This window comes from Homo sapiens, chromosome 10 (assembly GCF_000001405.40).
Source record: "Homo sapiens chromosome 10, GRCh38.p14 Primary Assembly".
Taxonomy (NCBI): Eukaryota; Metazoa; Chordata; class Mammalia; order Primates; family Hominidae; genus Homo; species Homo sapiens.
The window spans coordinates 26,629,870-26,873,662 of NC_000010.11; the positions used below are offsets into that span (position 1 = coordinate 26,629,870).

Sequence of the window (243,793 nt, forward strand, 5' to 3'; positions counted from 1 at the left end):
TTTTTAGAGGCTGACATGTAGCAAGTGCTCCATAAGTATTAATTAAATTAATATTGCCTTGCTTTAATGCTTCACAACACTCACAGCATCCATTTGAACCAGAGACCAAAATAAGTAAAAAATTTTCAGTTTGAACTTTCTGATATGATCTATCAGAATTGCTAACTTTATGGGACCAGGTGCATCCCCATGCATTGCTCATCTGATGAATTAGTGACTTGCATTGGTAGATCTCTGTTGTTCTTTTGGTGGTGGGGTAGACTCTGGTTTTAGCCTTAACCAAGGTACAGATATTTCAACAATTATTGCTTTTCACTTTTTATAAAATGTTAGTTTACAAATTGCTTTCTTTTTGAAACAGAGTCTCACTCTGTCATCCAGACTGTAGTGCAGTGGGGCAATGTCGGCTGACTGCAGCCTGCGCCCCCCGGGCTCAAGCAATCCTCCTGCCTCAGCCTCCCAAGTAGCTGGGACCACAGGCATGCACCATCACACCTGGCTAATTTTTGCATTTTTTCATGGAGATGGGGTTTCACCGTTTTGGCGAGGGTGGTCTTGAAATCCTGGGCTCAAGCAATCTGCCTGTCTCGGCCTCCCAAAGTTCTTGGATTACAGGCATGAGCCACCAATCCTGGCCTATAACTTGCTTTGATTGCTGGCCTTGAATTTCATTCATGATCCCAATGCTCTTAATTCTTTTGTCTAAGGGCTTGTTACAAAAATTATTCTATAAAGCCCTTTAAGATACCCTTGAGAGGATTTCAAAATAAAACAACTCAAAATTTCCCCCAACAAAATAAAAAATTCAACTAGAATCCAGGATTATACAAAGCATTTTGAGGAATTAAAACAATTTCCAGTCCTTTCAGGTGCCTTCCTAGAATAACTATCTAGGAATTTCTGCTTCATAATCTTATGAACCAGACATTGGCAGTTGGGTATGATCAGATTGCTGAATGTGTTATCCAGAAGATACAGAATTAGTCAATGACTCTCTTGATTTTAACACGTGAGTGTACTTGTTTTTTCTTTCTAACTCCCAGGTGAATGCTGAAAATGTAGCTGAGAAAAGCTAACTGTATGTGACTATCACAGACAAAGAGCACACTTACACTAATTTCTGTAAATAAGAAACTGCTATTAAATCTTAAACTAAAGTCTTGGTCTACATTTTTTGGTCAAATATAATTACAGATTTGACCTAACTGAGAGCTCCTTAGTTTAATAGAGCCATTATTGCCTATTATTTCAGAAAGAAATAGTGTTTTCACTTTCATGAGACGTACAAATGATCCGGCCAGATCTCGGCACAAGCCTTGGCCAACACCTTTACAGATGAAACACTTCTGTTCCTGCTTAAACCAATAAACATTATTTTTATTGACACTTGTACAACACTGGAACATAAAAAACAGTCTGCTGAAAGTATTTTCCTATTTAGTCCAATTTCAGTGTATTTGTAATAGACAGTGGGACACTCCAGCAAAGCTGTTTACAATGGTATTTTGAATATCATAATATCATTTTCCCATTGCCTCCTATTAAAAAAAGATAAATAAACTACAGTAAAACATTTTTCATGAAAGACTTTATAATGGTGACCTAATCTATACCATGCAGAGTAGATAGTTTTATGTTTCTTGGAATTGTTTCCAACTGTTTGCATTACCTTTTATATATATATATATATATATATATATATATATATATATATATATATATATATAATATATATGTATTTTTTATTATACTTTAAGTTCTAGGGTACATGTGCACAACATGCAGGTTTGTTACATATGTATACATGTACCATGTTGGTGTACTAAACCCATTAACTTGTCCTTTACATTAGGTATATCTCCTAATGCTATCCCTCTCTGCTCCTGCCACCCCACAACAGGCCCCGGTGTGTGATGTTCCAGAGATATAGACCAATGGAACAGAACAGAGCCCTCAGAAATAATACCACACATCTACAGCCATCTGATCTTTGACAAACCTGATAAAAGCAAGACATGACGAAAGGATTCCCTATTTAACGAATGGTGCTGGGAAAACTGGCTAGCCATATGTAGAAAGCTGAAACTGGATCCCTTCCTTACACCTTATACAAAAATTAATTCAAGATGGATTAAAGACTTAAATGTTAGACCGAAAACCATAAAAACCCTAGAAGAAAACCTAGGCAATACCATTCAGGACATAGGCATGGGCAAGGACTTCATGTCTAAAACACCAAAAGCAATGGCAACAAAAACCAAAATTGACAAATGGGATCTAATTAAACAAAGAGCTTCTGAACAGCAAAAGAAACTGCCATCAGAGTGAACAGGCAACCTACAGAATGGGAGAACATTTTTGCAATCTATTCATCTGACAAAGGGCTAATATCCAGAATCTACAAAGAACTCAGACAAATTTACAAGAAAAAAACAAACAACCCCATCAACAAGTGGGCGAAGGATATGAACAGACACTTCTCAAAAGAAGACATTTATGCAGCCAACAGACACATGACAAAATGCTCATCATCACTGGCCATCAGAGAAACGCAAATCAAAACTACAATGAGATACCGTCTCACACCAGTTAGAATGGTGATCATTAAAAAGTCAGGAAACAACAGGTGCTGGAGAGGATGTGGAGAAATAGGAAAACTTTTACACTGTTGGTGGGACTGTAAACTAGTTCAATCATTGTGGAAGACAGTGTGGCGATTCCTCAGGGATCTAGAACTAGAAATACCATTTGACCCAGCCATCCCATTACTGGGTATATACCCAAAGGATTATAAATCATGCTGCTACAAAAACACATGCACATGTATGTTTATTGTGGCACTATTCACAATAGCAAAGACTTGGAACCAACCCAAATGTCCATCAGTGATAGACTGGATTAAGAAAATGTGGCACATATACACCATGGAATACTATGCAGCCATAAAAAAGGATGAGCTCATGTCCTTTGTAGGGGCATGGATGAAGCTGGAAACCATCATTCTCAGCAAACTATCACAAGGACAAAAAGCCAAACACCGCATGTTCTCACTCATAGGTGGCAATTGAACAATGAGAACACTTGGTGTCACACACTTTGAAACAACAGATCTCCTGAGAACTCACTCACTATCAGTGGGACAGCACCAAGTTATGAGGGATCTGTCCCCATGACCCAAACATCTCCCACAAGGCCCCACCTCCAACACAGGGGATTATATCTCAACATGAGTATATTAGTATGCTTTCACACTGCTATAAAGAAACTACCTGAGACTGGGTAATTTATAAAGGAAGTTTTAATTGACTCACAGTTATGCATGGCTGCGGAGGCCTCAGGAAACTTATAATCATCATAGAGGATGAAGGAAAAGCAAGGCACATCTTACATGGCAGCAGGAGAGAGACAGAACAAAGAGGAAATGCCTGACACTTATTAAACTACCATATGTCAGGAGAACTCTCTCACTATCACAAGAACAGCATGGGGGAACAGCCCCCATGATCTAATCACCTCCCCCCAAGTCCCTCCGTCCACACATGGGGGTCATAATTCAAGATGAGATCTGGGTGGGGACATAGAGCCAAACCATATCAATGAGATTTGGAGGGAACATCCAAACTATATCACAGGTTCAATAAATAATACCATAGAATGCAATCAGAAAAGTGCAGAATGTTGAAATACCACAGGATAAATAATCTGGTTTCTTCAATCAAAACTAAAGGAACCAATAGAGTGCAAGTGAAAGAAGATGTAGGGATACATGGAAGTGATATACTCAAACATATCAAAGGAAACTTAAGACATATTATCATCTAATTTTAATGTATACTGCTTATTCGGATCCCAATTAAAATAACTATAAGAGGCTGGGCACAGTGACTCATGTCTGTAATCCCAGCACTTTGGGAGGTCGAGGTGGGTGGATCACGAGGTCAGGAGTTCAAGACCAGCCTGGCCAAGATGGTGAAACCCTATCTTTACTAAAAATACAAAAATTAGCTGGGCATGGTGGAGGGCGCCTGTGATCCCAGCTACTTGGGAGGTTGAGGCAAAGATTTACTTGAACCCAGAAGGCGGAAATTGCAGTAAGCCAAAATTGCGCCACTGAACTCCAGCCTGGGCGACAGAGTGAGATACCATATCAAAAGTTAAATAAATAATAAATATATAAGATAATGATGATGATAATAATTTATAAGACAATAGGAAAACCTTGAAAACTGACTGAATATTTGATTTGATACATTAAGAGTTATTGCTCTTCTAACTGCTGTGAGATGGTATCTCACTGTGGTTTTGATTTGCATTTCTATGATGGCCAGTGATGATGAGCATTTTTTCATGTGTCTTTTGGCTGCATAAATGTCTTCTTTTCAGAAGTGTCTGTTCATATCCTTTGCCCACTTGTTGATGGGGTTGTTTTAAAAAGTCAGGAAACAACAGGTGCTGGAGAGGATGTGGAGAAATAGGAACACTTTCACACTGATGGTGGGACTGTAAACTAGTTCAACCATTGTGGAAGACAGTGTGGTGATTCCTCAGGGATCTAGAACTAGAAATACCATTTGACCCAGCCATCCCATTACTGGGTATATACCCAAAGGATTATAAATCATGCTGCTACAAAGACACATGCATATGTATGTTTATTGTGGCACTATTCACAATAGCAAAGACTTGGAACCAACCCAAATGTCCATCAGTGATAGACTGGATTAAGAAAATGTGGCACATATACACCATGGAATACTATGCAGCCATAAAAAAGGATGAGTTCATGTCTTTTGTAGGGACATGGATGAAGCTGGAAACCATCATTCTCAGCAAACTATCACAAGGACAAAAAGCCAAACACCGCATGTTCTCACTCATAGGTGGGAATTGAACAATGAGAACACATGGACGCAGGAAGGGGAACATCACACTCTGGGGACTGTTGTGGGGTGGGGGGAGGGGGAGGGATAGCATTAGGAGATATATGTAATGTTAAATGATGAGTTAATGAGTGCAGCACACTAACGTGGCACATGTATACATATGTAACAAACCTTCATGTTGTGCACATGTACCCTAAAACTTAAAAGTATAATAAAAATAAAAAATAAAAAAAAAAGTTATTTCTCATTTGTCTCAAGCTCATATGTCACAGACTATTTGTGTTTTAAGTCATTAACATTTCAAGATGCGTACAGAAATATTTGTAGAGGAAATGAAACAATGTCTCCATTGTCCGAAAAAATGAGGACATGTATATTATACCTCAATTAAGGCAATAATGAGGAATATTGAGGAAGTGTATGGAGGTGTAGGTGAAGCAAAATTGGTAATGTATTGATCATTAGTAACCTGATTAAATGGTAAATTAGGTTCATTAAACTATTACAATTTTCTCTACCTTAGTAATTGTTTGAAAATTCTATAATAGAAAAAAACCTCTAAGAGCATAATAAAACTAAATACCCACTGATATGCCCCAAAGTGCTGAGTTTACAGTAAATACTAGATCAGTATTTAATAATCCATCTTTTTTAGATGCGTTTCACTCTTGTTGCCCAGGCTGGAGTGCAATGGCAAGATTTTTTCTCACTGCAACCTCTGCCTCCCAGTTTCAAGCTATTCTCCTGCTTCAGCCTCCCAAGTAGCTGGGATTACAGACTTGCACCATCACGCCCAGCTAATTTTTTTTTTTTTTGTATTTTTAGTAGAGAAAGGGTTTAACCATGTTGGCCAGGCTAGTCTTGAACTCCTCACCTCAGGTGATCTGCTGGCCTCATCCTCCCAAATTTCTGGGATTACAAGCATGAGCCACCGTGCCTTTGATTACAACTGTCATAAGATCTTGTAATCATTGAGAATAATTCATGTGCTTTATCAAAAACACCTTATTATTCCATTAAACTTACTGAGTAGAACAAAAATGATCATAAAGATGTTTCAAAGAATATGTTCCAATTTAACTGGCTAAAAAAATTTGTGTATATATTCGTTATTACCAAATGTGGGATTGGCATCAAAATGTGGATGATCAAAAATAATTTCTTAAACAGATTATTCTGTGTTGTGTGTAATGATAGAAGAATTCCTTCATTTATTTTTCCCGAATTAAGATGAGCAACCAAGTCTGAGATCTTTAGCCCAGGAAGGAGTAGGTGAGGCATAGCCTGCTTTCTTGGCTGTCGAATGCTTCTCAAAAGGATGCTGAAGAACTTGCTGGTAAGATGCACCTGGTAAGCAATGTGGGCAGATAAATATAGCTTATAATTACTCAGGACCCTGATGACTTTCTACATTTCTAAATGGCAAGGTCAATTTTAAATGTTTAAAAATATTTATACTTTGGGAAGCAGAGGCAGGCAGATCACTGGAGGTCAGGAGTTGGAGACCAGCCTGACCAACATTGCGAAACCTTGTCTTTATTAAAAACACAAAAATTAGCCGGGCATGGCGGCATCTGCCTGTACTCCCAGCTACTTGGGAGTTTGATGCAGGAGAATGGCTTGAAACTGAATGTGGAGGATGCAGCGAGCCGAGATCACCACACTATACTCCAGCCTGGGCAACAAAGCTAGATTGTCTCAAATCGAACAAACAACAATAAAAGTTCATACATTTTCTTTTATGAAAAATCTCAACTCTAGTTGTTACTTAGAATTGCTATTATTCCACAGAAATTCCTTAAGTACTATTTTTGTACTAAACTAAGAGAAGGAATATGTACACTGTCATGGAGAGTACAAATATATCCCCATCATTTTAAGATCCCTTTACAGCATGAAGAGAATTCTAATTTTCTAAAATATTTAGCAAAAAAAAGAATGTCAGTGATTTGCAATCTTTCCAAATGAAGGGCATGAATTCCAGCTCATGCTGCTTCCTCACTGGGAATTTGGCTGTATAGTAATGAACTGAGGCATCAACGACACACTTCTTTCAACAATAAATCTGAGAACTGAAATGTTTATTTTCCGTGATTTTGCTATTTCTTGGGGCTTATGAAGGAAACGCTTAGTCAGAATAGAGAGGGTGGATGACAATACCATGAAATTAAAGGTGAGAGGTGAAGTAGAACATTTTATTGTATCACTAGTATTTTAAATATAAAGATTGCATCTTCATGAATACGGGGCTTTTGGAGCCCATCTTAGCACTTCTCCCCAGGTACGTTCAATACATATCATTTTATTGAAGTTGCTTGTATACCTATCAGTCTCACCTACTAGGTAAACGGCTCCTCTAGTTGATTCTTACATTTCTCTACTGCATCTTGCCTTGAGTCGATTCTAAAGACATGTTTGATGAAAGAAGTTAAATACCAGTCACACGTGAAAAGGGCTGCATCTAGAAAGCTGCTCTATCAACGAAATCATTAAAAAATATGATGTACTCAGTGTAGGAATTTTAGGAAACTTCCCTATTATACTTGCTAGTTTGAATGAATATGTGTGTTATTTCCAAAAACATATAAATTGAATATATAATTATTAAGTGTGTATGTATATATACATATATATATACATGATATATTTATGTTAACATCACAGAGTAGACTTAACTCATGGCAAAGTTTTTTTCAAGCACCTGCAGAAATCTGTCTTCTTTCCAGTTTCGAAAACCTTCACAAGCCATGGTGGAAAGAGGATCCTTTGGATCCCAGAGAGTGCATGAAGCACGTTGGGTTACAGTAATTTTAAAATAGCTCATAGTCATAATTCACAATGAGGAAAGCTGAAAGTTGCTGGAAGCTATCAATGAATGAAAGGTGGGGCAGGGCAGCTGTGGGGGCGGGGCCTTGTGAGCCAGTGCCTGGACTCCCCCATCACAAATGGAAGGGCGGCACGTGGAGGGAACTCAAGGCCTGATTGGTTCCTCCTAAGCAGGAGGCGATCTAGTTGGCAGGGCAACCGGCCTTCAGTTAGTGCCTTCAGTGGGTGCCTTCCGTTGGTGGCATTTGGTTGCCTTTCCCGGGGAGAGGTGGCAGGTGCTCAGCTCTGCAGGCGTGGGGGCAAGGAAGGACCAAGCAGCCCGAGAAGAGCAGAGGTGCCCCATGGGGACCACGATGACTTGTCACATGTGCACCAAAGCCAGCCCAAGGCAGGGCCTGTGCAGGGCTTCTGCGGAGCCCTCCTGAGGCTCTAACATCTATGAGTGGGCAGCCAGCATAGGCGCAGGCCCCTGCAGAGAGGAACAGAGACGCCAGGAACACGCTGTCGTCCAATGCCAGCCCCAAGCGGGGCCTGCTCTGGGTGCAGTGTTGGGAGCAGTCCTGCAGCTCTGAGATCCATTAGTTGGAGGTGGGAGAAGTGCCAGATTCCACTGATTTGGAACCTGCCCAGTCTGATTCCGGAGCCGTGACTTACAGCATATTGGCTACCAGAAGACACCCAAAGGTAGGGAGGAGACAGTTCGCTTTCCTATCCCCGGCCCCAAGCAGGAGGACTTGCTCTGACTCAACTCCCCACCCCTTCCTCTTTCCCTGTTGCATCCAGCCGATTACTTTCCCTTGCCCTGTCCAAATGCCCACCTCTGGGCCCTCTTCTTTTCCTAGGTTGGCCAAAAACAAAGTTTTCAAAATACAAAATGGATGCTAAGATTTCATTACGGTAGACGAAATGTCTGACAGCTCTTGTATTTAAACGTAAGTAGCCACACTGGGACTCCCAATTTCATATCTTGAGTTCTAGAACAGAGCTCTCTCTCCTAAAGTAATGGCTGAGGGTCAGATGTACTCTTCTTGATTCTAATAATAAGAAATGATGTTTTGTAGAGACAGGGTCTCACTGTGTTGCCCAGGCTGGTCTCAAACCCCGGGCCTCAAGTGATTCACCCACGTTGGCCTCCCACTTCGTTGGGATGACAGGCAAGAACCACCACACCAGGCCTTGATAGGTGCTCCTGCTTTGTGTGTTTTGGCTGGTCTTCCTGCGCAGCTGTCAGTAAGATGCTCCTGCAGCATAGTTCCAAATCTTTTTGCAATAATTCAGTGGATGCTGTCATTTTTTACATGGAATAGCCACTTTGTCGCAGAGAAGCTGGACAATTCACACTTGGTAACATACAGCTTAGCAAATTTCATTTCTTGATCAACAAGTTAAAAGGTGATGCTTGTGGTCTAAATACGCAGATTCCTAATCATCCCCAAGAAAAAGGGAACCATTGCAAGGCAACCTGGGAGGGAGTTTAGGATTGTTCTGAGGCAGTGCCGGCCATTGAAATTCACACACAAGGGGATAGAAAAGACAATCCACATGTCCTAATCCCTCCAAGTTCTGGTTATAACTTGGTCCTCCTTAAACTGCACTATTTTTGGCCTCAGAGAAAACTGAATTTGAATACCAGTTCCATCACTCTTTATGATGTGATGGTGAATGTGTTTTTAACTCATCTGAGCCTCAGTTTGCTCATCTATAGAAGATGTGACTGTTATAAGGCTTCCATAAGGTTAGTGTGTAAAACCATGGCAAAATGCTTGTAATTTAAAAGAGAGGTTTGTTATGAGGCTTCTATAAGGCAAGTGTGTAAAAATCTGGACACAATGTCTACAATTTTGTAAATGTTCAATATGTGGAGAAGGAGGATTACCTTTCATTTAATATTTAGGGCAATTTTATAAAATTGGAGATCTCATATTTTTGAGATAATCAAACCAAGGATTAGAAAGACTAAATAAAGCACAATAGTCACAAAGCAGTTCACAATACATTTACTGGGTAATTTCTAGTTAAAAGTAGCAATGATTGTCACACTGAAAATCTCATATTTTGTAGTGGTTTCCTCTTACATAAGCTCTCGCTTTGTTGAAAGGATAGATTCTAAGCTGCTCTATCAAAGTGATCATTAGAAAAATGTGACATACTTAGTGTGTAAATTATAGAAAATTTCTTGTTAGTCTTGTTAATTTGATAGAACATGTGTGTTGTTTTCAAAAATGTAAATCAAATGTATGTGCATTGAATATATATATGAATATGTGAAATATGACTTGACATTATAGGGTAGGCTTAGCTCATGGCAATGTTTTTTTTGTGAAAGTACCTGCAGAAATCTCTCTTATTTCTAGTTTGTTAATGTTTCAGAGATTATGGGGGAAAGGGGATTCTATGAATCCCTGACACTGCATGAAGCAGTTTTGGTTTCAGTAATTTTAGTATCATTCATTGTAAGGTGATGATCCCTAGGAACTTCTTCACAGTGAGAAACCTGAAAGTTCCTAGCAGCCAGCAATGAATGCAAGCGGGGGCAGGGCCACTGGCAGTGAGGGGCCTTGTGAGCCATGTGCCTGTGTTCTCAAGTTCCAGGGTTCTGGGGATGCATGCAGGGGATTCTGGACCTGATTGTTTCCTCTGAACCAGGATGCATTCTGGTTGGCAGGGCAACTGGCCTTCACTTGGTGGCCTTCAGTGGGTGCCCTCATTGGTTGCCTTCAGTTAGTGCCCTCAGTTGGCACCCTCAGTTGTTTCTCTTCAGTCTGTGGTCCGCAGTTGGTGGTCTTCAGTTGTTGGGCAGTGGTGGAAGGAGGATGAATCCATTTGTGCTCTCTCCTCCCCCAGACACAGCTCTCAGGCTTGTTGCATCCGGACCCTTCTAAAATAAACCAGACAGGTTGGCAAGTTTTTTTTTTAGCAGACAAGTCAGCTCAGGGTACAGGGGTGATGCAAGGTGCGGGCTGCTAGTGCAGTGCCGCCCCATGGCCCAGGGCTGCCCGTGCCAGCCATACGTTTGCCGGGAAGAGGTGATAGGTGTTGAGCTCTGTAGACTTGGGGGCAAGCGAAGGCCCAAGCAGCCCGAGAAGAGCAGAGGTGCCCCATGGGGACCACACTGAACTGTCACATGTGCACCAAAGCCAGCCCCAGTCAGGGCCGGCACAAGGGTTCTGCAGAGCCAGCCTGAGGTTCTGATGTCTACGAGTATGCAGACAGCGAAGGTGCAGGCCGCGATATATAGGAGCAGAGGCACCCTGAACACGCTGTCCCCCAATGCCAGCTACAAGTGGATCCAGCTAAGAGTGCGGAGGGAGAAGCCGTCCTGCAGCTCTGAGATCCACGAAGTAGAGGTGGTAGTAGCACCGGACCCCACTGCTTTGGAGCCTGCCCAATCGAATTTGGGAGCCAGCGAGGTTCCTGACTGCAGCACATTGGCCACCAGAAGACACACAAAGGTAGGGAGGCTTCGGATACCACTTAAGTTTAGGAACTCCTCTGGTTGCTGCTGGCCCAAAGTTCCCCCAGAGGCATTCAAGGCCTGGGGCTCCTGCCTCCTGCCCCTAGTTTGCTATCCTAAGCCCAGGCCTCAAGCAGGAGGACTGGCTCTGCCTCACCTCCCCACCCCTTCTTTTTTCCCTGCTGTGTGCAGCCAGTTTCTTTCCTCCTACCTACCCCAATGCCCAGTTCTGGGCACTCCACTTCTTCCCCTAGGCTGTCTGAAAACCACATTTTTAGGATACAAAATGTATGCTATAGATTTCATTGCTGTAGAGGAAATGTCTGACAGCTGTTGTATTTAAACTTAAGTAGCCACACTGGGACTCATAATTTCATATCTTGAGTTCTAGACCAGAGCCCTCTCTCCTAAAGCAATGTCAGAGGGTCAGAGGTAATCTTCTTGATTCTAATAATAATAAATGATTTTTTGTACAGACAGGGTTTCACTGTGTTGCCCAGGCTTGTCTCAAACTCCTGGCCTCAACTGATCCACCCATCTTGGCCTCCCACTTTGCTGGCATGATAAGCAGGAACTACCACACCTGGCCTTTGGAGGTGCTCTAGCTTTGTGTGTTTTGGCTAATCTTCCTGCACAGCTGTCAGTAAGATGCTCCTGCAGTATGGTTCCAAACCTTTCTACACAATCCTGTGATATTTTTACATGGAAGAGCCTTTTGTTTACTGCAGAGAAGCTAGACAATTCACAGTTAGTAACCTAAGGCCTAGAAAATTTTGTTTCTTGATCAAAACAACTGTTTATAGATGCTTGTGGTCCAAAGATGCAGATTCCTAATCATAAAAAAGAAGAAGTGATGTCCACTGCAGGCAACCAGGGAGGGAGTTTAGGATTGTTCTGAGGCCGTGAAAGCCATTGAAATTCACCCATAAGAAGGCAGAGCAAGGGAATCCACATGTCTTGATCCCTCCATGTGGAGGGTATAATTGGGTCTTCATGAAGGTGCACCACCTTTGGGGTCAGAGAGAATTGGATTTGAATCCCAGTTCCAACACTCACTACAAAGTGATGGTGAATGAGTTTTTAAATCCTCTGAGCCTCAGTTTGCTCATCTGTAAAAGAAGTGATTCTTATGAGGCTTGTATTAGTTTAGTGTGTAAAAATCTGGGAATAATGCCTGTAATTTAAAAGACAGGTTGTTATGAGGCTTCAATAAGGTAAGTGTGTAAAAATCTGGACACAATGCCTTTAATTTTGTAATTGTACAATATATGAAGGTGGAGGATTATTTTTCTCTCCTTTTATTTTTAGAACAAGTTTATACAATTGGCATTATTCCTATTTTTAAGATAATCAAAGGACCAACAAGTTGAAATAAATCACCATACTCACAAAGCAGTTCACAATATATTTACTGGGTAATTGCTACTTAAAAGTAGCAATGATGATCACATTGAAAATCTTGTATTACGTGGTGGTTTTCTCTTCCACGAGCCTCTTCATTTGTGGAAACCATAGAGTCTAAGTTGCTCTATAAAAGTGTTCATTAGAAAAATGTGATGCACTTAGTGTATAAATTTTAGAAAATTTCCACTGTTAGTCTTGTTAATTTGATTGAATATGTGCGTTTTGGATTATGAATGTGAATATGTATTGATATATGAAATAAGACTTGACATCATACAGTAATCTCAGCTCATGGCAATGTTTTCTTCTGAAAACACCTGCTGAAATCTGTATTATTTCTAGTTTCCAAAAAAAATCAGTCACAACGGGGCCAAGGGGATGTTTGAATGTCAGATACTGCATGAGGCACATTAGTGTACAGTAATTTGCGCATAATTCATATTCATAATTCACAGTGAGGAAATCTGAAAGTTGCTACCAGCTACTAATAAATGGAAGGTGGGGCGGGCTGCTGTGGGGATGGGGCCGCTGTGGGGGCGGGGCTGCCGTGGGGGCGGGGTCGCTGTGGGGGCGGGGCCTTGTGAGCCAGTGCTTGGACTTCCACGTCATAAACGGAAGGGCGGTGCGTGGAGGGAACTCAAGGCCTGATTGGTTCCTCCTAAGCAGGATGCGATCTGGTTGGCAGGGCAACCGGCCTTCAGTTAGTGCCTTCAGTGGGTGCTTTCAGTTGGTGGCATTCGGTTGCCTTTCCTGAGGAGAGGTGGCAGGTGCTCAGCTCTGCAGGTGTCGGGGCAAGGAAGGACCAAGCGACCTGAGAAGAGCAGAGGTGCCCCATGGGGACCACGCTGACTTGTCGCATGTGCACCAAGGCCAGCCCCACTCAGGGCCCTCACAGGGCTTCTGCAGAGCCGTCCTGAGGCTCTGACATCTATGAGTCGGCGGCCAGCAGAGGCGCAGACCCCAGCACAGAGGAGCAGAGGCACCCGGAACAAGCTGTCCCTTAATGCCACCCCAAGCGGGGCCAGCTCAGGATGCGGTGTTTGGAGCAGTCCTGCAGCTCTGCGATCCACGAGGTGGTGGTGGGAGTAGCGCCAGAGTCCACTGCTTTGGAGCCTGCCCCGTCTGATTCAGGAGTCATGACGACCAGAAGACGCCAAAAGGTAGGGAGACTACAGATACCGCTTGGCCTTAGGAGCTCCTTTGGCAGTTGCTCACCCATGGTTCCCCCCAGAGGCACCCACAGCCTAGGGCTCCTCCCTCCTGCCTCTAGTTTGCTTTCCTAGGCCCAGGCCCCAAGCAGGAGGACTTGCTCTGATTCCACTCCCCATCCATTGTTCTTTCCCTGTTGCATCCAGCTGGTTACTTTCCCTTGCCCTGTCCAAATGCCCACTTCTGGGCCCTCTTCTTCTTTTCTTAGGCTGGTCAAAACTAAGACTTCAGATTACAAAATGTATGCTACAGATTTCATTACGGTAGAGGAAATATGCGACAGCTCTTGTATTTAAACTTAAGTAGCCACATTGGGACTCCCAATTTCATATTTTTCGTTGTAGAGCAGAGCTCTCTCTCCTAAAGTAATGGCTGAGGGTTAGAGGTACTCTTCTTGATTCTAATAATAAAAAATGATTTCTCATAGAGACAGGGTCTCACTGTGTTGCCCAGGCTGGTCTCAAACCCCTGGCCTCAAGTGATTCACTCACGTTGGCCTCCCGCTTTGTTGGGATGACAGGCAAGAACCACCACACCTGGCCTTGGGAGCTGCTCCTGCTTTGTGTGTTTTGCCTGGTCTTCCTGCACAGCTGTCAGTAAGATGCTCCTGCAGCATAGTTCCAAATCTTTCTGCACAAATTTAGTGGATGATGTGATTTTTTACATGGAATAGCCCCTTTATTTATTGCAGAGAAGCTGGACAATTCACACTTAGTAACATATGGCCTAGCAAATTTCATTTCGTGATCACCACACCTGTTAAAAGGTGATGCTTGTGGTCTAAATATGCAGATTCCTCATCATCCTCAAGGAAAAGGGAACCACTGCAAGAAAACCTGGGAGGGAGTTTAGGATTGTCCTGAGGCAGTGCAAGCCACTGAAATTCACACACAAGGGGTTAGAAAAGAGAATCCACATGTTCTCATCTCTCCATGTTCTGGGTATAATTTGGTCCTCCTTAAATTGCACCATTTTTGGCGTTAGAGAAAACTGGATTTGAATACCACTTCCATCACTCTTTATGATGTGATGGTGAATGTGTTTTTAACTCATCTGAGCCTCAGTTTGCTCATCTATAGAAGATGTGATTGTTGTAAGGCTTCCATAAGGTAAGTGTGTAAAAACCATGGCAAAATGCTTGTAATTTAAAAGAGAGGGTTATTATGAGGCTTCTATAAGGTAAGTGTGTAAAAGTCTGGACAAAATGTCTACTATTTTGTAAGTGTTCAATATGTGGATAAAGTGGATTATCTTTCTCTCCTTTTTAGACCACAAATTTTTAGACCAAGTTTATAAAATTAGGGATACTCCTATTTCTTAGACAATCAAACCAATGATCAGAAAGACTAGATAAATCACCATAGTCACAAAGCAGTTCACAATGCATTTACTGGGTAATTTCTAGTTAACAGTAGCAATGATGATCACATTGAAAATCTTGTATTTTGTGGTGGTTTTCTGTTACGTAAGCCTCTTGCTTTGTTGAAACCATAGATTCTAAGCTGCTTTGTCAAAGTGATCATTAGAAAAATGTGATGTAGTGTGTAAATGTTAGAAAATTTCTCCTGTTAGTCTTGCTAATTTGATTGAACATGTGTGTCATTTTCAAAAATGTAAATCAAATATATGTGAATGGGATATATATGTATACATATGAAATATAACTTGAATTAGAGAGTAGGCTTAGCTCATGGCAATGTTTTTTCTGAAAGCACCTGCAGAAATCTCTCTTATTTCTAGTTTGTTGATGTTTCAGAGATTATGGAGAAATGGCGGTTCTATGAATCTCAGACACTGCATGAGGCAGATTTGGTTTCAGTAATTTTAGCATCATTCATTGTAAGGTGATGATCCCTAGGAACTTCATCACAGTGAGAAACCTGAAAGGTCCTAGCAGCCAGCATGAATGAAAGGTGGGGCGGGGCTGCTGGCAGGGCAGGGCCTTGTGAGCCATATGCCTGTGCTCTCAAGTTCCAGGATTGTGGGGATGCATGCAGGGGATTCTGGACCTGATTGTTTCCTCTGAACCAGGATGTGGTCTGGTTGGCAGGGCAACTGGCCTTCACTTGGTGGCCTTCAGTGGATGCCCACATTGGTTGCCTTCGGTTAGTGCACTCAGTTGGTACCCTCAGTTGTTTCTCTTCAGTTGGTGGTCTTCAATTGTTGGGCAGTGGCAGAAGGAGGATGAATCCGTTTGTGCTCTCTCCTCCCCCAGTCACAGCTCTCAGGCTTGTTGCCCCCAGGCCCTCCTAAAATAAACCAGAGATGTTGGCAGGTTTTTCTTAGCAGACTAATCAGCTCAGGATATGGGGGTGAGGCAGGGTGTAGGGTGCAGGTTGCTAGCACAGTGCCGCCCCATGGCCCAGGGCTGCCTGTGCCAGACATGCCTTTGCAAGGAAGAGGCAATAGTTGTTGAGCTCTGCAGACTTGGGGGCAAGCGAAGGTCCAAGCTGCCTGAGAAGAGCAGGGGTGCCGCATGGGGACCACACTGAACTGTCACAAGTGCACCAAAGTCAGCCCCAGTCAGGGCTGGCAGAAGGGTTCTGCAGAGCCAGCCTGTGGCTCTGATGTCTACCAGTGTGCAGACAGAGAAGGCGCAGGCTGTGATATACAGGAGCAGAGGAGCCCTGAACACGCTGTCCCCCAATACCAGCCACAAGCGGGGCTATCTCAGGGTGCGGTGGGTGAAGCCGTCCTGCAGCTCTGCGATCCACGAGGTGGAGGTGGCAGTACTACCAGACTCCACTGCTTTGGAGCCTGCCCAGTCGAATTTGGGATCCAGTGACAGACCTGACAGCAGTACATTGGCAACCAGAAGATACCCCAGGTAGGGTGGCAACGGATACTGCTTAACTTGAGAAGAGCCTCAGTTTTCTCATCTATATAAGATGTGATTGCTATGAAGCTTCCATAAGGTAAGTGTGTAAAAACCATGGCAAAATGCTTGTAACTTAAAACAGAGTGTTTCTATGAGGCTTCTATAAGGTGAGTGTGCAAAAATCTGGACACAATACCTATAATTGTTTAAGTGTTCAGTATGTGGAGAAGGAGGATTATTTTTTCTCATCTAATTTTTAGAGCGAGTTCATAAGATTGGTGATACTCATATATCTTAGACAATCAAACCAATAATCAGAAAGAATAAATAGATCACCAGAGTCACAAAGCAGTTCACAATGCATTCACTGGGTAATTTTTAGTTGAAAGTAGAAATGATGATCACATTGAAAATTTTGTATTATGTTGTGGTTTTCTCTTACATAATCCTCTTGGTGTCTTGGTGTTATGAAACCACAGATTCTAAATTGCTCTATCAAAGTGATCATTAGAAAAATCTGATGTACTTAGTGTTTAAATGTTAGAAAATTTCTTGTTAGTCTTCTCAATTTGATTGAACATGTGTGTTATTTTCAAAAATGTAAATGGGACATATGTGGATTTGTTATATATGTGTATATATGAAATATTACTTGATATTATAGAGTAGGCTTAGCTCATGGCAAAGTTTTTTTCTGAAAGCACCTGCAGAAATCTCTCTTATTTCTAGTTTGTTAATATTTCAGAGATTATGGGGGAAAGGGGGTTTTATGAATCCCAGACATTGCGTGAAGCAGATTTGGTTTCAGTAATTTTAGCATCATTCATTGTAAGGTGATGATCCCTAGGAATTTCTTCACAGTGAGAAACCTGAAGGTTCCTAGCATGCAGCAATGAATGAAAGGTGGGGCGGGGCCACTGGCATGGTGGGGCCTTGTGAGCCATGTGTCTGTGCTCTCAAGTTCCAAGTCTGTAGGGATGCATGCAGGGGATTCTGGACCTGATTGTTTACTCTGAACCAGGATGCGGTCTGGTTGGCAGGGCAACTGGCCTTCACTTGGTGGCCTTCAGTGGGTGCCCTCATTGGTTGCCTTCGGTTAGTGCCCTCAGTTGGTACCCTCAGTTGTTTCTCTTCAGGTGGTGGTCCTCAGTTGGTGGTCTTCAGTTGTTGGGCAGTGGTGGAAGGAGGATGAATCTGTGCTCTCTCCTGCCCCAGTCACAGCTCTCAGGCTTGTTGCATCCAGGCCTTTCTAAAATAAACTGGACAGGTTGGCAGGATTTTTTAGCAGACAAGTCAGCTCAGAGTATGGGGGTGATATGGGGTGCATGCTGCTAGCGCAGTGCCACCCCGTGGCCCAGGACTGCTTGTGCTAGCAATGCTTTTGCCAGCAAGAGACGATAGGTGTTGAGCTCTGCACACTTGGGGGCAACCAAAGGCCCAAGCTGCCCAAGAAGAGCAGGAGTGCCCCATGGGGACCACATTGAACTGTCGCATGTGCACCAAAGCCAGCCCCAGTCAGGGCCGGCACAAGGGTTGTGCAGAGCCAGCCTGTGGCTCTGACGTCTATGAGTGTGCAGACAGCGCAGACGCAGCCCGCAATATACAGGAGCAGAGTTGCCCTGAACACGCTGTCCCACAATGCCAACCACAAATGGGGCCAGCTAAGGGTGTGGTGGGAGAAGCCATCCTGCAGCTCTGAGATCCACAAAGTGGAGATAGCAGTAGCACCAACTCCACTGCTTTGGAGGCTGCCCAGTCGAATTTGGGAGCCAGCGAGGGACCTGACAGCAGCACATTGGACACCAGAAGACACCCAAAGGTAGGGAGGTGGCAGATACTGCTTAAGTTCAGGAGCTCCTCTGGCCATTGCTGACCCAAAATTCCCCCAGAGGCATCCACAGCCTGGGGCTCCTTCCTCCTGCCTGGAGTTTGCTTTCCTATGCCCAGGCCCCAAGCAGGAGGACTGGCTCTGCCTCGAGTCCTCACCCCTTCTTCTTTCCCTGCTGTGTCCAGCTGGTTTCTTACTTTCCTCCTACCTACCCCAATGCTCAGTTCTGTTTCCTCTTCTTCTTCCCCCAGGCTGGCTGAAAACTAAGTTTCAAAATACAAAATGCGTGCTACAGATTTCATTGCTGTAGACGAAATATCTGACAGCTTTTCTATTTAAACTCTGGTTGTTCTCTTCATTTCTTTAAACATTAGAATAATTAAGCCTCATAATAGATGTGCCTTTGTAACTTGAAAGTATGACCCTCAATTTTCACAATTAAAAAAATTTAATTTTTCTTTTCATAAATTTTTGGCACAGGTAGTATTTAGTTATTGAGTAACTCCTTTAGTGGAGATTTGTGAGATTTTGTTGCACCCATCACCCAAGCAGTACACATGGAATCCAATTTGTAGTCTCTTATCTTTCTCCCCCTTCCCGCGGTTTTCCCCTGAGTATCATTCTTTTTTTTTGAGACTGAGTCTTATTCTGTCACCCAGGCTGGAATGCTACGTCGCGATGTCAGCTCGCTGCAACCCTTGCTTCCTGAGTTCATGTGATCCTCCTGCTTCAGCCTCCTGAGTAGCTGGGATTAGAGGTGTGGGTCACCACGCCCGACTAAATTTTTTGTATTTTTAGTAGTGACTGGCTTGCACCAAATTGGCCAGTCTGTTCTCGAACTCCTGACCTCAAGTGATCTGCCTGTCTTGGCCTCCCCTCAGGCAGGGATTACAGGAATCAGCCACCAGAACCCAGCCAAACTTTCCCCTTTTTTGTTGTTTTTTTTTTCTAATTTCCTGAAGTCATTCTTTGAGTTGTCATGTAGATTAATGGGTTTCTCAAACTACTAGAAAACTAGTTGAAGAAATAAACAGGCATTTTGTGAATATTAAACAGGACAGTGGTGCTGAGCATGGCTAAAGCATCTCTGCATTCACAGGGAGAGGAGTGGAAGACCTTCTGGTGTGGGCTGGGCAGCAATTCACTTGAAGGAGAAACAGCCCGGGTGTGGAGAGGCGGCCATCCTTGGCGGGATCCTTTCTAAGGAGCCGAGAAATCAACGTAGAGCTTCCTCTATCTGATTCTCTAACAACTGCAGACCTTCCATGAGTCAAGCTTTGTGTCAAAAGGACAAATTAAAAGGCAAGAAAATAAAATTATAATACCAGGACTTTTGGGGAAAACAAACAAACAAAAAAGCACATCTAATTCCAGATTATTTCAGGGACCCGCACATTTTGCCCAAATCTCTGTCTATTGTTTCTGTGTCCAATGTACTCTTTGTTGTTGTTGTTTTTTATCTGTTTTTGTTGTTGTTGTTGTTGTTGTTGAGACTAAGTCTCGCCCTGTCACCAGGTTGGAGAGCAGTGGCATGATCTTGGCTCACTGCAACCTCCACCTGCCGGGTTCAAGCGATATTCCTGCCTCAGCCTCCCGAGTAGCTGGGACTACAGGCATGTGCCACCATGCCCAGCTAATTTCTGTATTTTTAGTAGAGACAGGGTTTCACCATGTTGGCCAGGATGGTCTCAATCTCTTGGCCTCGTAATCTGCCCACCTCGGCCTCCCGATGTGCGGGGATTACAGGCGTGAGCCACCACCCCCAGCCCAATATATTCTTTGTTAAGGACAATGTTCAAAAGTTGTTCCTGTACTCAGCACGGTATGAAACTAGATAAATACATTTTTGGGAAATCAACAATGGAGAATTTTTTTGAAAGAAAATTGATTTTCAAGGTTTATTCTTCAATTATCAAAAGCTTTTCAAAAGTAAAACATACTATTCCTCTCCACAATCCCAGTTAATCCAGACCCTTCTTGGTGGGCTTTATCAAATACCCTACTCACCTTCCTGAATCTTTTGCTGAATCTCACATAAAGTTTTGTCACAGAACCTCAGCTTTTTCATAAGGTTTTGTGTACCACGTCATGCCTGTAAATTGTTTTCTCTGCTTTGTTTTTATTTTTATTTTTTTGTAAGAAGTAGCTAGGAAGTATCTTTCTTTGCTTTATAGATGTAAACTGCTTTGTATTTTCAGGTTAACTTTCTAGAATGTTGAAAATTCCTTGTTCACTCATCTTTTCTCACTTCCTCCCTCTCAGGACCTATAAATGGCACCACCCAGCCCAATGGACAGATGCCCCAGGCTGCAGATTCTGTCAGTGCTGTTCTCGAAGAGGCCCAGGCACATGCTGAAACATGGAAGGTAAAACCAGCAAGCAGCTGGCATACATTCCACCCAGCCGTCCCCCAGGAGAATTGCTTGAGCTCCGGAGTTCCAGACCAGCCTGGGCAACAGAACAAGGGCTCATCTCTACTAGAAATCAAAAAATTAGCCAGGTATGGTGGCGTGCACCTGTGGTCCTAGCTACTTGGCTGGCTGAGGTGTTTGAATTGCTTGAGCCCAGGATTTCAAGGCTGCAGTGAGCTGTGATCACACCACTGCACTCCAGCCTATGTGACAGATAAATACCTTGTCATAAAAAAAGAAAAAAAGATAAAAATGGATTGCATTTTCTATTTTCCCCATTAATGTTCTACGTATATCCCCAGGGTGATGGAGGAGAAAATACATTGTAAAATAATAGCCAATAGGTATGACATCCTCCATAACATTTTTTCAACCGAATAGATCAATGAGGATTCACTTAAATCTATCTTAAAATCATAGCTAATAATCATGATTTAGTTGCTAATCTAATTCAAAACCTCTCAGTTGACTGTATAAATTCTGTTGAATATTTCTCATGTGTGATTCAAAACAACCTTAAATAACTGTGACAATAGCATATCACCCAGCTAGGACAGGCAGGGTGCTTCACTTTAGCAGTTTTTCACTTCTTTCACCCCTTCATGTTGTCCATCAGTCAGTCATGAAAACAACTAAATCTTGGTATTTATTGAACTTCTTATAATTTTGACAACCACTGCAGGCCTGTAAAAGTTGTATTTCTTTAATGTTCTCATTATCTTCTCAAGCCTGCGCTTCTCACGCAATGTACTTTCAGCTGTTATTATTTTCATTATTTCCATAATGCCAATCGAAGGAAAGCATTTAAAAATGCTGAAAGAAATAAAAGAATCCCAGAATAGAAATCACTTAACTATATGTGAACATCAATACCCAAGCTGCCTGTTCAGAAATTTTTTAAAAAGGAAAAAGTACATTGCCAGTTAATTAGCTTATCATGCTAAGTAAATAAACTAAATAAAATAGAAACTAAGTCAGAAGGCACTTCGTTAGAAAAAAAATCTTCCAAATTTAATCTTCAGTGGTAACAGGCTATTAAGCAGAGGAAGAAATAAACTGGAGCCCTGATGAAATGTAAATTGGAATGATAATTATCACTAAAACAGAGGGATTCAATCCAGCTGCCTGGGGATGTTTCATTATATAAATACAAATTATTATTATCTATGCCAGTATTGGCAGAGGAAGGGCTATGTCTCTATTAGACTTTAGCCAAATTTGGCATTCTGGTTTCTACCAGTAGCACGCTGGTGATTTTTCTTTTCAGAACTCATATAAGTATCTCATTTGATCTCATCACGATCTGAGACACAGGTCATAATAGGGACTACAGGGCTCATTTTATACCCGGTGAACCAGCCAACTTTCATGCAGTTGAGAAAAAGTAAACTGTCCAGGTGAGGCGGCTCACACCTGTAATTCCAGCATTTTGGGAGGCCGAGGTGGGCAGATCACTTGAGCCCAGGAGTTGGAGACCAGCCTGGGCAACATGGCAAAAAACCATCCCTACAAAAAATACAAAAATTAGCTGGGCATGGTGGCACATGCTTGTCATCCCAGCCACTTGGGAGGCTGAGGCATGAGGATCACTGAGCCCTAGAGGCAGAGGTTGCAGTGAGTCGAGCTTGCACCACTGCACTCCAGCGTGGGTGACACAGCGAGATCCCGTCACAAAAAAAAAAAAAAAAAAAAAGACCAGGCGCGGTGGCTCATGCCTGTAATCCCAGCACTTTGGGAGGCAGAGGCAGGGCAGATCATGAGGTCAGGAGCTCAAGACCAGCCTGACCAACATGGTGAAACCCCATCTCCACTAAAAATACAAACTTAGCTGGACGTGGTAGCCAGCACCTGTAGTCCCAGCTACTCGGGAGGCTGAGGCAGGAGAATCGCTTAAACCCGGGAGGCAGAGGTTGCAGAGAGCCAAGATGGCGCTACTGCACTCCAGCCTGGGCGACAGAGCAAAACTCTCTCTCAATAATAATAGTAATAATAATAATAATAATAATAATAATAATAATAAAGGCCAATTAGAGTCATTTCCCTATTCCAGAGCAAAGATGAGCTCATGAACAACCAGGGTTCTCAGTGACTGAGGGACGGGGGCCCCCCAGGCAGCAGACAGAGACCTCACATATCTATGGCATGGTCTTGTCCACTGGGGCTCTTTTGTCAAGAATAAAGAATGCTACTCAGGAGACTGAGGCGGGAGGATCGCTCAGGAGGTCGAGGTTGTGGTGAGCCCAGATCGTGCCATGCACTCAGCCTGGGTGACAGAGTGAGACCCTGTCCCCGTTAATTAATAACAATAAATTAAAATTTCAAAAACTTTAAAATAATAAATGCTGCTGTCGCTTGGTTGCAGGATAAGAAGCCAGCCCTCGGGAACCACCAGGAGCCAGGAGCACCCCCGGCCCCCCAAGGCCCCAAGTCCAGCCTGCCCCACCCCCTCCGGTGCAGAGGTCCTGTGACACCAGTGGCAGCCCCGCCACACCCCCCAAGGCCAAGGGCACAGGCAGCGTGGTCTTCCCCGCCCCGCCCGACTACTTCCTGCCGCCACAGCCACCAATGCCGCCCCTGGAGTACCCAGAGCTCCCGCTGCCGTCCCCGGACTTCATGGAGACCCCCCTGGACTTCGTGCTCCCTCCCCTCGCTGTCGCCAAGAGGCCTCCTATGCCCCACCCCCCCAACAGGCACGAAGCATCAATGTTCACAAGCAGCAAATGAATAAAAGTTAAACGTTCTTCCTACTGCATTTCTATAAGGATTATTGGGTCAGTCGATCTTGAGGTCAACACTATAATTAAAACTAGCTTTCACCATCCCATGCCTTCTTAAGTCTTGGTGACCTTAGATTTTCAGCTCTACCTCTGCGACCTTCAGAATTTTCAGGAAAATAGAGGAAAACGAGAAAACATGACAATCTCTTTCTCTGAGATTCCTGTTGCTTGATTGCTTGGAGCCCTGGACACAGGCTGTTTTGGTTTCGCCTTTTTTTTTTTTTTTTTTTTGAGAGGGAGTCTTGCTCTGTTGCCCAAGCTGGAGTGCAGTGGCGCGATCTCGGCTCACTGCAAGCTCCTTCTCCTGGGTTCACGCCATTCTTCTGCCTCAGCCTCCCAAGTAGCTGAGACTACAGGCGCCCGCCACCACGCCCGGCTAATTTTTTCTATTTTTAGTAGAGACGGGGTTTCACCGTGTTAGCCAGGATGTGGTCTCGATCTCCTGAGCTCGTGATCCGCCCGCCTCGGCCTCCCAAAGTGCTGGGATTACAGGCATGAGCCACCACGACCGGCCTGGTTTTGCTTTTTTAATGCTTGAATAACAGTAATTTTAAAAATAGTTATTCAGATAGTTTTTGAATTCTCTATTATTACAGTGCTGTAAGTACCCTGTAAATAAGAATGTAGGGCCAGGTAAAAGCAATCTTACTGATGTATATTTCAATCTGGAATGTTTTCCCTCAGGGATACATTTAATGCCCAGTTTATCCTAGGCTCTTTTTACCTATATCTCTTCTCTTTCAAATTGGCTTCGGATGGGCTAAAAGGCTATTTTCTTAAAATTAAGGAAGGTAATTAATGGTATGTTTTAATATTTGGGGAAAAGTAAGCTGTAGATCATGCTGTCTCAACCCACGGGCTCCTGTGGCCCAGGACAACTTTGAATGCTGCCCAACAAATATTAAAACATTATAAGCTCTTTGTAGGGCGCGGTGACTCACACTTGTAATCCCAGCACTATTGGGAGGCCAAGGCTGGCAGATCACTTGAGGTCAGGAGTTTGAGACCAGCTTGGCCAACATGGCAAAACCCTATCTGTACTAAAAATACAAAAATTAGCCAGGTGCGGTGACGCATGCCTGTAATCCCAGCAACTCCAGAGGCTGAGGAGGAGAATCCTTTGAACCCAGGAGGTGGAGGCTGCAGTGAGCTGAGATCTTGCTACTGCACTCAATCCTGGACGACAGGGCAAGACTCTCTCTTTAAAAAATTATGAGATCTTTTTGCAATTTTTTTTTTTTTAGCTGATCAGCTATTGCTAGTGTTAGTGCATCATATGTGTGTCCCAGGGAAGCTAAAAGATTGGACACCCCTTCAGGCTAAATGGAAATTTAAAATGAAGCAAATTTAGTTTTAAAACCAAAATATTTACTAACTAAAACTGGCAATGTGTTCTTAATTTTTTTAAGCATATGCTTGAAATAGGATAGAAGGTAAATTTGCTTCACATTAAATTTTATCTCAGGAACAGTAACTCTCCAGTTTTAGTATATCATGTTCTTTTGATGTCAGATACAGTAATAATACGGCTTTTCTTTTTACAAAAATTTTTAAAATTTTGTTTTACTTTAAGTTCCAGGATACATATGCAGAATGTGCAGATTTGTTACATAGGTAAACGTGTGCCATGGTGGCTTGCTGAACCTATCAACCCATCACCTAAATACGAGGCCCAGCATGTGTTAGCTATTTGTCCTGATGCTCTCCCTCCCCTCAATCCCCCACAACAGGCCCCAGTGTATGTTGTTCCCCTCTTTGTGTCCATGTGAAAGACACAGCTTTTCTGATACCTGACTACATAATGGTCTTTATGCAGATCTCTGGGACAATACAGGAAAGGTTCAGCGAAGAGAGCTATGAAAGTTGTCAGAATCAAAATGGAGTCACTCATGTTAAGAAAACGCTGACAAATAGAACCAGGCAAGTCCATGAATAGAGGGTTCTCATGACAATCGTCAACCCTGTGATTTTCACTCAAGTGGAACACAATCTTTGGTGTCTGGCTGTGAGGTCTTTACAAGTACCAGCTATACCTGAGTGGGGTTATTTAGATTGACCCTGAAAATGCAGCAAACTTTATTCCTTTATGAAAATTTTAGTGAGATACTGGAGGTGAGGGGAGCGCAAAAGCTGGGGTGAAATTGGACGTTAGAGAGGAAGTGCAAGGATAATAATATATTACGAACAGTGTATAATTAATAATATAGGGCAGTAATACTACACCACAGCTTATGAAAACTCCATAATTTCTTTTATAATGCTGCCACTGGGGCAAAGACCCATGTAATAGGCCAACTGCAACAAAAACCACAGGGTTTGGAAGAGTTTACAGAAAATATGATTTAACCCGCCACATGATAGAATATGAACTTAGATTTTACAGTAGGTCCTCAAAGAGGAGAATGAACATTTAAGCCACATTTTGTTTGATCATAGGAATCTTGGCTGGTATGATACTGAAATGATCCAAGTCCATGATAATTGAGCCTTTGAAGTGTGCTTGAGACTTATGGCTTGATGTCTGATCCATTTTTACTGGTGGTTTATGTGTGCTTGGGTACAATGTACTATACATGTTCCTTAGAACAAGCTTGTTAAGCATGTTCCACAAATCTTCTGCCTGCAGCCTGTTACCTGGTCTGTTGCATCCATCAATTACTAAGAAGGATGTTTTAAAATCTTCTGAGGGCAGATTTGTCAATATCTTTTCATTGTTCTGGTGAACTGTGCCTTATATATTCTGACATGGTTAATTATTAAGTGTAAACAAAAATTATGTATGTGACTTCCTGGTGAATTGAACCATCTGTCACCATGCAATGTTTTCTGCTTTTTGTCTTGTACTCATGCAGCTGTATCATCTTTTTTCAGGTATTTGCCTGACCAATCTATTCATGCACTTTCAAACTCTCTATGTTCTATGTTTGCCACTTTTAATGACATATGGCGGATTTTGTTGTGTTTATATCTAGTTCAGGAATTATTATCTTTTAACTGCAATTTTATTCTTTTAACATTTTTAATTTTCTTTCTTTCTTTCTTTTTGTTTTTGTTTTTGTTTTTAGAGACGGTGTCTCATTCTGTCACCCAGGCTGGAGTGCAGTGGTGCGATCATAGCTCACTGCAGCCTCAACATTCTGGGCTCAAGCCATCCTCTTGCCTCAGGCTCCCGAGTAGCTGGTACTACAGGCTTATGCCATCTGCCTGGCTAATTCTTCTTTTTTGTAGAGATAGGAGTCTCACCATGTCATCTAGGCTGGTTCCTAACTCCTGGCCTCAAGCAGTCCTTCTGCCCTGGCCTCCCAAAGTGTTGGAATTACAGGTCTGAGCCACCACGAATGGCCTCTTCTTATGACTCTTACTGTGATTATATATTTGTATTTGTTTTTAACATCTTATTTTGCACTTCCTATTACCCTGGATTTTTCTGGGGTTTTTATCTTCCTTTCTTGTCTGCTTCACGTGATTAGGATTTTTCTCTTACTCCCCTTTTTAAGCTTCTTGTTGAAAAGTTATATACTGTTTCTATTCTTTTAATGGCTAGTTATAATGATAATATCTATACTCAATAATGTCCCAAGTTGAACAACTTTAACCTAGGAAACACATGGAGTTTGGCACACTTTGGTTTCAAACACACACACACACACATACACACATTATTGCCTAGTAGTTGAGTTATGGCTAACTTCTTTTTTTCCTAAAGTATCTTTATTTCTTTTAATGGCTAGTTATAATGATAATATCCATATTCAATAAAGTCCCAAGTTAAACAACTTTAACCTAGGAAATACATGGACTTTGGAATACTTTGGTTTCAAACACACACACACACACACACACACACACACACACACACACAATTGCCTAGTAGTTGAGTTATAGCTGACTTTTTTTCCTAGAGTATCTTTATTTTACCTCATTCTTCAAAGATGGTTTCAACTTTGTGTAAAATTTCAACTGACAGTAAAAACTCTCAGCTTTTTGAGGAAATTGTCCCCACTGTCTTCTCCCTTTCACTGTTGCTGTTGAGAAGTCAGCTGTCAAATTATTATTTCTATTAGGTCATCTCTTTGTTTCCCCTCTGCATGATTTTAAGACCTTTTCTTCGTCTTTGGTGCACACAGTAGGTATAACTGTGGGTTTCTTTTTGCTTAAGTTGCCTGATATTTTACTGAGGTTTCTGAATCTAGAATATCTGTCTTTCACTATTCCAGAAAAATGTAATTTATATTGTTTTCAAACATTGCCTCTCCTTATTCGCTTCTTCTAAAATTCTAATGAAATATATGTTAGATCTTCTAGCACTAGCCTCCGTATCTCTTAATTGTGTATATTTTCCATTTCTTTATCAATTCCGGTTATATTAATCAGACATTAACTCCTATTCACTAATTCTTTTCTTCAGCACAATCTAATCTATGTTAAAGCCATCCATTTTTGGTTTCTGTTTTTTGAAATAGACTTCATGATTTAGAGCAATATTAGATTCACAGCAAAATTGAGCAAAAAGTATTGGGAGTTCCCATTTGTCCCCTGTCCCCATACATGCACAGCCTCCTCCACTACCAAAATGCTACCAAAATCGTGCTGAAACAATTGAGGAACCTACATTGACACATCATTAGTACCCAAAGTCCACAGTTTACTGCAGGTTTACTCTTGATGTTGCACAATCTATGGGTTTTCAGAAATGTACAATGATATGTATCCACCATTATAGAATCATATAGATTAGTTTCACTGTCCTAAAAATCCTGTGTTCCACCTATTAATCTCTCCCTCCCCTTTAAACCCTGGAAACCACTGGTCTTTTTTACTGTCTCCATAATTATACCATTTCCAAAATATATAGTTAGAATCACCATATGTAGCCATTTCTAATTGATTTCTTTTCCTTAATAATATGCATTTATGGTTCCTCCATGTCTCATTTTCTGTTCCTATAGCAGAATACTTGGGTAGTTTATTTTAAAAAGAGATGCTTTGGATCATGCTTCTGGAGCCTGGGAAGTCCAAAGAGCATGGTGCCAGTGTCTGGGGAAGGCCCACTGACTGCATCATATCATGGCAGATAAGCGGAAGGAGAAGTGGCTGCATGCAAAAGGGGGACAAACCAGGAGAGGCAACCTTGCTTATAACAACCCAGTCTCGTGGGAACTAATGCATTCCCATGAGAACTAACCCCGTAGCACCTGAAAGAAATTAATCCATCTTAATGACTCTTAAAGCACCTCCCACCACTGCCACCTTGGGGACCAAGCCTAAACATGAGTTTTGGAAGGGCCAATCCATAGTCAAACCACAGCACTCCATTATCTTTTCGTGGCTTGATAATTCATTTCTTCTTAACTTTTTTTTTTTGAGATGGGGTCTCACTCTTATCATCCAGGTTGGAATGCAGTGGCGTGATCTTGGCTTCATTTCTTCTTATCACTGAATAATATTCCATTGTCTGGATGGACCATAGTTCATTTATTCATTCCCCTATTGCAGGACATCTTAGTTGCCACCAAATTTTAGCAATTATGGATAAAGCTGCTGGAAACTTGTGTGCAGACACTTCTGTGAATATCAGTTTTCAACTCACTTAGGTAAATAGGAGTGCAATTGCAGGATCATATGGAAAAAGTGTGTTTAGCTGTGTAAGAAACTGACAACCTGTCTTCTAAAAAGTGGCTATTTCATTTTGCTTTCCCTCCAAGAATAAATGAGAATTCTTATTGCTCCCCATCCTTGTCATTGTTTGGTATTGTCAGTGTTTTGTATTTAAGCATTTGAATAGGTAGGTAGTGGTATCAGTTTTAATTTGCTATTTCCTAATGACATATGATGTTGAGCAATTTTTACATATGCTTATTAGCCATCTGTACATCTTCTTTGGTGAAGTGTGTGTTCAGATCTTTTGTCAATTTTTTAACTGGGTTATTCCTTTTCTTATTGTTGCTTTAAGAGTTCTTCGTATATTTTGATAACAGTACTTTATCAGATATGTCTTTCACAGATGTTTTTCCCCAGTCTGTGGCTTGTCTTCTAATTCTCTTGACTGTGCATTACACAGAAGTTTTTAATTTGAATGAGGTCCAGCTTATCAATTACTTTTTTCATGGATCATGCCATTGGCGGTGTTGTATTTAAAAAGTCATTGCCATGCCCAAGGTTATCTAGCTTTTCTCCTATATTCTAGAAATTTTATAATTTTGTGTGTTACATTTAGGTCTATGATCCATTTTCAGCTAAATTTGGGGGAAGATGTAAGATCTGTGTCTAGATTTTTGATTTTGCTTATGGATATTAAGTTGTTCCAGTGCCATTTGTTGAAAAGACTATCTTTTCCTCATTGTATTGCCTTTGCCCCTTTGTCAAATATTTGTATAGGTCTATTTTGGGATTTTCTATTCTGTTCCATTGGTCTATTCATCTATTCTTTTGCCACTACCACACTGTCTTCATTGCTGTAGCTTTCTTGCAAATCTTGAAATTGGGTAGTGTTACCCCCCTGATTTTCTTCTTTTCTAATACTGCGTTATCTGTTCTTGTTTTTTTTGTTTTTGTTTTTGTTTTTTTTTGGTTTTTGTTTTTGTTTTAGCCTCTCCATAGAAACTTTGGAATCAATTTGTCAATATCCAAGTGATATATTTCTGGGATTTTGATGGGGATTGCATTGAATCTAGAGAGAAAGTTGGGAAGAACTGACATTTTGTTAATGCTAGGCCTCCCTATCCATGGACATGGAATATCTCTCTATTTATTTAGTCCTTCTTTGATTTCTTTAATCAAAATTTTGTAGTTTTCCTCATAGATCTTTTATATATTTTGTTAGATTTATACCTAATTATTTCACTGGTGGTGGGAATGTTTACATAAATGGCATTGTGTTTTTAATTTCAAATTCCAATTGCTCACTGTTTGTGTGCAGGAGAGCAACTGCAATGGATTTTTCTATACTAATCCTGTATACGGCATCCTTGCTATAACTGCTTATTAGTTCCAGGAGTTTTTTGGTCAGTTATCCTGGTGGCCTCCTGAAGAGTCCTCCTCTAGACCCAGGGTTAAGGATGTGCATTATTTTCCTCCCCATACATAAGACTATCAAAGGTAAGGTAGGGGAAAGTGCAAGGCAACAGCTCCCTGCAGTGTTCTCCACTCCACATCCTTTCATATTGTTAAAGCAGGTGAGGAGAATTAATACTTGTGGAGCAGGTTCTCAGATATTTGCTATGAAAACCTACATATGGTGATTTAGACTTTCACAGCTATTATATCTTGAGAGTCTGATGAAACTTTAATTTTAACCTATTGTTCAATCAGTATAGTTTCTATTAGAAAAATTCATAGGAGAAAAAACAACTATTTCAATAAACATCAAAAAGGCTCTTGATAAAATTCAACACCACTCCTTGTTAAAAAAAATTTAAAACTTCATAAGAAACTAGCAATTGAGGAAGATGTTTCTATATTGATAAAAGTTATTAGAAACCTACAGCAAAAGGCATATTTAATAACAAAGCATGAATAGAAATGTCATTTATTTTTATGGTACCCAGGATTTGTTTTAATCAGTATGATAAGACACATGAACACAGAAATGAGTGTCATGAGGGAAGTACTTTATTTTGCTACTCAGGGTTCCCTAGGAGCTGTAGGCACCTCACACCACAAGAGGCAAAACAGGGAAACATCAAGGTCAGTCAGGAGGTAGAGGGGACGGGGGAAAGCACGAGCAAGACTCTTTACTGTACTTTCCACAGGAAGGAACAAGCAAGGCAGGGCAACCAGTCTTAGGATTGGCTAGTTTGAATAATTTCGTGGTATCTTGGGGAGGAGAGGCTGTCCCTAGTTGTCTGCTACCTGGCCCTGAGGCAATTAGGGCAGGCGGATAGTGGCCTGGGACATGAGAGTGATAAAGAAGGATAAAGATAGATAAAGAAGAATAGAGGGTGATAAAGAAAGGATAAAGAACGGGGTATGAGCTCTGGATTGGTTGGTTTATATATGAAGACATACATGCAGGCAAGTTGCTTACGTCCAGGAATTAGCTTATCCTGAGAGGGGCAGTCCCTCCATGGACAACAAAGCCCTGGATGTCAAAGCATCGAATTCAGAAAATAAGAGACATGACTAATACACCATTAAAGTCAATATTATCATTAATATTATTCGACATTATCCTGAAGTCTCTAGCCAATACATATAACAACAAAAAAAATAGGATGAACAACTATTTGAATGAAAAAGACAGACTTTTAAATTCTCAGATGGTGTATCTACTTAATACTTTAATAAAGTCAACCTTTAATTATAGAAACCAAAAACTGTCCTATATACTATATACCAGTGATGCTCAATTATAAAATGTAGTATAAAAAGTGATTCTAGACTACATGTCTAGAATTGATAGACAATTTCACAGTCTATACAAGGAATGATGTAAATGTTTATTGCAGATAAAAAAGAAAACATCAGGAAGGTAAGAGGTACAGGCCATCGCCCCTCTACCTAGTTCCAATAAGCATGATTGAATTAAATGACACGAGTTCCCCAACATGGTTCTAATTTCAGTTATCATGGTATTTTACCTGTAATTATATAAAGTATAAACTTCTTGTTAGTTCTTCAGTCCACAAATCACAGCCTAAATAACAGATGAATCATGATCAGTGACCCATCACTTCTTTCAAAGTATGTTGTTGCCAATCACTGCATATTTGTTACTGAGTTCATACAGAGAGCAAAGCATGTTATTGTCTTGCCTCCTTGTCTCCCAGCGAGAAGCCCACGTGACATTTTACAAAAAGGAATAATCAAAAGTGGAAATTAATCAACAGGGCTAAAACTGCAACAGAAAAAAAAGTGATAACAGTGAAATTCAAATAGAACATAAATGTAGTTACAGAAGAAATAGTGGCAATTCACCAAGGCAGATGTTTGCTCTGTATTTCAAGTATTTTTGCCAAATAAATCCTTTCTGAAACTGACTGAAGCTCTATAGTTACAGAAATACAGGGGGCAGAGAAACGTGTTGTGCTAGGCTGTTTTTCTGTTCCTATAAAAAAATATGGGAGGCTGGGTAATTCATAAAGAAAAGAGGTTTAATTGGCTGAGTTCTGCAGGCTTTACAGGGAACGTGGTGCTGGCATCTGCTCAGCTTTTGAGGAGGCCTCAGGAGGCTTCCAGACATGGCAGAAGGCATAGCAGGAGCAGGCTTCTCACATGGAGAGGGTGGGAGCAAGAGAGCAAGTGAGGGGAGGTGCCACACACTTTCAAACAACAGATCTCCTAAGAACCCAGTCTATCAGGAGGACAGCATCAAGTTATGATGAATCTGTCCCCATGACCCAAACACCTCCCACCAGGCCCCACCTCCAACATTGGGGATTACATCTCAACATGAGTACGTTAGTCCAATTTCACATTGCTGTAAAGAAACTACCTGAGACTAGGTAATTTAGAAAGGAAGGTTTAATTGACTCACAGTTATGCATGGCTGGAGAGGCCTCAGGAAACTTAGAATCATAACAGAGGGTGAAGGAGAAGCAAGGCACATCTTACATGGCAGGAGGAGAGACAGAGCAAAGGGGAAATGCCAGACCCTTATCAAACAACCAGATCTTTTGAGAACTCTCTATCACAAGAACAGCATGGGGGAATGGCCCCCATGATCCAATCACCTCCCACCAAGTCCCTCCATCCACACATGGGGGTCGAAATTCAAGATGAGATTTGGGTGGGGACATAGAGCCAAACCATATCAATGAGATTTGGAGCATACATTCAAATTATATCACAGGTTTAATAAATACCACGAAATGCAATCCGAAAAATGCAGAGTGTCAAAATACTACAGGATAAATAATCTGGTTTCTTCAATCAAAACAAAATAAACCAAAAGAGTGCAAGTGAAAAAAGATGTAGGTGACACACGTAGGTGATATACTCAAAGATATCAAAGGAAACAAGACATATTTTCATCTAATTTTAATGTATAGTCCTTATTTGGATCCCAATTAAAATAACTATAAAATAAAGAAGATGATAATAATTTACAAGACAATAGGGAAACCTTGAAAACTGACTGGATATTTAATTTTATACATTAGGAAGTTATTGCTAATTTGTCCTAAGGTCATATGGTGTCAGGGTCTGTTTGTGTTTTAAGTCATTAATATTTAGAGAGGCATACAGAAATATTTGTAGAGGAAACAATGTCTCCATTTTCCAAAACATAATTGAGGACATGTAAATTATATCTCAATTAAGGCAATAACAAGGAATATGAGGGAAGTGTGTGGAGGTGTAAATGAAGTGAAATTGGCCATGTATTGATTACTAATAAGCTGATTAAATGGTAAACCAGGTTCATTAAACTATTAAAATTTTATCTACCTTAGTAAATGTTTGAAAATTCTATAATACGGAAAAAAACTCTAGTAGCATAATAAAACTAAATACTTACTGATGTATTCCAAACTGCTGAGTTTACAGCAAATACTAGATAAATATGTAATAATCCATTTTGATAACAACTGTCATAAGATAATCAATGAAAATAACTCATGTGGTTTATCAAAAACACCTTATTGTTCCATTATAGTTACTGATTAGAACAAAAATGATCATGATGTTTCAAAGAATAAGTTCCAATTTAACTGGCTAAAAATATTTGCATATATAATCATTATTTTCAAATGTGGGATTGCCATCAAAATGTGGATGATCAGAATTTATTAAATAGATTATATTATGTTGTGCTTAATGATAGAAGAACTCCTTAATTTATTTTCCCCAAATTAAGATAAGCAACTAAGTCTGAGATCTTTAGCCCAGGAAGGAGTAGGTAAGGTGTAGCCTGCTTTCTCGGCTGCCGAATGCTTCTGGAAAGGATGCTGAAGAACTTGCTGGAGAAGATGCACCTAGTAAACAATGCGAGCAGGTAAATGTAGATTAGAATTACTCAGGACCCTGATGAATTTCTCCATTTCTAAATGGCAAGGTCAATTTAAAATGTTTAAAAATGTTTATAATTTGGGAGGCCGAGGCAGGCAGATCACTGGAGGTCAGGAGTTGGAGACCAGCCTGGCCAACATGGTGAAACCCCGTCTCAACAAAAATTACACAAATTTGCCAGACGTTGTGGCACACATCTGTACTCCCAGCTACTCGGGAAGCTGAAGCAGGAGAAACGCTTGAACCTGGGAGGCAGTGGTTTCAGTGAGCCGGGATTGTGCCACTGCACTCCAGCCTGGGTGACAGAGCTAGACTCCTTCTCAAAGAAAACAACAACAACATCAACAAAAAAAAAGTTTATACATTTTATGCTTTATGGAAAACCTCAACTCTAGTTGTTACTTGGAGTTTCTATTATTCCACAGAAAGTTCCTTAAGAGTACTTTCTAACTTTTTGTACTAAACTAAGTGAATGAAAATGTATATTTTAATCTTAATATCCCTGTACAGCATTTAGGCAATTGTAATTTTCTAAAATATTTACAGAAATAAAAGGATGTCAATGATTTAGTCTTTCCAAATGAAGGCCATGAATTCCAGCTCATGCTGCTTCTTACTGGGAATTTGGCCCCATGGTAATAAACTGAGGCACTGAAAAACACACCTGTTTCCACAATCAATCTGATATCAAAATGTATATTTTCAGTGCTTTTGCTATTTCTTGGGTATTACGAAGGAAATGCTTAGCTATCATAGAAAAGGTGGGTGATTATCTATACTAAGAAATTAAAGGTGGGAGTTCAAGTAGAACATATTATTGTGTCACTAGTATTTTAAATATGAAGATTGCATCATCATAAATACAGGGCTTTGGAGCCAATCTTAGCACTTCTCCCTGGGTACTTTCTATACACTTCTTTTTTTTAAAGTTGGCTGTATACCTATTGGTCTCACCTACCTACTAGTTTAAGAGCCCCTCTAATTAATCAGCAACTTGCATTGAATGGATTCTCAAGAAATGTTTGAGGAAAGAAGATAAATACCAGTTCCATGTGTAAAGGATTGCATGTAGAAAGGTTTGACAAAATGTTGTTCTTCTCCTGCATGAGAAGTTGACATTTAGTTACCTTTCTGGTTCTGTTTCCCTGGTATCCTGATAAGGCGGTAGGTCAACTCTATCACCATACAGCATTGCCCACAAAGGACAAGTAACTTCTGGACTGGAAGAACTGCAAATACCTGATAGGATGCGTTGGGCCTTCCTAAGCATGGTGACTCCTACCATGAGGCAGGTCTCTTGTGAGGATCTGGAAATTATGCCTATGGAGTTCTTACAAGAGACACTGCTTTCTGCAGAGCCTGAAGCTTCTAAGACAGGGCTGCCCTGCACGGTCACAGTGGGACTCTCAGATCCTTGCACCTGAGTGAAGCTGCTGTGCCTTACTGCTGGTGTGGACTGCTCCAAGTTCCCCTGCACACGGAGAACCTGGTGCTGCCCTGTCCGGAAGCTTTGTTCCTGTGCTCTGTCTCTCTCAGCTGGCTGGGGCCAGGTGTGTGGCCTGTGATAGTCGTTTGAATCTGAATGTTTACTGGACCCTAAGAAAACACCTCCACCCACCCTGCCCCAGGGGCGCTGCCTCATTACTCATATATAATTTTGAGGAAGGGATGGAAAGAAGGGGGGGAATAAAAGATATAGAAGAAAGGAGACACAGGCCAACAAAACAGCTTACTGAACACCGTGTAGTTTCCCCTGTGGAGACAAATTTATCTAATGATAAATGTTGAGGGATCTCCCTTCTCTTTGTTTCTCCTTCATATCATAAAAAGATTCTATTTAAAAATATTATGTTTTCTGAAATGAAAACCTAGAATTGTCAGGCTAATTAAACTACTGAGATAAAAAGCTAATACAAGCTCCAAATTAGAAAGAGCAAAATGGTTTCTCTCTCATGCCAACTCTGATCAGTGGCTGATGATGTCAGGGCATGCTGTGATGAGAATGGTTCTGAGGCTATGACCGGTTTGAGACAGAAAGAGGGTCATGACTATCAATAACGTACCCTCCGGGCATGGGACAGGAGAGTGGCAGCATGAGAGCCAGGGCCATTCCTGTTGTAAAAAATACATAACGTGCAATGCATTTTTAAACAGCTAATGATGAAATATTTGAGGCAGAAAACATATACAGAATAACATTATGGACACCTGTGTATCCTCCATTCAACTTCAGCAATAAAATACTTTCAATACTGTTGAAGCCATATTGTATGATATTGATAGGATTCTGCTTATTTTTATACTATATTCAAGTAGTAACACATTGTGTGAATTCCTTTGCCATTTGCTTGTTTTGCTTAACATTATAAGTGAGATTTGGCTGGGCACAGTAGCTTCGCCTGTAATCCCAGCACTTTGGGAGGCCAAGGCAGGAGGATCCCTTGAGCCTGAGAGTTCTAGACCAACCTGGGCAACATAGTGAGACTCTGTCTCTGCAATAAATAAAAACATTAGCCAGGTATGATGGTGCTCGCCTGTAGTCTCTGAGAGGCTGATGGGGGAGGATCGCTTGAGCCTGGGAGGTGGAGGCTGCAGTGAGCTATGATTATGCCACTGCCCTCCACTCTGGGTGACAGAGTGAGACCCCATGTCTAAAAATTTTCATTTTAATTGTGAGAGTCATTGATGCTAATACATGTAGCTCTAGTTTATTCGTCTTCATTGCTGTCAGGATTAAAGTGGACCCAGGTTGGTAGTACCATGGATCCATGCCTGAAAGGAGCAAATGCTACTGCCCTCTGGAGACATATACCCTCAAATTCCATTTCACTAGATTTCAAACAGAGACTAAAATCCACAATTCCAAAACACAAACAATAAACAGCAGAATCAGACCCTTGAAGGGTTAAATAATGTATATGTGTGTGTTTTAAAACAAATATTTAAAAATGTTTATAAAGCATAAATAGAAAATATGAGAAAATAATTCAACTGATAAACCAAAGAGAGACCAAGCAGGGAGAAATCTAGGAAGCTGGTGTTGGCAATGGTATAATTTAGCATGTCTGCAAACAAGCGTCTTCAAAATATAATAGATTTTTAATTAATAAAAATGAACTGAGAGAAGTCAACCATCTTAGGTCTGAGAAATCATTCCTTTCTGCTTTCTGCACTGCAGATTCTGCCATCCAGTTCCTCAGCACATACCTAGGGTTAACAGCTTAAACAAGGGGCGGGAGAGAGCACATCTGGAAACAGCAAATTAATAAATTACAAACAACAACTATAAATGAAGTCAACACAGGCCATATGAAATCACCACTATATTTGAAAACCTTTAAGAAGTTTGCTGGAAGGGTCAAAAGAGAACACGTTATCACTATCAGTCCATTTTAATTATTTATAAACAATGTACAGCATTTATTAACTTTTGGTGCAGAAAAAACCTTTTGTGAGCATTTTCATGAATGTTATGTTTTATTTTTCTTTTCTTTCATCACTAATTTGTTTTTTCTTTCATCATTTTCAGTTCAGTAAGCATTTTATAAAGCCAATGTAGTTAATTCATCTGAATTGGGCCCTGCAGCCTAAGTGGAGAGGAGGAAACAAAACAAAACAGTTGCTGCTTTTAAGGCACAGAATTAAGGTCTGACGCAGTAGAACTGCTTAATGCTGATGCTGCCTGAGAGCAAACAGGAAAGGTCTCATGCAATTAAAAACCTTTATAAATTTGTATTTTTGACAATAACCATATATTTTTTCCTATTAAAAATCTTATAAAAACGACATATTTTAAAAAATTCCAGGAATTACATCTTCATTTGAGATGAGCCTTTTGCAAGATGATTTATCAACTGGTCAGGGAGGGGAGATGCTGTCCTGAATGGTACAACAGAAATTCTGAGAGGACTGCGGACCCCAGTTACATGACTCTCATCTGAAGTTCCCATTACTTGAATGGACTACATATTCCATCTCACCTTGGTATTGAAGGTCTGCCGCCATGATACGTAATCTAAAAATGAAGTGCCCTGTGATGCAGTAATTCTACTTCTCCTGGAACATAGTCTAAGGAAACAAATGTAAACATTAAAAAGCATTATTTAAATTAAGGTAAAACTAGAAACAAATGGATACTTAATAAGTAAAACGTATACTTTCAAATAAATATTATACAGCCATTAAAAATGTTACATTATAAAGAATGAAGAGGCTGGGGGCATGGTGGCTCAGGCCTGTAATCCCAGCACTTTGGGAGGCCGAGGCGGGCGGATCGCCTGAGGTCGGGAGTTCGAGACCAGCCTGGACAGCATGGTGAAACCCTGTCGCTAACAAAAATACAAAAATTAGCCGGGCATGGTGGCAGGACCCTGTAATCCCAGCTACTCGGGAAGCTGAGGCAGGAGAATCACTTGAACCCGAGAGGCGGAGGTTGTGGTGAGCTGAGATTGCACCATTGCACTCCAGCCTGGGCAACAGAGCGAGACTCTGTCTCAAAAAAAAAAAAAAAAAAAGAATGAAGTAGCAATAAAAAACGCTTTTTTTTTTTTTTGACATGGCTTCTCACTCTGTGACTCAGGCTGGAGTGCAGTGGCACAATCTTGGCTCACTACAACCTCCTCCTCCCAGGTTCAAGCGATTCTGGTCCCTTAGCCTCCTGAGTAGCTAGGATTACAGATGTGCACCACCACGCCGGGCTAATTTTTGTATTTTTCACAGAGATGGGGTTTCACCATGTTGGCCAGGCTGGTCTCAAACTCCTGACCTCAAGTGAGCCACGGCACCTGGCTTATTTTTAGTGAAAAAATAATCTGGCCAGGCCTGGTGGCTCATGCCTATAATCTCAGCACTTTGGGAAACCAAGGCAGGAGGACTGCTTGAGCCCAGGAGTTCAAGACCAGACTGGGCAACATAGTGCGACCCCATCTCTGCAAAAAAAATTTTTTTAAGTAGCTGGGCACGGTGATGCCTGTCTATAGTCCCAGCTACTTGGGAGGCTAAGGTCGAAGGATTGCTTGAGACCAGGAGGTCAAGGCTGCAGTGAGCCATGATCATGCCACTGCATTCCAGCCCGGGAAACGGAGAGTCTCTGAAAAAAAAAAAAAAGAAAGAAAGAAAGAGAGAGAGAGAGAAAGGAAGGAAGGAAGGAAGGAAGAAAGAAGAAAAGAAAAGAAGAAGAATCTAAAAGTATACCATAGTATAATTATTATCCTACTACATTTTCCCCTAATCAATAGACACAGAAAATAGAGGTTTAAGTCTACTCAAAAGTGAATCAAAAAGTGAATAGTCATTGTGTTTGGGTGATGGGAATAAGAGGGATCTTTTAAAATTCTTTCCATGTTTGCATATTTCAAGTTAAAAAAATTCATACAGGCCAGGGGCAGTGGCTCATGCCTGTAATCCCAGCACTTTGGGAGGCCGAGGCAGGCGGATAACCTGAGGTCGAGAGTTCAAGAACAGCCTGGCCAACATGGAGAAACCCTGTCTCTACTAAAAATAAAAAAATTAGCTGGGCATGGTGGCACGAGCCTGTAATCCCAGCTCTTCAGGAGGAGACAGGAGAATTGCTTGAGCCCAGGAGGCAGAGGTTGCAGTGAGCCAAGATCGCGCCACTGCACTCCAGCCTGGGCAACAGTGTATGACTCTGTCTCAGAAAAAAAAAAAAAAAAATTCATACCAAACACCTTTAAAATAAAAATGTATACACACACAAAAATATAAAGAGTCTTCATACAAATGCATACAAATGGGTGACAGACATGCAAAGGAAACTGTGGATGGACTCAACTTAGGCAGAGAAGAACAGAGTCATCCAGTTAAAAATTGTGGCAAATTTGACAAACGCTATATAAAAACTTGGCAATAAAATACTGTTGAAATACATTAGGAATTGCAGGTGTAAGTCTAAGCACTTTGAATCAAATTGTAAAAATATAAACTACTTGGAAATCAGCACATTCTAGGTCTGTATATAAGATTCTTTGAGGCATTATCTAATTCTGTACATTTTTATCCAGTTCGAAATTTTCTGTTTGTATGTCTTTTGGCAATAAAATTTTAAGCAGTGGTTAAGGAAGACTATGTCCAAACAAAAGTTCAACCAAAGTTCCACATAATATGTTAATCACTGATGCACTAGGTCATAGGCTTTATTAATGAAAAAAAAATTTTTTTTGAGACAGAGTCTCACTCCCTCAGTCAGATTGAATTGCAATGGCATGACCTCGGCTCATTGCAACCTCCACCTCCTGGGTTCAAGAGATTCTCGTGCCTCAGCCTCCCTAGTAGCTGGGATTACAGGTGTGTGCCACCATGACCAGCTAATTTTTTTGTATTTTTAGTAGAGATGGAATTTCGGCATGTTGGCCAGGCTGGTCTCAAACTCCTGGCCTCATGTGATCCGCCTGCCTCGGCCTCCCAAAGTGCTGAAATTACAGGCATGAGCCACCTTGCCCAGTTGATCATAGGCTTTTTTTTTTTTTTTTTTTTTGAGACTGAGTCTCTCTCTCTTGCCCAGGCTGGAGTGCAGTGGCGTAATCTTGGCTCACTGCAACCTCCGCCTTCTGGGTTCAAGTGATTCTTCTGCCTCAGCCTCCTAAGTAGCTGGGACTACAGGTGCGCGCTACCAAGCTCAGCTAATTTTTGTATTTTCAGTAGATGCAGGGTTTCGCCATGTTGGTAAGGCTGGTCTCCAGCTGCTGACCTCAGGTGTCCTCCCGCCTTGGCCTCCCAAAGTGCTGGGATTACAGGCATGAGCCACTGCACCTGGCCTGATCACAGGCTTTTTAATGGTGGGAATCAAATTCATCTTTGTGGCTTTAGCTTTAACAATTTGACTATGCAAAGATACACATAATAGGGACTTGGTATGTGTTTGCTAAATAACTCAATTTAGTGCTGGGAAAAGAATTACAGCCAACCTAATTTTATTGCAGATACAGATATTTCAGGGCTTAAAAAATTCTCCTTTGCAATATGAACCCAATCACACAATGCTAGAGCTACCTAGGGTAACATACTTAAATACATGGAAATATTTCATTTTGGGACATCAGCTGTTTTCTCATAGGAGCCTGATGATCTTATTCTTTCCAAAGAAACTATAGAAATGTAGGCCAGGCACAGTGGCTCATGCCTGTAATCCCAGCACTTTGGGAGGCCAAGGCGGGCAGATCACGAGATCGGGAGTTCCAGACCAGCCTGGCCAACATGGAGAAACCCCGTCTCTACTAAAAATACAAAAAATAGCTGGGCGTGGTGATGGGTGCCTGTAATCCAAGCTACTTGGGAGGCTGAGGCAGGAGAATCATTTGAACCCACCAGGTGGAGGTTGCAGTGAGCCAAGATCCCACCATTGCACTCCAACCTGGGAAACAGGGCGAGGCTCCATCTCAAAAAAAAAAAAAGAAGAAGAAAAGGAAACGATAGAAATGACTACTTCCCTATCAATCTTTATAGTTACAGAGCTAAACACCATACAAAACATCATCTTCTTGAAATACAAAATCAACAATGCCTGTCCCGAGTATCATAGTAAATCAAATGCATTACTTCTTCTTCTTCTTTTTTTTTTGAGATGAAGTTTCACTCTTGTGGCCCAGGCTGGGTGCAATGACGTGATCTCGGCTCACTGAAACCTCCACCTCCCGGGTTCAAGCAATTCTCCTGCCTCAGCCTCCCAAGTAGCCGGGATTACAGACACCTGCCACCAAGCCCAGCTAATTTTTTTATTGTTAGTAGAGATGGGGTTTCACCATGTTGACCAGGCTGGTCTCAAACTCCTGACCTCAGCTGATCCGCCTGCCTCAGCCTCCCAAACTGCTGGGATTACAGGCGTGAGCCACCATGCCCGGCCGTGATGCATTTCTTAAATGTAGTTTTAACTATTCTGGGATGGGCACTGTGTAGCATGAAAAAGAAATGACCAATGCCTACTGGTGGTTTATGATCTTCCTTAGAGTTATTTGGAGGTGTAAGAATAATAAATATTGAGCATTTAAAAAATATTTCTAAGACCTGTAAAACACTCATCTTTGATGTTCCCATTGCTTGCAACTAGAGCATTTCTAAAAATTTTTAATAGCAAATCTTCCCCAATCTACTCCTGAGTTTTTAAAACATGTTTTGGAACTATGTAAAACATATATATAGTTTTATGTAAATAAATATAAATATGGTATATATATGTATGTTGTATGTATATAAATATATATATATATATTTTAATCTTCTGGTTTCTAAAAAACATATCCATCCCAGTGTTTGCAATATGACAAGGATATTTAATGCACTCCATAATAATACAATAGCTGGTATTTATAGAGTACTTACTATGTGCCAACCACTATCTTTTTTTATTTTTTTATTTTTTTGAGATGGAGTCTCGCTCTGTTGCCCAGGCTGGAGTGCAGTGGCACAGTCTCAGCTCACTGCAACCTCCACCTCCTGGGTTCAAGTGATTCTCCTGCCTCAACCTCCTGAGTAGCTGGGATTACAGGCGCGCACCACCACGCCCAGCTAATTTTTGTATTTTTAGTAGAGACAGGGTTTCACCACATTGGTCAGGCTTGTCTCAAACTCCTGACCTGGTGATCCACTCCCCTCAGCCTCCCAAAGTGCTGGAATTACAGGCGCGAGCCAGCCAACCACTATCTTATTGAGTCTGTGCAACAACCCATTATACATATGCACTGTATAGTATTAATGAGGGCATAAAAGTTAGGACAGGTTAAGTGGATAAAAATGTTTTAAAATTGGACTTCCGTGATTGCACAATTTCTTTAGTAAAAAAAAATTCTATACTTGAATGAACTTTATGGTGTGTAAATTATATGTCAATAAAGCTGTTAAAAATTACACACCAGAGAGAAAGAAAGAAGTGGGGCATCAAGTGACAGGCTTACTGTCATCTAGGAAATGTTTGGTCAACCAGAACTCAAGCATAGCTGGTCTAACTCTGGACCAGCACAGCTGGTTGCTCCAGAGAAAGGAGCTACACGGAAATAAAAAGATTCCATGAGGGAAACGAGGATCAGACTTTACTCAGCTGTCTCCTGCTTAGATGTTTATTTCTTCATGTCTGTATAATTCTTTAACTCCACATCCCGGCTATACATTGTTACATAAACATGTGCAATCAATATTTTATATATTTCCATTTACAGATCAATTAAATATATAAGAATATATGGAAGTGTACGTTTAAAAAGTAAATGAACTATCATTATAAACTCTTATTATACCATTGTTCTTCATGGAAATTGATTTCTTCCCTTCTTTGAGAGCACATAGTTTAGCATTTACTATTTCTCTAAAATCACAGAAGCAAAGCTGCAGCCATGAACCCACTTCATTTCTTTCATTTTGCCATTTCATCCAATCTATCCTAACCAAGTAAATCCAAATACTAAGGACTGCCACCACATGGCATTTAAAAATATTTTAGACTTCTTTCTCTCAGCTGCTGGGACTATTCACATTCTGAGCTGGCCTGGAAGTTCTGTATGATTGCCCAAACGGGCATAAATGGCTGGCAAGGAAATGAACGCCAAAGAGCTCACCCACTTCACTGTAAGAACTAAACTTGCTTTTATGTCTACAATAATGTCCCGAGTTCAAGAAGCAATTTCATTCCCTAACCTAATGTGGAATGTTAGTGTCATCCTTCTTTCATGGACAGAAACCAGCCACCCCGATACACACACATACTCTCTATACAAGTCCTAAGGCAGAAGCACTCAAAGGCTCAGATCCTTCTGCCTTAACTTCTTTGATCTTGCTAGAACCTGAACTGCAAAAAGAATTACCTTCCTTTTTTGTTGTTTTTGTTTGTTTGTTTCTTTGTTTGGAGACAGGGTCTCACTCTGTCGCCCACACTGGAGTGCACTGGCACAATCATGGTTCACTGCAGCCTCGACCTCCCAGGCCCAAGTGATCTTCCCACCTCAGCCTCCCGAGTAGCTGGAACTACAGGCACGTGACACGACTCCCAACTAATTTTTAAATTTTTTATAGAGAGAGGCATCCCCCATGTTGCCCAGGCTAGTCTTGAACCCCTGCGCTCAAGCAATCCTCCCGCCTCAGGCTCCAAATTGCTGGGATTATAGGCATGAGCCACCACGCCCAGCCCTGTTTTTTCCCTTCTCCAAGCCAAGTGTGAAGTCAACACAGTAAACTGAAAATTAAGGCTAGGTATAGTGGCTCACACTCGCAATCCCAACATTTTGGAGATGGAAGTAGAAGAACGGCTTGAGCTTAGGAATTCGAGGCCAGCCTGGGCAACATAGTGAGACCTCATCTCTACTAAAAGTACAAAAAAATTAGCCAGGCATAGTGGCACATGCCTGTAGTCCCAGCTACTCAAGAGGCTGAGATGAGAGGATCACTTGGGCCTGGGAGGTCAAGGCCCTCCCAGTGAAGTGATTTCACCACTGCACTCCAACCTGGAAAACAGAGTGAAACTCTCTCAAAAAACAAAAAAAAAAAAAAAAAGGAAAAGAAAATCAATACATAGAAGTGATTGATTTTTACAGCTTTAATTTACTGTATGAGTATTACGGCCCAGTGATTGATTTCTACAGCTCTAATTTACTGTATGAGCATTATGGCCCAGGCTATAACAAGATGCTTTGTACATACATTGCTCACATTATAAGATCCTTGCAAGGCCGGGCGCAGTGGCTCATGCCTGTAATCCCAGCAATTTGGGAGGCCGAGGCGGGCAGATCACCTGAGGTCAGCAGTTTGAGACCAGCCTAGCCAACATGGTGAAACCCCATCTCTAATAATAATACAAAAATTAGACAGGCTTGGTGGCAAGCGCCTGTAATCCCAGCTACTCAGGAAGCTGAGGCAGGAGAATCGATTGAGCCCGGGAGGCGGAGTTTGCAGTGAGCCAACATCCCGCCATTGCACTCCAGGCTGGGTGACAAGAGCGAAACTCTGTCTCAAAAAAATATATAAATAAATAAGATGCTTGCAAAACATCCCCATTTTACTACAGCGAAGCACTTGAAGATTCAGAGAGTTAAATATCTTTCAGATCATACAGCTAAAAACTGGCAGAGGTGAGATTTTCCGCCAGATTCCAAAACCCATGTTCTTTCCACCATATGCCACACCACCTTCCTTCTCGGTCCACCATCTTTTAAGTTAATAGTATTTTAACATTACTATGCAAATTTACTGAAAGCAGAGTAGTCATACTCCAAGCTTAAAGCCATTGGCTAAAATTAGAAAGTTTAACTCAACTAAAATATACCCACCTAGAAAATCCTAGTTAAGGCCGGGCGCGGTGGCGGGTGCCTGTAGTCACGGCTACTCCAGAGGCTGAAGCAGGAGAATGCCGTGAACACGGGAGGCGGAGCTTGCAGTGAGCCAAGAACACGTCACTGCACTCCAGCCTGGGCGACAGAGCAAGACTCCGTCTCAAGAAAGAAAGAGAGAGAGAGAGAGAAAGAAGGGAAGGAGGGAGGGAGGAAGGGAAGGAAGGAAGGAGGGAGGGAGGGAGGGAAGGAAGGAAGGAAGGAAGGAAGGAAGGAAGGAAGGAAGGAAGGAAGGAAGGAAAATCCTAGTTTAAAACAAAGCAACTCAGCCTCAAAACCATAAGTCATCGCTTTTGGTTTTCAAAAACCATTGCTTTTATGTGATAATCCTTAAAGTTGAGAACATCAAAAGGATTACTTACTTGTCATTCTTTTTCTTCCTTCAGAATCTGAGTCATTCATGTTACTAACACTGAATAAAACAAAAGACAAAATTAACTACTTGTCTCCTCAAACTATATCTTTTCTTCAAATAGGAGGGAATTCTTTCACAAGACAAATAATGAGAAAAACACATTAAAAAATCACATTGGTTTGAAAGGAAGACAGAAAATACTGTTTGACTAAACAATGTATAAAATACCACTGTGTTTAGTTTTTTAGGCAATACCAAACCTTCTTTTTTATTAACCAAAAAACATCTTGGCCCAGTGTGGTGGCTCTCGCCTGTAATCCCAGCACGTTGGGAGGCCAAGGTGGCTGGATCTCTTGAGCCCAGGATTTGAGACCAGCCTGGGTAATGTGGCAAAACCCTGTTTCTACAAAACAAAATTCAAAACTAAGCCAGGCGTGGTGGCATGCACCCGTAGTCCCAGCTACTCAGGAGGCTGAAGTGGGAGGATCCCTTGAGCCTAGGAGGTGGAGGTTGCAGTGACCTGCTACACTCCAGTCTGGGCAACAGAGCCAGACCTTGCCTCAAAAGAAAAAAAAAAATCTTGGCTGGGCACATGGCTCATGCCTGTAATCTCAGTACTTTGGAGGCAAAGCGGGGAGGATCGCTGGATCCCAGGAGTTTGAGGCCAGGCTGGGCAGCATAGCAAGACCTCATCTCTACAAAAAATTTTTAAAAAAATTAGGCAGCCATGGAGGTGCACACCTGTTTTCTTTCCCTCTGTAGCACTTATCTCCTAATACTCGATATAACTTATTTGTTTTGTTAACTTGTCTCTCCTACCAGAAGTAAGCATCATGCAGAATCAATTATTTTTCCTGTTTTTTTTTTTCTTCACTGTGCCCTTAGCACTTAGAACAGTGTCTGGCACACACTGAGCACCTAAGTACTCAATAAATATTTGTTGAATGAATTAACTCTGCAGGGAGAAGCAGGTACAAAAGTGATGGAGACAAGGGTAGGAGCAAGATGGCTTAATGAATATCATTTTATATCACTTTGATTTTGAACTATGTGACTGTAGTACCAATATATTTTTAAATTAAGAAAATCACAGATGGAATGTAAAATTTTTATCTGTACTGAAACAATATTTTTGCTACCAGGGTTAATCAAATCACTCTATGCCTTGACTTCCATCCGGAATCTTGTTGTACTGCTGTACTGAAAACAGGCTCAATTTTAGATTGGAGGAGTTGGAGGAGAGGAAAGGTAGGAAGAGAAATATATTTTGTCTTCTAGCAAATACATTAGAGACACAGAAATGATTAAAATGTGGTCCCTGGCCTCCAGGAGCTCAATGTCTAGTAGTAGAATCAATCAATATTTAACATTTGATATAATGCTAATGTACTCAGAATATCATTCACACTTATTCATATACATACCTATGATATTTCAATTTGAGCAATTATAAACATTGCAAATTTTTCTATTTATTATTTATTGCTGCATAATAAAGGCAACCATGTTCCTTTTTCTCTTCAGTCCAAATTCAGAATAAGAGACCATGCAGTAGATAGACAGAGATTAAAATATCATCTTACTACTGATAAAAGCTAGCCTGGAGAATATGGCTCAGGCGGAAGATAAAGAGGCACGGTGATATGTTACATGCAAATGAATATCAATCATCTGTTGGAGTAAAATAAAAACTGCACTAACAGTTATGCAAAGATTCAGAGAATATATCAGAATATATCACCTATCTACCCTGTTTGGGCAAAACACTTAAGAAAGTAATCAAGACAGAGACTTGAAGATGGAACCATGAGAAAAGGACGGTAGTAAGCAGAGAAATGACTCCAAGTGGGAGATGGGGGAGTGTCAAATACAAAGACACTTTAAACAGAACAGATACACTTCAAGGGAAAACCAAATAATCTAAAATTCAAAATATTAAACTATCTTAGCAAAATCTAGCAGCTACGTAACTAGATACAAAACAAAAACATTCTAAAGGTCTCATCTTATTGGGATGAAGGGGAAAGCAATGGACAGATAGAATCTTAGGAAAAATATCTAAAAACTGGTTTTCCCATAAAAGTGACAAAAAAAGAAGATAACTGAATGGAATTGCAGAAGTGTTTTTCAGTCAAGTTTCCAAATCAACACGGGGTGGGGTGTCAGGGAGAAGAATGAATTTCAAATCAGAAAAAGATAAGAAAGTCTGGGGGAGGCCAACAGTAAAATAAAGATGAAGCACAATGTCAGATAGAAGGAATAAATCACATATATCAGTTGTTATAATAAATATGATCAGCCTACGTACTTCTGTTAAGAGAGAAACTATCACATTGAATCAAAATCTGACTATACATTGTTTTTACAGGAAGAACACTTTAAAACAAATAAAGATAGGTAGATAAAGGTAAAAGTTAACGTGAGATTCAAGGTAAACTCAACCAAAAGAAAGCATGAATGGCAATATTAATGTCAGGTGAATTGAAATCAACAGTTATAAGTATATATCAAAATAAATGGAATCATTGTTAAGATAAAAGCTATTTTTTGAAGAAAATATAAGTAGAAAATCTGTATGTACCAATAATACATAGCAAAATATGTAAATTTCAAACAATTAGAAAAAAACTTGGATATAAATATAATTAAAGTAGGAGCTTTTAATACACATCTCTTAAGAATCTAAATTATCTGTGTAATCCCAGCATTTTGTGAGGCTGAGACAGGTGGATCACCTGAGGTCAGGAGGTCGAGACCCACCTGGCAAACATGGTGAAACCTTGTCTCTACCAAAAGTACAAAAGAATTAGTCAGGGATGGTTGTGGGCGCCTGTAATCCCAACTACTCGGGAGGCTGAGGCAGGAGAATCGCTTCAACCTGGGAGGCGGAGGTTGCAGTGAGTCAAGATTGCGCCATTGCACTCCAGCCTGGGCGACAGAGTGAGATTCTGTCTCAAAAAAAAAAAAGAATCTAACTTATCTAACAGAGAAAATTGAGAGGCTCATAAATGACTTGAATAATGTAATCAGTACACTCAATTTGATATATTAAAACTTCTCACTACACAATACATGTTTTTACATATAATCACCAAACACATCCAAAAATGTTTTATGTTGGGCCACAAAGACACCTTAACACATTTTGAATAGCAGAGTTTTATCAAACGTACTCTTTAGTCATAAAAACACAGACAAAATAATTCCAACTACTTAGAAATTAAGAAATACAGTGATTAAAAAAAGAAATACAGTGATAAATAACTCTTGGATTCAACAGGAAATAAACAGATTTCACAGCATCTAAAAAGCAGTAAGCAAGAAAAAAACTATACCCCAGTAGCCATGGACAAAAAAGCCCAAACTGAACTAGAAAAAATATACAGCACTAAATAATAAGAGAGTATTTTAGGTGTTAATTTCTTAGTTTTCAAGAAAAATAATCATTATACAAATATGTTTTCACACAGATTTTATGAGTAGATTAAGGATTTACTCACAGCTGCTTTTGCCTAGGGTCCAGCAATGGGTTTAGAGCTTGTAACAACTTGTTAAAATTAAACATCCTAATATTGGCCTGATTTCCTATTTTATATCTTCTTTCATTCTCAGATGTGTTTTGTACCAAATCTCTATTTAAAATAAAACATTATAGCTTTATGTTGGAAAATATTATTTTTATTTATTTATTTATTTATTTATTTATTTTGAGACAAAGTTTTGCTTTGTCACCCAGGCTGGAATGCAGTGGCATGATCCCAGCTCACTGTAACCTCCACCTCCCAGGCTCTAGTGATCCTTCTGCCTCAGCCTCCCAAGTAGCTGGGAGACCACAGGCATGTACCACCATGCCCAGCTAATTTTTTTAATTAACTGTAGAGAAAGGGTCTCCCTATGTTGCCCAGGCTGGTCTTGAACTCCTGACCTCAAGGGATCCTCCTGCCTCAGCCTCCAAAAGTGCTGCAATTATAGGCATGAGCCACTGTCCCCAGCCACAGTGGGGATAATTATAATAAATAGCTTCTTTCTTTGTTTTTAAGCTTATAGTTGAACATATGAATCTGTAGTTGTTATATAAAAATCTTTCTGACATTAAGTTGAAGTTAATAGAATACACTAAAAGCTTTTAAAACATGAACATTTGTCTAACGGAGAAATCTTTTTCTATCCTATAAGAATTTCCAGTCTATCACATACGGCTTCAATCTCCTACTCAAGTAGCATGTCCTCCGCAACACTTCTGATCTCTCCAGTGCCAATACTGGATTTCTGTTACCTCCATTTCATATATTAGTGGAGTGAGAGGTTAAGTAACTTTTCCAAAGGCACAGAGCTATTAAGGGTCAGATGCTGAACTCAAAATCTCACCTGTCTGACAACGTGTTTCCTGGTATACCTCATGCCATCTTCTCTAGTATGTATTGGATTTTAATTTGGATTTTTTTTTAAAGACAGGATCTCACTTGGTCACCTAGGCTGGAGTGCAATGGCACCACTGTAACTCACTGCAGCCTCGAACTCCTAATCTAAAGAGGTCCTCCTGCCTTGGCCTCCCAAAGTGCTGGGATTACAGGTGCTCACCAGCATGCCCGGCCCTTATAATATGTATTCTCTGAGGACAGAAACCATGAAGAGTTCATCTTTGTATCACTTAATGGCACCCAGAAGATCTGGTAGGCATATAAAAATGACCATTTTATAAATGAACCCAATTCTTTCTACTACCCCGTCACTGTGTTATCTATAACAGTTTACCTGAGATAACTTGTGATGATATTTTTAGTGAAATAAAGTGTGTATGTATGCACACATATGCAAATTGTACATACCGGGATTACAGGCTTCCATAAAGCCAATTGACCTTAGTCAATTGTAATGGATAACAAACTGAAGTTATCAGTATTACAAACACCTAAAACAACAAAAAAAATTCCAAAACATGATTATAAAATATTTTTCTTTTACCTTCATTAAATTATCCAGAATAGAAAAGGTTATGGAAATGCCATGTGTTTTAGAGATGAAACAAAATGACGTTATCAATTGAAAGTTTAGTAGGTTAACATCAAATAGCTTACAATGTTCCAACTATATTTTAAAATTACATTTAGCCTTTTGTTTCATAATCCCTTCCCTCAGGTTTCAAATACTATAGTAATAATAGGCCAAGAAATAGAACTTCCTCTTTTATTTCTCCTCAGTTCCTAGCAGTTGTTTAAAAATATATATTACTTAAAATGGACTTGAGACTAGTGGAGGAATAAGATTAATTTTAGGAGGTTGTGAAAAGTGGAAAAAATAAAAATACAAGTCATTTTTAGGACAGTAGGAGAATGGGTAGCCATCTTTTTATTGCTGGAGACATTTGTACATCATAGAAAAAAGTCCAGAAAAATTAATAATAAAATGGTTAACAGTGATTACCTTAGAGAATGAAACTCTACTCACTTCTGTATATTGTAAATTATTTACCATAAGCATGTAGTAATTTATTAAAAATTTAAAAATTGCTTTAAAGAGATACATACTCACATGCATAATGTTACAGGTAACATCATCCTGATCTGTTCAAAACCATTTTAAACATGAAAAACATCTTTCTCTGTCATTAAAAACCAACTTGTAGACAGTAGCCCCCCCTTATCTGCAGAGGATGTGTACCAACACCCCCAGGGGAATGACTGAAACCACAGATAGTACCAAACTCTCTATATACTATGATTTTTCCTATACATACCTATGATAAAGTTTAATTTATAAATTAGGTACAGTAACAGATTAACAACAATAATAATAAAATAGAACAATTATAAAAACATGCCAGCATCACTACTCTTGCACTTTGGGACCATTGTTAACTAAAATCAAGGTAACTTGAACACAAGCACTGAGTCCTGCAATGGTCCATAGAACTACTCAGCTACAAGTGACTCATGGGATGAAGTGACTCATGGCCAGGGAGTGGCTCCAGCATGGATAAACTGGACAGAGAGAGAATTCACATCCCAGACGAGACGGAGCAAGACTTCATCATGCTACTCAGAATAGTGAGCACTTTAAACTTATGAATTGCTTATTTCTGGAATTTTGCATTTAATATTTTTAGACCATGGTTGACCACGGGGAAGTGAAATTGTGGAAAGTGAGAATGCAGATAAGGGGGAAACTTCTGTATTACAAATGCTAAGAAGCTCATCAACAGGAATTTTTTAAATTTACAAAAAAGGAAGCCTTCCACTTCAACAAATTCTACTTTCTCATCAGATGAATGAAATATCAGTAGATAACTTACCACGAGCAAAAACTAACAGACTTCCACAAGACAATAAGTTGTGCTGTCTCAGACACAACAATAGAAAAAAAATCCTAAAATGAAATTTAGAGATTTCTCAGGTTTTTAGCAATGTATGCTCTTTTAGGATCCTCCGATAAGTCACAGGAAGCATATAGGAAAACTTCAAAGGTGGGTCAAAAGATGACTAAAAGAGTGGAAATTAGTAGTTGTAAGAAAAATAGAGAAAAGTAAAATTATTCATCCAGAAATAATACATAAAAGACTTAGATACAGTATCATGATCAAGCTTCTCCATGGCAAATAACCAACGTAAAATCAACAGAATTCAGTACAAGGGAGTTAAGTTTCAGCAATGTGAGTTATTAAACTTCGAATGTGTCACCAAGAAAAATAATGGAATTCCCTTCTCAGTGACTGTTAAAATAATGGAAAAGCTTTAAGAAGATCAAAAAATTTCCACAAGAATAGAAAAACACATTTTACTATTATGTATTTTATTTACTTTAGAACTGCTGCAATAGAAATATTGACATATCTAATGTGTGACGAAAGAATGTATGTGACCAAGTTATAAATGCTGCTCAAAAAATAACGTGTACTGTCAGGATGTAGGAACACCTGCTCTTTTTTTCTAGGCATCTTTTAAACAAAATAACTGCCATGTCTATGCCTTGTTTAAGAAGTGGTGCATCTTAACTTCCTGTAACAAAATGTTCAAATGGCTCTGCACTTCCTTTGCTAGCTTTAGTGTTTTAAATTCTAAGCTTCAATCTCTAGTGTTGGCAGGCCAACGAGAAAAAACAGAGAATTGTCTTTTCTCTTTAAATGCTTACCACGTGGGATTGTAAATTAGGTCAGCCATGTGGAAAGCAGTTCGGAGATTTCTCCAAGAACAAAACATAACTACTGTTCAACCCGGCAATCCCATTACTGGGTATATATCCAAAAGAAAACAAATCATTCTATCAAAAACACACGTGCCCTCATATGTTCATCACAGCACTATTCACAATAGCAAAGACATGGAATCAAGTTAGTGCCTATCAACTGTGGATTGGATAAAGAAAATGTGGTACATATAAATCATGGAATACTATACAGCCATAAAAAGAATGAAACCATGTCCTTTGCAGCAACATAGGTGTAGCTGTAGGCCATTATCCTAAATGAATTAATACAGGAACAGAAAACCAAATACTACATATTCTCACTTATAAGAGTGAGCTAAACATTAGGTACTCCTGGACATAAAGATAGCACTAATAGATACTAGTGACCTCTGGGGAGGAGAAAGGTTGAAAAACGATTTGGTACTTTACTCAATACCTTGGTGAGGGGATCAGTCGTACCCCAAACCTCAGGGTTATGCAATATACCCACGTAATAAACCTGCATATTTCCCCAGAATCTAAAATAAAAGTTGCGATTATAAAAAAATAAACAAACAAATAAATAAATACTTACCACGTATCTATTAGGTTCTTTGACATCCATCGAGGGATAATGTTCCGGTATGATGAAGTCTAATAATCCCCTGGAGATAAAAAAGACGTAGCATCAGTGTCCCTCAGAACACAGTATCCAATATCCAAGTACCTAAATCCCTCAACATCTATGAATTCATTAGATCAGGCTCAAGATGTTAAAACTTGAAGAATAAGGTTTTACTACCAAAACAGCCAAAAAGTAATATTTCTTCAATCCCAATCAAAAATCAAAATATGTTTCTAAGATCATATGAGGTTCTACATTATTATGTTTCAAATTTGATTAGTTCAATAAACATCCATTGAGTACCTGCTATACCTACTACATGTAAAGCCCTGGGCAAGTGCTAGGAAAAAGAATGGTAAGACCCAGAACCCAGACCTCAAAGAGTACATGCTCTACTAGGGAAGAAGAACATATGAAGAAATCATGATGTTAAATTATAATAAATGCAATACCAGAATTATATAAAATGAACAGTGATAACAGAGCAGAGAATGATTATTTGTGGTAGGTCATTTAAGGCTTCACACATGAGGTTACAAAAAATTGGCAAATGTCTGAGGTTAAAATATTTAAAGTTGTACCAGGATTCAGCAAACATGTAATAAATAAAATATATAAACTGCACATGTATCATATTTTCTATTCCCATTTTAACCAACTATTCTAGTTACCTGCCTAACCACTAGTATGGACTGCACCGAATAAGAGGAAATCTGGAAGCAAATTTCAGCTGTAGATATGATTTGGAAATTACTAAAACCCAGTTAAAATAGTAAGTGTAGATTAGCATTTGTCTAATATCTATCTATGTCTCATATGTATATACACACACCACACACTGTATATGAGAGTATGTCATATTAGCCAGTGGAAGTATGTCAAGGATGAAGTGCTTAATCATATGCATTAAATGCTAGAGAGATCCGTGAACTATAACTGAAACATGACCACTAGATGGAGCAATTTCAGTGACATGGTGTGAATCCAGGCAGAACTGACCCAGAAAGCAAATGGTAGTTAGAAATAATGCCTCGTGAAAGTAGACAACTCTCCACCGGCCAGGATGACCAGAAGTTCAGTAAATGTTGCCGAGGTAAGAGACAGAGCAGCTGTGACAAGTGCGATGACTTCTTTGCTCTTATACATTTCCTTCATGTTTTTGCATATTCTTCCTGGTCCAAATCTGTATTTACTATGCTGAAAACTATAATATAGGATCCATATTCTAAATGATCCTAGTTTGTGTAAGGCATTTTTTCTTAAGTATTTCCAACTTTTAAAAACTGTATTAACTCAACAAATGGAAAAAGAACTCCTCCTAAAGAAGACTTTTTGTTTGAAGGAACATCTTGCTAAGTCGGCTTGAGGAAGACGGGATTTTGTAAGCACAGATGCCAGCAGGTACCAAGATCTTGGAAAATGATGGAAGCCACACTGCATGACCCAAGGGGAAGAATTTATTGCTTTTGCTCTTTTGAAAAAAAATCCCTCCTCCATCTTCCCCACAGAAATCTTCAGCAAGATGCTCTCTGTTCTTAAAGACGTTGTGTACATTTGGTTTGCTGTTTGTGTTCATCCTTTCGATGGGGCTGAGTTTCACATCTGGGTCAGCCCAGTGTGAAATAGGTACTATCACACATATCAAAGCTGGAGTCCAGGTAGAGAGGAGACACAAGACAGAGGATACACCCGGGGAATCCCAGGAATTGGGAAGAGAGCTTTGGATTTCCAGAAGCTGCAGAATTGAGCAATTTGAGTCACTTCCCCCACCTCCCTAGTGTGTGAGTGGTATGGAGAACCTCATTGGTAACTGGGGTGCATCCTACATTATAAGTTTTTTGAGAAACGGGACTATTGGGTTGTATACTTCTTTTATTAATCTCCTAAAAAACCTACATGGTGCTTAGCACAATAGGAAATTTTACAAATATTTATTTGAAATATTGCATTTTATTTATAAGAAAATGGAAAATACTTAACTTCACAGCACATAAATAAGCATTTTTTCCAACTGTCTTGTACAATTTTTTTAAATGTAATTTCTTATTCAGACTTAAAAAAGAAGAAAATGTTGCCATTTGCAACAACATGGATGAAGCTCAAGGACATTATGTTAAAGTGAAATAAGCCAGACACAGAAAGACAAATACTGCATAATCTCACTTATACGGGAAACCTAAAAAAGTCCAACTCATAGAAATAGAGAGTGGAATGGTGGTGACCAGGGGTCAATGAGGTAGGGGATATGGGGAGATGTTGTTCAAAGGACACGAAGTTGCAGTTATAAGATGAATAAGTCCTGAAGACCAAATGGATAGACTATAGTGGATAATAACACCTTGTACCTTTGAAATTTGCTAAGAGAGCAGATCTTAAGTATTCTCACCACAAAAAAGTAACTATATGAGGTAATGCATACGTTAATCAGCTTCATTGTGGTAATCATTTCAAAACGTATACATATGTCAAAACATCACCTTGTACATCTTAAATGTACACAATTTTTGTCAATTATACCTGCGTAAAGCTGGGGAAAAATAGTCACTTTCATAGCTTAAAAAATGCAATTTCCTTAAATTCTTGGTAATCAATCATAGACTTACAAAATAAAACAAGCAAACAAACAAAAATGTAATTTTCTAACCTCAGTATCTCTAGTTCACCATAATGAGCCAAAATTTCTAATGATCCAGTTCTGAACCATGATCCTGCAGCATGCAGCACTACTGCACCTTAAAGAGAAACATTTGGCTAGGCGTGGTGGCTCAGGCCTGTAATCCCAGCACTTTGGGAGGCCGAGACGGGCGGATCACAAGGTCAAGAGATTGAGACCATCCTGGCTAACATGGTGAAACCCCGTCTCTACTAAAAATACAAAAAAAAAAAAAAAAAAAAAAAATTAGCCAGGCATGGTGGGGGGGTGCCTGTGGACCCAGCTACTCAGGAGGCTGAGGAGGGAGAATGGCATGAACCTTGGAGGTGGAGCTTGCAGTGAGCCAAGATCACGCCACTGCACTCCAGCCTGGGCGACAGAGCTACACTCCATCTCAAATAAATAAATAAATAAATAAATAAATAAAACAAAACAAAAAAAGAAACATTTATTGGCCAGGTGCAGTGGCTCACGCCTGTAATCGCAGCACTTTGGGAGGCCAAGGCAGATATATAACAAGTTCAGGAGTTTGAGACCAGCTTGGCCAAAATGGTGAAATCCCATCTCTACCAAAAATACAAAAAAAAAAAAAAAAAAAAAAAATTAGCTGGGTGTGGTGGTGAGCGCCTGTAATCCCAGCTACTCATGAGGCTGTGGCAGGAGAATCACTTGAACTCAGGAAGGCTGAGGTTGCAGTGAGCCGAGATCACGCCACTGCACTCCAACTTAGACAACAAGAGTGAGATTCCATCTCAAAAAAAAAAATTTATTATAGCATAAAACTCTATTAGGCTATAGGAATACGGCAAAATATCTTTCCTTAAAAATTATTTTAATAAAAAATAATATATTCTCTGAATTTATCAGAAAAATAACCAATTTCATCCATAAAGGATCAAGAGTATTTCTTTATTCCTTAAAGAATGAATCAGAATGTCCAGAACCACACTTTTACAGCCAGCAAGCCTCTAATCTAGCTAAAGGCTGAGAGAGCGAGCTGCGGGGCTCCAAACTCTTGATTTCCCACTTGTCTCATCAATAGTGACCTTTTCCCTGTACTTGATCCTGAATAAGGGAATGAATTATTTTGCATAGGTCTTTAACATAAATACAATCAGTAAATAGAACTCATGTTTCTTTCTCATAAGGAATGCTGTACTTACAGGTGTTTAGATGTCAAGATGAATTCCACACCAGGGTAATAGCCCCTGCCCTGTGGCTGCTGTCCTTCAATAGACTCCCACACTCACTACCTCTGGGCCTTTGTTGATGCTATTCTGCCCTCTGCCACACAACCCAATCCCTGTCCTCCCCCTACTGAAATCTTAGCTAACCTTCTACTCAAGATCGATTTCCTCTTCCTCCATAAAGATAACCTGATCCATCTCTCTTTAACTGACCTCTGATTTTTTATAGTTTATTTGTTCCATGTGTTTAAGTATTTTTTCTTTAAAGACTGTGATTTTCTTGGGACCAGGGACTATGACATACTTATTACTCCCAGGCTGGGCATGGTGGTTGATACCTGTAATCCCAACACTGTGGGAGACCAAGGCGGGAAGACTGCTTGAGCCCGGAGTTCAAGGCCAGCCTGGGCAATATAGCAAGACCTCATCTCTACATTAATTAATTAATTACTTAAAGAAATACTTATTACTCCTGGACCCCTTAAAGTGTGGTCCAATGGCAGGCACAGAAAATGGCCAATAAGTAGTTTTGGGGTTGGCTGGACCATTCATATAGACAGGACTCATCCACAGTACTAATCTGGATATTTATTTTCATGTGTCTTTTTTTGAGCAATAAAATGTAGTCACTTTGAAAAAGCATATAAGCTTAATCTATTATTCTAAATGTTTACTTCATGAACAGCCACTGAATCACATTCCTCAATATTAACACTGAAAGACACAGGGGGTTCTAGTCTAACCTCATTTTATTTTATTTTATTTTATTTTATTTTATTTTTTGAGACAGAGTCTTACTCTCCCGACCAGGTTGGAGGGCAGTGGCATGATCGTAGCTCACTGCAGCCTTGATCTCCAGGCTCAAGGGATCCTCCCACCTCAGCCTCCCAAGTAGCTGGGACTACAGGTATGCACTACCACGTCTAGCTAATTATTTTTCTAATTTTTTTTTTTTTTTTTTTTTTGTAGAGACAGGGTCTCCCTATGTTGCCTAGCCTGATCTCAAACTCCTGGGCTCAAGTAATCCTCCCACTTTGGCCTCCCAAAGTGCTAGGACTACAGGCATGAGCCACCTGCCCAGCCTAACTTCATTTTAGATGGCAAAAATGAGGGGCAGATTGTTTAAGTGACTTGCCCAAGTCACAAAGTGAGTTCCTGCAGGGCCAGCTCTAGGTTTCACATATTCTTTTTTCCTATCTAGCACTATTCTCACTGTACCACAGTGGCTCCTGGGCAAATGTTAGGATAAAAGCACAATGGAAGTATCTCTGCATATGTGAAGATCTAGAGATGAAAATTCTACTATTGTCCTAATAGAAGTAATACTGGAGACAATTTAAACCATTAAGATTGTGGCTTGGAATTCAGAAAAACTGAATATACATGTCACAGCCACAAAAGTTAGTAGTGTTATTTATACCAGTCATACCAATAGTCTGTGACTGGAATGTCATATCCAATCAGCAAAAGCAAAAAGACCTACACAGTTATAGACCCACATGTAATAGTATCATTTCATCCAGATGAAATTAGAGAGAGAGAAAGAGATGCTGTAGAAATAAATAACCCATAATTTCTTTAAGCATGAATATTTGGGGGGAATTTTTTAAATGGAAATCTTATAAAAACACACTGCTATGGTCTGACAGTATTCATCCCCCTAAAACTCCTATGTTGATACCCAGTCACCAAAGTGATGGTATTAGAAAATAGGGACTTTAGGAGGTGACTAGGTCATGAGGGCTCCGTCCTCATGAATGGGGTTCATGTCCTTATGAAAGAGGCCCCAGAGAGCTGCCTTCGCTTCCGCCATGTGAGGATGAAGTGAGAAGGCGCCATCTATGAAGCAGAGAACCCTCAAAAGATACCACATCTATGGGTGCTTTGATCTTGGACTTCCTGAACTCCAGAACTAGGAGCAATAAACTTCTGTTGTTTATAAATTACCCAGTCCAAGGCATTTTGTTATAGCAGCCTGAATGGAGTAGGACACATATTATGCATAAAGTATAATAAGTATGAAATGTGTGCTTGGTAAATCACTGAACATTGGCAAGGGTCTGACCCATGACAGCCATAAAAAGGAACAAGATCATGTCCTTTGCAGGGACATGGATGGAGTTGGAAGCCATTACCTTCAGCAAACTAACACAGGAACAGAAAACCAAACACTGCATCTTCTCAGTTATAAATTGCAGCTGACTGAGAACACATGGATATGCCAGGGGGAACAACACACACTGGGCACCTGTAGGGGGATTGGGGGGAAGGAGAGCATCAGCAAGAATAGCTAATGGATGCTGAGCTCAATAACTGGGTGATGGGGGCTGGGCTCAGTGGCTCATGCCCATTATCCTAGCACTTTGGGAGGCCAAGGCAGGCAGATCACTTGAGGTCAGGAGTTCAAAATCAGCCTGCCCAATATGGTGAAACCCAGTCTCTACTGAAAATACAAAAAAAAAAAAAAAAAAATTAGCCTGGCGTTGTGGCATGCACCTGTAATCCCAGCTACTTGAGAGTTCAAGATAAGCCTGGGCAACATGGCGAAACCCTGTCTCTATAAAATTAGCCAGGCGTGGTGACAAGTGCCTGTGGTCCCAGCCAATTGGGTGGCTAAAGCAGGAGGATCGCTTGAACCCAGGAGGCAGAGGTTGCAGCGAGCGGAGATCGTGCCACTGCACTCCAGCATGGGTGACAGAGCAAAGCTCCATCTCAAAATAAATACATTAAATAAATAAATAAATAAATAACTGGGTGATGGGATGATCTGTGCAGTAAACCACCATGGCACACGTTTACCTATGTAACAAAACTGCACATCCTGTACATGTACCCCTGAACTTAAAAGATGAAAAGAAAAATAAATTGATGTTCAAGTTTGTCACAGGTGACCCTTAAAGTCCTCCTAATGGCTTGACTACTTTGTCTTTTAGTCTACAGGACTTTGAAGAAGGAAGGAAATAACTAACCCAGCAAACCAGAACCTGATGCTATAATAATTGTAATAGTTAACATGTTAAGCACTTTACATGTATTTCCTAATTTAATCCTACACCAACCCTACGATACTTTACTATTTGTCTTAAAATTTGTTCCTGAGCAAACCAGCATCACCAAAAAGCCCCCAAACCACCAGAGAGTGTTAATCTTATCTAGCTTACAGGAAAGTCACAGTCACAACAATTGGTCCTATGTTCCCGTTTCTGTTTTTAATTAGTCAGATACCATACCCTGAATTTGTTGCTTAATTTCTTGCTTAACATCTTGCTTAATTTCCAGAATGTTCCTTAATTCCTTCCTGATTTCTGCAGCACAAATAACACCCCCAAGGAATCTTGATTTACTCCCATTCTAGTAGTTGTACATTGTTCTATGGCTATCTTGATATAATTATAATCTATTTGTCCTTCTTTTTATCTGTTTTATATTAATTTATTTTTTGAGACAGGGTCTCACTCTGTCACCCTGGCTGCAGTGTGGTGGCACAACTTTGGCTCACTGCAACCTCTGCCTCCCAGTCTCAAGCGATCCTCCCTCTTTAGCCACCCAACTGGCTGGGACCACAGGCACGTGTCACCATGCCTGGCTAATTTTTGTAGAGAAGGGTTTCACCATGTTGCCCAGGCTGATCTTGAACTCCTAGGCTCAAGCAATCTGCCTGCCTCAGCCTCCCAAAGTGCTGGGATTATAGGTGTGAGCGACTGCACCCGGCTTGTCCTTTTATATTGACACATTGTACTACTTCATTTTGCCAAAAATGCCAAAAGTGCACTGAATGAGTTCTCTAGCAATAATCCACAGAAATTTTATATTTATGCTGCCCCAGTATTCTCAATTCCATTCAAAGAATTAGACTCTAGCTTTAGCACAGCAAGAAATCACATCAGCTAATCTATAAACATCTTCTGATGGCATATTCCTTTAGACACATCTTGTTGAACTCCCAATGCACTAATTTAAAACTTAATGCAAAATAATTTTTCAGTAGGACAGCATTTCCATCAAATAATTCTATTTGCATAAGGGAAGTTATGATGTTGCTACTCTGACCTGGTTGCCCCCATATCGGTGAGCCAGTGGAACAGATCCAAACACTGTCTTTTCGCCACTTACAAGGTGGATAAAATCATCTGTTTCTGAAACAGATAAATCAAGGTCCAAAATATTTTCTAGAACTTCCTGAGGCAGGAAAAACAAATTTACAAACCGACGTCATCTTTCACTTTTTTGGGGTTTTTTTTGTTTTGTTTTTTTTGAGACACAGGCTCACTCAGTTACCCAGGCTGGAGTGCAGAGGCACAATCATGGCTCACTGCAGCTTTAACCTCCTGGGCTCAAGTGATCCTCCCGCTTTGGCCTCCTAAAGTGCTACGATTACAGGATGGAGCTAGGGCACCCGGCCTAATAATTTTTAAGAATGAGACTTAATGGAAGAAAATTCAAAGAATAAACCTCTTCTGAAAATATATTATTAATTTTTTTCATAAGAGATGTACCATACTGTCTATGTTTATGCTATTTGGGAAAAATTAGTTCTACTAGATGGTTCTAAAATTTTTATGGCTTTCTTATGATGCATGGTAAAACAATATTTTTCCTAGGACAAATTCATTTAAGAAACTACAAAAAAAGTCCTATTTTTAGCCCAAATTCATTTATGTCATGGGAGAAAAATTTAGAATTAGAGACCATTAGATAAAGGATATGTAAGATAACAATTTAACTCATTTTCCTCTTTTTCACAAAAGCATATTTTTCTTGTAAGACAACTTTAAGTTGAAACTGAGTAAGTATCAGTGTGATTTATAAGAATGACATCTCCAAGTATTTGAATTTTAAACACAGTCATTTATAATTAGACTAATAATATTAACTCTAAAAAATTATTTTAAACAAATATTTTAGTGAGTTAAGTATTTGTGTTGTGAAAAACTAATGCCTAACCTTTGAAACTGCTATAAGACGTACTCTTGATTTGAAAGGAGTTCAGAAAAAGATACATAAAATACAGTTTTCCACTTTATGAACATAATTTTCTTTAACAGGATCAACAGGCAACATAGCTGATAAAATAAACATCCTTCTTAATGTTCTCATTTGTTGCATATACAGCACTAATATCCCTTAGAAAGTCTATGGTTCTTCAAGAAACTCAAGTCACTATTTTCTTCATGCTTTGTTATTTAAAGGCTACTTTGTAATTTCAACACAATCTAGCCAACATTCATTTAGGTCAGTATATCATGGAACTGTTCAAGAGCCTAGGAAATGGAAAAGGTTTAAAACAGGAAGACACATACCCTGTCTTCAAAGATCTTCACTCTTGGAAGGCATATCAGATTTATATATATATATATATTCTTTTTGAGATGGAGTTTCTCTCTTGTTGCTCACGCTGGAGTGCAATGGTGTTATCACGGCTCATTGCAAACTCCGCCTCCCAGTTTCAAGTGATTCTCCTGCCTCAGCCTCCCACGTAGCTGGGATTACAGGCATGTGCCACCATGCCCGGCTAATTTTGCATTTTTAGTAAGGATGGGGTTTCATCATGTTGGTCAGGCTGGTCTCAAACTCCTGACCTCAGGTGATCTGCTCACCTCGGCCTCCCAAAGTGCTGGGATTACAGGCATGAGCCACCGCGCCCAGCCAACAAATATATATTTTTAAATGGAGGTGAGCTGCATTACAGAATTACAAGTATAGTACTAGTTAATTCAATGGAACCAAAATCCATTAGGCACACAATCACATGCATTCTGCCCTTTGGAAACACAATTAGCTAAAGGAAACAGGTAGACAAGAGACATAAATACCTTAAGACCAGGCAATACATGGCTTACTAGATGCACAAAACTGCTGTAGATCCCACATATGATAGCTGCCCGCCCACAAAGCTAAAAGTTTAGAAATTGCCTCTGCAGAAACAAACTATGTCTCATAAAGTCCATACACTGAAACACATTTACCATATTTTAAAAGCTGTAGAGGAAAAGAAAGCTTTGAACACACTTTAGATTCTCAAAACATATTTACTCTTATTTTATAAATAACACCTAAAATCGTCATCTGTTTTTCCAATCCAAAGCAATTAAAACAAAAAAAAATAGAAGACAGTAGGTGTATTAATAAAACTATAAGACTAAGGGACAAAAAAACTTGTTTCTGGATACAGATTTATTGTCAAAATGTGTCACCAAATTATTTAATAAACATAATAGGAATCCAATTAATAGCCTAGCAGGATTTTTTTGAAGAAATAGACAATCTTAGTGTGCAAATCTGAAAAAATAAACGATAAATTTTTTAAGAGAAACAAGTTTGCTTATATTAAAAATTAAAAGAATACAATAACAAAAACTATTGCTATTCTAAAAATAGATGTAAAGATCAGTGGAACTCAATAAAAAGTGCAGAAACAACCAAAAGCTATAAAAGAATTTCCTATACAGTGAAAATAACATTTCAAATCACTGGAGAGAGGTAGCATTAGGATAATTTGCTCCACTGTCTGGAGTAACACCAATTTATTCCATCCAGGCTTAAGTGAACTAAGTATCAGTTACAACAGCAAGTTTCTATCTTATTCAAATCAGTAATAAAAGCAGGCTAATATGGGCCATATGGGCCACTTTTAGCCCTTTATATGTTCCCTTAAGTCCATGATGTATTATAAGGTAGCATCCTGGGGGATTAAATGTGTACTCAATCAAAAAGTGGCAGATTTTAGCATTCACACCAGAAAATCGGACAATATGATTATAAGTGGAAGAACCAACAGTATATTTTCTGCTTTTGTGGGAGAGCCTCTGAGTGGAATGAACTAGATTATATAATTAACACAATCTCCTTTATGATGCTCTAACATTGGTAGGGCAGGGGCAGCATATCACATTCCATTAGTAGTTATCATTTTGTACCACTCGATGCACGTCCCGGCAAGACAGCTGCTGGTCAATAGATGTGATCACCAGCCATGGAACAAAAAAGGCTATTTCAGGCATATTAAACCCTCACCCATGTGATGCTTTAACAAGCTAATGAGTCATAGACTAAAAACCCCAGAGAAAATTCCAAAAGCATACTAACCCCTTCTCTTAAGATCTCAGGAAAATCAGTACTGGCAACTTTAAATTCTTTTGAATTCCGTTTTGCATAAGACTATGAAATCCACAAAAACTAACAACAAACAAAAGGTTAGTGAAACTAATCTTTCACTGCAAATGTTTGAACCTTTTCTCTCAATAAATGTGCTTACCAGAGTAAGATAATTTGGATAATTCATTGATCATTTATTTAGTAAAATCAGGATGAGATGTTTTACACAGTACTGTAAATCAAGACACAGTAATACATAGGATTATTTATTTATTTATTTGGAGACAGTGTCCCACTCTTTCATCCACACTGGAATGCAGTGGCATGATCACAACTCACTGCAGCCTCGAACTCTCGAACTTCTGGGCTCAAGCAAATTTCCCCGCCTCAGGCTCCTGAGTAGCTAGGGCTACAGTCACACACCACCACGCCTGGCTAATTTTATTTTTTGTAGAGACAGGGTCTTGCTTATGTCGCCTAGGCTGTTCGTGACATCCCGACCTCAAGCAATCCTGCCACCTCGGCCTCCCAAAGTGCTGTGATAACAGGCATGACCCACTGTGTCTGGCCTGGTACTATATTTACAATCTCTTTGGCTATAAAACCTGTTCCTATTGTAGATATTATGTTTTAAACAGTATCATCAATATGGCAAGAAAATGTCTTGGAGGGTACCTAACACTCCAACCTCAAAACGACAACCTTGATCGCTTTCAGTTACACATAGGCCATTTTGATCCATCTGTACTGGCTCTTTTCATTTGTCTAAGGGCAGCAAAATAGACTAAAGTTGTTTTCAGACTGCACAAGAGAAGTCTGTTCTTTAGCACTTACCTGCATAACTCAGATAGTGTTTTTAACTTCCTCAACTCATGCTTGGCCTAGTGGGGTCAAAAGAACTACTTGTGAATTCCGTATGTCCAATTGGTAGCTTACTGTTTTTTCTCAAGAGTTTAGCTATACAGTAACGTTGGAAGTCTTGAGGAACTTCAGCTGCTGTCCCTACTTAGCCTTGCAATACTACGGCATCTTTTTTTCTTTTTCTTTTTTTTAAAGACGGAGTCTCACTTTGTCACCTAGGCCGAAGTGCAGTGGCACAATCTCGGCTCACTGCAACCTCTGCCTCCCAGGTTCAAGTGATTCTCTTGCCTCAGCCTCCTAAGTGGTTGGGATTACAGAACATGCACCACCATGCCCAACTAATTTTTGAATATTTAGTAGAGACGGGTTTCACCATGTTGGCCAGGCTGGTCTCAAACTCCTGACCTCAAGTGATCCACCTGCCTCGGCCTCCCACAGTGCTGGGATTACAGGCTGAGCCACTGTGCCCCCGACCTACAGCATCTTTTTAAGAGCAATGTTTTCTGTTTTAATGTGGCCAAGCAATCTCTAAACGAACATGGTCTGACAAAATTGTGTAGTGACATACTTGACAACTGGGTGAGCTTGAGTGTGATACTTATTTGACCATACGGTATTTCCTCTATATGTTTCCTTATCTTTATATACAAAAAAGGGCAAATGATAATGTCTTAGTCATAGGATCAAGTACAACCCAAGTGCTTACTGCTACACTCTACTTGGCAAATTCCACCTTATGAATGTTTCTTAATATATAAACCTAATCTAAACCAAGATAAGCTACAGGTGCATATTAACAATCTTTACTCATAAAGCTTTGCATATTTTTACATACTATTCTTCAAGATGGAAAAAACACCATCAAACTGGCTTATTTTCATAGATGTCTTTATATAGTCTATGATGTCTTCATTCCATAAAAAATCCACACGATTAAATATGAAATTAATGTACCCAGCTATGAGGCTACCGCATTCTTTAACCCAAGAACAAGAAAATACATGAATCAGAGAACTGCAATTACCTACTTGCTGGTCTATTTCCTCATTAGAGTGAATTTTTTGAGGACTAAATTGCATTTCTCTATCTCTAATGCTTACCCCCTATCTCACTGGCTCTGTGTGTTTGAGTGCATGCGCTGAATGTTTATATCACTTAATTTCTGTTCGGAACACGCTGTCTCTTAGCACCAGTAGATCTGGCCTTAGAGCTAAGGAAAGAAGGCCTTTCTAACCCATAAGGGGTACTAATCCTGTACAGACTCCAATATCTCCCGGGCTGGGTACACGCAGGTTCACACCCAGGTGTGAGCAAGATTGCCAAACTATACCTATAAGGCGTTTGGAGGGGAGAGTCCAAAAGTCACGAGACCCGGCTAATTTAGCTACTATTTCACAACAACCCTGATCGTGGTCGGACTTGTTTCTAGGAAGATGCGATGGGCTGGAACTTCCTTCAAGAACAGATTGCAAAAGGCAGCCGACCAGGGCGTGTCAGGTCACTGCCAAGGGAAGCAGCAGCGGAAACCGTCGCCTCCGGCTTAGGCTGCGGAGCGGGAACCCCATTCTCTGAGTTATGTTTCTGCCTAAACACGCAGAACAAAAGAGTTCGTGGCTGCAAGGGTGGCGCGCGGTAGTATTTCTTGCTAATAAAAGGTCCCCACAGGGACATTTTTGCTATGACTGCAGGCGTGGCCAGTCTCCCTGCACAGCTTCCGGGAAGAGGTGGGGATAGGAGGCTCGCCCCGGGGAAGGTTACGCTCGGGGTCCCCAGACCAGGTCTCCGCACGCCCCTGCCCCGTCGCCTCCCGGGAGCGGCTGCAGTCCCCGTTGGCTGCAGACGGGCAGACACCCGAAGTGTCCGCGCCGGCAGCCGGACCGCAAGCGAGGAAGAGCGAACCGCGCTCCCGGGCCTGGCCGAAGCGCTTCCTGTGCCAGGTTTCCGGCTCCGGGTCCCGGGAGGAGGATCGCGGGCCAGAGGCGGAGCCGCCGCCCTGCCGCGACTTTCAGACTCCGACCATGGCCTCGCGCTGGTGGCGGTGGCGGCGCGGCTGCTCCTGGAAGCCGGCGGCGCGGAGCCCCGGGCCCGGCTCCCCCGGCCGTGCGGGACCGTTGGGGCCGAGCGCCGCTGCCGAAGTCCGCGCGCAGGTGAGGTTGGGAGGCGCGCGCCCGGCGGGGCTCAGAGGTCACGGCTCCAATGACAGCAGTGGGCGGAATGAATGGGAGCGGGGAGCACGTGCGTCGCGACGCGGGGGCGCGCGGGGTAGCTCCGGGGTAGCTCCGGGGTGGGACTCCGGAGCTGAGGGGTGCTCGCGGTGGGACGGAGCCGCGCGTTGGACTGAAGTAGGGGCGCCCTACACGGGGTTGCAGAAAGCGGTGTCCTGGGGACCCCGGGAGCGTTTTGGGGGGTGGAGAAAGCGGTGGGATCCGTGTCCTGGGGGAAGCGCAGGAGCGATCAGATTGACCGCTGCTATATGGACAAGGTTAAGCCTGGAGAGCGACTGCAGCTATTTACTTTGGAGTTAGAGGAAGACAGATCTTGCCTGAAATTTTAGAGCCAAAGTGCTCAGAGCTCTCTCCGAGAAACGGAGGATCGAATCGGCCTCGGAATAGTCCGAAAAGGTCTTGTGGAGAATGCAGGGCTGGTGCTAGGGTGGACCGGACCTTAGTTGTCCAGCAGTGGCCTCGGGAGGAGAGCACACCTGGATGGGGCTGGAATGACACTGGAAGGAGAAAGGCCCGAGGCCGTCAGGAGGAGAGAAACCCTGGAGTCATCTAAAGTCAGAATCTCAGCGATAGCCCATTCTTTCAGGGTCTCCTCTGCTGCCTTTGGGTTCCGATCTCCTTTTTCTCCCTTTCTGGTCAGTTTAGCCCCTGTAAATGGACACTGTGAGCCCTTCTGCGCTTTGTAATGATTCTCAGTGTGCCATGGGGTAGGCCCATGCTATTAGCATAACCGTGCAAAATCTATGGACTCACTGTTACTTAAGTTTATTTGAATTTAGTACTCTTTTAATTCAGATTTGGTATACTTTATGTGTCCGTGTTCTCATCAAACATCATTTCCCAGTATGAAATATATAACACTTATAAATATCTACTTTGTACCAAAGTAGATGCGTATCACAAATTATCCAAAACAAGGCTTGGGCCAGGCACAGTGGCTCACACCTGTAATCCCAGCACTTTGGGAGGCTGAGGTGGGAGAATCGGTTGAGGCCAGGAGTTTGGGACCAGCCTAGGCAACATAGCAAGACTCTGTCTCTATAAAAAATAGAAAAAATTCACCAGGTGGGGTGGTGCATGCCTGTAGTTCTACCTACTCAGGAGCCTGAGGGAGGAGGATTGTTCGATCCCAGGAGTTCAAGATTACAGTGAGCTGTTTATTGTGATAGTGCCAGTGCACTCCAGCCTGGGCAACAGTGTGAGACCCTATCTCTAAAAAATCTAAAGCAAAAAAGACGTTTGGAGACCAAGTGGCAGCTGGGCAACTAGACAATGCTAGAGAGTAAAGAGAACAGAATATGGGGGGTGAGGGGCATGTGGGAGAAGAGGCTTAGAGGAGGAAGGTAGGCTTTGCTGTGATCCATTTCAGGACTGTTCTCTCCAGACTTCAGATATTTCTAGTTCCACAGAAGAAGCCAGTATTTGAAGAGATGGGTGCATCCACCCTCTTATGCCACTACATGCTTCTTCTTCTTCTTCTTTTTTTTTTTTTTTGACACAGAGTCTCACTCTGTCGCCCAGGCTGGAGTGCAGTGGCGGAATCTCGGCTCACTGCAAACTCCACCTCCCAGGTTCAAGCGATTCTCCTGCTGCAGACTCCCAAGTAGCTGGGATTACAGGCGTACACCACGACCCCCAGCTAATTTTTGTATTTTTAGTAGAGACGGCATTTCACCATGTTGCCCAGGCTGGTCTGGAACTCCTGACCTCAAGTGATCCACCCCCTCCTCGGCCTCCCAAAGTGCGGGGATTACAGGTGTGAGCCACCACGCCTGGCCTGACACTTCTTTTTAAAAAAGTTTCTTGCCCACCAAGCAACCTTAGCCAGGGAAAGTGTGCTTTTCTGGAGAGAATATGCTTTATGGCCTCCCCGTCTGCATGACGACAAGGAGGAATTCTGTGGACTCATGATGCCAAGATCATGTATTTCTGATGTGTGTGTCAGTGATGCCTTTCACTATATGTTAATATGTTAGCATTCTGGTGTCTGCCTCAGGCATGTGTATTTTGGTTACTTCAAGTCTCTTAGGGCCTGATAGTCCTTGGGGACACAGAACTACAATAACTAAGCCACAGGGACAAAGAGCGGCAATAATTAAGCCACGTCTTGCTCTCCACCAGAGCTCTACTACCTCCTAATGGTTGTACATTCTTCTGACTTCACTAGTAGTGTGAACAAATATTGTAATACAATAAAAACCAGTGTGCATGTGATCGTGCCAAATCACTTCTCAATATATCTTTGATTTTTTTTTTTAATTTATTTTTTTAGAGACGGGGACTTTTTGTGTTGGCCAGGTTGGTCTTGAACTCTTGGACTCAAGCCATTCCCCCCTCCCCCCCACCCCGCTTGAGGATTGGCACACGGCCATGTATTTGATTCTTACCCAGCACTTTCTCTTTAGCTGAGCGTGGTGGCTCACGCCTGTAATCCCAACAGTTTGGGAGGCCGAGGCAGGAGAATCCCTTTAGCTCAGGAGTTCGAGACCAGCCTGGGCCACTTAGTGAGACCTCCTGATATGGTTTGGCTCTGTGTGCCCACCCACATCTATCTCGAATTGTAATCCCCAATTATATTTGGGGACCAGGGAGGGTCAAGGGAGGGACCAGGTGGAGGTAATTGGATCATGGGGGTGGATTCCCCCATGCTGTTCTCATGATAGGGAGTTCTCACAAGATCTGCTGGTTTTATAAGTGTTTGGTAGTTCCTCCTGTGTTCATTCTGTCTCCTGCCGCCTTGTGAAGAAGGTGCTTGTTTCTCCTTCTCCTTCTTCCACCATGATTCTAAGTTTCTGAGGCCTCCCCAGCCATTCAGAACTGTGAGTCAATTAAACCTCTTTCCTATAATTATAGATTGCCCAGTCATGGGTAATTTCTTTATAGCAGTGTGAGAATGGACCAATACAGATAATTGGTACCAAAGTAGTTGGCATTGATATAAGATACCTGAGAATGTGGAAATTACTTTGGAACTGGGTAACAAGCAGAGGTTGGAATAGTTTGGAGGGCTCAGAAGAAGAAAGGAAGATGTAGGAAAGTTTGGAAATTCCTAGAGTCTTGTTGAATGGCTTTGACCAAAATGCTGAAAGTGATATGGACGATGAAGTCCAGGCTGAGGTGGTCTCAGATGGAGATGAGGAGCTTCCTGGGAACTGGGCAAAGGTCACTCTTGCTATGCTTTAGCAAAGAGACTGGTGGCATTTTGCCCCACCCTAGAGATCTGTGGAACTTTGAGCCTGAGAGAGATGATCTGAAATTGGAACTTAAATTTAAAGGGGAAGCAGAGCATAAACGTTTGGAAAATTTGCAGCCTGAAGATGTGATAGAAAAGAATTTTCTGGGGAGGAATTCAAGCTGGCTGCAGACATTTGCATAAGTAACAAGGAGCCGAATGTTAATAGCCAAGAGAATGGGGAAAATGTCTCCAGAGCATGTCAGAGACCTTCTCTGCAGCCCCTCCCATCACAGGCCAGGAGGCCTAGGAGGGAAAAATGGATTCATGGGCTGGGCCCAGGGCCCTGCTGCTCTGTGCAAGAGCAGCCCTGGGACTTGGTGCCCTGCTTCCCAGCCGTAGCTAAAAGGGGCCAAGGTACAGCTTGGGCCATTGCTTCAGAGGGTATAAGCCCCAAGCCTTGGTGGCTTCCATGTGCTGCTGAGCCTGCAAGGTGCACAGAAGACAACAATTTGGGAACTTCTGCCTAGATTTCAGAGGATGTATGGAAATGCCTCAATGCCCAAGCAGAAGTCTGCTGAAGGGGGGAGAACCCTCATGGAGAACCTCTGTTAGGACAGTGCAGAAAGGAAATGTGGGGTTGCAGCCCCCACACGGAGTCCCTGCTGGGGCACTGCCTAATGGAGCTGTGAAAGGAGGGCCACCGTGCTCTAGACCCCAGAATGGTAGGTCCACCAACAGCTTCCACCGTGCACCTGGAAAAGCTGCAGGCACTCAATGCCAGCCCATGAGAATAGCAGTGGGGGTTGAACCCTGCAAAGCCACAGAGTCAGAGCCACCCAAGTTCTTGGGAGCCCACCCTTTGCATCAGTGTGACCTAGATGTGAGACATGGAGTCAAAGATCATTTTGGAGCTTTAAGTAATGACTGCCCTGCTGGGTTTGGACTTGCATGAGGCCTGTAAGCCCCTTCGTTTTGGCCAATTTCTACCATTTGGAATGGGAACATTTAACCAATACCTGTACTCCCATTGTATCTTGGATGTAACGTAACTTGTTTTTGATTTTACAGGTTCATAGGCGGAAGGGACTTGACTTGTCTCAGGTAAGACTTTGGACTTGGACTTTTGAGTTAATGCTAGAATGAGTTAAGACTTTTGGGGACTGTTCGGAAGGAATGATTGGTTTTGAAAAATGAGGATATGAGATTTGGGAGGAGCAAGGGGCAGAACGATATGGTTGGTTCTGTGTCTCTACCCAAATCTCATCTCAAATTTTAATCCCCATGTGTCAAAGGAGGGCCTATGTGGAGGTAATTGGATCCTGGGGGCAGATTCCCCCATGCTGTTCTTGTTATAGCGAATTCTTATGAGATCTGATGGTTTTATAAGTGATTGGTAGTTCCTTCTGTGTTCATTCTCCTTCCTGCTGCCTAGTGAAGAAGGTGCCTTGCTTTCCCTTTTCCTTCTGCCATGATTGTAAGTTTCTTGAGGCCTCCCTAGCCGTTTGGAACTGTGAGTCAGTTACACCTCTTTCTTTTATAAATTACCCAGTCTTGGGTATTTCTTTATAGCAATGTGAAAACATACTAATACACCTCGTTTCTAAAAATCAGCTACGCATTGTGGCATGTTCCTGTAGTCCCAGCTACTCAGTAGGCTGAGGTGGGAAGATAGCTTGAGCCCAGGAGATTGAGGCTGCAGTGAGCTATGATTGCACCACTGCACTCCAGCCTGGAAAAATAAAATAAAAGTAAATTCATGAGAGGCAAGGTTGACTTTCAGAGAGTGTGTGAGGGAAAGGTAAGAAACAAAATCGGAATTAGAAAATGACTGTTGCCCCTCTCTTTTCATTCTTCACTGCTTTTCTGAGCACCTCTCACCTCCCTTTGAAAAACTGCTCTAAAGTACTTTTAAAGCAGAAAATAGTAGCTTGATTGAATAGATACTGTATTAAATGTATATTGTGTACCAGGCTCTGAGCTAAGAGCTTTACATCTGCTCTCTAAATTAATCTCCACCTCTCTCCATGAGTAGGTATTATCAGAAAGACATCACAAGGTAACACAAATGTTGAGATTTGAACCGAGATCTGTCTTCCAAAGTCCATGCTACTAATAATTGTTAGGCCACTTGGTGGTAAAAAGCGTCCCCTGTATTAATTAGCTGTGTAATTTTAATCCTTCAACCCAGATTAGGGGTCTATAACTGAATAACTAAAAAGTTATTCAGTTAGAATAGTTCAGTTAGTTATTATAACTAATCATAGTTATTTGGTCAAGCGCAGTGACTCACGTCTGTAATTCCAGCACTTGGGGAGGCTGTGGCAGGAGGATCACTTTTGCTCAGGATTTCTAATAATAGTAACTATTACTAGAGACCTGATAATAATTATTAAGTCTCTTACTGAAGAAGTTTTACTCTTCCATTAAGATGCCCTTATTTATAAGTATTATAATAAAATACTGAACTCATATGAATTAATTACCCATGTAGACTGAAAGACATAGGTTGTCATATAATGGTTGTCATATAAAGCATGAAGGAGGATTGTCACTTTGTTTTCTTGTTGCACTGTAATTGCCTGGGATATCATGAAAGTTCTTACTGGTTTAATGAATATGTAATGCTGTGGGGGAAAGAATGAAACTCAGGCCAACTACTTTGACTGGTGTCTGGCAAAGTCAACTTTCATTGTCATTTTAATATGGCGCCGGGCGCGGTGGCTCACGCCTGTAATCCCAGCACTTTGGGAGGCCAAGGCGGGCGGATCATGAGGTCAGGAGATCGAGACCATCCTGGCTAACACGGTGAAACCCCATCTCTACTAAAAATACAAAAAATTAGCCAGGCGAGGTGGTGGGCGCCTGTAGTCCCAGCTACTCAGGAGGCTGAGACAGGAGAATGGCGTGAACCCTGGGGGGCGGAGCCTGCAGTGAGCCGAGATAGCGCCACTGCACTCCAGCCTGGACGACAGAACGAGACTCCGTCTCACAAAAAAAAAAAAAAAAAAATATGGCTAGAGCAATACATGTTCATTAGAGAAGAATCAGAAAATATCTACCAAAAGAAGGAATAAAACAAAACACCCCCACAATCCGATTCATTCCAGAATAACTACTTTTAACACCCTGGTTTGTGTGCTTTCAAACTCTGTTCTCCCATTTCCAAAGGATGTTGAGGAACACGAACTTAAAATAGACAGTGTTTGTATAAATATAAATTCCTTCCTTGCTATTGAAATCTTTTTTCCTCTGACCAATCTTAGTTAAATGGAAGGAAATTGTTTTAAAACTAATTTTCAGGTCTGGAAAGATAGATATGAATATGGAAATGGCTTTCTTTGGGGGAAGGGATGGACTGAAGATGGTTTTTATTTTCTCCTTTTTTCTTATTTATGTTTTCTGCAATGACAAGTATTTTGTAATAACAAAAGGAAACTTTAAAATTATTCTTCCTCTAAAGTTTGCAATCTACCTGTAAATGGGTGATTAGAAGATAAAGATTATAATTATGGGGGTTTTATCATCCAATGTTACAGTTTTTCAGGAATATTCTTACAAGTTTCTTGACATTTTTATTTTATAGATACCCTATATTAATCTTGTGAAGCATTTAACATCTGCCTGTCCAAATGTATGTCGTATATCACGGTAAGTTTACAGTCCATACTGCAACTACTAAAATTATCCATTTTTAAATTTATTGTTGTTTAAAAAATTTTTTTTGTAGCGATGGGGAGCTCACTGTGTTGCCCAGGCTGGTCTTGAACTGCTGGCCTCAAGCTATCCTCCCACCCTCAGGTTCCCAAAGTGCTGGGATTGCAGACATAAGCACCCGGCCTAAAATTATTAATTATATTGCCTGTAAATTTCTATTCTAAATTGTAGATCTCTGCCTATTCAAAAAACAGGAATATAATAAAGTTTGAGCTCAACCCAGAGCACAATGAACATAGTTTAGTTTTTCTTTGATTTTGTGGGTTCTCAAGGCCCTATTTATAAAAGTGATCTATTGATCTGTCATTTAGCAAGAATAGAATTCTGTATGTTTTTCCAAATTATAATGACCTTTTCAGATTCATGATTAATTTCTAGCAAATATTTGGGCTGAATTTTCCGTATCTGAGTCTACTAAATATATATGTATATAAAACTTACTTGAAAATGAAGTCATGTGCATTTTTGCATGTCCCAGGTTTCATCACACAACCCCAGACAGTAAAACACACAGTGGTGAAAAATACACCGATCCTTTCAAACTCGGTTGGAGAGACTTGAAAGGTCTGTATGAGGACATTAGAAAGGTGAGTTTTTTATTCTGCTGTGATGTAATGTTTTAGCTTACCAAAACTTACTAAAATTTTATTTTATTTTTTATTCTTATAATTATTATTATTTTTTGAGCTGGAGTCTCACTCTGTTGCCCAGGCTTGAGTGCAGCGGTGCAATCTAAGCTCACTGCAACCCTTGCCTCCCAGGTTCATGCAATTCTCCTGCCTCAGCCTCCTGAGTAGCTGAGATTATAGGCATGCGCCATCACACCTGGGTAATTTTTGTATTTTTAGTGAAGACGGGGTTTTGCTATGTTGGCCAGGCTGGTCTTGAACTCCTGACCTCAGGTGACCTACCCACCTTGGCCTCCCAAAGTGCTGGGATTACAAAAAAACAGTGCAGGTTTTCAGATCTGTACAATGCAGTTTGCAATCTTGATTGACGTATGGTCAAGTTTCAAATGTTTCTTGAGAAGAATACATATGACCCAGTGCCAGGCAATATGAAGAATGCAATATGTATTTATGTCCAGAAAGAGGTTATGGCAGGGTTGGGAACCTGAAGGAAAAAAATGGTCCAGGTAGCTCATGCTTGTCCAATGAGTTATCCCACCTTTCCTCTTAAAACCCACCACCTCCCAGTGACTCCAGCTGTCTCTTCCTTATCTAATTCTGAATGTCATTGCCAGTCTGCCCCAAATATGGCTTTCTTCATTCAACTCTTTTTCCTGAAAACTTTCAGTAGTTCCCAACCTCACGTGGTTGGGCACCGTGGCTCGTGCCTGTAATCCCACCAATTTAGGAGGCCAAAGCAAGAGGACTGCTTAAGCCCAGGAGTTTGAGGCTGCAGTGAGCCATGATCCCGCCATTGCACTCCAGCCTGAGTGAGAGAGCAAGACATTTTTTCTGTCTTTAGAAAAAAATTGGCTGGGCACGGTGGATCACACCTATAATCCTAGCACTTTGAGAGGACACCACTTCCTGTTTCACAGACAGTAGGGGCTGTGGAGGAAGAACTCCTTCAGCTCCTGCTCTGTCGCAATTGGCCAGCTTGCCTGCGCCTTCTCTGGCGATTGCCTGCTCTCCTCCCACCCGTGGAAGTCATGTCCCTTCCCTCTCTAGGGGCAGTCCCTTAGCCAACCTCCCTAGTTTCTTAGGAACTCCCCCAGACATGGCCTCTCCCTCTGTCTGCAAACTTTCATTGGCATGGTCTTCCATATCCATTGGGTGTTCAGTTTCTTCACCTGCATTTTTAAAAGGCCCATCCACTGACCCAGTGCTTCACTCCCTCCCTTCCCTCACAGTATCCCCTGCCCTCTGCCTTCCTCCAGTGCCTTCATGTTCCCTCCACTATTGCACTGGGGCCCCCTTTCCAGCCTCTCCTCTGAAGCTGGTTTTGCTTGGGTCACTGATAGCTTCCCTGTGCTAAATCCAATGGATGTGTTACCAGCAGCAAATTTGTACAGGTCTGCAGCAACCTCAATTCTTGCCTCCTCAGAAGAAAGAATTCGACTGAGGGGCCTAAGGCAGAAGGAGAGACGGAGGCAAGTTTTAGAGCAGGAGAGAAAGTTTATTATTAAGTGTAGAGTAGGAAGGGAAGGAAGTAAAGTACACTTGTAAGAGGGCCAAGCTGGTGACCTGAGAGAAAGTGTGTGGTTTGACCTTGGAATTTGGGTTTTAGATGTTGGCATACTTCCAGGGACTTGCATCCCGTCTCCCCGGATTCTTCCCTTGGGGTGGGCTGCCCGCATGCGCAGTGGCCCGCCAGTGTTGGGGAGGGGAGCATGCTCAGTGTGTTTACCGGAGTTTTGCGCATGCTCACGTGAGGCATTCTTCCCATACCAGTCCCAGTTTTCCTAGAAGGACATACACCAATTAAGCTCTGCCATTTTGCCTCTTAGTGTGCATGGTTGAGCCGACTCACCCAACTCCCGAGATCTTATTGGGAAGCTGATCACCAGTTTCAGGTTTTTGTATCTATTGAGAGACTGCCGTCCCTTGGCACCAGCTGTGACCAATTAGTATTTTAGCGACACAGTTAACAACTGCTTGACCATCACGTGATGGTCGCCTTCCTGTTGTGGGTCGGGGAGCCCTCTCCTGCCCTGCTCATGCCTGACTAGCTATCTACTGTAACGGACACTTCCTGGTTTTCTGACCATTGGGCACTATTGACTGTAACCCCTCCTTGAAACATGGTTCCCTTCACTCTGCACTTTGTTCCCCCTCCTTATCCTGAGGCTTTTCTTCGGTTCATCACCTCCAGCTCACTTCCTTTAATTTTGCCATTCCCTGGGGTTCCGTGGGCCCCCTCCTCTCTCTCTTCCTTATATATCTGTGTCCATACTTACGTCTCTCAAATAATATCACTACTCCAGGTTGAATCACATCTCCCACACCCAGGTAGCTAACTACTCACCGGGAACGCCATGGGGCGGCCATGACGGTCTCAGGCTTAACTCAGCTGAGACTCTACTTTTCCCCCACGAGTTGTTTGTTCTGCTGTTTTCCTGTTCCTTGGGAACCTGGGAAGAACCCAGGACTTGTCCCTCTCCTTCCCCTCTATGTCCTTCTAGTCTGCCTCTTGTCAGTCCCCACTGCCCCAGGCCAGGCAATTCCATGCCCCTGGTCCTTTCATTCGTGCTCTTCTCCTCCCTGTCTCAGCTTCCGAGGTGACAGCTTACCTGGGTGACAGCACCACACCCATCACACTGTGTTGTGTCAACGGCAGTGATCGTTTTACTTCTCCCCATCTAGACCCTGAGCTCCTTGTAGGCAAGGCTTGTCTTACTTTACCTTTGTGACCTCTGTGTCTGTTACAGTGCCTGGCACTAAGTCGGTAATTTACTGAATGAACGATGGGCCCACTTTGTTGTGTTCACCTGTGCCGAGCTGAGGTTCATTGACTCCCACTGCATCCAGGGGATAAACTCTGACTTAGTCTTGGAGTGGCAGATACAAGCGACACACACCCGTCAGCCGGAAGGCTCTTGTCCTCTTTGTGAATCAGAACCCTGTTTAGGCTTCTAATCCCACATCAAAGCCCATCTCCTCCATGAAATACTCAGTTTTTCTAGCCTGCACTGATCTCTTCCTTCCCTGAACTTTCAATGTATTTAATGTACAGCATTGTTCACGCTACCACTGTATTCGTCATTGATTGTTTCATATTTGCAAAATGTTTCTCTCCCCAGTTCAGTTGTAGGCTCCTTGTAATCCGGCAGCCCATGCCTTATATGGGCTCTATGCGCTTACGTGGGCCTCTATGAACCCTCAAAATGTCTTTTGCCAAATAAAGGCCAAGCCAGATGGACTGAGCCCTGTTTCTTCTCCTTGGCTGTGGCCTTACTATCTTCCTGCCCCTCGTAAACAGCTTTGCCCCTGGGAGTTTGAGGCTGCAGTGAGTTATGATCGTGCCACTGCCCTGAGGCCTGGGTGACAGAGCAAGACCTTGTCTCTAAAAAAATTAAAATAAAAAATTTAAAAAAACAACTTTGCCACCCTACCCATCACACCCCACCCGCCTGACCTGCTTCACAGGCTCCCGACGGCCACTGGCTTCCACCTTCCCCATCTTTCTCTTCCCGCCTCCATCTTTCAAGCTGCGAACCAGCCCCTGTTCCTTTCGCTGTCCGGCTGTCAATGAGCCCAGAGTCCCTTAGCCACCTAGTGCTTTCTTCCACCTCCTGCTGTCTCTTGGGGTCTTCTGGTGTCTGATTCTGTCAGCGGGGCAGGTGGCAGTACCTGTTCTAGCATTCAGGCCACTTGGGGCTGATCCACGCATTGTTTATGTTCTAGCCTGCAGGACAGCCAGGTGGATGGCCCTGCAGCGTGGGAGCCTTGCCCACGGAGTGTTGAATTTCTCAATTGAAATGAATACACTTAAATTAAACCAAAGTTTTGTAGAAGAAATCCTGGCCAGGCACGGTGGCTCACGCCTGTAATCCCAACACTTTGGGAGGCCGAGGCGGGTGGATCACCTGATGTCAGGAGTTTAAGACCAGCCTGGCCAACGTGGTGAAATCCCGTCTCTACTAAAAATACAAAAAATTAGCCAGGCATTGTGGCGGGTGCTTGTAATCCCAGCTGCTTGCGGGGCTGAGGCAGGAGAATCGCATGAACCCGGGAGGCGGAGGTTACAATGAGCTGAGATCGTTCCATTGCACTCCAGTCTGGGCAACAAGAGCGAAACTCCGTCTCAAAAAAAAAAAGAAATCCTGTTGGCTTTCTGTGCAGTTTTTTGATGCCATTGTGACACAGAGAAACTTTATTTCAGGAACTGCTTATATCAACATCAGAACTTAAGGAAATGTCTGAGTACTACTTTGATGGGAAAGGGAAAGCCTTTCGACCAATTATTGTGGCGCTAATGGCCCGAGCATGCAATATTCATCATAACAACTCCCGGTGAGCTCTTTTTTTCATTCCTTTCTTGTTTTTATATTTGGGAAGTCTTTCTTCCCGGGGTTACTTACTGTTTCATTTCCCATTTAAGAATTAGCATATACCGGCTGGGCATGGTGGCTCATGCCTATAATCCCAGCATTCTGGGAGCCTGAGGCGGGTGGATCGTGAGATCAGGAGTTTGAGACCAGCCTGGCCAACATGGTGAGACCCCGTCTCTACTAAAAATACAAAAAAAATTAGCCGGGCGTGGTGGCAGGTGCCTGTAATCCCAGCTACTTGGGAGGCTGAGGCAGGAGAATCGTTTGAATCTGGGAGGCGGAGGTTGCAGTGAGCTGAGATCACGCCATTGCACTCCAGCCTGGGCGACAGAGCGAGACTCTTGTCTTAAAAAAAAAAAAGTAGCATGTACCTAAAAATTCACTTTGTGATGTTTAGATTCTGACTTTAAGTCACTAAAGTCACTCAGGAATCTAGTCTGGCATCTTTTTTTTTTTTGAGACGGAGTCTTGCTCTGTCGCCCAGGCTGGAGTGCAGTGGTGTGATCTCGGCTCACTGGAAGCTCTGCCTCCTGGGTTCACACCATTCTCCTGCCTCAGCCTCCCAAGTAGCTGGGACTACAGGCGCCTGCCACTGTGCCCCGCTAATTTTTTGTATTTTTAGTAGAGACAGGGTTTCACCGTGTTAGCCAGGATGTGGTCTCAAGGTATGAGCCACCATGCCCGGCTAATTTTTTTTTTTTTTTTGTATTTTTAGTAGAGATGGGGTTTCACCATGTTGGCCAGGCTGGTCTCAAACTCCTGAACTCATGTGATCCACCCACCTTGGCCTCCCAAAGTGCTGGGATTACAGGCGTGAGCCACTGTGCCCAGCCCATAAAGCTCTTTTTTGATCTGGGTTCTTTAATAAAATGAGCTTGGGTTTTGCTGAGCTCTGTTGCAAGTTAGGTTCTCCAGGAGGCAGACTCTGAGATGAAGTTTAAAGGACAGGATGTTTATTCGGGATTATCCCCTGGGATTACTGACACCTGAGGGAGGGGGAGAGGATACAGGACTGGGTAGCAGGAGAAGCTGAGCTGGAATCAACAGCCTGAAACACCCTCTAGGGTGTGCAGGTAGAATGGCCCTTCATCTATCAGTCCCTGGATGTGGGCTGCCTCCCGAAGGGGCACAGCCTAAGGTGAGAGGACTCTTTGTAGCCAAGGCAATCCTTGAAGAGGCTAAGAAATGAAGGCCAACAGGTACCAACCATACCTGATACAGCAGCTGGGGCAGAGTCATGCACTGACGGGGGATCTGGGGGCATGTCTCAGAATCCACCACAACTCTGTTTTCTGGACGTGTCAAGTCTGAGTTATCTGTTGCATGGACTCAGTCTCAAAAAAAAAAAGTTTTTAAAATAAATTAATGAAATGTCTTCACAATTACATCATATAATCTATTGATGGAAATTCCAGTAGACCATGATGTACTAATACATCTCCCTAGTGTTGAACATTTGTATTATATTTCCCCTTCTCAGTAGATATTTAAGGAATGCCTAAGATTTGTCAGCACTGAATTTAATGACGCTGTAAGAATGAGTGTCAGATATTGCTTCTTAGTGGCTCCTCTCCTCTGCCCACAGCTTTCTCTGCCCTGCTGCTGGCCCTGCCTTGTCCAGTACATATTGCCATGCCCAGGTCTGGCTGCCACTTTAGCTGGGCTTTTCAAAGAGCTCTCAGTATATTTGTAGCAAGCAGTGAAATCTCTGGCATTGACCTTTAACCATTGTCAGGACCACTTTCACTTTACCGGAAGGCAGAGCAGCAAAAACGCTCCCTCTGAGCCAAACTTGAAATAACATCTCCTGCAGTCCAGAGCAGAGTTCCGCAGCCTCGGGACTGTTGAAATTTTGGGCCACATTGTTCTTTGTTGGGGGTCACTGGGGGCTGCCATGTGCATTACAGGATGTTTAGCAGCATCGCTGACTCTACCTACTAGATGCCCCCGAGTTGGTAACAATCAAAAATGCCTCCAGATACTGCCAAGTGTCCCATGGTCCCACGCAGCGCAGATTCGCCCCTGGTTGAGAATCACTGGTCTAGAGAATGTGTTTATATTTTTAATTTCTCTCTTAATATGTAATACAGTTCATTGCTCTCAGAAATAAACATGGGAAGGAAATTTTTTTTTTTACTGCTTTAAGTACTATCACCCACTGTCCCCATAATTGGAAGTTTTTCTTTTTCTTTTTCTTTTTTTTTTTTTTTTTTGAGATGGAGTCTCGCTCTGTTGCCCAGGCTGGAGTGCAATGGCACAATCCCAGCTCACTGCAACTTCCACCTCCTGGGTTCAAGCAATTCTCCTGCCTCAGCCTCCCAAGTAGCTGGGATTACAGATGCACGCTACCACGCCCAGCCAATTTTGTGTTTTTAGTAGAGATAGGATTTCGCCATGTTGGCCAGGCTGGTCTCGAACACCTGGCCTCAGGTGATTCACCGGCCTTGGCCTCCCAAAGTGCTGGGATTACAGGTGTGAGCCACCGCGCCCAGCCAATTTGAAGTTTTTTCAGCCTGCCTTATGGAAACTGTATAAATTGTTAGTTGCAGAAAACATAGGAGAATATAACAAAAGCCATTGCTAGTTTAAATAGTAAGTTCACTACTGCCCTCTCCAGGGAATGTCAGAGCTGCAGCCTTATTCTCCCTATAAGTGATTGGAGCAGGGCTTAGGAAAGTCACAGTGCAGAGACAGCGTCCGGCATGGGGACAAGTCACGGTTGTGGCGTGGGTTTGGGTGGTACAGTACCCTAGCAATTCTGCTCTCCAAGCCCCAACTTCCTGACAATACTTGCTTTCTGTGGACTCTTCTGGATCGGGCACTTAAAGGACTAAATATGTAGGTATTATTTCCATGCCACTTAAGAAGAAGGGATGAGGCTTCTGGAGAGCTGGGCCATTTGTGATTTTGCTTTTGCTGAGAAAGGCTTAGGACAGTAGGGGGAAATGGCAGCTAAAGATTCAGGAGCAGCACCATCCATGTTCAGTGCCAAGAGAGCCCCTCCAGCCTCAGTGGCCCCAGATCAGTGAACCTGACATTGAACCTGACAGGCTTGCTTGTTGGTGATGTCATAATGGAGGGATACTGTTTTAAACCTTTGACAATCAAAGTTTAATGGCTCTTAGGAGGCTTATCAGATGCTGTGTTTTTTTGTTTTTTTGTTTTTTTTTTTGCTTCTGAGGTATGTATTAAATTGGGGATTTTTGCTGGGCACAGTGGCTCACGCCTGTAATCCCAGCACTTTGGGAGGCTGAGGCAGGCGGGTCACGAGGTCAGGAGATCAAGACCATCCTGGCTAACACGGTGAAACCCTGTCTCTACTAAAAATACAAAAAATTAGCTGGGCATGGTGGCACGCACCTGTCGTCCCAGCTATTCCGGAGGCTGGGGCAAGAGAATCGCTTGAACCCGGGAGGCAGAGGTTGCAGTGAGCCGAGATCACGCCATTGCATTCCATCCTGGGAACAGAGCAAGACTCCGTCTCAAAAAAACCAAACAAAACAAAAAACATGGGGGATTTTTAAAACAAAACTTTGGAGGGGATTTTAATAAACGATAGAAGGTATATCTTAAGAAACAGAGCACGAGGGAGAAACTACTACTTACTGATTTTTATATTTTCCTTTATTAAGCTTTTCAGTTGTCCATTAAATGTTCCCTACTAGATTACGGGGAGTTCTTAACTTGAGGTTCACGGGAGTTGTGGGATGTCTGTAAACAACTTGACATTGTATGCAAAATTTTGTGTATATTTGGATTTTTTGGGGAAGGATTTCTATGGCTTACAGTTTATTCTCAAAGGGAAGTAGGGCCCTGAAAAGCTCAGGACCCCGTGTTTGTTTTCTCTCTGAATCTTGCTAACCATGGTGTCTGGGTAGAGAAAGTAGGAATCCACACAACAGTAGACTCAGACTTGACATGTCCAGAACACAGAGTTGTGGTGGATCCTGAGACTTGCCCCCAGATCCCCCGTCAGTGCACGACTCTGCCCCAGCTGCTGTACCAGGTATGGTTGGTACCTGTTGGCCTTCATTTCTTAGCCTCTTCAAGGATTGCCTTGGTTACAAAGAGTCCTCTCACCTTAGGCTGTGCCCCTTCGGGAGGCAGCCCACATCCAGGGACTGATAGATGAAGGGCCATTCTACCTGCACACCCTAGAGGGTGTTTCAGGCTGTTGATTCCAGCTCAGCTTCTCCTGCTACCCAGTCCTGTATCCTCTCCCCCTCCCTCAGGTGTCAGTAATCCCAAGGGATAATCCCGAATAAACATCCTGTCCTTTAAACTTCATCTCAGAGTCTGCCTCCTGCAGAACCTAACTTGCAACAGAGCTCAGCAAAACCCAAGCTCATTTTATTAAAGAACCCAGATCAAAAAAGAGCTTTATGGGCTGGGCACAGTGGCTCACGCCTGTAATCCCAGCACTTTGGGAGGCCAAGGTGGGTGGATCACATGAGTTCAGGAGTTTGAGGCTAGCCTGGCCAACATGGTGAAACCCCATCTCTACAAAAAATATAAAAATTAGCCAGTCGTGGTGACACACACCTATAAATCCCAGCTACTCAGGAGGCTGGGGCAGGAGAATCGCTTGAACCCAGGAGGTGGAGGCTGCAGTGAGCAGAGATTGCGCCACTGCACTCCAGCCTAGGGGAGACTCTGTCTCAAAAAAAAAAAAAAAAGAAAAGAAAAAGAGCTTTATGATAGATTTCTATAAAATTGCTTCACTCACTGAATGCAGCACAGTTATAGTGTCTGCATGTTTCTCAGACAAGCCAAACCTACCTAGCCTGCTCAGCTGCCTCATTGAAGACACTGTTATCACTGGCACCTGGATCTTGGCACCATCCATTCCTGTGTGAAACTCTTTTAGTTCTAAGAAGTGAATATCATTGCCAGCAATCAGGATAACAGACTACCCAAATTGTGCTGTACAGAGATCTGTTGATATCAATTTTGCAAATAGCCAATGGCATTGGATTACATTAGTCCAGTTTTCAAAGCTGAACTAGATGTTTAGGGGGTCAAATTATTAGACACAGTTTTCACAGTAGATAACAGGTTGAGAGTCCAGGTGTGATAACAATCCTGTATTCAGAGGAGGTAACTTTTATAGCACTATAAAAAACTAAGGAAATTACCAAAGCCTATCCCTGAAAAGACTGTAACAAAACAGCCATTTAGCACTGACTGGCTCCAGTGATTCCAAAGGTCAGGCCACTAACAACTGTAGAGCCATTCCTGGTTTCTGTGTGTTCTGTGTCACTGAGCCAGCCACTGCTGCTGCTGTTTATGGGATAGGCAAGAAGGTTGCTACCAAAGGAAATGGTTTTGTCTTTCACCTAGGAGATGGTTCTGTGGATATGTCCATAGTCACTGTTAAAACGGATCTTTGAAGTACATTCTACAGTAAGGGACACCCATTAAGCTGGAGATTTTGATGAGCAGATGGTCATCATTTCATGCATGAGTGCAAGGTCAAGCATAAGAACCTCAGTGAGAGCAAGAGGGCTGCAGGGCTTGTGACCGTGGTGTGTGCACCTTGTTCAGCACCCTCCATGCCAGGATGAGGCTGATTCTGTCTGCAAAGGAATCAACTCCTATACTTTTTTTTTTTTTTTTGTCTTGCTCTGTCACCCAGGCTGGAGTGCAGTGGCACAATCTCAGCTCATTTCAACCTCTGCCTCCCAGGTTCAAGCGATTCTTCTGCCTCAGCCTCCCAAGTAGCTGGGATTACAGGCACACACCATCACGCCCAGCTAATGTTTGTATTTTTAGTAGAGACGGGGTTTCATCATGTTGGCCAGGCTAGTCTTAAACTCCTGACCTCAAGTGATCCGCCTGTCTCCCCCTCCCAAAGTGCTGAGATTAAAGGCATGAGCCACCGCGCCTGGGCACTCCTACACTTTCCTTACCCATCCCCAATTTGAAAGAACTGAATGCTGGTTAGTCCATAGTACCCTGGACCCTATAGAGAAAGCTCTGCACAGAGCAACCTGGATAAGTTGTAGATCCAGGTATCATCATAGGGGTCTCTCTCCACATATCCCAAGATTCAGAAGCTCTTGTAATTTCTTCTTCAGTGGCAAGCAAATAAGCAATAGTGTGAACCCTGCATCATTTATGATGCAACTTTGCAGACATCCATTATATCCACAGCTAAATCTGAAAATATTCAGGGGTTGCTGCTTTTAGATACCAATTATTTTCTCTTGACATTAAAATGCTAACAAATCTATGACTGTTAGGATCAAGTTAAAAAAATTCCCACTGAAGAGAGACAGACTTTATTCTGAGCCTTACGTGTTTCTTTAGGTTTAGAAGGTGAATGAGCAGTGGCTGGGGAGGATGGCCTAGAAGTTGGAGCTCACAGGCTTCCTCCCTGCACTCTGCCATTCCTTAGATTGGAGGCGCCCTTGATACAGATCCCTCCCTACACACTGGGGGTTTACTTGCAATTTAAGACTTCACATTTTATATTAGTATGAACAGGGAAAATATATTTTGTAAAACCACATGTAAACCTCGTAAAGGATTCACTGGTAGGGTCATTATATTATTCTATCTATTTTTAGGTATGTTTGAAACTCTTCATTATTAAAAAAATTTTTTTGGCCGGGTGCGGTGGCTCACGTAATCTCAGCACTCTGGGAGGCCAAGGCAGGTGGATCATGTGAGGTCATGAGTTTGAGACCAGCCTTGCCAACATGGCAAAACCCCATCTCTACTAAAAATACAAAAATTATCTGGGCGTGGTGGCACACGCCTGTAGTCTCAGCTACCTGGGAGGCTCAGGCAGAAGAATCACTAAAACAAGGAGGCGAAGGTTGCAGTGAGTCAAGATTGCGCCCCTGCACTCTAGCCTGGGTGAAAGAGCAAGACTCCATCTCAAAAAAAAAAAAGATAATTTTTTAAATCTAATGAAGGAGGAAAGAAAAGTCCTGACAGGCATGCTGAATCATAGCATACTCTTGCAGGTGTGAAGTACAGAGGACGTAGCCAACTCTCAAGACCAAGGGCTTCATTTTCCATGCTACCTTGCCTGTCACCTCTCCCAGATCCTGGGAAAATGTGATCCACTATTTCACAGTAGGAAATAGAAATGGTGCCCAGTTTTTTGAAGGCTTGATTCAGTTTGGCATTTTGGAGATGTCATCTTAAGGACAGTGTGAGGTTTTTCTGTAATCTGTGCATTTTGGTCATCTGTCCCACCCTCATGTTATGGATAAGCAGTGGCAGCATTTCCCAGATGTAAGCTGACACACACTAAAGCTGAACTGGATAAAAAATACATCAGGTAAAACTATGGAACATCTGAAATATGATGTATATTCTACGTAGAAGCTGTGTTACAGTACCAAATAACATTTCAGTTTCATCCTGATTTCATCAGTCAACAATTTAGCCATGCAAAATGACATTTTTTATTCTATTTATTTATTTATTCGGAGACAGAGTCTCGCTCTACCCCCCAGGCTGGAGTACAGTGGTGCAAGTCTCAGCTCACTGCAACCTCCACCTCCCAGGTTCAAGTGATTCTCCTGCCTCAGCCTCCCAAGTAGCTGGGATTACAGGCACCCACTACCATGCCTGGCTAGTTTTTGTATTTTTAGTGGAGACGTGGTTTCGTCATGTTGGCCAGGCTGGTCTCGAACTCCTGACCTCAGGTGATCCTCCCGCCTCGGCGTCCCAAAGCGCTGGGATTATGGGCATGAGCCACTGCGCCAGGCGCAAAATGACATTTTTAGATGGATATATAGTCTATGAAATTTCAAAATATTTTAAGAAATCTTTGTTGTAATAATAGCTTCAGATTACCAAAACAACTCTAGTATCTTGGTGAGTGCTGCCAATTTCATTGCAACTTCTCAGCAGGAGCCCCGTCTGCTGATGTAATTTATCATAATGGAAGTGGTGCCCAACTTCTGAATGCATGAGAAAGGCTAGACCTTACCTGTTGTTTTAAGGTAAGGTCTACTGCTAACTAGTAGGAGGTGTCTAATTTATTAGACTGAAATTCACTTGCAAAAATATTCTAAAAGCCTTATATTAAAAAAAAACTGTAAAAGTTTATATCTTTTCCTGTGCATTCAACTCAAAGAAGATAGGGCCTAGTAAATTTACCTGAAAAATATTTAAGTATTCTAATATAAAAACTGAATCTCACTGAGGGATTCAGGTGGCTTAAAACTCACCTGAACCCTGAACCTCTATTTTCTCATTTACTGAAGTTTATTGGGGTTTTTGGTTTTTTTGTGTTTTTTTGAAATGAAGTCTCTGTCACCCAGGCTGGAGTGCAGTGGCATAATCTCGGCTCACTGCAACCTCCACTTCCCGGCTCAAGTGATTCTCCTGCATCAGCCTCTCAAGTAGCTGGGATTACAGATGCACACCACCATGCCCGACTAATCTTTGTATTTTAAGTAGAGTTGGAGTTTCACCCTGTTGTCCAGGCTGGTCTCGAACTCCTGACCTCAAGTGATCCGCCCGCCTCAGCCTTCCAGAGTGCTGGGATTACAGGCAGGAACCTGTAACTGTGCCTAGACTACAGAAGTGGTTTTTATATGCTAATTTGTCCCTACCCTCCACTGCTTTTGTTTTAATACTCCCCCCTTAGAAGAATTTGTTGTGATCTAGACATATTAAGAAGTTGTAACTGAAATATTAATAAAGAATGAGGCCAGGCGTGGTGGCTCACACCTGTAATCCCAGCACTTTGGGAAGCTGAGGTGGGTGGATCACCTGAAGTCAGGAATTCAAGACCAGCCTGGTCAACATGGTGAAACCCCATCTCTACTAAAAATACAAACATTAGCTGGATGTGGTGGTGTGCACATGTAATCCAAGCTACTTGGGAGGCTAAGGCAGGAGAATGGCTTGAACCCGGGAGGCAGAGGTTGTAGTGAGCCGAGATCACACCATTGCACTCCAGCCTGGGCAATAAGAGTGAAATTCCATCTCAAAAAAAAAAAAAAAAAAGGAATGAGTAGCACTGTAGACATGATTTCCAGGCTGAGAGCAGTTGAAAGGGTCTAGGGTTTAGTTCTAAGGCTGCTGGTAAGAGGAGCCAGCGTGACATCATATTTTAAAATTATATGTAAAGCAAGATCAAAAGCTTTCCTCATGCTGATTTAGTGTCGATAGTTAAATTACAGCACCTTTTATGTAGTTATACTTCATTTTTCATTGCTTTCTGCCGGGTCTGAGGAATTGGAATGAGCATTACCTTGTGCAGATGTTCAGATTCGATTTTTAAAGAAAAAGTCATATTTCAGAATCCCTCTCCCTTTTTTCCCCTCTAAGATACAACCTGATGGTATTTGAAAATAAGCATTTGGAATAAGTGCAACATTTGGTTAGTGTGTGTTTAAATGAGGATATGTTTTAGGTTCCAAATGGTTATTTCGCCAGTTTGATTTTCTTGAAATTTAGTTTTTAAAAATTGCCATAGATGATGGTGGTAATAATGATTAAAATGAAATGGGGGACATTCCCTCTGAACTGTAAAATTTATATCTGTGTCCTGTCTTCTTGAGCCTACTTATCCTATAGTTTGTGTTAAACTTGGGAAATAAAAGTTTAAATTTCTAATGAGAAGGTTAAATGTGAGTTGGAAGAAAGTTTTACAAACATCTTCTGTTGGTTACTGAGGTTGTCATACTAAACGTTTAATTTAAGACATTACTACGCGGGGTGCGGTGGCTTACGCCTGTAATCCACACTTTGGGAGGCCAAGGCAGGCGGATCACTTGAGGTCAGGAGTTCGAGACCAACCTAGCCAACATGGTGAAACCCCATCTCTACTAAAAATATAAAATTTAGCTGGGTGTGGTGGTGTATGCCTGTAGTCCCAGCTACTCATGGAGGCTGAAGTGGGAGAATCACTTGAACCTGGGAGGCGAAGGTTGTGAGCCAATATTGCACCACTGCACTCCAGCCTGGGTGACAGAGCGAGACCCTGTCTCAAAAACAAAAAAGACAGTATTAAAAGCCTTGAACATTGAGACAGTTGAGTCTTTAAAATACTTTTAAAAAATGCTTCTCACCTATCTTCCCTATCCACCCCAAAATTTAATTGTAAACTTATAAACTTAAACACCTGACCAAGAACACTGTTATAAAGATGATTCTTCAGCCCAATAAGATCAGCCAGACTTCTGATCGTTTACTGTTTTTTTGGCTAATGGTACAATTTCTACTTCTTCAATGGGGAATTCATAAAATGTAGTTGTGGCAGGGTTTCTCATACATTTGTAAATGTATAGAAATGGCTGTGTGGTGAAGCCAGAGTTTTTATACCGTTTCTCTTAGAGAAATAACATTCTTTATCCTAGATCCGATGTCCAGTTTTCACAAGCTGATTGCTGAGAAGGTTCTAGGCGGCGTCTGTTAAAAAGCATTGCTTTCTGTTAATTAGACATGTGCAAGCCAGCCAGCGCGCCATAGCCTTAATTGCAGAAATGATCCACACTGCTAGTCTGGTTCACGATGACGTTATTGACGATGCAAGTTCTCGAAGAGGAAAACACACAGTTAATAAGATCTGGGGTGAAAAGAAGGTATGGTTTTTTGGTTTTTTTAAAATCTCTCTTACTGAATCACACACTTTTCGGACCGCATTTGTTTCTCAGATTTGTCTCATTAAAAATATGCTTGCTCAAATGTAATGTGGTCTTCTGAATTTCAAAAAAGTATTCATGTCTTGTCCAAATACAGATATTTGATAAATAAATAATAAAAAATACCATGGAAAAATAAACTTAGTATTTCTAATAGAATTCCTTTGGTTATAAGGAAAGGGATTTTCATGGGTGTCCAAAAAATGTATTTCATGAGGAATCATACGTTTTACTTTTGGGCTTAGATTACCCAGATTCAGTTTAATTTTTTAAACATTTGTATAATTGAGTGCTGCATATAAATGCCAAAGCAAACAAATAAAACTAATAAAAGAAAAAAGAAACCTCAGAGAGATACTGTTCTGCCATGAAAATTCTGTCTTTTGAAATAGAAGTTCTGTAATTGGGTTTGGTTCATATATGTATATATTAAAGCATATTTCTATATTATTAGCATTGGGAATATGGGAAACAGGGACTTGGTTTGAGGATGCATAGATCCTGGGTTGAAGGATGAGAATAAAGTTGAACAGATGAGAATGAAAATGCACAGGCATCCATCGCCATCACCACACACGTGCTCTACAAACAAAAAGTTTGTGCAGGCCAGGCGCAGTGGCTCATGCCTGTAATCCCAGCACTTTGGGAGGCTGAGGTGGGTGGATCACCTGAGGTCAGGAGTTCGAGACCAGCCTGGCCAACAAGGCAAAACCCTGTCACCACTAAAAAAACACAAAAATTAGCCAGCGTACACCTGTAATCTCAGCTACTCAGGAGGCTTAGGCAGGAGAATCGCTTGAACCTGGGAGAGGGAGGTTGCAGTGAGCCAATATCACACTACTGCACTCCAGCCTGGGCAACAGAGTGAGACTCCATTTCAAAAAAAAAAAAAAAAGTTTGTGCAAACAACTACCCCACCCTCACCTCCTTTTCTCTCATAGATTTATAGTATTCCTGGTTCATTCCTATTTAATTCTCCTTATTAAAAGAAGAGATATATGTATACACACACACACACACACACACACACATACATATATATATGTTTATTGTTATCTTCACATGCTGGTTTTATTTGAACATAAATGACTGTTTTGAAATCGAGTCTTGCAATTTCATTTATATGCCTTTTATTTCAAATTTTAGATTAAAAGGTTTTACGTCCTGTTGACTAAATTCTGTACATCAGAATGTTGGCCAAAAAGCAGATGGCGTTTAGATTTGGAGAGGATGTGGGTAACTCTATGACCCATCCCTGCCGTCAGCTGTATCTGTTTTCAGGCATAGCCAGTCCTAAAGCCTTATGTGGAGCCTTGGGCGGGGGAAGAGGATCAAGAGAACAAATGATGGTCTCCGCCTTGGCTAGCCCCTGTGTGTCTGCCTCTGCCACTGGGGACCTCTTTCTGAGGGCAGGTCAAGGACACATGTGCCGCCTTCACCTGCCTCTTTCAGTTCTGACAGCCATCTGCTTAGCACAGGGCTACTTGCCAGTTCCTACCTGTTTCTGCCTCTGACCCACAACTGCTATGTTACCGGTACAAAACCCCCCACACACAGTGCCCCCTCGGTGAGCCCTTGTTAGGCCTGGCCTGGGCTTCCTAGCACTTCTTTCCTTTAACTCCCACCCCTGGCCGTCACAGTCCTGTGGCTTCCATGTCATATGCTGGACCTTTGGTCTCTAGGATCTCCCCGGCCAGGTGAAGAAGGAACTAAAGGCCAAAGGATCCCGAGCCTTGAGCTGCTAATGATGTAGGGGCTGGGTCGGGGAATGTAAGTGGGTACCTATATATCATAATTTGTAAAATGACTTTATAGGCATATACTTACATCAGGATGTCTTACATAATATGTATATTATATAAAGTGGTGATTAATTGGTAAACACAATGAACATCACTGTTTAGATACTGAAGAACCTAAGACAATAAGTACCTAAATAGTTATGTTAAAAATTCTGTGAACTCTAGCCTTTATGACTAATTACTACAGAATGTAACACTTACGGCTGGGTGTGGTGGCTCACGCCTGTAATCCTAGCACTTTGGGAGGCCGAGGCAGTTGGATCACTTGGGGCCAGGAGTTCGAGACCAGCCTGGCCAACATGGTGAAACCCCATCTCTAGTAAAAATACAAAAATACCTGGGCGTGGTGGTGTACGCTTGTAGTCCCAGCTACTCATGAGGCTGAGGTGGGGGGATTGCTTGAACCCAGGAGGAAGAGTCTGCAGTGAGCCGAGGTCATGCCACTGTACTCAAGCCTGGGCAACAGAGCAAGACTCTTTCTCAAAAAAAAAAAAAAGAATGTAATATATATCTTTAAATATGCAAATTAATGTGATATATAGGGTGTATTTGGTTATAGCATATAATTCAACTATTTATGCAGTAGTTTATAACTAGTTGCTAATACAGTGTAGACATCCATCACAGTCTAAAGAAGACTGGAAATATGTTGATTGCTTAGTGTTCAATGGAAAAACTTTTTTTTTTTTTTGTCTAGGAATGAGGGGCAGTGTCACATAGTACAAAAAGCATTTCACTTGGAGCCAAAATTCTTTGGTTTAATTTTTATTGAAAATAACATGTATCGTGCCATGCTCTGGGGTGTGCTCAGTACTAGCTGAGATGATTCCTAGTCTGAGCTCCCACTCCACTCCACCCTCCCCACTGCCCTGGGAGCATAGAGACTAGAGCATCACTGACTGGTACGCAAGGTGTGATGGTCGCAGCATGCATGGGTGTTGTACACGCACAAAAGGGAGGCATCTGACCAGACTGAGGGATCGGGGGGAACTTCTTAGAGGTGGCATCTGAACCAATTATGCAAATAAGTCCACTCAGTGAAGAAGGGGGCAGAACTTTTTGAGCAGAAGGAACAGTAAGTGGAAAGGCACAAAGGAAGAATGAACATCCAGTGTAGTGAAACTGAAGGCAGCTGCATTTTGGTGGGGCTGGTGAGTGAAGCTGCTCTCCCTCTCCAGGCATTGATTTCTTCAGGTGTCAACTGGGGAGATGGACATGGTCATCTCTGAGAGCCAATACAGTTCAAGTACTGTCCCAAATCTGTAACCGATTATTAGAAACTGGGAAGAGTGACATGGTCATCTCTGAGAGCCAGTCCAGTTCAAACACTGTCCCAAATCTGTAACTGATTATTACGAACTGGGAAGTGACATGGTCATCTCTGAGAGCCAGTCCAGTTCAAACACTGTTCCAAATCTGTAACTGATTGTTACGGACTCCTGTTGAGGAAGAAGAAGGTAAAAAACCCTGCATCCAAGATGAGCCCCCACTTCCACGAAGCTCCCTTCCAGTCAGTTTCATCATTGGCTCTACTGCTCTGATGGATTTTTCAGAACGTTCTGTTTTCCCCCTGTCTTTTTCTAGGCTGTTCTTGCTGGAGATTTAATTCTTTCTGCAGCATCTATAGCTCTGGCACGAATTGGAAATACAACTGTTATATCTATTTTAACCCAAGTTATTGAAGATTTGGTGCGTGGTACGTTGATTCTGATTTTTCTTCTTTGTTATTCAACCCTGGTGTTTAGCCAGGCAATAAAGCCACCTCTCAAATGACTCCTTTCCTTCTTTATAGGTGAATTTCTTCAGCTCGGGTCAAAAGAAAATGAGAATGAAAGATTTGCACACTACCTTGAGAAGACATTCAAGAAGACCGCCAGCCTGATAGCCAACAGTTGTAAAGCAGTATGTACGTTCTGTCTTTCTTCAAGTTAAAGCCTCATAGCTCTTTTTTGGGAGCTAATTTTCCTAGAAAATATTTCGGTGAAGAATCTTAAAATAGTACCCAAAAATCCCAAGAGGTTAATGAGGAAAAGAATGACATCCCCAAACAATAGAGGACTTCTGCTGTGTTTTCATTTTTGCCATCTTCTTTTGGTATGCAGGCGTTGACTTTTCATCTTTTCTTCCCAAGAATTCAATCAAAATAAGCTTTCCCGCACCTTCCCCAATCTGATTGCCAAACTGTATCATTTTGAACAATTTATCATAATTTCTCTAATGATTGATATCACACACACTCTTTCTGACACTTCACCTTTTAGAAATGAAGTGCTCTGTTCTTTAATATAATATTTACTCAGGAAAAGATATCTGTTAGATTGTACTAGCATTCTATGAACTTTTTTTTGTTTTTTTGTTTTTTGTGTTTTTTTGAGACAGAGTCTTTTGCTGTGTGGCCCAGGCTACAAAGCAGTGGTGTGATCTTGGCTCACTACAACCTCCACCTCCCAGGTTCAGGCAATTCTCCTGCCTCAGCTTCCCTAGTAGCTGGGACCACAGGTGTGCGCCATCACACCCAGCTAATTTTTGTATTTTTCATAGGGATGGGGGTTTGCCATGTTGGCCGGGCTGGTCTCAAACTCCTGCCCTCAAGTGATCCACCCACCTTGGCCCTGCAAAGTACTGGGATTACAGGCATGAGCCATTGCACCTGGCCAATACATTGCACCTGGCCAATCCTTCTAATATTTTTACATGAAATATAAACAAGTCCTATTTCTTCAGAGTACAAATTGAGTATAAGCCATAACTGTTTTTCCCCTTGCTTTCTCCCTCCCTCCGCTGTGCATACACATGTATACATTTTTTTTTTAATGAGTAATACCTTTAATCCGTAGACAAATGTGTGGTATTCATCGTTAGTCCAAGAATGAAAAGCAGTCTCTCCATAGAATTGTTTATCTGCCCATCTCTAAGCCTGACAGATACACAGAGACAAAACCTGGACAAATGACATTCCCATGTAATTACAGCCACAAAATAAGGAAGACCTGTAAGGGTCGCATGTCAATTGCTGTCATGATAGACTCCTAACATAATTAACAGGTAAAGAGAGCTTTTGCTCAGACCTCTCAGATGAAAAAGTCTCTTGCTGTTAGTGTCTCTGTTTTGAAAAGTGTCAAGAAATGTATAATTGCAAGGCAGAAAAGAATGAGGACAATCTTTTCTTCCTAAAAAGACCTAATAGAAACTTTAAGGAATGTGAATTATGTAGAACATGCTAGCCACAGTCTCGACCACTTTTGTCTTTTTATTAAAAGGGCTATTATGTTTTTATTTCCAAGAAATTATGTGGGTTTTTTTTTTAAAGTGAGATGGAAGAAAGTATAGACACGAGATGCTAAATAAGAGAATAGCCTATTTTAAGTGGGTGCTCTAACACTTTTACAGTAATCCTTTACATATTATCATGCCCTTGATGGCCCAACTCTCCCTGAAGGTCAGGATCCATCCTCTTAACACATTAGGGTGCCTTAATATTACTTACTAATATTTATCCTTAAGAGGATGTGTTAAGTGAGGCTCATTGATAATTTCACAATTTGAGACTGCAAACTTAGAAGCATTAGCATGGTCAGGCAAGGTGGCTCACACCTGTAATCCCAGCATTTAGGGAGACTGAGGCGGAAGGTTTGCTTGTGACCAGAAGTTCAAGACCAACCTAGGCAACATAGCAAGATCCCCATCTCTACTTAAAAATAATGTTTAAAAAATAAAGTCTTAGAAGCATTAGTAGTAGTGAGACTATTGGAATTGGAAACACCAAGACTTACTGTCTGCACCATGCAGACATCCTGCAGGCACGGGGTGGGGCGGCACCAAATTGGAGCTAGCACAGAAATTCACTCAGTGATGGAAGCTTACAAAGGGTCCAAAGAAATGGACCTGAGTCATGATAGAGAGGTTTCCTTGTGGTCACTGTTTTCTGTTTAAGAAGCCAAAGATAATGCACAGGAATTCTTTTATAAAGATATGCACCTCATTCTTCAAAGATTAGCAGCTGAACGAACAGTGAACATGTTAACGTGGCTGGACCCTTATTAAAAATGAAATGTTTCATGCTGCCCACTAGGGGGCATGCTGGCATCGTCCCAGCACTACCTCCTTTTCATGTGGTTTATTCCTAAACTCCACAGCTCTTAGAATAATAAAGCAAAATGATAGTGTGAGCTATTTGAATAAAAGTTTCTATATTTAAGTGCCTATGGGTGGAAATATTCCAGAGGTGTTATGGATTCAAAATGGCTATTTTTACGTACTCTTGGTATTTAAAATGCAAAGCCATGCGAGCTCCAAATAAATGCATGCAAAGCAAATTAGACACACCAAAAAGAGGGGAGGAGGAGAACTGAAAGAGCAGAATTATTACAGAAGAAGAACTAATGGGATTGCAAAATGTATTGAGAATTGGAGGGAAACTTACAAGCTGCATTCTACTAAGGATACCATTTCTTCATCTCCCTTCCTTTTTTTAGTGAAAATAATATTAAAATCTAAGAGAGGGCTGTCTAGGGGGATTGTTTTGTGATTGACTGATATTAAAATAGAATCCATTTTAGGCCGGGCACGGTGGCTCACACCTGTAATCCTAACACTTTAGGAGGCCGAGGCGAGTGGATCACTTTAGTCCAGGATTTCAAGACCAGCCTGGCCAACATGGCAAAACCCCGTCTGTACTAAAAATACAAAAATTAGCCGGGCGTGGTGGTGCACGCCTGTAATGCCAGCTACTTGGGAAGCTGAGGCAGGAGAACCGCTTGAACCCGGGAGGTGGAGGTTGCAGTGAGCCAAGATCACTCCACTGCATTCCAGCCTGGGCAATAGAGCGAGAGTCTCTCAAAAAAAAAACAAACAAACCAGAATTCATGTTATTATCAAAAGATGACTTATTTATTTACATACTTACTCACTTGCAAAATACATTTTGTACTCATGCAAAATACATTTTGTAGTTTACTAATAAAGACAGTGGCTTGTTTCCCAGGAAATCTGGTGGAAATGAGACCTGAGAGGTCAGAGGGCCTGTCCAGTTGTTGTTAAGCCAGACAGTAGCTGAGTTGAGACTTGAACCCAGAGCTGGGTATGGTAATCCTGCCTTGTTTCTCTCTCTCTCTCTCTCTTTTTTTTTTTTTTTCTGAATTTCTATTTTCTCCAGGGCTGCTTGTGGCCTGGAATTAATGGGCTCTCTTCCTATTACTTGATTTTCAAAGCCTCAGAGTACCACTACAGAATTGCATATTGTGGGTCACATTAGCAGAACACTCTTTTTTTTTTTTTTTAATTCATTTTTTTGAGATGGAGTCTCGCTCTGTTGCCCAGGCTGGAGCGCAGTGGCATGATCTCAGCTCACTGCAACCTCCACCTCCCAGGTTCAAGTGATTCTCCCACCTCAGCCTCCCGAGTAGCTGGGATTACAGGTGCACACCACCACATGCCACACCTGGCCTCTTTTTTTTTTACAATATTCATATCTATCTATAGGCCTCATTCAGATCTTGCCAGTTGTGAACTGTTATAACGAAAGGGAAAACATATTTTTCTGTTCCAGCATCCAGTCCAGGATTTCACGTTGCATTTTGCTGTCATGACTCTGTAGTCTCTTGTCATCTAGAACAGTCTTTCTTTGCCTCTCATTACCTTGGTATTTGGAAGAGTGCAGGCCAGTTATGTTGTTGAGCCTCTCAGTCGGGCTTCTCTGATACTTCTCAAGATTCGATCCAGGTTATGAATATTTGGCAGGAATACCACAAGAGCGGTGCTGTCCTCAGCTCCTCATACCAGGAGGCGCGTGCTGTCTTGTCTGTCCCATTACTGGTGATGCATGCCTGGATCGCTTGATTAGGATACTGTCGGGCCGGGCACAGTGGCTCACGCCTGTAATCCCAGCACTTTGGAAGGCCGAGGTGGGCAGATTACCTGAGGTCAAGAGTTCAAGACCAGCCTGGCCAACATGGTAAAACCCCATCTCTACTAAAATTATAAAAAATTAGCTGGGCATGGTGGCGGGCACCTGTAATCTCAGCACTTTGGGAGGCCGAGGCAGGTAGATCACCTGAGGTCAAGAGTTTGACAAGCGTGGCCAACATAGTGAAACCATGTCTCTACTAAAAATACAAAAATTAGCCGGGCGTAGTGGCAGGCGCCTATAATCCCAGCTACTCTGGAGGCTGATACAGGAGAATTGCTTGAATCCGGGAGGCGGAGGTTGCAGTGAGCCGAGATTGCACCATTGCACTCAAGCCTGGGCAACAAGAGTGAAACTCCATCTCAAAAAAAAAAGATACTGTCTGCCAGGTTTCTTCAATCTAAAATTACTATTTTAACCTATTTTGGGCAAAGTATTTTCAGATTATGTAAATATTATTCTGATGGTTGTCAAATGGCTGTTTTTCTATTTTCATCATTTCTTCTATATCACTCTTCTACAAGAAAGTTGGTATCCTATTTTTTTTGTTATTATTATTTCATTCTCAAAAGAGCTGAAGAGTTGGTATTCCATTGTAAGGAAGCTCTTAACTGTATGGGCTCTTGGATTCTTATTTTATTCTGTATCTTTTTTTTTTTTTTTTTTTTTTGAGCCAGGGTATCACTCTGTCACCCACGCTGGAGTGCAGTGGTGCAATCTCAGCTCACTGCAACCTCCACCTCCCGGGCTCAGGTGATCCTCCCACCTCAGCCTCCTGAGTAGCTGGGATTACATGCGGCTGCCACCATACCCGGATGACTTTTTTGTATTTTTAGTAGAGACGGGGTTTTGCCATTTTGCCCAGGCTGGTCTCAAACTCCTGGCCTCAAGTGATCGCCCACCTCGGCCTCCCAAAGTGCTGGGATTATAGGCGTGAGTCACCGTGCCCAGCCATCTTATTTTATTCTGTAGATTATAACACTGTCATTATTTTAATACTCAATTATCCAACGTATGGCCAGTAGGGGAGGCCCTTTAACCTGGCTCTGTGTCCTCCATCATTTTTTCAGCACCCCATTTCTGGCAGGAGATATTCAGCCCTGTTATTCACTGTTCTCCAAGGAGCCCACATTCCTTTTGGTGGAAAATGGTGTTAAGAAACCAGAATTTGAGTACTGGGTGTCATCGTTTCTAGACCCACTCAATGGACAGAGCTAGGAAATACATGTATGTATTATATGTAATGTAGGTAGATACGTGTATATCTTTCTGTACCCATCCATACTTATTCAAAACCACGAGGTATCAAACAGATAGTTCCAAATCCATCTAACACCACAGGATTTGTGGTTTATTCCAGGATTCCATCTTTCCATATTTGTAACCCCCTTCCCAAACAGTGAGAGACCTGGCTCCTCTTCTCCGCGGTGTATTTATTTGCACAATCTGAGAATATACCATAGGAGTTTACAAATTCATGACTCATATCTCTGTGAAAAACAAACCCAGTAGCTAGAATTCAGTATTTATCATTCCTTTTGTCTTGGGCCTGAGGATAATAGAATCAAAGCACTGTTCAAAAGTTACCTTTCTCTACGTATCAGTGTGGTTGTGTTATTATTTGGAATATATTAACCCATTTATGCCTAGTGTTCCATTATTGGAATGCTAAGCTTGTGGAGTTATTTCTATCCTACTGCTCAAGGTCATTACCAAGGTCTGATTTTTCACAAAACAAATTTGCAACCTCCAGCATAAATGGGTTAATAGTTGGTTCCTTTTTTTTTTTTTTTTTTTTTTTTTTGAGACGGAGTCTTGCTCTTTCGCCCAGGCCGGAGTGCAGTGGCACTATCTCAGCTCACTGCAAGCTCTGCCTCCCGGGTTCACGCCATTCTCCTGCCTCAGCCTCCCGAGTAGCTGGGACTACAGGTGCCCGCTACCACGCCCGGCTAATTTTTTGTATTTTTAGTAGAGATGGGGTTTCATGGTGTTAGCCAGGATGGTCTCGATCTCCTGACCTCGTGATCCGCCCACCTCGGCCTCCCAAAGTGCTGGGATTACAGGTGTGAGCCACCGCGCCCAGCCTAGTTGGATTCATTTTTATTCCACTTTAGGGATTCCCTCTCATTCTTGCTGATTTCGTGTTTTGGTTTTGAGCGTTTTGTTATTGTTGCTGTTGTTTTGAATGTTTGAAACAACGTGGCTGGGCACAGTGTCTCATGCCTGTAATCCTAGCACTTTGGGAGGCCAAGGCAGATGGATTGCTTGAGCCCAGGAGTTTGAGACCAGCCTGGGCAACATGGCGAAACCTCTGTCTACAAGGAATACAAAAATTAGCTGGGTGTGGTAGTGCACACCTGAAGTCCCAGCTACCTGGGAGGCTGAGGTGGGAGGATCACCTGAGCCCTGGGAGGTCGAGGCTGCAGTGAGCTGTGATCACACCACTGCACTCCAGCCTGGCAACAGAGTGAGACTCTGTCTAAAAAAATAATAATAATAAAAAAAATAAAAGACATTAATGTAGCTCCAAAAGTCAGAACTATACAATACAGTAACTCTCCCTTTTGCCCTGTTTTCTTCCCCTACCCCCTTGTAGGTAAGCAGTCTCGTTCACTTCTGGTTCCTCCTTCCTGGGTTTCGTTTAGCACAAACAGGCAGACACAAGTATGCTATCTTCCCTTCTTTCTCACAGCAAGAAGTAGTACCCTAGACTACTCTGCTTTCCTTTTGCATTTCTTCAGTTAACAATTTATTAGGAAAATGATTCCACATTGGTTTGTAGGATCTTCCTCATTTTTAAAACCACTGTATCAGGGCTGGGCTTGTAATCCCAGCACTTTGGGAGGCTGAGGCGGCCGAATCACGAGGTCAGGAGTTCGAGACCAGCCTGGCCAACATGGTGAAACCCCTTCTCCACTAAAAATACAAAAATTAGCTGGGCGTGGTGGCACACACCTGTAATCCCAGCACTTTGGGAGGCCAAAGCAGGCGGATCACTTGAGACCAGAGTTCAAGGCCAGGCCGGCCAACATGGTGGAACCCCATCTCTACTAAAAGTACAAAAATTAGCCAGGTATGGTGGTGGGTGCCTGTAATCCCAGCTACTCGGGAGGCTGAGGCACAAGAATAGCTTGAACCCGGGAGGTGGAGGTTGTAGTGAGCCAAGATCACGTCACTGCACTCCAGCATGGGCGACAAAGTGAGACTCCATCTCAAAAAAATTAATAAATAAATAATTTAAAAATTTTTTTAAAAGCCTCTGTATCAGATCCCATTATGTGGACATAGCATGGTTTATTCAGCCAATCTTCTATACATGGGCATTTAGGTTTCCAGTTTTACAATTACAAACACTACTGCAAGGGCTGATCGTGCATAAACCTATTTTTGTGTTGTGAGAGGAGTGCCTGCAGGGTGAATTTAGGGGTAATTGCACATGTGGTTTTGTTAGGCACCACCAGATTTCCCTCTGTTGGGTCTGTACCAGTATGTGTTTCCACCAGCAGCTTTTCGGAACCTCTTTTCCCACAGCCTTACTAACTAAATGTGCCATTACACGCTTGAGTTTTTGCCAGTCCAGTAGAGGAGAATGTATTGCAGTGGAGTTTTAATTTACATCTCTCCTTTCTGAGTGAGGTGGAACATTTTTCAGATGCTTAAGGGCCATTTATTTATTTGTTTATTTATCGGAGTCTCACTCTGTCACCCAGGCTGGAGTGCAGTGGCACGATCTCGGCTCACTGCAACCTCCGCCTCCCAGGTTCAAGCAATTCTCCTGCCTCAGCCTCCCAAGTAGCTGGGATTACAGGCGTGAGCCACTGCGCCCAGCCCTTCCCAGTCTCGTTGAGACGTGGCTTGTAAGGATGTGATGCAAGGTGTGAACCTTCCCCAGAAAGAAGTGCATACGCACAGCACAGCCTGGCTGCAGCATCTGCTTCAAACAAAACAGTCAGCCGAGCTCCACTTTCTTTGACTTAATCATTCTTCATGCTCCACCCATTTCCGGAAAGATGTGAGGCATCCCTCTGATGCTGAGCGCAAGTCTGTGCACCTCTTTGCCTTCTTGTATGTTGTGCTATGTTGCGTCCAATTTGTGGCAGTTGTTTTCTGTTTTCCTGCTACAGATCTAGGCAGTACTGACCTGGGATGGGGAAGCAGGACTCTCTGGCATGGTCTTTATGCTACCCCAGGGAAATCTGGGATAGTTGAAATCTGAGCAGTAATGTCCCTTCGCCATGTGTCAGGCAGAAGCTGCCCACTAAATAAGCTCTGTTCAGCATGTGTGGGCACAGAGGGGACAGTGCAGACAGACTGCAGCTTTATGCTTACTTGGACACATTCCTTGACCTCTTGGAGGTTCTATTTTGTTGCCCAGCATAGAAGCAGCACTCCTGTGTTGAAGTGATGAAGAGAACAGTGTCTGGAGCCAGACCATGTGGATGAAATTCAGGTTCCAGCGTGTTGGAGCCATGTAATGCCTGGTACCGTCTGTGTCTCAGTTTCTCGAACTTCATAAGTGACTTAAGATGTGAGAACTCTCAGAACAGTGCCTAGCACATAGTGGACGCTCAGAAATTGTTAGCTTTTATCATCACCAACCACATAATCCATATTTGTGGGATATTGTGAGGTTTAACTCAAATCATACAAAGTGTTCATCATATGTGCTCCACACATTTTAATCCATTAAAATGTTCACTAACAGATTTTTAGGCCGGGCACGGTGGCTCACGCCTGTAATCCCAGCACTTTGGGAGGCTGAGGCAGGCGGATCACCTGAGGTCAGGAGTTCGAGACCAGCCTGAAACCCCGTCTCTACTAAAAATACAAAAATTAGCTGGGCGTGGTGGCATACGGAGGTTGAGGCAGGAGAATCGCTTGAACTTGGGAGGTGGAGATTACAGTGAGCCCAGATCGTGCCGCTGCACTCTAGCCTGGGTGACAGAGAGACTCCGTCTCCAAAAAAAGAAATAGATTTTTAGAAAATCTTTCACTTTTCAGGAAGAAAGCTTATAGTCTCTGTGGCTCTGTGTTGAGGAAACAGCATTAATCTCACTACAGGAGACTGCTTCACTATCAGTTATTTCTACGTGGAAATATCTTGATTCCCAGTATCATTCTGTCCTGAGCCCAGCACATCCCAGGCTGCCCAAATCTTGCCATGCTCTCCTTTGAGCCAAGCTGATCTTAGCTTCTCTCGAAAGTTTCTGAATTGTCCCCCATATGGTCTCCCAGACTCTTCAGTTGAAAAAAGGAGCCCTCCCTGACAGCCCAGGGGTCGGTGCCTGCTCATGGGAAGGTGGTTGCTGTTGAAAGCAGTTATGAGCTTACTGTTCACTCAACTCAGTGGCCACCTGACCCTTTATGGTGCATGCAATTTTACCATGTACTTATGGCCAAGCACTACATAGTCAACAGACCTCATTAAGTTGTCAAAAAGCATTCTCAGGCTGAGGACGTTAGGCAACCTGGCTTTAGTTGGCAGAGGTGCGTGGACACTGCCAAGGCTCCTATTTCTGGTTCCAGTGGATGAGGTGGAGGAGGATTATTTGTAATAATAGCAAACAGCCAGGTGCGGTGGCTCACACCTGATAATCTCAACGCTTTGGGAGGTGGAGGTGGGAGGATCACGAGCCCAGGAGTTTGAGGCCAGCCTAGACAACATGGTGAGACTCCATCTCTATGAAAAAATTAAAAATTAGCTGGGTGTGGTTGCGCGTGCCTGTAGTCCCAGCTACTCAGGAGACTGAGGCGGAAGGAACCCTTGAGCCCAGGAGTTCAAGGTTACAGTGAGCTATGATCGCACCACTGTACCCCAGCCTGGGCAACAGAGTGAGACCCTATTTCTAAAAAGAGATAATAATAGCAAACACACATTGAGTTCTAACCAGGTGCCAGGCAGTATACTGAGGGCTTAAATGCAGCATCATGTCTGTTTCTCACAGCAACCCTACAAGGTAAGTGCTTGTGATTTCTACATTGTACAGATGAGCAAGAGAGATTCAGTAACATGCCGAGGTCTTGTAGAGGGCACAAATGCAGCCCCACAGTCTCACAGCAGAGCCCGCAGCACTGCACCACACTGACGCCTGAGCAAAGTTCACTCCCTGACTGGAGAGCCACAGAGGCACGACCGAAGGTCAGGGGACAGGGTTTCCTAGCATCCGCGAGCCTTACAGAAAGGCAACTGTGCAGTGCTCCAGCTGGCTTTCTCATGGAGAGTCAACAGAGACATTTCCCCTCCAGTAGAACACAGACCGTCTCTCCCCTCCCCCTTGTTGGTTTTACCCAGGCTTTGTTTTCTGAAAATGTGGCTGGGCCTGCTTAACATGCTTAGCAGGGCACTGGGAAATGCACTTCAGTGGCCGGTGCCAGCTAGCTTTTTGGAGTTTTAAAAAGACTTTCAGAAGTCTTATTTCTCCCCCATTGAAAGGAGGGAAAAGGGTTTTTATACAGTTACTTCTTTTGAGAGAAATGTGGAAACAGTGGGACCAGTGAAGTTCCTTCCGATAATGAAAGAGCGATATCTGTGTCTGAAGCAGGAGGCTTGAGATGATTTTTATGGACACACCAAGAAATAACTGCATTCAGAAACAGGTGAAATTCCCAACGATGATGAAAAGAAAGGACTACAGATGGGAAAATTGTGTGTGATTACATTAGTATCTCTTCCTGAAATGAGGGATACATTGATAGAGATGATTAAAGCCAACAGTAATCGGGCTAGCTTGCCGAGTGCTAGAAGTCAGTATTTCACAGATGGGGGTCCGTTTCTTTTGCATGTCAAGAAGGTTTACTTAGCATGTTACCAGCAGAACTAGTCCAGTTGTAGCTCAGTTTTTCCTAAGCAGTGGGAAAGGCTGCTTATCCTGTCTGAAAGCAGGGGTTGGAGAAGGAGAATTTTCTTAGAATTTAACAACACAATCTGAGACTGAAATTCTTGACTGGAAATGCGGTTTTGTACATGCTTGGTGTCCCTCTGATGTCAGCATCTCCTGAGTGTGTATAATCTAGCCCCGCTGCCTCCTATTTTAAGGAATTCCTTCAGCCAGGGGTCAGCTGCTTTGTTGCTGCCTGGAAGCAGCTTATCTCAGAATGCTCTTTCTGTTTCAGGTCTCTGTTCTAGGATGTCCCGACCCAGTGGTGCATGAGATCGCCTATCAGTACGGAAAAAATGTAGGAATAGCTTTTCAGGTTAGTATGCTTTTTATTTGTAAGAATGGTGGCGTAGTGATACAGTCAGCATTCTCCCCTAGTGTGTAATCGTCAAAATAGTAAGAACGATGGCAGCAGTGTTGGCATGGCGGTGCTCCTTACATCCCATTTTTCCTTTTGCCAGCTAATAGATGATGTATTGGACTTCACCTCGTGTTCTGACCAGATGGGCAAACCAACATCAGCTGATCTGAAGCTCGGGTTAGCCACTGGTCCTGTCCTGTTTGCCTGTCAGCAGGTAGGTTTTACAAACTCCCTTTGACACATCACTGCATAGCCCCACAGAACTGATGTCCCGCGGCACAGCTGATGGGAAGATTGCATAAAGGAATAGATGGGAAGGCATTCAGATAAGAGATCACAGGTCTGCATTTGATCCTGGCTGAGTGAGATGTTGGGGCTGGTCATTTCACCTTGCTAAGACTGTTTCCTTATCTGTGAAATTGAGAAGATCACCTTTCTCCCAGGGTGGTTGTGAGGATTAGCTAAGATCCTATTTGAGATCTTTGTGTCTTGTGGTGTGCCATAGGCATTTGAGGTAGCATCGTGATTATTTCCATATATTTTGGCCACTGGCAAAGTGAACGGTTTCTAAGTCTTGATTATAGGACTGGACTTTGGTGGTCCTCAGAGCCCCTTAAAAGGCATAGGAAGCATCAAGGGCCTCCAAGCATAAGAAATTCTCCGGTTCTAGAAGTTTAATGAGACTCTGCTGCTCTGAGAGAGGCTTTAGAACCTCGGCCATTGCCTCAAAATGTCAGGAAGTCAGTGGAGTGCAGTAGACCCACATAGTTCCTTCTTTCTCCGGATTGAGGGACTGAGTCCCCCTTAATGTGAATGAAAGGCTTAGGAAGCTTCAAAGATGTTCCCTCGACTGACAAAGCAGACATTCTCACAGCCTCCTCCAGACCCTGCCACATGGCTTGTGGCTGTACTGAATGTTACTTGAAATAAGTGAGACATTAGCTGGTGTTGGAACATCTCGTTAATAGATTTTCATCTTAGTAGTATTTAATTTGTTATGTTGCAAAGCAGTAAGATGTTCATCACCGTGCCATGAAATTCAACATTAGCTCTTTGGTGTAAAATTATAGTAACTTTTGGTCTTTCAGAGATTTTGCCTCTATTCTGTCTTCACGTTTACAAAGGTCAGTCATGTCCTCCATAAAATTCAGTGATTCCACTGTGATACAGAAACCACGGCCCTTGCTTTTGGTGGGTTTCTGATTGGAGAGAGGAAAGGTCATCTTTCACCCACTATCTAGCATAGCCATTGGCAGCATGATTCTTCCCAGGGGAGGCTGACGTTCTGGGTGGCTGGACCAGGCTACTTTGGCAGCTTGCTAAGGCTATGAATGGAGATGTTGGGGTACTCGGTAGGAACACCCACCCTCATTATTACAAGGCTTCCATCCTCTCAAACTTTGGAGGCTGAGGTAAGAAGTGAAAGGTATGCTGTAAATAGGTCCTCTCTCCCAATGAGGCTTACTTGCCAGCCCAAAATCAAAGAGTATAATACATGTGCCCAGTTTTGACAAAAATTTATAAAACCTCCTTTTGTACATTAAGGCAAGAGTGAGGAACATTTGAGCCATGTAGGTGTTATGCTGGGGATTAGAAAAATGAGGCACTGGCTACCAGTAACCTATATAACTGCGAACATTACTTCTCAGATACTTGTTAGTAAACATGAGTGAAGGAAAGCAAGATGGACTGAGTGTGCTGAAATCCAGCTAGCTTGGTAAAGATTCCTTTACCTAGGCTCAGATTATCAGGATAAAAGGAAAAAGCCTTTTTCCCTGGAGAAGTCTATGAGAAAGTTTTGGTTGCTCTATTTGTAAAAATCTTCAAATTGTTAAGTACTTGTTATGAACCCCAGGATACTAAGTTACCGGTTGAGTCCTACTTAAACCTTAAGGTGACTGGGTGAGAGGAGGCTGGCCTCTTCGGACTGTGTTTCACTCTGAATATATTTCAGAAGAAACTAACTTACTTTCCCCTACACACACAAAGGAGTAATGGCTATCTCTGCTTTCATATATAGTGGGGGAAAGGGGAAATGGACCTCTGCATAGTATCTGTCAGTAATCTACAAGAGACTGAAAAATGCTGGTTAGGCGGTGGCTCATGCCTGTAATCCCAGCACTTTGGGAGGCTGAGGCAGTTGGATTATGAGGTCAGGAGTTCAAGACCAGCCTGACCAATATGGTGGAAACCCCGTCTCTACTAAAAATACAAAAATTAGCCGGGCCTGGTGGTGCATGCCTGTAATCCCAGCTACTCGGGAGGCCAAGGAAGGAGAATCCTTGAACCTGGGAGGCAGAGGTTGCAGTGAGCCGAGACTGCACTCCAGCCTGGGTGACAGAGTGAGACTCCGTCTCAAAAAAAAAAAAAAAAAAAAAAAAAAAAAGGCTGGTTAAAAAAAGCAAGCAAAAGGAAAAAAAAAGATTACTGTACCCGAAGCCATGGTTTTATGTGTGCTTTGCTGGGAAATCCCAGTCATGAGGCACCTACTCATGCTCACCAGACAGCAGTGTTCTCATCTGCCCATAAGGCAGTGAGTTGAAAAGGCACATTGCAGCCTCAGAAAAGGGAACACAGAATGGAGTCCAAGCAGGAAGTGACTCTGGACAGGACTCATTTCAAAAGTAGACTGATGTTTCTGTCTTGTGGCACATGGGCCAGAAGTTAGCCAAGTATGTATTTATAAGTTGCCTTCTAATAAAACAGCAAGGTTAGGCTCTTTTGTGGAATACACTGTAAAACAAGAGATTCTTAGCAAGAAATGTGTCAAAAGATATATGGGACTAAGATTAATTCAGGTAAAAACAAGTTCCAAAAATAACGTAAGAATATGCAATATCTCCACTTAATGAAAATGTGTTTTTAGTTTACAAAGGATTCTTTCATACATTATCTCTAATCTCACAACTCCTCTTTGTGGTAGATATTATGGTGTTTATTCTGCAAGTAAGAAACTGATGCCCAAACCTCGCCAAAATTAAACATCTGGTAAATGGCACAGCAGGGAACTGAACAAGTCTAAGACCAGTATTCATTTTATTACATCATACATAGTGTTATTGCCACTGGTAATGCTGAGAAGTTAGTAGCTATGATACCACACAGGCCTTCCCACAGAGCAGGTAACTAACCCACCTGGGCACTGACGATACTCAAAGAATCATCTCTGTGTCATGTCTTTGCTATTGTAAACAACATACCTACTTGGTGGAGTAGTTCTAAGACGTCTGTAATCCTTTCCCTTTGGTAGGTGAGTTTTGTTTGCTGATGAGATGGTCTTTGAACTTTTCCATTTGTGAACACTGGACCAGGACAAGCATTCTTGGGAAACCACCTTTTCCTTTTTAATTTGGTGTGGTGGGTTGTCTTGGAGTTTACTCCAGCCAGCACTTGACAGAAACTCCCTGTCTTTTGGAATTCCTTTATTTTTAACATCTCTCTTAAGGGGTTTCCTGATAACAGTTGGTTCAGAGGATTTAAAAAGAGTTTTGGGGATTTCTGGAGAAGTCCCAGGGGATGACAGCGTCCTCCCATGTACGTATGTGTACATATTCTCTTTAAGAATAAAAACCTCATGTTAATTGGATTTTGAAAGCTTCAGAAACAAAATGGAAGTGTTTTACTTTCTCTGGTGAAACTTTTTTAATTTTCAAATATCTTTTTTAAAAAAACCAAATCTTTCCTTTCTTCTGCTTCTCTTCCTTATTTGATAAGTCACTAGACCCAAACGTCAGTTGTAGCCACGTTTCCAAATGCCATCACCAGCCCCTGCACCAGCTGCACAGGCCTTATGCTATCGTGGTGACTAGTTGGTGCCTTAGTGTTACCCAGTTTCGTTTGGGTAGACTCATACTCATCACCTTAGCAGTTTAGTTTATGGATGGGTTTCACAGAGTTACAACCCGATTTATCCACAGGTGGTTTTCCTACTCTTAAAAACAGCACCTGAGCAAACAGAATTTTTATTTGTCACTAAATCTGCAGGCAACTGTTCTTCCTGCTGTGTTTCTCTTTTCTTTTCCACATACACATTAAGGGGACTGGGGAGTGCCCGGGGAAGAGTTTGATATTTTGCATATTAAAATTGCACACATGACATGTTTGGAAGGAAGGATGTAGTCACTCAATGCAAATATTTTTTTCAAATTTTGCTTTCTCAATGCTTTTTATAGTAAAAGCATCAGTGAAAACACCCAATCAGCATATCTTACCACACTTGCTGGTACTGTAGAAAAAGCTTATACATCATAAACAAGGTAATGTCACCAGATGCCTACGAGAGAATCACATCAGTGTCAACGATAAAACCTTCTAGATATCCAGTATTGGTATGTGGTATTAAAAAACTAAAACAGGCTGTGTGTAGTGGCTCACGTCCATAATCCCAGCACTCTGGGAGGCCCAGGCGAGAGGATCACTTGAGGCCAGGAGTTTGACACCAGCCTAGGCAACAAGGCAAGACCCCATCTCTATAAAAAATTTAAAAATTGGCCAGGCACGGTGGCTCACGCCTGTAATCCCACTTTGGGAGGCACTTTGGGAGGCCGAGGTGGGCAGATCACGAGGTTAGGAGATCAAGACCATCCTGGCTACGGTAAAACTCCATCTCTACTAAAAATACAAAAAATTAGCTGGGCGTGGTGGCTTGCGCCTGTAGTCCCAAGTACTCGGGAGGCTGAGGCAGAGGAATCATTTGAACCCGGGAGGCGGAGGTTGCAGTCAGCCAAGATCGTGCCACTGCACTCCAGCCTGGATGACAGAGCGAAACTCCATCTCAAAAAAAAAAAAAAAAAATTAAAAAATTAGCCAGGTGCGTGCCTGTAGTCCCAGCTACTCGGGAGGCTGAGGCAGAGGATCACTTGAACCTATAGGAGTTTGAGGCTGCAGTGAGCTACGATTGCACCACTGCACTCCAGCCTGGGCAACAGAACAAGTCTCATAACAAAACTAAAACCTACTTGATTTGGCTTTTTTACCGTAGAAGTTGATTTGGGCTTTCCTGATTTCTAGTAGCTTGTTTTCTTCTTAAAAGACCCAGTAACTAAAGGAAATTACTGGTTTTCATAAGAACTAACCAGTTGCTGGCTCTATAAATTCTGTAAACACATTAGCAGTCTCCACATGTTTAGAGCTTTGTTCTGACACATATTTTGGTCTGAAAAAATTATTTCTTTGTCTGTGATCACTTGGCTGCGGCTTTTCTATGTATGCCCTATTTTTTCTTCTAGGATTACTAATACCATGGTCATGGTTACAGGACAACTTATTTCATCCTTCAGGTTCACTGCCAGGGAAAAACTGGCAGCTGCTGTAAGCACTGACGTGGCCAAAATCAAACACATCTTACCTCTTCCGTGGAGCCATAGACTGTTAGAGCTCAAGGGCTTCCAGTCATGAAGATGAGAAGCCTAAGACCCCAGGGGCTAAGGAAGTCACTCGGCTGTGGCAGCTGGTAGCCAAACCAAGACTAGAGTTCGGATCTAGGAAGTGAAGTGATTTGGTGTCCTGGCTTTTGTATTCTGTTAATGGTGACACTTCTAAATAGTTGCTAAGTATTGTAGAATATCGATTTTACCTTCAGTTCCTTTTTTACCTATTTTTTCTCTCTCTTCTTGCTATCATCTTAATTCAGGTCTTTTTTATAACCTACTCTAGTAACCTGTTTGTTCTGTCTACCTCTGACTCTTAATTCCATGGTTCTCAACCTTGGCGGCACATTAAAAATACCAGGGTGGGCGGGAGGAGGTTGAAAATCTTGGTGCCCAGGCTAAACCCCAAGCCAGTATAACCAAAGTCTCTGGGAACAGGATCTAGGCAACTGTATTTATACCTCCCCAGGCCAGGCGCGGTGGCTCACACCTGTAATCCCAGCACTTGGGGAGGCTGAGGTGGACAGATCACCTGAGGTCAGGAGTTTGAGACCAGCCTGGCCAATATGGCAAAACCCTGTCTCTACTAACAGTACAAAATTAGCCGGGTGTGGTGGCGCACACCTGTAGTCCCAGCTACTCAGGAGGCTGAGGCAGAGAATTGCTTGAACCCGGGAGGCAGAGGTTGTGGTGAGCCGAGGTCGTGCCACTGCACCACTCCAGCCTGTGTGATGGAGCAAGACTCCATCACAGGAGGGGGGGAAAAACAACAAAAAAACAAAAAACACTCCCCAGCTGATCCCAGTATGCAGTCAATGTCATGCACCGCTGCTCAGATCCACTCTACACACTGCTTAAGGCAGAGCTCTGCACATAATGCCCTCTGCTCAGAAACCTCAGTAGCTTTCAGTTGGTAATCAATTTAGAACTTAGAGTAGAATGCCTAATTCCCATCCTCATCCTAGGCCAGTGACTCTCAAAATGTTGGCAGAGACCAGAGATACTGGTGTCACCTGTTAGATGGTGGCATCTGTTAGAAATGCATGCCAAGGCTCCATCCCTACTCAATCAGAAACTGGGGGAGAGGCCCCACAAGCAGTACAGGTGATCCTGATACGATTTAAAGTTTAACAACCATGTTGTTTTTTATTTTTTATTTGAGACGGAGTTTCACTCGTTGTCCAAGGTAGAGTGCAATGGCGCAATCTCGGCTCACTGCAACCTCCACCTCCCCAGGTTCAAGCAATTCTCTTGCCTCAGCCTCCCGAGTAGCTGGGATTACAGGCGTGCACCATCATGCCCGGCTAATTTTTTGTATTTTTAGTAGAAACGGAGTTTCACCATGTTGGCCAGGCTAGTCTCAAACTCCTGACCTCAGGTGATCCGCCCACCTCGGCCTCCCAGAGTGCTGGGATTACAGGCGTGTGCCACCACGCCTGGCCAGAACCATGTTGTTTTAAAGATGTACTTTATTCCTCCTGCCTCTCTTAACTCAGTGTTGGACTAGGATAAAACATCAGAATAAACAAGGACTAATGTCTTCTCCTCCCATACACCACCACAGTGCCTAGGCATAGACGGTGGATGTCTCTTAGCTCAGCTTTTGTTGCCACAGTTTACTGCTCCCCCACATCATCTAGACACTTAGTTTCATTTTTGTTGTTTCTTGTTATTTCCTATTGTTACAAACTAGTGTTAGAACACTTGTTTCTCCCAAGAGAAATAAATAGATTTTCTCAGATTTTCTCTCTTTTTTTGTTAGTTCCCAGAAATGAATGCTATGATCATGCGACGGTTCAGTTTGCCTGGAGATGTAGACAGAGCTCGACAGTATGTACTACAGGTAAGACTGTTTTTTTAAAAAAAAGGCAGCAGCAGGAACAACGTGGCAAAATCCTTTAATCCAAAAATGTAACATTAACTAAACATTAAATTATAGATACAAGACTGTTTGGTCAACTCTTGATGTGACAAAAACTGAGAAGGGAAAACTCATTTTTCTGATTTTTTATTTTCATTTCTCTTCTAGACTACTTACGAAATGTTTTGTTTTAACTGGTCTTAGGTAAGGCACAGACATTAATATCTTTTAAAAGGTACCTAAGTGATTGTGGTGAACTGTTAGTGTTGAAACCCAGTGGTGTGGAACCAGCCTTCCCTGTGTCCATCAACAGAATCACTGGGCCCCCAGTCACCCAGCCTCGGCTCCAGCCTCATCCATGTCCCCATCCATGACCCCATCCGGGCTGCTGCTGGACTGCTGCAATAGTCTACTCATAATTGGGCTTTCCTAGTCCATCCTACCTGTTATAAAAGTGTGACTAAAGAAATGATCATTGAAAACAATAAACCAACACAGGCAAACTATACATTTATATAAATGTTTTTCTTTTAAAGGGAGAACCATTTAACCCCATTCAGGGGCTAGTGGCTTGCTTTAAATATATTGCCACGTATCTTCAGAACTTTTCTGTGGAAGCCAGATCTCTCTGCATGACTTGAGTTTTGGTGACTGACTCCTGTGAGAATGAGCCATTTCCAAGTTCACTGTCATTTGCAGCCAACAGATCTACTGGATGAGTCGGAGTGAGCAAAAAATCATTACAAAGCAAGTGTGGCATGAGATCTGTACTTAGTGTAGTACCTGAAAGACTTCCAAATAATTACCTTCCAGATTCTTAAAAAATTTAAAAAGCAACCCCAACCCCTAAAAGGTTATTTTTCTCTCTTAACTGACTATACTGTTAAGCCCCATTATTCACTACGGGTTACTGCCTTTTTTGGAGAATGGTTTAAACGTACTATTAAAAACTATGGCAGGGAGCTGGAGCTGATAAAGAAGTCAATATTCCCTGGGAGAGGTTCTGGCTTCAGAAATAATGGTATTATTGAAAGCTAGAGTGGGAAGTGGAACTGAAAAGAGGGAAGTTAATAGTAGCACCTATGGAAAATAGCAAAGTTCCAGCAATCCTAGCCAGAAACACATTTAGAGGAAACAAAAATCCACGGGAATGTTCTCTGAACAAATTCTCCAAAATTCTAGCTCCCTGTTCACCCACAGAGCTTCTAGGCCTATTCCCTCATTAAATATGAATAGACAACTCAGGGTTACAAATAAGTTGACTAAAGCTTGCTGAACAAAAGAGTGGGACCAAAATAACAGGGGGAAAAAAAAACAGGAAAAACGTAAATAGGAGGATCCAAAAAGATACCACATTCACAAAACAGTACAGGATCATACTTTTTAAATGAGTAAGAGCAAGTTCTAAGAAACTGAAAATGACTGAAGAACAAACTCCAAAGAAGGGCTGCAATGTGAAATTGTGGAAATCCTCCCAAGTGTAAAACAGAAAGGGGGAAATAGTGAAAAATAACAAGAGCTACAAGGACCAGTACCATCATGTAACAAGTATTTCAGGAAGAAAATAAACAAAAAAGTGGTCACTTATGCTAGAAAATGGTGTCAAAACTGGCTCAATGAATAGCAAAGATACTGGATACTAGAAGGCAGTGGAGGAAGGTCTTCCAAGTGAGGATGAAACATTTTAAACCTAGGATCCATTAAATCCGAAGGCAAAAGAAAGTCACCACACATCAGGACTAAAATGTTGACTTCCCATAAACACTATTTTATTTTATTTTTATTTTATTATTTTATTTTATTGTATTTTTCTTAGACTGAGTCTTGCTCTGTTGCCAGGCTCAAGTTGCAGTGGCACAATCTTGGCTCACTGCAACCTCCGCCTCCCGGGTTCAAGTGATTCTCCTGCCTCAGCCTCCCGAGTAGCTGGGACTACAGGCACCCGCCACCACGCCCGGCTGATTTTTGTATTTTTAGTGGAGACGGGGTTTCACCATGTTGGCCATTATGGTCTCGATCTTGACGTCGTGATCCGCCCGCCTCGGCCTCCCAAAGTGCTGGGAATACAGGCGTGAGCCACCGCGCTCAGTCCCCATGAACACTTTCTGGGTAGGTTATTTGCAGATGTACTTCAGGAAAACGTGTGGAAAACACTGAGAGAAGGCAGGCTTCTGTACAAAAAGGAACAGCAAACTAAAATATGTCATGTTTTGAGCAACTGGTATAGAAAATCAGATGTATTTCAACCACAATGTTAGGAATATTCCATTTCTAAATGTCAGAGGGGTCCGGGCGCAGTGGCTCACACCTGTAATCGCAGCATTTTGGGAGGCCAAGGTGGGTGGATCACTTGAGGTCAGGAGTTTGAGACCAGCCTGGCCAACATGGTGAAACCCCGTCTCTACTAAAAATACAAACATTAGCCAGGCGTGGTAGTGCACGCCTATAATCCTAGCTACTTAGGAGGCTGAGGCACGAGAATCCCTTGAGCCTGGGAGGCAGAGGTTGCAGTGAGCCAAGATCACGCCACTGCATTCCAGCCTGGGCGACAGAGCAAGATTCCATCTCAAAAAAAATTTAAAAAAAATAAATAAATGTCAGAGGGATCATGAGCCATGGAGAAGGAAATAGAATTATAGTATATGACTTGATTCTGCAATAAATATTTTTACATCATAGAAATGATACTTTATTAGTATTTGGCTTTTAGAAAGAACCAATATTTTAAAACATGGTTATAGAATAGGATGTAAATATCTATAGTCTAACAAACAGTATAGTTAAAGGAAAGGACAAGAGCTCATAGAAGATAAAATCTGAAGTTGATGCTACCTAACAGAAGTAATCAACAAAACAACTAAAGACAGCAGTGTGATGATGAGGCGGCACATTGTGGGTGGGCTAAACCCTCATCTTAACAAAAAGGTAACAGGTAATAACTAAAATTGGTAATCAAGAAATAAAAACTAGGCTGGGCACGGTGGCTCACACCTGTAATCCCAGCACTTTGGGAGGCCAAGGCAGGCAGATCACTTGAGGCCAGGAGTTCGAGACCAGCCTGGCCAACATGACAAAACCCCATCTCTACTAAAAATACAAAAATTAGCCGGGCATGGTGGCACGCGCCTGTAGTCCCAGCTACTTGGGAGGCTGAGGCAGGACAATCGCTTGAGCCCGGGAGGTGAAGGTTGCAGTGAGCCAAGATCATGTCATGCACTCTAGCTTGGGTGACAGAGTGAGACCCTGTCTCAAAAAAAAAGAAAAAAGAAAAAAAAAACTATTGGATAAAGTGAGTGCCTTTGGAAGAAAGGAAGCTGATTTTCATCATAAACCCTCTGTACTTTCATTTTGTTATGTCTTTATTCTTTATTTTTTAAGTAAGTTTTACTTGTGTTTTTTTTACATTTAAAAATGTTGTATAAAGATACTTTGTACATAGAACTTCTGAGAAATTCTAATAAGTAAAAATTAGGGGAAAACGAATGACTATGTAATATTGATGAGCTAGTTGCTTTGCATGCTAATAGAATAAAAATTTGCTTCAATATGAGAAAAAGGCCTAAAGGAAGTTAGCACTATGAGTCGGGAAAAGAACATTAGAGATGTAGTTTGACTGTTAACTGTAATCCTCAGCTCATCTGATCTCAAAACTATGTGTTCATTTATTATAGCAGGAAGTTAAAACGCTGATTCAGTCAGTGACAGGCATCTGTTCTGTTTTGTTCTGTATCTTATAGAGTGATGGTGTGCAACAAACAACCTACCTCGCCCAGCAGTACTGCCATGAAGCAATAAGAGAGATCAGTAAACTTCGACCATCCCCAGAAAGAGATGCCCTCATTCAGCTTTCAGAAATTGTACTCACAAGAGATAAATGACAACTCTTTCTGTTCTTTCTGGCAGCTATCTTACCAGACTGTGCCTAAAGAATTTTGTGGAATACACTTTGTTTGCTTCATGTGCAGATAACCAAAAATCATTTTAAAAGATATCAAACTTATTGATGGGCAATTTATTTTTTTTTATTGCAAAAGTTTTTTCAGAAAACTTTTTAAATGTAATTAATAAACCACCTGAATCTGTCATTCTAGTCCTATAAATTATAATCAAGGTATCTTGATGGTTATATGTGGTATTGTTTACACTGTTAATATCCACATGTAAGGCCATTACACAAATAAATAACCAATGTTAAAATTCAAATGGTTTGTCTTGATTTACCGTAGGAGTAAAGGTCAGAAAAATGTGAAGTCTGCATTGAAGTCCACATGAGTTATATTTTAACAGTATCCAAAATTTCATATAGGAGAATGGTTTATTATAAAAGACTGTACATAAAATTTAGACAACAGGTTATATACAAATTAAGAGAACAATCCACTTGAAAAATGGAAAGTAGAAGGTAGCTAGCTGATCACTAATGATACTTTGTTTGTTTAAAATTAACAAAGGCAAAATGCATATGAAATAGTCACATTGATTTGGTAGCAATAATGGTCTTTAATTTTCAGAAATAACTGTTTTGCACTAGTCTTACCATTCACTATGCTGTTATAAGTCTGTAGCATCCAGTACATAACTGTAATTTGAATTCCAAACAAATCCTCAATAACACAGAAACCCACACTTGAGTGCTCTACTTTAATATCCTAAGCAATAGAGAATTATACACAAGACAAGAAGAGAAAACATCCCTCAGCCCTCCCTTCAATTAAGAGGAGACACACAAAGTGCATGTGTTGCATTTTGATTATGTCAAAAGACAATCCAAGTCTGTTGGTTAGGTAAATCTCTGTTCACTGATTAATACATGACCCACCTTCTTTCCCAATTATTTTATTTTAAAATTCTAATGTTGCTAGTGCCAGGTAATGGATTAAAGAGTGCCTACTCACAAATCAACTGTATCCACTTTTACAATATGTAAAAGGTACTTTTAACTTCCTTTCATTGAACCAGTGTACAACAGTTCACTGTACAACTGAAGGACTGACATGGCAATCCTTAAGAATTTTACCTACAGAATGAATGCACACAATTTGACACATTTTCTTAGTTTCAAAAGATTATTTAAAAAAGGAATTCAGTAGATTGACTTGTAAATAACCATTGCAGATTTTGAATCTGCAAAAATCCGTCACATTGCTGTTGGGACAGATTAAGATAAGGCTAAAATTTTTTTCCAAGTTAACATATTGAGAAAATAGAATCATAATTCTGCAATAAATCATTATCTTTTATTTTTTTTAAAGCAAATCAGTGAAGGAAAGGACAAAAACCTTTGGTTCACTTATGTATTTATGAATGGAAAAAGTTTATAATGCAAATTTCACTCATTAAAAAACTTAGGTACAAATTACAACATTACAGATAATTCTCTTTTTGCTTGTTTCACATGGAGACCTTGGAGACTCAATTCACGTTAAGACACCTAAGTACGAGTCCTCCAGGTAAATATTACACAAATGGGAAGCATCTTGAATTTTTAAGTATATTTCAATACATAAATTTTTATGCATGCTTTAAACAAACAGTATTTTTTTTAAATGAGAGAATCTAACAAAAAAAGTCTGACCAGCACCAGCATTTAAATTTTCTGATTTTAATATTAGTCTGACATAGCGTTAGTAACCATGCTGCACTGAAACATGTAATGGTACAATCTGAATCATGATTCGTTAAATATTATACCCCACTTCCCCCAGAATATTTAGGCTGGTCATAAAGTTAAAAATGTGTAAGTAAGTACATAAGCATAATCAGTTATGGACAGCTTCTTGTATAAATTGCTATTCAGCAATACATAAACTGCCTCAAAGATTTATGCTTACAGGTAGACATTCAATTTACCAATAAAACAGCATGTTCTGAAAATATGGGCACATTTTAAAACATATTAAGACAGTTCTGTTAACCATAATAGTCCCACAGTATGACTGAGTAATAAGAATCTACTTCAAAAGAAAAAAAAAAATTAATCAGTATAGTGCATGATTGATTCAACATAGTTCCCAGGGAACAGACCAGTCACTCGATTGCAGACTCCTTCATACCAGCCATCATCATTCTTCTTTATAACATAAATGATTGCACCCTCCATAAATGACAGCTCATCATCCTTGTCTTTTGTATAATCATATATTGCAACAACTATGGAAAAAACAGTTGAAATATCACATGAGTGCACTATATCCAAAATTTACTTGAATTTTAAGACAAAGACAATTAAATATATAGCACAGCAAAACTATTTTTATGAAGATTTCTTAATTTTTGTATCTATCAATATAAGTAGGTCAGTGGCCAACCATGTACTTAAATCATTGGCTTAATCTTAGAGCCAAATGACAATCTGATTAGACTGAATACATCAATAGGTTCTGTCAATCACTTTAAGAAAGCTCTCTGAATTTTAGAATTTATTAGATGTTTCAATTCATTCAAATACCAAGTGCCTATCATATGCAAAGCACCGGCTTTTCAAAATAATTATCAGGCAAAGAAAGCTGCATAGCCATTCAGTAAACCAGGTAACAATCCAAGCTATCTAATTTGAAAAAACACAGTTACTGGAAGGTAAATCACATCCTACTCATTCAAGGACCCATGCTAATTTAAGGGACTGTCCCCAGATTTTTTTTTAAAGAATATTTACTTACTTTAAAGGATTTTAATTAATACTTAGAGAACTTTGCAATTCTGTGGTGTCTGTAATTTTTTCAGTTCAAGATACAGGTTGAGTAACCCTTATCTGAAATGCCTGGGATCAGAACTGCTTTGGATTTGGGATTTTCAGATTTTGGAATTTTACATATGCGTAATGAGACATCTTGGAGATGGGACCCAAGTCTAAACACAAAACTCATTTTTGTTTCACATACACCTTATACACATAGTCTGAAGGTAATTTTATTTTTCCCTTGGGAACACTGAATAAACTGTGTCATGTGCCTGCATTTTGATTGTGACCCATCACGTGAGGTCAGGTGTGGAATTTTCCACTTGCGGCATCATGTTGGAACTCATTTTGGATTTTGGAGCATTTTGAATTTGGGACTTTCAGATAGGGATGCTTAGCCTATATTCACTTCCTTTGCAAACTGCTATGGAAAGAGAAAGTAATCCAAAATGTATAAAATGGCCCATGGACAAATCCAAACCACGCAATTTTTGTAAATAAAGGTTTATTGCAATATGGCCACATCTACTTACTCATGTATTGTCTATGTCTGCTTTTACGCTACAATAGCAGGACTGAGTAGTTGTGACAGAGACTGTATAGCCAGCAAAGTTTAAAATATTTACTATCTGGCTTTATACCAAACAAAGTGTGCTCACCCCTAGTTCTTGGGAATATACTTTTTAATCCTCCTCTACTATCAAATATATTACCCAATATATCATTCCAAATTTGTCAACTTATATAAATATGGTCCCATTTTCACAGTTAATTGGCTTCACCAAGTAAGAAAATATGGGTAAAAACACAATTCAAGGTCACTCAAGTTTATCATCCTCGTAAGTAACAACAGCTCTCTATTTGAAGGTATATGGGAATCTCAAGTAGAATATTCAAGACTTTCTTAACAATATGTAAATTACTTACTGTTTAAAAATATAAGGCCACGCTCGGCTCATGCCGGTAATCCCAGCACAGGGAGGCTGAGATGGGCGGATCACTTGAGGTCAGGAGTTCAAGACCAGCCTGGCCAACATGGCAAAACCCCATCTCTACTAAAAATACAAAAGTTAGCTGGGCGTGGTGGCGGGCACCTGTAATCCCAGCTACTTAAGAGGCTGAGGCAGGAGAATTGCTGGAACCTGGGAGGCGGAAGTTGCAGTGAGCCGAGATTGCACCACTGCACTCCAGCCTGGGAGACAGAGCAAGACTCCATCTCAAAAAATAAAAAAATATAAAAGGAAAACAAATTTACTTTTGCCACATATCCAAAACTTGGGCAGGAAAGAATGCTGCTGGTCTCAAGAGCTACATCTACTAGCTTAAAGTCCGTTAACCCAGTAAAGTCAATAGAAGGAAATATATTTCAAAGGCAACCAAAAGTGTTCAACTAAATCACAAGCATTTTTCAGAACTCTATAGAAATACAGATTTTATTTTTAATTGATTCCCACTTCTGCAAAAAGAAATACAGATTTTAAAATAGCACAGAACTGGATGAAAAAATAAAAACTAGAAACAGGATTTGTTTCTTCCCCACCTATATTTCTTAATAGATAATTATAGTGAATATCGGGTACTATAGGTAAATTAGACTTTAGAGTAGTTCATAATTTCATGAAATACAATCCTGATAATTTCTCTTGTGTTTTATAAAATCACCTAATTGAAACCTTAATTGAGGCTTTTCTCATGATAGTACTAATATATTTTTAAAGACCGATGCTCCTCCACTTACATACAATGGGGTTATGTCCCAATAAACCCACTGTTTAGTGGAAAATATTGTAAATTGAAAGTACATTTTCAACTTGTATTTTTTTTACTTATAACAGGTTTATCCAGACAAAGCTCCATCATAAGTTGAGAAGCATACTGAATGCATATCATTTTTGTACCATCATAAAGTTGAAAAGATCCTAAAGTGAACCATCATAAATCAGGGACCGTCCATATTTAGATATGAAAGGTAATCAATAGAGCTTGACAGAACTTTTAAAATCTTTACTAATTACATATAACTCCATTTTTGTGCCTTAGCTGTTTCATCTATAAAATGCCGTCCAGCAAGTTAATCTTCAGCTGAACGCATATGTAGTTTGAAAGCAAATCTAACACTGCAACTTTTATTTAAAATACAAAGAAAGAATCCCCCTGTACACTGGGAATAATACAAAACTTAGGAAGTAAGGTTTAAGTAAATCATCTTGGTTGGTAAGGCAGTTTAAAAGGCTGAGAAACATTGGATTAGATGTTCTTTATAGTTCTAAATTTCTACAATTAGGTTATTTTCCTTCACATCAACTCAATGACTGTACCTTACCTTTCTCAATATAATTCTTGGGGGCCCAAGCAGGATCCCCATCTGCATATGGATCATTATACTGAACTACTGCAGCCTCCTCATCTTCATAATCCACTGGTGGTGGTGGTGGGGGAGGTGGAGAGTCATCAAACATGGGAATGTCATCTGGTGGAGGTGGTGGCGGTGGAGTTGGACTATCAGCAACTAAAAAGATTCATATGATTGATTTGAATCAAAAATAAGTCTAGATGGAAACTTATAAGTTAACAGAATTTAAGAAAGCTCTAACTTAAGTACAGCATGCACTATAATAAAACATGCAATGATTAGAAATAAAAGCTTGGTGTGTTAAAGTTTATGCTACTCAAGAATCATTTAAAAATAACAAAATGAGCTAAAAATAAGGGTATCTGGAAGTACTACAAATTAATGAATGCAGGGTGTTAGGAGACAATGTCTCTTTTTATAAGGATTATAGGAGTAGTTTCCTTATTCCAAGGTTCAGATCGGGACAAATGTTAACAATCTAAAATAAATCTATGTCACTTTTGTCATTTGGACTGCAGTAATGATATGAGTAACATTACGTTAATGGTTTGATCACTCTTCACTCTGCTCATTCATGCCCCTGATTTTGGCTTGAAACAGCTTTGGTTCCCTAAAAATTCAGTCTCCTGTGGACAGATTTTTGTTTCTTTGTTGATTATTGTTTGTTTTGATGAAGAGAAAAGTAAAGTTGGTAGTATTAGGTCTGCTTCTGTGTGCAGATTTTCTACTCTGTTATTTACATTTTACAAGTTGAAAAAATGGAAAAAGAATCCCCAACCAGTAGAAAATCTAATTGAGTATTTTTAAAAAGGTTTATATTCATAATTAGTTTTTTAATGTAGAAAGCAAGCTAAAATTTTGCATTATTGCTAGTAAAACATAAGCACGGGATGAGGGAAAGCCTAGATCCTAAAGATTCGATTTTCTAAGAATACATCAACAATTAAGATTTAAACATAAAGTGTTGAAGATGTAATTAAAAAAAACAAACAAAAAGGAACTTACAGTAAACAAAACAATAAAAATGACTCATACCTCAAACTCTAGATGGTCGTGGTCAGTATATATGTGTGTGCTTTACACAGTCAAAGGTGTAAACAGGGAAATGGGAAAATGTCAGGCTAGAGCTCTGTTCAATGAACTAGTATAATATCAGGTAAAAATGCTCCTAAAATTTAAAGAATTCAAAGCTGGAACCCAATTAATGCTTAACTTAAATTTCTGATCAATAAATTTCTTTAAAAGTTCAAAAGACATATGAAAATGTTTTCATACAAATTGATACAGGAATTACATAATTCCTGCAGGGGAGAAGTTCATAATACAAACATACTAAATCAAATGCCAATTTCTGGGGCTATTTACGTGATCAAAGAAATCAGCCATAATCTATCTGTCATATAGGTTTAAACGTTTAGTCTACCCTCCTTGGAATAATGTGCTGAATATACAACCAAGGGCTCCAGGTTTAAAATATTTGCAGATAATGACCCTATTTCCATAACCACTTCAATGCTGTGATTTCTATTTTATCCTCTCGAGGGATGAAAGGGCTATTAGAAAACAAACCCTATATGGTAATGCTCACTATAACACCTATCAAACGGGTCTACAATTAATTTTTCTGCCTCATTCCTAGATCCATTTTATCTTTGCCCATAACTTCCTCTATAAAACTTTTTAATATTATTGAGGAGAGGAAAATGGGTACAGACCCCTCCTGACATCAAACAGCCATAGTTCATATCCTTAATTTGGCTTAATGTGTAAATTATGTATGTTGGTACCTTGCATTTACTCTTGATTTATCACATTAGTTTAATGTTTTCACGAAATTGTCTTTATGTCCAACTGCTGTAAATCTACATGTCTTATCTTCAAATTATGGCGAAGGAAGTCTTGGTTAATCTAATTCTCTGCATAATCATAAAGAGATGTAAACACACTGCTGACTTTTTTAGAGGCTCATATCTTAAACTGAAATACTTATTAATAGGCTGCTACATGCATTCATTATCACCCACTTTGAGTGTCATAAGAAACTGGGTATTTAAGAGAACACATAAAATTTGTACTTCATAAAACGTTTAAAGTACTGATACATATTTTAACACCAATCCTCCTAACACACTTTCAAAGAAAACAGAAACCAAATAAAGTTAGGGAATCTGTGGCACAAGGAGAATCACTGACTGACCCAAGTTCATATGTTTGGTAAAAAGAACTAATATAGTACCAAGAGCCTCTTTAGCAAAGACCACACATGCCTAGAATAATGTACACTAATACTGGATTTCTATATAAAGAAAAGATTTACCAAATAGCTAGTCAGTCACTTTGGACCCACAAAACTGATGTTCATTATGGCTATTTTAAATTATTTCCTAATAATTCTTACTGATATGGCAGTTCAAAAGTTTACACTGGCCTTGTTTTTAAACTCTGCAGCATTAATGACCAGCAGTTTACCCTTACTCATTTATTTTTAAAAATAAGATTCACATCTATCTATCCATCCATCCATGCATTTATTTATTTTTGCACTCTATTTATTTTTGCACGTCTAGGCTGGAGTGCAGTAGTGTGATCATGGCTCACTGCAGCCTTGACGTCCTGGACTCAAATGATGCCCCAGCCTCAGCCTACCTGGTAGCTGGAACTACAGGCACATGCCACTACACCTGGCTAATTTTTTATTTTTTTGTACAGACAGTCTTGCCATGTTGCCCAGGCTGATTATTCATATCTTTTTAAATGTTTGCACACATTAGGGTTTTCAAACACATATTAACAGTAAGGATGGCTTACACTCAGAAATTTCAACATTACAAAACAACATTTTATAACAAGCCAATTGGATCACACATTTCCTGAAGGAAGGGGCTTTTGTCTTAAACTGCTGGTATTCTTCCCGGAGTCTGGCACGTAACATCGGGTACACAAATATTTGACTGGCAGGAGGGAGGGAATGGGGAGAATAACACAACAGGGTCAGCAAAAGCTGAAGAATGGAATTTGCCACAATATATTTTCTTGGAGGATAGGCTGGGCAAGTGGGTTATTCATTTGTTCAAACCATCCTGAGATTTATTTTCATGGTGATGGTCCAAATGAAGTAAATTAAAAATAGACCACATTACCATCAACAGCTTTTCTAGCATATTATAATTCAGTAATAGTGGTATTTTTCACTTTATATAAGATTCACTGTGATCATGCAGTTAGGATTACACATCTTCTGGAATTTCAAAAGTAATCAGGCAGTAATATAAACTAGTCTATCCTGATTAAAGCCATATATCCAAAATAACTTCTCCCCCCCCACAAAAAAAAATCCCTGAACTTCATTCGAGAGAAGATCTAAAAAAGTTAACTGATTTTCATATTCAGGAACAATCTTCGTGGGCCTGGATGTAGCCAAAATGTGAAAAGGATGCTAAATTGCTTATCACTCACACTGAAATGGATAGCATGAATGTAATTTACTTATTCCTGGTCATTCAATCTTATCCTAACAATGAACCTTTACGTAGGTTCAATATCATGTATGTACAAAAATCTGAGGCTACAAAGCTTTCCCTAAAATTTTGAAATTAAGGGGGGAAAATCTGCCCCAATTTCATATTAAATTTAATCTTACAGTATATCTACCTATCTCTTGATAAATTTATTAGAATTAAAAATGTCTTCTAATTCTAGTAACTGTTAGAAGCTAAAAGTTTCCATATAATTTGAATTTTTGTGTTTGATTATTCTTTCCTTAAGAATATGTAAAGATCAGATCTCCTGTTTTAGGATCATGTAAAGACATAAGAAAATTGCAGCTTTGAAATTTATATGGGTCAGTAACCATGCACACAAAGAGAAAAAACTGAAGACCGTGCTCTTCAGTTTCAGTAACATGTCTGCACCTATTTTCAAGATTAGCTTCTCAATAAAAGTAAGGAAAACGATGACTCATCGTCAGCCATGCATGCTATAAGGAGACAGCCTCTACTCTTCCATAGCTCAGTTTTTCCAAACTTACTGTTTTCCTGCACCCTGGCCACGAAGCCTGTGAGAGGTATCTGTGGAGTCAACTGAGGCATAGGGGGAGGGGGTGGAGCAATAGAAACTGGTAGCAACAACACAGTATGGGGGAAGTAAAACAGATAAAGGAAAGAAAAGGAAACAAACAAAAAGCAGAAGTCAGTTACAAGGACCACAAACATAAGTATGCAAAGAACAGTTTGCAAATGAAACAAAACAAAACAAAAAACAAAACAAAAACCTGCAGAACCTTGGAGTACATTTCCCACAAGCAAACCTAAAGGCCAAGTTGTGCTTAGCCAATTAATTAATTTTATAAAAGAACAAATATACTTAATTCAATCCTAATGTTACATTGTTTGGGGAGGATTTAAATTTACCATCACATTCACTTTAGTAAAATAAAATTTTCAAATTCTAAGGAAAGACTTCTAAAATAGGTAACAATGAAATACCTACATAGGTTTCCAGAATATTGTGTCTTTGCCATAGCTATAACAGGTTTGTCTAGCTTTAAGGTAATGTTGTAAATTAGGACCCAAATAAATAAAACAAATATATAATAGCTATTTATTTCATATATCAATAAAAATATTAATCACAGGTTTCCTTTAAAGACAGTTCTTATTATATATCTAAATTCACACACAGCTCTCCAGGAAAAACTCTTGTTTGTAAAACAAGGTTGTTATTTTTTTAAGTTGGCAATTTTATGTTTAAAAATATCAGTCCTAAATTTACAAGGGAATATATCATGTTAATCAGTCAGAGTTTCATGGGATATCTCAAAAGTGACCTTTTCATCACTGTTCTGAAAAAGGAAACCTGATCTCCAATAAGTTAAAATACGTAGTTCTTTGCATTAAAGTAATTTTTAACAACTCATTGGATAGCTTGAAACACATTCATATGCATTTGTGGAGATGACATAATTGACAGGAAATTAATACCAAATACTCATGTATTAAAAATTATAACATACACTAGAAGTAAACATTCATATGTTTGTGACTTTGTCTCACTTTAACAAGACAGTAATTGCCAAAGATTGCTTAGAAAAAGTCAGTAGGACTAGATAGCAAAATTTAGTCTATCGGTAGTCACCAAGTAGTAACACTAAATTGATAGAGAAAAACAATTTATTGGTTACCAAGGATTAATCAAAAGGTTGTTTCAATTAATCCAACATGCAAATTCTGTTGGTAAGCATAAAAATTTGAAAGAAGTTCAGTGTTCAAAGAAGTAACAAAGCAATTATGTGCATTAATATTCATTGTATAGCTAAAGATAACATTCAATTCACTATGAAAGCAATCCTATTTCATTCTAATACTCTATAGAAGGCTCCTAAATAAAAGGTTAGAGGTTTTGACTTAAAAAACAAAAAACTCTCACAAACCTAAAAAAGTGTTTAGAAACAACTCTTAGTAACTAGCCATGCTGGTTAGTATGTAATGAAAAAGAAAAGCTATGCTGTGAAGATACTAATCATTACTACATTTAGACAGAAGGGAAAATGTGCACATCAAAACACTAAAAACATTCACGTACTACTACTACTACTACTACAACACCAACAGTAACTCAGATTGAAGGATAATTAATTTGACAAAACATAATAATTTATTTAAAATCTGAGGCCAAATTTGCTTTCCAATATTCAAAAGAATGTGGTCATTAATTAAAGTATACGGTTTGAAAATAATCCACACAAGCATTGCTAAAATAAAACTATAAAACTATGTATTATATAAAAAAGTCACAAAAATCCTATTTGCAGAGTAAATTAAATGTCTAAGTGGGGAAAAGAAAAATAATACACAAAAAGATGGGATCTAAAAATTCAGAATATGAAAAAAATAAAGTTGATGAAACAAGTGAAGTGAATTATTAGATAATCTGGAATATTTAGACAGACACTGGCTACCTTTTGATACCAAATGTTAGGTAAAATCCTATTTAGTGAAGTTTAACACTTCTCAGTAGCTTTAATATTTTAGTCTGGAAAAAAAGCTATATAAATTTTGGGATTATTTGTGAATTTTGATATTTCTGATAAAGTGGTTTTCAATTCTTAGGAATTTTTGCTATAACATAATTTATGTTTAAAATTTAAACAAAAAACTAATGAGAACTTTCAGTGGCTCACGCCTGTAATCCCACCACTTTGGGAGGCTGAGGTGGGTGGATCACCTGAGATCAGGAGTTCGAGACCAGCCTGGCCAACATGGTGAAATGCTGTCCCTTCTAAAAATACAAAAATTGGCTAGGTGTAGTGGCAGGCGCCTGTAATCCCAGCTACTCAGGTGGCTGAGGCAGGAGAATCGCTTGATCCTGGGAGGGTGAGGTTGCAGTGGACCGAGATCGCGCCACTGCACTCCAGCCTGGGCGACAAGAGTGAAACTCTGTCTCAAAAAAAAAAAAAAAAAAAAAAAAAACTTTCCCCTAGCTCTGCTTTAAAATACATATACAGGTCATTCATTATAAATAAAAAGAACTTAAAGCAACCTCCTATGTAAATATGGAGAATTCACTGAGTATTAAGTGTTTTTATATAAACAAAAATAACATGTGGCTCTAGAAAGAGCCACAAAAGCCATGTAGGAAAGCTTGTCTCATTCTATGCCCAGTGGGCACAACTTTTTAAGCTAAAAGCAAACAGTGGACAACAGGTTCATTTCTAATTTTGTTTTTTTTCCTTTTTGCATTGAACATCTTAATATGGAAAGTGATATTAATGACTACCCTACACTATTCTAACTTCCTAACATTATATGCTAAAACTATTTTCTTTTCTTACCAGCTTTTAAACACTGACTGCAATTAGTGTTGAGATGTGCAATTTGAGGTAAACAGAAAGAAATCAAAAGAAATTCCCACCATTAGAATTATTCAAAGACAGAGTAATTAAGCAGGCATCACAAACAGTTTTAATCGGTTTTGAACTCATTTCTGAACACGTTAATGACCTTAAAAGTGATAGCCAGCAATTTCATTATATTAATTTGAAGGAAAACTTTGACAATGTTTGTGTCTTTAATTTTACCATTACTACGCTGTCTCAAACATGCCAATAAATTCAGTTTATTTCTGCAATGTTTTTGTTCTCTAGTTCTACTTATGTAATAAAATCGCATATTAAAGTTAAATTTTGGTATACTCAATATAGACACGTCTCGATAAATTTAGTTAAGTATACTTGGTAAGTCTAAATTTTGGAAGAGAAAGTGGTAAACAATTACTCTTAAAATGGTATGATTCAAGGACTAATATCCTAAAACAAAAATAAACATGAAACATCATGGTTTTCAATTGTTGTCTATCACTGGCAAGAATAACAGTTTCAAATAATTTCCTTCAAAAGGAGCTCCACTGTTGCTGTATGCCTGCAAAGCACAAGCTTACTTGAATTTTGAGAATAAAGTGGACCTCCATTAACATGAGGCTGAGCAGAAAATTGAGCAGTCACAGAGGGAGTTCGTCTGTATCCACCAGAAGATGTCGAAGAAGTAGTAGAGTTGTGTCGAGATATCTGCCTGGTCATTGTGCCATACTGGGAACCAGGAGCTGAGCCCGGGGCTGCTGAAAAGCATTAGTCAAAGGCAACCAACAAAGAGACTTGAGCATTGTAATCACCTTAGATGGCAGAACAAAGCAGGAGGGGGCCTCAGTAAGAAATATTTATTACTTTTTCAAGACCAAGGCACAAAATAAAGAGAAAAGTAAAGATAAAAATCAGTAACTTTATCTCCAAAGTCAAAAACAGAGAGAAAAAAAAACAGCTGCATGGAAAGCTGCAAAAGTAAATAAGTAATATTCTCAAGCTTTTAAAAACCATAATCCCAAATGGTACTTTGCTAATATGATATATAAATTTTTTGTGCATTTTCAAATACATAGCTTTTATATGTAAATTGTCTTTCCAATAAAATAAGTACCAAAAGATGGTGTGAGGTAGGAAGCATCAGTCTTTAGATATAAGTAGATTCATGTCTGAGTTACAAATTTCTTCCTTTCCACTGACAAAACTTTCAGAATTTTGATTTGGCTAGATAGAGTCTTATAATGATAAGTCTCTATCTAGCCAAATCCAAGTTAAACAATAAATTTTTATTTACTAATATTTTTGAGTTTTTATTGAATTAGCAGTTATTAGTATCAATACATATTAAGTAAAATCATTTTTAAGAAATGTGCCATTTCTCGTTTCAAAGCACTTTCATGTAATGTCAGATTTGTTGTAGATCTCCAAAGTTTTAAGATTAACATACATTTTCCCTATTAAATTTTTATAACTGACAGAAGCAGAAAATTTTTTGACTCTATAAAATATGGCATTTTAAGGTAGTTTTGTTTAGCAAATCTATTCTCTTTCTCCATGCCTGGAGGGCTTCTTTTTCATAGTACATCCAAAGAATCTGCTTTTAAAAAAAAAAAAAAAATTAGCATGCTCATATATTTTCATCAGTTAATATCGAAACTGATGAAAATATTAATACTTAACATTGTATTAAGTGTCATCTTTCCCAACATTTCAAAAGTTTCATATTTAAAATGTTAATAGAGTTCAAAGCCTCTAAAGTTAACTATACTTTCCAAAGTTAACTTTGGGATTATTATTATTTTCCTTGCCCCATCTAAACAACAAACAATGACAGAGTAAGTAAAAAGCCAGCGTCCTAGTTTATCTTCATTCAGTTGTCTAATCCTTCTTAGAGGTCACACAAGGTATCAGATAAAACCATACAGCAGAGGTTGTTCATTAAGAGAAGTGCTGATCTAACATTTTGGAACTCCCAAGTCATAGGCAGTCACCAATTATTTGAATCATCCACATGCTCATTTTCTAAATAGAAACAGTTTAAAAATAATTGTCTATTCAAAAGCCTTCGTGAATAAGTAATTTTGGACAGCTAGGTTTTTCCAGAGAGCCAAGAAATAAGCCTTTAAGGGCCAGGTGCAGTGGCTCATGCCTGTAATCCCAGCACTTTGGGAGGCCGAGGCAGGCGGATCACCTGAGGTCAGGAGTTTGAGACCAGCCTGGCCATCATGGCGAAAACCCGTGTCTACTAAAAATACAACAATTAGCTGGGCATGGAGGCATATGCCTGTAATCCCAGCTACTCGGGAGGTTGAGACAGGAGAATCACTTGAACCCGGGAGATGGAGGTTGCGTGAGCCAAGACAGCACCACTGCATTCCAGCCTGAGTGACGGAGAAAGACTCCATCTCAAAAAAAAAAAAAAAAAAAAAAAAAAAAGAGTAAGCCTTTAACTGTTTTTTTTTTAATTTATTTTTTTATTTTGGGTAAAGAGTCTGACTGTCGCCCAGGCTGGAGTGCAGTGGTGGGATCACAGCTCACTGAAGCCTCAACCTCCTGGACTCAAGCAATCCTCCTACCAGAGCCTCCTGAGTAGCTGGGGATATAGGAGAGTGCCACCAAACCCATCTAATTTTTTATGTTTTGTAGAGACAGAGTCTCACTATGTTGCCCAGGGTGGTCTTGTCCTGGGCTCAAGCAATCCTCCCACCTTGGCCTCCCAAAATGCTGGATTACAGGTGTGAGTCACCACTCCCAGCCAACCATTTTTAATAGAAATCTCTGTAAAAGGATTTTACATTTCTCCGGCTTGTATAAAAAAGTGTACAGAAATCGAGTTATTTTTATTGGTGATTCAAGAACAAAAGCCAATCATTTAGCAATTCTGAGCCTATTTTAGAATTTAACATTTTATCATAAAATAAATAATGCCAAAGAGTGTGTGACTTATATGCATAATTATATGTTATACATGTGAATTATACACATACATGTGTGTATAAAAAAATTTAAATAATATACAGCTCAAGAAATCGAATATTAACAAGATCACTGAGGCTTCCTGTGTGCTCCTCTCCTGGATTCCAACCCCCACAAGGTGTATGTTAAACATTCTCTTTCTTCTGTAAATAGTTTTTGTCATATATATATATATATATATATATATATATATATATATATATATACACACACACATACACATATATAACCTTAAACAATACACACAGTTTTTACAAATTTATAAACTTTTGTAATGGAATCAATCTGTACATATTGTTGAATTGCTCTTTTTCCTTGATAATATTTTCAAAAATTCATCCATGTGGCTATGCATATCAATGTCATTCATTTTTGCTATTTTATTTGTATGTAAATATATCATAATTTATTTATCCATTCTACTACTATTAGACATTTTGGTTTGAGATTTGTGCTATCAATACTACTGCTACGAACATTCCTAAATATAATTCCTGAATCTCTAGGACAGTGGTTCTCAAACTTCATCATTGATCAGTATTTCTTCTTGAAGCCTTGTGTTTTGTTTAAGATGGGGTCTCACTCTGTCACCCAGGCTAGAGCGCAGTGGCACAATCTCAGCTCTCTGCAACCTCCACCTCCCAGGCTCAAGCCATCCTCCCACCTCAGCCTCCCAAGTAGCTGGGGCTACAGGCATGCATCACCATGCCCGGCTAAATTTTTTGTATTTTTTGCAGAGATGAGGTCTTGCTATGTTGCCCAGGCTGGTCTTGAACTCCTGGATCAAGCAATCCGCCTGCCTCAGCCTCCCAAAGTGCTAGGATTAGAGGCGTGAGCCACTGTGCCCAGCCTTACAGCTTGTTATAATATAGACTGCTGTATTATAACAGCAGAAACTCCCATCCTCAAGAGTTTCCCGATTGAAGCAGGTCTAGAAGGGACCTGAGAATCTGTATTTCTAACTAATTCTCAGATACTGATTGTCTGGGGATGACACTCTGAAAACCACTGTTCTAGGACAGCAGTTTTCACACTTTTTGGTCTTAGGGTCCACTCTTAGACAACCCCAAAAGCCTTTTGTTGACATGGGTTATAGCTGTAGATAATTACCATATTAGATACTGAAACTGATATATCTTTAAAACATATGAATACACAAGTACACATTTCATTAGGAGTCAAAGCAATGACTTTATCATACTTCATGCAGCTTCTAGAAAATTCTACCGTATAGTTATAACAGAATGAGAATGAAAAGGACAAATAATGAATAGAGCTCTGACCTCAAAAACTTCATGAAAGGATCTTGGTAATCCTCAGGGGTCCCTTAACCATATTTTGAGAACTAGTGCTCTAGGGTAAATATGTAGAAATGAAATTGATAAATCTAGGGTAGGTACATGTTCAACTTGACTAGGTATCAATAAATTACTTTCTGAAGTGAGTGTATACATTAATAAACTCCCACCAGCAATTTGCTTTCCTCACCAACACACATCCTCACCAACACTGGTACTAGCTAACTTCTACCTTTTTACCTGTCTGCTGGATATAAAATAGTATCTCACTGTGGTTTTAATTTTAATTCTTCTGGTTATTAATTGGGTTGAGGCTATTTTTTTCTCACAGATTTTCTACCAACAATTTCTATTCTTAGGGTCTTCATTTTACTACCTCCTTTCTCCCTTTTCCTTGGTATGTGCAAATGTTTGGAAAAGATGTTGTTAGACAGCTTTATTTCACTTAACCTGAAACTCAGCTCTCATTATTTGAAACACCTCATTATCCATTTCTACCCAGATTACTGTGATTGTGTATTTCTAGACTCAATGGTTTTTACATTGACATTTAAAATATATTTAAAATTCCTTATATGCTCAGTTCAGTCATCCCCAACTTGTGAACAATTTAAATGCATTTTATCGAGAAAACTATTTCATGGCATCCTGAGATGTCATAAAAACTGGGCCATATCAGAGTTTTTCAAACTATGATCCACAGGAAAGCCTCAGAGTACCCCATCCCACACATATCGTTTGCCTTTCAATTTTTCTCCTCCTGTCCCCACCTTCACCCTGATCCTTTGACTGTTGTATATACCAGAGAGTTCCAAATTAAGTTTCACTTGTGCGGGGCAGGGGGGATTAGACTAGAAAAATCTAAACAAACAACAAATTAAAAACACATTAAGTTGGTTATAAACCAAGCATTTCATATTATAGAAAAAGTTGTTTTATATTTGTTTACTGTATAAGTGCAGAAGCCTTTCACCAGAAGTTAGTGATATTAGATTTAATACTTTAAACTTTGTATTATCACCTGCAACCTAATAACTATAAAAGCCAGCACTCTACTAGCACAGAGGAGTTTATTATGAATTATGTAAAGTGAGTTCAATGGCTCCAATGGCTATGCAATCTCACCTATCACAGTGCTCACTGGGAGAAGTGGTGCCAGAGGTGGTGCTGGTGGAGCTCCAGAAGGAGGAGGGACAGAAATGTTTTCTAATAAAATAGTTTATAATTCAGGTCAGAGTACAAGAAAAGAAAACTCAACATTTTGAAACAGCAAGAAAGTACAATGTATCGGGAAGAAAAAGAAAAAAGATACCCCCATGTAAAGCATGCTCAAATGAGTATGAATTTTGTACATAAAGAGGCTACCGAGTTTATACCTGCCTTAACTATCAAATATGCCTATGTTTATAAGTGGCTTTTTCTCCTTTTTCAAAAATATGCTTGAAAAGCTAAGAATTTCTTTCCTAACATTTTTCATTATCATACTTTAAAAATATACATTTTTAACAATATAAAAAGTCTCCATTTCATTTACTAAAAATCAAGGGGCTAATTCAATGCTCTCCAAGGATTTCTTAAATTTTCATGCTTTCTAAAAGTAACTTTCCTATCTTAATTTTATTTTACATTTATTGCATTTTACTGAAATATATATTGAATATCATAGATAAATGTAGTAAAGTCACAAAATAAGCAAACACCAGAGTAGATACTGGCCTGTAAAGCAACATTAAAACTCTTAGAAACATAATTCACCTTTATAGACACTGATTCTCCAGCTGGAGTATCGTACAATACTGGTTTGCTCTTGAAATAATAAATGTCATTCTTGACTAGTATGCGAGGCAAATACAGTCAGCCCTCCATATCCATGGGTTCCTCATCCCTGGATTCAATCAACCATAGATCAAAAATATTTCAGGGAAAAAAATAGATGGCTACATCTGTCCTGAACATGTGCAGACTTATTTTTCTTGTCACTATTCCCTAAACAATACAGTATAACTATTTAAGTAGCACTTAATATTTTATTAGGTATTACAAGTAATCTAGAGATGATTTAAAGAATATGAGAGGATGTGTGTAGGTTATATGCAAATACTACACCAGTTTATAGAAAGGACTTGAGCATCCATGCATTTTGGTATCCGCAGGGGACCTTGGAACCAATCCCCCATGGACACTGAGGAATGAATATATTTCTAAAGCAAAATGGCCAACAAAAAGTTATTTAACAAAACTACTTAATATGCAGTATATATAAGGAGAAACAGCTGGTGAAATCCTAAAGACTTTGTGAAAAGCAATCTAAAAATATTGTTAACTTTGTTATCAGCCTTTATTCTAGCAACGATCACAAATTTAATTAATAATTTTACTCAATATGACTAATTTATTTCAGCCTTCCACAATAAAGCTCATAAATATTATCATGTATTAAACATAGATTAATAAATAACACACCTGGTCCAATAGTGGGTGGCGAAGGTGTAGGCACAGCAATGGGAATGCCAATACTACTGCTACCACTGTTTTCTCGACTTCCACTTCCTCCACTACTTCCACTGAAAAGAAAAAAAAAAACTGTGAAAAACCAATTCTAGAGACATATTTAAAAAAAAACTGTAATCACCCAAGGCCACTAAATACTCCTTTTATGTCATATAGTCATCCCTCAGTATCCTTGGAGGACTGGTTTCAAGAGCCCCCTTGGATACCAAAACCCATGGATGTTCAAGTCCTGCAGTTGGCCCTACAGAACCAGTGGACATGAAACATTGGTTTTCCTTATCTACAGGTTCTGCATCCCATGAATACTGTATTTTCAACCCGAGACTGCCTTACTCTGGGGATGCAGAACCTGAGGAAGAGGGGAAGGGAAGGAGGGAGGGAGGAAGGGAAAGGAGAGAGGGAGGGAGGGAGGGAGAGTGGGAGGGAGAGTGGGAGGGAAAGTGGTAGGCAATGGGAGGGTTGGTGGGTGCAGGTGGGTGGGGGTGTGTGTGTAACAAGAAATTTTTAAGTTATTCATCACAAATCTTAATCCTAATATTTGAAATGGTTTCCTCTACTTCTCAACCTATCTGGAACCAATATAATGATAACACAGTACTTAAAACCATCTCTGTTGAAATATTTATCACCAACAAAATCTTATAGTACGAGTCAACAATTGTTTATTCAAAACCTGCTATGAAGAGCAGTGAACAATGCAGTCATGAACTACACCATCTGAAGTTCATAATGGGAAAACTGACATGAAAAGGTAATGTAATAGATACAACAAAAGAGAAAGTACAAATGATGTGGAAGTAAATTAAAAGGGTACTCCGTTCTAGTCTAAAATTAATATGAAACTTCCTCTCATCTCAAAGAAAGGTGATAACATAGGGAAATTTTCTGGAAAATAAGCATAACGACAAAGAAAGACAATAGTGAAGTTTCAGTGTGGACATTCTGGAATAGTTGCTACTGATAAACTCTAACCAACTCCTCGCTATTCTACTTCCTGTGGATGTACTGTCCTGTTAGCTCTAGGACCTGGCTCCCTCTAGTTGTTTCTAGTAAGGTATAAGATCTTGTGCCATCCAGTTGTTTATAGTAATGTGTGTACATGTGTAAAAACATATATTTGTGCACATGCAGCCTTAGGCTCCATATTATGTTTTAAAATCTACATAATTTGCTCAATAAGCCCAGAAATTCAAAGGGCAAAGATTTGCAATGCCTGGATAAGATTTTTATTTTCTTCTGCAATATGATCATTCTATAATTAGATTATCATATGTTAATGGAAGAAAAAGAAAAAAGTCATTTATAAAACAGACATAGCTTAGATGTGAAGACCTCCCTAACTCCCTCAAGCCAGGTGATCAATACTTAGCTTTGTGCTACCACTGCATCATAGACATATGAATATTTATGCTCTTATTATGCTCCTCTTCAATTACTGTCTTTTTTCCAACAAGGGGTTGGCAAATTATGGCCTGTGGGCTAAAACTGGTCCATTGCCTGATTTTTACTACCTGTGAGTTAAGAATGTTTTTTATATTTTTTAATAGTTAAAAAAATCAAGAGGAATAATATTTTGTAACACATTAAAATTATATGAAATTAGAATGTCAGTGCTATAAATAAAGTTTTACTGGAACACAGCCACATTCATTTACGTATTGTCAATGGCTGCTTTTGTGCTACAATGACAGATCTGAGTAATTGCATCAGAAACCATATATATGGCCCACGAATCCTAAAATATTGACAATCTGGCCCTTTATAGAAAAAGTTTGCTGATCCCTGTTCTAACAGAATGAGCTCTTGAAAAAAGAACTATGCCCTATTGACAAATGCCTAGTATCTAATGAAACAACACTTAATAACTGCTTGTTGAATATGATTAAACTATGCTTCCACTATAGAGAAAAACTATACTTTGATCCAAGAGTTCAATAACAACAAAGAGAACAATTTTGTTCCTCAAAGAACTTGACCTGATACAGTAACTGCAGATATCAACTTAACAATTTGTTTACTAACAGCACCAATAGTAATAAATACCGCTTACCTAGCATCTCGCATCTTGATATACCCTATTTAGTGGAATTCCCATAAATCATTTTGATAAGTTATCTCTCATTTACCAACCTAAGAGTGAAGGCAAAAGAGAGGTTCCCTGCCCACGTTATTAAGTGAGAGAGAAAACTGAAGAATAAAACAAATTTGGTTATATAATAAATTTATCTGGTTTTATAAAGCACTCAAAAATTGAAGTGGCTATATTTTGGGGGAAGAAGGTCGAGGCGATAACCAGGAAGGAGCATGAGGGGCTTCTGGGTTGCTGGTAATGTTCCATTTTCTGATCTGGGTGATGGTTATATGAGTGTGTGTCCATTCATCAAGCTGTATACTTACTGAAGTGGATACTTTTCTGAATGCTTGTTATGCTCTGTAACTAAATTTTTAAAAACCCACCGGGTAATTGACTTTTAGGACATTTAAAAATAATAAATACAAGGCCAGGAGCGGTGGATCATGCCTGTAATCCCAACACTTTGGGAGGCCGAGGTGGGTGGATCACCTGAGGTCAGGAGTTAGAGACCAGCCTGGGCAACATGGTGAAACCTCATCTCTACTAAAATACAAAAATTAGCCAGGCGTGGTGGCATGCACCTGTAATCCCAGCTACTCTGGAAGCTGAGGCAGGAGAATTGCTTAAGCCTGGGTGGTAGAAGTTGCAGTGAGCCGAGATCGCGTCACTGCACTCCAGCCTGGGTGACAGAGCTAGACTCCATCTCCAAAAAGATAATAATAATATTATTATTATAACAACATATTCTAGTATACTGATTCTCTTAAAAAAATCTCCCTCAGATTTAAGCTTAATCTTCTTTCCTTCAATCTCTGAAAGTTTAAATCACGTTGTATAATTCCTATGATATTTAATCTTTTCTCCAAAAGTATTTGAGTGGTTTGCCTTGAATTTTTTTAAAAGAGCATTTTAAAACATTCTTAGGGCTGGGCACAGTGGCTCACACCTGTAATCCCAGCACTTTGGGAGGCCGAGGCAGGAGGATCACCTGAGGTTGGGAGTTGGAAACCAGCCTGACCAACATGCAGAAACCCCGTCTCAACTCAAAATTAGCCAGGCGTGGTGGCTCAGGCCTGTAATCCCAGCTACTTGGGAGGCTGAGGCAGGAAAATCGCTTGAACCTGGGAGGCAGAGGTTGCAGTGAGCCGAGATCGCACCACTACACTCCAGCCTGGGCAACGAGAGCAAAACTCCGTCACAAAAAAAAAAAGAAAAAAATTCTTTAGTCTTAACCCGTAGAGTCTGATAGAGTCTGTACCTCTATCAAAAGGAGGAAATACAAACAATCCATTAATAGTACAAATAGATGTTTTAAAAAGTTAAAAAAACAAAACAAAACAGAAGTTATAACACAAACTTACAGGAACATATATAATATTATTCCCCCAACTTTTACATTTTATATTAGCATTAGAGTGGCACCTCACCTTTACTCAGCACCTCCATAGGAGTTTGTCGCCAGTCAGTTACACCCACTTTAGAGATGTTGAGATACTCAACCTAAAGGCTTACCTGTGTGTCCTTGGTCTCTGATTTAAAGATGCTGTCCTGCCTGGACTATGCTGACTTCCAAGCCTAGCAGGACTGGTCATATAGTCATTAGGAACTGTTGGGGGTTTAACAGGTTCCAGGGTTTTATAAGGAGTATTCCGTCTAAAGGAGCATAGTGGAGAAAGGAATAATGAATAAAAAAGATAAAATTGTATTTTTCCCAAAAATATGTGAGTCTCCCTTTGTGACCATGTATACCAGGATTTAAAAATATATATGACAAAGTTTGTAATTTTAAAAAATATTCTTCACTGGGATATATGAATTTTGTTACTTTAACATGAAAACTAAAATTTGTTACCTTTTCCTAGGAAAAACATAGGAAAGGGTAATTTAAAGTCCTAACCTTATTTCTAAAAATTATGGTTATAATTTTTTAAATGCTCAATAATAGCAAACTTTAAAATGTACATTTTTCTCAGTACAGTCACCCATAAGCCACTGTTCTTTAAACAGGAAGCTAAATTTATTTACATAGGAAGCTGCAATTTATTCCCATCTCAATATGGCAATAAATGGAGATATACATTCTAATCATTACTTTCTCAATAAATGATTTCGACTATTCTGTTTAATAACTTCATTTTTTTTTTCAGGGGCAGAGGGTTTAATGAATAAAAATGAAAACTAAGACCTTCTTAAAAGAAGACTGATTGTTGAACAACCCCTCTGCCAAAAAATAAGAAATCCAATATAATATTTCCAGTATTAAGAAAAACAACCTTAAAGAAATATAATGCTTTGACAAGTATTCGCTATATTTAGTACACTGAGAACTAGGAAGGAAGAAGCCACTGTTATCTTTTCTACTTGCCCAACTGGCCTTCCCATGGAGCTACTCTAGTGTGAAGAGGCCTAAGATTACCAGCAGAAGCATAGTTACAAGTAAAGTGCATACTTTCCTAAAGTAAAGAGTCCCTAAGTCTCAGACACCAATAGGCGAAACAGAAGAGCTGTGGACTAAGCCATACTACACAAAAGTAGACCACTAGTCAAAGTTCTACAATATAGATACTGTAAACACATGCAAAGGCACCATTTGGAATACTCTAATCATTCCATTTAAAACAAACAAGTCAGATTTATATTTTTTAAAAATTAGATGACAAAAAAATAAATCATGCCATTTATACATACATAAAAACTTTCCTAGTACAGATTATAGAGAATATTACAAAGCTGGCAGATTCATTTGGGATTCTGTTCAGGAAAATAGGAATTAAAATGAATTTGTAAAAGGTAGCGTCACATAGAGAGGGTAGTGTGGCATGGATCCCATACACTTACTTAAGTCACAGAAACATCTTTTCCTTTAGCATATGAATTCTTTTGCAAAATGTAGTTGAATTCTTACCCCAGTGTTCCCCGGCCTGACATGGGAGGACTTGGCGGTTTCTGAGTAGGAGGATTTGTTCTCGACAGTGTGCCAGTTCTTGCAGGCTGGTTATTTCCATGCTAAAATGTAGAAAGAAATGCTTTTATTTTTATATCAAATTGTTCTCCTGGTGTTTTAACACCATGTATTATTTTTTTTAAATATCAGAATGTGAATTAAGGATTCCCAGACAGTTTGAATAAAGACTTTGGTACTACAGTTTAAAAAGTCAAGGAACCACTTGCACTTGGTCTTCCTATTATTTTATGCCATTTATATCACATTGTAGCCAAATACAGGTGAGATGACTGGATTTAATATCTTATTTTATTGTTAAACATGTTCACTGAGATCAAACTTATCTGCATTCAAACACTGGGTTTCCTAAAATTTTTGAAATGTGTGCATGAACACAAACTATAGATCTTACTTGTCAATTTGCTCAAATACGCATCTGAAAAATCATCTTCATCCTAACAATTCAGTAACAAAGTCACATATGATGTCTGGGAAACCTCCTAATTGTAAGTCAATGAAAGCAAGGCAACTATCGAAAAATGAGCAAAGCAATAAATGTTAGCAAAATTAATGTTCCTATATAAACACAGATGTCAATATATCATTGATATATTAACACAGCCAAGCTAAATGTTGCTTATTTGAACTGAACTTGAGTATTAAATAATCTACATAAATCCTACAGGGAAAAGCAGACAGACATAAGAAGAGTTTTCAAATTTTAGTGGCTCTGCAGCCTCTATCAATACAGAGGAAATACTGTGGATCAAATGATAAGTAATGGCTCTTACCTTGGCTTTTAGCCACTTTACGTTGGCAAAAAAAGGGGGGGAAAAAGTAGACATTAATGCTAGGTAAGTTATATCCGATAGGACAGGTTTACATTTACAGTTACTCAATTCATGTTAATAAGCTTTTTTCCAGCCATGTTTCAACTACTTTGTAAAGAAAAAGAGATCCATACGTACTGGGGAAATACTCATGTGTTTCATGTATTTTTCAAAAGAATTATATTCATAAGGAAACCACCACTTAATTATTCCAATCTCATGCAGGCTCAATGATTTTTTAAGTCAGTATTTTGTCCTATGGAACTAATCCAACCGAGTAACAGATGATTTTAAAAATACGCTCATTTAAATACAAACACCATAACACATTAGATGTGAAGCTATTTTAACATATCGGTGCATGAGACCTAACACTTTACTGGATAATGAATGTCCAAGTATGAGTATTCATTACTTCAATGGTAGTATAGTTTAAAAAGTGATAAACTGCAAACATTAAAATTCAAAACCACAGATTGCTTCCAAAAATGAAAAAAGGACCTAGTATCTCGATGTTTAAAAACAAATTCATCATGCACAGTGATAACTTAGCCAGATTCTAACTAAGAAATAAACAAACAGGGTCTGGAAAACTCTCTCATTCCTAGCTTCTGAACCCCAATCCTGTGCAGGCCAACACTAATAGGAAGTTCTAAGTAGCTTTAGTTCTAAGTTTTCATCTGAGCCAGTTAAGTCAAAATTCAAAGTTGAAGAAAAGTTGTTTTGATCCTAAAGGCTACTTCTATTAAAGCTGACTAGCCTACACAACATGAAACAATGTGTAGTCCTAAAGCATCACTACTTGTACAATGCCACTAAAAAAAAATATCTTCAGGTTTTAGAGTCTAATTTTTTACAGATTTGGGGGCTTCAAGCTTTTTTTTTTTTTAAATAACATCTGACATTCTCAACAAGTAACTACCATTTTTCAGGTGGCCACAAGGCAGTATCAAAGGAAATCATCCAAAGGAGAGATTTGGTGTCTTTTGGATACATTCTCATTTATAGAAACTGTGCGAGAAATTTGGTACACTTCAATATTTGTTTAAAATGATACTGCTTACTTCTATCTGGAAACAACATCTGGTACCCTACCTAACCATGACATTTCACATCTAGAGAATAAATTTTGAGTATAACATTATTAGGATCCTTGAAGATAAAATACACTAATGTATACTTCAGTATCTGTATTATGATATATACTATACATGTATAGTATATACTTACATAGCAATGTATATCTTATAATGTATATACATAATACTAAATACTATCCTAAAATAACCAAGAAAATATTCTAAATATGTCCACATATCTTCCTTCATTTGTCATTTCAAGTGGATAAGAAACAAAAAAATTAGCATTCAAGTATAAGCTGGTCCCAAATGGAAAGAATAAAAGAAGAATTAGATTGGGAATGAAAATTCTACTTGAACTCTGTGCTACTATGCAATGGTATAAGCTTTAACCTCTTATGAAGTTCGGCCTCCTCTATTAAGTGTTATTAGACATGCAGATGTGTCAATGTTGGCAAGTGTTAGTAGGAAATAACCTCTACATCTTACACCTCAAAATACTAATATTTTTGTTAGAAATCTATAAAATTTTTTATTTAAATATCCCCAAAATATATCCAAAATGAAACTTTTTTATTTCCTTAAGATCTCATTTCAGGCTAGGCACGGTGGCTCACACCTGTAACTCCCAACACTTTGGGAGGCCAAGGCAGGTGGACTGCTTGAGCCCAAGAGTTTGAGACCAGCCTGGGCAACAAGGCGAAACCCCTTCTCTTGAAAAAAAAAAATAAAAAATTAGCCAGGCATAGTGGCGCACACCTGTAGTCCCAGCTACTTGGATGGCTGAGGAGGGAGGATCACTTGAGCCTAGAAAGTTGTGAGCTGTGATTGAGCTATTGCACTTCAGTGAGACCCTGTCTCTTTTTAAAAAAATCTCACTTTGTTTCCTTAACATTTACCTTTATGGATGAGTAATTTTACCATTTGCCTGGAATCTGTTTGAAATTCCCTTTGATTCCTCCCTATCTTCTAAGTACATCATAGTTTTGTATGTCATAGGCACTAAATGTCTAATGCTAATTCTTTTTTTTTTTTTGCTGGCTCTGTTGCCCAGGATGGAGTGCAGTGGCTCAATCTTGGCTCACTGCAACCTCTGCCTCCCGGGTTCAAGCGAGTCTCCTGCCTCAGCCTCCCAAGTAGCTGGGATTAAAACTGTGTGCCACCATGCTTGGCTAAATTTTGTATTTTTAGGAGACGGGGTTTCACCATGTTGGCCAGGCTGGTCTCGAACTCCTGGCCTCAAGTGATCCTCCCACCTGAGCCTACCAAAGTGCCAAGATTACAGGCATGAGCCACTGCACCCAGCCAAGGCCAATTCTTTCTTTGAAATGATTCTTAACTCACTCCTCTGCTTTATAAAATAAAAATTAAAAAAAAATCTTCCTATGTAAACATTATAAAGCTTTAGTTTCTACACTGTTTTAAAAAAATTAATCAGAAAGCCATTAGGCTGAGACCATTAGGCTGAGACGGCTCCAGCATTCTGGGTTCCTACTTAGGCAAACCAAAACACAATTAAAAGAAACTTAATCAGAAACCTCCAACTAACCTCTAACTAGGAACTTTACTAATCAGAAACCACAATTAACTTCTAACCAATCAAATATTTTGCTTGTCTTGCTTTCTTGAACTTCTACCTGCTTCATGTCTCCTGTGGTCTGAAGCTGCCCGATTCATGAATCACTGTAAACTAAAACTCCAAAAAAAGTAACACATCTAAGCTTATCTTTTAAGACCAATAATAAAATCTAACAACTCCTAGATCACATAATCTTTTGAAGCTTAAAAACAAGCACACAAACACACAGTAATCCAGTCATCCCTTGGTATATCAAGGAGGCTTGGTTCCAGGACCCCCATGGATACCAAAATCCAAGGATGCTCAAATCCCTCATATAAACTGGTGTAGTATACGCATATAACTAACACTACCCTCCAGTATACTTTACATCATCTCTCAATTACTTATAATACCTAATACAAGGTAAATGGTATGTAAATAGTAGTTATATTGTATTTATTTGTATTATTTTTTACTCTTGTATTGTCCTCGTATTTTTTACTTTTTCTTTCTGGAATTTTTTTATCCAAGGTTGGCTAAATCCACAGATGCAAACTTAGAGATACAAAGGGCCAACTACATATGAAAAGTCCTTTGTAAATTATGATCCAGGCTGTTAATTATTACTAGTGTTCATCAAAATAAATGTAAATTTCTTTGCTAAGTATTCAAGCCTTCTCTATTCTAGCTTCCTCTCAAACCTTGTGCTCACTTACAAAGATCATCTTCTTTTCATTCTCCTTTATGAATAGGTTCTGGTAGTTTCTCTATGCTGGGATTCTCTTATACATATCTTATTATTATTCCCAAAAATCGAACCAGATTTACTTTGGGATATTTTGCATATTTTTAAATTCCTATTAAACTAACATGTACCGTTTATTTCATAGCATAAAATGCATTAACACAGTAAATACTATTTAAATAAAACCCAGATATATTTAAATACAAATACCAAAACACTAAAATTTACATCACAAAATAAGAAAATGCAATGGAATATTAATCTTGGAGTATGGCAATCGTAAGCATGAAGCCTAGTAGCGATAAGAAAAATATTAATATATTTAGATATAATTTTTAAAATTCTGTATGTTTATTTCTTAAATACCAGAAAACATCAAAGTCAAAAGCCAAACAGCAATATGAGTAAATATTTGCCAATATATGAGGGTCTACTCTCTTCAAACAGAAAACAAAGGATTCTTACAAGTCAGTAAGAAAAGAAACTTCTAAATAGAAAAGTGGGCAAAAGATACAAAAATAATTCGAAAGCTGTAAGCAATGTCTCACTATCCTCAAAACACTAATTTTAAAATAAACTTAAACTTTTCCTTCTAATAATTTTGGCCTGGCATGTGTTCATTAACTACTACCAAAATTTCTACCTTTACACATCTCTACAATGCTCTGGAAATATTTAAGCCAACAATGATCCTTTAGAGAGAACACAAAACTAAGAAAATAAAGCAGCATTAAGACTACTGGGGAAAAGTAATTGTATGTATGTGTGTATTTTTCAGTCACAGAAACAAACTATAGACAAATATGCCAAATAATCAGCTTCTAAAATATATTCTTCTCACAGACCATGCACCTTCATCCCTCGCCAAAAATATATTTTAAAATAGCCTGCACAACAATGTGAATGTACTTAATGTCACAGAACTATACACCTAAAAAGAGTTAGTCATTTTATGTTATGTGTATCTCACCACAATAAAAAAATCTAAAAAAAAAACCAAGCCCCCCAACCCTGTGTCTAATGTATCCATATTATGGCTAGAAAGCAGATTTCCAAAATTCACATTCATATACTTTCAGCATATATTATGCTGTTTACACCTCCCACTTACACATATACGATGAAATAGTTAAATTTTCTCACCCAAAACTTCCTTGTAAAATTTGGATTCATCTTATACTCAGCTAAGTACTATGTTTTGAAATGTTAAACACAATTACTCGTTGAGGGATAAGGTAATGGAGGATATTCACTACTAAGACAATGACAGAAAAAATTTTTAATAAATATGTATTGCTTTGGTAGGAAGAATAATCAAGGTGAGGCAAAATGGGGAGAAGTGAGTGCGAGTGTGTGCGTGTGCAAGTATGTGTGTGCACATATACAGGTATGTATGTATACATACATGCATGCATGAATATATCCTTTTTCTTTAAATCCCAAGGTGGATAGTAACACAAAAGACATTTTCCCCAGATTCTCGAAACTCCAATCCCAGAGATCAGTCTAGTTTAAAGCACCTTGAATTAAAACTGAATTTCAGCTCTTATACAATCCTAGCCACATCCCTGGATAAAAACACAAGAAATAAACAAGCAGTCACCTCTGCATTTGCAATGTGTTCCAATTTTACATACAATTTCCAGACATAAAAAGTGAAGAGGAGATTCCAATAGTCTCAGAGAGGGGCAGAATAAAGGTCAATGCTGTCAGCTATACTCCTCTCTCGACCAGGAACCCCAGAAAATCCAGAATGTAACAGATCTAGCAACAGCACCAGTCAGATCAATCAGCTAGGACAAGCTTCAAGATTCTAGCTGACCCCTTAAAAACTTATAAAATATTCTGAAGACCAGAATCCAAATCAAATAGTCCTCTTGGAAAGGAACTACCAAATTTCAAAGGAATAGTTTATCCTGAGCAGAGACAGCGAAAGAATTTTGGTCATTCCAAATGCTTGCAAAATGACCCATAAATACCAAAAAGCTGACACACTACAGGTATCCTTCAAGATCAGCTAATTTCCCATGCTTAGAAATGAACACAGGCAACACATCATATCTCTCCTGAAAATCTGTTGGGGGTTTTTTTGTGGGGGAGATTGGGGGGCATTAAGACAAAATTACATACAATTTTCATTTTTTAATAAGTTGCTGGCATTATAGATACACACACAGGTATACAAATATATATACATATTTAGAAATGAAACGATAAAAGTATTTATAAATTATTTTCTAAAGTAATTTTGAAAAGCATGTAGACTTTTATTTTTAAATGTTCAGTAGTGAAAGAAAGACATAGAATTCACAACACAAATGGGTAATATTTGTCTAGGATTTATGGCTTAATAACCATTTCTAATTTTAATATCTTTTTAATACAGCCTATTCAACTGATAAAATTGCACCCCAACCTTAGTAAAATTCATATTAAATATTGTATGAAAATTATAATGCCAGCTGCTAAAGAGAATCTATTAAAATCATCTTTATGACAATATTTCCTATCCAAAATATTTACTGGATATGCAAATTAGCTTGTTAATGTAATATAAAATGCTTACCTTGACACCATGGCCCACATCATCCAGAACTGTGTAATCGATAGGTTTCCGAATATACCTTACAGGGCGCTCCATATTCGCAGGTGCTATTATTTTGTGAGTTCTTGATGTATTCTTATTTGTTGTCAAAATACCAATCTCTCTTCGTGCCACTTTCTCCTTATGAATATCCACAGTCTATATTTTAATTTGAACAAAACAAGAAAATATTATTTGACATAATATGTTTGCTATCCATATACACTGGACCATATTTAGGACAGACCACAGGGCTGTACACCATATGTCTATTTTCCAGTGAATACTATTAAATTATACTAGGCTAAAAGCAGAGAATATTTAGTGGTGGTTTAAAGCACCAACTAATGTAATGGATTTGATTCTAAAACAATTCTCTGGAAAGCAGTTTTCTTTCCTAACAATTTGGTATGTGGGCCGGGCATGGTGGCTCATGCCTGTAATATCAGCACTTTAGGCCAAGACAGGTGGATTGCTTGAGTTCAGGAGTTCAAGATCAGCCTGGGCAACATGGCAAAACCCTGTCTCTACAAAAAGTACAAAACAGCCAGGCATGGTGGCATGTGCCTGTGGTCCCAGCTACTGGGGACATGAAGTGAGAGGATTGCTTCAACCGGGGAGGTCGAGGCTGCAGTGAGCTGTAATTATGCCACTGCACTCCAGCCTGGGCAACAGAGGGAGACCCTGTCTCAAAAAAAAGAGAGAGATTTGGTATGTGTAGAAAGGGAAAGTTGTCCTGGTATGAGTAGCTGACACTTTATTTATTCAGTGTGATGCAGAACCTCCCCACACACCCCCCAAAAAAGTAATTACAACACAATGAGGCAAGTGCTATAATGACATATGCACAGTTCATTCAAAATTACTATAAAGGTGCTGAGAACAAGACAACTAACTAGGTTGAAAAGGGTTCATTTAATGGCTTTACAGAGTAGGTACCTACTCTGTACCTACTCTGTACAAAGGATAAACAGGAGTCAAGAGGTAGATATGAAAAATATTAAAGGCAGAGAGAATAACATCCTGCAGACAAAGGTTTAAGAGAGAAAAATGGTAAGAGCAGATATAAACTGTCAGCAAGCAGCCTAGACACCTGTTTGGTAGAGCCTACCTAGGACTGGTCTACAAGACTTTTTAAAAATATTTTTTTAATTTAGTTGCCAACTTAAAACTGGATAGTAACCAGCACATGAGAAATAATTATACAACTGCTCAACAACTTAAAATCTGGCTTAATAAGGAACTGATGACAAATTTAAATTGAGTGACATGATCACCTCTGCATTTTAAGAAGATCCCACTAGCAGAGGTATTGAAGACAGAAAGAACAAGACTGCAGAGAGTGAAACCAATTAAGGGGCAATTGTGGCAGTCTAGGTGAGACGAGGCCAGGATATGAACTGAAGTAGGAAAAAGAAAAAAAAAAAAAAAGGTACTCCCATGGAAAAGAACAGCTCAATGTTACGCTTGAATCAGATCTATTATGATTCTATCTTATTTCATCAGAACTTTTTAATCGAGAAAGAACTTCTAATCAAAAATGCTATCCCAATTCCAAACCAAGTAGATAAAGACACCTCTCCATGAGTATCTATCATTTCTGTACATCTTGTGAGAAGATGCACTAACTCCCTTTGTTCTGGATGTTTATAGAGTAAACAGCCTTAGAAAATATAGCATCTCCTTAGAAAGCAAAGGCAGATTTGCTTACTGTCCAATATAATAAAGTTAATGTAGACCTCCAGGAGAAAGGTTTTCTGCCCATTATAAAAGATGTGGTCCCCTAAGTTGAGAATACTTTTTCTCTAATGTACACAACTGTGTATGCAGGCATCACCTGGCTCTTTGCAGTACCCTATGGAAACTGGGGCTGTTTTCTAGCACAAATGCCGACACTCTGGCTACTACTATTGCCATGAGTAATGATGTCCTTTGTCTCTGACCCAGGAGTCTCATGTCTTCCAACAGAACCCATGAAATTGTGGTAGGCTAACTCATTAGTTAACAAGGATAAATCTCAGGACCATCATAATTTTCTATAGTTTTGGCAATGAAAAAGAATGCTGATGGGGACAAAACTTTCTAGAAATGGAAGGAAAGACCAGTTAGTAGAAATTGAGAAAAGTCCACGAGAATCATTAACCAACATGTTGTCCAAATTGTATGGTCAACCAGGCAATGAATGATCCTCCACTTTAGTGCCTGTGAATGAGGCTGAAATGAAGAGGAAGTTTCAGGATAAGTACCAGGAAGTAGGCAGATTCAAAGACAACAGCCTGAATGATGCCTTGGTTATTGTCAACACTCCTGCAGATAGGAGGACTTCCTTATCAAGCTGACAGTCAGCCTCAGCAGGTCTGCTTCATGAAATCTTCCAGACTAAGATTTGTCTAGAAGAGGGAGACAGGGGCACATAAGGTTCTGTTTCCTTTGGACGACAGTTACAGAGACATACATCTACACTGAGTTTGAAAGTAAGAAAAGGTGCAACCATTGTAGGCAGAGCCAAACAAATCTTTAGAACTTTGGCTAGTTTGCTTGGAAGAGGAGGGGCATGTAGTTACATTGCTCAGGCATGTAATGGTTGTTAAAGAAGAATGGCATTTTGCTGGCTATCTTAGTGCTCAGCTCCTACCGCAGTCTACCTTGTCAACATTAAATCCTTTCAAGATAACTGGAAAGGGCCTCAGCATTTTCTGGTGGTATAACCGTCCACTACAAGAAACCTTTGAAACTCTCAGGGAAATTTCCCTGAGACAAACTCCCTTGGACACCAACCAGTCTACAGACTCCTACTGTACTAGATTGGGTTTAAAATGCGGATCAAGGTAATTCACTGAAGAATCAGAAACTAGCTCAAAGAATCTAGATAATTCTTGCTGTCAGTCCTGCAGCCTTAGAAAACTCCAGTAGCCCTAGTATTGAAATCAAGCAAGAATTTAAGAGATATAATCTTGACATTATCTTAACAATGGAGCAGTAAAGAGCCTACATTAAGGCAGACTTCTAAAAAATGATGCCATTGTGCAGATCAAGCCCGTCAGCCAAAGGGTATAAAACCCATTTCCCCCATCAGAAAGCAACAAAGCTATAGTTGTTCGATCAAGGTGTTCCCAAACAGAAATGGATACCATCCATAATGATGACCTTTTGTGTGTGTGTAAGACAAGGTCTCGCTCTGTCACCCAGGCTGGAGTGCAGTGGAACAATCACGGCTCACTGCAATCTTCAAATTCTTGCACTCAAGCAATCCTCTGACCTCAGCCTCCTGAGCAGCTGGGATAACAGGTGTATCCCACCATGCCAGGCTAATTTTTTAAATATAATATTTAGTAGAGACGAGGTCTCACGATGTTGCCCAGGCTGGTCTCGAACTCCTGGGCTCAAGCAATAACGATCTTGCACAGAATACAGGGTTTTGGTAGCACCAAAATTACTGCAGGTTTATTGGACTGATCAGCACACAGCTATAGCACCACTCAAAACTGAAAGCAAATGTCTCTTGTTCACTGGTGCAAAGCTACTCTCTCCCAGCCTCCCTCATCCCTCAACCTCAGCTGCTTTATGAAGAAAGATGATTAGGAGTGGGGCCAAGTTCTCCAAGTTCCCAAAGGAGACTAAAGACCACACACACCTGGGTAGGCTACATAACTTTGGGGAGAGCACAGACTCAACATTTTATGGCTCTGTTGGATACAGGAGCCCAAGGCACCTTCATACCCATCCTGTGGAAGAATAAGTTACCAGCTTCCAACTGCTGAGGTCTGGGTAGGGTTCAAAGTAGGGAAGGGAAGCTACTGTGACCTTTTGGGTGGGGCTCTTTGGACCATTCAATGTACTACTGTTTGTAGCTTCCACTTCTGAGTGTATAGTGGTATTGATATTTTACAGGCCTGAACTGTGAGGGCTCATAAGCTCCAGGGAGATTATGCTCACTGCGAATAGCCCATGTAGAAAGGCATTAGTAGGTTTGGGGCCCCACAATCCTTATGACCTGTTTGAGTACAAGTCTGTGCACAGATGACTTTCCTGACTAGACCCTCTGGCAAGAGGAACAACCTCTTCAGGTGACTCTTGGGTTTGGATTCAATGCCTCCCTGACGTAGCTACTAGGTATGCCTCTTTTGAAAAGATTCCCATTTGGGAATGAGTCAACTCAAATGCAATGACTAATAAGGTGGGAAAGGCCCAACAAGCCTCTGTCATCACATGGAACTGGTAATATTCAAGAATGCAGCCAGTCTGGCCCCTAGGGCATCTCAGCTTTACATGAAAAAGCAGCAGCTTCTCCCTTTGAGAAAGTCTGATCTTACATTCTGCCACCTAAACCAAATCTGCTAGCTCAGTGAGGCCCTTGATTCACAGAGGTTCCCTAAATGCCTGGGCCTGTTTCACTGATGATTCAACTAAGCTGAGACGCTGTGGTGCCTAGTGGGCTGTAAACTCCAGTGCCCATGATACAGAACTGAAAATGGGTGTGGTTGCTTTGTTCCACGGGCAAAACTCAAGGACATTCTCACAGATCTGGCCAATATTCCCCTTGAAAACCTTGTTATATTTTTACTGACTATCAGGCTATTACCAACTGCCTAGGTATTTAGTCAGCCACTTGGAAAACTACAGAATGACATATTTAAGACTGTCCAAAAACCATGGAGATCAATTGTAGTTGCTGATCAAACCATCTGGGTCACTAATATAGATGTTTACAGTAAGGGTCCATTGTCTGATGAGACCAATTATAATCAAGCCACTGATCAAGCTGCACGGTTAAGACTGCTACCACTGCTGCTGGATCCATCATCATACCAGACACAGCAACATATCTATCATCATAGAGTGGATACAAAGTAAAAGACTCTATGTTCCTGATGCAGAGGCTGCCACCTCATCCTAGACTTATGAGTCCTGGAAAAGGACTCATTTGTCTCATGGTGAGAGGAACCACATCACATGCTACTGGCAGATTGGTTGCATCAGACAACCTTCTTCAGGCTATCAGTGGGGTCTCACTGCTGATGACACTTTTCCAGGGTCTGGTACTGCTATTCCAGTTCAATCAGCTGACTCCAGCCACAGTACCGTGGTCCTTGACACTAATCTGTGTCCTATTTTTACTTTCCACATCATTTGCAATCTGACAATAGGTACACCTTTTATCACAAAAGTCACTCAACAATGAGCTGTTAGTCAAGGTAGGTGACAGTCTACCATCCACAGCATCTTATATCGCTTAGTACTGCAACAGCCTTATCAAAAATCAGCTCAAAAAACCTCAACAACAACAAAAAAAAAAACCCGACTCAAAAATGGGCAAAAGACTTGACTAGACATTTCTCCAAAGAAGACAGGCAAATAGAGGCCAGGCACAGTGGCTCACGCCTGTAATCCCAACACTTTGGGAGGCCGAGGCGGGCAGATCACAAGGTCAGGAGATGGAGACCATCCTGGCCAACATGGTGAAACCCCATCTCTACCAAAAATACAAACATTAGCTGGGCATGGTGGTGTGTGCCTGTAGTCCCAGCTACTCGGGAGGCTGAGGCAGGAGAAACGCTTGAACCAGGGAGTCAGAGGCTGCAGTGAGCTGAGATTATGCCACTGCACTCCAGCCTGGCGACAGAGTGAGACTCTGTCTCAAAAAAAAAAAAAAAAGACAGGCAAATGGCCAATAAGCACATGAAAAGACACTCAATACCACTTATCATTAGGGCAATGCAAATCAAAACCACAATGTGACACAACCTCACATCCATAATGATGGTTACTATCAAAAAAATCAGGATGTGGAGAAACTGGAGCCCTTGTGCACTTGCAGTCACTCTGAAACATAGTATAGTGATTCCTCACAAAATTAAAAACAGAATTAGCACATAACCAGCAATTCCAATTATAGGTATATACTCAAAAGAATTCAAAGCAGGGTCACCTAGCAGCTTTATTCACAACAGCCAAAAGATGAAAGTAACCCAACAATCCATCAACAGATCAATGGATGCACAAAATGTGATATATACATACAATAGAATAGTATTTAGACTTAACAATGAAGGAACTTCTGACACATGCTACAATATGGATGAACCTTGAGGACATTATTGAGTGAAATACGCCAGTCACAAAAAGACAAATATTGTATGATTCCATTTATATGAGGTACTAGAGCAGTCAAATTCATAAAGACAGAAAATGGAGATAGTGTTTGCCTGGGGGAGGAAAGCTCAAAGGACACTTGTTTAATGGGTATAGGGTTTAATTTCTACAAGATAAAAAGAGTCCTAGAGATTATTGGTTGCTCAACATTGTAACTATACTTAACACCACTGAACTGCACACTTAAAATGGTTAAGATGGTGATCATATATGTATTTTGCCACAATTTTAAAAAAAATTTTAATCAACTCAAAAGATTTCTGAGTATACCTCTGTCACCTCCTCCTGGTCTACACAGGAGTACAGCAGTTTGGTCACTGAATGTGGCTGTCTCCAGGAAGAGAACATCTCCTGGCCACTTGGGATTCCACCCTGACCATTCCTAAACATGATGCTTCTTTCTTTCCTCTAATGGAAATCCCAGGCTGGCTTGATTGGTCTACTCTCTGGGTGGCAACCCAGCCAAAAGGAGGTCTTTGGTATAAACTTAATTCAGGTTCAGCCACCTGGAATTGACGATCTGGATTTTCTTGCTGGATTTCTTTGGTCTTAAATAATAATGACCACTTAGTTAAGTACACTGCTTCCCCTAGAGTGGCTCATGTGGACAAAAGTAGGAGACATAAAAGGGTCTCTGTAAGTTTAATAAAAGGGCCCTTTGTCACTCTTGCACCTGGCCCTTCCAGACAAAAGGTCTGGGTTTGAGTCAGAGATGACTGGAAAAAAGGTAAAGCTAGCTACTGGAATGGGACACACTGATTTTGTGGCAGTCAAAGGGGTACAACAACCCTGTCTGGCACCTGTGGGGAAAACACCTTAGATGCGGGGAAGTAAGGAAAAAGGGGGGACATTAGTGATCCGTCTTTTAGAATCATCCCTCACAAAGGACATTTCTCTGCAAATGTGCAAAACCTCAAATTTAACTGACAACTGGGTCTGCCCCTACCCCACCACACAACTTTGATCACTACTCAATCATCATTCTCCTTAACTGCACAGTCTCTCAGAAGCAGCAGAGGATGGTCCAAGCTCCCAAATCTCCCACGTGAAACACCTGTCCATAACTTTAGGCATCTTTTCAAGGGACAGTCATTTCAAGGGACAGATGAATGCCATTGAGTTGGTGGCACAGATAATAAACAGGACAGATTGGACTGACTGCCTTCAGGCCATCTCTCCACAAACCAGTACTAGAGAAGTATTCATACTGTACTTGGAACCCTAAGGCTTACCAGCCATCAGGGAGGCCACATTGGAGAAACTGTCAGCCTGTGCCGTCTGACTTAAAAGTAGGTCCCACATAACTGGGGAGGTGGGGGGGAATGGGGGGAGCGGGGAGAAGTAGGACAATATAAACAACACATTCTTTATAGGCACACACAGTCCTTGGGAGTATTTCTTGTTTGGAAGTCGGGCATTGCCTCCCTTCAGAAAATGTGATGACTTGCACACCAAGGGAAAAATCACTATAATGGGAGTCATCCAATTAGAAAACTTTATTTGAAATTTGTTCCCGACTTTAGCTGAAGCAATCAATGACATCACCTTGGGCCTAGAGGCATTCAGGACGGTCTAAAATCACTATCCAGGATTGTTACAGATAGAAGAATAGCCCTACGCTTCCTCTTTGTAGACCAAGGCCAAATCTGTGCTCTATATTCTGCAGTAACTAGATTAATGCCTTGGGCCAAGAGTAAAGTCAGCACAGAAACAAAGAGAAAGCCACCTGGCTCTCTTAGGTAGACCCTAAAGGTTTATTGCATTTGTTCTGTTGGCTGGGTCTTGGACCCTGGGGAGCATAATTGAAGTCAATATTGCAGTCTGGCCTCATCCTGCTATCCTGTTGACAGTAACTGTAATGAAATGTGTTATAAGAAAAACTGAATGGATCTGGTCCCAGCCTCTGTCGGTAAGATTAATCAGAGTGACAAATGAAGTTGCATAATCATGGGAAAGAAATCTTACCAGAAGCCAAGAAGGTATAGAAATGAAGGGTGAATACTGTTGGAAGGCAATTATACTTGAGTCTTTCATGTTTCTGTACCTGTTGTGAGTAGAGGGACTGACTCATTTTGTTCCATACCAACTTGCTACATATGTTTGTATTATATAAGGAATGGTCTTGAGGGATCAAGAAACAGTGTCTCCCTCAGGAGTAAAAGGCAGGTTTGTTTGCTGTCTAGTACAATAAAGATATCATCTCCAGTTGGGTGTGGTGGCTCATGCCTGTAATCCCAGCACTTTGGGAGGCCGAGTAGGGCAGATCACCTGAGGTCAGGAGTTAGAGACCAGCCTGGCCAACATGGTGAAATTCCGTCTTTACTAGAAATACAAAAATTAGCCGGGCACGGTGGCACATGCCTGTAGTCTCAGTTACTTGCGGGGGTGCTGAGGCATGAGAATCGCTTGAACCCAGGAGATGGAGGTTGCAGTGAACCAAGATCAAGCCACTGCACTCTAGCCTGGGCGACAGAGTCAGACTCTGTCTGGGAAAAAAAAAAAAAAGTCATCTCCCTCCAGGGTGAAGTTCAGGTAGGCTTACAAGGCTTACTACCTATTATCAAAGTTTGGGTTCCCTAAACTGGTGGTCCCTCTCCTGTAACAGAGTGCAGTGCATTACAGGAGAGGCATCACCACATGCCATCACTCGGCCCCTTTCACCTTCCTCTGTGGAGCAGTGGGCTTGGCAAACTGGCACAAATGCTAACACTCTGCCTCCAGTTATTCTCATCAGTAATAAAGTCCTATGTCTCTGGTCCAGAAGTCTTCTGTCTTCTACCAGCATCTAGGAAAGATTTTAGCTTGCATGGAGGGCAAAATCTGACTCTTCACAATTCTTGAAAAAACTGTTTTTATAGTGAAACAATTCACATATTCTGACCACCCCCATCCCCAAGTAATTCTGAGGATTATCTGATACAATCATTGATTCATTGATGTTACAAAACGTAAAGAGCCCCATTTTTGTAGAATGCCTCTCTACACTTTTTTTTTTTTTGACAGGGTCTTGCTCTGTCGCCTAGGCTGGAGTTCAGTGGTGCGATCTCGGCTCACTGCGCCCTCTGCCTCCCAGGTTCAAGCGATTCTCATGTCTCATGACTCCCGAGTAGCTGGGACTACAGGCATGTGCCCCCACACCCGGCTTATTTTTGTATGTTTTGTAGAGACGGGGCTTCACCATGTTGGCCAGGCTGGTCTCAAACTCCTGACTTGACTTCAAGTGATTTGCCCGCCTCGGCCTCCTAAAGTGCTGGGATTACAGGCATGAGCCACCATGCCCCGCCTCTCTACACATCTTTTAAACTCCTCCCTTTTCTAATAGGTCCAGCACTAGTACAAATTTTAGCTCAGTTCTGCTCAGCACAGAATTAAGTTGAGGAATCCCTAACTCCATAGAAGGGAAAATATTGAGATTTCAATGGGAGTTGGAAAAGATGGACCAGTATTTACCTAGGTTTGTTTCTAACTCTCCCGAACACTCATTCTCTGTCTCCTTTCTAAGGTCACGTTACAGACAGTGTCTCCCAGTTCATTTTCCTCTTTATGACCCCTCGGCAAACTCATCCACATTCAGGCTTAAATTACCATATATACACACAAACTTTTCTTTATCTATTCAAGAACCCTCCTCTAAGCTATAGGTTCGTGTATAAAACTGACATTCTCTCAGATATTTCAATGGTACCTTAAAGTGAACGTGTTCAAAATCAAACACACAGGCTCCTCAATCCTATTTCAATGCTCCTACTTCAATTCTCTATTGGTTTATGTAAGTCAGACATCTAGCATTTACTTCATGTTTAATTTTACTAAATCCTGTCACATCTACCTTTAAATACCAGAAATCTGTTTCTAACACTTTAATCCTACTCAATCTACTATCATCTCTCACCTTGGCTATTGCAACAGTCTTCTAATTGGTCCACTTGTACCCAGTCTGGCCTTTTTCCAGTCTGCTCTCTATGGTGTAACCATGGAGATCTTTACAAAAGAAGTAAACTTGAGAAAACAAAATGAAAAATGTGTACATCTCACCTGTTTAAACCCTATTAAAAGAGCATCCCACATGGTCCCCAGTCCTCAAGGGAAAAATTAATTCAAAATGTCTTGTTCTTTCCCTATTTTTCTCAAACATCATGGAATCCACAACTCTCCTCCTTAAAATCATCCTTTTTTCACCCTTCCTACTTCACTCACACACTGCAGAATTATTCAGGACACGATTTCAAATTACTTGAAAAATTCTACTCTGGTCTACTCCCTCTCCATTCTCTCAATTCTGAATCATAGAAGTCCAAAACACAACATGTCCAGCAAAGCACAACCCTCCATATGGCAGGGTGAGCAAAAAAAAGGGAACAGGTTTGGAACATTTGTATAACAACAGCATGCATATGTTCACCAAGCGAGAGTTAGCTTTTTCAGCGAGACTAATTCTTTCTCATACTTGAATTTCCTTACTTTCATACATTTTTCTTCAACTTTACATAGCAAAAGCAGCAGTCTGACATTAAAAAACAATAAGCTTTTAGTCTTAATATATGAGAGTCAAAATCAGAGTAACCCCAGTTGAGAAGAACTAGATGGCCCAGGAGAGTACCCTATAGCAATCCTTAGACCCACTGGTTAAAAAAAAAAAAAAAGCGTGCAATCTTGAAATTAGAAAATTATGTTTGAATACTAACTCTTTTGCTTATTGGATATAACATTTTATGCAAGTTTTAATTAACTAAAATTTCATTTTGCTTATGATAAGGTTTGGCTCTGTGTCCCCACCCAAATCTCATCTTGAATTGTACTCCCATAATTCTCACGTGTTGTGGGAGGGACATAGTGGGAGATAATTTTAATCACGGGGTCGGTTTCCCTCATACTGTTCTCGTGGTAGTGAATAAGTCTCACGAGATCTGATGGTTTAATCAGGGGTTTCCACTTTTGCATCCTTCTCATTTTCTCTTGCTGCCGTCGTGTAAGAAGGGCATTTTGCCTCCCGGCATGATTCTTAGGCCTCCCCAGCCATGTGGAACTATAAGCCCAACTGAACCTCTTTTTCTTCCCAGTTTCAGGTATGTCTTTATCAGCAATGTGAAAACGGACTAACACAGCTTATATAAAATGGGAATAGCATATTAGAAACTCTAACATTGCTTGATACAAAAAAGTACTAAAAAATAATAAATCTGAATCTTATTTATCAAACTACCCAATCTACAACTCTGCAATTAAGATAAAGCATTTCTAAAATATTAATATGAAAACATGAATGTAACACATTATGTATTTGAAATATGATGAATGTGATTTAGGTTCAAATCTCCAGTTTTGCCACTGGCAATACAATTTTTAAGAACTCCTCAAAGCCAGTCTAATAAACATTAAGATACCAGCAGTTTGAGGCCGGGTGCAGTGGCTCACGCCTGTAATCCCAGCACTTTGGGACGCCGAGGTGGGCGGATCACGAGGTCAGGAGATCGAGACTATCCTGGCTAACACAGTGAAACCCCGTCTCTACTAAAAATACAAAAAATTAGCTGGGCGTGGTTGGCGGACGCCTGTAGTCCCAGCTACTCGGGAGGCTGAGGCAGGAGAATGGCATGAACCTGGGAGGCAGAGCTTGCAGTGAGCCAAGATCACGCCACTGCACTCCAGCCTGGGCAACAGAGCGAGACTCCGTCTCAAAAAAAAAAAAAAAAAAAAAAAAGATACCAGCAGTTTGAAAACTCAACTGATTCCAACGTAAACAAATGCTAAAATTCATTTGAGAAAAAAAAAAAAGTGGATCCTCATTTTCTTGGCAGGAACTTGTAGTCCCACTCCCTGTTATGTACAGAGGCAAAGGGAAGAGCTCTGGCCCCCTTGGCATGTCTTTGGAGCCATGCAGCTTCCCGTCTGCCAGTTCTATCCTCAAGCACCAGGACACCAGGGAAAAGGAAAAAGAAAAAAGAAAGTGGATCTTAGAGGTAGGGGTATCAAAAGTACTAACTAGAGAAAAGATAAAAACCCAAAGACAAGTTGTCAATAAATGAAGACCATGCTTGATGCATCAGCACCTGAAGGAGAAGAGACAAAATCAAAATAGAATATACATGGAACAAATTTGGAAGTAACCAAAAAAATGAACATGTACAGGGGGAATCACCTTTTAAAGCATGAATACATACACACATTTGAATTACATATGTTTTATATAATTCAAAGCTCACAAAATTCAAGACGTATAACAAATGATGGTGTTTCCGTTTCCTGACTAAACATCAAATGACAATAAAAGAAACTGTTTAATCCCCTTTTCAGTTTTGAAATTACGCAGTGGTTCACAAAATTTTTAATGTGAAGGAAATCTTCACATTTTAAAAGGGATTTTCTGTATTTTATTAATATTTTATGTTTTTTTTAACTTTTAAGTTCAGGGGTACATATGTAAGATGTGTTAGTTTGTTGCATAAGTAAACATGTGTCATGGGTGTTTGTTGTACAGATTATTTCATCCCCCAGGTATTAAGCCTAGTATCCATTAGGTTTTTCCTGGTCCTCTCCCTCTTCCCACCTTTCACCCTCCAGTAGGCCCCAGTGTGCACTGTTCCCCTCTATGTGTCCATATGTTCTCATCATTTAGCTCCTACATATAAGTGAGAACATGCAGTATTTGGTTTTCTGTTCCTGCATTACTTTGCTAAGGATAATGGCCTCCAGCTCCATCCATGTCCCTGCAAAAGACATGATCTCATTCTTTTTTGATGGCTGCATAGTATTCCATGGTGTATACGTACCACACATTTTCTTTATCCAGTCTATCACTGATGGGACATTTAGATTGATTCCGTCTTTGCTATTGTGAATAGTGCTACAGTGAACATACATGTGCATGTGTCTTTATAACAGAATAATTTATATTCCTTTGGGTATACACCCAGTAATGGGATTGCTGGGTCAAATGGTATTTCTGTCTCTAGGTCTTTGAGGATTCACCACACTGTCTTCCACAATGGTTGAACTAATTTACATTCCCACCAGCAGTGTAAAAGCATTCCTTTTTCTCCACAACCTCGCCAGCATCTGTTATTTTTTTGAATTTTTAATAATAGCCATTCTGACTGGTATGAGATGGTAGCTCATTGTGGTTTTTATTTGCATTTCTTTAATGGTCAGTGATGTTGAATTTTTTTTCAAATGATTGTTGGCCGCACATGTATGTCTTCTGAGAAGTGTCTGTTCTCTGTTCAAGTCCTTTGCCCACTTTTTAATGGGGTTGTTTTTTTTTCTTTTAAGTTCCTTATAGAAGCTGGATATTAGACCTTTGTCAGAAAAATGTGGAACACTTCATGAATTTGCATGTCATCCTTGCACAGGGGCCATGCTAATCCTCTCTGTATTGTTCCAATTTTAGTGTACGTGCTGCAGAAGTGACCACTTATGTTGTATTTTTATCACATAAAATGAAACTGTACTGCAATGGGCTGGTAAAAATGACATAGTTCTAGTTAGTCCAATAAAAGCAAACAAGGCCTCTGAATTTGGGTAATGCAAGAGGCATAATACAGAGCTAATACTGGCTGTGCTCAGTGACTCACACCTATAATCCCAGCCCTTTGGGAGGCCAAGGAGGATGGATCATTTGAGTCCAGGAATTCGAGACTAGCCTAGGCAACATGGTGAAACCCCATCTCTACAAAAAATGCAAAAAAATTTGCTGGGCATGGTGGCACACACTTGCAGTCCCAGCTACTCAGGAGTCTGAGGTGGGAGGATCACCTGAGCCCAAGAGGTCAAGGCTGCAGTGAGCCACAATCACACCACTGCACTACAGCCCAGGTAAGAGTAAGATTCCGTCTCAAAAAAAAAAAAAAAAAAAAAAACAGAGCGAATATAATACAAGTGGAAAACTCTTTTGGCAGACTCATTATGACAAGCAAAAATCATATCAAGAGTTGTGAGAGAGACTAAAGGCAATATGGAACATAACATAATCAAGAGAAATATTCAAAGTAAAAATTACTAGAACACCCTGAATAAAACCCTAAAAGCTCTCTCCCCTATCCAATTATATTTTACTTCAAGTTATAAATAAGAAATAAGGAAACAGTGAGATAGGAGTTTGAAAGAAAAACCTGGAAAAAAACTTAAATGGTCTTCAAAGCCAGATACAACACACCCCCATCTACTCACAACCACACATACACCCGATTGTCCCCCTTCTATCCCATGTTACCTTGATGCCAAGTCTTTCCAAACTGATCTACAGCTTCAATGCATTCCAATAAAAATGCCAACAGAGATTTTAAAGGTTCTAAATTTATATGGGAGGGCAAAGGGGAAAGAATGGCTAAGACATGGTCTAAAAGAAAAACTAGAAGGGAGGAGGGTAACTTGCCTATTGAGATACGAAGCCATAGTAAAGAAGATAGTAGGGTTCTTACAGGGTTAAATAAATGGACCAATACAACAGAAGAGAGAATTCAGAAAAAAAATCATGCTTATAAGGAAACTTGGTATCTTACAGTGATAGCACAGTAAGAAGAATGTTTTATTTGAGTAGAGCAACTATTTTGCCATATAGAAAAAAACACTGAAAATGGATCCCTACCTCAAACCATAGGAAAAAACTAATTCCAGATCCTTTACATTTAAATGCAAATAAATGGCATATTTATACTTGAAATATTATACACTATATAATGAGAATGAACAAACTACTAATGAATGAACTATGTATATGTAATACGGATAAATCTTAGAAATTATAATGCTGAATAAAAAAAGCAAGCCATGCTAGACTACATACAGGATGAATCCATTGTTATAAGCCCAAACACAAGCAAAATTAAACAATAATTGTTTAGTGATACACATACATGCGATTTAAAAAAATGTTTAGTGCAAGGGAATGATAAACATCCCTTTTGTGGTTGGTGAGAAGTATACAGAGAAAAGAAACAGAATTGGTCATTTTCTAGTTTTTAGTTTTAACGATGGATTCAGAGATGTCTGATTTATTATATATGCATAACATATATTACATTTATTCTTTTGAATAAGTGTAATTTTTGTCTTTAATTACACACAAATAGCATACAGAAAAGAATGATTAATATTCCTGAAGCAACATCAAAAGACTCCATGAAAGAAACCTCATTTTTGCCAGCCATAACTGGCAGGTGAAAGAGAAAAAAGGAGAGTGGGGAAAAAGGTCAAAATCCAAGCACAGGGGACAGCATAAGCCAGGGAAAAGAGGCATGAAAACACAACACCTTCTCCGAGATGAGAGAAAAGCTAAAATAGTATGAATAAAAGTAAGTTGAACTCTACTCTAATTAAGAGTTGAAGAAAAGATTATGGAAATTAGGAGACCAAATTTGAAAACTTCTTTTTAAATGGTCAAGCAAGGCTTTTATAAAAATAAGTAGATTGGGAATTGAATAAATAAAATTAATTGTGTGGTAAACAAATGTTCTAAAGGAAACATTAAAATATTCTAAAAGCAATTATATTTAGAGAGGAAAACATTTTCTAAAATGTAGAAATAAAATGACAAACTCCATAAGCAGACAAGATTTTAAAATTATCTTTTAAGATATGATTATTTTAAACTGCTGTATAGAAATAGGTTTTCATTTTGTTCTTTTTCCTCTCCCTTGTCACTCTGGAGGAAATAAAAATAACACATATGCTTCTTTTAAAGATCTTCCAGAAAAATCCTTCTTAATCATCAAAAGACAGAAAGCCAGGCAGGAAAGAAGTATGACATAGCAACACTACTTAACGTTCCATGGATTTTCTACAATATCATCTCAGAAGGCCTACTATCATCCTCACAACTGCCACTGCTACTACAGGAAGGGCATTATAGGTTTTAAGCAAAGAACCTTGTACATAAGTAAAAACACAATAAATGTTTGCTAAAAAATAACTACAGAATGAAAATCAAAATATTTTTGCCCTGAATAGAGAAAGGAGAGGGGTATAAAAAGGGCAGAAGAAGAGAGTCCTGAGACAAGCTGCACAGAGGAAGCCTTCAGCCAAGAAAGAGACAATCTTTGTCTGTTATTGCTTATTTGGACCAGACTCTGGAAATGGCCTTATGCCCAAAATTCTGTGTTACAGATCTTTGTTCAATAAGCTTGAAACAAGGTCCCAATCAACTTCGAAGTTAACTTGATTCAGAATGACCCATATACACACCATAAAATAGATCTATTTAGAAAAGATGAGCTGCAAAATCAGACTCTGGTGGAAAAACAAAAACCACTTGGATCAGAATTATTCTGAAATATTTTGGCCTGGGAAAAACTGAATCTGTCACTAACATTCTGGCCCACGTCTAATTTTTTAGTACTTCCCATGACATTTTTCTGTCTCCTCCTCGCCTGCTTAATTATATAAGACAAACTACTAAATACTCTATGTGGTAATTACATACCCACCTCAAAAAGGAAACTTTTTTGCCTAATTTAGTGATAATCATTTTTTATCCAAACTAGAATCTAAGCTAAATATGAGCTTTTAATAGAACATTAGATCACAGTTGATCTTCTAAGCACCAGGTCATGAATTTGAACTTAATTCTTCAACCTACTACTTCTTACCTAACAACTAACATTTGTTTTAATATTTCATGAGTGTCTCTCCCTTCTTAAAAAGATGATATATTTAAAATTCTCCAGCCTGGGCAACATAGTGAGACCCTGTGTCTACAAAAAATAAATTGTTTTTAATTAGCCAGGCAAGGGCCGGGTGCAGTGGTTCACGCCTATAATCCCACCACTTTGGGAGGCCAAGGTGGGTGGATCACTTGAGGTCAGGAGTTCAAGACCAGCCTGGCCAACATGGTGAAACGCCATCTCTACCAAAAAATATAAAAATTAGCCGGGCATGACATGTGCGCCTGTAGTCCCAGCTACTCGAGAGGCTAAGGCAGGAGAATCCCTTGAACCCAGGATGCAGAGGTTGCATTGAGCCAAGATCGTGCCACTGTACTCCAGCCTGAGCAACCCTGTCTCCAAAATAAATAAAAATAAAAATAATAAAAATAAATACATTAGCCAGGCATGGTGGCTCACGCCTGTAGTTCCAGCTACACAGGAGGCAGGAGAATTGCTTAAGGAGGTTGAAGCTGCAGTAAACAGTGATCATGCCACTACATTCCAAACTGGGTGACAAAACAAGACCATGTCTCAATAAATAAAAAATAAGTAAAATAAAATTCTCTACATATGTCAGGAAGTACAGTCTAATGACTAAGAGTTGAGTTCAGGAACCAAACTGTGTGGATTTAATAGGTGGTTGTACCATTTACTAACTGTGTGCACATGGGTAAGTTACTTAACCATCCTATGCCCTCAGTTTCCTTACCATACATACGAGATGTAAAAACAAGCAAAAAAACAGTTATCAACTTCACACAGTTACTGTAAGGATTAAATGAAGCAATATATAGAATGGATTTTCAACAGTGTCTGGCATGTAGAAAAATCAATATATGTTAGCTTTTTATTATTATTATTGTTTCCCAGTTCTTATTCAAGTTTTTAACTGAGTTTACCTGATGATATGAAACTAGAAAAAGCTTATAGCCAATAATAAATACAACTCATCTTAGCAATCTTAGACATTAGAAGTTGTTACTTAGGGCCAGGAGTGGTGGCTCATGCCTGTAATCCCAGCACTTTGGGAGGCTGAGTTGGGCGGATTGCTTGAGGCCAGGAGTTTGAGACCAGCCTGGCCAACATGGCGAAATCCTGCCTCCACTAAAAATACAAAACTTAGCCAGGCATGGTGGCGCACGCCTGTAATCCCAGCTACTCGGGAGGCTGAGGTACAAGAATTGCTTGAACCAAGGAGGCGGAGATTGCAGTGAGCCAAGATCGCACCACTGCACTCCAGCCTGGGCGACAGAGCGAGACTGTCTCAAAAAAAAAAAAAAACCAAAAACACCATACCAAGTTACATAACTGTGAAATTTCAAAGCACCACAGTAGAGATTAAATATGCCAAAAGTTTCCAGAGAGAAAAAGATAAGAATATACAAAGGATCTGCAATCAGTGACACATAAGACATCTCAATGACAATATTGGAAGGGAGAAGAAATGAACTATTTCCTTTAAAATATGTTGACTTCTAAAATAAAAAAATTTATTTAACACAGTACTAGAAGTACTAGCAAGAGCCATCAAACAAGAAAAAGAAATAAACAGGCATTTAAATCAGAAAGGAAGTAGTAAAATTATCTCTATTTGCAAATGACATGTTCCTAAATACAGAAAACCCCAAAGATCCCACAGAAAAGATAAAAACACTGCTAGAACTAATGAATTCAGTAAAGTTAAAGAATACAAAATCAACATACAAAAATCAGTAACATTTCTACACACAATAACCCAGATGAAAAGGAAATTAAGAAAACAATTCCATTTATGATAGCATCCAAAAAAAAATACTTAGGAGTAAATTTAACCGAGAAGGTTAAAGATTTGTACACTGAAAACTATAATACACTGATGAAAGAAACTGAAGACACAAATAAATGGACAGATATCCCATGTTCATAGATAGGAATAATTAATATTGTTAAAACAGCCATACTACCCAAAGCAATATACAGATTTAACCCAATCCCTATCAAAATTCTAATGGCATCCTCCACTGAAATAGAAAAAACAATCCTAAAATCCATACAGAGCCACAAAAATCCTAAATAACCAAGGCAATACGGAGAAACTCCAGCCTGGTGACAGAGTGAGACCCAGTCTCAAAAAATAAAATAAAAGAGCTCAAAAGCTTCGTAGGTCTAAGCTGCAATGAGCCATGATTGTGTCACTGCACTCCAGCCTGGGTGACGGAGTGAGACCCAGTCTCAAAAAATAAAATAAAAGAGCTCAAATACACAGAAATAGAGAATGAAACAGTGGTTACCATGGTTATTTTGGGGGGAAAGGAGAGGGAGCTGTGGGTCAAAAGATACAAAATAGCAGATATTCAGAATAAGTTTAGAGATCCATGTACAACACGAGGACTACAGTTAATAAAACTGTATTGTACAGTCATGTGTCACATAACATTTTGGTCAACAATGGACCACATATATATCACACCACATAATAACAATAGTTCCATAAGATTATAATACTGTATTTTTATTGTACCTTTTCTATGTTTAGACATGCTTGGATACACAAATACCACTGTGTTCCAATTGCCTACAGGACTGAGGACAGTAACATGCTGTACAGGTTTGTAGCCTAGGAGCAACAGGCTGTACCATAGGGCCTAGGTATACAGTAGGCTGTACTATCTAGGTTTGCGTAAGTACACTCTATGATGTTCACACAACAAAATGGCCTAGGAATACATTTCTCAGAACATTTCCTTGTCATTAAGCAAGCATGACTGTATTAAGGATTTTCATTAAATAAGTAGATTTTAGGTGCTCATCACTTAACAAAAGTAACTATGTGAAATGACAGATGTGTTTATCTGCTTCACTATAGTAACTAATTTACTGTCTATATGTATTCCATAACACAGCAGTCCCCTTTTTGGCACCAGGGACCGGTTTTGTGGAAGACAATTTTCCACGCACTGGGGAGACAGGCGAATGGTTTTGGGATTAAACTGTTCTACCTCAGATCATCAGGCATTAGATTCTCATAAGGAGCATGCAACTTAGGTCCCTTGGACATAAGGTTCACAATAGGGTTTGCGCTCCTGTGAGAATCTAATGCCACAGCTAATCTGACAGGAGGCAGTAATGTTCGCTGGCCCTCTGCTCACCTCCTGCTATGCAGCCCGGTTCCTGACAAGCCACGGACTAGTACAGGCCAGTAGCTCAGGGGTTGGGGACCCCTGCCATAACGTCATGTTGTAAACCTCAAATATACACAGTAAAATTTATTTTTTAAGTCTAAAGGAAAGTAATTTTTAGTCTAAAACTAAGGACAGTATAGCATAGTGATAACAAGTAGATTCTAAAACCAGACTGCCTGGTTCAAATGATGCCATTTAATAGATGTATTATCCTGAACAAGTTGCCTAAGCTCTTTGTGTATCAATTTCTTCATCTGTAAAATGAGGTTGTTATAAGAATGAATTAATTCATAGGTGTTCATTTATGTAAAAAGCCTGGTATACAATATGCACTCTATAAGTGCTCTAGAAAGCACGACTAGGGATAGGAAGGGATTGCACTGAATTCCGCTTGTCATTGTAATCCCTTAGGTAGTATGTGACTGGTTTTTAATCACATTCACATATTATCACAGGGAGGAAGGGAGGGAGTTGTAAAATGAAGTCCAAAGATAACAGCTTGGTACAGAAGAGTATCTATATGCCTTTAGCTCAAATGAGATAAGCAGAAACACAGAAAATGTAAAAATGAGGGAGAATCTCAGCAGACAGTCAAGAAGGAAGGCAAGGCATGGTAGGAAAAACCTGATCTGGCTGAATAGTGGGGTCAGAGCTGTAAACCAAGACATGCTGTTCAGATTAAAGAAAAAAAGCATGGCTTGTCGATATCAGAGTAGAACGGAATGTTCATATGAAGAAACTGAGTTTTAATCACAATTAACTGACTTTTCAAAGATGAGATTCACTGAGGGGTTTTGATTGACATTAAAAGCATTTTAAATTAAAGGATAATAGGAAAACAAAGTAACAGACTTTATGTCTTGTTAAAGTCATTATTACCTTACTAATATAAGCAATGCCAACTAGAGCAATATGGCACATTAGATAACCTGAAATCTCTCCCACTAGAAACTACCTAAAAATGCTTGATTTAAAGATGCTATGAAAGCATCTTTTTAAAATTCACAGTCCAAAACTAAAGAGAGTAAAGAAAATCCAGGGAGACTAGGAAAAAGAGAGGACAAAAATTCAGAGCAGAAAACATGAACAAGGCTGCAGCTACTCTGTAGTAGCTTTTTGGCCTCTAGCAAAGGAGCTTGTACTTTTATGCCACATGGGGACAAAATTAAAATACCCTTTGGGCTTGCTGAAGGTGGGAAGTTAGAACTGATATAGCAAAAGGGACTTTGCAGATGTGATTAAGAATCTTGAGACGGGGTGCTATCCAGTATTGGGGGGGGTGAATCAAATGAAATCACGAGGGTCCTTACAAGCCAAAGAGGGAGGCCAGAGGGTCAGTACTGATCAGTGATGCCATACGAAAAAGACTCAACTGGCCATTGGTGACTTAAAGATGGATGAAGGGGTCATGCGCCAAAAGTGCAGGTGGCCTCTAGAAGCTGAAAAAAGGCAAGGGAACAGATGCTCCCCTAGTGCTTCTAGAAGGAACACAGCCCTATCCACATATTAATTTTAGCTCAGTGAAACCCATTTCAAACTTCTGACCTCCAGAACTGTAAGATAATAAAGATATGTTATAAGCCACTAAATTTGCGGTGATTTGTTACAGCAACTATAGGAAACTAAGGCGCACACACTGAGGTGGGGTTGGGGAATGTTCTAGAAAGTATACACATTTCCATGAAGTTTTCAGGTTCAAAAAGTATAAATAGTCCTGGACTGACGGCATCCTAGAACACTTAGCAGAACAGGGAATATACCTTCAGCTTAGCTTATCAATGGTATATCCCTTAAGTGGCACAGAGATCTCAACACATGAGATCTTAAAATAAGCTTACAACACAAATTTACAAAACACATAAGGAAAAAAATTCACCACAAGCAGGAGTCAGCATGTACACATGTAACAAATCTCCGAAGGAAGTTAATCCAAAAGAAAGAAAGGAGAAAAAAGAGACAGAACAGATGACATAAGTAGAAAACACAAAATGATGTTGTTTCATTTGAATTCAAATATATCATTAACTACATTAAATGTAAATTCAATAGTACTCCTATTAAAATAAGTATCACTGTATTTTTGTGAATCCAGTTATATGATTTCTTAGAAGAGGCAATTTTTTTAGCTTTTTTCCAGTTCCATCTCCCAAAGCTCTGTCATCCAGACAAATCTTTAAAAACAGAAAAAAACTGCAAGAATAAAAAAGATATATTCTGCATATTAATATATAGTATATTAATATAATATCGAGAACTATAATCAGAAAAGATTCTTAGAGGCAGAGTGTCCTGTATTCCATAATTATGCTGCATTTTCTCAAAAATATTTTAAAATACATTTAAATACTCAATGAAGGCTTTATAATTTACACTGTGCTCTTCAAAAAGAACAAACCAAAAGCAATAAAGAAGCTGCTTGCCAAGCTTCGGGGGAGGGGGGAAATTAGAAAAAATGAGCACGTGCAACTGCACATAAAACTGCAGGTGGCTAGAAAGGAAACCAACTGAAGGGGAAAAAATCTAAAAATAGGCTTAGAACAGTGATTCTGACTGCCTTCGTTTGGATTTTCAAATCATTTCAGAGCTAAAACTGAGAGATGAAATGTGTACAATTTGTTTTAACCAAGAAGGCTATTTTAGAAATAAGTTCTGCCATAATTAAATATACTTATTTATGCGTTAGAAGTTCAAGTACCATTTGCAATTCAAAACCCAAAGAATTTTTCAATTAGAAATGATCTTAATGACAAATTATAGCAAAATCAATTATTCCCAATTAATTGAAAAAAATTCCTCTGACAGTACATTTTGCTGCTCTCTTTCAAAATATTTTTAGGGACATCACATCTTGATGGGCATGCCAAGTTCTCTACAGGCTTCCTCTAGATTTCCATATTATCACAGATTCTAAAGACACAAAACTAAAAACACTTGGAAAACAATTTTACAATATAAACCACAAAAACGTAAAAAAAAAAAAAAAAAAAAATTAAGACAGTGGGAGCAGCTTTTAAATAGGAAACTACTGCCTTCAAAAAGTCATCCTTAATATATCACCTGAATCGGGCCGGGCGCAGTGGCTCAAGCCTGTAATCCCAACACTTTGGGAGGCCAACCTAGGTGTATCACCTGAGGTCAGGAGTTCAAGACCAGCCTGGCCAACATGGTGAAACCCCGTCTCTACTAAAAATACAAAAAATTAGCCGGGCATGGTGGCGTGTGCCTACAGTCACAGCTACTCAAGAGGCTGAGGCAGGAGAATCGCTTGAACCCTGGAGGCAGAGGTTGCAGTGGGCCAAGATCGCGCCACTGCACTCCAGCCTGGGGGAAAGAGTGAGACTGTGTCTCAAAAACAAAAACAAAACTCCTGAATCTAATCACAAGGAAGCATTACACATACCCATACGGAGACACATTCTACAAAACAACTGGCTATAAATTTTCCAAAGTATCAAGGTCAGCCGCGCACGGTGGCTCACACCTATAATTCCAGTACTTTGGTAGGCCAAGGTGGGAGGATGGTTGAACCCTCCAGTTTGAGACCAGCCTGGGAAACATAGTGAGAACTCATCTCTATAAAATAAAACAAAAAAATAAGGCAGGAGGATCATTTGAGCCCAGGAGGTGGAGGATGCAACGAGCCATGACAGGACCATTACACTGCTGCCTGGGTGACAGACCAGGACCTTGCCTCAAAAAGAAAAAATCAAGGGGCCAGGCACAGTGGCTGACGCCTGTCATCCCAGCACTTTGGGAGGTCGGGAGTTCGAGACCAGCCTTACCAACATGGAGAAACCCCATCTCTACTAAAAATACAAAATTAGCCAGACATGGTGGCACACGCCTGCAATCCCAGCTACTGGGGAGGCTGAGGCGGGAGAATCACTTGAACCCAGGAGGCAGAGGCTGCGGTGAGCCGAGATTGTGCCATTGCACTCCAGCCTGGGCAACAAGAGCAAAACTCCATCTCAAAAAACAAAGGATCAAGGTCAGATGAGGTCAAGAGAAGACTGAGGAACTGTGCCAGACTGAGGAAGATGAAGGAGACATGACATTTAATGTTTCTGAACTGGATCCTTTCCTATGAAACTACTGGAACAACTGGCATACTTGAATGGAATTTGTTGATTAGATGGTAGCAATGTATCAGTGGTAATCACCCGACTTTGATGAGCGTAATACGGTGATGCAGTAAAATGTATTTGTTTCTAGAAAATACACACCATCGTGGCCGGGCACGGTGGCTCATACCTATAATCCCAGCACTTTGGAGGCCAAGGCAGGCGGATCACTTGAGCTCACAAGTTTGAGACCAGCCTGGGCAATATGGCAAAACCCTGTCTCTACAAAAAATACAAAAATTAGCCAGGCGTGGTGGTATGCACCTGCAGTCCCAACTACTTAGGAGGCTGAGGTGGCAGGATGACTTGAGCCCGGGACGCAGAGGTTGCGGTGAGCCAAGATCACGCCACTGCAGTCCAGCCTAGGCGATAGGACCAGAACTTGTCTCAAAAAAAAAAAGGAAAAAAGAAAATACACACTACAGTATTTAGGGGCAATGAGAGCATCATACCAGCAAGTTATTCTCAAACTGTTCAAAATAAAAAGCTCTTTTGTCCTATGCCTGTAACTTGCAATCCAATAAAATTTCTCTAAAAAGATACACTGATTTTTCATTAACTGAAGTAAAGAATTCTAATGGCCCTAAATTCTGCATCATACTCCTCCAAAGAGATGATGTGATTATCCTTCCACTCTAACATCCTTCCCTGTTATTTGTTGGATAAATGCATGCATGCATGCTAGACAATGGGAATAGAGCAATGACCATAATAGACCTCCTATGGAAGGCACATACCGAACAATCAGACAAATAGCTATATAATTCAAATAATAAATGCTATGAAGGGAAAGTATAGGATGCCACAAAAATAGTTAACAGAGACTCCTAATAGCATGTTTGCTGACAGGAAACAGGTCAGAAAGGAGAAACAGGGGAAAACCACCCTTTTAAAAAAGTTAGGTTAATAAGAACTAAACGAAGAGTGGGCATTAGCTAGGTGATGCATGTCTGTAATAACATATGTCAAGACACTAACATGGGAGAGAACATTTGTTATCCCTGGAAGTTAAAAGTCTAAGAAGAGTTAGGACAAGGCAAAAAATTAAGGCAGGCGCCAGATGCCAGACCTTTAAAGAACCTTTAAATGCCATTAAAAGTAATTTAGGATTTTTTCCCTTGTAGTCACTAATTTTCAAACCTTTTTTATTATTCAACCCTAATTTCAAATCAAGTCTTACAGAGACTCTCAATATATAATATAAACTAAAACAGCACTGTCCTATCTAAAGTGGGTAGAGTGCTTTAGAATTTCACCGACTGAGGCTCCTGTTTACCTAAAATGAGGGCAAAGGCAAAAACAGGCAATTGTTTGAGAGAGAGAAGGCAGTATCACAAATAATACATGTTGGGGATATACTAGCTAGACTTCCAATCAAAAACTAATACAATAAATCAATGACAATCATTCACAGAGCATTTACATACAAAGGAAGTAAACACAATGGAGTGATGAGGGGAAAGGGGAAAACATGGTAAATATAGGAAGTAGCGCTAACAGCAGGAGCAGTACTTCTAAATCCAAATGGCAAGGGGTGGGAGAGATTACAACAATGTGGAACAGAAAGTCACACAGAGAAGACCACCTGGAGGAGGCAGTACCTGTGTCCGGACACTGCCAACCCAAGGTAACCTCACAGCGAAGAAACCAGGGAAATAAATATTCTGAATTGGCCTTTCTCACTGCTTCCAATCTACCTGTTTTCTACACTAGCTGAACTGTGATCCAAGTCACAGATACTGATTGACAAAATCCATACAAGTAAGCCTACCGGGCACAGAACAGGAGAGAAAAAGGAAAGCATAGATCAGGAAGATCAAACAGAAGCTATCTGTCATGCAGGAGTATATATAGAAGTACTAGGAAAAATCAAACCTAGTGTTCTGGGAGCAAGGAAAAGGTTTCCATTAGGCAGAGACAATTAAGACGAAGCCTAAACAATGAGCAAGAGTTAGGCAGAAGAAATAGGGGAGACAGACATTCCAGGCAAAGGGACTAGCACTACAAACATACACTTCCAGAAGAGTAAATAAATTAGGATGTTTGAAGCACAGAATATGAGGGAAAAAAAGGGAAAAGAAGAAAACTAGAGCAGCAAGGGGAAATAAGATCAATCTTTTATACCATGCTTCCCTTCCCTTTACCTTTAGGCTAAAGGCAAAGTTTAAGAATTGACATGACCTCATCTGACAGAAATGGGTGTGGGTTTTTAATAAAAGTAACAGGTACAGGGATTTTTTAATGGCTGAAGTCCATTTGCTCTCCTATTTCTTGGTTAAATAGCTCTTGCCTGGTCATTTCACAAGAATTGCAAGGCAGAGTGGAAATGTAGAGAACAATGCAAACACCAGTAATACTAAATTATTACACAAATTCTAATCTACGTTATCCTTTTCAATTTCCCAAATTTTGACTTTTTCAGGAAACAGGCAGGCAAAAATGTTTAGTGATCACATTAAGTCATCTGTTTAACATTCTGAACCAAATAATTGATAATTGAAATTTTACACTAGAGTGTATCCATTCTGCTTCAAAATGGAGAATCTTTCTAAAAATAAAATTGACATCGTGCCCTATTTGCAAAGAACTACAGATTTTCTAAAGTGACACACTGAAAATTTAAGAGACTTGAGGATCAACTCCTTGCCAGGCCCTATTGAAGATACTAGGGATACAGTGATATACAAAACAGATAAGGTTCCTGTCATCATTAAACTTAACCTCAAAAGAAAGAATAGCCATTAAATAAGTACGCATACAAATAAACATAATTACAAACCTGGTATGTAGTACAAAGGATGAAGTAAAAAAAAATTCTGCTATGTAGTACAAAGGATGAAATAAAAAAAAAAAATTCTATTATATTAAGAACAAATATAATTGATGACTCTGCAAAAGCAATGTCCAGGGAGTGGAAGGAAACAAAGTCAAATACAATAGATCGGCTGGGTGTGGTGGCTCATGTCTGTAATCCCAGCACTTTGGGAGGCTGAGGCAAGCAGATCACCTGGGGTCAGGACTTTGAGACCAGCTTGGCCAACATGGCAAAACCCTGTCTTTACTAAAACTACAAAAATTAGCCAGTCGTCGTGGTGCATGTCTGTAGTCCCAGCTACTTGGGAGGCTGAGGCACAAGAATCTCTTGAACCCGGGAGACAGAGGTTGCAGTGAGCTTAGATCGCACCACTGCACTCCAGCCTGGGTGACAGAGCAAGGCTCTATTTAAAAAAAAAAAAAAAAATCACAATGGATTGAGGCATACATATGTTTGAAGGAAGAAGCTGCCAGGAAACAGCAGATTCAAGAACTTGGTTGTAAACTGACAACAGAGAAAGGCAATATATCAAAAGGCATGGTTAGGAAAACTTAAGATGGGAAGACATACACATGTTAAATGTTTATTCGAAGTGGGAACACAAGAGAGATTGAATATAAGAGAAAAAAGGGATGACAGATATGATGACTAATAATGCCAACACTATGTAAAGGTAAATGCTTTATAAGCAATTCCTTATTTAATCTCCAAGGTTAGCACTATTGTCCAAATTCTGCATATGAGATAACTAAACTCAAAAAGGTAGGTAGGAAAAATCACACAGTGACAGAACATGGCTTCAAACACAGGTCTTTATGACTCCAAAATACACCACACTGTCTTATTCTTTCCATATCCTTATCAAACTATGTAAATGCCAGTTACTATGTAATAAAGATACAGAGATGAATAAAACATGGTCCTTATCTTTAAAGAGTAAGGTAAGGAACACAAACATATACCCAAAAATCAATGTAAAAGAAGGAATAAGTTAGAAGGTATAAAACAAAGAGAGGGCCAGTAACTCTATCCTGAGCTGATTAGTGAAGACCTCAGACGGTGTTCCTATTAGGCAGAACAGAAACAGGACAAACTGAATTCCAGGTAAGACAAACACATAATTGGAAAAACAAAGACGCACAAATTTACAGCTGTGTCTGCAACACTTCAAGAAGCTGGGCATGGCAGAAATAGGAGAGTTGAAGAGACCACATCAATGAGACTTTTATGCCATGCTATGGTATCTGAACTATAGGAAGTAAAAATCCATTTCCAGACTTTAAAGCAAGATTAGGCTACTGTGAAGACTCAGACTTCAGAGGTCTGAGCAGTAGCCTGGTGAGTGAACGGCTTACAGACAACCAAAAGAACATGAAATTTGGAAGGAGACTCCCAAACTAGCTGTTTATACTCAAGCTCAAGGACAGTTCCAAAGTCACTTTTTATTTAAAAAAAAAAAAAAAAGGTAGTTTTTATTCTAAGGTTAATGAGAACACTCCGTTGTCATATTTTAGGACACAACAAAGAAATGGTTTCACCCACACTTTGTGATCAACAGGGAGGGACTGAAGATTTGCTTCCTTAACCCCACAAATACAGATTATTTGAGGCAGAATGCAGGCTTAGGTGATTCATTTCTCCAAAAAGCATATTGAACAGAAGCAGGATTGCCAGCTGTTTACCCTAAAAGCAAAGAACAGAGTCTCCAATTTCCAAAAGATACTGCCTTTCCTTTGATTCAGGGCATATCACGTCAGTCTGCCATCTGATGGTTCAGGAAGACTGATGCTTATTTCTGCTAAGCATATTGCTCTGACTCAGGAGCTGTGTAATTCCAGCACCCAGCAGATACAAGAAGCAGAGAAGAAGCCAAAGGATACCAGCTACTCCCCTAGCACAACACAATTAGCCTCAGCAATGAAACCAAATCAAAGGAAAATAAGCTATAATTTAGAACTTTAGGTTTTTGCAAATTGATCTCCAGGTACTTTCCTCATTGCAGAAATCATACCCTACATTCTAATCACCCTGAAAAAACCATGCATGTCTTTCTCTAATGCCATTACCTCAGACTGGAATGCATCTATACTCCGTATCAACATGATAAATGAACAGGCTTCCTTTAAGACCCAATTCAACTGTTATTCCTTCAAGCCATGCTGTAAAACCAGCTCATTCAATCTTCATTCTACCCTCCTGATCCTTGCCCCAAGAATATCTGCTTGCACTGCAGAAGCTAAAAAGCTAAAATCAACATTGTCCAGTTGTTCTCACCACCAGGCTTCTGGATACAATTTCTGATCTATCAATAAAATACTTTCATGGGATTTGGAAACTGAAAGTGAAGTGGAGATCTCTTATTACCACTTTACATTTCCTATTGGCAAAGTAAGTCAAGAAATAAGGTTTTTTTCCAAATTGATGCTCCAGTGTCCATTCTCCAACTGTTTGGATGTTTACAGGCAACCGCACTGGAAACAACAGCTGGACTCCAAGTTCAATGCCCAGTCACCAGGTTTGTGGGTGTCAAGAGGCAGTTGAGGCAGCAACAATGGCAGCAGCTTTCTAAGCCATGGCCTGAAACCCTTGCATAACGTTCTTAAACTCAGTAATTCCTGTGGCACCATCAGTGGTTATAGCTTCCCCAGCAGATCAGTTTTTGAGTTCTGGAACTTATTTGTGGAGAGTAAATTTATATTTAAGATAGTTAGAATGGTTTCTATCTCCTGGTCCTTGAATCATATACACCAAACAAGTTAACACCTTACAGGGGAAGCAGCACACCAAGAAGGAAAGAAAATGAGTAATATCAGTGCAAGAGGCTAACAAACTGGTAAGTGCCAGTTAGACCTTAGATACATGAGAAAAACAATGAATTAGACTAGAATCAGTATCCTAAAATTCCCTTTGACTACAAAAAGTTTTAAGTCCCTGAATCCACAAGTTGTCACACATAAGAAATCATCATTTGTCCAACATGCATGTAATTGCAAGTTTTATCTCAATTGATTATCTTTTTTTCTTGAATATTGGCCATGTTTTCATGGTTCTTCCTAAGTATGGTAATTTTAGATTACATTTTATATGTGGTAAATGATACCTTACAGAAACTCTAGATTCTGCTATAGTCCTTTAAAAAATGTTTTGATTTTCAAGGGCAGAAAAATTAAAAAGATAAAGAAGTAGAAAAGAAAAAACAAACAAAAAATGTTTACAGTAGGCCAGGCACAGTGGCTCACGCCTGTAATCCCAGCACTTTTGGAGGCAGAAGGTGGTGGATCGCTTGAGCCCGGGAATTCGACACAGGTCTGGGCAACATGGTGAAACCCCATCTCTACAAAAAATACGAAAAATTAGCCAGGTGTGGTGGTGCATGCCTGTAGTCCCAGCTACTTGGGAGGCTGAGGTGGGAGGAGGAGGCTTCACCTGAGCCTAGGAAGACAAGGCTGCAGTGAACCATAATCACACCACTGCATTCCAGCTTGGGCGACAAGAGTGAGACCCGGCCTCAAAAAAAAAAGTTGATACTAAACTTAGCTTGACTTAAATCGCAAACTTTCTCCTCCAAGATGGGCAGCAGCTGAAATCTTTGTTCAGTTCTTTTATCCTTGGCTGAGTTGCATGCAGTTCGCTCCACACACAGCTCAGCCTGTAATACAGGCAAAGTTTTAACACAAAATTTGGGGCTCTTTCCCTTCAGGTCTCTCTTTCCACTCACTTTCCAGCTGTTGTGGTCACCATGAACTCTGCCCTCTGGGTCACAAGCTATATGCAGTTTCCTAACTGAGTTTTAGCTGTCTAGCATGGTGCAAAACTAGCTACAAAAATAGCAAACCCAGCCGGGCATGGTGGCTCACGTTTGTAATCCCAGCACTTTGGGAGGCCAAGGTGGATGGATCACTTGAGGTCAGGAGTTGGAGGCCAGCCTGGCCAAAATGGTGAAACCCCGCCTCTATTAAAAATACAAAAATTAGCTGGGCGTGGTGGTGCATGACTGTAGTCCCAGCTACTCGGGAGGCTGGGGCAGAAGAATTGCTTGAACCCAGGAGGCAGAGGTTGCAGTGAGCTGAGATCGCACCATTGCACTCCAGCCTGGGCGTCACGAGACTCTGTTCAAAAAAACACAAAAAAGTAGCAAACCAACCAGGGCTATTTCATTTTTAAAAGTGTATAATAACAATCTCTTATCTGTAGTTTCGGTCTGCTATTAGTTGTTCTTCAGGTACTCTTTGTTTTTTATATTTTGTTCAGAGTTTAAGTTATCTGTAAGAAGACTCATTTGATAGGAACTATTCTGTTATTACCACAGGAAGAATGTTTGGTTGGTTTACTCCTGGAACAGAAACTAAATCCATAGCATTGCCCCTATTCTCTATCCTAAAAATAAATAATATTCTGACCCCATAAGGGTGATGGTTCAAGTTTCATTCTTTGTTCACTCAGGGGTGGGATGGCGGGCTGGTGTGTATGCATGTGTTAAAAGAACATAACTGGGTCCCAGCACTTTGGGAGGCGGAGGCAGGTAGATCACCTGAGGTCAGGAGTTCAAGACCAGCCTGGCCAACATGGTGAGACCCCATTTCTGCAAAAAATACAAAAAATTAGCCGGGCATGGTGGCACGTGCCTGTAATCTCAGCTACTCAGGAGGCTGAGGCAGGAGAATCGCTTGAACGCAGGAGGCAGAGGTTGCAGTGAGCCGAGATCATGCCACTGCACTCCAGCCTGGGTGACAAAATGAGACCCCGTCTCAACAACAACAACAAAAAAGGTAACTGGGAGATGGAACAGTCTGGGTTATTCTAACTATGGATTTCACAGATTAATAAATTGTTTTTAAAAGATTCCAGAAGAAAGGGGGAGGGGACAGGGAGGGGAGGCAGACAGACAAAGCAAAGGAGTAGGGGAGAAGGGGGAAAGGTAATAAAGGACGGGGAGACAGACAGACACAGAAAGAGAAGTACAAAGTATTGCTGCCAATTTTATTGGCCAATAAGGACATTTAAAAAAAACAACTGGCCGGGCACGGTGGCTCACGCCTGTAATCCCAGCACTTTGGGAGGCCGAGGCAGGCGGATCACCTGAGGTCAGGAGTTTGAGACCAGCCTGGCCAACATGGTGAAACCTCGTCTCTACCAAAAATACAAAAATTAGCCGAGCATGGTGGTGGGCGCCTTTAATCCTAGCTACTCGGGAGGCTGAGGCACGAGAATCACTTGAACCCGGGAGGCGGAGGTTGCAGTGAGCCGAGATTGTGCCACTGCACTCCAGACTGGGCGACAGAGTGAGACTTATCTCAAAAAAAAAAAAAAAATTACTAGTCCTCACAGTAATCCCTACACTTTGGGACACCAAGATAGAAGGATCACTTGAACCCAAGAGTTCGAGACCACCCTGGGAAACATAGTGAGACCCCATCTCTACAAAAAGATGAAAAAACCAGCCAAGCACGGTGGCATGCATCTGCAGTCCTAGCTACTCGGGAGGCTGGGTGGGCGGATCCCTTGAGCCAGGGAGTTTGAGGATACAGTGAGCTATGATCACACCATTGCACACCAATCTAGGTGACAGAGCGAGACCCTATGTCCAAATAAATAAATAAATAAAATAAAAATAAAACAAAAATATTACTATAAACTTTCATTTTCACATAAAAAAGGGGGGAAATATTAGAATCAATATATAAGCCTTACCTGACAACAATTCATTAACTTATAATACATATGGACACTAATTAATGTTACTTTTCTTTCTGCATAAACCAAAAACTGTGAGAAAACAGCACTAGCCCTGATAAAACTCTAGACACTGAAGCCTGGTGGAGCTTGCCTGGTGGAGCTCCCTGGATGGTGAACACGCTGATGAGCAAGGAGGGTAGCATGCCCTGATTCCACAAGAAGAGGGCATGGAAGCTCTATGTTTGGAAACTCCCAGACCTTGCCCTGTGTGTCTCTTCATTTGGCTGGTCCTGATCTGTATCCATTAAATAAAATCGTAATCATATGGGTAGTGTTTCCCTGAAATCTTTGAATCATTCCAGTAAATTATCAACCCTGAGAGGGGTTGTGGGAAACTCCCCAGATTTGTAGCTAGTTGGCCATAAGTATGGGTAGAATGGGGACCCTACTTGCCACTAGCACCTGAAATGAAGGCAGACTTCTGGAACTGAGCCCTTCCCTTGTGTGGTCTGCACTAACTCTGTGTGATCAGTGTCAGAACAGTACTGCAGTACCCCACTGGTGTCAGAATACCAAACCCCTAACAGAACTTCTTCCATCATATCTTACGCAAGCTAACCCTATATGCTGGGGATATGGTAGGAATGAAGCCATAAACATGTACAACTTGTATCATCATGCAATCTGCACCAGCCCCACTCTTCAAAATTTCTGGCTCCTTAAGGAATTTCAGCAAATCCACCTCCAGAAAAATTATCTTAAAAAAAAATGTTACTTACTATAAATAGAGAAACCGGTGTTAAATCCCATGAACACTTTTTAAATTTTTTGAAGTAAATGTTTTTATAACACCTCAGGGATCGGCAAACTTTTTCTGGACACAATCAGAGAGTACATCTTTAAGACTTTGCAGGCCATATGGCTTCTGTCGTAACGACTCAACTTTGCCATGTGTCAGCAAAAGCAGCCGTAACAATATGTAAACAAAGGAACACAGCTATGTTCCAATAAAACTTTATTTATAAAAATGGAGGGGGAAGGACTAGATGTGGCTCATGGATCACAGTTTACGGACCCCTGCACTAGATTAACTCGTCTGATGGCATGAAGGTCTGGTTACCACACCAACAACTAATAGTCTGGGAGAGTTTAGTACACCTGTTCTTTTAAAAAAAAAAAAATTAACTGATACAAATTATATTTTAGCCAAAATGTGTTTCCTTGGCAGGAAATGTTAAAGGAAGGAAAAAAGTAAGGGGGTAGGGAAAGAAAGAAAAAGGGGAAGAGGGAGAGAGGAGGAAGGAGAAGGAAAGAAAATACAAAGGAAGAAAACCTAATGCTATCAGAAATCACTGGTATATTTTAGAGTATCTTTTATTTAATTTCAAAAATTTCAGATATCTAAAATATATTAAAATTCATAAATTTCTGCAATTAACATGAAGTAACTTACTATAACTAAGGTTATAAGTAAGCTCATAGTAGTACCAGGCTCTCTGCTAGGTGCTATTAAGAATCCCTGTAGAATAATTTTGAAACAAATGTTTATCAATGTAATAATTAAGAAAATTTTATTTTAGATAATACTGAGCTAAAATTTAGTGCCAAGATAAGGCTTTGTCACTCTAGCCCCCAAATAAGAATGTATGTGTTCTGTAGCATGTATTTACATTCAGAGAAGAATCTATATTCTATATTAGTGTATCTCTACTATAGCTTGCTCCTCTATAAATTTACCGTGTTAATAACTATAATTAAAGCAAGCATGCTTAATTAATCTGAAATAATAAAAGGTGTCCTCCTTCCAAAGAAGGGGAGTTAGGAAATTTGCTCTAAATCATTTTACTATTGGTCCTCAATATTTACAACAGGAAAATTAGCAACTGTTTTGGTTAGGTATCAGTCTTAAAACAGTAAAGCTGAAGATAAAAAATACTATTTCATAATAGGACTTTGGCAGGAAACTTGAGAAATTTTTCGTGTTTTCCTTATGATGTTAAGAATATTATACAATTTTATAACATCCTTTTAAAATTCCAATTTTAATCTATTTCATGAAGAACCAATCTCTGACAAAGATTTGTATAAATTTGTATAAATTTATGCAAAGATTTGTATAAATTTGTATAAATTTATGCAAAGATTTGTATAAATTTATGCAAAGATTTGTATAAATTTGTATAAATTTATGCAAAGATTTGTATAAAGTTTTTAGCAGAAATTTATCCTCTTAACAGTTCTGGTGGCCAGAAATCTGAACAAAATCTTACAGGATCAAATCCAAGAGTGAGCAGGGACAGGCTCCCTGAGAAGGCTCAGGAGGGGGTGTTCACTTGCCTCTTCGAGATTATGGTGACTACCAGCATTCCTTGACTTATCGCCACATCATTCTAATCTCTGCTCCTGTTTCCACACCACCTTCTGCTCTTCTATGTCAAATCCTCCTCTGCCTCCCTCTTATCAGGACATCTGTGATTACATTTATGGCCCACTGCATAATCCAGGATAATCTTCCCATCTCAAGATCTTTAATTTATACTTGCAAAAAGCCCCTTCTGCCAGAAGGTAACATCCACATTCTCAGGGATTAGGGATATCTTTTGGGGGCATTACTCAATACAGCATAGCATGGTTCATCTTAGAAATACTAGATGTGCATACAAACCCACCAGAGTACTGACTAGTACCATTAACATACTTTTCTCACAGTAAATCAGCCATATCAAGTGAGTGCTAATGAATGCTCCTTAGCCACTGGGCAAGGACTGTACATGTCATGCTTTTCTGATTTTGAATGACAAATGACACTTATCAATCTACATTATATCTTTCTGTCAATATTGAAGGTTCTGGTGAAAGTTTATATCCATAATAGCTGGAAAAAAGTATAAAAGTGATAGTGCTAATGACAACATAAGAGGGCTATATTAGTTTGCTAGGACTGCCATAACAAAGTACCACAGGTAAGTGGCTAGGAAATTTACTTTCTCACGACTCAGGAAGCTACAAGTCCAAGATCAACATGTTACCAGGACTGAATTCTTCTCAGGGCCTTTCTCCTTGACTTACAGATGGCCATCTTCTCTTTGCGTCTTCACCCTCTTCTTTCAAGAATACCAGTCATACTGGACTAGGGCCTATTCTGTAACCTCATTTTAACTTAATTACCTCTTCAAAGACCCCATCTCCAAATACAGTCACACTCTGAGGGACTGGGAGTTATGACTTCAAAATATAAATTTGTTGGCGGGGGGACACACAACTCAGCCAGTAAGTGCCAAAGAAGAGTACCATGCTTGATGTTAAAATTCATGAAATGGCCAGACGTGGTGGCTCATGCCTGTAATCTCAGCACTTTGGGAGGCCAAGGCAGGTGGATCACTTGAGGTCAGGAGTTCAAGACCAGCCTGGTCAACATGGTGAAACCCCGTCTCTAAGAAAAATACAAAAATGACCTAGGTGTGGTGGTGCACACCTGTAATCCTAGCTACTTGGGAGGCTGAGGCAGGAGAATCACTTGAATCCAGGAGGCGGAGGTTGCAATGGGTCAAGATCACGACACTGCACTCCAGCCTGGGCCACAGAGCAAGATTCCATCCCCCCGCCAAAAAAAAAAAAATCATGAAACACCTTTAAGAAACTGGCTGAGGAAATCTAAGATAAATACCAACAGTCCATTAGGAATCTGAAGAAGCCCCTTCATAATGGGGATAATGGCACCAAAAATATCACCAAGTAGTCAGTCAGTAAGGATGAAACAAAAAATGTATGACGGAGAGCCAAAAGAAACTACAGGTGGGGATGTATTATCAAATTGGGTGATTCTTTTAAAATGGGAGCATGATGGCCTGCATATAATATTCGCAATACATAATCTATAGGAACTAAACTGTAATAACCACATAAAGCAATAGTTCTCTGACTGATCTAAAGACTCCTGAAGTTCCCAAGATCCTGTCTTTTCTAACTACATATTTTTGTGAAGCAAAATTTCTTCACATACTTCAACCCAAACAACAAATCACAACAGAGTGAATGAAGAAGCAGACATGAGAACCCAGTGATCGTCTTACCAAACATTTTAAAGACACTTTCAGAAATGTAAAACAATGCCACTCTTCTCATAAATTTATTTGTTTTGGATAACAGTTTTTTTCATTAAAATGTTATTTGTACTAACAGTGGATTTCTTTTATTGTTAAATGAGTTAAATACTTTTTAAATTTGTTTGAATATCTGATATGATAAATACTGGAAGATCTACCCAATGAATCCAAAGCCCACGTAGATCCTCAATAATTTAAGATGTAAAAGGTTCCTAACAAAACATCTGAGAAACCAGAGCACTGACTCAGTTAGTGTTTCCATTCTAGGTACCCGCCCTACCTCCCCAGTGCCCACAGTAACTAGGTTTTTGCCTATATAAAACTAAACAGTCTCCTAAAAGATGCAGTTACTTTGAAGGTTTGTTATATAAGGTTTTGTGAGCCCACTGTAGAAATAGACTGGATGGGGCAATTCATCCAATTCCTAAATTTTGAAGACTCTGATTACAAATTGGAGGCATTGTAGTACAGAAGAGAAAATCAGTGGATCATCTATGAGTCAAGATGCCCATCTTTTGATTTCTAATGTTATACTAGCTACCTACGACTTCAGGCAAATCATTTATTTTTTTGGGCATCAGTGTCACAAACTATAACATCAGAGAATAAACCAAATGATCTCATGTCCCTTCCAGTTCTAACTTCCATGATGTGAGGGAAGCCCAAAATTGCCAATGGAAAAAAGAAATCATAATGGACATTGCTAAGCACTCTACAAAGCAAATACTTTAATTGTGAAAAAGTTGGTGATGTGAAAGAATTTAACAGTTGCACACTTTCTCCTAGTATTACTTCCTATATTTTCCAGGAAAAGTGACTGGCACCTTTAGATGACTACTGTGTCATAAGAAATATCACTATAAGAATCTTTTAAAAATTTACAAAATAAGAAGTGAATATTGGTTACAGAAAGGACTTATCAGTAATTACTTCACCAAGGAAAGCTACTAATATTTGGTAACTTAATCTAAGACAGGAAAAATGGGGGATAAAATTGTTAAAATAGAAAACTTTATAAATCTAAAACATGTCAACACACAAACAGAAAGTTAAAAGCTCCACACTGAAAGGAAAGGGACTCTTTCCTGAAATAATTAAGGTTTAGTTTATCCAAGTCCTGATAGAATTGGAGATGATTTTTGTTTGTTTTAGTTTAAAAATTTTTTGAAACTGAAAACTCAAACAAGCTCTGAATTCTAAATTTTGAGATTATGTCCTAATTGGCACATAATCTATGCTGTATTAAGAGATTATAAAGCAGAATTTTAACTAAAAACACACCACTCAACAGCCAAGGTATGACAGATGTAAATCCCTCATAAAGCTCTGAGAGATTTAAAAAAAAATTTCTTTCACTACAATGCATTTACTTAAACAATGTTTTAAGAATAGCAATTTGGAAGAGCAAGGAAATACTCTTTTTAATTCCCCAATTAAGAATAAATGCCCCCCCCAAAAGCCTGTTTTTATGTAAATTTAGCCAATTAGATTTCAGCTGCATTTAAGAGTTCCAAGTAATTCAATGTAATTTACAGAATTACAAAAGCTTCATTTACCTAGTCACCTTAATTTTTTTATGATTCAGTAAGTCAATTGATAGTATTAACAGCTTTATTTTTAAATCTACTGAAATAACTACATCTGTATGAATTAAGACATCTTCCAAAGAATGAGAATTGAATTCAGTAAGCTCAGCAGAACACAGAGAATATTCATAATTAAATAAAGAAGAAAAATAATTTGAAAATGTTTTGTTACTGAAAAAACAAAATATAGGCAGTTGTTTTGCACAGTTCTGATACGCATGAATTTCAGTTACCATATTTTAGTTAACACCAGTCCTCCAACTACACAATTTAAATTTCAGTTACATTCAGGTGCAGTGGTTCACACCTGTAGTGCCAGCACTTTGGAAGGCCAAGGTGGAAAGATCACTTGAAGCAAGGAATTTAAGACCAGCCTGGGCAACACAGCAAGATCCCATCTCTACCTCACCACCCAAAAAAATTAGCTGGGTATGGTGGTGTGCATCTGTGGTCCCAGCTACTCAGGAGGCTGAGGCGGGAGGATCATTTGAGCCCAGGAGTTCAAAGCTGCAGTGAACTATGACTGTGCCACTGCACTCCAGCCTGAGCAACAGAACAGGATTCTGTCTCATAAAAACATAAAAATAAATAAATTTCAGTTACCACAAGAACTATAAATAATCGCACAAAGCAGAAACTTCGCTGCTAGGTCTGAAGTCCACATAAGTAACAGATGAGCATCATTACTGGTTACCAATCGTGTCTTTGTTTCAAAGTTTATTGGTGAATGGTCTCTGTACATCTGATATTAAGTTTATCCACAGACTACAAAGTACATAGTTGTGCTGCTTCCTTGTCCCCTAAATGATAAGCCATTGTGACATTTTACAAAACTGGGTATCAAAGAGAGAACTGGCCAACAAAGATGAAACTGCAGCAAATACATGAAAAGTGATAATGCTAGATAGAGGTGAAATTCGAATTGAATGTAAATGGGATTAAAACAGAAATAATGCATACAGGAATGCTAACATTGCTGCCATTCAGGAGACTACAGATATGCAGCCAGAAGAATATCATGAAGGCAAATGTATTAACATAAATGAACAAAGTGGCTGAGAAGAAAGGGAAGAAGATACTACAGATAAAATGATACCCATAAAAACTTTATGTTAAAGAAACTCTAGAAGATATTTCACAACATTTAAAATCCAAAGGATAAAATGTTGAGAGGAGCTGATCCACCCAGAGAAAGGAGAATGACAATTTGCCAAGGCACAGAAAAAAATGTGTGCTTCATAACAACTTACACAGTGAGAAGGTAGCAAGCACTATTCAAACTACTTTCTTAAGAAATAAAACCCTTTAATTCTCAATACCTCGAATGTTTTACATTATGGTATACTAAACATTAGCATAACTTTTTTTTCATTTCTCTATTCATTTATAACAAAAAGAGAGATTTTAATGTTTTGACAAAAAATTTTACAGATCACAGAACAACCATAATTTTACCCATTGACTAGTAAGATTGTTTTGTATACCTTGAGCATGCATCACCATTTTTTATAATCTCCAATAACCATGCAAAATAATCACTGCCTATACATAAAATGTACAGTGATCCTCTGGTTATAATCCATGTATAAGAATCAACTAAAAACTAGGTTCTATTATATTTTTCCTAAGTAATTTTGCAAAGACTTTGTGTGTGTGTGTGTGTGTGTGTGTGTGTGTGTGACGGAGTCTTACTCTGTCGCCCAGGCTGAGGTACACTGGTGGGATCTCAGCTCACTGCAACTTCTGCCTCCCGAGTTGAGGCGATTCTCCTGCCTTAGCCTCCTGAGTAGGTGGGATTACAGGTGCCTGCTAGCACGCCCGCCTAATTTTTGTATTTTTAGTAGAGACGGGGTTTCACCATGTTGGCCAGGCTGGTCTCAAACTCCTGACCTCAAATGATCCACTCACCTCAGCCTCCCAAAGTGCTGGGATTACAGGCCACCATGTCCGGCCAAGAGATTTATTTTAATTCAGTAAACACTGCAAACCAGTCATTTGCCAGACATTGTGCAAGTCCTCAAGAACCAGCATGAATCACTCTACACTAGATTCTGTTCTACAAAAAAAATTATTTTAGCAAAGTTCCAATCTATATCAATTTTGTCCTAAAATCTAAAAAGGCAACAGGATACCACCAAACATGAAAATAAGCTGGGCACAATGGCACATGTCCGTAGTCCCAGCTACTCAAGAAGCTGAGGTGGGAGGATCACTTGCGGATGGAGAGTTAGTGCTTAACAGGTACATTGTTTCAGTTTGGAAAAAGGAAAGAAGTTTTGGAGATGAATGGTGGTGATAATTACAAAACAATGTCAAGGTACTTAATGCCACTGTACACTTAAAAATGGTTGAATGATCAATTTTATCTTATGCATATTCTGCCACAATAATAAACAGGGATAAAAAGCAAAAATCTCTTTTAGATATACAAAAGCTGAAAGAACTCATCACCAGCAGAATAGAGCAACACTTCATGCTAAAGTATTCCAAGGGAATAAAAACCACCAAAACTCTGGGCTATAAAACAATTCCTGGCCGGGCACGGTGGCTCATGTCTGTAATCCCAGCACTTTGGGAGGCCGAGGCAGGCAGATCACTTGAGGTCAGGAGTTTGAGACCAGCCTGGCCAGCATGGTGAAATCCCATCTCTACTAAAACTACAAAAAAAAATAGCTGAGCATGGTGGCGCATGCCCGAAGTCCCAGCTACCCGGGAGGCTGAGGCAGGAGGATGGCTTGAACCCAGGAGGCAGAGGTTGCAGTGAGCCAAGATGGTGCCACTGCACTCCAGCTTGGGAGACAGAGCAAGACTCCATCTCAAAAAAAAAAAAAAAAAAAAAAAAAAAAAAAAAAAAATTCCTAACAAATTTGAAAGGACTCAAATCATATAATGTATATTTTCTGATCAGAAATAATAACTATGGGTAAATATAAAGGAATTAATTTCCTCATATTAAATCTCATTCAAAGCTAGTTGCTTTTCAAAACAAAAATAATGGCTAGGCACAGTGGCTCATGTCTGTAATCCCAGCACTTTAGGAGGCCAAGGCAGGCAGATCACTTGAGGTCAGGAGTTTGAAACCAACCTGGCCAACATGGTGAAACCCCGTCTCTACTAAAAATACAAAAATTAGCTGGCATGCACCTGTAATCCTAGCTACTCAGTAGGCTGAGACATAAGAATCACTTGAAACTGGGAAGGTGGGGTGGGGGAAGGCAGGGGCAAAGGTTGCAGTGAGGCAAGATCACGCCACTGCACTCCAGCCTGGACAACAAAGCGAGACCCCGTCACAAAAAAAAAAAAAAAAAAGAGCAAAGCATTGTGGGGTTTAAAACATACACAAAAAGAAAATGCGTGACACAAGCCAGGCGTGGCGACTTATACCTGTAATCTGTAATCCCAGTACTCTGGGAGACCGAGGTGGGTGGATCACGAGGTCAGGGGTTCAAGACCAACCTGGCCAAGATGGTGAAACCCTGTCTCTACTAAAAATACAAAAATTAGCCGGGCATGGTGGCGGGCACCCATAATCCCAGCTACTCACTCGGGAGGCTGAGACAGAGAATTGCTTGCACGTGGGAGGCAGAGGTTGCAGTGAGCCGAGATCGCACCACTGTACTCCAGCCTGGGTGACAGAGCGAGACTCCGTCTCAATAAAAGAAAAAAGAAAGTGCATGACACCAACAGCCCTAAGACAGGAGAGAAGTGGAATCAACTATTACAAAGTCTTAAACATACTCCTGAAGTAATAGCATAGTCTACCTTCAAGTGATATTAAAAAGTTTAAAGATGTTTACCAGAAGCCCTAAGGCAAACATGAATGAAATAATAAAAGAGAGAAGCAGAACAAAGTGTTACACCAAATCAGCACCCCCCCCAAAAAAAATTCACTCCATTAACACACAAGGAGGCAGAAAAAGAGGATAAAAGGAAAGCTGGAATGGTTGTATTCATATCAGACAAAGCAGATTTCTGAAGAATACTACCCAAGATAAAAAGAGGCTTTACAAAGATAAAGGGTCTATTCATCAAGTGGACCTAACAAGCCAAAGCATTTGTGTACCTAATATAGTATCACTTCAAAATACGTAACAGAAAAAAGACTAAAATGCAAAGAAAAATAGACATTCAGAATTATAGTTGGAGATTTCAATTTACCTTCCTTAATAATTGATAAAACAATTAGATAGAATCAGTAAAGATACAGAAGAATTGAATATTATCAACCAACTTGACTTAATGAGATTTATAGACATTCCACCTGACCAGAGAAAAATACACATTCTTCTCAAATGCACACAAAACATTTACCAAGACAGAGCATATTCTGGGATATATAACAATTCTTAATAAATATGAAAGGACTCACAGCATATAAAGTATTATTCAGAATAGCCAAGACACAGCATCAATCTAGGTGTCTATCAATGGATGAATAGGAAAATATGGGGGGGATATACATATACATTTATTTAAACAGACTACAATTCCTATTATTCAGCCTTAAAAAAGAAAATTCTGTTATTTGCAACATGACACAACAGATGAACCTGTAGGACCTTACAGTAAGTGAAATAAGCTAGGCGCAGACAGACAAACCCTGAATGATCTCCCTTTTTCAGATGTGGAATCTAAAAAAATCAAAGCTCACTGAAGCAGAGAGTAGAATGGTAGTTGTCAGAGACTAGGGGGTAAGGGAAATGGGGAGCTGTTGCTCAAAGGGTACAAAGTTTCAGCTATGCAGGATGAATAAGTTCTGGAGATCTAATGTACAGCATGATGACTATAGTTAATAATATAGGGTTGTAGACTTGAAATTTGCTAAAAGAGGAAATCTTAAATGCTCTCGCCACACACAAAAAAAGTAGCTGTGTGAGGTGATAGATATGCTAGTCAGCTTGATAGTGGTAATCATTTCACAATGTATATGTATATCAAAACATCACATTGTACATCTTAAATATATATGATTTTTGTGTCAATTATAACTCAATAAAGCTGCGGGGGAAAGCTACTTAATGAAAAAAAAATCAAATGAGGTGTATTTTTCTGACCAGTAAGAAATTAAATTAGAAAAATCAACAGCAGAAATATCCTTGCAAAACCTGAAAATACTTGCAAACTAAGCAACACATTTCCAATAACCCCTGGGTCAGAAAGAAATAAAAAAGCAAACTTAGAAATTATATTCAGCTAAATGAAAATGAAAGCATAACATATCTAAATGTATGAGATACAGCTAATGCACTTTTTTTTTTTTTTTTTGAGATAGAGTTTTGCTCTGTCACCCAGGCTGGAGTACAGTGGCGCGATCTCGGCTCACTGCAACCTCCGCCTCCCAGGTTGAAGTAATTTGCCTCAGCCTCCTGAGTGAGTAGCTGGGATTACAGGTGCCCGCCACCACGCCCGGCTAATTTTTGTATTTTTAGTAGAGACAGGGTTTCACCATCTTGGTCAGGCTGGTCTTGAACTCCTGACCTCATGATCCACCCACCTCGGCCTCCCAATAATACACTATTTAGAGGGACATTTACAGACCTAAACACCTATGTTAGAAAAGATTAAGGGTCTCAAGTAAATTAAATGACCTTGGCTTTCACCTTAATAAAGTATAAAATAAGGCTGGGTGTGGTGGCTCACACCTGCGATCCTAGCACTTCGGGAGGCCAAGGCAGGCAGATCACTTGAGCCCAGGAGTTTGAGACCAGCCTGGCCAACATGGTGAAACCCTGCCTCTACTAAAAATACAAAAAAGTTCACTGGGCGTGGTGAGGTGCACCTGTAATCCCAGCTACTCAGAAAGGTAAGGCACAAGAAAGGCTTGAACCTGAAAGATGGAGGTTGCAGTGAGCCGAGATCATGCCACTGCACACCAGCCTGGGCATCAGAGCAAGACTCCATCTAAAAAAAAAAAAAAAAGTATAAAATAAGAGCAAATCAATCCCAAGGTAAGGAAAAGAAAAAGAAATAATAAAGATCAGAATGGAAATCAATGCAACAGAAAACAAAAACATAGAAAATTAATAAGGCCAAAGATGTTTTTAATATCGATAAAGTTGGTAAACTAGCCATAATGATTAGTTTAAAAAAGAAAGATGACACCAATTACCAATATGAAGAATGAGCAATGTGAAATTATTATAGATTCTACAGATATTTTTAAAATAAGAGATTAGGCAGGGTGCTGTCGCTCAAGCATGTAATCCCAACACTTTGGGAGGCCAAGGTGGGTGGATCACTTGAGATCAGGAATTCAAGACCAGCCTGGCCAACATGGCAAAACCCCGTCTCTACTAAAAATACAAAAAATTAGCCAGGCGTGGTGGCGAGCGCCTGTAATTCTAGCTACTTGGGAGGCTGAGGCAGGAGAATTGCTTGGACCCAGGAGGCGAAGGATGCAGAGAGCCAAGATCACGCCATTGCACTCCAGCCTGGGCAACAGAGCAAGACTCTTGTCTCAAAAAAAAAAAAAAACAAAGCAGGAGGATTATTATAAATGTTTTATGCAAATAAATCTGTCAATTTAGGTGAAATAGCTAAATTCCTAGAAAGATAAAAAGCTCACTCAAGGAAAAACAAATAAACAGAATAGGCTTGTATCCACAAAGGAAATTAAATATGTAGTTAAAATCCTTTTCACCAGGAACACTCCAGGTCCAGATGGAATACTGCCCATTACAGTCAATAAAACCAGCATTACACTGACACCAAAACCAGACAAAGGCATTACAAGAAAACCACAGCCCAACAGCACTCAAGAGTACAGAAACAAAAATTCCTAATACACACACAAACCAATGTAATTCACCATATTAATAGACATATATATATATACATACACACACATATATATGATCATTTCAACAAATGCAAAGAAGCGTTTGATAAAATTCACCACCCATTCCTGATAAGAACACTCAGCAAACTAAGACTAAGTGGTATAACCACTTTGAAAAACAATTTGGTAGGTTCTTCTAAAGTGAAACAGACACCTACCACATGACCTCTCCATTCTGCACAGAGGTACTTACCCAAAAGAAATAAAAGCATATGACCACACAAAGATTTGCATACAAATGTTTTCATAGGATTTGTAATAGCCAAAACCTAAAAACAACCCAGATTTCCATCAACATGTGAACACATAAACAAAATGTGTAACAATAGAAACTACTCAGCAATAAAAGAGTGAACTACTTTTACATGCAAAAACATGAATGAATCTCAAAATAATTATCCATAGTAAAACATGCCAGACCAAAAAAAAAATTAGTAAATACTATATGATTCCATTTATATAAAAATTTAGAAAATGTAAACTAATCTCTAGGGACAGAAACCCTAAGGACAAGGGACAAGAGGGAGGGATTACGTAGGAGAATGAAGAAATTTGGCAGGGGGAAAGGGGATGGTTCATTATCTTGAATGTGTTGATGGTCACATGGGTATACATGTGTGTCAAAACTTATAAAAATTCTGTTCTTTATGTACAAATAACTTTACGTCAGAAAAGCTCTTAACAGTAGGACAGTGGTGACAGTTGTACAATGTGAATGTACTTAATGCTACTGAATTATACACTTAAAAATGGTTAAAATGGTCAATTTTATGTTATGTTTACCTTATCATGATAAAAAAAGGACTAAAAGAAAAACAGCAGGTTTACCAAACTAAAACAGTGTTAATGATTATCACCAGTAAGATGAGTCAGAAATCCATACATGCAGGCTATTTACTTCTTTGGCATATGCTGTAGTTTTTTTTAAATTGAATTTAAAGCATTTTATAAGCTGTTACCTGTGAGATATGATTGATGGAAGACTCCATTCTCCGAAGCTGAGAGGCTTGGATATCCAGCAACTGGAGTACATTGTTGGCCAATGCATTTATTTGATAAGCAACACTAGCTAGAGATTGGGTTGTATAGGCTTTGGTCTCCTCTAAAGCTTTTCTCTTGTCTGTAGCCTGAAATAAGAACAAAAACAACAAATACTTATTTAGATTAACATTCATTAAATATATATTCTATAGAAAGGCAAAGTTATATTATTTTACTAGAGAAATTCAATAAAAAAAAACTCACTGTACCAATATGATAGTCTCAGGATACTACTGAATTAAGCCATGGCAGAAATCCCTATGTGCCAGCTGGGAACCACTCTCTCCTGAGTAGCTCATCCACTAAAGGGGCCACTAACTGTAGTCACAGTATCAGAGACACACTGCACCAACTGGTTCTCCTTGCCTAGACCCTTTCCATCACCAATTCACTGCATTACATCATAAGGACTTTACTGTCAGCCTCAAGCTCCCAATCCACTTACAATGAAATGGACTAAATCCAATCTGCCTTATATTCCTGTGTCCACTAACCACCATCGGAAATCCAACTTCCTTGTTATCTATGATGATTCAAGCCTATCATGCCCCACAAAAACTACTGTGAATCTTATGTGCTCCAATTCCTTACCCACCCCTTCTTCCCAAACTCCTATAGATAACTCAGAAGGCAAGAACTCCTCAAAGAGGAGCAAGGTTAAAAGGTGACAAACTGTAGGTGGGTAAGAAGGGGAATCAACAACTTACACCACAAAGAGTAAATATCACTAACATATAATCTAAAAATGAAAAAAAAAAAGGCTATCCTAGCTACCTACAACTTCAGGAAAATCATTTATTTCTCCAGGTATCAGTGTCATGAACTCAGAGACTAAACAAAATGGTCTCACGTCCCTTCCAGTTCTACACAGAAAAAAAAAATGGAACAGAGATCTAACAGAAAGCTCACCAAAAAAGCAATGGAACCACTCTTAACCACTGAAAAGATGTTCAACCTCACTCATTATAGGAAAGAAATGCAAGTGCAAACCAATATGAGATACTATTTCTCATTCACCCAAATGACAAATATACAAAAGTCTGACAAGACACTCAGCAAAGCTGTGAGAAAAAACTCTGATGCACTGGTAAGTGATATCCAGCAATATTACACACAGATTTACTTTCTGACCCAGTAAGCTCACTTTTAGGAATGTATCTCAAAAAATCACTGGCAAAAATACAAAACCATATGTACACAGTTATTCACTGCAGCACTATCTATAATAGCAGAAGACTGGAAACAACCCATATAACTATCAATAGGAGACTGTTTGAATAAGCTATAATATCTCCACACAATAGAGTATTATACTGCCATAATAAGGACAAGGAATTCAAGGAATTTCTCTGTTACCATGACTCCATGATCTCCAGAATATTGCTAAGGTGAAAAAAAAAATGTGGGAAAAAATGTGTATAATATGCTACTTCTTAACAGAGGGAAATATGAAAATGCATGTTTTTTTAAAGGAAAAACAAACCTTGGCATTAAAAAAAAAATCACATACAGGAGGAGAGGTAATAAATAGGATAGAGAAAACATGGACAGTAGATAGAATCCCTTAAGCATATCTTGTTTCACAGATTTCTCTTTGGAACTACATACAGGCACACTGCAAAGATACTGCGGTTTTGGCTAGAGACAGTGTATATATAAAAGTTATGTTTATATTATGCTGTAGTCTATTAAATGTGCGATAGTACTATGTCTAAAAAAACTAGGTACATGCCTTAATTAAAAATACTTTATTGCTTAAAACAGAATGCTAACCATCTTCAGAGCCTTCAGAGAGTCCTAATATTTGTGTGCTGGTGGAGGGCTTTGCCTCCATATTGATGGCTGCTGACTGATCAGGGTGGGATTTTTGAAGGTTGGGGTAGCTGGGGCAATTTCTTAAAATAAGACAACAATGAAATTTGCTGCATCTATTGACTTTTGTTTTAACAAGATTTCTCTATGGCATGCGATATTTGATAGCATTTTACCCTCAGTAGAACTTCTTTCAAAACTGAAATCAAGCCTGGGTGTGGTGGCGGCTTGTACCTGCAATCCTGGCCAGTTGGGAGACTGAGGCAGGAGAATTGCTTAAGCCCAAGAGTTTGAGGACAGCCTGGGCAACACAGTGAGACCCTGTCTCTGAAAAAAAAATTTTTTTTGGCCGGGTGCCATGGCTCACGCCTGTAATCCCAGCACTTTGGGAGGCTGAGGCGGGAGGATTACCTGAGGTCAGGAGTTCGAGATCAGCCTGGTCAACATGGTGAAACCCTGTCTCTACTAAAAATACAAAAAATAGCTTGGCATGGTGGTATGTGCCTGTAATCCCAGCTACTTGGGAGGCTGAGGCAGGAGAATCGCTTGAGCCCAGGAGCCAGAGGTGGCAGTGAGCTGAGACCGTGCCACCGTACTCCAACCTGGGCAACAAGAGCAAAACTCTGTCTCAAAAATAAATAAGTAAATAAAATTTTAATGAGTCAATCCTTTCAAGCACTACCGATGCTTTATCAACTAAATTTATGTAATATTCCAAATCCTTTGTTGTCATTTCAACAAGGTTCACAGCGTCTTCAGCAGGAGTAGATTCTATCTCAAGAAACTATTTCCTTTGTTCACCTATAAGGAACAACTCATCCATTCAAGTTTTCTTGTGAGATTGCAGCCACTTCTTCGGGCTCCAATTCTAATTCTCATTAGTTCTCTTGCTGTTCCCACCATATCTGCAGTTACTTCCTCCACTGAAGTCTTGAACCCCTCAGCATCATCCATGAGGGCTGGAATCAACTTCTTCCAAAATCCTGTTAATGTTGATATTCTGACCTCCTCCCATGAATTACTAATGTTCCTAATGGCATCCAGAATGGTGAATCCTTTCCAGAAAGTTTTCAATTTACTTTTCCCAAGTTCATCAGAGGAATCACTATCTAAGGCAGCTATAGCCTTACAAAATGTATTTCTTAAATAGTAAGATTGGAAAGTCAAAATTACTCTATGGGGCTGCAAAATAAGTATGTGTTAGCAGGCATGAAAACAACATTAATCTCCTTATACATCACCATCTTAGATGACTAGGTGCACTGTCAATGAGCAGTAATATTTTGAATGGAATCTTTTTATCCGAGCAGGTCTCAACAGTTGGCTTAAAAGATTCCATAAACCATGCTGTAAACAGATATGCTGTCATCCAGGCTTGGTTGTTCTGGTTAAAGAGCACAAGCAGAGCAGATTCAGCATAATTCTAAAGGGCCTTAGGATTTTCAGCATGGCAAATGAGCACTGGATTCAACTTAAAGTCACCAGCTGCATTAGCCCCTAACAAGAGAGTCAGCCTAGCCTTTGAAGGCCAGGCATGGGCTTCTCCTCTCTCCCTGTAAAAGCCCTAGACGGCATCTTCTCCCAATAGAAGACTGTTTCGTCTACATGGAAAATCTGATATTAAGTGTAGCAACCTTCGATAATCTTAGCTAGATCTTCTGGGTAACTTGCTGCAGCTTCTACATCAGCACTTGCTGCTTTACCTTGCACTTTCACGTTATAGAGATGGCTGCTTTCCTTAAACCTCATGAACCCGCTGGCTTCCAACTTTTCTTCTATAGCTTTCTCACCTCACCTCTCTCAGCCTTCACAGAACTGAACAGTTAGGGCCTTGTTCTGAATTAGGCTTTGGCTTAAGGGAATATTGTGGCTAGTTTGATTTTTTTTTTTTTTCTTTTTTGAGACGGAGTCTCGCTCTGTTGCTCAGGCTGGAGTGCAGTGGCACAATCTTGGCTTACTGCAACTTCCACCTCCCAGGTTCAAGAGATTCTCCTGCCTCAGCCTCCCAAGTAGCTGGGACTACAGGCACGAGCCACCATGCCTGCCTAATTTTTTGTATTTTTAGTAGAGACAGGATTTCATCATGTTGTCCAGGCTGGTCTTGATCTCCTGACCTCATGATCCACCAGCCTCGGCCTCCCAAAGTGCAAGGATTACAGGCGTGAGCCACCGTGCCCGGCCTGGTTTGACCTTCTTTTTTTTTATCTCGAGACAGAGTCTCACTCTGTCGCCCAGGCTGGAGTGCAGTGGCGTGATCTCGGCTCACCGCAAGCTCCTTCTCCCAGGTTCATGCCATTCTCCTGCCTCAGCCTCCCAAGCAGCTGGCACTATAGGTGCCTGCCACCACACCTGGATAATTATTTGTATTTTTAGTAGAGATAGGGTTTCACCATGTTAGCCAGGATGGTCTCGATCTCCTGACCTTGTGATCCATCCACCTCCGCCTCCCAAAATGCAGGGGAATTACAGGTGTGAGCCACCACGCCCAGCCTGGTTTGACCTTCTATCCAGACCACTAAAACTTTCTCCCTATCAGCAATAAGGCTTTTCACTTTCTGTTTTTTGTTTTTTTTTTTTTTGAGATGGAGTCTTGCTCTGTCACTCAGGCTGGAGTGCAATGGAGTGATCTCGGCTCACTGCAAACTCTGCCTGCTGGGTTCAAGCAATTCTCCTGCCTCAGCTTCCCAAGTAGCTGGGACTACAGGCATAAGCCACCATGCCCAGGTATTTTTTGTATTTTTAGTAGAGACAGGGTTTTGCCATGCTGGCCAGGCTGGTCTTGAACTCCTGTCCCTTGTGATTCCACCCACCTCAGCCTCCCAAAGTGCTGGGATTACAGGCGTGAGCCACCGCACCCGGCCAGCTTTTCTCTTTCTTATGATTCATGTGTTCAGTGGACTAGCCCTTTTAATGTCCTTCAAGAACTTTTCCTTTGCATTCACAACTTAGCTAAAGTTTGCAGCAAGAGGCTTAACGTTTGGCCTATCTCAGCTTTTGACTTGCCTTCCTCGCTAAGCTCCCATTAGTAGTTTTTTATTTTAAATGAGAAACACGCAATTCTTTCACTTGAACACTTAGAGGCCAACATAGGGTTATGAATTGGCCCAATTTCAATATTGTTGCATCTCAGGCAATAGGGAGGCCCAAAGAGAGGGAGAGACAGAAGGAATGGTCAGTTGGTGGTACAGTCAGAACATACAACAATTACTAAGTTCACCATCTCACATGAGTGCAGTTTGTGGTGCCCCAAAACGATTACAGTAATAACATCGAATATCACCATAACAGATACAGTAATAATAAAAAGGTTTGAAATATTTTAAGAATTACCAAAATATGACAGAGACATGCAAAGTAAGCACATGCCCTTAGAAAAACGGCACCAACACTTGCTCGATGCAAGGTTGCCAGAAACCTTCAATTTGTAAAACACGCAGTCTGCAAAGCGCAGTAAAGCAAAGCACAATAAAGAGAAGCATGCCTGTAAATAATTCACACAATTATAAAATAAAATTTAAATTTAAAAAGGAATTACCCCAAAGTAAAGGTAAATTAATCAAATGAGCCTAACTGTGCATCCAATTAGTGGCCTAAACCAGAGAGAAACCACTCTACAAGTGGCTTCAAAGCACAGTAATTCGAATGTACATTCTTAATAGGATTTACCATTAGAATAAAAGTAATTGAAAGAGGGGAAGGAAAAACTGAAATTGTTTTTAGTCTCTTTATTGCTGGTGTTAATACTGAAATTATTACCGATACTGTTATTTGCATAGGGTGGGATATAGCAAATCATTAATTATGTCACTGAGAACTGAAATTTGGGGCATGGTTCAAAATAGATTTTGACATAAGAAAATCCAGGTTAAGAAAGAATCCTTTAGTTCTAGATTTAAACTAAAAGCACCAGTTTAGCCGGGCGCGGTGGCTCACGCCTGTAATCCCAGCACTTTGGGAGGCCAAGGCGGGCGGATCACGAGCTCAGGAGATCGAGACCATCCTGGCTAACACGGTGAAACCCCATCTCTACTAAAAATACAAAAAATTAGCCGGGCGCAGTGGCAGGCGCCTGTAGTCCCAGCTACTCGGGAGGCTGAGGCAGGAGAATGGCGTGAACCTGGGAGACGGAGCTTGCAGTGAGCCCAGATCGCGCCACTGCACTCCAACCTAGGTGACAGAGCGAGATTCTGTCTCAAAAAAAAAAAAAAAGCACCAGTTTAAACCTAAAATGTATTTATCACATCATAATATCCCAGCTCTGTCCAATGAAAAGATCTAAGAATAAAGACTGTCTAGCAGCCATGGAGCACCACCTATAATCCGTATAGTGATGCACCTAAAACAGGCTGTGTATCAAAAGGTACCTGGTTACAATTTGGTGACTATAGTTAATAATAACTTATTGTATACTTGAAAATTGCTGAGAGTAAATTTTAAGGTTCTCACCACAAAAAGAAACTTTGTGAGGCAATGTATGTTAATTAGCTTAACTTAGACATTCCACAATGTATGCACATTTCAAAAAATATTGTACATCATAAATATACACAATTTTTATATGTCAATTTTAATAAATAAACAACAAAACAAAAAAGCCACCGAGGAATTTTCTAGGGTCATGTCAAAAGGACTCAATGTAAGGATCAATGAGGATCATAACTTCAATGGAATGAAACACACAAAATGTTTACATTTAAGACTTCATAACAATATTAAAAAGATAAAAACAAACCAAAAAGTCACTAGCGACTTTTGTAGGATGCTATGGATCACCTCATTTTTTTCTTGGATGAGGAAGGGAGGTCAGCATTAATATTAAGTACGAAATGCATACATTAAAATTTAAAAATTTTCAGTGTACAATTCAATGTGCTTTGATAAATGGGTACAGTAGTATAACCACCATGATAAAGAACATTTCCCTCATAACTCCCTCCCCATCCTCCGGACCCTGGAAACCACTGACTTCCTTTCTGTCACAACAGTTTTGCCTTTTCTAGAGTTTCATATAAATAGAATTGAAAGCTACAGTCTTCTGTATCTGGCTTCTTCCACTTAGCAGAATGCCCTTAAGATTCATCCTTGTTACCGCTAAGTAGTGTTCTATTGTATGGATGTATCCTAATTTGTTTCTCCATTTATCAGCTGATGGACATTTGGGTTGTTTCCAGTTCTGGGCTACTAAGAATATTTGAGTAGAAGGTCTTGTGTGGAGGTATGTTTTCATTTCTTTTGGGTAATACCTAAAGATACAACTGCTGAGTCACATGGTAAGTTAAGTGTATATTTAACATTGTAAGAAACTACCAGTTGGGCATGGGGGCTCATGACTGTAATCTCAGCATTTTGGGAGGTCATGGCGAGAGGACTGCTTAAGCTCAGGAGTTCGAGACCAGCCTGAGCAACATAGTGACACCCTGTCTCTACAAAAATAAAAAATCAGATAGGCCTGGTGGCTTATGCCTGTGGTCCCAGCTACTTGGGAGCTTGAGGTGGGAGGATCAGTTGGGCCAGGGAGGTTGAGGCTGCAATGAGCTGTGATTGCACCACTACACTCCAAGCCTGAGCAACAGAACAAGACCCTGTCTCCTTTAAAAAAAAAAAAAAAAACAAAACTACCAAACTATTTTACAAAGAAACAGAAACAACATTATTTGGCATTCTCACTAGAAACTTATGAAAATTCTAGTGCTCCACATCCTTGCCAACACTTGGTATGGTCAGTCTTTTTAATTTTAAATATTCTAGTAGGTATATAGTGGTATCTCATTATGGTTTTAATTTCCATTTTGCTATCAAATCATAATGTTTTCAAGTGCTTGTGCAGCATCCATTTCTTCATTGATAAAATGTTCAAATATTTTGCCCATTTTTTTAATTTTAAAGACAGTGTCTTTCTCTGTACCCAAGGCTGGAATGCAGTGGCACGATCATAGTTCACTGCAGCCTTGATCTCCTGGGTTCAACTGATCCTCCCACCTCAGCCTCCTGAGTTGCTGGGACTGATAACAGTCTAATAACCCCACTTAGATAACAAAACAAGGGTCCCATGTGCATTTTTTTAAGTTTTCTACCATTTTGTTTCCATGTCTTTAACTCTCCTCCCATTCCTTCTAGAAATGTCACATCTGTCACAACATATTTGTCTTTTATAGCTTTTAACTTATCTCTAATCCAAACCTATACCCAAATTTCTCCAACTTCCAAAAAAAAAAAATACAAAACATGTGGCTGGGCATGGTGGTTCACATCTGTAATCCCAGCAGTTTGGGAGGCCCAGGCAGGTGGATGGCTTAAGGTCAGGAGTTCAAGACCAGACTGGCCAGCATGGTGAAACCCCATCTCTACTAAAAATACAAAAATTAGCCAGGAGTGGTCGCAGGCACCTGTAATCCCAGCTACTCGGGAGGCTGAGGCGTAAGAATCACTTGGACCCAGGAGGCGGAGCTTGCAGTGAGCCGAGATAGTGCCACTGCACTCCAGCCTGGGCGACAAAGCGAGACTCTGTCTCAAAGGAAAAAAAAACCTCTTTACGTATGTTTTATTTTATTCCATATGATCTAAGATCTAATCAAAGATTGTTCATAGCTGTTAACAGTCATATTTCTATTTCATATCCTTAAATACAGAACACACTCCCAATCCTGACCCTTTTCTCCTTTCAAAACATAGAAATTATTTTTTAAATCCAGGTATCTTGTAAAAAAAATCCTACAACCTGGATTCATCTGATTGTTTCCTCATGATTAGATTCAGATTGAACATTGTGTCAAGAATACTATATATTAATAGCTGATGCTGTGAACTTCCCCTTACAAATAATGGAACATCTAAAATAACGTTGCACAGCTATTTCCAGAGTTTTCTTCCCATCATTTTCTTCCAAGCTGCCAACACCAATTCTGCAAACGCTGATGAAGCTAATTTATTGATTTTACCAGAAGATGTCAAAAAAATGTTTTACAACAAAAACTTGGCTTCTATCCTATCCTCAAATGGTCCTTAAATGGTTTGTTGTTCAAAAGGTTACGGGTGCAATAATCCAGTTAAGCCACAAGGAAAAACAACCAAATTCACATAAGCACAAACAATGACAAATATGCCATGACCGCTGACTGGCTGATGACTTTTTAAGGACATGATTACTTGTAAAGTGTTTCCCAATTTCAGAGATACTAAGTAGGGGAGGGGCAGTTACTAGAATTCATGAAATACAGTATATAAGAAACACTTCTCAATTTAACGGCCTTTTAAAAAATAAAGTATGTTGGCCGGGCGCAGTGGCTCACTCCTGTAATCCCAGCACTTTGGGAGGCCAAGGCGGGCGGATCACGAGGTCAGGAGATCAAGACCATCCTGGCTAACACAATGAAACCCTATCTCTATTAAAAAATACAAAAAAATTAGCTGGGAATGGTGGCGGGCGCCTGTAGTCCCAACTACCTGGGAGGCTGAGGCAGAAGAATGGCGTGAACCCAGGAGGCGGAGCTTGCAGTGAACCGAGATCACGTCACTGCACTCCAGCCTGGGTGACAAAGTGAGACTCCATCTCAAAAAATAAAATAAAATAAAATAAATAAATAAATAATGTATGTTAACACCAATGGAAAGGATTTTAAATCTCAGGTTTTAATACCTGTTGCAGGAATAATTTTATACACTATGAAGTACACAAAAACTAACATCTACTTTGCTGAAGGCCAACAAACGGGCTGGTTGGTTAGAGACCTGAGAAACCTTCCAGGAAGAATCCATAATCACTCTGTGGGGAGAGATGAGAGGATCAGGGAAAAAAGAGCACATGGGCCAAATGCTGGTTCATTACTGACAAATAATCTATTAAGTACAGAGTCATGGGGACTAGGGCATACATATATGCAATGCCTAGCTACCACTAAAAGGATCTAATTTTCTCCAGCAGAACGCCTATTCCAATAAAAGTGAAAACTAAAAAGAAATCCTACCAGGTTATGGCAAGTATCCAGCAAAAAAAATAAATTTTTTGCATGACAATTCAGGTTGAGACCTTTCATTATAAGCTTTAACACAGCCCCTCCCTACCACCTCCCACTTAAGCAACTACTAAGAGGTCTGGAAGCCCATTCATTCCCAGCAACATCTAGGGAAGCCTCTGCTGCCTGTGGTGTCACACAGTTGTGACTGACAGGAATGCCAGTTGGGGCATACTCTCTTCTTTAACGGGAGAGCTACACAGAACAATCAACTGCTAGCATACTTACTCAGTATACAGAATTCCAAGTTTAACTATAATGTAGAATATTTTTAAGCCTTTTCGATTCAATCTGTATCCCCAGGGTATTCCCAATAACTAGATAATTAGCCTCTGAAATTTTAAGTTTTACCACAGCTATAGCCTAAGACAATGACGCTTTCCCCAAACTCTTTTACCATCCTACACCATACTACAAGGCTTACATTTCAAAAACAGTCTTAATGCAAAACCTGAAAAACCCCAGCTCTAGAAAGAACTACATTTCAACACATAATCTGTTATATACTTAAGTATTACTAATAGAAAATAGCTCTATTAGTCCAAAACATTTGCTTCCTTCCATTAACTCCTTCCATGTTAACAAGTTATCTTCTCATATAATTTTAATTCTTCTTAAAAGGAATTATATAGCAAGAGCCATGATGATCAAGAATATAGCTTGGGCAAATACTCTCACGTACTACTAAAAAAAATACAATCAGATAATGTATATCACAATATTTATACACACACACACACACACACACACTTCATTACAAGAAATTCACCCAAAAGACATAAATGGCCAAATGCAAAAAATCTGTATGTTCAAGGATATTCATGCCACCTTTATTTACAACACCAAAAAAACTAGAAGAGATCTAAATAGCCAATGACAAATTATTAAAAAATTAATATACTGGGGCCGGGCACAGTGGCTCATGCCTGTAATCCAGCACTTTGGAAGGCCAAAGTGGGTGGATCACCTGAGGTCAGGAGTTTTGAGACCAGCCTGGCCAACATGGTGAAACCCCAGCTCTGCTAAAAAAACAAAAATTAGCCGGGCGTGGTGGTACACGCCTGTAATCCCAGCTACTCAGGAGGGTGAGGCAGGAGAATCGCTTGAACCCGGAAGGTGGAGGTTGCAGTGAGCTGAGACCACGCCACTGCACTCCAGCCTGGGCGACAGAGCGAGATTCCATCTCAAAAATACAAAAAAGAAAAAAAATTAATATACTGGAATATCATCTAGTCAATAAAAATGACAACCTCAAAAAGCACAGGCAACAAAGCAAAGTCAAATGGAATTACATAAAGCTAAAAAGCTCCTGCACAAGAAAGGAAACAATCAACAAAGTAAAACGACAACCCATAGATGGAAGAAAATATTTGCAAACTATCCATCTGACACAGGACCAACAACCAGAATATATAAGGAGCTCATACAATGCAATGGCAAAAAAACAAATAATCCAAAAGGAAAATGGCAAAAGATCTGGACAGATACTTCTCAAGACATACAAAACACACACACACACACACACACACACACACACACACACACACACACAAAAGAAGACATACGAATGGCAAACAGGTATGTGAAAAAATATTCAACATCATTAATCAGAGAAACACAAATCAAAACCACAATGCAACAGACCAGGCACGGTGGCTCACGCCTGTAATCCCAGCACTTTGGGAGGCCAAGGCAGGCGGATCACCTGAGGTCAGGAGTTCGAGACCAGCCTAGGTAACATAGTGAAACCCTGTCTCTACTAAAAATACAAAAATTAAGCCGGGCACAGTAGCTCATGCCTGTAATCCCAGCACTTTGGGAGGCCGAGGCGGGCAAATCACTTGAGGTCAGGACTTTGAGAACAGCCTGGCCAACATGGTGAAATCCCATCTCTACTAAAAATACAAAAATTAGTCAGGTGTGGTGGCACTCACCTGTAATCCCAGCTACTCAAGAGGCTGAGGCATGACAATCACCTGAACCGAGAGGCAGAGGCTGCAGTGCCACTGCACTCCAATGTGGGCAACTGAGCAAGATTCTACCTCAAAAAAAAAAAAAAAAAAAAAAAAAAACCCACAATGCAATATCATCTCACCCCCAGTTAAAATGGCTTATATCAAAAAGACAGGCAATAAAAGATGCTAGAGAGGACATGGAGAAAGGGGAATACCCATACCCTGTTGGTTGAAATGTAAATTAGTACAGTCATTATGAAGAACAATATGAAGATTCCTCAAAAAACTAAAATTAGTCAGGCACAATGGCACACACCTGTAATTCCAGCAATTTGTGAGGCCCAAGTGGGAGGATCACTTGAGTTCAGGAGTTCAAGACCAGCCTGAGCAGCACAGCAAGACCTCGTCTCTACAAAAAATTTAAAAATTAGCAGGGTGTGGTGGTGCACACCTGTGGTCCCAGCTACTTGGGAGGCTAAGATGGAAGGATCACTTAAGCCCAGAAGGTTGAGGCTGCAGTAAGCCATGATCACACCACTGCATTTCAGCCTCGGTGAAAGAGTTAGACCCTGTCTCCAAAGGAAAAAAAAAAAATTATTCTATACCTAATTTTAAATACACACACACACACACACACAAATGTTCTAAAAGGAAATATATTGATACATGAGTGGTTATTTCTGAGTTGTGAGATATGGGTAATTTTTAATATTCTATTTTTCTGTATCCAACTTTTTCAACAACCATTACTTGAAGGGAAAAAAATATTTTTACTAATATTTTTTTTTTTTTTTTGAGACTGGGTCCAGGCTAGAGTGCAGTGGCTCAATTATGGCTCACTGCAGCCTTGAAATCCTGGGCTCAAGGGATCCTCCCAAGTAGCTGGCACTACAGGCGCATGCCACCATGTCTGGCTAACTTTTTTTGCATTTTTTGTAAAGTTGGGGTCTCACCATGTTGCCCAGGCTGGTCTCGAACTCCTGAACTCAAAGAATCCTCCTGCCTCAGCCTCCTAAACTGCTAGGATTACAAGCATGAGCCACTGTGCCCAGCCTATTTTTACTGAGAATTTTAATGACATGGATAATTCTCTTGATAGTATCTTTTTTTGTTGTTTGTTTTTTGTTTTTTTGAGACACAGTCTTGCTCTGTCACCCAGGCTGCAGTGTAGTGGCGCAATCTCAGCTCAATGCAACCTCCACCTCCCAGGTTCAAGCGATTCTCCTGCCTCAGCCTCCCGAGTAGCTGGGACTACAGGCGTGCGCCACCACACCTGGCTATTTTTTGTATTTTTAGTAGAGACAGGGTTTCACCATGTTAGCCAGCCTGGTCTCGAACTCCTGACCTCAGGCAATCCACCTGCCTCAGCCTCCCAAAGTGCTGGGATTACAGACGTGAGCCACTACGCCTGACCTCTTGATAGTATCTTAGTGGAAACCGACAACATGTATTTGTGTAAACAGTGTGACCTAATTTTGTCTGATATAATTAGTACCTGTACAAACTAATATGCCAGACAATGAGAAGATAGGCATGTAAATAGTTGGATTATGAGTGATTTATGTTTTCATCCTTTCCCTCTTGTGACATTTTCCAAATGATCCACAATAGCCGCGTAACATTTCTGTTGCAACCATCTTGCAGATACCAGGAAACTAAGAATAAGGCTAATAGTACCTCCCTACCACCCCACCAAAACTGAGGGTGAAAATGTAAAGAATGTGAATCCTTGATGATACTGAGCTGAAGAATTAACCCTAACTCTAACCCTAAATTCCTACCTTGGAATTTGTTACATGAAATAATAAATGCTCCTTACTGTTTAAGTTAACTGAGTTGTATTACTTATAGCCAAATACACCCTAAATGATTTAACTTTTATATGGGAGGAGAAAGTACTTTCATAAAAAGGGTCTTGGCTGAACCAGAAAGTAACAATTTATAATAATACCCCCTAGTTACACAGACAAAAGATCTACTAAAGTAATTCTCAAATTACTGAGGCTGTTTTCTAAACTAGTCCAGTAATTTATAGCTGGTTATGTTACTCATTAAAATGTTACCTGAGAAATCACTCTAGTTTGCCTTTCCCACAAGGCAATTATATTTTAAACTGTATTAAATATACAGTCGGCTTGGGCTGCCATTAACAAAATACCACAGACTGCATGGCTTCAACAAGAGAAATGTATTTTCTCACAGTTCTGAAGGCCAGGAAGTCCACAATCAAGGTTCCAGTAGGTTCTGGTTCTAGCAAGGGATTTCTTCTTGGCTTGCAGACAGCCACCTTCTCGCTGTGTCCTCACATGGCAGAGAGAGACCAATCTCTGTTGTCATTTCCTCTTTTATAAGTACCCTAGCTCTATGGGATCAGGGCTCCAGCCTTATGACCTCATTTAACCATATTCACCTCCTTAAAGGCCCTAGCTCCAACACAGTCACATGGTGGGGGAGACGGGTTTGAGGCTTCAACATAAGGATGGCAGGGGGACACAATTCTATTCACAATTAGAATAATCTTTAACTTCAAACATTAGGAAATGATGTCTTCTTACAAATACTTGACGGCAATACTGTTAACAGTTACATATAATTAGTATTTAATTTTCTTTTTCTGGTGTTTTTGTTTTTGAAACAGAGTCTCACTCTGCTGCCCAGGCTAGAGTGCAGTGGTGCAATCCATCTCAGCTTACTGCAATTCTGCCTCCCAGTTTCAAGCAATTCACATGCCTCGGCCTCTTCAGTAGCTGGGATTACAGGTGGGTGCCACCACACCCAGCTAATTTTTGTATCTTTAGTAGAGACAGGGTTTCCTCATGTTGCCCAGGCTGGTCTCAAATTCCAGGCCTCAAGTGATCCACCTGCCTTGGCCTCCCAAAGTGCTGAGATTAGAGGCATGAGCCACCACACCCAGCTTAGTTTTCAAAGCATTTTCACATAGTAACCTAAGCAGGTATCTTGGTTTCACAGATGAAGGCACTAATGAAAGCTCACTGATACTGATCTTTACACAACTCTTAATCTTATTACTTTTTTTTTTTTTGAGAGAGAGTCTTGCTCTGTCACCCAGGCTAGAGTACAGTAGCACAATCTCAGCTCACTGCAACCTCCATCTCCTGCGTTCAAGCGATTCTAATGCCTCAGCCTCCTGAGTAGCTAGGATTACAGGTGACCGCCACCACACCCAGCTAATTTTTGTATTTTTAGTAGAGACAGGGTTTCACCATCTTGGCCAAGCTGGTCTGGAACTCCTGACCTCGTGATCCACCCACCTCAGCCTCCCGAAGTGCTGGGATTACAGGCATGAGCCACCGCACCCGGCCAACTCTTAATCTTTCACATGCACCTGAGGTATGGGAACTTCATTTTACCTAATGTTCTAAACATCAGAATCAGTTTAGGGAAAGGGAAGAGGAAGGAGCAGAGGACAGGGTTCCAAGCAGAATGAAATGAACAGTATCTGTTTAAAGGTGAGTAAGCCTACGACAGTAGACCCAATGGGGGAATATACCACAAGGCTCCAGAAATACTATAGGCCCTTGAGAGCATTTTAGGGAATGTGGATTTCATTGTAAGTCTAGTGGGGAAACACTAAAGAATTTTTAGGAAGAAAAAATATGACTAGTTTCAGGCTTTAGAAACATCACTTCAGCTGCAGTTTTATAAACTAGATTGTGGAAATCAGAGGCCACAAAAAAGGAGACAAGGATTCTGTTGCAATATGTATTCTGTGACACATAAACAAGAAAGACATCTTTAAGTGAAATATCCCACTTAGCCTAGCAAACAATGAGGAAAAAGAAATTTGTAGTGGTTAAATAACTTGCCCAAGATAACACTGCTAGGAAGAATAGAACCGCTACGTCTCCCAAAGACCACGGTCTGCCACTATGCCACACTGCCTCCATTTATAATTCTAAAAATGAACAAAGTATAATTCTAATGTGGCCTCTATGATGAACCACTCCAAGTCATCATTAACTACTCTGCATACCGCATGAATTTTAATTCACTGGGAGGGTAAAGAGCGGAGACTGAGAAAGTAAATGTTCTCAGGATAACTGAGCATGTTTTTGATCTATGAAACAATTGATGTTCTACACATAGGGTTCTATAAATGGAAGAAACAAAAATTAAACATTTAACACGTTTCTAGGTTATCCTTCACTGAAGTGACAAAACCACATCTTTAATTCATGCCCAAATAAATTTAACTAGCCAGGTATGGTGGCTGACACCTGTAATCCCAGCACTTTGGGAAGCTGAGGAAAGTGGATTGCTTGAGCTAAGGAGTTCGAGACTAGCCTGGAGAACATGGCAAAACCTCATCTCTACAAAAATATAAAAATTAGCCAGGCATGGTGGCATGAGCCTATAGTCCTAGCTACTGGGGAGGCTGAGGTGGGAGGACTGCTTGAGCCCAGGAGGTTGAGGCTGCAGTGAGCCGAGATCATGCCACTGCACTCCAGCCTGGGCGACAGAGCAGGACCCTGTCTCAAAAACAAAAATAAGGGGAAAAAAAGGTAACTTTACTAGGAAATTACTTAAGCAGTATAATGCATCTTTTAACAAACTACTAGGTAGGGTGGTAGTTAACACTGTCACAATCAGCACCACCCTTAACTGACTTGAGAAAAAGAAGTACTTCTGTTTAAAAAAAAAAAAAAACATGCCAGGCTTGGTGGCTCACACCTGTAATCCCAATGCGTTGGGAGGTCAAGGTAGGAGGATTACCTGAGGCCAGGAGTTTGAGAGCAGACACAGCAACACAGCAAAACCATGTCTCTACAGAAAAAATAAAAATAAATAAATCTTTAAAGTTTGCACTTTAAAGATGGTAAAGATGGCAAAAATGGTAGCACGTGCCTGTAGTCCCAACAACTTGGAAGGCTAAGGCAAGGGAACTGCTGGAACCCAGGACTTTGGGACCACAGTGAGCTATGATCACACGACTGCACTCCAGCCGGGGTGACATAGAGAGATCCTGTATCAAAAAAAACAAAAACAAAAACAAAAAAAACAAATTCAAGATTCTATGAATACTAGCAAAAGTACCTTGTCCTTCCATCGATTGTATTTCCTCACTGCTGTAGTTTAGATGTTTGTCCCCTCAAACCTCATGTTGAAATATGATCCCCAATGCTGGAGGTGGATCCTAATGGGAGGTGTCTGGGTTATGGGGGAGGATCCCTCATGAATGGCTTGGGGTCCTCAGGTAAATTCTTGCTCTACTACTTCCAAAGGGCTGGTTGTTTAAAAGGGTCTAGCACCTCCCCACCTTGCTTCTTGCCAAGTGATCTCTGCAAATGTCAGCTCCCTTCCCTTCAGCTACAAGTAGAAGCAACTTGAAGCACTCATCAGAAGCAGATGTTGGCACCATGCTTCTTATACGGTCTGCAGAACCACAAGTCAAATAAATTACCCAGCCTGAAGTATTCCTTTGTAGCAACACAAACAGACTAAGACACTCACTTAAACCAGCTTACAACACAGTTTCACAGAATAGTCTTAGCTATCTCCAGCCTAGTGATTCATTAATCACATTTTCCAAATCAAAAATCAGGACCAGTATGACACTACCTGACAAATTACGTGTATCCTAATTTCTTAATCTATTCTGGAAGAGTATAAAACTTACAAAACTGTAAGTATCAATTAATCTCTACTGTAATCAATTGAATTTTCTATGCTACTGCTATTCCAAAAAATCTGAGATGTGAACAAAGGGATATTCTGTTCACACAGAAACAAGAGACAAAAAATAATAATTTATTAATAAATTATCACATCAGATCCCAGGCAAATAGGTAATTTAATCACTTAGAAATCTAAACACCAATTAACAGGATACAAAAGCATTTTTAAAAAGGCATTCACCTCAGTATATGGGCCACACCAATACAGTTTTGGTCCATCATCAACCACTACCATTAGATTCTAGCATAGTAATTAAAATTCAGGCTGTATAACAAAGATCAAGAAACTATGTCCCTGCTCAGGCCAAATACTTCTCCCCATTTTTGCAAATAACATTTTACTAAAACATAGCCACATCCATTCCTTACATATCATCTATGGTTTTCTTACTACAATAGCAGAGTTGAGTAATTGTGTCAGACCATATGGCATGCAAAGCCTAAAATATTTACTATCTGGCCCTTTACAGGAAACACCTGCCCACTCTTGCTCTAGAAAAGTGATTCTCAACTCTAGGTGGACATCAGCACTACCTGGTGAGCTTTTATTCTTTTTATATCAACCATATATTTTATTTCATTTTTTAAATAAATTTTATTGTATATATTTAAAGCATACAACATGATGTTATGGGATTCATATAGAAAGCAAAATGGTTACTGCAGTGAAGCAAATTAACATATATATCAACCCACATAGTTACCTTTTTTTTTTTTTTTTGGTTTGTTTTTGTGGCAAGGACAGCTAAAAATCTATTCATTTAGCAGGAATTCCAAATATAGTACAATTTTATTAGCTACAGTCCTCTTATTAGCTACATGTTACACATTAGATCTCTAGGCTCTTTCATCCTACATACTTGCTATTTTCTTACCCCTCACCTACATTTCCCATTCCCCACCCACTTGCTCCTGGTAACCCACTCTTTTATTCACTCTGTATATTTGACTCTTTTTTTTTATTTTTTTTAAGATTCCACATATGAGATCATGCAATATTTGTCTTCCTGTGTCTGGCTTATTTCACTCAGCATACTGCCTCCAGGTCATCCATGTTGTGGCAAATGGCAGTATCTGCATTTTAAGGCTGAATAATATTCCATTATATATGCATATCACATGTTCTTTATCCATTCATCTATCAGTGGACATTCAGGTTGTTTCCACAGCTTGGCTAATGTAAATAACACTGCAATGAACATGGGAGTGCAGATATCTTTATAAGGTGATCTCACTTCCTTTAGGTATATGCCCGATAAGGAATTGCTGGGTCATATAGTACTTCTATTTTTCATTTCTTTAGCAACCTCCATACTATTTTCCATCATGGCTGTACCAATCCACACTCCCACCAACAGTGTACAAGGGGTCCATTTTCTCCACACCCTCGCCAACATTTGTTATCACTTCACTTTTTTATGACAGCCACCCTAAGGGGTGTGAGGTGACGCCCACAGTGGTTTTGATCTGCATTTCTGCATGGCTAATGCTGTTGAGTACCTTTTCATATACCTGTCAGCCATCCTTATGTCTTCTTTGAAAAAACATCTGTTCAAGTCTTTTGCCCATTTTCTAATCAGATTATTTTTCTATTATTGAATTATATGAGTTCTTCATGAATTTTAGATATTAATCCCTTATCAGATAAATGGTTTGCAAATATGTTTTCCCAGACCATAGGTTGTTACATTTTGTTGATTGTTTCCTTTGTTTTGAAGAAGCTTTTCAGTTTGACGTCATTCCATTTATTTATTTTTGCTTTTATGGCCTAAGCTTTTAGTGTGGAATCCAAAAAGAAAATTCTAGCTGGACACCAGCACTATCTGGTGAGCTTTTTAAAAAATTCCAGAGCCTGAGACCCAATCTAACCCTCTCCCCCTAAAAAGATGCCAATTTCATTGGTCTGGGGAGAGGCCATTAGCTATTGATATACCAGTACAAAAATGTGTACAATTAAACAAGAAAATTCAAAATACAAAAATCAGGGTTTTACCATATAATATAAAAGATAAAGGCAAGACATTAATATACAGACCACAGAGTACTACATAATAAATTAGAGCCACAAGAGGCTAGGCGCAGTGGCTCACGCCTGTAATCCCAGCACTTTAGGAGGCCGAGGAGGGTGGATCACAAGGTCAGGAGATCAAACCATCCTGGCCAACATGGTGAAACCTCACCTCTACTAAAAATATAAAAATTAGCCGGGCATGGTGGTGTGCACCTATAGTCCCAGCTACTCGGGAAGCTGAGGCAGGAGAACTGCTTGAACCCGGGAGGAGGAGGCTGCAGTGAACCAAGATCTAGCCACTGCACTCCAGCCTGGGCGACAGAGCAAGACTCCATCTTAAAAAGTAAATAAATAAATAATAAATTAGAGCCACAAGTTTGGCTCTGGCTTTTGCATGAATCCACAAAGATAAAGGAAAAAAGATTATATGATTTATAGTATCCATAGGTCAAAATATCTTGGTGGGGTCCAGCATGGTGGCTTACACCTGTAATCCCAGCACTCTGGAAGGATGAGGTGGGCAGATCACCTGAGGTCAGGAGTTCAAGACCAGCCTGGCCAACACAGTGAAACCCTGTCTCCACTAAAAAATACAAAATTAGCCGGGGTGTGGTGGCATGCACCTGTAGTCCCAGATACTTGGGAGGCTGAGGCAGGAGAATCGCTTGAACCTTGGAGGCGGAGGTTGTAGTGAGCTGAGATCATGCCACCACACTCCAGCCTTTATGACATAGCAAGACTCCGTCTCAAAAAAAAAAAAAAAAAAAAAAAAAAAAAAAAATATATATATATATATATATATATATATATGTAGAAGCAAAGCTTTTCCTAAAACTTCCATGTGACTATAAAAGGAATGTATTGCAATTCTCCTCAGTGATGTAAATATTAATATATCACACATTCTTCCCACCTTGCAGCACCGTACCTCCTCACCCAAAAAGCAAAAATGAGAGTGGCAGGATTTTCATAGAGATAGTACCATGCTGCCTTTCTTCTTCTTCTTTGTGGTAGTGGGGCAAGGTAGGAGAGGTAGGATGGGTGGAAGAAATACCCAATTGAGTTGAAAAAAAAAATAGCTCTATATACCACAAGACATTAATAAACACTAACAATAAAGCCACTCATACAAGCAGTCCCCAAGTTATGACAATTAGCTCATACAAAAGTGATTGATTCAGACCTATAACTCATTTATCTTATATTTAACCACTCATCCAGTGGTTTCTGTTGATTATGCCAAACGTGTCTAGACAAATGAACAGAATATGTCAGGACATAGCAAAAGCACAATTTCATCTTACCAGTGTTAAATTTAAAACACGGTTTCTATTTTCAAATCTGGGAAACACTGATCCGATCTTCTACAGTTTAGTGACAGCAGTTCAAGTATGTTTTTGACTAAGACTTCATCTCCTCCACCTTCCCTGGCACTTGACACTACTCACAGCTCTCCCAAACATGCCTTGCTATCTTTCTGTTCCTACTACCTATATATATCCCTTGCCTCCCAATCCCCCTTCCCCTCAACTCTTTAAATTAATGACTCGGCTAAACTCATTCTTTAGGAGAAACTTTGCCTGAGAACCCCCAAACACTACTGTTCCTTAGAATTCTCTCTAAAAGTTCCTTTCAAAAAGAGATCATTTTCAACCCACGTCATATGTATTTGAAATTTATAAAGACTACACATATAAAAATACCAACAATCTGTAATGCAGAAGGTTATGATAGAACATCAAAATTAACATCAAAAGACATGCACCTCATGCCACAACAGTATATAGCCAGAGAAACTGGAATCCCTTTCCTCTCCTCTTCCCTCTTCCCTTCCCTGTTCTGCCCACGCAGCCAGCTAGCAGTCAAGCTTTATTCCTATTCTCCAACCCACTGCTCTGCCAATCAATTCAATTGTGGAGGAGTAAAAGCTGGAAAGTGTCAGAAACCAACTGTGTACTAACAGCTGAAAAAGAGGGGGTCTATAGATTCACTTCTGTGACTGCAAATTACCTTCTGTAGGCGCATTAGCTTTATGCTAGGGGAAAATAGATACCGGTTAAATAAGCCTTCTTTGGGTTCTCCTTTTCCCGCAGCCACCCATATCTCCTTCACCAAGGCTTGCTGATTCTTATCTTCCTTTTCAATCTTACTACAGCTATCTCAATTCATGAAATACTCTTTACAGTGAGACAAATGTGACAGTCCTCTAACTGGTCACTGTCCATCCAGTCTCTCCCTTCTCCAATCCATCCCGTACCAATGTAAGATGAATCTTCCCAAAGCACATCCTTTGTACAAAAACTGGAAAGGCAGAAAACAAGCATACAGTTTGAGGGGAGAGGATAATAGCAGTATGGGGAGAAGAAGAAGAGACATTTTAGGTTTGACTTTTAATACAACTGTATTGACCCTTTTATAGGAACATATTACCTAAATGCTTTAAAAAAAAAAAAAGCTGCTTGACATATTCTCTTTCCATAAGCAAACTTCTGACTGCCCAAACTAAAATCAAAACCCTTTCAAAAATAACAATTATTTTTCTTCCATACAGAACATTTCCTCATTTAACTATACATACTATAGACCAATTTTCTTTTTCTTAGATTTAAGGCTTTTCAGTGATTTCTACATAGCTTATAAATAATATAGACACAAAGCAGGGCATGATGGCTCACACCTATAATCGCAGCACTTTGGGAGGCTGAGGCGGGCGGATCACCTGAGGTCAGGAGTTCGAGACCAGCCTGACCAATATGATGAAACCCCATCTCTACTAAAGCTACAAATACTAGCTGGGTATGGTGGCATGTGCCTGTAATCCCAGCTACTTGGGAGGCTGAGACAGGAAAATCACTTGAACCCGGGAGGTGGAGGTTGCAGTGAACCAAGATCGTGCCATTGCACTCCATCCTGGACAACAAGAGCGAAACTCTGTCTCAAAAATAATAATAATAATATAGACATCATACCACCACATCATAATACCTAACAGACAGTCTTCCATAGAGTAGGCAATTAACTATTTGTTGAATGAATCTTTCTCTATTTCAGTTCAACAAATCCCAATAGCCTCAAATACTCCTCTTTTTAGAAAAGAAAAATAATAGTCACAGTCTACCATGATGAGTTCAGGCACTGAAGATTTTAGAAAAAATGGACAAGCACAGTGGCTCATGCCTGTAATCCCAGCACTTTGGGAGGCCGAGGCAGGCAGAGCACCTGAGGTCAGGAGTTCAATACCAGCCTGGCCAACATGGTGAAACCCCGTCTCTACAAAAAAATACAAAAAGTAGCCAGGCACGGTGGTGGGTACCTGTAATCCCAGCTACTGAGGCTGAGGCAGAGAGACTTGCTTGAACCTGGGAGGTAGAGGTTGCAGTGAGCTGAGATCACACCACTGCACTCCAGTCTGGGCGACAGAGTGAGACTCCGTCTCAAAAAAAAAAAAAAGATTTTAGAAAAACCATCACCAATTGCTACCATCACCTCTAGACTAGCCACCCTCCAATCTGTTCTGAACTCCTTCCAATCTGTAGTCAATCCTCCTTCCAATCTGTTCTCCACTCTAAACAAGAGTAAACTTCATAAAAAGTAAAAATTATATCATCCCATTGCTGAAAACTTTCTTTCTCTTTTCTTTTTTTTTTTTTTTCTTGAGGCAGAGTCTCACTCTGTTGCCCAGGCTGGAGTGCAGTGGCGTGCTCTCAGCTCGCTGCAACCTCCGCCTCCCAGGTTCAAGTGATTCTCCTGCCTCAGCCTCCTGAGTGGCTGGGACTACAGGCAAGCACCACCATGTCTGGCTAATGTTTGTATTTTTAGTAGAGACGGGGTTTCACCATGTTGGCCAGACTGGTCTCAAATTCCTGACCTCAAGCGATGGGCCCACCTTGGCCTCCCAAAGTGCTGGGATTACAGGCAGGAGCCACTGCGCCCAGCCTTGCTTAAAACTTTCAATGCCTTCTCATCAGCCTCAGACAAAAAAAAAGATCAAAATCCTTATCTGGTACCTACCTACCTCTTCACAGATGACTCTGTTTACTCTGAAGTACACAAGTGTGTAACTTGTTCAAAATCACTCTGCCTTCACTCTTACCTTTGAGCCTGTACACATGCTGCTCTCCCCTCCACAGAGACACTGTTTTCCCTTCCCCCAAATGTTCTCGGTTAACATATATTCACCCTTCAGATCTCAACTCCAACATTACTTCTATGACACACCAAGCTAGGTGGCAGCACCTGATGTATACTTTCATGTCACATGTACCTTCCCTAGATGTAATTTATTATAGTTTGAGTTATTTGATTAATGGAGGAGGCCAACTATAAAATCACTTGAGGGTAGAAACTGTATCTGATTGACAAAACAGTCTGACACATAATACGTGTAAAAAGTCGCAGAATAACTGAGTATGTGACAAACTAATATACTCTGTCATACTAAGAAGCACAATACATATAATTATAAATATATTTCATTTTACTGTGCATTCCTTTTGGAACTCCTGTGGTTCCAACTTGGGAGCCTATACAATTTTGCCAGTTTTCTTTGGGATCTTTATGGTATTATCTGATTATTCTAAAAGAATAAGAGTTATCACCAGTTTGTCTTCCCACTATTCAAAGCAAACTCTGAGGACCAGGCATGGTGGCTCACGCCGGTAATCTTAACTCTTTGGGAGGTCAAGGTAGGCAGATCCCCTGACCCCAGGAGTTCAAGACCAGCCTGGAAAACATGGTGAAACCCTGTCCTTAACAAAAAAATAACAAAAATTAGCCAAGCGTGATGGTGCACACCTGTAGTCCCAGCTACTTGGGAGGTGAGGTGGGAGGATTGCTTGAGCCCAGGAGGTTGAGGCTGCAGTGAGCTGAGATCGCACCACTGTACTACAGCCTGAGCAACAGAGAGAGACCCTGTCTTTAAAAAAAACAAGCAAAATTTGATTATTATTAATTTTAAGGGAAGATGGAACTGAAAAAAAATAGGCTTCTCAAACCTTTTAAAAGAGATATTATTTAACAGAGGAAAAGATAAATGCAAAGCCTTTTTTCATGGAAAACATAAAATGTATATAATAAAAGGGGGAAAATGCCAGAGAAACAACTAAAACAAAAAGTGTACCCTCTGTTTTTTGTCCTTTTCTCCCACTTCAGTTGGGTTATTCTTATTTTTTAAGATGTTGGGCCAGACCTGGTGGCTCACACCTGGGAGGCTCACATGTTGGGAGGCCGAGTCAGGAGGATTGCTACGTTGGGAGGCCGAGTCAGGAGGATTGCTTGAGCTCAGGAGTTCAAGACCAGACTGGACCACATGCCAAAACCCTGTCTCTATAAAAAATACCCAAAAAATTAGCTGGGCACGGTGGCACACCTGTAATTCCAGCTATTTGGGAGGCTGAGGTGGGAGGATGACCTGAGCCCAGGATTTCAAGGCTGTAGTGAACAGTAATCGTGCCACTGCACTCCAGAACCTGGGCAACAGAGCGAGACCCTGTCTCAAAAAAAAAAAAAAAAAAAAAAGAAGAAGAAGAAGAAGAAGATGTAAATATATTAGTACCAAAGTGATACATGCCATGGATAATAACAAGAGATTTCTTCACATCTAATTTGGAACATACTCAAATTAGAAATGAATGATTGTTATATCATTTTAAAATTAAAAATATTATTTCTCACTACTTCCTAAAAATCATTTAATTTTAAAACCGCCTATGAATCAAATAAATTCATATCAACAAATTACTAAATTTTTGGTATGAAATTTGAAGATAACAGATTTATGAAACTTTTAGCAGCAAATCAGTTTCAAAATCAGTACTAGTGAAAGGTGAATTGTACAGAGCAGTAAGACCCAAATATTAAGAACCAAAATAATTAGCACAGTATGCAATATAAGAAGAGGCTTTTTTTTTTTTTTTTTTTTTGAGACAGAGTCTCGCTCTATCACCCAGGCTGGAGTGCAATGGTACCATCTCAGCTCACTGCAACCTCTGCCTCCCAGGTTCCAGTGATTCTCCTGCCTCAGTCTCCCAAGTAGCTGGGATTACAGGCATGTGCCACCACGCCCAGCTAATTTTTGTATTTTTAGTAGAGACGGGATTTCACCATGTTGGCCAGGCTGGTCTCGAACTCCTGACCTCAGGTGACCCACTCACCTTGGCCTCCCAAAGTGCTGGGATTACAGGCATGAGCCACCACGCCCGGCCAAGACTTTCTCCATAAGAAACTTTACATTTTTTATTTTAATGGCAACTACATTAGTCAGGGATGCTCAATATACATAGTAGTATACAATGATATTTAAAATTCAGACTCCCATTAGCACAAAAGGAAGGTATTAAGTCTACTGAACCAATCATCTATCCCAAATGTTGTCTAGTGTGTTCTGCAGACCCCTGAGGATTCCTAAGACCTTTACAGGGGGTCCACGAGGTCTAAATTATTTTTATAATACTACTAATGTTATTTGCTTTCTTTCCTGAGTTGACATTTGAATTGAAGGTACAAAAACAAAGGTAAATAAAATTACAATAGCCTCTTAGAGGTAATCAAGGCAATGTCACAGACGATACTAGTACTCATTGTGTTCTTTACTGCCAACCATCCACAGAAAAAAAAAGAAAAAGGTTTAAAAAAGCCGGTTTCACTTTAAAATGTTCTTGATGAAGCAGGAAAATTTATTAATTCTATTAAATCTTGACCCTTGAGAAAATGTCTTTTAATATTGTATACGACAAAATGGAAGTACACATACAGTACTTCTGCTACATACTAAGTATGATGGCTCCTGTTAGGAAAAAGCACTTGTGCAGTTTATTTGCAAGCTGAATAAGCCAATTGTTCATGGAACACCATTATTACTTCAAAAACAACTGATAGGTAAACTAAGATTATTTAGACTTGAGCATTTGGCAGACATTTTCCTAAAAATGAATAAAGTAAGCCTAATACTTCAAGGAAAATAACTGGTAATATTTGTTGCCAATAATAAAATTCAAGCTTTCAAGCAAAAACTGGGATCTTGGAAAACTTGAATCCATCAATGTGAACTTGCAAGCTTTGCAATACTTGAAAATTCTTCTAGTGAGATCTGTGTTAATATTAGTGATTGCAATTTTTTCACATTGTATAATGAAATGTGTCAACATTCAGAAGGTCTGCATAACTCAGTGAAAAATATTTTCCAAATGGCCTATGCAATGTATTTTAAAGTAATGGAGTATAAAATATTTATTGATATAGTTTCAGAGTCCACACTGTAACTAACCTTTAAGAAACTACCATCTACCAAGTTTTGTTGTTGTATCAAAGAAAATCATCCACAATTATGTGCACAGCCTATTACAATAGTCCCCCTTTTTCCACTACACAACTGTGTGAGGACAGATTTCCTTCATATACTTCAACCAAAACAAAATGAACAGATTAACTGCAGAAGCAGATATAAGAATTTTGTTGCCATTTATTTTTCACTGAGATGCAATAATGTAAAATAATGTTACTCTTGCCCTAAACATTTTTGTTTTGGAAAACTAAGGTTACATTTTTCATAAAACATTATTTATGTTAATAATAAACACATTAGATATCCCTTTAAATGAATGTTTTAAACTGCTCAGTTTTAGTTTTAGTACAGTAAATGCTAACAGATAGAACCCGCCTAAAAAACGTTCTCGGCCAGGTGTGGTGGCTCACGCCTGTAATCCCAGCACTTTGGGAGGCCAAGGCAGGCAGATCACGAGGTCAGCAGTTCAAGACCAGCCTGGCCAACACGGTGAAACCCTGTCCTTACTAAAAATACAAAAATTAGCCAGGTGTGGTGGCACATGCCTGTAGTCCCAACTACTCAAGAGGCTAAGGCAGGAGAATTGCCTGAACCTGGGAGGCAGAGGTTGCAGTGAGCCAAGACCGCGCTATTGCACTCCAGCCTGGGCAACAGAGTGAGACTCCGTCTCAAAAAAAAAAAAAAAAAGAAAAGAAAAGAATGATGCCCAGGTTTTCAGTGAGTGGGTGGTTGGTAGTGATAGGTTTAGAGGAAGGTGTTGAGTTCAGTTGCTAGCATCTTATGTCTGAGGCACCTGTGATTCAAACAAGCGGAGGGGTCAAGTAGGTTATTAGATATATGAATCTAAACCTCAACAGAAGAAAGATCTAATCTAGAGATTTAGATGGGAATAAATAAAACAGCTTGAGGTGAGATGTGTAGAAAAGAGCCCAAATGAAGCCACTTTAATACTTAATAGTAACAGAGAATAATGGGCCAGAGAGTAATAGGAAAAGCATGAAAGAAAGGTCTATCAGAGAAGCCAAAGGATTAACTTCTCAAAAAAAGTAGGAAAAACCAACCATGCAAAATGATGCAGAGAAAAAAAGCACATGAGAACTAAAATGGGAAAGAATTTTGCAACATGGAGGTTATTAGCATTCAGAGAGCAGTGGAAATAGAACAGGTTAAAGAGTGAATGAAAAGTGGGAGATGGAGGAAAATGCTTGGTTTTTTGTTTTTATTTTAAAAGACAGGGTTTCACTGTTGCCCAGGCTGGAGTGCAGTGGCGCAACCATAGCTCACTGCAGCCTCAAACTCCTGGGCTCAAGTGATCCTCCCACCTCAGTCTGCCAAGTAGCTGGGACTACAGACTAAGCTAATTTTTTTTTTTTTTTTTTTTTTTTTTGAGACAGGGTCTTGCTTTGTTACCCAAGCTGATCTCAAACTCCTGGGCTCAAGCAATCCTCCCACCTCAACCTCCCAAGTAACTGGGATTACAGACTTGAGCCACTGCAGCTAGCTGACAATAGTGTAATAAAACTAGTTAATCCATAAAGGAGAGATAGGTCAGTTACTAGATGAGTATATGAAGTCAAAAGAGTTTTCAAGTACGACAGAGATCTGAAATGTTTCAATTGTGAAAGCACAAATTCAGTAAAGAGAGGAGGTATAAACTTATCAGGAGCATAAGGTTTACAAAAAGGCAGGACAGGATATGACCCACAGTTAGGACTTTAGCTAGGAGGAAGAATGTCTCTCTTCCATTATAAAAAGGAGTAGAATAGGGTGAGCGAGGATAGCAGGTTTGGAGATGCAGTGGTAAGAAATTATAGGTCTTATATGATGAAGTCTATTTTCTCTATGAACCAAAAGACAAGAAAGGAAAGGGTCAGATTTCAAAAAGGGAGAAAAAAATTAAAATAGTTTGTGGTAAGTGGAAGAACAAACTGGCGAGGTTATCTAGTGGGATTGCCTAACTATGTTGAGGGCGCACTTTTGAGTAATAATCAATTTTAAAATGACACCCATGAGCTGAGCATGGTGGGAGGGGCTTGGGGGGAAAGTCTGTAGACCCAGCTACTCAGGAGGCTGAGATGGGAGGATCGCTTGACCCCAGAATTACGAGGACAGCTGGGGAACATAGGAGACCCCAACCCTCATAAAAATTAAAAATAAAATGGCACCCATGTACTCTTTTCTCTATATTGCCTTATTAAAATAAGAATCTGGGCCGAGCACGGTGGCTCACGCCTGTAATCCCAACATTTTGGGAGGCCGAGATGGGTGGATCACCTGAGGTTGGGAGTTCGAGACCAGCCTGACCAACATGGAGAAACCCTGTCTCTACTAAAAATACAAAATTAGCCAGGCGTGGTGGCGCATCCCTGTAATCCCAGCTACTCAGGATGCCGAGGCAGGAGAATTGATTGAACCCAGGAGGCAGAAGTTGAGGTGAGCAGAGATTGTGCCATTATACTCTAGCCTGGGCAACAAGAACGAAACTCTGTCTCAAAAAAATAAAATAAAATAAGCATCTGTTGTTACAACTCTTAAGTTGCTAATATTTGACGTAGTAGGAAACATCTTTTTCTATATGATATAATATATACATTTCTGATGTTTAAGTGGAGGGCATTAATTTCCCATGGGTTCTGAAAAAGTGCCACACTTGCCTTTCCATAGAAGGAAAAATAAAATGTACCAAATACAATTTTGTCAAAGAATGTAGAAATTATTAATAAAAATTAATGATAAAGCATTCAGGAAATGAGTGAATTAAAGGTAAATTGAAGTTTTTCAAAAATGTGTTTTTGCTGGTCGGGCATGGTGGCTCACGCCTGTAATCCCAACACTTCGGGAGGCCAAGGCAGGAGGATCACTTGAGTCCAGGAGTTCAGGACAAACCTGGGCAACACGGCAAAATCCCATCTCTACAAAAATTACAAAAAATTAGCTGGGTGTGGTCCCTCATTAACAGATTTTCTTCATAAACACGGGTTCACTACCAACTATGTCTGAGAAAGTTTTATTTTGTAGATGGAGAAAATTAGTAGATCCAAAGTTAAAAGTACTTATTTGGATTGACACACAGTAGTCAAATCTCAAGTCTCCATTCTAAGGGATGGATATTTACTGTTAAAATGACCACGTCAACTATTTCCTTTAAAAACAAAATCGATGGCGTGAACCCGGGAGGCGGAGCTTGCAGTGAGCCGAGATCACACCACTGCACTCCGGCCTGGGTGACAGAGCGAGACTCCATCTCAAAAAAAAAAAAAAAAAAAATCCAGTAATTGCTACTTTCCTATTGTCTTATTTCTCAACAATGCCCTTTTTTTTTTTTAAAAAAAATCCCTTTTTTCTAACATGATGTCTTAGTAAATATTAAGATCTACAAAGTTTGTAGTTCTGGGGTTTGACTATTATTTCTTCTACAATCAAACCATAATTTCAATAAATATTACAATCAACACAAGATGATATTAGGAAAAATATACAACCTCCCAATCAAAACTTTGTAAATGCTTCAAAATTAGCATTAACTATCAATTTTACCTTACTTTTTTTTTTTTTTTTTTTTGAGACGGAGTCTCGCTCTGTCACCCAGGCTGCCAGGCTGGAGTTCAGTGGCACAATCTCAGCTCACTGCAAGCTCCGCCTCCGGGTTCACGCCATTCAGCCGCCTCAGCCTCCCAGGTAGCTGGGACTACAGATGCCCGCCACCACACCCAGCTAACTTTGTTTCTGTATTTTTAGTAGAGACGGGGTTTCACCATGTTAGCCAGGATGGTCTCGATCTTCTGACCTCATGATCCGCCCGCCTCATCCTCCCAAAGTGCTGGGATTACAGGTGTGAGCCACCACGCCCAGCCTTTACCTTACTTTTCATGCCAACACTATTTTCATGGGTTTTATAGATTTATATCTGCACAATATCCTAGAGTTTGATCCAACCTCTTGTCCCAATATGAACACTCTTCCTTTCTGGCTAACATATTTTTGACTGTTAACTGTCTTAATTCTTAGGACATAATTTCACTGAATATAAATAAGGTTACTGTAAATGGTCACACAGCAGATCCCCAGTTGCCTAAATATCTCCTTTCCACAAGGACTATTAGCATTCCTGAGCTATCAGAATCAACTGGAGAACGCAGAAGCACACAAGAAAAATTTGCAAGTATCCTAAGAGATTATTTCAATAATTTTCTAAGAAAACTCTCCAAAAGACAGAAGCATGCTAAAATTGAGGTTCTAAACAGACCAGGACTAGTCAGAAGTACTACATATAAAGCTGTTATTAGTATTAAAGCCACAAAAGAAAAAAGAGAAGACATTAGTTTTAATACAAATTTGCAAATATTATATAGTCCTAAAAATATGCAGTATTCTCACCTTGAGAGTATTAGCAAGAACTGATATATGTGATATGGACTTTCATAAGAACTGATATGCTGGGTTCACAGACTTGGTGTGAAAGAAGAAAAAAAAAAAGGAAAGAAAAGAAAAAAAAAGAACTGATATGCTAGGTCAGATCCTGCTCTACCCAGCCCTGTATCACCTTGACACAACAGCATGAATAAACATGTAATGACATGGTATGGGTCGATTTAACAATTAACTGAGGATCTTCCATAAAATTATCTAACCTTCTGTTAAATACATTTACATTTCCAACCTACATCTCTAACTTTGCTAGTCACTGTTTTACTCACACTTCAAAGTGCAATTCTAGGAATTCTAACCATTCCAGTCTATCCTCATCTCCTGAATCACTTTGACTGTTTTTCCCCAAACCTGGTTTGTATAGAAATCACATCTACCCAGAATATTTCCACATATTTTTTGTTAATCTCTACAAATGCTTCTTCAAAATTTCTTAGCACAATTGCAACACAGACTAACAATAGAAAAAAGACAGGCAAGGATGCAGGAAAAGAAAAAAGGATCCAGGGAGCTCAGTGAAAAGCTAGGCTGTAATTCCTATACAGGTTCAGTATCCCTAATCTGGAAATCCAAAACCCAAAACTTCTTGAGCATCAACATGACACAAAAATAAATGCTCATTAGACTATTCTGGATTTCAGATTTTCAGATTAGGGAGGCTCAACCAGTAAGTATATAATGCAAACATTCCAAAATTCAAAAAAAAATCTGAAACATTTCTGGTCCCAAGCATTTTGAATAAAGGATACTTAACCTGTAGTTGAACACTTCAAATGCCAAAGTTACCATCTTTTGGTGATATAGGCAAGTCCCTAAATTACAAACATATCTCTTCTTATATTCACAACCTGGAAACAATGGTAAAGAGTTGTTAGGTTCCCAGGCTTGCCCAATACCAGTCTATTCTGTTTATTCCACGGTATTCCTGAACCAGTTTTGAGTTCTAGATTCTTTCATGTGAAAACAGTATGATATGAAAAGAGCACAGCCTATGGAGTCTGCCAGAGTCAGAAGGAAGTCCTGACTGCCAATTACTAACTCTATGACTAAACAAAACTTAACTTTTATGAGTCCTAATTTCCTCATATGTAAGACAGCACTGTCTGTCGTGGCGAGTTTGTAAGGATTAAAGATAATACAAAACCAACCAGCAGAGACTGCAATGGAGTACGTATTCAATAAATAGAGGCAATTATATTACCCTCTACCCTTCTCTATTACCCTCTGCGCACATTGTTTTTATCCCCTATGTTGCCATAAGAACCCTGTTTAGGGCCGGGTGCGGTGGCTCACACCTGTAATCCCAGCACTTTGGGAGGCCAAGGCGGGTGGATCACCCGAGGTCAGGAGTTTGAGACCAGCCTGGCCAATATGGTGAAACTCCGTCTCTACTAAAAATACAAAAATTAGCCAGGCATGGTGGTGGGCACCTGTAATCTCAACTACTCGGGAGGCTGGGGTAGGAAAATCACTTGAACCCAGGAGGCGGAGATTGCAGTGAGCTGAGATCGTGCCACCGCACTCCAGCCTGGGTGACAGAGCAAGACTCCATCTCAAAAAAAAAAAAAAAAAAAAAGAACCCCATTCTGGGCTGGGCATGGTGGCTCACACCTGTAATCCCAACTCCATGGGAGACTGAGGACAGTGGATCACCTGAGGCCAGAGTTCGAGATCAGCCTGGCCAACATGGTGAGACCCTGTCTCTACTAAAAATGCAAAAATTAGCTGGGTGCAGTGGCATGCACCTGTATTCCCAGCTACTCAGGAGGCTGAGGCAGGAGAATTGCTTGGAGGTTGCAGCGAGCTGAGATCATGCCACTGCACTCCAGCCTGGGTGACAGAGTAAGGCTCTGTCTAAAGAAAAAAAAAAAAAAACCCATTCAGGATTAATTAGATGGAATTTGGGATTTGGAATCGAGAAAATCTGGGTTTGATTCCAGGCCCCACCTCATACAAGCTACTGAACTTTAGGTTGGGTATTTAATACCTCGGAACCTCTAACTGTCCATCTGTTACTCAAAAAAAAAAAAAAAAAAAAAAAAAAAAACTGACACAGTTTGTAAACTGGCATAAAGTGTACAGTATCAGAAATGTTAGCTTTTACCTACTCCAAACGGATCCTGCTCAAAAATTACCCACCTTCTGAGATTAAATGTGCTAATGAAGCAAATGTCACAGGAGGAGGAAAGCAAGCTGAAGTGAGTAGCTCACAGTAACATACTGGGATGATATCCCCTTCATACTCCTAGGCTTTAGAACATACTTGTTAACCCAAATAAAGCTCCTGGTAGAAATCCAGACAAAAAATAAAATTAAATTTTAAAGTTAAGCTGTATGAAGACTTTTCTGTCCTTACCCCCAACCTACCAATCTGCATCCTGACAAACCTTCTTAAGCAGTTTCTACTCCTTTTCACTCGGCTTTCCTTCCTATTTCCCAGAATAGTTCCCATAACAAAGGCAGTATGAACTAACTCTAAGGTAGAGCACAGAGAACTGGCTAAACATGTGTGTTCAAATTAAGCACTGTCCTTGGCATGAAAAATTCAATCTGGTCATAGTAAAGGAATATGGAAAAGTCTCTTCTGTATGTCTACATAAATGACTATATAAAAACACTTTCAGCCAGGCATGGTGGCTCACACCTATAATCCCAACACTTTGGGAGGCCGAGGAGGGCAGATCACCTAAGGTCAGGAGTTCGAGACCAGCCTGGCCAACATGATGAAACCCTGCCTCTGCTAAAAACACAAAAAATTAGCCAAGCGTGGTGGTGGGCACCTATAATCCCAGCTACTTGAGAGGCTGAGGCAGGAGAATCGCTTGAACCCAGGAGGTGGAGGTTGCAGTGAGCCAAGATCGCACCATTGCACTCCAGCCCAGGCAATAGAGCGAGACTCCATCTCAAAAAAAAAAAAAAAAAAAAAAAAAAAAAACACTTTCTGGCAAGGTGCAGTGGCCTATGTCTGTAATACTGGCACACTGGGAGGCCAAGGCAGGCAGACTGCTTGAGACCAGGAGTTTGAGACCAGCCTAGGCAACATGGCAAAACCCCATCTCTACAAAACAAATACAGAAATTAGCTGGGAGTGGTGGTGCGCACCTGTAGTCCCAGCTACCTGGGGGGGCTGAGGTGGGAGGATCTCCAGAGCCCAGGAGGTTGAGGCTGCAGTAAGCCATGATGGCATCACTGCACTCCAGCCTGAGCAACAGAGCAAGACTGTGTCTCAAAAAAAAAAAAAAAAAAACTTTCTATTTTTAGTATTATTTACCCCATGGCAACTGTTAAAACCCTGTCCTTGCATATACCTGTGGTCTCAGCTACATGGGAGGCTGAGGTGGGAGGACTGCTTGAGCCCAGGAGGTCAAGGCTGCAGTGAATGGTGTTCACACACCACTGCACTCCAGCCTGGGTGACAGAGCAAGTCTGTCTCAAAAAAAAAAAAAAAAAGAAAGAAAAAAACTGTCCTTTTTAATGTAGTAGAATCTTTTCAGATGTTTTGCTATTAATAATACAACCTACTAGTTAAAAGTCAACAGAACCAAAGAACTAATAAACTGCCGCAAGAACTTAAATGCACCACAGCCAAAAGAGTTTCTCAGCTACACACCTTAGCTAAACTGGACTGCACTTTCAAACTGTAGAAAAACGAAATGAAAAGTGAATCTCAGAACAAAAATCACCCAAGCAATAACTTAGCTCACCTTATTTAAAAATTCTCAAAGCACACGTGAACTGCATACTTTCACTGAGAAGAGATATATATTTAGGAAGAGTATTAGTTATAAATAACCCAATCAGGTCACAGGAAGGATACAGAAAGACCTCAACAGACACCCTAATGGATATTTCTAATATTATTCATTCCCCATTCTTAGCACCAAAGTCAGCAGCACCACCTACCACATCAACTTCCACATCACTTTCTGAGCCTGACCCTGTCTGAGTCCCTTAGGGAGGCAACTAGTGGCCTGGATCATGCAGCCCAACGTATAAAGGCTACTAAGGTATTTAGATAATCATTGCTTTGCGTGAATTCTTTTTTTTTTTTTCCAATATGAACAAAACACCTCACTGGTGTCAGATTTAGGATTATACCCCACCCCGCCCCCACAAAAAAAGAAAAAAAAAAAAAAAAAAAAAAAAAACGGGGCCACTGACTGTGGCTATTCGTGCACCATGGCACTAACATTTTATAAAGTGAGAGACTGTATGAAAAATAACATGACTTAATTAGAGATATTAGCAATGAAGTTTTAAAGTGCTTCAAAGTTACATGATTGTAGCAAGAGGAGTAAAGGAAAGGGGTCAGAGAGGGGTAAAAAAAAAGCATTACAACATACAACTACCTGAAAAAGTAATAGTACACAGACAGGTTAAAACACGTTTACAGTTACTAACAGTTGCCAACACATAGTTACCACACTATATACTTGTCAGATTTCCCAACATGCAAAACAAAAAGGAGCCACCCCTGTATGAAGCACTTATCTACTGACTTCTACAGAGAACACATAACTTTTCTGGAAAGCGAGAAATTAAACTTACTGTGCTCTCCTTTTGGCTTTCAAAAATCTTTAAAACTTTCAGCAAATTAAGGTTCTCCTCAATTTCAAGGCTTTTCATGTTAAGTTGAATAAAAGTTGCCTATTTTTAATATCGATAAACTACGAGATCACTTTTATATTTGCAAACCATATCCACATCCCTACTAGATTTTTAAAAGTTTTTCGAAGGGCTAAATATAAAGTTTGCACAAAGTGATACAGTAGATGTGGCAGGCATTCAACAAGTTCACTTATCAGGAGAATTCCTAAAGTGAAAGCTTGAAAAAAAAATTGTGAAGATAAATTCCGAGTAGTGCTACTGAAGATACAATGTTACTAACATGAAAACTGAGAAATATTCAAAACATTCTGAAAACAGCATCTCCCTCTAAAAATAAAGAGGGGAAGCATTTGCCAACACAGAAACATCGGTTCTTAAAAATTATAATCACATGGGAGACATTTCTATAAACAATTTAGTTCTGAATTGCAATAACCCTAACCTTTCAAAGCACGTTTTGGCCTTGCCTTACCAAAAGCAAGAGCATTCCTGGTGCCTTTATATTTATACAAAGGACTGTGCTACTTTGTTTCTAGCGCAAACTGTTGGTTTACACAGTTAAAGATCTTCAAAACAAACTACCACACACAATTCACTTCCAATCATCCAAAGAGAAACGAACAAACAAGCATCTGTCACAAAGTCCCAAGAGTTTTCTAATTTACAATAACAGATATTTTTACGTTGTAGTTCAGAGGCTACCTCTGTTCGTTTCTGTATTTGGATTCACATACTATACATTTACTTAGCTTGTTAAGAGAGAAACCTCAGAAAATAAGCAACCGGCGATGACACCAGTCTATTTTAAGTTACTTATGAAGCCTACAGCTCAAGAACTTTTGGGAGAAGGGAGGGTAAGCCGTTTTTCCAAGGAGTTAAGAACAATTCGTGTTTGATAATTAATGATAGCAGCCCTAACAACCTCTTAGAATACATTATGGTGGGGCGGAAGTGAAAACGATGAGAGGGGGAAAAAAATAAAAAAAACCCGACTTGAAAATGGACAAGCAGACAGATTTACAAACCTTCAATTAAAGGAATTTTAAGATGAACTTCTCTCAAACGCCCTCCCTCACTCCCCACACCCGCTTCCTCCTCTCCTCCGGGAGGTCGGTGTAATGTGACTCATGACAAATTTTTTTTAAATAAATAAATAAATAAAAGACACACCCTCTGGGGGCTGAAACTGACATAATCGCCCCCACCCCACCCTCCGCCGACACACAACACACACCCCGCTGGTCCTCTCCCTTCTGCGGCTTCAGCCTCGTCCCTGCCCTCTCCTCTCCCCTCTCCCGTCCTGGACCTCCTCTCCCGGCGCAGAGAGGCGGCGCGGCGGCAGCTCGGGGGTATTCCGGGACTCCAGCCCTGCGGACTGGAGGCTACCTGGGGGGCGCGCGACCCCGGTGGCCGGGCCCTGGGGGAAGCGGACGCGAGGGGGGCGCCGGGCTGCGGCAGCGGCGGGCTCCCGGCTCCCTCGCCCATTTTCTCTCTCCCCTTCTATCGGTTTCCACCACCACAGCCACTTCCTGTATCGCAGCCCGACTCCCTCAGCCCGGCCACTCGCTCTGTCCCCGGTTGGGGCTGGGGTTGGGGCTGCGGTAGGGGCTCGGGTTGGTGGCAGCCGCTGAGGTCAGGGCAGTTCCCCACCCCGCCCAGTGGGCTGGTCACTCCGGCGGGTCCTCGACCCGGCCAGCGCCCGCCGGCCGCCAGAGCGCCTCACCTGTATGTAGTTGTTTTCACAGTAGTCTGCCACCCGAGTCAGGTTCTGGTAACTCTCGATCAGCGCCCTCTTGCCAGACGGGATCTCCTCCTCTAGTAACATCTGCAGCTCTGCCATTTTCCACCCCTCTGCATCGCTTCCTCTCGCGTTAAAGAGACAGAGGCAGCAAGGTCCGCCGAGGCTCCGAGCACCTCACAGCCCGGATACAAACCGCCTACCCGCCCTCCCGCCTGGTATTGTGGGACGGCACCTCCTCCCCTTCCTCCTCACTCTCTCCAGCCCCCCTCCACCCCCTTCGTGCAGCCGCCTGAACCTCGTTCTCTCGCGAGCGTTTATTTCTCCCACCCCCACGGACCGCGGGATTTTTTTTTTCTTTCGCACTGTCTTCTGGGAATTGTAGTCTCTCCTAGGCTAGGCGGCCCGTCCAAAGCGCATGCGCCCAGACACCTCCGAAAACCAACGCGGCAGAGCGCAGAAAGCGGAGACCGAGGGTGGAGGGAGGGGGCGGTGTTGGGGGGAAGTCCGGAGTTTCCTCACAGCTCCGGAAGGTGGCGCCACAGGGTGATACTGGGGGAATGAAATCGGTTCCCCAAGTTTCATGTGAAACTTGGCAGAACTTGGTTAATTAGGAAATGTCAGTGAATCAAGGACACCCATTCAGAGAAGGATTAAAAAGGGGACAGAGTACGGAAAACTAGATTTTTACTTCCTCTGCCTTCTTAGAAATAAAGCGAGTCAGGCTTTACTTTCTGAAGTTCCGCCCCCATCAATTCATTTAAAATTTAGCAAACATTTCTTGATTGCCAGCTGTTTACCAAGCAGCGTACTAGACACTGGGGGTACAAGTTGAGTACGAATACTCCGTACCCTTAAAGACTCAATTATAAAATAAACATACATAGCTTGTAGTGCTTTCCTGTCCTAATTTCTCTTTTCTCTGACTCTCCTTATCATGTAATCTTCCTACACTTTTAAGGTCATGTGCACGTTTTTTTAGGGGTGGGAGTTGTTTGCTTGTTTGAGACAGGATCTCACTGTTACCCAGCCTGGAGTACAGGGGCACAATCATGGGTCTCTGCAGCCTAGACCTCCTAAAGTCAAGCGATCCTCCTGCCTCAGCCTCCAGAGTAACTGGGACTACAAGCGTCGGTCACTACACCTGGCTGAGCTTTTTAATTTTTTATAGCGACAGGGATCAAATTATGTTGCCCTCGCTCGTCTCGAACCCCTGGCCTCAAGCAATCCTTCTGCCTCAACCTCCCAAACTGCTAGGATTACAATCATGAGCCACCCACCCTGATCCTTCGTTTTTTGCTCCTGGATTTTTGTTTTGTTTTGTTTTTATCACCTGCTTTGGAATAGTCTCAAAAGGCCCTATATTTCAAGCTCTTCACTTCAACAGGAACATTAAATGCTTCGGATATAATCAGCTATGAAAAGTGTTGTCCAAAGACTTTGGACATATGTTCATGTATCTCCATAAAGTCATTTAGAATCAAAATAACTAGGAGTAAAAACATCACTCAACCAAATTAAAAATTGCCAGCACCAGGTATTTATTGAATATTGCCTTTACTGGGGCCTTATTCAGGGCCCCAGGGAACCAGTTTCCCTCTTCGACCTCTGAAAGGAAAAACTCAGTTTCCTACTAAAAACGTTAACTTCCCCTTGCCACCAGATTCTCCATCAAGGAATCTATCAAAAGATAACTATTATACCTATTCCAGATATTATGGAAAGTAATACATTTATTATCTGGAATAGGTGTAATAGTTATCTTTTGATATTTATCGTTAACCCAAACACGACTTAATCCAAGTTATTAAAATTTAATGTATTATTGATCTTGGTCTCTACTTGAGGTTTAACTGTAGAAATCACTCAGTTTGTATATATTCAAATATTGACACATTTCAACAACATTGGGGAAGTGATTAGGGAGGTGATACTAATTTACTATTTTCAACGTACTGTCCATGCAGTTGAGCAATGAATGAATAATAATGATGATGATGATAAATACAAATAAAAAGTACTGTCAGATTTCTTCTCACAACTCTGAGAGACAGATAATATAAATATTATTTTCCTTCCTTATCAAATAAGGAAATTTAAGCTTAGATAGGTTAAGGAGTTTAGCTAAGGGCACTGAAAATGCCGTCAAGTTTCCTAGGTTACTGATTGATATGGTTTGGATCTGCATCCCTGCCAAATCTCATGTTGAATTGTAATCCCTAATGTTGGAGTTGGGACCTGGGGGAAGCGGGAGTGGATCATGGAGCAGATTTCTCACGAATGGTTATGCAGCATCCTGTTGGAACTCTCCTTATGATCTCGAGTGAGTTCTCCTGAGATCTGGTCATTTAAAAGTGTATGACAGCCCAGTGCAGTGGCTTGTGCCTGTAATCCCAGCACTTTGGGAGACCAAGGTGGGAGAATCCACTTGACTCCCAAAATGGGAGACCAACATGACGAACTACTCCCGCTTGAGTTCCAGACCACCCCGAGCAACATGGCAAAAACCCGTCTCTACAAAAAACACGAAAAATTAGCCAGGTGTGGTAGTGAGCACCTGTAGACTCAGCTACTTGGGAGGCTGAAGTAGGAGGATTGCTTGAGCCTGGAAGGCACAGATTGCAGTGAGCCAAGATCACAGCACTGCACTCTAGCCTGGGTGACAGAAGGAAACCATGTCTAAAAAATGAAATAAATGTATATGACACCTCCCCGCCTGCCTCCTGCTCCCCTCCTGCCACATGAGACATTTCTCTTCCCCTTTGCCTTCCTGCCATTTTGGAAGCTTCCTGAAGCCTCCCAGAAGCAGAAGCAGCTATGCTTCTGGTACAGCCTTCAGAGCCAGGAACCAATTAAACCTCTTTTCTTTATGAATTACCCAGTCTCAGATAGTTCTTTATAGCAGTGCTAGAATGGACTAATACAGTGATCTTTCCAAAATCCAGTGGACAGTGCAAACTTGTACAAATATTTGTGGCTCATGTAAAGTTCACTAAAAGAACTTATCCCTCATGCCTTAAAGGTGAGGAGGAACAGGAGCAGGAGGAACAGGAGTAGGAGGAAGGAGAGGAGAAAGGGGTGGAAGAGGAGGGGGAGGAGGAGGAGGAGGAAGAAAAAGGAGAAGGAGGAGAAGGGAGAAGAAGGAGGAGGAGGAGAAAAGAAAAAGGAGGAGGGAGAGAGGGAGCGGGGGGAGGAGGAGGAGGAGAAAAAGAAAGAAGGAAGACGAGGAAAACCAAAACCTGGGAGAAAATATCTGCAAAACAAATATCTTGATAAAGGAGTTGTACCCTAATATATAAACAACTCTTACAGTTCAGTAATAAGATGACAAACCAGTTTTTTAAAACAAGCCAAAAGGCTGGGCACAGTGGCTCACACCTGTAATCCCAGCATTTTGGGAGGCTGAACCAGGAGGATCACTTGAGCCTACGAGTTTGAGACTAGTCTGAGCAACAGGCTCTCTCTACAACATGTATGTTTTTTTCAAGTAGCTAGGCACGGACTGGGCACAGTGGCTCATATCTGTAATCCCAGCACTTTGGGAGGTCAATGTGGGCCGACCACTTGAGGCCAGAAGTTCGACACCAGCCTGGCCAACACGGGGAAACCCTATCTCTACTAAAAATAAAATACAAAAATTAGCCGGGCGTGGTACTTAGGCAGCTGAGGCAGGAGAATTGCTTGAACCCAAGAGGCAGAGGTTGCAGTGAGCTGAGATCATGCCACTGCAGTCCAGCCTGGGGGACAGAGGGAGATTCTTATCTCAAAAAAAGAAAGCAAACAAACAAAAAAAAACGGCACGGTGGCTCACACCTGTAATCCCAGCACTTCGGGAGGCTGAGGCGGGCAGATCACCTGAGGTTGGGAGTTCATGACCAGCCTGACCAACATGGAGAAACCCTGTCTCTACTAAAAACACAAAATTAGCTGGGTGTGGTGGCACGCACCTGTAGTCCCAGCTACTTGGGAGGCTGAGGCAGGAGAATTGCTTGAACACACAAGGTGGAGGTTGTGGTGAGCCAAGATTGAGCCGTTGCACTCCAGCCTGGGAAACGAGAGCAAAACTCTGTCTCAGAAAAAAATAAAACTAAAAAATAAAATAAAAAAATAACCTACTGTATGATTCCTCTTCTAAGAAATTTTAGAAAAGGCAAAATTACAGTGATAGAAATCAGATCAGACTTTGCCAAAGGCTGGAGTAGTGGTGGGGTGACACCAAAGGGATGCAAGTGAACTTTTAGAGGTAAAGGAAATGTTCAATATCATCACTGTACTGGGGGCTACATAACTACATACATTTGTCAAATCACATTGAATTGCACACTTAAAATCTATGCCTTTTGCCGGGCGTGGTGGCTCATGCCGGTAATCCCAGCACTTTGGGAGGCCCAGGCATGTGGGTCACATGAAGTCATGAGTTCAAGACCAGCCTGGCCAATGTGGTGAAACCCCGTCTCTATTAAAAATACAAAAATTAGCCGGGTGTGGTGGCGCACACCTGTAATCCCAGCTACTCAGGTGGCTGAGGCAAGAGAATCACTTGAACCTGGGAGGCGGAGGTTGCAGTGAGCCAAGATCATGCCACTGGACTCCAGCCTGGACTACAGAGTGAGACTCCATCTAAAAAAAAAAAAAAAAATCTGTGCCTTTTATTGCAACTAAATTATACCTCTGAGCTGGGCATGGTGGCATCCCTAGCTATTCGGAAGGCTAAAGCAGGAGAAGCCCAGGAGGCTGAGGTTGCAGTGAGCTATGATGGTGACCCTTCGCTCAAGTCTGGGTGACAAAGCAAGATCCTGTCTCAGAATAAATAAATAAAGTATATCTCAATGAAACTGGACAAAGAAAATGCAAGCAGGGAAACAATTCCTTGCTTCGAATAATAAAAAGGGAAAAACTACATATTTTTGTTGTATTTGATGTATGATGAAAAGTATAAGTGAGTGAAAGTTCAAGAGTTAACATTAAGAATTGCAGGTAGGGCTGGGTGCGGTGGCTCACGCCTGTAATCCCAGCACTTTGGGAGGCCAAGGCAGGCGGATCACCTGAGGTCAGGAAGTTGAGACCAGCCTGGCCAACATGGTGAAACCCTGTCTCTACTAAAAATACAAAAATTAGCCGGGCATGGTGCCAGGTGCCTGTAATCCCAGCTACTCAGGAGGCTGAGGCAAGAGAATCACTTGAACTGGGAGACGGAGGTTGCAGTGAGCTGAGATCACGCCATTGCACTCTAGCCTGGGCAACAAGAGCGAGACTCCATCTCACAAAAAAAAAAAAAAAAAGAAGAAGAATTGCAGGTAGACACTGTGACACTGAATTAAGGGCATCATGCTAACTTTTTAAGTCTAACTTCTCTCCCATAATGTGCACCTATTATATTCTTCATTGAGTTAGTATTTTTCTGTGGATTTTGTGCAAATAAATTATAATGAAATGCCTTTCAAAGAAATCCCAACAGAATAAGGAAAAACAGTGGCTGTATATACCTAATGATGTATTCCTAGGGCTAAATCAGACCTTGCACATTTCATTTCATGGATGTCTAGTCAGACTAATCAATTTGGTCATGAAAAACTGTGTGTAACTGAAAATTCGGCACATATGCATGAAGAGAAATTGAAATTTCATGTATCTCACTCAGAAATAGCAGATCACTGACGATCATAAAGACTCATTTTGGAAGAATTAAGAGATGTTCCAGGCGAAATCATAATTTGGATTATTTTGGTACATAATTGCTGATCTTATTATCTAGCACACCACATACTGAGAGAACTTCAGAATCCTGCAAAGTTAATTCACGATATGGCATCCTAGGACATTACATTGGAAGTGAGTGGTCCACAGACAAGAATGTAGAGCAGCAGTGAGAACTAGTGGAAAGAAACCAGGGGTCAGGCAATCAAGGTTTTCCCCCTAAACCTGCCTGCCTCCCCAACCCCTGCCACCCCATGCACCCGCCACAACCACCACCACCACTATGTGACATGACCACCTCCTCCGTGAAAACAGGGTAGGGAGGAGTATATTACTCTACTAGGGCTGCCATAACAAAATATCACAGACTGGGTGGCTTAAACAACAGAAATTTATTTCGCACAGCTTTGGAGGCTGGAGGCCTAAGATCAAGAAGTTAGTAGGGTTGGTTTCCCTGAAGTCTCTCTTCTTGGCTTGTAGATAGTTGCCTTCTTGCTGTGCCCTCACCTGCACCCACATATTTGGTGTCTCTTCTTCTTGTTATAGGGACACCACTTATATTGAATTAGGGCCCCACCCTAAAGACCTTATCTTAGTCATATCTTTAAAGGTACTGGGGGTTAGGACTTCCACATGTGAATTTTGAATGGACACAATTCAGTCCATAGCAGTAAGTTGACTGACATTCTAGGGTTTTACAACAACTCTCAATTATTTCCTCTCCTTGCTTCTTTTTCTTTTTTTTTCTTTTTTTTTTTGGTGAGACAGAGCCTTGCTCTGTTGCCCAGGCTGGAGGGCAGTGGCGTGATCTTGGCTCACTGCAACCTCCACCTCCCGAATTCAAGTGAATCTCATGACTCAGCCTCCCAAGTAGCTGGGATTCCAGCCACGTGCCACCACGACCAGCTAGTTTTTGTATTTTTTGGTAGAGACGGGGTTTCACCATGTTGGCCAGGGTGGTCTCAAACTCCTGATCTCAAGTGATCCACCCACCTTGGCCTCCCAAAGTGCTGGAATTACAGGCATGAGTCACCGTGCCCAGCTGTGGTTTTTTGTTTTTGTTTTTGTTTTGTTTTGTTTTGAGATGGAGTCTTGCTCTGTTGTCCAGGCTGGAGTGCAGTGGCATGGTCTTGGCTCACTGCAAACTCCACCTCCCGGGTTCAAGCAATGCTCCTGCCTCAGCCACCCAAGTAGCTGGGATTACAGGTGCCTGCCACCACGTCCAGCTAATTTTTTGTATTTTTAGTAGAGATGGGGTTTCACCATGTTGGCCAGGCTGGTCTCGAGCTCCTGACCTAGTGATCTGCCCACCTCAGCCTCCCAAAACACTGGGATTACAAGCATGAGCCACTGTGCCCGGCCAGTATGGTTTTTAGATGAGTAAATCTCTTGTTAATTTTGGAAGCTGCTGAACCAACATCTCTTCCAACATCTCCTCCTCCACCTCCCTTTTGAACTTCAGTAAGATATTGTAAGCATTTGTAACAGAGCAGTTTCTGGAGCAATTAACCTGGCCAGGTATAACAAGTACCTCATTCTCTGAGCCTAGTGGTGAACTGGGAGCTAGTGATGGTCTTCCCTGAGCTTTGAGCCTCAAACTTTTCCAATGGTTTTTTAAATCCCCCACTGCCTGAAATATCTATAGTAATTTTTGTTTCCTGACTGAACTCTGATACAACTAAACACAAAACACATTTAAAATTCTGATCCTTTCATAGTTCATAAGCATGATTGGGTTTTCACACTATGTGTAAGATGTGCCTCCATCAAACCTTGTTAGGATGTTGGCATATCACCCATCTGATGTGGGGGGAAAATAAAAGTTCAATGTAGTCCCAGCTACTCAGGAGACTGAGCCAAGAGGACCACCTGAGCCCAGGAGTTCGGGCTGCTGTGGGAAATGACTGAACTTGTGAATATCACTGCACTCCAGCCTGGGCAACAGTGCAAGACCTAGTCTCTGAAAAAACAGTTCTAGAGACAAATGACAATCCACATAAAGTTAGTGTTTCTTTCGTTGGAAGTTACAGAAAATGACTCAAGCTAGCATCAGTTGAGGGTGGGAGAAAAAAATTTTATTATAAAAATTCAGGCTTACAGAACTCAAAAATAGAAATGCAATCAGTAATCAGTCCTAAGAAAGTACTAGAATGAATCCTTTGGAAGGACAGCAGGAACCTGGCAGCATTCTCAATAAACGTCTTGTTTCTTTGCCTAAAGGTTTTCTTCACTGCCTTTTCTAAGTGGTGGAGAGCATGTAAATTCAAATCCCAAGTTTTCCCTTCTACTGCATTCAAGAAGCCCAATCTGAGATTGAAATCCTTCCGTTCCAAACCCATATCTCGCAAAAAGAAAATCTGATTAGTCCAAGTTAAATTTCTTTTTTTAGTTTATTTTTATTTTATTTATTTTTTTGAGACGGAGCCTCGCTCTGTTGCCCAGGCTGGAGTGCGGCGGCCGGATCTGGGCTCACTATAACCTCCACCTCCCAGGTTCAAGTGATTCTCCTGCCTCAGCCTCCCGAGTAGCTGGGACTACAGGCACGTGCCACCATGCCTGGTTCATTTTTGTATTTTTAGTAGAGACGGGGTTTCACTATGTTGGCGAGGCTGATCTCGAACTCCTGACCTTGTGATCTGCCCACGTCGGCCTCCCAAAGTGCTGGGATAAAGGCGGGAGCCACGGCCCCCAGCAGCCACCGCCACCACTGCCTCCTCCTCCTTCTCCTCCTCCTCCTCCTCCTACTCCTCCTCCTCCTCCTCCTCATCCTTCTCCTCCTCCTCCTTCTTCCTCTTTCTTTTGAGACAGGGTGTCTCTCTGTTGCTTAGGCTAGAGTGCAGTGGCATGGTCACAGCTCACTGTGGCGTACTGAAGCCTCAACCTCCCATCTCAGCCTTCCAAGTAGCTGGGACTACAGGCTCACACCACCATGCCTGATTTTGTTGTTGTTGTTAAGAAATGAGGCCTCGCTCTGTTGCCCAGGCTGGTCTTGAACTCCTGGCCTCAAGTGATGCTCTTGCCTCAGCCTCCCAAATTTCTGGGATTACAGGCATGAGCCACTATGCCCAGCCATCAGCTTGAATTTCATCTTCTTTCCACTTATCACCTTTGGCAGTAGGGGCATGTTCAAACAGCAGCAGCGAAACTATTTGAACCACCCTGAGGTTGGCGTGGGAACTTTCCGGAGAGAATAGATAATCAAGAAAACAACAGTGTCAGGTGTCTACTGAGGAAAATTGTGCAATACATATACGTGTTACCTGGGCGCTATCCAGGACTACCATGTGTGGTTATGCGGGTTACTCACACGCAGCACACTTGGCTGAGGATTAAGTAGGATCTGAGCTTGGTGCCCCAAGCTGAAAGCTCTGGTGTGGGCTGCATTCACTCAGAGGAAGAGGTTCCCTTTTAAAATTAGCACAAGAGTGCTTCACCAGCTTTCAGGAAGTAGCTCTAGTAATCGTTTTAAAAATATATTAATATGCTTTTCTTTTCCTAGTGATGGAATGAGATTTTTTATCTTTTTTTTTTTTTTTTTTATTCTGAGGCAACCATTTGCTCTGGAGAGAATGTGGACTGTTAGGTCACAAATGGAAAATAGGATGAAAAAGTCAATTTTCAGATTTTATAAAGCAAACTAGGATCTTAAAACCAGTCATGAGAAAATGGCCTGGCAAGTCAGACTTTATTATAAGAAAAGGATTTCAGAATTTTAAAAGCATCCTTTCATATATCAAAAGCAAGGCTTAGATGTTGGGAAATTGAGTTTTATTATAAAGCTGTGTATAGAGAAGATCCAAATCATGAAAAGGAATTAGAGAGCCCAAGACTCAGGGAAGGAGGAGAAAGAAAAGCAATAAAGGGGGAAAAGGCTGGGCGCGGTGGCTCATGCCAGCACTTTCGGAGGCCGAGGCGGGTGGATCATCTGAGGTCAGGAGTTCGAGACCACCCTGGCCAAAGTGGTGAAACCCTGTCTCTACTAAAATTACAAAAATTAGGTGGACATGGTGTTGAGTGCCTGTAGTCCCAGCTACTTGATAGGCTCAGGCAGGAGAATCGGTCGAACCCAGGAGGCAGAGGTTGCGGTGAGCAGAGATTGCACCACTGCACTCCAGCCTGGGCGACAGAACAAGACTCCATCTCAAAAAAAAAAAAAAAAAAGAAAATAAAATAAAAGAAAGAAAGGGGGAGGGGAAGGTTTAGGTTCACCTTCTGGGAAGAAACGTCCAAATAAGTTTTTGGGACTCAGTCTAGGGGTGCTTTCTCCTGACTTCTCAGTGCATAATCCAAGAAATCAAAAGCCCCTTTGAAAACACTCTCCATTCAGTAAAGGCGAGAGACACATGACTGCATCCAAGTGCTAATTTTGAAATGGTTGAGGAGGTTTCTAGGCAAATGGGCCCAAGATAGTGCCTGCATTCCCTAATAACTGCAGATCTTTGTAAAAAATCAAAAGTTCACACAAGCCTCCATGGGGCACATGGAAAAGCTAAGAGAACTGAAATTCCAAAGAAGACCTGGGGTCAGAATATAAAAGCTGCTTGTTACAGGGACTTTACAACTGGAGACCAGGGCAGGAAAAGGAACCTTAGAATTTAGCAGCTGATGTTGACAGAGTGCCTAAAGTAATCATGTGGGACAAGCTACACATCCATGATCTCCAGCACTGATGTCCAGGCCAGAGCAGCCAAGCCACATTTCACTGTCTTTTCTCCACACCTGCCTTTTTTTTTTTTTCTTGAGACAGGGTCTCATTCTGTTGCCTAGGCTGGAGTGCAGTGGTGCCATCATAGCTCACTGTAGCCTCAAATTCCTGGGCTCAAGTGACCATTTTGCCTCAGCCTCCCAAGTAGCTGGGACTACAGGTGAGAGCTACCACACTCAGCTAATTTCTTAAAAAAAAAATTGTAGGCTGGGCACGGTGGCTCAGGCTTGTAATTCCAGCACTTTGGGAGGCCAAGGCGGGTGGATCACCTGAGGTCAGGAGTTTGAGACCATCCTGGCCAACACGGCGAAACCCTGTCTCTACTAAAAATACAAAAATTAGCTGGGTGTAGTGGTGCAGACCTGTAATCCCAGCTACTAGGGAGGCTGAGGCAGGAGAATCATTTGAACCCAGGAGGCAGAGGTTGCAGGGAGCCGAAATCGCGTCATTGCACTTCAGCCTGGGCGATAGAGTGAGATTCCATCTCAAAAAAAAAAAAAATTTTTTTTGTAGAGACGAGGTCTTGCCATGTTGGCCAGACTGGTCTTGAACTCCTAGGCTCAAAGGATCCTCCCATCTCAGCCTCCCGAACTGCGAGGATTACAGGCATGAGCCACAGTGCCCAGCCCCTGCTTTGATGGTACATGAACTTCCCCTCAACCAATGCCATTTGATAAGGAGGATTGAGAGGGGAGGCATTTTCAAGGTAGAAAGGCAGCCTGGTAGAAATCTAGGAATAGATAGATTATCTAACAAAAGGAACTAGTATGGACTGAAAGAGACTGTGCTTAAACAGGAGAAGGCTGATTTGCTTTTCCCTGGCAATACAAAGATTTTTCTTGCACTTTCACTTGGACTGGGGCTTGAGAACAAGATGAGTTATAAATAATACAACTTTTTTTTGTATCTGATACACAGTTTGTAAGTTTTTACCTTACTACATATGAGAGAGAAAGGGTTATTATTCCTTTGGGGAAGCTGTATATTATAATGGTCCAAAATACTGTGCTAATGTGGTGATTACTAACCACATGCAACTATTTTATTTTATTATTTATTTCTTCTTTTTTTTTTTGAGACAGGGTCTCCCTCTGTAGCCCAGGCTGGAGGGCAGTGGTGCAATCTCAGCTCACTGCAACTTCTGCCTCCCAGGTTCAAGCAATTCTCCTGCCTCAGCCTCCCGAGTAGCTGGGATTACAGGTGCCACCATGCCTGGCATATTTTTGTATTTTTAGTAGAGACGGGGTTTCACCATGTTGGTCAGGCTGGTCTGGAACTCCCAACCTCAGGTGATCCACCCGCCTTGGCCTCCCAAAGTGCTGGGATTACAGGCATGAACCACTGTGCCCAGCCCACATGCAACTATTTTAATTGAAATTAAATAAAATTAAAATTTCTATTTATACTTCAACTTTCAGGTGCTCATTTCAGGCAGTACTGATATGGTTAGCAGTCACCATATTGGCAATGCAATACAGATTTACAGAAAATTTCCATCATCACAGAAAGTCTTACTTGACAGTGTCTGATTGCCCTGCCAACACTCTCTCCTCCACACGTTTGCCGGTACTTGTTATTGTCTTTTTGAATATAGCCATCATAGTGGGTGTGAAGTTGTATCTCACTGTGGCTTTGATTTGCATTTCCCTAATCACTAGTATGTTCAATATCTTTTCATGTGCTTCTTGGCTAGTTGTATATCTTCCTTAGAAAGTTATCTGTTCAGATCCTTTGGACATCTTCTATTGGGTTGTCTTTTATTTTTTATTATTTATTTATTTTTTTATTTTTTTGAGCTGGAGTCTCACTCTGTCTCCCAGGCTGGAGTGCAGTGGCGCGATCTCGGCTCACCGCAAGCTCCGCCTCCCATGTTCACGCCATTCTCCTGCCTCAGCCTCCCGAGTAGCTGGGACTACAGGCACCTACCACAACTCCTGGCTAATTTTTTGTGTTTTTAGTAGAGACGGGGTTCCACTATGTTGGCCAGGCTGGTCTTGAACTCCTGACCTTGTGATCCGCCTGCTTCAGCCTCCCAAAGTGCTGGGATTACAGGCGTGAGCCACCACGCGTGGCCTGTTTTTTGTTTTTTGAGATGGATCTAGCATTACCAGTATTAGAGGCACTGAATGCCCAGTGACATATGTTCAACGGCTGCCGTATCCTGACCGTGCAAAGGTAGCATAATCACTTGTTCCCTAAATAGGGACTTGTATGAATGGCCACATGAGGGTTTAGCTGTCTCGCTCTGTCACCCAGGCTGGAGTGCAGTGTCACAATCTGGGCTCACTGAAACCTCTGCCTCCCAGGTTCAAGCAATCCTCACACCTCTGCCTTCCAAGTAGCTGGGATTACAGGCTTGCCCCACCATGCCTGGCTAATTTTTTTTTTTTTTTTTTTTTTTCAGACAGAGTCTTGCTCGGTTGCCAGGTTGGAGTGCAGTGGCGTGATCTCGGCCCACTGCAACATCTGCCTCCTGGGTTCAGGTGATTCCCCTGCCTC

At 40.5% G+C, this 243,793-nt stretch overlaps 2 protein-coding genes, 3 long non-coding RNA genes, 2 other non-coding genes and 3 pseudogenes across 44 annotated transcripts, besides 14 other annotated features; 6 read left to right on the top strand and 4 right to left on the bottom strand.

Moving 5' to 3' along the window:
* Nucleotides 1-6,018: 6,018 nt before the first annotated feature.
* LOC102724202 (uncharacterized) lies at nt 6,019-7,800 on the bottom strand. The gene is made up of 3 exons (XR_428680.5): nt 7,585-7,800; nt 7,220-7,286; nt 6,019-6,230 (listed from the first exon to the last, which is right to left on the bottom strand). It is a non-coding gene; the product is annotated as an uncharacterized LOC102724202 (long non-coding RNA).
* A 149-nt stretch (nt 7,801-7,949) lies between these two features.
* Nucleotides 7,950-13,089, top strand: LOC105376461 (uncharacterized). 2 transcript variants are annotated; one of them, XR_930764.2, is made up of 4 exons: nt 7,950-8,393; nt 8,552-8,641; nt 10,987-11,161; nt 11,640-13,089. It is a non-coding gene; the product is annotated as an uncharacterized LOC105376461 (long non-coding RNA). The 2 variants fall into 2 exon arrangements; XR_930763.2 differs by having other exon boundaries at nt 10,987-13,089.
* Nucleotides 13,090-13,238: 149 nt separating this feature from the next.
* FAM238B (family with sequence similarity 238 member B) lies at nt 13,239-23,585 on the top strand. Its single transcript, NR_026794.1, has 5 exons — nt 13,239-18,413; nt 19,082-19,179; nt 19,522-19,724; nt 20,685-20,922; nt 23,196-23,585. It is a non-coding gene; the product is annotated as a family with sequence similarity 238 member B (long non-coding RNA).
* Nucleotides 23,586-33,054: 9,469 nt separating this feature from the next.
* On the bottom strand, nt 33,055-45,906 carry SELENOOLP (selenoprotein O like, pseudogene; annotated as a pseudogene). Its single transcript, XR_930765.3, has 3 exons — nt 45,825-45,906; nt 38,538-38,625; nt 33,055-34,523 (listed from the first exon to the last, which is right to left on the bottom strand). The product of XR_930765.3 is annotated as a selenoprotein O like, pseudogene, transcript variant X1 (transcript).
* Nucleotides 67,505-68,124: a silencer, noted in NCBI's record as "silent region_2238". NCBI's record gives its function as "represses an Ori minimal core promoter by ATAC-STARR-seq in GM12878 lymphoblastoid cells {active_cell/tissue: GM12878}" and the evidence as "EXISTENCE:reporter gene assay evidence [ECO:0000049][PMID:35858748]".
* Nucleotides 67,505-68,887: a biological region, named in NCBI's record as "H3K27ac hESC enhancer GRCh37_chr10:26986797-26987685".
* Nucleotides 67,832-116,929, top strand: PDSS1 (decaprenyl diphosphate synthase subunit 1). Of its 7 annotated transcripts, none has more exons than NM_001321979.2 (12): nt 67,832-67,971; nt 72,293-72,325; nt 74,808-74,872; nt 75,417-75,525; nt 79,769-79,899; nt 90,266-90,490; nt 93,937-94,048; nt 94,145-94,254; nt 105,371-105,451; nt 105,597-105,710; nt 112,628-112,708; nt 116,464-116,929. In NM_001321979.2, exons 6-12 carry the CDS (start codon nt 90,392-90,394, stop codon nt 116,602-116,604), a joined length of 738 nt encoding a protein of 245 aa, NP_001308908.1. In that variant the 5' UTR covers nt 67,832-67,971; nt 72,293-72,325; nt 74,808-74,872; nt 75,417-75,525; nt 79,769-79,899; nt 90,266-90,391; the 3' UTR covers nt 116,605-116,929. The 7 variants fall into 7 exon arrangements, with proteins under 7 accessions (NP_001308908.1, NP_055132.2, XP_024303690.1 ...); NM_014317.5 differs by having other exon boundaries at nt 90,349-90,490; XM_024447922.2 differs by lacking the exons at nt 112,628-112,708; nt 116,464-116,929 and adding an exon at nt 110,776-111,394 and having other exon boundaries at nt 90,349-90,490.
* Nucleotides 67,999-68,887: an enhancer, noted in NCBI's record as "H3K27ac hESC enhancer chr10:26986797-26987685 (GRCh37/hg19 assembly coordinates)". NCBI's record gives its function as "activates a minimal SCP1, AML or CMV promoter by ChIP-STARR-seq in naive H9 embryonic stem cells {active_cell/tissue: H9 hESC(naive)}" and the evidence as "EXISTENCE:reporter gene assay evidence [ECO:0000049][PMID:30033119]".
* Nucleotides 84,763-86,186, top strand: HSPA8P3 (heat shock protein family A (Hsp70) member 8 pseudogene 3; annotated as a pseudogene).
* On the bottom strand, nt 116,727-231,089 carry ABI1 (abl interactor 1). 30 transcript variants are annotated; one of them, NR_145410.2, is made up of 12 exons: nt 230,878-231,089; nt 193,269-193,436; nt 147,196-147,372; nt 141,206-141,220; nt 140,376-140,476; nt 138,983-139,123; nt 135,349-135,449; nt 134,641-134,770; nt 129,193-129,366; nt 125,786-125,872; nt 121,729-121,914; nt 116,727-118,876 (listed from the first exon to the last, which is right to left on the bottom strand). NR_145410.2 is itself a non-coding variant. In NM_001348029.2 (12 exons), the coding sequence occupies exons 1-12, from the start codon at nt 230,992-230,994 to the stop codon at nt 118,701-118,703; spliced, it is 1,524 nt and encodes a 507-aa protein (NP_001334958.1). In that variant the 5' UTR covers nt 230,995-231,089; the 3' UTR covers nt 116,727-118,700. The 30 variants fall into 30 exon arrangements, 28 of the variants coding, with proteins under 28 accessions (NP_001334958.1, NP_005461.2, NP_001171587.1 ...); NM_001348029.2 differs by lacking the exon at nt 134,641-134,770 and adding an exon at nt 134,011-134,091; NM_005470.4 differs by lacking the exon at nt 134,641-134,770 and adding an exon at nt 134,011-134,091 and having other exon boundaries at nt 129,193-129,369.
* Nucleotides 125,669-125,788: an enhancer, noted in NCBI's record as "active region_3171". NCBI's record gives its function as "activates an Ori minimal core promoter by ATAC-STARR-seq in GM12878 lymphoblastoid cells {active_cell/tissue: GM12878}" and the evidence as "EXISTENCE:reporter gene assay evidence [ECO:0000049][PMID:35858748]".
* Nucleotides 125,879-125,938: an enhancer, noted in NCBI's record as "active region_3172". NCBI's record gives its function as "activates an Ori minimal core promoter by ATAC-STARR-seq in GM12878 lymphoblastoid cells {active_cell/tissue: GM12878}" and the evidence as "EXISTENCE:reporter gene assay evidence [ECO:0000049][PMID:35858748]".
* Nucleotides 150,941-151,100: an enhancer, noted in NCBI's record as "active region_3173". NCBI's record gives its function as "activates an Ori minimal core promoter by ATAC-STARR-seq in GM12878 lymphoblastoid cells {active_cell/tissue: GM12878}" and the evidence as "EXISTENCE:reporter gene assay evidence [ECO:0000049][PMID:35858748]".
* Nucleotides 151,211-151,340: an enhancer, noted in NCBI's record as "active region_3174". NCBI's record gives its function as "activates an Ori minimal core promoter by ATAC-STARR-seq in GM12878 lymphoblastoid cells {active_cell/tissue: GM12878}" and the evidence as "EXISTENCE:reporter gene assay evidence [ECO:0000049][PMID:35858748]".
* Nucleotides 151,921-152,030: an enhancer, noted in NCBI's record as "active region_3175". NCBI's record gives its function as "activates an Ori minimal core promoter by ATAC-STARR-seq in GM12878 lymphoblastoid cells {active_cell/tissue: GM12878}" and the evidence as "EXISTENCE:reporter gene assay evidence [ECO:0000049][PMID:35858748]".
* Nucleotides 152,147-152,888: an enhancer, noted in NCBI's record as "H3K27ac hESC enhancer chr10:27070945-27071686 (GRCh37/hg19 assembly coordinates)". NCBI's record gives its function as "activates a minimal SCP1, AML or CMV promoter by ChIP-STARR-seq in primed H9 embryonic stem cells {active_cell/tissue: H9 hESC(primed)}" and the evidence as "EXISTENCE:reporter gene assay evidence [ECO:0000049][PMID:30033119]".
* Nucleotides 159,148-159,288, top strand: LOC124900293 (small nucleolar RNA SNORA57). The gene has a single exon (XR_007062399.1). It is a non-coding gene; the product is annotated as a small nucleolar RNA SNORA57 (small nucleolar RNA).
* On the bottom strand, nt 160,671-160,777 carry RNU6-946P (RNA, U6 small nuclear 946, pseudogene; annotated as a pseudogene).
* Nucleotides 160,730-160,819: a silencer, noted in NCBI's record as "silent region_2239". NCBI's record gives its function as "represses an Ori minimal core promoter by ATAC-STARR-seq in GM12878 lymphoblastoid cells {active_cell/tissue: GM12878}" and the evidence as "EXISTENCE:reporter gene assay evidence [ECO:0000049][PMID:35858748]".
* Nucleotides 228,463-228,512: a silencer, noted in NCBI's record as "silent region_2240". NCBI's record gives its function as "represses an Ori minimal core promoter by ATAC-STARR-seq in GM12878 lymphoblastoid cells {active_cell/tissue: GM12878}" and the evidence as "EXISTENCE:reporter gene assay evidence [ECO:0000049][PMID:35858748]".
* Nucleotides 230,462-230,611: a silencer, noted in NCBI's record as "silent region_2241". NCBI's record gives its function as "represses an Ori minimal core promoter by ATAC-STARR-seq in GM12878 lymphoblastoid cells {active_cell/tissue: GM12878}" and the evidence as "EXISTENCE:reporter gene assay evidence [ECO:0000049][PMID:35858748]".
* Nucleotides 230,722-230,811: a silencer, noted in NCBI's record as "silent region_2242". NCBI's record gives its function as "represses an Ori minimal core promoter by ATAC-STARR-seq in GM12878 lymphoblastoid cells {active_cell/tissue: GM12878}" and the evidence as "EXISTENCE:reporter gene assay evidence [ECO:0000049][PMID:35858748]".
* Nucleotides 231,132-231,331: an enhancer, noted in NCBI's record as "active region_3176". NCBI's record gives its function as "activates an Ori minimal core promoter by ATAC-STARR-seq in GM12878 lymphoblastoid cells {active_cell/tissue: GM12878}" and the evidence as "EXISTENCE:reporter gene assay evidence [ECO:0000049][PMID:35858748]".
* LOC124902581 (small nucleolar RNA U13) lies at nt 238,296-238,395 on the top strand. Its single transcript, XR_007062414.1, has one exon. It is a non-coding gene; the product is annotated as a small nucleolar RNA U13 (small nucleolar RNA).
* The last annotated feature ends 5,398 nt before the right edge of the window (nt 238,396-243,793 follow it).

What these genes read in the sequence shown, in the direction of transcription:
- ABI1 (NM_005470.4), bottom strand. Translation starts at nt 230,994, where the DNA reads ATGGCAGAGCTGCAGATGTTACTAGAGGAGGAGATCCCGTCTGGCAAG. An exon ending in TCAGGCCGGGGAACACTGGG is followed by an intron (nt 139,124 to 140,375) that starts GTAAGAATTCAA and finishes ATGCTCCTTTAG; the next exon opens with ACGGAATACTCCTTATAAAA. An exon ending in CAAGAATTATATTGAGAAAG is followed by an intron (nt 118,877 to 121,728) that starts GTAAGGTACAGT and finishes TTTTTTCCATAG; the next exon opens with TTGTTGCAATATATGATTAT.
- PDSS1 (NM_014317.5), top strand. Translation starts at nt 67,843, where the DNA reads ATGGCCTCGCGCTGGTGGCGGTGGCGGCGCGGCTGCTCCTGGAAGCCG. An exon ending in AGGGACTTGACTTGTCTCAG is followed by an intron (nt 72,326 to 74,807) that starts GTAAGACTTTGG and finishes TTTATTTTATAG; the next exon opens with ATACCCTATATTAATCTTGT. An exon ending in AATGTATGTCGTATATCACG is followed by an intron (nt 74,873 to 75,416) that starts GTAAGTTTACAG and finishes TGCATGTCCCAG; the next exon opens with GTTTCATCACACAACCCCAG.